Here is a 268,055-nt window from a genome sequence, read left to right as displayed (position 1 = left end):
GGGGTGGGGTGGGCATGGCCAGCCAGCGGTAGCATTTGGGGGTTTGCCAAACTGGGCAGAATCCTAGCTGGAGGATCGCTCAAACCCGAGCAAATCCCCAGGAGCCCAGTCCTGACTGTCTTATGCCTAAAATTATTTACCCATGTAGTAGGGCTGTATTGCTATTATCCTTCTCATCTTCTCATCCTTCTTGGTATTGTTCAGAGGTGGGTTTCAAATCCCAGCACTACTGGGTTTGCTCATGTGTGTGCGCAACGCTTCTGCACATGTGCAGAAGCTTCCGGGCAAGTGGGTGGAGCCTCCCACCACCATCACTACCAGTTTGGCTGATCCAGGCTGAACTTGGAGCAGCCCTCCTCTGGTATTGTTGGAAGAAATATCCATCTGGTTCAGTTCTAATTGTGGGAAAGACACTGGGAACATGGCGGCTGATTGGAAAGGTGGTTTATTGGTGAACAGGACCACAGGGGTTTGAGGTCCTGGGCAGCTGAACACCTGGAGTGGAGAGTGTGTGCCATTTATACCCTCTCTTGGGCCTTGCCCTTGAGCTTCCTGCTCCTGTGGCAAGGGCATGTATTTCTATTGGTTGCTGTCAGACAGCCATGGGGCTATGCCGGGGTCATAGCTAACTTTGTAGGTTTTGTTTGTTTTGTTTGTTTTATTAGTTTTGTATGCTGCCCACTCCCGAAGGACTCCGGGCGGCTCACAATAAAACAGGGAAAGGGGGATAAATAGGACAAAACAACAATTTAAAAATGCACAACATTCACAATTGAAACGGGGCTGGATAGTTCAACAGCCCCCAGCCCGTTGGAACAGCCAGGACTTAGTAGCTTTACGGAAGGCCGGGAGGGTAGTAAGGGTCCAGATCTCCACGGGGAGCTCGTTCCAGAGGGCCGGAGCAGCAACAGAGAAGGCTCTTCCCTGGGGGATCGCCAGCTGACATTGGCTGGCAGATGAGACCCGGAGTAGGCCCAGCCTGTGCGATCGAATTGGTCTTTGGGAGGTAATTGGCAGGAGGTGGTCTCTCAGGTACCCAGGTCCGATGCCACGTAGGGCTTTATAAGTAACGACTAGCACCTTGAAACGCGTCCGGAGACCAATAGGCAGCCAATGCAGCTCGCAGAGGATAGGTGTAACGTGGGTGTACCTAGGTGCACCCACAATTGCTCGCGCGGCTGCATTCTGGACTAGCTGGAGTCTTCGAACACTTTTCAAGGGCAGCCCCATGTAGAGCGCGTTACAGTAATCCAGTCTTGAGGTGACGAGGGCATGAGTGACTATCTGAAGTGCCTCCCAGTCCAGGTAGGGTCGCAATTGGTGCATCAGGCGAACCTGGGCAAAGACCCCCCCCCCCCTGGTCACAGCCGACAAATGATGATCTAAAGTCAGCTTTGGGTCCAGGAGGACTCCCAAATTGCGAACCCTCTCTAAGGGGCGTATAATTTCACCCCCCAGACTGAGAGATGAAATAGTTAGCCAATCTTTGGGAGGGAACATCAATAGCCATTCAGTCTTGTCGGGATTGAGTGCAAGCTTGTTCGTTCCCATCCAGACCCTAACAGCCTCCAGGCACTGGCACATCACTTCTACCACTTCACTGAGTTGGCACGGGGTGGACAGATACAATTGTGTATCGTCCGCATATTGGTGATATTTAATCCCGTGCCGCCGTATGATCTCACCCAGTGGCTTCATGTAGATGTTAAATAGGAGGGGGGACAGGACCGAGCCCTGTGGCACCCCATAATTGAGGGGCCTAGGGGTCGACCTCTGCCCTCCGACCAACACCAACTGCGACCTGTCCGAGAGGTAGGAGGAGAACCACTGAAGAAGGGTGCCTCCCACTCCCACCTCTCGCAACCATCGCAGAAGGATACCATGGTCGATGGTATCAAAGGCCACTGAGAGGTCAAGGAGCACTAGGATAGAGGACTGACCCCTATCCCTGGCTCGCCAGAGATCATCGATCAGCGCAGTTTCCGTGCTGTAACCAGGCCTGAAACCAGACTGAAAGGGATCCAGATATACGGTTTCATCCAAGGAGTCCGAGAGTCTCTAGTACCTCGTAGGTTCCCTGCTCCCGAGTTTGTCAGGTGTGAGTCCCTGCTGGTGAAGTTGGACCTCAAGGGTCAAGTGGGTTTGCTGTTAACGTACCTGCCTCCCAACAGCATTGCAGCAGCCCTCCCCTCGCTCCTCAAGTCGGTAGCCGAGCTGGCAATTGAGTTCCCCAGGCTTATGGTTCTGGGGGATTTCAATTTGCCTTCGCTCGGTGAACACTCTGATGGGGCGCAGGAGTTCATGGCTTCCATGACAGCCATGGGCTTGACCCAAGTAATTCAGGGCCCAACCCACTCAGTGGGTCACATGCTCGACCTCGTATTTCTCTCGGAGCAGTGGACTTGTGATCTTGGTCTGAGGGGTAATGAGATTATACCCCTGTCGTGGTCAGACCACTGCCTACTGAGGCTTGACTTTCGGAGACCAAACCCCCACTGTAGGGAGGAGGAACTGACCAGGGGGTTCCGCCCCAGGCGACTTATGGACCCCTTGAGGTTCCAGACGGAGCTTGGGGTTATTCCTGATACCCTCGCCCACAGTCTGGTGGAGACTCTGGTTGCTGCCTGGAACTCAGCAGCGATGGAGTCTCTTGACCGGATTGCGCCACTACGGCCGCTCCGAGGTAGTGGATTCCGGAGGCCACCTTGGTTCACCGAGGAACTCCGGGAGAGGAAGCGCCGGAAGAGACGCCTAGAGCACTTATGGAGATCCAATAAATCCGAATCGAACCAAGCACTCCTAACATCGTGCATCAAGGAATACATCAGGGCAATTAGGACGGCGAAAAGAGCTTATATTGCCACCTTGATTGCCTCCGCTGAGTCGCGCCCAGCCGCCCTGTTCAGGATAACCCGCTCCCTCCTAAATAGGAGGGATACGGGGGATCCCCTGCAGGGTAGGGCTGAGGATTACGTCCAGTTTCTAGCGGACAAAGTTGCTCGGTTTCGGTCGGACTTGGACTCCGATTCCGCAGATCCAGCCGAGGCACAAGGGGATAATCTGGTAGACCATCGCTGGGTTGAGTTTCAGGATATTGCCCCTGAGGATGTGGACAAGGCCATGAGAGCTGTGAGTGCCTCCACATGTGTACTGGACCCGTGCCCCTCCTGGCTGGTTGCTAACAGCAGGGAGGTGACACGGGGCTGGATCCAGGTGGTTGTTATCGCCTCCCTTTGGGTGGGGGTCTTTCCCCCCGCACTTAAAGTGGAGGTGGTGAGACCCCTCCTGAAAAAACCATCTTTGGATCCAGCCGTTCTTAACAATTATCGTCCAGTCTCCAACCTCCCCTTTGTGGGGAAGGTTGTTGAGAAGGTGGTGGCCTTTCAGCTCCAGCGGTCCTTGGAGGAAGCTAGTTATCTTGACCCATTCCAGTCCGGCTTCAGGCCTGGCTACAGCACAGAAACCGCTTTGGTCGCATTGACCGATGACCTCTGGAGAGCCAGGGATGGAGGCCACGCCTCCATCCTGGTTCTCCTTGACCTCTCAGCGGCTTGCAATACCATCGACCATGGTATCCTTCTGCGACGACTGCGGGAGGTGGGGGTGGGAGGCACTGTTTTGCGGTGGTTCTCCTCTTACCTCTCGGACAGGTCGCAGTCGGTGTTAGTTGGAGGGCAGAGATCGACCCCTAGGCCCCTAACATATGGGGTGCCGCAGGGTTCGGTCTTGTCCCCCCTACTTTTCAACATCTACATGAAACCGCTGGGCAAGATCATTCGGCGGCACGGGATAAAATACCACCAGTATGCGGACGATACTCAGTTGTATCTGTCCGCCCCGTGCCAACTCAATGAAGCAGTGGACGTGATGAACCAGGGCCTTGAAGCTGTTAGGGACTGGATGAGGGCTAACAAACTTGTGCTCAACCCAGATAAGACCGAGTGGCTGTTGTGTTTCCCTCCCACTAATTCGGCAAGTGTTCCATCTCTCAGGCTGGGGGGGTCAAACACTACACCCCTCAGACAGGGTCCGCAACTTGGGAGTCCTCCTGGACCCACAGCTGACTTTTGAACACCATTTGTCAGCTGTGACCAGGGGGGCATTTGCCCAGGTTCGCCTGGTGCACCAGTTGCGCCCCTACCTGAACCGGGAGGCTCTCACAACAGTCACTCGTGCCCTTGTGACCTCTAGGCTGGAATACTGCAATGTGCTCTACATGGGGCTGCCCTTGAAGAGTATTCGGTGACTTCAGCTAGTCCAGAATGCGGCCGCGCAAGCGATTGTGGGTGCACCTCGCTTCACCCACATAACACCTATCCTCCGCGAGCTGCACTGGCTACCTGTCGATCTCCGGATACACTTCAAGGTGCTACTTGTGACCCATAAAGCCCTTCATGGTAGTGGATCTGGGTACTTGAGAGACCGCCTACTGCCAATCACCTCCACGCGACCAATTAGATCCCATAGATTAGGCCTCCTCCGAGTTCCATCTGCCGGTCAATGCCGACTGGCAACTACGCGGAGGAGAGCCTTCTCGGTGGCAGCTCCGACCCTATGGAACGATCTCCCTGTGGAGATTCGTACCCTCACCACCCTCCAGACTTTCCACACAGCCCTTAAAATCTGGCTAACCCGTCAGGCCTGGGGCTCAAGACTGTAACCCACCCGAATGGTATGAATGTTGTGCTTTTAATTATGTACTGTTTTTACGTGTTAAATGTTTGTTCCCCCCCCTTCGAGTTGTAAGCCGCCCTGAGTCCCCCCAGGGAAAAGGGCAGCATATAAATAAACTCTCAATCAATCAATCAATCAATCAATCTGGCCCTGGAGTGGAACTAACAGGGCCGGAAGGGAAGATCGCTGTGACGTAGCGAACCCTCCTTCCCCGATAATAGCTAGCCCTGAAGTTCCCATCATACCTGCCCCTCCCCAGAGTGACCATAATGCTCTGGCCCACTCCCGCAACCGTAGACCCCATTTCCCCTCTCACAGCCTCCGCTCCTTCCGGTCGGCAATTTATATCAGTCATTCTAGGATGGGAGGTAAGCCTGGGCCTCCCTACCACTTCTGCAAACACACTCAGTGGAGGAGGTACCAGGTTATAATCCCAATCCTAACATACGTACATAGCCACTCACCCATACAGTCCCCACATAAGCAGTTAAAAACACAAAAACTACAACAATAATAAGATTTTTAAAAAGTGGGTACAGACATCAAACAGGCACACCATCTGAGTCAAGCTTGGTTGAAGCTTGCTGGGTGATGCAATGAAGGGGCTTTGTTGTGCAGTTTCTATTGTGTCTGAATGGCTTTTCCCTGAAGAATAATCCCATCATCCTGGAGCTGAAGGTCTTTTGTCTTGTACTGTAGATAGGCTGGCCCAGTCCTGCTGGGGCTATTAAGAAAGGTGGGGGCAGCTTTTGAAGACCATGTTTCTCTTTTAGGGAAATATAATATGTCTTTCTGTCTTTTTAATATTTCCTAGAATATTTCATTTTTCTAGGAGAGGGGTGGGTGCTAACTTCCTACCGTAGTGTATATGAAATCGGTTCTTTTAGCCCATGGGTCGGCAAACTTAAACACTCAAAGAGCCATTTGGACCCGTTTCCCACAGAAAAGAAAACACCAGGACCCACAAAGGTCCTAACCGGAAGTCCACTGTTCAATTCTGGAGCTGACCGGAAGTTCAGTTCCCTCACCATAGAGTCTCCTCCTAGTGTGGTGTACTTTGTCCTCTACCTGTCATAACTGAAAGCCCTATCAATTGTGGAGACAACTGGAAAACCCTCCCCTTGCCATAGAGTCTTCTCCTGGCACATTGTGCTTCTCTCCCCCCACCAGAAGCTCCTCTCAAAATTGTGGCGCCGACCAGTGACAGAGCCGCAGCAAAGGGAGGAAAGAACCACATGCGGCTCCAGAGCCGCAGTTTTCTGACCCTGGTCTTATTCCATGTTATTGCGATCGTACCTGAGTGAATCCATGATGCCACTGGATTTTGTCTTGATGAATGAGGAAGAATTTTCCTGGAGGAGCTTGTGGATCTATTTCTCCAACTGGGATGTTGATATAAGAGTTATTTGGGAAAGTGACCAGGTTTACAATGTCAAATCCAGCTTGCAGTACTCCATCTTCATTTAATTTAATTTCATCTCCAGCGTTGTTATTGAAGGAAATTCTCTGCAGGAAAGGGTGGAGCTTGCAGAAGAAACAGCATAACTATTAAAGAGAAGCCAATATGATTCCTAATGGCCTCACATAATACATTATTTTTAAATTTGGAGCCTTTCCTCACCAGAATTTTAAAAAAGTAAGGAGGACTGCAGTCATATCGGACCATATTCCACATTCAATACTAAAATATTAACCCTAACCCAGGGACCAGTAACCTTAAACACTGAAAGAGCCACAAAGGTCCTAAATGGAAGCCCCCCCATTAATTCTGGAGCCGACTGGAAGTCCAGTTTCCCCATCATAGAGTCTCCTCCTAGCATGGCATCCTTTCCCCTTTGCTGACCAGAAGTCCAGTTCCCCCACCATAGAGTCTCCTCCTAGCATGGCATCCTTTCCCCTCTATCTGTCCTAACCAAAAGCCCTATCAATGGTGGCACCGACCGGTGACAGGGAGCCGCAGCAGAGAGGTGAAAGAGCCACATGCAGCTCCAGAGCCATGGGTTGTTCACTCCTTCCCTAACCCTAGAAGAGCAAAAGGCTTAAAGAGGAACAGATACACTTCCTAATGGTCACAAATAACACCCAGTTTTTAAAATTTGGGGCCTTTCCACCCCTCACAAATAAAAAATATGAAGGACTGTAGCAGTTTAATTGTAATTATGGAACCATAATGCAGGCTAGATACTAAAATCTCTCTAGTAGTCAGTGATTTTCTTCTGTGATGTTTAAATGTTTAGATCTAATGATTTCTTGACTCATTAACCGAATAATAGAGCTGGAAGGGAGTCTGGATATCTTCTAGTCCAACAGATTGGTTGTCCAATCTGTTCTTAAAAATGTCCAATGTTGGAGTTTTCACAACTTCTGGAAGCAAGTTGTTCCATTGATTAATTGTTCTAAGTGGCAGAAAACTTCTCCTTTAGTTCTAGGTTGGTTCTCTCCTTGATTAGTTTCCATCCACTGCTTCTTGTTCTGTCTCCAGACACTTTGGAGAATAGGTTGACACCCTCCCCCTCTATTCTTTGTGGCAGCCCACTTCTATGATGTCACCCTAGTCCTCCTTTTCATTGGACTAGTCCAGGGTTGGGAAACCTTAAAGGTTAAGGCTTAAACACTCAAAGAGCCACAAAGATCCTAACCGGAAGTGCTCCGTTCATTTCTGGAGCCAACCAGAAGACTAGTTCCTCCACCATAGAGTCTCCTCCTAGCGTGGTGCCCTTTTTCCTCTACTTGTCTGTTCTGACCTAGGCTTCCCGAGAAGCATGGAGTCCTCGCCCTGATAAACCCTTTTATTTAATTTACAGTGAATTCCTCTCCAGCAAAGTCCCGGCCCACAGTCTTTCAAGATAGTTCACAATTACCGACCTTTATCAGGCTTGGATAGTGGCCAGGGCGATATCTTTCAGATGCCGCGATACTTGGCAAGAATGCAGGAATGAACTAATTGTCTCCTGCAAACTCCACTCCCCTTTCGCTCCTCTTTTATTCCCTACGGGAGGGGCCTTTATCTGGCAACTCTGCGCATGCGCACCCTGGGAACAGGCTCCAGCTGTTAGTCTCCCTCATTGATGTCTGACTCTGAAGGCAACTGATAACTGTCAGGTAGCCATGGCCCCGTCTCTGCCTCCGATGGAGAGCACTCATCAGAGCCTTCCCTGGACTCCAGGACTGGCCCATGTTCCTCCTCAACCTTCTCACTGTCTGAATCTGGCTGCTGGTGGGACGTAACACTGTCCTCACCAAAAGCCCTATCAGTTGTGGAGCTGACTGGCATCAGGGAGCTTCAGCAGAGGGATGAAAGAGCTACCTGCAGCTCCCAAGCCATGAGTTGCTGACCTCTGGACTAAACATACCCAATTCCTGCAATCTTAATTCGTATTTGTTAGTCTCCAGTCCCCTAGTCATCTTTATTGCTTTTTCTCTTTCTTTCCTTCCTTAAATCCTGCTGCTGTACTGTAACCACGAAGAATCTTTAAACAAAATATCGATAAAGAGAAATCTCACCTGCCAAGCTTCTATCGCCTTTGATCGCAGTTGATTCCTGCCCTTTCGTACGTTCTGACGGGTCCTAACTTTGCGAGCAGCATGTAAGGCTTGAGCCAAAGCATAGACGGCATTGTAGATACTGTAACTGTGGCTAAGCAGGCTGGTTTCAAAGAAGGGGGCAGGAAGATCATCCAGTCTTTCTCCCCCAGTACATTCATCATCTTGAGAAACATTATTTGATACTGAACAGCCAAAAGCTTGCTTCCAGACATCTTTAATAAATCCATCTTCACTTGCCCCGGAAGGGGCGACACCCTGTATGTATTGTTGGAAACCTGGAAGATCTTTTTTGCTAATTGAGAAGGAAATGGCCCCGTGGAATAATTGCATATCGACAGATCTTTGTAAGGAATGTAGTGTGAAATCGTTTTGGGCCATCGCGACCCACACTTTCCAGGCGGACGTTTCCTGTGAAAAATCAGAAGTTGTCAGAGGAAAAAGTTTGGTTACCAGTATTGTAGAGGCCAGCCACATAAAGACTATATTTTCTCCATGTAGGATCACTGCATTTGCGGTTTTCTCTGTGAAGATGGCGACGTGACTCACCGTCCGTTCTACCATTTCAAAGATTTCGTAAAAATGGAAGTTTCTGTCAACTCTCTCGGTGAACTCGGAGCAGATTTCATTATGAGAGAGCATGGGTTCCAGAGTTTGTATGAAATGTTCCCCGTGCTTGTCATCTACAATGACCAGTCCTACCCATTTCCATCCAAAGTACAGGAGGAGCTGGATTAAACCTTCGTACTGGAGCGATTCATCGGGGGCCATGCGATAGAAAAGGGGGACACGTGATTCATCAGCCGCTGCCGATTCAAATGAACCATATGAAATCTAAAGGGAAGAGAGGAGGAATAAGAGAAAGAGAATGACGGAAAATGTGAAAGGTATATTCCTTTTTTATTGATTTAAACCACTTTATTTTTATATGAATAAAATATGGATGGTTAACTTTTTAAATTTTGTTTAGAGATCTCCCAAAAAGGGAGATATCCTTTTTGAATATGATATGTCTGTCTGCCTGTCTGTCTGTCTGTATGTCTCTGTCTGTCTCTCTCTCTGTCTGTTTCGGTCTTTCTCTGTCTCTCTTTCTCTCTGTCTTTCTCTCTCTCTCTGTCTCTCTGTCTCTGTCTCTCTCTCTCTGTCTCAGTCTTTCTCTGTCTCTCTTTCTCTCTGTCTTGGCCTTTCTCTCTGTCTCTCTCTCTCTCTCTCTCTGTCTCTCTCTGTCTGTTTCGGTCTTTCTCTGTCTTTCTTTCTCTCTGTCTCTGTCTCAGTCTTTCCCTCTGTCCTCTCTGTCTCTGTCTCTGTCTCTCTCTCTGTCTATCTGCTTTGGTCTTTCCCTGTCTCTCTTTCTCTCTGTCTCTGTCTCTCTATCTCTGTCTGTTTCAGTTTTTCTCTGTCTCTCTTTCTCTCTTTGTCTCTGTCACAGTCTTTCTCTCTGTCTCGGCCTTTCTCTCTTTCTCTCTGTCTCTCTCTGTCTCTGTCTCTCTCTCTGTCTGTTTCGGTCTTTCTCTGTCTCTCTTTCTCTCTGTCTCTGTCTCAGTCTCTCTATCTCTGTCTGTTTCAGTCTTTCTATGTCTCTCTTTCTCTCTTTCTCTCTGTCACAGTCTTTCTCTCTGTCTCAGTCTTTCTCTGTCTTTCTGTCTCTCTTTCTCTCTGTCTGTCTCTGTCTCTGTCTCTGTCTCTGTCTCTGTCTCTGTCTCTGTCTCTGTCTCTGTCTCTGTCTCTGTCTGTCCGTCCATCCATCCATCCATCCATCCATCCACCCATCCTTATCATCATCATCTCAAGCTCTTTTCTTGAAGGTAAACTAAGTACAAGTATAGTCCTCAGCTTACAACAGTTCACTTAGTGACTGTTTGAAATCACAAGATCACTGAAAAAAGCTACTTATGACCATTTTTCACACTTACGGTTGTTGCAGCATCCCCATGGTCAAGTGATACAAATTCTGAGGCTTGGGAACTGATTCACATTTAAGACCGTTGTCATAAATGTTCTGGGGTCTTGTGATCACCTTTGGTGACCTTTGGACAAACAAAGTCAATGGGAAAACCCAGATTCACTTAACAACCGCGTTAGCAATTTACCAACTGCATTGTTTCACTTAACAACTGCAGCAAGAAAGGTCGTAAATGGAGGAAAAAAAGCCACTTAACAAACGTCTCATGTAGCCATACCTATTTTGGGCTCAATCGTGGTTGTAAGTCAAGGACTACTTGCATTTGAATGTAAAGAAGAAAATCTTTCAGTGCTTCCTAGGTCAATATTTCTTCTGCATGTCATTCTCCCCATCTTTAATATAAAGCCCAGATATTTGTGCACGTTATGCTTAAAATGATGAATTGAAATCAGTGAGGCAGTTAATGATAGCTAGCATAAGCCTGCAGGTTCAAACAACTATGGACTCAAATTCTGAATCCTCAATTCACTCGACTGAAAGCTGCGATATACCGAAGAAAAACACGGATTAATCAAAGTCCACCCTTCACCCTAATTTCTTCCCTCCTCTTTACTCTAATTTCTTTACAGCTCTTTACAGATAATCCATCAAGTTGCTTGGGGGAAATCAAAAGCAGACAATCAGTGTGATTGTTATAATTTTGAGATCTTTATTTAGGGTGGAAGAGGTGGAGCAATGGCTGACAACCTCTTTCTATTGGTCAACAATAGAAAGCATCCTCACATATTGCATTACAGTATGGTATGTTGCTTTAACTGCCACGGACAGGAAGGTACTACAAAATGAGATCAATTCAGCACAAGAAACCATTGGTTGCCCTTTTAACACCACTGGGTGACATCGCCAGGTCTCGCTGCTTTAGCAGAGTAAGGAAGATACTCAGAGATGATTCACACCCTGGTCAGTGTCTCTTCGCACTTCTACCATCGGGCAGAAGACATAGAAATATAGGCAGCTGAACAAATGGGTTTAAAAATAGTTTCTATCCTTGGGCTGTCAGACTCTTAAACACAACCACAATCACTCCATGCACACGCGGAAAAGTATGACTGGGTTTTATTTTTCTTTATTTTTCTTGTTCTCCCCTAGTTATTTGCATAGGGATTAGTCTTTATACTATTTATGTTGTTTGCATTTGTTGTCAGGGATTGCACCAGTGAGGCTAAAGCAATTTCGGTGTATACATGATGTACAATGACAATAAAGGTTATACTATACTATGGCTCCAACCTGTGGGATCTTGAAAAGCTGCAAAATTTCTGCCATGCGTATGGATGTTTCAGGGCTCATCCCTCCGACGATTCCCACAATTTTATTTATAGCGCCGCAAATATAGTTGGGTACAATTTTATGCAACTTGAAAAGCAGGTCCAGAGTGGTACGATAGGTCATTAATGCATCAGAGTAGCTGTCATAGATGTGGAATCCAAGAGTGATGTTGAGCAAGATGTGAGGATCCTTGTTGATCTCGTTCACCGCAAACACTAAAGCCAAGATGTGTTGATAGAACTTGGTTATCACACTGCAAATAAAGTAAGGTAAAGATAAGGATTCCCCTCGCTAGTCATTCCAGACTCTAAAGGGCCGTGCTCATCTTCGTTTCAAAGCTGAAGAGCCAGCGCTGTCCGAAGACGTCTCCGTGGTCATGTGGCCGTCATGACTAAACACCGAAGATGCACGGAACACTGTTACCTTCCCACCAAATGTGGTCCCTATTTTTTCTACTTGCATTTTTTACATGCTTTCGAACTGCTAGGTTGGCAGAAGCTGGGACAAGTAACGGGAGCTCACTCTGTTATGCGGTACTAGGGATTTGAACCACTGAACTGCCAACCTTTCTGATCGACAAGCTCAGTGTCTTAGCCACTGAACCACCCTTGCAAATAAAGTAACTTTCTTCCAAAGAGAATTGTGCTAAGTGCATTATCCACTAAAGAAAAGATATCCAATGGAAAAAAAAACCCCACAGGAAATATGTTTTGATTTTACTTTTCTAGACTGCCCCAGGGAGGAAAGCTATGGCAAATTTAGACAGCATACTAGAGAGATGGTAACTTTTCTAGTAGGAATGCTAAAACAAACATGTTGGTGAAATGCCAAGGAAACTTTGTTGAGATTGAGGAACTATGGTCACAGCCTACACTTTGGCAAAATTGCCAAAGGATTGTGCGTAAAAGATGTGTGGCCATATACATTCTCTTAATATGTCAATTCAACACACAAATATACACATGTGAATAATGGCAGATATATTTCATCCTAGGATAGTGTTCTAGGCAAATCTAGACAGTATACTAAAAAGCAGAGACATCACCCTGCCAACAAAACTGTATATAGTCAAGGCTATGGTTTTGCCAGTTGCAATGTATAGCTGTGAAAGTTGGACCATAAGAAAAGCTGAGCGTCAAAGAATTGAGGCCATTGAACTATGGTGCTGGAGAAGACTCCTGCGAGTCCTTTGGACTGCAAGGCCAATCCTAGAGGAGATCAACCCTGATTGCTCTTTAGAAGGCCAGATAATGAAGATGAAACTAAAATACTTTGGCCACATAATGAGAAGGAAAGACTCACTGGAGAAGAGACTCATGCTGGGAACAATTGGGGGCAATGGAAGAAGGGGATGATAAAGAATGAGGTGGCTGGCTGGAGTCACTGAAGCAGTAGGCATGAGTTTAAATGGACTCCAGAGGATGATAGAGGACAAGAAGGCTTGGAGGAACATTGTCCATGGGGTTGCAATGGGTGGGACATGACTTCGCAACTAACAACAACAAAGAGTGCCCTTGTATTGCATATATTAGAGATCTAGCTGAATTCCACCATTTGTCTCTTCAGAATCAAGATTCATATCTTTATATGAAGTATTTAATTGTACCCTTTAGCAGATGTTTAAATGGCAATACCAAAAAAACATATAAATAGCAATAGCAATAGCAATAGCAGTTAGACTTATATACTGCTTCATAGGGCTTTCAGCCCTCTCTAAGCGGTTTATAGAGTCAGCATATTGCCCCCAACAACAATCCGGGTCCTCATTTCACCCACCTCGGAAGGATGGAAGGCTGAGTCAACCCTGAGCCGGTGAGATTTGAAGGGCCGAACTGCAGAACTGCACTCAGCTGAAGTAGCCTGCAGTGCTGCATTTAACCACTGCGCCACCTCGGCTCTTTCTAAAGGAAAAGTCCTCAACATGACTGAATATAAAGTTGCGAGTTCCCTCCAATAATTAGAGAATCCATGAAAGATTTTATAGAAGGATGACATGATACCATTCCTGAAATATCTTAATAGGTGTCAGGTAGAAGAGATTTATAAAAGAATTCTCATTTTTCCTGACCTTAGAAAAAAGAGTTTATTGTTATATTATACTTTTCATGCAAGTTTAGCCCTTAATTAACTGTTGTTCAATCCACAATTACAAAAATGTTCACCTTATGGCAATTAGAAGCTCCTGCACAACCAGGTCAAGAACATTTAGTGTTGTAAAAGCTAAACACTTTGCCCTTTGAAATTAAACCAAATTATTGATGATGTTAATCATTAATTGCCAGAAGATACTGTATGCCCCCAAACTCTGAAGAGAAAACAGGTTACTCAGTTGGAGGAAACATAGTTGATTGATTTTTCAATTAGATTTCTGTCTAATTTTCTATAGAAAGAATCTAAGATGAGTAGAACAAATTTGTGAGGAAATATTACAGAAGATTTTATTGGTGAAGAAGGTAAAGCTGAAGAACATAGCCCAGGGATCGACAACCTTAAACACTCAAAGAGCCACAAAGCTCCTAACTGGGAGTCCCCCATTCAATTCTGGAGCCGAACGGAAATCTGGTTCACCCACCATAGAGTCTCCTCCTAGTGCTCCTTTTTCCTCTACCAGTCCTAACCAAAAGCCCTATCAATTGTGAAGCTGACCGAAGACAGGGAGCCGCAGCAGAGGGATGAAAAAGCCACATGTGGCTCCAGAGCCACAGGTTGCCAACCCCATGTGGTTATACATACATTTTTCCTTCTATCCTCCAATTCCTTCTTAATTCTTTCTTAAAGGAAGATCGTTAGTAGAAGAGCCCACATTTCTATTCCTCTAGAGAACTTTTCTGAATTGCTCTTTCAAAGATTTGTAAGACGCCCCATGATCTTTTTGAAGTAGATCAGATGGAACGCCAACTATTATAAAGGATATGTCCATGAAATCTTTTGTCTTCAAAACGTGCAGTATGTTGAAGGAACTTCTCCATTTTTCATGGATGAAAAGAACAGAGATGGATGAGATTAAAATCAGGTAAGGGCACAATTTCTTACAATGGGAGGTCAACGGATTCCTCAAAAGGATGTCTCTTGAAACTAATTTCGGGGAACAAGTAATGAATGTGGGACATCAATCCACCAACGAGAAGTTCTCCATCCTGGTACCATTCCTGTGGAATTTTAAGGGCTTCCTCTCCAGTGCACTTAAGAGGTTGAACCTTCCTGGCTAATTCTGAAAGCAGTAATATGGCAATAATAGGTAACATTCGTGCTCATTTGGTCTATCCTGCACTGGAAGAAGCCTTGTTTCAAACGGGATGCTATAGACAGTGAAACAACTGCTTGATGTGGTTTAAGAATATGTTGTGCCTCAAAAATGGATCTGATCCCTTGTCCTAAGTCTCCCCTATGTCTGAATATCTTGAGGCTCAAAACTGTGAAAGGACAGAGTTGCTCTCAACTTTATTACTGTACCTAACTTTTCATTCTTTCTTAACTTGCAGGTTAAAGGACCATCAGAAGACCGTGGCCACCATAATATTTCCTCTTGGTCACCCAGCCCTGAATTTCATTTGCCTTACACAAATTCTTCCAATATGGTTATCCTGTTGAGCTGTTGAATCAATGAGCTAGCATATTGGTGTGAAGTCATATATCTCACATACAGGTAACTATGGAGCTAGTCTAATTTAGGTGCTATGAACAGCAAATAGGTGTAAAATCCCAAGAACCCAATTGATGGCATCAGTTTTCTTATTGACCTTGTAATGGCTGGGAAACACCTTTTGAGGAACGAACCTCAGTAGGGAAGAATATATTGGCGAAATATATCTGGTCTGGGATTTGCCTGCTAATTCCTTCAGAAGCATCTTGAGAGCCACTGGAGGATTGACCTGGTGGTTTAATCATAGTGTCTGTGATAACTAGAGATGTGGCAACTTTGTTCACTGAAATGCTGAAGCAAACATATTTGTGAGATGCCACAGGAAGAAGGAGGAGGAGGAGGAGGAGGAGGAGGAGGAGGAAGAGGAATTTACCAAATTTACAGATGATACTAAACTGGCAGGAATAGCTGACACCCTTGATCAGTGATGGCAAAACTTTTTTGGCTCGTGTGCCATAAGTGGGGGGAGCGCAGGGGGGTTGTGCATGGGCATGCCACACCCATAATGCAATGCGTACCCCCCCCCCCAGAGCACATGCATGCATGACAGGCGTGGCCCCCCATTTTTTGCATGCTTTTTCCACCCACCCCAGGCCCCAGAGGCTTTATAGGAGCCTGGGAAGGGCAAAAATAGCCTCCCCTGACTCCCCCAGGCTCTCCAGAGGCTGCAGGAGCTTCCCTGAAGCCTCCGGAGGGCAAAAAATGACCTTACAAGCAACCCGCTCATAGGGTCATTTTTTTACCCTCTGGAGGCTTCAGAGGGCCTCGTGGGGGAGGGGGCAGGAGCCTGGGGAGGGTGAAAAATGGCATTAAAAAGGCTTAACTCAGCTGGCCAGCACGCGCATGCAGTTACAGTTAGAAATGGTAGAACCTCTTAGAGAATTATTTAATATGATTCAAATGGAAGGTAAAGTGCCTCCATCTTGGAAGACAGCATTTATATCTTTGATACCCAAAGAAGATCAAGATACTACTCAACCCAAAAATTATAGACCTATTTCATTACTGAATGTAGATTATAAAATTTTTACTAAAATATTAGCAAATAGGTTAATGTTGGTTATTCAACAATTGATACACATGGACCAAACAGGTTTTATACAGGGGAGACAGATGAAAAGTAATGTCAGATTAATTATTAATGCATTAGAATATTTGGGAAAGAACAACCAGATCCCTGCTTTTATATTTTTGGATGCTGAGAAGGCCTTTGATCGAGTTAACTGGCAATTTCTGCTGAAGATATTGCAAAAAATGCAGATAGGAGATAATTTTTTACAGTCAATTAAAGCAATATATCAACAGCAAACAGCACAAATCATAGTCAATGGAAGTTTAACAGACTCTTTTCAAATTGGAAAAGGTACAAGACAGGGCTGTCATTTGTCCCCATTATTGTTTATTATAACTTTGGAAGTATTGTTGAATAAAATATGGGGCTTGGATGGTTTAAAAGGGATCAAGATTAGGCAGCAAGAATATAGAGTCCACGCTTTTGCGGATGATTTGGTCATAATATTGGAACAACCGCAGGAATCCAGTATGGTTTTAATGAATACGATTAATCAATATGGTCAAGTGTCTGGCTTTAAAATAAATTTAGCAAAAACCAAAATATTAGCTATAAATATGAATATTAAACAAAAGGAAGAATTAGGAGTGATGCTAGGATGTGAGGTAGTTAAAAAAGTCAAATATCTTGGAGTTAACATTTTAACTTCAAATGGGAAATTATATAAGCATAATTATGAACCACTTTGGCATAGTATACAGACGGAGATGAAAAAATGGGAGAAATTGCACTTATCTTTGCTGGGTAGGATAGCGGCAGCGAAAATGAACATTTTACCAAAATTTTTATTTCTTTTCCAAATGTTACCTATACTTAAAAAAGATGTGAGCCTTTTAGAATGGCAGAAGGGTATCAACAAATTTGTATGGGCAGGAAAGAAGCCGAGGGTAAAGATGAAAATAATGCAAGATGTACGTGAGAGAGGAGGATTGAAACTACCTAATTTAAAACTATATTATGATGCAGTGGCATTATCTGTAATTAGTGATTGGACTCATTTAACCAATGATAGAATATTGAATATTGAGGGACACGATCTGGTATTTGGTTGGCATGCTTACCTGTTATTCAACAAAAAATTGGATAAGAATTTTAAAAGTCATATTTTAAGAAATGCTTTACTGCGGGTTTGGAAAAAATACCAATATAAATTAAATGACAAGATACCCATGTGGGCAATTCCTAGACACGCAATTGAAAATATGAATATAGCACAAAAACAGGACAGAATTACTTACCGACAGCTTCTTATCTCGGAAAGGGGGGTATTACAATTAAAATCTTTAGAGGTATTAAAAGAGGAGAAGGTAGTTCAAACATGGTTCCAGTATGGGCAATTACAGGCTAGGTGGAAAATAGATTAAAAAATTGGTTTTATCCAAGTTGAGGATAACTTGTTTAAACAAATAAGAGATCAAAGCTTAATGCATATGAAAAGGATATATAATGTATTAATACAGATGGATTCGGAAACAGAATTAGTTAAAGATTGTATGATAAAATGGGCTCAAAATATTGAAGAACCAATAATGTTGGAGACATGGGAAAGAATCTGGGTAGGAAATGTGAATTTTACACAAGCTCAAAATCTGAGAGAAAATTTTTACAAGATGTTCTATAGATGGCATTTAGATCCTAAAAAGTTGGCTTCTATGTATCCGAATGTACAGCCTAAATGTTGGAGGTGTGGTTCTCTCGATGCTACATATTATCATATATGGTGGACCTGCCAAAAGGTTAAGGCATTCTGGATAAAAATATGGTGGGTTATGCAAAATATTTTTAAAAGAAGGATAAAGTTTACTCCTCAGTTATTTTTATTAGGTATATGTACTGACTTTACAGTGGTAGAGACTAACTTGATTCTGCACCTAATAACTGCAGCAAGACTGTTGGTGGCGCAATACTGGAAGAAGGAAGACTTGCCTACAATCCAAGAATGGACATTGAAAGTCACAAACTTAGCCGAGATGGCTAAAATATCGGCATATCTTAAAGATCATTCAAATGAGAGATATAAACGAGACTGGAAAAAATGGATTGACTATATACAAAATAAATACGGGACCAAGAAATTCCAGTTAGCCTATGCTTTAAGATCAGAAATGATTTAAACTGTTTAAAGTTAGCTCAGCAAGAAGAAGCTAAGGTCAATGTAGAATGTCATTAATTTCTTTATTTCTTTTTTCTCAATAGATTTTAGACTGTGTTAGTTAAAAATCCATATTGTGTAGGCCTGTTGCCGAGGAGGGCTCCACCGAGCTCCTCAGAGATCTGGTCTGTATATCTAAATAAGATCATAGATAGCACCCCTTTTTGGCTAAGAAAGGGGCAGGGAGTAGCTCTGTAGGCTAGGGTCTATTCGTAAGCCACAGCCTTTTTTTTTTTGGCTGTGGATAGAGATTAGATCCAGCCGGAGCGGAGCTTTTATCTCCAGCCAGTTCTTCTCAGCTGCCCCTTTTTTTTTGGCAGCCCCAGACAGGCTAGCCCCCCCCCAGGACAAAACAAAGTTTTTTTCAAGCTAGAATCGATACGGGCGGGTCCCACCCCTGTGAGATTTATGTTTTTATTACTATCTTAAATACCAGCACCATTTGTCTTAGAGACTTCTTTGTCTAAATGGATTTCAAAATGGCGATTTCTCTCCGTGGATGATTGATAGTGGATATACTTAGCCGGTTTTACCTTCCTGCAGACCGCTCCTTAACAAAATAAACTCTTCTTCTTTGGAAACAGAGGGGAGCAAAGCGCTGCTTACTTGTGTATTTATTATGGCACCCAGGTCAAAGAAGCGCCTTGCTACAAATGTGTCTAAAGAATTTAAAGAATTTTTACTGGAACCACAGCCTTTGTCTCCTATGCCTTCTACTGGAGAACTTTTAACACAGGAATATTTCTTTAAAATGTTTAATGATTTTAAACAAGAAATTAAGGAATTTGTATTGGAACTATATGATGATTTAAAGTCTAAAGTTAATCAAATGAAGGCGAACACGTTTGCAGCCGTGTCTGCCCTGTCAGATTATTCTGCTGAAATAGAGAACAAATTGGAAAGTTTGGAGAAGGCTAATTTTAATTTGACTACCAATATTCAAATTTTACAACAAAAAATTAGAGACACTGAACAACAGCTTATGATGATAAATTTTAATAGGAAGGCATTTGCAATAAGAGTCAGAGGATTCCGTGAAAAGGAGCAAGAGAATCTGAAACAGACCTTTGCTGAAGCCTTCAGCCATGCGGTGGGAAGCCCGGGACTCAATTTTGATTGGCAGATTCGGAAAATCTATCGCCAGAACTCATTGATAGCGGAACAGCGACAGCTCCCGAGGGACATAATTATACATTTCTCTACAAAAGAAGCTAGAAACGCGATTGTGCAAAAGTTTCATAACAACAGTCTCCGAGTTGATGACCAGGTCCTGATTGTTTTCAAAGATATACCTTTCCAGATGTTGAAAGCAAGAAGGGACTACACCTTTTTAACTAAAGAGCTTAGGAGTCAACAGATTCGATACAGATGGGAGGCCCCTGCCGGCATCACGGTTACATTTGAGAATCAAAGATTTCGTCTTAACTCTGTTTCGGAGGCTCAAGATTTCTACTGCAGGACTTTGAAGGCGGGACTTCCTGACTCACTTGGAAGAGAGGAGAGACAAGCGGAAGGAGAAGGCAAGCGGCAAGCCATGTGGCTGCAAGATGGAGGGGGTAGCCTTTCCTCCCTCGGAGAAGCAGAAAAACGGAGATCGAGAATTTAGACATTTCAAAATATTCGCCAAAGTTAAGGACTGAATGGGGGTTTGAGACCTCTCTCCGGTAGAAAAAGCGGACTAATTCTTATCAGAAGGGAAAGCTGGGTGAAACTACTTTGAGCTAGATTTTAAATTAACGTTAGCATAAATTTGATAGTGGTAAACATTAGACAAGCAAGGGATGAGGGTAAAATATATGTGGAATGATTTACGTTGTTTAAAGCTTATTAGAACAGAAAGCCGGTTGGGATTATCTTAAGATAGGTGTAAAAAGAATGCGGAATGATTTATGTTGTTTAAACTTTGTTAGAAGGGACTATTTTAAAACAGAAGGTTAACTGACTCTTGCTGAAAGTATTATTTGAATATGTGGAATGATCCATGCTATTTAACTTTTATTAGAAGGGAAAGTTGGTTGAAATTGCTTTGAGTTAGATTTCAAACAAATGTTAGCATAAATTTGATAGTGGTAAATATCAGACAAGTAAGGGATGAGGGTAAAATGCATGTGGAATGAACTACGTTATTTAAATCCTATTAGAAGAGAAAGTCGGTTGGAATTATCTTAAGATAGAAGTTGATTTCTGTGTAAAGTAATATTTGATCTACGCTGCTTAACTTTACTAAGAAGGGGAAGCTTGGCTAGATTATTTTGAATTACTGTTTGAAAAGGAGGTTAAGAAAGATCATTTACGCTGTTTAAATTTTACTAGAAGGGAAAGCTTGATTACTCTTCTGCAAAGCAATTTGAATATGTGGTATGAACCACGTTGCTTAAATTTTATCGGAAGGGATCATAAGGTTTAGGAAGAGGAACGGGAGAGTCTACAGAAGGTTGGGGTAAATAGCAAAGAAGTAAGAGACGAGAATAAAATATAGATAGAATGATTTATACTATTTAAGCATAGATAAAGATGGGGGGCTGAGATCAACACAAAGAGTGGTTTCTATTTTTTTTCTTTTTTTCTTTTCTCTTTTCTCTTCTCTCTTCTTTTTTTTCTGTTTTTCTTTTTTTTGACATATTACTTTTATTTTTTTAATCCATATGTATACAAGATATTTTAGACAGAAGGTAGTGCCAGGTGTGGGCCCTGGGAAGTCGGGAGGATTAGGGATGGGGATTTGTGGGGGGTGGGGGGTGGGGGGTGTTAACATAGTCTTAATAAGAACAAGAATGTATTTATATACGGTGGTTCTTTTTTTTCTTTTTTTTTTTTCCTTGGTTCATTTTACTTTTATCAGATCAAACAACACTCGAATAAAGGCATACACCAAGGAGGGAGGTAGAGGGAAAGAAGAGGGAGGAGTAAGGAAGGAGTAAGGGGAATGTAAGGAGGGTGTGTGGGGAGTAAGGGGAGAAGGAAGGCTTGAGGGGAAAGGGAAGTAGGAGGGGAGTGTTAGAGGGAGAAAGGAAAGTTGGAGGGGGTAGAGGGGGTGTATGGAGGATGGAAGGGTTAGGTGGGGTTGTGAATGATGAGTTGTGTTTCCTTTTTTTGTTCGTTTTATCTCCTTTTTTTTCCCTTTTCTTATAGTAAATACCCTGTATATAAGTGATTGCAAATGGAATGTGAAAAATGAATAAAATATATATTTTTTTAAAAAAAAATCCATATTGTGTACGGGTTCTGGGAAGTTGGGGGGTGGAGGGAGGAGGGGGGTTTTGGGGGGTGGAGGGAGGGAGGGGCATACAAAAAAAATTGTACTTCAATGTTTTAATGATTGCCGAATGATGAAAGGTTCTACCACAAAACCGCGGACGACAAAATCGCGGTCGACGAAAGCGCGTATGTGACGTCATCACAGCGCGACGAAAAAGATCGAAAAATGTAAAAATAAAGCTAAAACCTTCCCCTAACCCCCCCAAACCTAACCCTAAACCTAACCCTAAACCTAACCCTTAACCTAACCCTAAACCTAACCCTAAACCTAACCCTTAACGTAACGAAAAACCTAACGCTAACCCTTAACCTAATGCTAAACGTAACGCTAATGCTCTAACCCTAACCCTAACCTTTAACCTAACCCTAACCCTAACCCTAACCCTTAACTTAACCCTTACCTTTATGTGAATCGGCTTGCTGTAATTTAATTTTTATTTCAATTTTTCGATCTTTTTCGTCGCGTTGTGATGATGTCACATACGCGATTTCGTCGACCGCGCTTTTGTGCAACGCGCTTTTGATGGGTCACGATGATGAAATATTTTTGTTTTTTTTAAAAGAAATAAAACCTTTGGAACCAGAAAAAAAAAGAAGAAAGAATAGCAACCTGGTTCTCCAGTCAAAGAGGAACCAGAAAAAAAAGAAGAAAGAATAGCAACCTGGTTCTCCAGTCAAAGAGGAACATGAGGACTTCATCCATTGCTTAAAAGCTGGAAAATCTTCAGTGACCCACTCCTGCCAACAAAGATATAAGCTACTTGGACAAAAAAATTATCCTGCACAAAAGGGAAATGGAATTCAGAACTGCCATTCTGTCAATATGCTTCTCTTTTTAAAACCTGATATTTTCATCACAATTAAATATTTCAACATAGAAAAGAAAAAAAAAAAGCAACACAAGCAGGCTCCTTACATTTTCCAGGATGGCCCTGTGGGCGGATCCGACCGGATCACGGGCCAAATCGAGGCCATTGGCCTTGAGTTTGATTGACACCTCTCATCTAGCAGGAATAAATAAATAATACTACAGTCACATGGATGGTTTTCTCTAAAATATTCCAACATCATGTATACTTTTCACTGTTTCTGTCTGTTCCTGTATTCTGCCTTTACACTTTAGTAGGCCAAAGGTATAGAAACCAGGGTATGCTTCTGCTCTTAATTTCTCAGCAAACTAGTAATATTCTGAATATATACTGTATTATGGTTTGTATTGTTGGAAGAAATGTCCTTCTGGGTTCAGTTCTAAGTCAGGTGAAAGGCACTGGAAACATGGAGGCCACTTTGAAAGATGGTTTTAATAGTGGACAGGACCCAGTGGTGGGTTTCAAAATTTTTTAGAACCTCTTCTGTAGATGTGGCATGCTTTATGGGAGTGGCTTGCTGGCCATGTGACTGGGTGGGAGTGGCTTACTGCCCATGTGACTGAGTGGGAGTGGCTTAGCAGTCATGTTATTGGGTGGGTGTGGCCAACTTGTAAAATGTGGTGAAACTCACTTAACAATGCTCTTGCTTAGCAACCAAAATGTTGGCTCAGGACCTCTGGGATTGAAGTGTGCAAGTCTTAAAGCTGTCAAGTTACAAGATCCTTGCACCCCTAACCCTTTAGGAAAAAAAACCAGAGGTGTTCAAACTTGACAGCTTTAAGACTTGTGGACTTCAACTCCCAGAATTCCTCCTCCAGTCATATTGGCTTAGGAACTCTGGCATTGAAGCACGCAAGTCTTAAAGCTGTCAAGTTACAAGACCCTTGCACCCCCTCACCCTTTAGAAAAAAACCCAGGGGTGTTCAAACTTGACAGCTTTAAGACTTTAAGGTTTAGATAGGACTCTTAGAGGCAGACGGGGTGATTGGTGAGCCAGCCAATCATGGGCAGTGGGCGGGGCAAGTGTGGTACAGACGGACAGGGGGAGGGAACTGGAACCAGTTCTAAACGGTATGGTAGATTTGTGGGACCTCTTCTATAGAAGAGGTTAGAACAGGCAGGAACCCACCCCTGACAGAACCACATGGTTTAGGTCCAGGGGGAAAAGGGGTCACAGGTCTTGAAGATTGTGAAGAAAAAATGGAAGAGATGCTAAGAGCGCCTGGGTTTTATGTCCTCTCTTGGGCTATTGGATTTGAGCTTGTATTCTGATTGGTTGTCAGACTCCCATGGGGCCATGCAGGGGCAACTCTGTCTTATGAGTCCCAAGCTTGGTTGAGCTGTTGCTGGGTAATGACATAATGAAAGGGCTTTGGGATTCCTATTATGGCTCTGCCTGAAGGATGTAGATCTTTGTAGAATAAATTGGCTCAGGGTTAAATGGCCCATTGACAAAGGTGGAGGGGGGGGGGACTGAATTTCTTCCTCCCTTTTAGAAGGAAATATTCTGCCCTTTTAATATTTCCTAAAATATCTCATTTTCCTAGGAGGGGTGGGTGCTAACTCCCCACATTATGCATACAAACAAAATTATGTTGTATCTTCAAACTGACTTGACTTGCTTTACCAGAAATCAGTGTTCTTCACAATACGATCCTATCTCCTCCTTGTTGAATTTATCTAGCAAAACCACAAAAAGCAAGGCTTACATTTGGAAATACTTGATTTCATTTAAAACAGAGAAATGTTTCTTCCTTATATTAAAAGATCTCTGCCATTAAGAGCCGTTCATTAACATAATTTCTTAAAAGCACCATACAGCTGGCATGCTTTGTTGATTGAGTTGGGGTTCATGCAATGGGTTCGGTAGTGGCTATATTATCAGACGCAATTAGTCAATGGTTTTAAAGAAGACAGAAAAATCACTCAAGAATCTAATGAATCTTCACAGTCTGTTCTTTCTAAAGTCTATCTTGATAGTGATCCAGTTCTTTTCTTACTCTGAGAATTGGTATGTGAAACATTGAAAACTTTCCCTCAAAACTCAACTAAATCATATAGAAAATTGCTTGCCTGAAAAAATTAAAGTACTTATCTCTCCCCCCCCCCCAAAAAAAACACCACCAACAATGGTGAAAGAAAATCAAATGTATTCATACTTTATTAGCTACATGGGTAAAATGCCACCTAACAGATTTACTTTTGATTTTAGACAGAAAAAATTGATGTGGCCCCATTAGATTACTTATACATTGAGAGAGGTAATACTGTATGTACACATCCAATTAGTATTTGCTGGTAAAAAACAAACCTTGTTCTTTTTTCTATTTCTTATGTGTTAATTGCTCTCTAGTGTTGAGCTCAGGCCTCAGTATAATTATATAGATTTTGGGGATGAAGATGCATCCTAGTAAGCCAGCACTGGAAGACAGGATAGAGAAGATCTCCACAGCCACCACATACTTCCCTTTGGTGCTCAGATATGTGGGGACAAAGGTCAGCCAAACATTGCAGAAAACCAACATGCTGAAAGTAATGAACTTGGCTTCATTGAAACTGTCTGGCAGCTTCCTGGCCAGGAAGGCCACAGTGAAGCTGAGAAGAGCCAAGAGGCCCATGTAGCCCAAGACACAGTAAAACATGATGATGGAGCCTTCATGACATTCGATTATGATTTCTCCATAGAGCGTCTCCATGTCTAAAACTGGAAATGGAGTAGATGTACTCAGCCAGGTGACACAAATACTTACTTGAATAAAGGAGCAGAACCAGATAATAGAATAGGCCAACTTTTGCCCCACCCATTTGTGGAATAGGCTTCCTGGCTTTGATGCTAAGAATGCTACAACAACTGTGATGGTTTTGGCCAATATAGAAGAGATTGCAATAGAGAAGATGATACCAAAATTTGTTTGTCGGAGGAGACAGGTGGCTTTATTGGGCTGTCCAATGAACAAAAATGAGCAGAGGAAACAGAGAAAGAGGGAGATAAGAAGAACGTAGGTGAGGTTGCGATTGTTGGCTTTGACAATGGGAGTGTCCCGTTGCTTAATGAAGATTATAAACACCAAAGCTGTAAGCAGGGAAAAAAGAAGAGACAGAGACACCAGAGTAATGCCTAATGGCTCTTCAAAGGAGAGGAAATTCATTGTCTTTGGAATGCACTCATCGTGAGCTTGGTTTGGAAACTGATCAACTGGACAACTGTCACAATTCTCCATGTCTGAAAAGAAGAAAAAAGTTTCTGAACAGAGTTAAACTTTTCAGAAGATTCAGAACTGCTTTTCTGGATTTACCTACAATGTAAATTTTTCCCCCAAATCTCTTTGTAACTCTCTATTCAACCTTCGTTTTAAAAGCTAGCAGTGTAGGGAAACACTATTTAGATTTTTCTACATATCAATGCTCTTGGTGTTTTGGAGTGGACTGGGTTTTATAGCATTTCTAGCAAGAGAATAGCATGTCCCACTTTCTAAATGTGTGCCAAATACTGGGAAAGAGAAAAGAGATGCTTGATACTTTAGATCCTGAAAAATGTGCAGTAGTGCTAGAGCAGGGGTGTCAAATTCGATTTCATGGGGGGCCACATCAGGGCTGTGTTTGATGTCATGGGTGTGGCCACGGTGGGAGTGGCCATGGTGGGATTGGCCATGGTGGGAGTGGCCATGGTGGGAGTGGCCAGCTCGATATCACTCATGTCAGGGGCACCTGTGGTGTCCCAAGCTCTCTACCAGAGAAAACGGGCTCTTGAGCTATGTCTGTGATGGCCTTTGCATGCAGCCCTCCTGAGCTCCGTTTTCACTCACAGTGGCCCGCAGGCTGATCCTTCACTTTTTCCAAGATGGGTCCGTGGGCCAGATCTAAGCACCCCAAAATCCGGATCCAGCATGCGGGCCTGTAGTTTGACACCCCTGTGCTAGTGGATAGGGGAACAGGAACTGTGCTACTTGATTCCCATTTCCTTTATGTGATGTGCCCTATCATTTGAATGATTCAATTTGAAGGATAGAGAGATGGTCTCCTGGTTGGGGTCCACTACCTGTTTGGAATGGGGCAGAGGTGGGTTCCTTCCAGGTCTCACCAGTTCGGTAGAACCGGTTCGTCAAATCTACCGAACCGGTTAGAAGATGTTCCACCAGTGGACCTGGAAAGCAGGCTACACCTACAGAAGAGGTTCCAAAATTTTTTGAAACCCACCACTGACACACAGACACATACAGACACACAGACACACAGACACACACACACGCACAGAGAGAGAGACAGACAGACAGACAGACAGACTCACACAGAGATAGAAAAAGAAAGAGAAAGAAAGGAAGAAAGAAATAAAAAAAGAAAAAAAGAAAGAAAAAGTGAGAGAGAGATGAAAGAAAAAAGGAAAAAGGGACAGAGAGACAAAAGGAAGGAAAGAGAGAGAGAGAGAGAGAGAGAGAGAGAGAGAGAGAGAGAACACATGGCCGGCAAGCCACTCCCACCAGTCACATGGCCAACAAGCCACTCCCACAAAGGAGGCCACACCCACAGAGTAGGTTCAAATTTTTTTTGAAACCCACCACTGGAATGGGGCCACGCAAGAGGCGGGTGAGCAAAGGAGGAAAAGGAAAAGGAAGAGACATTGCTTTGCCTGCTCCTTGCAAGAATGGTGTTGCCTGTGCTCAAGCCATTGACATAGAATGATCCTCCCTATCCCCCTGATGGTCCACCAAGCCGGAAACATTGGAGACTGCTGGTGTAATGGACATCCCTGATGTCTCTCCGTTTTCCTCCTTTGTGATGCATCACTACAGCAACCAGGGCCGGATTTTCCTATAGGCTAACTAGGCTTCAGCCTAGGGCCTCAAGATTAAGAGGGGCCTCCAATTCCAATTGTTAGCAAAATTACACTATTCTAAAAACAGTGAACACTAAAACACTGAACCGAAAATAAGGAGAAATTCTACGCATATGACTAATAAACAAACATAAAAATGTATTGGTTAAGATTGTTCCAGCGCCACAGCAGTTGGGGAGCTCACCCACGTTCCCAGCACCGGCGGTCAGGCGAGAGGCGCAGCCGCTCCCAGTAGCCGCCCCATCGACGCGGAGCTCACCAGCGGCCAGGCAGGTGAGGGCGAGGGGGCTGAGCCGGGCAGCTGAGCGCAGCAGGGGAGGCGGCTGGCCTCGCTGCCTTTGCCGCAGAGCAGAGCCACCCTCCGTCAGGAGGCCAGCTATATATATTGATATATATTGATATATCACAGTAATGATGTATTTTATTGTCTCTCATGTAATTTACAAAGTTAAAAATGGGAGGTGAAAGGGCCTCATAAGTGGAATAGCCTAGGGCCTCTTTTCATATAAATCCGGCCCTGACAGCAAGCAATAATATTGAAGAGATTTGTGTTAGCTGGGATACAGGCTGGTTCTATTGGGATGCCATGAATCTTACCCATTTGTCTGGATATCATCTTTTCTGGACACGGAGCACAAGCGTAGCAGCAAAACTTCTGCCCTTCAATCTTGTTCTTTCTTTTTCCAAGAGGACAAGGCTCATTGCATAAGGAGGGAGGAGGCAGCTGCCCCCAAGTAAAGAAAGAAGTCAGTATTCACCTTTTGATTATGTTTTTGTCTTACAGCCCATGAATAAGAACGAGACTGTTGATAGTCATTTCTGCTGTGTAACAGAAAACCTCCAGAGCCAGGAACATAACTGAAGTGGCATTTGATTTGTTCGTTATTTAACTGAAGTTTAATTAATGAAATGCAGCCCCCATGTATATCTAAATGTGGATTATTTTCCCTATTTCCCCAGTCAATGCTCTGGTTACTATCTTTAAACCCATGAAGACATAAGACCTGGTTAAATGATATACTACTACCTGTTCGACATAGTATCTGCCTGGTTGCATCACTCTCATAGGGTTGGCACACTTCAAGTCCCATCAATTAAACAATCCCATTTATAGGGGCTCTGGGAGGATATATAGAATAGAATAGAATAGAATAGAATAGAATAGAATAGAAAGGACCTTGGTAGGCTTCTAACCCATCCCTTGCTCCAGCAGGAGTGTCGTACCACAACATATAACTTTATATACTGTTGTTGCTCTCTAGCCCCATCCAGTGGCCAGTGAGACAAATATGCTCCAACTCTATTGTTTGGAGCTGACTCCGCCCATTTAAACAACACCAGTGGTGGGATTCAAATTTTTTTTACTACTGGTTCTGTGGGTGTGGCTCGGTGAGCGTGGCATGGCTTGTTGGGTGTGGCTTGTTGGGCGTGGCAGGGGAAGGTTACTGCAAAATCCCCATTTCCTCCAAATTAGCTGGGACTCGGGAGGCAGAGAATAGATGGAGGCAGATGATAGATACCTATCTATCATCTATCTATCTAATTTTAAATAGATAATCTCTCTCTCTCTGTGTATGTGTGTGTGTGTGTGTGTGTGTGTCTGTTTCAATCTCTATCATCTCTCTTCCCCCATCCTCTCTCATCTACCTATCTATTGAATTCTAAGGCACCTATCTCCCTCCCTCACCTATCTCCATATTATTGTTATGGTACCTGAGTGAATCCATGATGCCACTGGATTTTGTCTTGATGAATACGGAGCATTCCTCCTTGCTGATCTATCTCTCCAACTGGGATGTTGATATAGGAATTATTTGGGAAAGTAACCAAATTTACAATGTCAAATCCAGCTTCTAGGGCTCCTTCTTCATTGAATTTAATTTCATCTCCAGCATTGTTGTTGAAAAAAATTCTCTGCAGAAATAAGTGGAGCTTGCAGGAGAAAAAGTATCAGGGTTAAATGGAAACAGATTAGCCTCCTAAATGGCTTCAAACAATACTGCTTTTTAAGTTTGGAGGCTTTCTTCTCTAGGAATAAAGAAGTATAGAGGACTGAAAGAGTCTAGTATTGGACCATATTGGACCATGTATTGGACCATAGTCCACCTTACAGACTAAATTCTCATTTAGTACATGTTGATTTTTTTCAGTGACAATTCAGAGAGGTAGTGGAAAAAGAGCAAGAAGAAGCTATAGAGAAGTCGAAAGGCAGACGTATGTTAAAGACCAGGTTTGTTGATGTGGAAGGAAGAAAAAGCTGATGTGTAGGCAAAAGAGAGTACCTTCAATGGGTCAATGTTTGTGAGGTAGCAGGCTGAACCAAAGTAGACCTCAAGCCTGAACCAAACTAGGGTCTCATGATATTAAGCTTTAACTATTCATATATAGAAATTGCAAACGTTTGCTTTTAGGAAGTATGCACAAGAAAACTGCTGAAGCAAAAGTCTCTATTTTAATGTATCTGCTGGCTTGACTGTAAAATCGGTCTGGAAAGACACAATTTACTTCCTCAAATGTATGCTATAGTTGACTGTTGGCTGACTATGTATTATTACTTCCTGTAGACATAATATTGCTGTAACTCAGGAGCAAATCTTGAGGGGTGTATCCAAAACTAGCAGATGGCTTTATCTGAAAGTGATAAACTATATAAGGGATTTCCTGCCTGTCACTCATTGTTCAGGCCATTTATTCTTTGCTATGAACCTGCGCAAATAAACTATTCCTTCCCTGAAGAGCTGGCTTGCGTGTCCTCTTTTTTCTACAACATTTGTAATGTATTAATCTTGAAAAAAGATGAACATCGGTGATCTTAGATACCACATTTATCAGAGTATAAGACACACCTTCCCCCCCAAAAGAGGGTGAAAATTTGAGTGCATCTTATACACCGAATGTAGCCCCCCCCAACCAGAGGCCAAAAACACGAGGCATGGAGGCAGCGATGGTCTGTGGCAATCCCTGCAGCCTGGAACAGCTGATTGGGGGTATTCTGGCAGTCTAATCCACCCGCCAATCAGCTGTGCTGAATTAGGCTGCAATAAGTGCTGAAGCTGACCTGGCTGGCAAGAGTTTGCAGCAGCAAGCACATTCACAGAGCACGGTAACTGATTCTGCAGGATTCAAAATAATAATCATAATATACAATACATTAGCAAAAGCAGTTTCTCCAAGGTAGCAGTAAATACAAGCAAAACACATGCAGTTTCACTTTCAGTTCTCGGCTAAGCCAGGCTCCTTCCTGTCTCCTTGTTGCTCACATGGCAAATTTCAGAGTCCAAATAGCCCTCATTGGCTGACTTAGTTGCTATGCCTATTCATTGGCTGACCTTGTTGCCATGGGTCAGCTGAATACCATGGATGCTGGTAGGCAGAGGCAGAATTTTTTCCTTCTTATTTTCCTCCCCAAAAACTAAGGTGTGTCTTATAATCCAGAGCATCTTACGCTCCGAAAAATATGATAGATGGTCTCCGATGATCTGTTGACTCATTCAATCTTGGCACTCTGTTGTAACTAAGGAGAACATTTCAAAAGAGTATTGAGAAAGGGGAAATGTTACCTGCCAGGCTTCTACAATCTCTGATTGTCCTTGATCTCTGTTCTTTTGTATCTTCTGATAAGTCCTCACTGTTTGAGCAGCATGTAATGCTTGAGCCACAGCATAGATTGCATTATAGATACTGTAACTATGACCAAGTATGCTGGTTTCAAAGAAGGGGGCAATGAGGTCCTTTAGTCTTTCATCTCCAGTACATTCCTCATATTCAGAAACACCATGATTTGCTGGTGAGCAGCAAAAAGCTTGGCTCCAGAAATCTCTAATAAAGCCATCTTGACTTGCCCCAGATGGGGTGACGGCCTGTATAAATTGTTGGAAACCTGGAAGTTCTCTTGTGCTAATTGAGAAGGAAATAGCCCCATGGAATGCTTGCATATCGACAGCTCTTTGTAAGGAATGTAATGTGAAATCATTTTGGGCCATTGTGATCCATATTTTTTGCATGGAAATTTTCTCTGGAGAATCCAAAGGGGTTGGAAGAAAAAAATGGGTGGCCTGTAGAATAGAGGCCAGCCACATGAAGATTGTATTTTCTCCACGTACAATAACTGCATTTGCAGTTCTCTCTGTGAACAATGTGATGTGCCTCTGACAACGTTCAGCTATGTCCACTATTTTGGAGGAATATAAATTTCTGTCAATCCTTTCGGTGAATTCGGAGCAGATTTCATTTTGAGAGAGCATGGGTTCCAGAGTTTGTATAAACTGTTCCCCATGTTTGTCATTTAAAATGACAAATCCCACCCATCTCCATCCAAAGTGCAGGAGGAGCTGGACTAAACCCTCGTACTGGAGCGATTCATCGGGGGCCATGCGATAAAAAGGGGGGAAACGTGATTCACCAGTCGCTGCTAATTGAAATGAGCCATATGAAATCTAAAGGAAAGAAAGGAGGAATAAGAGAAAGAGAAAATAATAAAGAGAATGGATGAATATGTCCTATTTTTGTTATTTTTCAAAATATGGCTGTTTAGTAATATAGATAAGGTTCAGAAGTCTTCCAAAAAAGGACTTATCCTTTCTGAATCTTGTCTGTCTGTCATCATCATCGTCATTGAAGATAACCTACTGTATTTTTTGGACTATAAGATGCACCTTTTTGTGTCCCAAAAGGGGGTGAAAATGTGTGGGCGTGTTATAGACTGAATATTCCTGAAGCCTAGCCCACCCACTGGCCATTTTTGGCCTCTGCATGACCCGCTTTTGAGCCTTTTTTTGGACCTTTTCAGGCCTTTTTTTGGCCTGCTTTGGGGGCTTCTTTTGGCCAATTTTTGAGGCCTTTTGGGGGGCCATTTTTTTTGGAAAAAAATGGCTTGAAATAAGCCTGAAAAAAGCTTCAACCCCCCCCCCCCCCCAAAGCCTAGAAAATGGGCCAATAAAAGCCTCAAAAACAGGCTGAAAAATGTTACTTTTGTTGTTTTCCTCTTGTAAACCTGGGTGCATCTTATAGTCAGGTACCTCTTATAATACAAAAAATACGGTAAGTATTTGAATTTAAAGAATCAAATCTTTCAGTGCTTCCTAAATCAATATTTCTTCTTCATGTTGTGCTCCTCATCTTTAATACTAAAACCAGATATTTGTGCACATTATGCTTAAAATGTATGAATTGAAATCAAGGAGACAGTTAATGATAGCTAGCATAAGCCTTCAGGTTCAAATAACTATGCAGTAAAATTCTTTTTTTCTCGATTCCAGTGGTGGGATTCAGCTGGTCTGCACCTATCCGGGAGAACCAATTCTTAACTTTCTAAGAGGTTCAGAGAACCGGTTGTTGGAAGAAATCTCCTTTTGTTTTTTCCCACTTTCCAGGGCTAATCCTGTAAGGAAAGCAGGAAGGAAACATTCTGGTGTTGTTTCTAGCCTAATCTGCATTGCTTACAGAAACTGCCTCTCCGGTTAACCCTCATTACATTGTAACAGCTCCGGCGAAGCGCCCATCAACCTGAGTGATGTTAAGTTGGCCATGCCCATAGAGTCACATGACCACCAAGCCACGCCTACCCAGCTGGTCATTAGGGCAGAGAACCGGTTGTTAAATTATTTGAATCCCACCACTGCTCGATTCATCTTACTGAAAGCAGTGATATATTGAAGAGAAACAAGGATTAAGTCCACCTTTCCCTAATTTCTTTACTGCTCTTTACTCTTTTTTTTTTTTACATTTCTTTACTGATAAACCATTAAGTTGTTTCTTGAAGGAGAATTCAAAAAGAGACAATCTATGTGATTGCCTTAACTTTGAGGCCTTTAGTTAGGGCTCCAACCTGTGGGATCTTGAAAAGCTGCAGAATCTCTGCCATGCGTATGGAAGTTTCAGGGCTCATCCCTCCAATGATTCCCATAACTTTCTTTTCAGTCCCACAAACATAGTTGGGGACAATTTTGTGCAACTTAAAAAGCAGGTCCAGAGTGGTACGATAGGTCATTAGTGCATCAGAGTAGCTGTCATAGATGTGGAATCCGAGAGTGAAGTTGGGCAAGATGTGAGGATCCTTGTTGATCTCTTTCACAGCAAACACTAAAGCCAACACGTGTTGGTAGAACTTGGTTGTCACACTGTAAAAAAGTCGCTTGTTTCAAAGGAGAACTTTGCCATGCCTTACATGCTAAAGAAGACATGTCCAGTGACAAAATACTACGAGAAAGACACATTGACAAGAGAACTATGCTGAAGTTCAGAGTTTTATAATTCAAGGTTTATATCCTTTCTTAAGTGGTTTATTTAATCATATCCTTTAATAGTGTTGTGGTCCACTGCCAGCCTGAGAAGCTGGCAGCAGAGTCAGACAGCGAGGAGGTTGGGGAGGAGCATGGGCCAGTCCTGGGGTTTGCGGAAGGCGAGGGCAAGGGCTCTGCATCAGAGACAGAGACAGGGCCAGAGCTATCTGGGAGTTATGTGCTGCCTCTGGAGCCTCCAGAGTGGGACATCAGTGAGGCAGCGGAACAGGGGAAGCCTGTTCCAAGTGTATGCATGCGCAGAGCTGCCAGAAGGCAAGAACAGTTAAGGCAGAAGGGACAACTCGGGAGTAAGGTTTGGGAGGCGATTGGCCCCTCCGATAGGACATAAAGGAGGAGCAAAGGCATGTGAGCCTTTGCAGGAAGCAACTTTGTTCATTCTGGTCACTTTAAAGTCTGAAGCTCTGTTTTGACTCTGTACTCTGTGTGGACTTACAAAGCTAATTGCCTTTGGCAGTGATTCAAGTGAGAGAATGGTGGGTGCTTATTAGCCTTATCCCAAAAGACTTTGGTAGACTTCTGTTGAACTCTTTACAAACTATTTGTGACTCATTACGGGCTGTGAATGAACTTAATTCACAGCCATTGAAATAAGAAGAAGATTTTTGGGACTAAGCTTGTGCTTTTTACTGTATCAGGAAACCTAGGACAGAACAAACAGATACTTAAACACATAATCCAAAAAGGATGTGATGGATAACTGATATACCCAGAAATGTTAAAGGACTTGCTTGAATAAAAAAGTAATGAATTCCCTAGGAAAAAAATGGAGGAAACATGAAAGACTTTAGAGAAGGAAGGGAGGATAAGATTTTAGAAACATCTGTATAGTGGTGACGTAGAAGAGATCTACGGAAGAAATCCCTTTTTTCCTACCCCTAAAAAGGGGAGACTATATTCATGTTAAAGTTTCCATGCCAAGTTTGGGTCCGTCCATAATGCCACCAAAAAAAAACCTTCCTGCCTGAGCAGAGGTTGGACTAGAAGACCTCCACGGTACCTTCCCACACTGTGATACTGTTAAAACATTCATGTTATAATGAAAAAAATTCCTGTACAATCACATCAACCGTGTTGTAAAAGCCAAATATTTTGCTCCTTGCTATGAAACAAAAGGAGGGATTGTAGTAATCATTAAATACACCATAAGAAAACTCTGAAGAGAAGACAGTGATACACGAAAAAAAATAGAGACCCGATATTAATAACTAGTGTAACCCTAAGATTTTGGAAATGATTTTTCATTCCACGGTCAATGCCTATATTTAAAATATTATAGTGACCAAGAGGTTATGGTGAATTAGGGCTGGTTCTTTTTCCTCCCAGTTGGAAGAGCTTTCAGTTCTCAAGAGAATAACTACTTGTTCTGGTCTATTGGATTTTGGTTTAATTACAAAAGGGGATATTGAATTAACAAATAATTTCTATTTACCAATAGCTGCTGTAAAGGATCTGTCCATGATACATTTATATTCGTTAACAGATGATAGAACCTCTCTGTTTTACAAAGATAGAAAGAAGAGAGCAGGATTAGATTAAAATAAGCTAAGAGAACGATTTCTTACAATGGGAAGTCAACGAATTCCTCAGATGGATGGTTTTCAAAAGTAACTTTGGGAAACATGTATTGAACAAGAGACATCAATGCACCAACGAGAAGGTCTCCATCCTGATGCCATTCCTGTGGAATCTGAATGGCTTCATCTCCAGTGCACTTAAGAGGCTGTATCTTCATGGCCAATTCTGGAAACAGTAAAATGGCAATAATCCCCAACATTCCTGCCGATATGGCTTCTTCTATACTGCTGTTGCCAGCAGCCTTGATTCAAACAGGGTACTATTGATAGTGAAACAAATGCTACCTTTGTTGAGTTAGGTCTTAAGAATATGTCATTGATTGATCTGATCCATTTTCTTCAGCCTCCCTTATGTCTGGATGCTTGAAGTGTAAAGAACAGAATTGACTTTCGAATCTAATATTTAATTATTAGACTCTATTTTCATTTGCAATTTAAAAGAGTGCCAGCTATGAGGCTTTAACAGAATTTCAATAGTCTTGTACAGTTACTCCAACATGACATATTTCACATGTGTGGAATAATGGAGCCGGTTTCACATAGAGAAATCTGGGAGAATCTGTCAGCACTTGGGGTGATAAAGCAGTGGCTGATCAACAGTCTAAAAATATTAGCACAAAGCCCGCAAGAAATATCTGTTTATGCTACGAGCAGCAAGTGGATACAAGATTCTGAGAACCCAAATTTATGGCAATAGTTCTCATGTTGACCCTGTCATGGCTGGGGAACACTTCAACCAGTTTTGAGGAATGGTCCTCAGCAGGGAACAATAGATTGGAGAGAGAGATATATATCTATTCTGAGATTTGTCCCTGCTAGTTCCTTCAGAAGCATCTTGACCTGGTAATTTAATGATATCTGTGATATCTGGAGAGATGGTGTTGGAGCAAACATGTTTGTGAGGAGAGATCTTTTTCTGCTTCCTCTTGGGAATTGAGGAACTGTGCTTGAGGTGTATAATTTGGCTTAGTGGCCTATTGCTCACAGTTACGTTCATGAATTTTCCCCTCAGGTTAGGGAGGGGAATTCCACTCATTCCCAGAGTAATCATAATGCAGAATCACTCCCACTCCACCCCAGGGTAATCACAATGCAAAATCCTTACTCCAGTGGTGGGTTTCAAAAATTTTTCGAACCTACTCTGTGGGTGTGGCCTCCTTTGTGGGAGTGGCTTGCTGGCCATGTGACCTGGTGGGAGTGGATTGCCGGCCATGTGTTCTCTCCCTCCCTCCCCCTCTATCTCTCCTTCCTTTTGTCTCTCTGTCCCTTTTTCCTTTTTTCTTCCATCTCTCTCTCACTTTTTCTTCCTTTTTTTCTTTTTTATTTCTTTCTTTCTTCCTTCCTTTCTCTTTCTCTTTCTCTCTCTGTGTGAGTCTGTCTGTCTGTCTGTCTCTCTCTCTCTCTCTCTGTGTGTGTGTGTGTGTGTGTTTGGGTGTTTCAGTGGTGGGTTTCAAAAAGTTTTGGAATCTCTTCTGTAGGTGTGGCCTGTTTTCCGGGTCCACTGGTGGAACCTCTTCTAACCGGTTCGGTAGATTTGACAAACCGGTTCTACTGAACTGGTGCGAACTGGTAGGAACCCACCTCTGCCTTACTCCCACTTGACCCCAGAGTAACCACAAATCTTTCACTAACTTGCTTTCCAGCTCTATTCTCCTGTGTGCAGGGCAACACAAGAAGACTGTGTGACTACCAGTTTTAAAAAAAGTAAAATCAGACTTTCTAACTTTGTGATATCTTTTTTTCTTGAGAAGTTGGAGGGTCTAATTGCACTTAAAAAAACTGGTAGTCCCGTGGTCCTTTGTTGCTCTGAAAGCAGGAGAATGGAGCTGGAAAGCAGGTTAGTGAGGGAATGGTGGTTGCTCTGGGAAGGGGTGGAAGTAAGGATTTTGCATTAAGATCATTCCGGAATGAGGTGGAAGGGAGTATTTTGTATTATGATTGCTCTATGATTGGGTGGAAATGAGGATTTTTTTCAATGAGAAACTGGTAGTCACATGATCTTTTGTTGCCCTGTGTGCCAGAGAACGGACCTGGAAAGCAGGTTAGTGAGGGAATTGTGGTTGCTGCAGGATTTCTCAGGAGGCTGTCCAGGCAAAAAACAGGCTACCGGGGAGCCTCCCAGCTGATCAGTGTGGCTGGTCCATTCCAGAGGTGGGTTCCTACCAGTTCGCACCTATTCGGTAGAACCGGTTTATCAAATCTACCGAACTGGTTAGAAGAAGTTCCACCAGTGGACCCGGAAAGCAGGCCACACCTACAGAAGAGGTTCCAAAATGTTTTGAAACCCACCACTGTTCCTTGGATATGATTATTCTACACTATCATGCTCATATTTATAAAACTCAGTGCCTCTGTGAAAGGTAAGGATGACTACTGCGTTTGTGGTGCAATCAGAACATTGCGTGTGTTGAAGTTGTTTTAATGCAAACCAAAGATGCCTTTTAAAAAACAAGTTTACATCCTATTCTTATGCATGCCAGTGCTGTGTGTGAGGTAATTTAAGGTGATTCTGACAAGTGTCGTCGGCACCTTCATATCCGGTCACATGGGGGGCAAGCAACTCCCATCCGGTCACATGGCTGGCAAGCCACTCCCACAAAGGAGGCCACACCCACAGAGTAGGTTCGAACAATTTTTGAAACCCACCACTGGTCCATCGCTGCCTCCCAGGCTCCCAGTAGATCAGCATTGCCAGTCTATTTGCACCTCCCAGCTTCCCAGCTGATTTGTGTGGCCAGTTCATTCACTGCCTCCCAGCTGATCAGTGTGGCTCCCAGTCATGCCCCTGTAGCCACCCCATCCTGAACGACAACCCTGAGATGGCTCGCTGAGGCTTGCCATTTCGGGGCGTGACCCTGGATTTATTCAACCTAGGAGCAGGTGAGGCAAAAAAAGGAGTGGCTGGGAGGAGTGGGCAGGGTGGGGTGGGGCCAGCCAGTGGTGAGATCAACCAGTTTGCTGAACCGGCTGAATCCCAACCCCGGACTGGATAAATACCATTATGGTCACTTGGATGGGTTTCTTTAAAATGTTTATGGAGATTCTCAGTCATTCAGGTCACAGTTGCTTTTTCAAAAGACAAGTGTCAGCGTTCCAAGTATCATGTAGAATTAAATCAGAGTCCAAGGCAAAATGATCCTTAAAGTTCCAATTTAATAAAGCCAATTTAATAATATCTTAGCACATCTGTGTTAATCCCAATTCTGGAAATGACATCAGAATCCCACCCAGTTAAAAGTTCATAATCTTGTCCCTACACCCACAATCCATCACATGGTCCAATCTTCTTCCATGCTGGCATCCACACCCAGCTTCTTCCGGTCAGGTGTACTGGTGCGGAGACAAGAGATGACCTTGGCTTCTAGAAAAGAATGAAAACAATACATTCCACAATCCTACTCCTGCCTATTCCCCTTTCCCATCAACTATACTAATGAAACACCATAATGACATAAGAGAAAGTGTGCCAGGCCAAAATTCTAAAAGGAATATAATTGCAGGCCTGACAGCAAGTGGATTCAGGTTTTTTTTTTGAGATAGAAGATGTTTCACTTCTCATCCAAAAAGCTTCACCAGTTCTGACTGGATAGTGGGGAATAACAATCCAGTCGACTTTTGAAAAAGCACCTTTGAAGTTTCTTTAAAATATTCTGTGATCCCCTGTATGAGACCTGGTTTGCTTTTGTGAGGGTGGAAATTCAGCCCTATACTTAATGAAGGATGAACCGTGGTTTTACCTTGATGTATACTTTATAATTAAGAAAAATAAATCCAAGATATATCCTAAGAAACACATTTTATTGTAAAGAAAAAAAAAACGTACTAGCTAATGATTACATTTTGGCAGAGTTCCTCGCCTACCTTCTTGGCAGGCGAACGATAAAGAGTAAAAAAAAGAGAAGAATGAAGATAATGGACATGTGTAGTGAGTTTACAGATAAGAGTCAGTCTACCATACGTCTCAGAGTTTAAGCGCAGCTGGCAAAACAAAAACGTAGTGACAGCTTCAACTGGTCCAGAATGCGGCTGCGTGGGGTATCATCACCTATCACCTAGGTGCTTCCATGTTACACCCCTTTTAGGCAGCTTGCACTGGTTGCCGGTTGTCTTCCGGGTGCGATTCAAGGTACTAATTATGACTTTTAAAGTGCTCCATGGCTTAGGCCCAGGGTACCTGCGAGACCACCTACTGCCACCAGTACCCTCCCACCGTCCAGTGCAATCCCACAGAGTTGGCCTCCTCAGGGTGCCGTCGGCCAGTCAGTGTCGGCTAGCAACCCCCAGGGGGAGAGCCTTCTCTGTGGGAGCACCTTCCCTCTGGAATGAGCTGCCCCCCGGAGCTTCGTATAATCCCCGACCTCTGGTCCTTCCAACGCGCTCTAAAAAGTTGGCTTTTCCAGCCTGTCCTGAACAAAACAAAATAAATTATTGATCATTGTTAATTTTAATTCATTTTTTTTAAAAAAAATGTTATTGTCAATTCTAATTGGGTTTGTTTGGGATATTCTATTTAATTTTGTATTATGTGTTTGTTTTAATGTTGTGCGCCGCCCTGAGTCCTTGGGAGAAGGGCGGCATATAAATCTAATAAACCTAAACCTAAACCTTATGTGTGCTCCGCAAGGTATCAAAAGCTTTGCTGGTGATCCAGAATATATTGTATTATTGCTTGCATGCATGTAATTAAAACAATGTTGTATCTTCAAAGTGATTTTGTTGCTTTACCTGAGTCTAAATTTGGCCACCATACTATGCTATCTCCTCCTTTTCTAATGTACCTGCCAAAGCCATAAAAAGGCAAATATTTCCTCTGGCGAAAATTGTTTTCACCTAGGCAGAGAAATTCTTCTTTATGTAAGTTTAAAGCTTCATGGCATCAAAAATTGCCCATTAAAATAATTGTTCAGGTGGTATCATGCACCTCCCAATTTAATTGGGAATAATGTAAAGTTTCATAATGACTATATTATCAGCTTCACTGGCATAAGTCAATTTATCAGTGGGTTTTTTTAATTGGTCAGGAAATCAGTCAATAATCTTCAAAGAATCTTGAAGTTTGTTCTCTGTGTTCTGTCTAATGTCTAATGTGCATATAACTATAACCCAGTTATAATGTTACTACCAATGGAAAAGCTTAGTTAAATCAAATAGAAAACTGGTTGCTAAAAAATTAATATACCCTATTCCTCCATAAACATGTTAATCCTCAAAGAATTCTGAGATGAAAGACAAGTTCAGTCAAATATGTATGTACATAAACACACACACACACACACACAACTACAATTCCAAGAAGTATTTGCTTATTCAAAATAGAATCTTGTTCCTTTTTTTATTTCTTATGTATTAATTGCTCTCTAGTGTTGAGTTCAGGCCTCAGTATAATTATATAGATTTTGGGGATGAAGATGCATCCCAGTAAACCAACACTAGAAGACAAGATAGAGAAGATCTCCACAGCCACCATGTACTTCCCTTTGGTGCTCAGGTAGGTGGGGACAAAGGTCAGCCAAACATTGCAGAAAACCAACATGCTGAAAGTAATGAACTTGGCTTCATTGAAAGTGTCCGGTAACTTCCTGGCTAGGAAGGCCATAGTGAAGCTGAGAAGAGCCAAGAGGCCCATGTAGCCCAAGACACAGTAAAACATGATGATGGAGCCTTCGTGACATTCGACTATGATTTCTCCATAGAGCGTCTCCATGTCTAAATCTGGAAATGGGGGAGATGTACTCAGCCAAACGATACAAATACCTACTTGAATGAAGGAGCAGAACCAGATAATAGAATAGGCCAACTTTTGCCCCACCCATTTGTGGAAAAGGCTTCCTGGCTTTGATGCTAGGAATGCTACAACAACTGTGATGGTTTTGGCCAATATAGAAGAGATTGCAATAGAGAAGATGATGCCAAATGTTGTTTGTCGGAGGAGACAGGTTGCCTTAGTGGGCTGTCCAATGAACAGAAGTGAGCAGAGAAAACAAAGAAAGAGAGAGATAAGAAGAAGGTAAGTGAGATTGCGATTGTTGGCTTTGACAATGGGAGTGTCCCGTTGCTTAATGAAGATTGCAAGCACAAGAACTGTGGAGAAGGAAAAGAGAAGAGACAGAGAGACCAGAGTAATGCTCAGTGGCTCTTCAAAGGAGAGGAAATTCATTGTCTTTGGAATGCATTCATCATGAGCTGTGTTTGGAAATTGATCCTCTGGACAACTGTCACAATTCTCCATGTCTGAAAAGAAGAAAGAGTTAAACTTTTCAGAAGTTTTAGAATTGCTTTTCTGGATTTACATGCAATGTAAGATTTTTCTATATCTTTTTGTAACTCTCTATTCAACCTAGATGAGCCATGGTGGTGCAGTGGTTAGTGTGCAGTACTGCGGGCTACTTCTGCCGCCTGCTGGCTGGCTTCCATTTGGCAGTTTGAATCTCACCAGGCTCAAGGTTGACTCAGCCTTCCATTCTTCGGGGGGGGGGAGGGGAGAAACCCATGCATTTTTCCTCCCTCTGCATGGATTCCCCCCCCCATTGGAAATGAGGCGGCTGTCAAAGAGAAGGGAGCAGCGTGTGCCATGTGGGCTTGTCCAACAGCCGAAGAAGGAACAGGAGGCGAGGATTCGGCTGTTGGACATGCCCATGTGGTGGACACGCCCACGTGGTACACACTCCCTTCTCTTTGACAGCCGCCTGGTTTCCAATGGGGTGGGGGAGGAATCCATGCATTAAAGAGGGAGGAAAAACACATGTATTCCTTCTCCCCCCCCAATTGGAAACCACGTGGCTGTCAAAGAGAAGGGAAAAAGGACAGGCTGCAGGAAAATCCATCCCTTTTCCTGCCAATAGTTCTGTACTTGGGATCGTAGCACCAGAAACACATCCCCAAGAGGGTCAATCCAAAGCCTTCAGCCTTGCAATCCTGGGAGGGGCGTCTGTGCTGCAATCCCAAAGAAAGAATGGTGTGTGTGTGTGTGTGTGTGTGTGTGTTTGTGTGTGTGTGTGTGTGAGAGAGAGAGAGAGAGAGAGAGAGGGAGGGAGGGAGGGAGGGAGAGATAGATAGATAGATAGATAGATAGATAGATAGAGAGAGAGAGAGAGAGAGAGATATCCAACCTTGGAGAGTTATCCAGAGCTGGCAGCAATGTTCTCTCCATCTCCCCACCTCTCTCTCTCACACACAAACACACAAAGGTCTCTCAGACCCCCACCACTCCCAAGGCAACCACATCTCTTCACTAACCTGCTTACCTGTTCCATTCTCAACTGCTGTGTGCAGGGCAAGAAAAGTAGTTTGTGGGATTACTTCGTGAGACTTTTTTTTTTGCGAGAAGTTGGAAGGTTTGAATTTCTGGTATTTTTTTTTTCCATGGTCGCACAGACTAATTTTCTTGTCCTGAATGCGCAGCAGAGAACAGAGCTGGAAAGCATGTTAGTGAAGGGATGTGGCTTCCCTGGGGAAGTGGGATAGTTTGGCATGAATGGCCTGGCTGAAGGGCCTTCGGGTAAGCCGGTGTGGGGCCTTGGGGCAGCTCCATAGCCCCTGCCTTGCTTCGTCCTCCACCCCCACTGCCTTGCTCTGTTCTTTGCAATGTGCAGCCTCTCACAGTAACAAGAATTGCAGGCAATTGCCACGACTGCCTGATTCTTAACCAGCTGGCTGCATGGTAGGAGGGAGCTTCCTGTCCACTTGAAAGAGAGATTGGGTTGCATAAAGTGGTTTCACTGGCCTGCAGGCTCCACCCCAGGGAGCCTCAATTGGGGCCAAGCTCTTGGCAACTAATTGAGGTAAGACTCTTCTTGAAGGGGGTGCAAGGCACGTGGGGCCTCCTGCTGCTTTTGCAGCTTCAATCGGCTGCAAAAGCAGCCGCAATTCTTGCCCCCTTTTCTCCCCCCTTTGCCAGGCACAGCAAGGCTTCCTGCCCCTCGCCCCCTTTATGGATGCAACTTGGGGGTGGCAGGTGGGACGGAGTGGGGCATGGGAGAAACAAGACGTGCATCTTGCCTGACTTCCAGCTCCATCATATTTCTTGCCATTGACGGAACTGGAAGTCAGGTAAAATGCGCGTCTTGCTTCTCTCCCTCCCCACCTGCCACCCCCAAGTTGTGCACCAAAATAGTAAGACCTCCCCAAAAACAAGGGTCTTATTTTCGGGGAAACACAGTAGGATTTATTGGGCACCAGTTTTAGTTCATAGAATATATCTACGAATATAATTGGAAGAGATATGTGAGAGAGAGGGGGGGGGGACAGAAAGAGAAAAAGGAAGAGAGAAAGGAAGGAAGGAAATGGGAGAGATATACACAAGAAAGGAAGAAAGGAATGGAGGGAGAGCGAGAGAAAAAAGAGAGAGACAAAGAGAAAGAGAAAGAGAGCAAAAGTAAGAGAGAGAAGAAAAGAAAGGAAGGAAGAAAGAAAAAAGAGAAAAAAAAGAAAGAAAAAAAAGAAAAAAGAAAGAAAGAAAAAGAAAGTGGGAGAGAGATGAAAGAAAGAAATAAAGAAAAGGAGAGAGAGATAAAGGGAAGGAAGGAAAGAAAGAAAGAAAAAGAAAGAGAACTTATGAGCACAATTGAGCCCAAAATTTTGGTTGCTAAGCAAGAGCGTTTTTAAATGAGTTTCACCACATTTTCCAAGTTGGCCATGCCCACCCGGTCACACAACCACCGAGCCACTCCCAAAAAACAGGCCACACCTACAGAATAGGTTCTAAAATTTTTTGAAACCCACCACTGAGTTGCATGTGCTCAAGCCATTGACATAGAACCATCCTCTCTATCGCCCTGCTGGTCCACTGAAATGCAAATGTTGGAGACTGCTGGTATAAAGGACATTACAGCTATCTCTTCCTTTTCCTCCTTTGAGATGCATCCATTACATCTGTTGTGGCCCAGCAGGAGCCGTTGGAGCTGCTAACAGACTCCGATAGCAAGGGACCCTATGAGTTGGCTCTGGACGATGTGGAGGACCCTGGACAGGGTTCAGACTCCGAGCAGGGACCAGAGAGGCTGGTTGGCCACCAGGAGGCGCCTGAGGCATGGAGCAGCAGTGAAAGCCAAAGGGAGTTTGTCCCTAACGTCAGTCCCTGGAGCAGTGGTAAAGACGTCAGGCTCTGGAGCAGTGGGGAGGAGCTAAAGGAGTTGGTCCCAGACACCAGGCAAAGATGGGCAGATAAGTGCCGGCAGCAATTACGGAGACATAGAAGATAATTGGGGCCAGGTGGTTGTGATTAGGCTCCTCCCAAGAGAGTATATAAGAAGAGACTTTGGGAGGAGACTTTTTGCAGGACACAACCGTTATACTAAAGTTGGAGAATCTCTTGTGTGTATTTCTTATCTGTGGAAGTCTGGGTTGCTGCCAAAGTCTTGTCTGTGAGTTAATTACTGTGAATAAATTGGCTAACAGTAATCTTGTGTCGGCGTGACTCACCGTACAGAGGGGGGGGGGGAGTCAGAACAACAGCAAGGAATAATATTGAAGAAATTCGTGTTAACTGGGATACAGGCTGGTTCCATTGGAATGCCATGAATCTTACCCATTTGTCTGGATATCTTCTTTTCTGCACATAGAGCACAAGCATAGCAGCAAAATTTCTGCCCTTCAATCTTGTTCTTTCTTTTTCCAAGAGGACAAGGCTCATTGCATAATGAGGAAGGAGGCAGCTGCCCCCAAATAAAGAAAGAAGTCAGTATTCACCTTTTGATTATGTTTTTGTCTTACAGCCCATGAATAAGAACGAGACTGTTGATAGTCATTTCTGCCGTGTAACAGAAAATTCAACCTCCAGAGCCAGGAACATAACCGAAGTTGCATTTGATTTGTTTTTTTTAAATCTAACTGAAATGTAAGTAATGAAAAGCAGCCCACATTTATATCTAAACCTGGATTATTTTATTGTTCCCCTGTCAAGGCTCTGGTTACTATCTTTAAACCCTTGAAGACATATGTCTTGGTAACATGATGTACTACCTGCAGCGGTGGGATTGACTTACTGCTCTGACTTAGGCTTCCCAAGAGCATGAAACAAACTCTTTGTCCCAGCAAAACCCCTTTATTAATTTACAGTGAATTCCTGCTCATTTACAGCCAGCAAAGTCTTTCAGTGGAGGATTTACAGTCACAGACCTTATCTGGCTTGGAGAGCAGCCAGGCCGATATCTGCAAAACTTGGCAAGGCATTTCAGAAAGTCACTATCCAATTAGTGAACTAATTGTCTCTTGCAAACTCCACTCACCTTTCGTTCCTCTTTTTTAGAAAATAATTTTTATTGAATGTTTTAATCTTTAAAAACACCACAAGAACAAACACAAAACATACATAACAATATAAAGTAATTATACAGCCCTCTGTTTCAGCTTTCCTGTTTAGCTTTTATAATGCACCATTCTGCATTGCCTTTCTATTGCTTTAACCTTGTCCTATAATATAACAATAGTAGTGTTAACACTGATAATAATATTGATTATTTATATCACCATATATTTGTGTTGTGGTCCGGCAGGAGCCGTTGGAGTTGCCGCCAGACTCCGACAGCGAGGGGTCTTATGAGTTGGCCCTAGAGGAGGTGGAGGACCCTGGACAGGGTTCCGACTCCAAGCAGGGCGAGGAGAGACTGGTTAGCCACCAGGTGGCGTCTGAGCCTTGGATCAGTGGGGAGGAGATAAGAGTGAGTGATCCAGAAAACACCTGTGAGTTGTTCCGGGATGCACGCCGTTGAAGGGCTACTCGGCGTCAAGAACAACAGCGTAATTACAAGAGGTGATTACACTCAGCTGATGCGCATTAAGATCCTCTCCTGATTATAAAAGAGACTGCTTGTGCCACGCCTTTCTGCAGAAGTCAACGTTAAGGACTAACAAGAAACAAACTTGGCAGGCTGGATTGCTGCCAGAGTTTGTTTGCATTGCTGCCAAGTTTTGTAGGACTTGCTGCCAGAGTGCTTATCTCTTTGTTTATGTGGCTTGCAGCCAATGAGAGTCTTGACTGATTAAAAGAAACCTTCTCATTTACGTTGGTTTTGGCTTTCGTTCCTGGACGGAGGAGGGGGGTCAGAACATATTTGCATTCTCTATTTTCTGTTTTGGCTTCTGTTTTCTAGCCATTTATAAATTTTATTGCATATTTTATAAAAATCTGATTCTTCTCTTTCTTTTAGTTCTATTGTTATTTTGTCCATCTCTGCACATTCGAGTACTTTGCTAATTATTATTTCATCTGCAGGTGTATTGATTTTTCCCCAGTTTTTTTCCCCATTCACCTTTTGTTCCTCTTTTATTTCCTCTGGGAGGGGACATTCATCATCTGTCCTTACTCCCAGGTTGACCCCTGTTCTTTAGCTGTTCCCTTTGCCTGGCAATTGGTACCTATCTCCCTCTCAGAGCCCATATTATTCTTATGGTACCTGAATGAATCCATGATGCCACTGGATTTTGTCTTGATGAATACGGAGCGTTCCTCCTTGCAGATCTATCTCTCCAACTGGGATGTTGATATAGGAGTTGTTTGGGAAAGTAACCAAATTTACAATGTCAAATCCAGCATCTAGTGCTCCATCTTCATTTAATTTAATTTCATCTCCAGCATTGTTGTTGAAGGAAATTCTCTGCAGGAATGAATGGATCTTGAAGAAGAAAAAAGAATAAGGGTTAAAGGTTTTAGGTTAGATTAAATTATCAGAGTAGGAAGGGACCTTGTAGGTCATCTAGTTCAACCCCCCCGCCTCCCAAGCAGGAGACCCTACACTATTTCTCAGAAAAGCCCTATCAATTGTGGACCTGACTGGAAACAGGGAGCCACAGCCGAGGAATGAAAGAGCCACATGCGACCCCTGGTGTAGCATCTCCTGCTTGGGCGGAGGTGGGTGGGGTTAGGACTAGATGATTTACACCTCCCAACTCTGTTTTTTTTGCTTTTTTTAATTCTCTTACATACCATTGTATGTATACATTCAGATAATTGTTATTCTTCTTTACATTTGTCATTCTTATACATTTGTTATTATATTTAATAGGTTATAATGGACAATTTGGATTGCTTTATTTACCATCCCTTCTGCCTGTTGTAATACCACCTTATTTTCCCTTTCTATTCTCCCTCCCTCCCTTCTCTACTTCCTTCCTTCCTCCTCTCCTTCCCCTTTCTTCTTCCCTTACCTCTCCCCTACTCCTACTCTTCCCCTTCCTACCCTGTCTCCTTCTCTTTCTCTCCCTTCCACCCTCCTCTCCTTCCCTCTTTCTTCCTTCACTCCTCTTCCTCTCGTTCTCTCCTCCTCTCTCTTTCTTTTTCTGTTGTTATAGGTGTCTCTTTCAAATCTCAGTTTATGTTTTCTTGGGATGGAATTTCCACAAACCCAAATATAATTTAATATCATTCCTTATTCCCTTACCTTCACTAATCTATCCTAACTATGTTTTTTCTCTTTATACCTCTCTCTCTCTTGAATATATACTTGTATATTTAGTACTTTCTTTTCTATTTTCCCCTTCTTACCCCCCCTTTCTCATTTAATAATGCATCATCTGGGTTCTGTATCTTCCCCTTGCTTTCTTTTCTAGCTTCCTTTCTCTAGCCAATCATAAAATCTTCCCCATGTCTTGTAGTACACCAATTCTTCTTTATCCTTTATTTTCAATGTCAATCTGTTCATCTCTGCACAATTTAAATTTTTTATTATCTCTTCATCTGTTGGTAACTTATTTAATTTTCAATTTGGGGCAAATACAAGTCTCGCTGCTGTAGTTACATGTATAATCCAATAGGTATCACCTTTCTTATGTTTCTCTGGGAGAATAAATACCCAATAAAAATGTTTCTGGTCTAAATTATATTTCTTGTTGTAACATTTTCTCTAGCCATGCTATTTTTAATCCAATATTTCCTTGCTTCTGCACATGTCCACCACATATGGTAATATGAACCTGTTGCTTGTTGACATTTCCAACATTTTGCTAACTAGTCTTTAAACATCTTTGCTAATTTTTCAGGAGACACGTGCCATCTATAAAACATTTTGTATAAGTTTTCTTTGTAAGCTGTTGACATGGTTAATTCATAGTTCCTTTCCCATAGTTTTTGCCACTTTTCTAACTCAATCCTGTAGCTAAAGTTCTTTGCCAAAGTTAACATTGTATCTTTAACTACTTCTTCTTCTAGCTTAATTCTTAATAGATAGCTATATAGTTTCTTAATTTTTCTTTCTTCTGTTCCCGTATCTTAGCCAACTCTGAACTTCTCAAGTTAAAACCATACTCCCTTTTATCTTTTTCATATCTTGCTTGTATTTGCAATTATGAAAACCAACCTATATCAATCCCTTGTTTTTCTAATTCTTGTTTTTGTTTTAATTCCCCCCTTTCTGTTAAGATATCTTTATATCTAATAACATTCTTCATGCTACTAATATTTGGATGTGTCAGTGCTTCCATTGTTGAAAGCCACATTGTTATTTCTAGATAATGTTCCCTTTTCCTTTCTATTTTCCTGGAAAAAAATGTCAGTTCTTTTTTCATGTATTGCTGGAAACTTTTTTCATTCAATATTTTTGGGTTTAAAATCCATCTCCCCTTTTTCCTCTGTCCCTTTCAAGTCATTGTTATTGGATTATGATCAGCACATGTGCTTATATCTAGGTCTATCTTAAATGTTTTGAGTGTTAGCTCTGTTGACATCCACATCATGTCCATGCTTGACCACGACAAATGTCTATTTGAATAGAATGTATATTGTCTTTCTTTCGGGTGTCTTATTCTCCAAACATTTTACAGATTTAATTCCTCCACCATCTTGAAAAATGTTTTGGGTAGGGTTTTCTTAGGCTTCTTGTTTGTTTTTGTGGATTTATAGTCTATTTCATTACTTGCAATTGCATTAAAGTCTCCCAATATACATATGTCTTCATATTCGTATTCTATTATCTTCTTGTGAAATTTCCCCCAAAATTCTTCTTGTTTATCATTTGGAGCATATATTGCCACTAATAATATCTTTCTCAAATTCATCATTATCTCCAAAAATCAATATTTTCCCCTCCCCATCTTCAAAAATTAAGTTTGATTGTATCGTCTTTCTAATATTATAATGCTATTTCCTTTTTGCTTTGGTCAGCCAATATCATATATAAATTGCCTAGTTTTACTTGTTCCAGAAATTTTCTATGTTGCTTTCTAATATATACTTCCTGTAAATATATAATGTCCAATTCCAATTTCTCTAATTTATGGAATCTTCTTCTTTTTATTGCCAAATTTAGTCCAACTTTGTGGATGGAGATTACTTTTATTTCTTCTTCCATGTGTTATTAATTTATAGGTTTAGTTGATCCAGTCATTCTTTGCTCCCTCTGCTCTTTCATCTCCTTGACCCTTGCTCCTTGTCTTAATGCTTTCTCTTCCTGTTCTTTCTACATCTCCCTTTGATCTTTCTCCTTAGCTTCCTGGCATTTAGTTCCTCCCTCTTCTCTCACCATCACTCCCTCCTGTGTTACTATGTATTGTTCATAAAATAATTCTGCTTTCTCTATTGTATCTAATCTGTGTTAATCTAATCTTGCCAATTTAGGAAAATCCCTTCTGGAACAAACCTTCTAAAACTCACCCCTTTTTAAATCAAACTTTTAGTCAGGAAGTGGTATTTCTTTCTTATATCTCTGACCTTCCTTGGAATTTGCTTCAGTACCACTGTCTCGCTAGACTTGTATTTTATTGTAGTACTTCTTGATGCTTGCAGAATTTCATTTTTAGGGTTTTCTTGATGAATCTTACATACATCTCTCTGGGCAAGTAATTTCTAATTGCATATCTTGTATGTACTTTAAATGCTTTGTCAATTTCACCTAGAATCTGTTCCTTACTCTCTTCTGTGACCACTGATAAAATGTCTGTGACCTCTGCTAAGTTGTCTCCTTTCTCCTCTTCGATGTTCTGAAGTCTTAGGTAATATTTAGCTAGGTCCATCTCCCATAGAATGCTTAATCTGTCTTGATTTTTATCAATTGTTAACAATTTATAATCCATCTCCTCCACTTTTTTCTCTGTTATTTCCATCTTTTCTTCAACCTTCTGCAATCTCTGCTCATTTTTCTCCATTATTTGCTTGACTTCTTTCAATTCGACTTCCACCTTGCCCACTTTCTCTTCTACTTTATTTATTCGCTCCTTAAGATCCTCGTGTACAGCAATAGCAATAGCAATAGCAGTTAGACTTATATACTGCTTCATAGGGCTTTCAGCCCTCTCTAAGCGGTTTATAGAGTCAGCATATTGCCCCCAACAATCCAGGTCCTCATTTTACCCACCTTGGAAGGGTGGAAGGCTGAGTCAACCTTGGGCCGGTGAGATTTGAACAGCCAAACTGCAGAACTGCAGTCAGCTGAAGTAGCCTGCAGTGCTGCATTTAACCACTGCGCTACCAATAGCTTGCAATGTGCTTTTTAACTCCAAGATGGCTTTATTTTGTTGTGTTGCCATGTTTGTTACTTTCTGTGTTGCCAAACTGGGCGATGTTGATGATGTATACGATATTATTTTCTTCATCTTGGTACGTGGTTCTGGTATTGTTGTATTTGAGTTCTATTTAAATTTTACAGTCCCCAAAAAACCCAAAAATCAAATTAATTGTAATCCTGGGGTCGCCCACACCATCCCAAGCTCAAGCCTTCAATACACCAATCACTGTTCCTGGACCCAATTTTCAGGTTCTTGCTACCTTAATCTATTTGCTTTATACCTCTGTTAAACTGTTTAATCTGTAGGCAAATTTCAGTGGGTCAATATTTGTAATGCATTAATCTTGAAGAAAGATGAACATCAGTGATGCTTAGATAGATGATCTCCAATGATCTGTTGACTCATTCAGTCTTGGCACTCTGTTGTAACCAAGGAGAACATTTCAAAAGAGCATTGAGAAAGGGCAAATCTTACCTGCCAGGCTTCTACAATCTCTGATTGCCCTTGATCTCTGTTCTTTTGTATCTTCTGATAAGTCCTCACAGTTTGAGCAGCATGTAATGCTTGAGCCACAGCATAGATTGCATTATAAATACTGTAACTATGGCCAAGTATGCTGGTTTCAAAGAAGGGAGCAATGAGGTCCTCTAGTCTTTCATCTCCAGTACATTCCTCATATTGAGAAACACCATGATTAGGTGGTGAACAGCAAAAAGCTTGGCTCCAGAACTCTCCAATAAAGCCATCTTGACTTGCCCCAGATGGGGTGACCGCTTGAATAAATTGTTGGAAACCTGGAAGTTCTCTTGTGCTAATTGAGAAGGAAATAGCCCCATGGAACGTTTTCATATCGACAGCTCTTTGTAAGGAATATAAGGTGAAATCATTTTGGGCCATTGTGATCCATATTTTTCCTGGGGAAATTTTCTCTGAAGAATCCAAAGGCGTTGGAAGTAAAAATTGGGTGGCTTGTAGAATAGAGGCCAGCCACGAAAAGACTGTATTTTCTCCATGTACAATAACTGCATTTGAAGTTCTCTCTGTAAATAAAGTGATGTGTCTCAGACAACGGTCAGCCAAGTCTAATCCTTCAGAAGTATATAAATTTCTGTCAATCCTTTCGTTGAATTCAGAGCAGATTTCATTTCGAGAGAGCATGGGTTCCAGAGTTTGTATGAAATGTTCCCCATGCTTGTCATCTACAATGACCAGTCCTACCCATTTCCATCCAAAGTACAGGAGGAGCTGGATTAAACCTTCGCACTGGAGCGATTCATCGGGGGCCATGCGATAAAAAAGGGGGACACATGATTCATCAGCCGCTGCCAATTCAAATGAGCCATATGAAATCTAAAGGAAAGAAAGGAGGAATAAGAGAAAGAGACAGTTATAGAGAAAGATAATGGATGGATATGTTCTGTTTTTATTGATTTAAACTATTTTTCAAGATATGGTTCTTTAATCATATAGATTTGGTTGAGAGATCTCCCAGAAGTTTAGACATTAATGGCTGTATGTTGCATTATTTTGAGTGGTCAGCACATTTACACTGTTCTACAAGCTGTATACTCACTACTTTACATTGTAGTTAAGTATCATTTCTTCAGTGTTGTCAAATGAAAAGATATACTTAAAATTTACAAAATGTGCGGGGATGTACTCACTTCTGTGATGTATATGCTGTCCTCTCCATCTTTAATATAAAATCTGGATGTTTGTCTACATTATGCTTAAAATGTATGAATTGAAATCAGTGAGGCAGTTAATTATAGCCAGCATAAGCCTACAGGTTCAAACAACCATGCACTCAAATTCTGTATGTCATGATTTATGTTACTGAAAGCAGCGATATACTGAAGGGAAACATGGATTAATTAAAGTCCACCCTTTACCCTAATTTCTTTACTGCTCTTTACTCTAATTTCTAATTTCCTCTCTTTACTGATAAACCATCAAGTTGTTTCTTGAAGAGGAACTCAAAAAGAGACAATCTGTGTGATTGCCTTAACTTTGAGGCCTTAAGTTAGGGCTCCAACCTGTGGGATCTTGAAAAGCTGCAGAATCTCTGCCATGCGTATGGAAGTTTCAGGGCTCATCCCTCCAATGATTCCGACAACTTTCTTTTCAGTCCCACAAATATAGTTGGGGACAATTTTATGCAACTTAAAAAGCAGGTCCAGAGTGGTACGATAGGTCATTAGTGCATCAGAGTAGCTGTCATAGATGTGGAATCCAAGAGTGAAGTTGGACAAGATGTGAGGATCCTTGTTGATGTCGTTTACAGCAAACACTAAAGCCAAGATGTGTTGGTAGAACTTGGTTACCACACTGTAAAAAAAGTCACTTGTTTCAAAGGAGAAGCATGCCATGCATTACATACTAAGGAAGACATGTCCAGTGATAAAAATACTACAAGAAAGACATATCGACAAGAGAACTATGCTGAAGTTCAGAGTTTTATGATTCAAGGTCCATATCCTATATTAAGTGCTTTGTTTAATCATATCCTTTAACAGATACTTAAACATATAACCCAAAAAGAATGTGGTGGATAACTGATACAACCAGAAATGTTAAAGGGCTTGATTGAATAAAAAAGTAATGCATTCCCTTGGAAAAATTGGAGGAACCATGAAAGACTTTAGAGAAGGAAGACAGGATAACATTCTAGAACCATCTTTATAGTTGTCACCTATAAGAGATCTACAGAAGAAATCCCCTTTTTCCTGCCCTTAAAAAGGAGAAACGATTCATGTTGAAGTTTTCATGCCAGTTTTGTCAAAAAAGAGAGCACTTCCTGCCTGAGCAGAGGTTGGATTAGAAGACCTCCATGGTACCTTCCCACTCTGTGATACTGTTAAAACATTCATCTTATAATGAAAAAAAATTCTTGTACAATCAGATCAACCGTGTTGTAAAAGCCAAACATTTTGCTCCTTGCTATGAAACAAAAGGAGGGATTGTAGTAATCATTAAATACGCCATAAGAAAACTCTGAAGAGAAGACAGTGATACACGAAAAAAAAATAGAGACATGGTATTAATAACTAGTGTAACCCTAAGATTTTGGAAATGATTTTTCATTCCACAGTCAATGCCTATATTTAAAATATTATAGTGCCTATGAGGTTATGGAGAATTAGGGCTGGGTCTTTTTCCTCCAAGTTGGAAGAGCTTTCAGTTCTCAAGAGAATAACTGTTTGTTCTAGTCTATCGTATTTCGGTTTAATTAGAAAAGGGGATGATGAATTAACAAATAATTTACCAAGCTGATGTTTGACAAATAATGTTCTTTCTGTGCCAACTCAGGAAGCTCAAGCTGCTGTTTACAATTGTACAGAGGAATTATCAAGTCTGTCATCATAACTGTATAACTGTCTGACTTGGTTCTGTAACCCAAGAAGATAGACGCAGACTTCCAATGGATAATTAGAACTGCAGAAAAAACAATTACTGGTACTACCAACCTGCCTTCCATTGAGTCAAAAAGTGGACCTCTTGCATCCTGGACATAAATTGTTTCAACTCCTACCCTCAAAAACCACACTATACAGCACTTCACACCAAGACAACTGGACACAAGAACGCCATCACTCTGCTAAACAAATAATTCCCTTACCACTGTCAAACTATTCACCAAGGCTGCATTACTATTACTATTAGTGTTCTCACCATTCCAATTATCCATCTCCTCCCACTTATGACTGCAGGACTGTAACTTGGTTGCTTGTATCCTCATGATTTATATTGATATCGATTGTTTCCTGATTGCTTATTTGTACCCTATGACTATCATTAAGTGTTGTACCTTATGATTCTTGACAAATGTATCTTGTCTTTTTATGTACAATGAGGGCATATGCACCAAACTACTTGCGTGTACAATTGCACTTGGCCAATAAAAAATTCTATTCTATTCTATTCTATTCTATTCTATTCTATTCTATTCTATTCTATTCTATTCTATTCTATTCTATTCTATTCTATTCTATTCTATTCTATGTTAAGAATCTGTCCATGATACATTTATATTCATTAACAGATGATGATGGAACCTCTCTGTTTTACAAAGATAGAGAGCAGGATTAGGTTAAAATGAGCTAAGAGAAGGATTTCTTACAATGGGAAGTCAATGAATTCCTCAGATGGATGTTTATCGAAAGTAACTTTGGGAAACATGTATTGAACAAGAGACATCAATGAACCAACGAGAAGGTCTCCATCCTGGTACCATTCCTGTGGAATTTGAATGGCTTCATCTCCAGTGCACTTAAGAGGCTGTATCTTCATGGCCAATTCTGGCAACAGTAAAACGGCAATAATCCCCAACATTCCTGCCTTTTTGGCTTCTCCTACACTGCTGTTGCCAGCAGCATTGATTCAAATAGGATACTATCGATAGCAAAAGAAATAGTACCTTTGTTGAGACCTGTCTTAAGAATATGTCATTGATTGATCTGATCCATTTTCTTCAGCCTCACTTATGTCTGGATGCTTGAAGCACAAAGTTGACCTTCGAGTCTAATATTTAATTATTAGAGTCTTTTTTCATTTGCAATTTAAAAGAGCACCAGCTATGAGGCTTTAGCAGAATTTCAATGGTGTTGTACAATGACTCCAAGATGATGGTCAGGGTATATTTCACATGTGTGGAGTAATGGAGCCAGTTTCACCTAGAGGAATCTGGGAGAATCTGCCAGCTCTGGAATTGACTAGGCATTGGCTGATCCACAGCCTAAAAATCTTAGCACAAAGCCCACAAGGAAGATATATTTATGCTACCAACAGCAAGTGGATACAAGATTCCGAGAACCCAAATGTATGGCAACAGTTCTCATGTTGACCCTGTCATGGCTGGGGAACACTTCAACCAGTTTTGAGGAATGGCCCTCAGCAGGGAACAATAGATTGGAGAGAGATATATATCTATTCTGAGATTTGCCCATGCTAGTTCCTTCAGAAGCATCTTGAGAGCCACTGGAGGATTGACCTGGTGACTTAATCATCATATCTGTGATATCTGGAGAGATGGTGCTGGAGCAAACATGTTTGTGAGCAGAGGTCTTTTACTGCTTCCTCTTGGGGGCTGAGTGGGCTATTGCTCAGAGCTATATACATGAAATTTGTGGCCCTATATGTTCTCTAAATGAATCAATGAATCAACGAATCAATCAATCAATCAATTATCAATAAATCCATCCAGGGGTGAAATGCTTTGAAGTCTGCTACTGATTTGCTTTGTGCGTGCATGCACGCTGTGTGCGCTTGCACGCCAAACATGCGGTTCAAGTGCATGAGCACTGCAGGTGCTAAGAAGCCTTTTCTGAGTCTGCAAAGGTAAGTAGAACAACGAGGGAGGCGGAAACAGCTGTGCTGTGTGGATTAGATTCACTAAAAAAAACAGGATTTCCTGCTTTCTAGAGAATATAAATTGCACGGCACAGCTGATTGTTGCACAGCTGATCATCTGGACTTTTTTTTAACCTTCTCCCAAACCAAACCAGTAGTAAAAAATGCTAAAAAAAAAGGTACAGAAAAAGTTCTGACAATCAGCTGTGCCATGCAATTTCTAGCGAATATAAATAATGCGGTATACAGCTGAATGACACACAGCTGACTACCAGTTCACCCGAACCGGTAGCAATTTTTTTTACTACTGGCTTGGGAGAACCAACCCGAACCGGTAGCATTTCACCCCTGAATCAATCTCCCCCTCACATAGAAACACAAAAGAGGCTAAATTTAGGCTCCTAATCATTCACATATTGTGGTCGTAAATGGGGTTGCATTTACTATCAAATGTATGAGATGCCACCACTATGTATGAACTGCTGAAAGTGCCTTGTAAGAAAACGTTCAGAATAAGCTGGACTGACCCAAAATGGGGACAGGGAGAAGACTTCCTCAGAAACCTGTGGCTCCGAAAACCAAATTGTTTTTATTCACTGACCATAGGCCCAGTGGTGGGATTCAAATAATTTAACAACTGGTTATCTGCCCTAATGACCAGCTGGATAGGTGGGGCTCTGTGGTCATGTGATTGGTAGGTGTGGCCAACTCAATGTCACTCAGGTCGATGGGCACTTCGCCTTAGCTGTTACAATGTAATAAGGGTTAATGGAAAGGCAGTTTCTGTATCAGGGCAATAAAGATTAGGCTAGAAACAACACCAGAATGTTTCCTTCCTGCCTTCCTTATAGGATTAGTCCTGTAAAGTGGAAAACAAAAACCAAAGGAAATTTCTCCCAACAAGTGGCTCTCTGAACTGCTCAGAAAGTTAACAACCGGTTTTCCTGAATAGGTGCAAACTGGTTGAATCCCACCACTGCATAGGCCCAAAATAGTATGACTACTAGTAGGAAAAGATAAATCTTATTGTGCTCACTCAGAGGGGTTTCTTTAAAATGTCTATGGAGATTCTTAGTCATCCAGGCCATAGTTGTCTCAAAGTTGCTTTTTCAAAGGTAAGTGATCTGGTTTTGTTCAGTTTGCTTGAGGTAGAAGAAAATGTTTTGCTTCTCCTCCAAGAAGCTTCATCAATTCTGACTAGATAGTGGGGAGAAACAGTCCAGTTCCCTTTTGAAAAATCACCTCTGAAGTTTATTTCAAATATTCCAATGCCACCTATAATTTCTTCTCTATCACCTTATATAAGACCTGGTTTGCTTTTGATTATGTGTGATTTTGTTGCTTTAAAGGTAAAGGTTCCCCTCGCACATGTGTGCTAGCTGTTCCTGACTCTAGGGGTCGGTGCTCATCTCCATTTCAAAGACAAAGAGCCAACACTGTCCAAAGATGTCTCCATGGTCATGTGGCCAACATAACTAAATGCCAAAGGCAAATGGAATGCTGTTAGCTTCCCACCAAAGGTGGTTCCTATTTTTCTACTTGCATTTTTACATGCTTTTGAACTGCTGGGTTGGCAGAAGCCAGGATAAGTAGAGTTCACTCCATTACATGGCAGTAGGGATTTGAACCACTGAACTGCCGGCATTTTTTGATCAACAATCTCAGTGTCTTAGCCACTGAGCCACACCTGAGCCTAAATTTGGCTACCATACTATGCTATCTCCTCCTTTTCTAATTTACCTGACAAATCCATAAAAAGGCAAGGATTTCCTCTGGCTATACATGTTTTCATCTAGGCAAAGAAATACTTCTTTATGTATATTTAAAGCTTCATGGCATCAAGAATTGTCCTTTAAGATAATTGCTCAGTTGGTATGCATCTCCCAATTTAATTGGGAATGATGTAAAGTTTCATAATGACTGTATCATCAGCTTCACAGGCAAAAGTCAATTTATCAGTGGTTTTTAATTGGTCGGGAAATCAGTCAATAATCTTCAAAGAATCTTGAAGTTTGTTCTCTGTGTTCCATCCGATATCTATCCTGATATTAACCCAGTTGTTAAGTTAGTACTAATGAAAACCCAATGGAAAAGCTTAATTAAATCATTTGGAAAACTGCTTGCTTAAAAATTAATATACCCTATTCCTCCCAAAAAATATAATCCTCAAAGAATTCTGAGATGAAAGACAAATTCAGTCAAATTTATATGTACACACACAATTCCAAGTAGTATTTGCTTATTCAAATGTTCCTTTTTTATTTCTTATGTGTTAATTGCTCTCTAGTGTTGAGTTCAGGCTTCAGTATAATTATATAGATTTTGGGAGTGAAGATGCATCCCAATAAACCACCACCAGAAGACAAGATAGAGAAGATCTCCACGGCCACCATGTACTTCCCTTTGGTGCTCAGATATGTGGGGACAAAGCTCAACCAAACACTGCAGAAAACCAACATGCTGAAAGTAATGAACTTGGCTTCATTGAAAGTATCTGGTAGCTTCCTGGCCAGAAAGGCCACAGTGAAGCTGAGAAGAGCCAAGAGGCCCATGTAGCCCAAGACACAGTAAAACATGATGATGGAGCCTTCATTACATTCAACTATGATTTCTCCATGGAGCATCTCCATGTCTAAATCTGGAAATGGAGGAGACATACCCAGCCAACCAATACAAATACCTACTTGAATGAAGGAACAGAACCAGATAATAGAATAGGCCAACTTTTGCCCCACCCATTTGTGGAAAAGACTTCCTGGCTTTGATGCTAGGAATGCTACAACAACTGTGATGGTTTTGGCCAATATAGAAGAGATTGCAATAGAGAAGATAATGCCAAATGTTGTTTGTCGGAGGACACAGGTCACCTTATTGGGCTGTCCAATGAACATAAAGGAGCAGAGGAAACAGAGAAATAGAGAGACAAGTAGAAGGTAAGTGACATTACGATTGTTGGCTTTGACAATGGGAGTGTCCCGTTGCTTGATGAAGATTGCAAGCATAAGAACTGTGGAGAAGGAAAAGAGAAGCGAGAGACACACCAGAGTAATGCCCAGTGGCTCTTCAAAGGAGAGGAAATTCATTGTCTTTGGAATGCATTCATCGTGAGCTTGGTTTGGAAACTGATCCTCTTGGCAACTGTCACAATTCTCCATATCTGTAATGAGGAAAAGAGTTTCTGAACAGCACGTAATTCTTTCCAAGCTTCAGAATTGCTTTTCTGGATTTGTCACCTATGTGTTTTCTAAAACTTTTTGTAACTCTTGGGCCTTCGAGACTAGTTGATCAGAATATAGCAGAGTGGTGCAGTGGCCTAGAGGTGGAACAATTGCCTTCACAATCAGGAGACTGTGAGTTCAATCCTAGGTAGAGACAAATATTTTTCTCTCTGGGCATAATGAGAATATATCTGTTGAACAAAGCTCCTCATTGGCAACAAGAAGAGCATCCGGCCATTAAACGCTTTGCTAGCTCCATTCAGCTGCCCAGACTCCATCCCGCAAGGGATTATGGTGTCATTAAAGGATGATGATTAGTTCATCAGAATATACAGTAAAATACAAAGGAAAATAAAACCGAGGAAATAAAAGAGAAAAAATGAGTGTTGAGTAGAAGGCGGAAAAAATGCTGTGACTTCCATCTCTTTTTAGCACAGTAGAATAACATTACCGTTTCAATTTTTTATTCTTACACTGTAGCAGAGGTGGGTTCCTACCAGTTCACACCTATTCGGTAGAACTGGTTCGTCAAATCTACCGAACCGGTTAGAAGAGTTTCCACCAGTGGACCCGGAAAGCAGGCCACACCTACAGAAGAGATTCCACAATTTTTTGAAACCCACCACTGGTCTTTGGATATGATTATTCTACGCTATCAGGCTCATATTTATAAAACTCAGTGCCTCTGTGAAAGGCAAGGATGACTACTGCGTTTGTGGTGCAATCAGAACATTGCGTGTGTTGAAGTTGTTTTAACGCAAACCAAAGATGCCTTTTAAAAAACAAGTTTACATCATATTCTTATGCATGCCAGTGCTGTGTGTGAGGTAATTTAAGGTGGTTCTGACAAGTGTCGTCGGTATCTACATATCCGGTCACATGGGTGGCAAGCCACTCCCATCCGGTCACATAGCATGTCACATTTTCTAAGTGTCTGCCATCTTGTGAAAAGAAAGAAGGAGAAGCTTTAGATCTGGAAAACAAGCAGAAGCACTCGAGCAGGTGTATCAAACTTAATTTCATTGAGGGCTGCACAGTGGTAGGATACTACCGGTTTAACAACCGATTAGGTGATTGTGCACTTTGCGCGCATACACAGTTTTGAGGAAAACGTACTTTCCGCATTACTGCTGGGGAGGAAAACAGCTGAGGCATGGCAATCTGCTTTTCCACGTGACTCAGCTGAGTAGATATAGGTGAGTTAAGCACAGGGGTGAAGGGGTGGGCCCACATCATTGTCAGAGCGAACCAGTTTGCTCCCAGATGATGGTCGGGGCTACTGATTCACCCAAACTGGTCTGAACCGGTCTGAACTAGTCCGAACCGTTAGAATCCTACCCCTGGGGCAACATCAGGGCTGTGGTTGACCTTGGGGAGCCAGGTGGGCATGTTTGGGGTTGTCGTGGCGAGGTAGTTGCAGCTGACTGGGTGGTTGTGGCCAGGCTGCTCATGGCAAGCTAAACATTGCTCACATCAGGGGGGGCACCTGTGGTGGCATGGGTGGAGCTGGGGGGATCCATTGTCTCCAGGGTATGCTCTGAGAGCAGCGGCAGCCCCTTGCTGACTCCAGGGTCTAAGGCTAACCACATTCTGGCCCAGGTGGACACCACCAAATTTTAGTTCAGCGGCTGGTCAACCTGGGCCAGGGCTGAGGCGCCGGGGGCCAATTCTTCACTGTTTCCAGGACAACCTCATAGGCCAGATTTAACCACATCGTGGGTCGGATCTGGTCCACGGGCCTTGAGTTTTACATCCCTGTATTAGAGGATAGGAGAATAGAAAGTGTCCTATTTCATGACTGCTTGTTTCATGTAAGCTGCCCCATCATTTTAGTTATTCAACCTCAAGGATGGAGAGAGGATGGAGGACATCACTTTCCTCCCCCCCCTGACTTGACATTCATCAATAAAGCAAGCAAATAATATTGAAGAGATTCCTGTTAACTGGGATACAGGCTGGTTCCATTGGGATGCTAATAATCTTACCTATTTGTCTGGATATCATATTTTCAGGACATGGAGCACAAGAATAGCAGCAAAATTTCCGCCCTTCGATCTTGTGCTTTCTTTTTCCAGGAGGACAAGGCTCATTACATAAGGAGGGAGGAGGCAGCTGTCCCCAAATAAAGAAATAAGTCAGATATGAATGTTTTACCAATGTTGTTGTCCTACAGCCAACGAATAAGAACAAGACTGTTGATAGTCAATCCTGCCATGAAGCTGACTCAGTTTAACCTCAATAAATGTTGTCAGATCCAAGAATACAACTGAACTGTGTTTCATTTCCTATTAGTTTATTCAAAGTTTAATCAATGGAATACAGTCCAGATTTATATCCAGACCAGTGGTGGGATTCAAATAATTAAACAACTGGTTCTCTGCCCTAATGACCAGCTGAGTAGGCGGGACTTGGTGGTCATGTGTCTTGATGGTCATGACCAACTCAACATCACTTGCGTCGATGGGCGCTTTGCCTTAGCTGTTACAATGTCATAAGGATTGACAGGAGAGGCAGTTTCTAGAAGCAAGGTAGAAACAACACCAGAATGTTTCCTTCCTGCCTTCCTTATGGGATTAGCCCTGTGAAGTGGAAAAAAACAAAAGGAGATTTCTTCCATCAACTGGTTCTCCGAATTGCTTAGAAAGTTAACAACTGGTTCTCCCAAATAGGTGCGAACTGGCTGAATCCCACCATTGATCCAGACCTTGAATATTTCTGATATTCTTCCACATTCAAGTTATCATCTATGAAGTCCCACCTAAAGATCTGGTTAAATGACTCACTGCCGGTCTTCCATAGTATCTGCTCAGCTGGTTTGAGCTGGCAGTGTTGGCACACTCCTGGTTCCATTGATGTCAGAGTGTTTGCAGCATGACTACTATTTTAGTAGTAGAGACAACTCAGGAGCAAAATACAGGACACAGAGGATTGTCTTACAAACAGTGGTTTATGTACAAGGCTTCTATATACAAGGCATATAGGATACTCCCCCCCCTCTCTCTTTGGCATAGCTAGGCAAGCAATAAATCTTCGACAGTACACAGAGAACTACTACAGACGTGGGTTTCTCCCAGTTTGCACTGGTTCGCCAAATAGGTAGTAACTTGGCCTGCCATGCCACTGAACTGGTTCTCTCTGTGGCCCCATGGGTGCCACCATCTTGTTTTTTGCTTCTGTGAATGCACAGAAGCAATTTTTAGTACTGAGCATGTGCACATCAAATGTGTGTGTGCAGCACATCCCTGAGTGAACCAGCAGTAGCAGTAGCAGGAACCGGAACCCAACCCTGAACTATTATGAAGATAATACATGAAGAGAGAGATATACTAGGAGAGAAAGGTGCCCTCACATGGGCTCCCTTATATAGACAGCTTCTTAAAGCAACAGTACCTCTGCTGACTCATCCTCATTTCATCATCTTAACTTACAGCCTTACACTGGCTGGTCAGCTCTAATTTATTACCCTGAAAATTGATTAAACGTATTTATTGGGATCCTGGAGGTGCATGTTCCCTGTAACAACTCTTGCTCTCTGGAATAAGCCTTCTCCAAAATTCAAATGCCCCCTCCACATCCTTTTACTATTTCAAAGATCCCCGAAGATATACTGTTCACCCAAGCCTTTGGCAAAAATTCACTTCTTTCTTTTCCCTGTTTCTATTCAGGTCATTTCCTTCTCCATCTTTGCTTTTCTGTGTTGTATGTTTTTGTATGGTTTCTTCTTGATTTCAATTTGTAAACTGCCAAGGGAGACTACCAATTGAATGGCATATACATTTGAACCAATGGTGGCTTCCGGATCCTGCGTCCTCCACATGAAAGTTCGGAGCGTGTGCATGCGTCATACCTTCCAGTGACGCCTCTGCAAGCCTCCGCGATTCTCCAGCTGCTCAGTGGAGCGTCATGCAGGCACTGTACATGCCATGCACATGTGCGGAAGCACCAAAGGCTCTAAAAAACAGGTAAGGAGCTCGGGTGGGCCCTCCGGAGCCCTGGGTACTGTTTCAGTATGGTGCTTCGGTATGCCTGTACCGGGGCGTACCACCTGCAACCCACCACTGATTTGAACTATTATGGATGGGTGCACATTCATTGAGTACTTTAGACTGATTTTGGCACTTTTATCCACCTATTGAGTCTGTCTAAGGGTTAAGGAGATGTTATAATTTGGTGCTGTGTCCTCACAGTATGTCTACTGTTCCAAGTAAAGCTGCCTTTTGCAATGGACTGATGTTAATTTTTGTCAATGCCAACCAACAACCAGTTGCAAAAGACAGTTCTGCTTGGAACAGCTTACAACCTGCAGCAATACCATCAAACCACAAGGTCTCCCTACCCCAGGTCCTTGAGCAAGACTCGATAGGTGAATAACAAGGCCAAATCTGTATAAATATCTGGCTGATTGTATAAGGCACTAGAATTTGCTGGCAATGAATGGAAAGAATCCCAAACTTTGGGGGTTTGAATCAGTGGTGGGTTCCGGATCTTGTTTCAAGCGGTACACTGCAATGGCATCCGGTGTCCACCACATGCGTACTTATTGCCCATGATGCTCCAGCTGCTTGGCGGAGTGTTGCGTGGGCACCGTACACTCCGTGCGTGTTGTGCGAAACCTCCAATCGGCTCAAATACAGGTAAGGAGGGTGGGCAGGCAGGCAGGCCCTCCAGAGCACTGTACCAGAACGGTACCTGGTGCTCCCAGCAGGCACTGGTATGCCCATACCAGAGCATACTGGTCGTATCCCACCACTGGTTTGAATGGATCTGAGACTTTGAGGTTGCTAATTGTTTATTCCACAGAAAGAAGAGAAGACTTTTCCTCTGCCAGCATTAAATATATCATTGAAATTTGACCACATATAAATTCCATCTTCAGAATGAATGTTTAGACATCAATACTTCCTTCATTTGGGCAGGCCAACATCTGGGCATGTTACTGTGGTTGTACCATTCAGTGAGAGCAAATTTTTATGCAAAAGTTGGAAATTCTAAAGAAATAGAACGTCCATCATTAAACAATCCAATAATACATTTGTTTTTTTTTTATATCTTTGACAGAGAATGGTTGAAATGGAATTGGGGCCTATGCATTAATTGTTAGCAATGGGCCAAAAGAACATCTAGGCAAGAGAAAAGGAGCATATACGGAATTGTTTTTTTAAAGTCCATATTATGGTACCTGAGTGAATCCATGATGCCACTGGATTTTAGCTTGATGAATGAGGAATATTCTTCCTGGAGGAGCTTGCGGATCTATTTCTCCGACTGGGATGTTGACATAGGATTTGTTTGGGAAAGTAACCAAATTTACAATGTCAAATCCAGCATCTAGGGTTCCATCTTCATTGAACTGAATTTCATCTCCAGCACTATTGTTGAAGGACATTCTTTGCAGAAATGAGTGTAGCTTCCAGAAGGAACACCAAAAGTGTTTAGAGATAAAAACAACTAACAACTAACCGTGGATAATCTTTTCAAAGACAACTGAGAAATCTTACCTGCCAGGCATCTACAATCTTTGATCGCATTTGATTCATGTCCTTTTGTACATTCTGATGTGTCCTAATTGTGTGAGCAGCATGTAAGGCTTGAGCCAGAGCATAGACAGCATTGTAGATACTGTAACTATGGCTGAGGATGCTGGTTTCAAAGAAGGGGGCAGGAAGGTCCTCCAGTCTTTCTTCTCCAGTACACTCCCCATCTTCAGGAGCATCTTTATTTGGTATTGAGCAGCTAAAAGCCTGAGTCCAAAAATCTCCCCTAAAGCCATCCTGATTTGCCCCAGAAGGGTTGACAGCCTGTATAAATTGTTGGAAACCTGGAAGTTCTTTTTTAGTAATTGAGAAGGAAATTGCTCCATGAAAGCTTTGCATATCAAGCTCCCTTTGGAAAGTATGTAATGTGAAATCATTTTGTGCCATTGTGATCCACACTTTTCGCGCAGAATGTTTCTGTGAAGTATCAAGAGCCGTTGAAAGAAAAATTGGGGTCAGAAGTAGAGTGGAGGCCAGCCACATAAAGACTATATTTTCTCCATGTACAATAACTGCATTTGCTGTTTTCTCTGTGAACAAAGTATTGTGCCTTACACATCGTTCAACCAAGTCTAGTCCTTCATAAAAATGGAAATTTCGGTCAACCCTTTCTGTGAATTCGGAGCAGATTTCATTTTGAGAGAGCATGGGTTCCAGAGTTTGTATAAACTGTTCTCCATGTTTGTCATTTACAATGACAAGTCCTACCCATTTCCATCCAAAGTACAGGAGGAGCTGGACTAAACCCTTGTACTGGAGATCTTCATCAGGGGCCATGCGATAAAAAGGGGGGAAACGTGATTCATCAGTTGCTACCAATTGAAATGAACTATATGCAATCTAAAAAAAGAAAGAAAGGAAGAATGAACGAGAAGGGAAAAATAAAGTAAGTGAAAGTACAGTATCAAGGGATGTATTCTATTTCTGGCAATATAAATCACTTTCACTTTAAAAACATGGAAGTTTAATATTTTAATTTAACTTTATCCAAAAGGGAAAGACTGTTTTAATACTTCTCTCTCCCTCTCCCTCTCCCCCCTCTCCCCCCTCTCCCTCGGTGTGTGTGTCTGTCTCCCTCTGTCTCTGTCTCTGTCTCTCTTTCTGTGTGTGTGTCTCTCTGTCTCTCTATCTCTCCCATCTATCTATCTATCTATCTATCTATCTATCTATCTATCTATCTATCTATCTATCTATCTATCTATCTATCATCTATCTATCTACACACACACACACACACATACATACATACACACATTATATCTATATCTATATCTATATCTATATCTATATCTATATCTATATCTATATCTATATCTATATCTATATCTATATCTATATCTATATCTATATCTATATCTATATCTATATCTATATCTATATCTATATCTATATCTATATCTATATCTATATCTATATCTATATCTATATCTATATCTATATCTATATCTATATTTTTTTTTTGAGACATTTTATTAAGACTTATAGGCCGCCCTTCTCCCTGAGGGGACTCAGGGCGGCTTACAATCACAAAGGGAAGGGTGTGCAGTAACAAGAGACAAACAATAAGTGACCAAAAATAAAATAATAAACCACAACATGCATTCAACAATCAACACTCGGGCGGGTAAATTGGAACCTATCCCCAGGCCTGCTGGGAGAGCCAGGTCTTGAGGGCTGTGCGGAAGGTCTGGATAGTGGTGAGGGTACGAATCTCAACGGGGAGATCGTTCCACAGGGTCGGAGCTGCAGCAGAAAAGGCTCTCCTCCATGTAGTCGCCAGTCGACATTGACTGGCGGATGGAATCCGGAGGAGGCCCAACCTGTGCGATCTAATCGGTCGGAGGGAGGTAATCGGCAGAAGGCGGTCTCTCAAGTGGGGGGCATTTGCTCAGGTTCGCCTGATGCGCCAGTTGCGGCCCTACCTGAACCGGGAGGCTCTCACAACAGTCACTCGAGCCCTTGTGACCTCTAGGCTGGAATACTGCAACGTGCTCTACATGGGGCTGCCCTTGAAGAGCACCCGGAGACTTCAGCTAGTCCAGAATGCGGCCGCGCGAGTGATTGTGGGCGCACCACGGTTCGCCCACATAACACCGATCCTCCGTGAGCTGCGCTGGCTACCTGTTGATCTCCGGGTGCACTTCAAGGTCCTACTTACCACTCACAAAGCGCTCCATGGTAGTGGATCTGGCTATTTGAGAGACCGCCTTCTGCCAATTACCTCCCTGCGTCCCATCAGATCGCACAGGGTAGGCCTCCTCCGAATTCCATCCGCCAGTCAGTGCCGACTGGCGACTACTCGGAGGAGAGCCTTCTCAGTTGCAGCTCCGACGCTATGGAACAATCTCCCCGTGGAGATTCGCACCCTCACCACCGCCCAGGCCTTCCGCACAGCCCTCAAGAACTGGCTAGCCCGTCAGGCCTGGGGATGAAAAATCTTAGTTTGTCCCCTCCCGAATGATGAATGAATGTTGTGCTCTATTTTTAATATTATGTATTGTCTTATGTCTTTTGTCTTTGTACCCCCTTTCCCGTGTTTTGTAAGCCGCCCTGAGTCCCCTCAGGGAAAAGGGCGGCCTATAAATTATAATAAACATTCCAAACATTCCAAGTATCCAATATCTATATCTATATCTATATCTATATCTATATCTATATCTATATCTATATCTATATCTATATCTATATCTATATCTATATCTATATCTATATCTATATCTATATCTATATCTATATCTATATCCATATCCATATCCATATCCATATCCATATCCATATCTAAGTCAGTCAGTCAGTCAGTCAGTCAGTCAGTCAGTCAGTCAGTCAGTCAGTCTGTCTGTCTGTCTGTCTGTCTGTCTGTCTGTCTATATCTATCTATCTATCTATCTATCTATCTATCTATCTATCTATCTATCTATCTATCTATCTATCTTCATCATTATCTATCTATCTATCTATCTATCTATCTATCTATCTATCTATCTATCTATCTATCTATCTATCTATCTATCTATCTATCTATCTACCTACCTACCTACCTACCTACCTACCTACCTACCTATCTATCTAATTTTTCACAGCCCTTTTTATTGTAGCTAATCTAATCAAGATTTTTAATTCATCCTAGGTATCCATTTCTTCCATATGTCGTTCTCCACATTTTTAAATATTAAAACAATATGCTTGTGTACATTATGCTTAAAACATACATATTATACATATTGAAATCGCTGAGGCAGTTAATGGTAGCCAGAATAATAATGAATATTGAAAGAAATACTCTTTTACAACTTCTCAAAACAGCCATATATTGAAATGAATCTTAATTGAACTATATATCTTACATTGTGTTTTTTTCTAAATTATATTTTTTTACTGATAAACCATGAAATTGTTCCTTCATAGGAAAATCAAGAGCTGATAATCTGTATGTTAGTAGTAATCCCACAATTCCACCCCTCCTAATCTAAGAGCCAAGGTGGCGCAGTGGTTAAATGCAGCACTGCAGGCTACTGCTAGATCAGCAGGTCAGCGGTTCAAATCTCACCGGCTCAGGGTTGACTCAGCCTTCCATCCTTCCGAGGTGGGTAAAATGAGGACCCAGATTGTTGGGGGCAATATGCTGACTCTCTGTAAACCGCTTAGAGAGGCCTGAAAGGCCTATGAAGCGGTATATAAGTCTACTGCTATTGCTATTGCTATTGCTATGCATCCAACCTGTGGGATCTTGAAAAGCTGTAGAATCTCTGCCATGCGTATGGAAGTTTCAGGGCTCATCCCTCCAATGATTCCCATAACTTTCTTTTCAGTCCCACAAATATAGTTGGGGACAATTTTATGCAACTTAAAAAGCAGGTCCAGAGTGGTACGATAGGTCATTAGTGCATCGGAGTAGCTGTCATAGATGTGGAATCCAAGAGTGAAGTTGGGTAAGATGTGAGGATCCTTGTTGATGTCGTTTACAGCAAACACTAAAGCCAATACGTGTTGGTAGAACTTGGTTATCACACTGTAAATAAAGTGACTTGTTTCAAAATAGGATTTTGCCATATATTGTACTACTAGAACAGGATAGGACAGGAGAGGACAGAACAGAAAAAGCAGAGTGGGACTTGGAGGTCTTCTAGTCCAACATCCTGCTCAAACAGAAAAATATATCATTTCAGACAATCTCTTCTTAAAAACTTTCAGTGTTGAAGCACCCACAACTTCTGGAAACACTAACCAATTGTTCTAAATGTCAGGAAATTTCTCCTTAATTCTAGGTTGCTCCCCTTCTTGATCAATTTCTATCCTTTGTTTCTCGTCTTGCCTTCAGGAGCTTTGGAGAATACCTTGATCACTTTCTTCTTTCTGGCAGCTCCTTAGATATTAGAACCTTGCTTTCATGCCATCCCCAGTCTTTCTTTTTATTTAGAAGATATCTCATGAGGGGAAAAAAAGCATGACATGAAATATGTATTTCTAGAGGTATTTCACGAGAAGAACCCTCCACTCCTCTGCTCACAATAGAATCCCTTATGCTCGAAATGTTGGGCTTGGACAATCTGGAACTGCACCACCTGCGGTCGGACCTAAGCATAGTGCACAAAATTATCTGATACAAAGTCCTACCTGTCAATGACTACTTCAGCTTCAACCAAAATAATACACGGGCAAACATTTGATACAAACTCAAGGTAAACCGCTTACGCAGAAAATATGACTTCAGCAACAGAGTGGTCAACGCCTGGAATGCTCTACCTGACTCCGTTGTTACATCCTCAAACCTTCACAGCTTCAACCATAAACCGTCTACCATGGACCTCACCCATTCCTAAGAGGTCCGTATGTTGCAGCAGATTGAGGTTTGTAATCTACTTACGAAAGACCAGGACTCGATACCACGAAGGTGAGAGAAACAGGTTTATTTGATGTATCGAGTTCAGTGTGTTCACACACCAAAATCTGAACTGCCTGGGCTCTGCCCAGGATGCTACTTTTATGCTGTGTTCCACACTTTGCATTCTCAAGGTGTTTCCATACAGGAGACAAGCATGACATTTCGAAAAGGAAAATGTTACAGAGAAGTACATAGGAAAAATACAAAAAAGAGAAGTTCCTATAATGTCTTAAGCTGTCAGCAGTTTTTACCTCTGTTCTATCTCACCCACACCTGGCTTCCTGTGCCCCTCCTTTACAGGGTCTTGCCACACTGTTCAGCCCTATTTTTAATACTTATGAGGAAGTTGGAGAGAAAGTTCACTCCAGCTAAAAGTCAACTTTGGAACTCCAGGACACTAGAATGAAAAGCCAAGCTAATATGAATTTATAAGGTCCATTCTATTAAGACCACCTAACCTGGCCAGCCACTGGTGGGTTTACCTATGCACCCCTCCTGCATCACGTAAAGGGGGTGTGCACAAGCACGCCAGCGTGTCTAATATTCCTGTGCTATTGTCCCCACCTATTCGTCTCCATTTCCTGTGTTCATGTCCATGTTTATACTTATACCTGTTATCTCGTACATATTTGACAAACTAAATAAAATAAAATAAAATAAATAAACTGGGTAGAGGTTCCAATTCTCAATGCAGTATCTGATCAATTGCGTTTCGATTAAGTTAGAAAATAAGATGTTCAATTTACAAAACATTTCTATTTATCAAGCCTTTGTAAAAGGCTTGCCCTTCATACATGTATATTCTTTAGCACATCATATATAACTGTTTTAGATAGATGGACAGAAGAGAACAGGGTTAGATTAAAATCAGGCTTGAGAGATTTTAATATATTTCTTACAAGTAGATTTCTTGTTTAATCTATTGTCACCTTATTATAATAAATACCTCCTCACAATCCAATTGACTGCATTGAGTGTGGTAAAAAGTAAACATTTTGACCTTTGAAATGAGACCAAACATTGGGCAGAAGTAAACATTGAATCCTCCAGAAGAGGTGCCTCAAAGCTTTAGAAAGTTTACTGAGTAAGAAAAATTGAAATGTGTTGATTTTTCCATGAGATGGAAAGAACAGGATGAGATTAAAATCAGGTTTGAGAGAGTGATTTCTTACAAAGGGATGTTAACCGATTCCTCAGATGGATGTCTTTCAAAAATAATTTTGGGGAACATGTAGTGAACATGGGACATCAATCCACCCATGAGAAATTCACCTTCCTGGTACCACTCCTGTGGAATTCGAATGGCTTCATCTCCAGTGCACTTCAGAGGCTGTGCCTTCATGGCCAATTCTCGAAGCAACAATATGACAATAATTCCCAGCATTCCTTTTCTCCTGTGTTACTGTTGCCAGAAGCTTCAATTCAAACAGGATGCTATAGACAGCAGAATAACCGCTACTTACACTGAGATCTGTCTTGAAAATATATCATGCCTCAATAATTGATGTGGCCCCTTTTCTTAATCCCCACTTATGTCTGGATGCCTGGTTTTCAGTCTCTTTCTTCGCTACCCCGTTAAGGAGTACCGACCCGCCAAAATTGTTGCGCTGGTATTTTTCACAGGGGTGGGAGAATGGAGAATCTGTCTGCTTTGAAAACAATCAATAGTCTGATAAATATTAGCAGAGAATCCACTGTATATTTGTGCTATGAGCAGGAAATAAGTCAAATCCTGGGAACCAAATGCAGCACACCTGTTATCTTGTTGACCCTGTGACAGTTTGGGAACACTTCATCCAGGTTTGAGGAATGACCCTCAGTTGGGAGTGATATATGGAAGGTTTTTATCTATTCTCTATTTTTCCCCTGCTATTTCCTGGGAGGCATCTTGAGAGCCGCAGGAGGATTGACGTGATAATTTAATCATAGTCTTTATTATAACTGGAGAGCTGGTAATTCCTTCTAGCTGAAGATGGATAATGTTTGTGAACTGCCACAGGAAACATGTTCATTTACTTTTGGAGATTGAGGAAATGAGCTCTGTAATTTGACTCTGTGACCTATTGCCCAAAGTTATGTATATGAAATTTGTGGCCATATATATATATATATATGTTCTCTCAATCAATCAATCAATCAATCAATCAATCAATCAATCAATCTCCCTCTCTCACACACAAACAAACACACAAAGAGACTAATTTTAGGCTCCTAATCAGGGGTGGGCTCTACGGGTTTGTCCAAGTTTGGGATAACCCATAGCTAATGTTATGGCCATTTTGTAGACTCTCTAAATCCCATCGCTGGCTGGCCCTCCCCTCCCCTCCCCTCCCCTCCCCTCCCCTCCAGAAGTCTCCAGCAGCCCGTTTTGGGTGCAAGATAAGCGCAGGGCCCACATGGAGGCTCAGGGAGGGGGAAGAACAGGCCTCCCAGAAGTTCCAGAAGCCTGGAAATGGGCCCGTTTCTCGTCGGAGCCCAGCGGAGGAAGTTTTTGCTCTCCCAGAGACACAAGGAAAGCCTCCAGAGCCCGGGAAAGGCAAAACTGCACCCCAGCCGTGGTGCAGGAGGCTGACTAGGCCACACCCACAATGGCCATGCCCACCCAGCAACAGGGCAGAGAACCCATTGCTGAACTTTTTGGAGCACACCCTGCTCCTAATCTTTCACATATTGTGGTAGTAAGATGGCTGCATTCACTCCCAATATACAGGAAGCCTCCAATAGAGGGAAACTGCAGAAAGCACCCTGTAAACATTCAGAACAAGCTGGACTGTCCCACGATGTTGTCAGGGATAAGATTTAATCAGGAACCTGTGGCTCAGAAGACCAAATTGTTCCTTTCATTGCCCATATCCCAGCGATAGGATAACCAGCATGGTGATCCATTAGGAAGGGAAAATAATATTATGGTCACATGGATGGGGTTCTCTCAAATATTCCATTGTCACCTATAATTTCTTCTGTATCAGCTTTTTCCGTTGTATTGCTTTAATGAATGCAAAAGTATATAAACCCTAATTTGCTTTTTGCTTATGTGTGCTCAGCAAAATATCAAAAGCTTTGCTGGGGATGCAGAATATATTGAGTCATTGCTTGTATTCATGTAAATAAAATAATGTTATATCTTCAAAGTGATTTGGTTGGTTTACCTGGGTTCAATTTTGGCCACTATACTATGCTATCTTCTCCTTTTCTAATCTATCTGATAAAACCACAAGAAGGCAAAGGTTTCATCTGGATATACCGTATTTTTCGGAGTATAAGACACAGCTTTTTCCCTCAAAAAAGAGGCTGAAAATCTGGGTGTGTCTTATACACTGAATTTTTTGTCTCCCAAAACTCCACCACTTCACCAAAATGGCCGTGCATAGCTTGTAGGAAATTTTTAGAGAGCTCCTGGGGGCTGGGGAGGGCAGAAATGAGTAAAAAATGGCCTATTTTTCGCTCAATTTTACCTCCCCCCGCCCCCAGGAGCACTCTATAAGCTTCCTAAAGGCTATCCATGCCCTTTTTTTCTTTACAAAAAATGGGCCCTTTTTTTGCTCGTTTTTGCCCCCCCTCCCAGGAGCACATTAAAGGCTATTCATGCCTTTTTTTGGGGAAAAATGGGTCCATTTTTGTGAAAAATGGGCCATTTTGGGGAGGTTTGCAGAGTGCAAAACCTTTTTTAAAATTTGCCTCTTCAAAACCTTGGTGCGTCTTATATTCCGGTGCATCTTATACTCCGAGGTACACTTAAAGCTTCATGTCATCAAGCATCACCCATTAAATAATGCTCAAATGGCACCATGCATCTCCCACTTTAGCTGGGAGTGAGATAAAGAGTTTGTAATGATTATATTATCAGCTTTGGTGGGAAAAAACCAATGGTATTTAAGAAGTCAGAAAACCTCTCAAGAATCTAATGAATTTTGAAGCTTGCTCACAGTCTGTTTTTTTTCTATTATCTATCTTGGTAGTGACCCAATTATTTTCTTACTACTATTGAAAACCTCAATGAAGAAACTTAATTAAATCATATGGAAAATTGCTTGATGAAAAATTCTAAGAGGAAAGACAAACTCAGTCAAACGTGTGTGTTTGTGTGTGTGTGTGCGTGTGTGTGTGTATGTATGTATGTATGTATGTATGTATGTATGTATCAGTGGTGGGTTTCAAAAATTGTTCGAACCTACTCTGTGGGTGTGGCCTACTTTGTGGGAGTGGCTTGCCGCCCATATGACTGGATGGGAGTGGCTTGCTGCCCATGTGACCAGATATGAAGATGTCGACGACACTTGTCAGAACCACCTTAAATTAAACACAGCACTGGCATGCATAAGAATATGATGTAAACTTGTTTTTTAAAAGGCATCTTTGGTTTGCATTAAAACAACTTCAACACACGCAATGTTCTGATTGCACCACAAACGCAGTAGTCATCCTTACCTTTCACAGAGGCACTGAGTTTTATAAATATGAGCATGATAGTGTAGAATAATCATATCCAAGGACCAGTGGTGGGTTTCAAAATTTTTTGGAACCTCTTCTGTGGGTGTGGCTTGCTTTCCAGGTCCACTGGTGGAACCTCTTCTAACCAGTTCGGTAGATTTGACGAACCGGTTCTACCGAATAGGTGCGAACTGGTAGGAACCCACCTCTGGTATGTATGTATGTATATGTATCTATAAAAACAAGGCTCATGGAACTCACAGAATTCTTCAAACTTTAACTGTTGTTTTCTGTAAAATTCCCATCCCGTCACCCTACCTAAAAGCTCTCTGGGAGGGGCCAATCAGTAGCCACCTGTCCCTATTTCCTTCTGAGGATGCGGGTTTCAAAGAAGGGGGCAAGAAGGTCATCCAGTCTTTCTTCTCCAGTACACTCCCCATCTTCAGGAGCATCTTTATTTGGTATTGAGCAGCTAAAAGCCTGATTCCAAAAATCTCTCCTAAAGCCATCCTGATTTGCCCCAGAAGGGGTGACAGCCTGAATGTATTGTTGGAAGCCTGGAAGTTCTTTTTTGGAAATCGAGAAGGAAATGGCTTCATGGAATATTTGCATATCAACCTCCCTTTGGAAGGCATGCAATGTGAAATCATTTTGTGCCATTGCGATCCACACTTTTTGTATGGAATCTTTCTGTGAAAGAGGTGACGAAGCAAAACCTGAAGTCACCAGTAGAGTGGAGACCAGCCACATAAAGTCTGTATTTTCTCCATGTATAATAACTACATTTGCTGTTTTCTCTGTGAATACAGTACCATGACTCACAATTCGGTCAATCATGTCCGCTGGTTCATAAAAATGGAAATTTCTGTCAATTCTGTCCATGAATTCGGAGCAGATTTTGTTTCGCGAGAGCATGGGTTCCATAATTTGAATGAAATGTTCTCCATGTTTGTCATTGGTAATGACAAATCCTACCCATTTCCATGCAAAGTACAGGAGGAGCTGGACTAAACCCTCATACTGGAGATCTTCATCAGGGGCCATGCGATAAAAAGGGGGGAAACGTGATTCATCAGTTGCTACCAATTGAAATGAACCATATGCAATCTAAAAAAAAAGAAAGAAAGGAGAAATGACCAAGAGGGAATAATAAAGTAAGTGAAAGTATCAATGGATGCATTTTATTTTTTATAGATTTTAAATCACCCCATGTTTCACAATATGGGTATTTAATATTTTAATTTGGTTTAGAGACATGGCTTGCATATCATATATCATATATCATATCATATCATATCATATCCAGAAGGGGTATTCAGCAGGTTCTGACCAGTTCTGCAGAACTGGTAGCAGAAATTTTGAGTACTTCAGAGAACCAGTAAATATCATCGCTGATTGGCCCAGCCCCCATCTATTCTCAGATTCCTGAGTCCCAGCTGATTGGGAGGAAATAGGGATTTTGCAGTAACTTTCTCCTGGAGTAGGGAGGGAATGGAGTATTACAGTATTCTTCTCCTGCCACTTCCACCCAGCCACGTCCACCAAGCTACACCCACATGGTAATAAAAACTTTTGAATCCCACCACTGATCATATCATATTAATCTATCCATCCATCATCTATTTACTTACCTACCTACCTACCTACCTATCAAGCAACATGGAGAAAGCAGAACTACTTAACTCATTTTTGCATCTGTCCAACCTATCAAAAACAGCACCACAAAAAACAGAGTAGGATCACGTTAAAATAGGGAAGAAAATGGTAAGTGAGCAGCTGTCCAGATGGATTACACTCCAAAGTTCTGAAGGAACAAGGAGGTGTGATCTCAGACTCACTGGACTACATTTTTCAAAAATCTTGGAGCACTGGGAAACTACCAGAGGACTAAAGCTAAAGTAGTTCCCATTTTCAAAAAAAGAAAAAAAGTAGATCCAGGAAACTAGACCTATCAACCTGACCTCAATACCTGGCAAAATTCTCGAGAAGATAATCAAACAATGAATGAGTGAACACCTAGAAGCAAACAAAGTAATAAACAAAATCCAACATGGGCCAAAAACACATGTCAAAACAAAACATGCTAGATAAATCTCCTTGCATTCTTTGTCAAAGTGACAAAATTAGTGGATGAGAGATATACGGTGAATATAATTTACTTGGACTTCAGTAAGGCATTTGACAAAGTAGACCATAAACTACTACTAGATAAAGTAGAAAAATTTGGGTAAGACAGAATCACCACCAGATGGATTCATAACTAGCTGACCAACTACACTCAATGTGTGGTCCTCAATGGAACTGCATCTACATGGAGGGAAGTATGCAGTGGAGTACCCCAAGGCTCTGTTTTAGGCCCAGTACTCTTCAACATCTTCATCAATGATTTGGAAGAGGGGATAGATGGGGAACTCATCAAATTTGCAGACGACACCAAGCTGGCAGGAATAGCCAAGATGCCAGAAGATAGGCTTAAGATACAGAAGGATCTTGAGAGATCTTGAGAGATTTGAACACTGGGTGCTATCTGGAGAAATAAAATTCAATGATGAAAAAGGTAATTTAGGCAAGAAAAACAAAATGCACAGGTACGGTATAAGTGGAATCTTGCTCAACAGAAGTAACTGTGAGTGGGAACTTGGAGTCCTAATGGGCAATCTCTTAAATATGAGCCAGCAGTGCACTGCAACGGCCAAAAAAGCCAACATAGTTCTAGGCTGCATTAACAGAGGGATAGAAGTTTATGTGAAGTGTTAATACTTGGTTGGACTAGAAAACCTCCAAGGACCCTTCCAACTCTTATTCTATTCTGTCCTGTCCTGTCCTGTCCTGTCCTGTCCTGTCCTGTCCTGTCCTGTCCTGTCCTGTCCTATCCTATCCTATCCTATCCTATCCTATCCCATTCTATCCTATTCTCAGCCCTTTTTCTTGTACAGTAGTTAATGTAATCAAGATTTTTAATTCATCCTAGGTCAACATTTATTTCATATGTTGTCCTCCACATTTTTACATATTAATCCAATATGCTTGTGTACATTATGCTTAATGCTTAAAGAGCCGAGGTGGCGCAGTGGTTAAATGCAGCACTGCAGGCTACTTCAGCTGACTGCAGTTCTGCAGTTCGGCTGTTCAAGTCTCACTGGCTCAGGGTTGACTCAGCCTTCCATCCTTCCGAGGTGGGTAAAAAGAGGACCCAGATTGTTGTTGGGGGCAATATGCTGACTCTGTAAACCGCTTAGAGAGGGCTGAAAGCCCTATGAAGCGGTATATAAGTCTAACTGCTATTGCTATTGTTATTGCTATTAAAATATACAGATTGAAATCCGTGAGACAGTAGTGGTAGCCCCAATAATTATGAAGATTCAAACAAATATGTTCTAAAATTCTCTAAGTGTGGATTCATATTACAATTTCTGAAAGCAGTCATATACACAAATGAAACTTAGTCAAACTCTATATATTAAACTACAACTATATCCACATCTTTTGACTGATAAACCATGAAATTGCTCTGTGATAGGAAAACCACGAGCTGATAAACACATTCAACCCATCCTCATCTATGCATCCAACCTGTGGGATCTTGAAAAGCTGTAAAATTTCTGCCACGTGTATGGAAGTTTCAGGGCTCATCCCTCCGATGATTCCCACAACTTTCTTTTCAGTCCCACAGATATAGTTGGGGACAATTTTATGCAACTTAAAAAGCAGGTCCAGAGTGGTACGATAGGTCATTTGAGAACAGTGACGTGCGGTGATGGTTACCGTTGGTGAGGCAAGACCACAGCAGCGGCGAGAAGCAACGTCCCCGGCACTGTGTCCGACAGGCATCTCGCATTTATGGTGGACATAAATGCGAGACGCCTGTCGGACACAGTGGTGGGGGTGTTGCTTCTCGCCACCGTTGCGCTCCACCGCCTTGCGCCCCGCCTCCTCCGATGAACAATCCTGCTGCCCCGGCCTGCAGCCAGCAGAAAGGGTTCGACCCCTCGCCCGACCTGCTCCCTGGGTGTCCCGGCTCCATCTGAGATGCTTCTCGCCGCTGTCACGTTCCACCGCCTTGCCCCCCCACCTCCTCATACGGACAATCCTGCTGCTCCAGCCTGCAGCCAGCCTGCCCGACCTGCTCCCTGCCTGGACTCACCGCTCTCCTCTGCCTCCTCCTCCCCGCTCGGTGCTGGGCTTTAAAGGGGTCTCCCCTCCCCAGCCAGCCAGCCCACCCAGCCAATTCCTCCCCCACCACCACTATGTCCAACAGGCCAGGTGTCTCGCGTTTATGGCGGACATAAATGCGAGACGCCTGGCCTTTTGAAACACAGCGGCGAGAATGTCCCTGCTGCTTCCGTGCTCCGCCGCCTCGCCCCCCTGCCTCCTCCGACCCCACCGCTGTGAAGAAAGAAAAAAAAACACACACAAACCTCACAATAAAAATTATTTTTTTATTAAATTACAAATTACAAATTAAATTACAATAAATTTGAACCCCCCCCTCCATCTGATCCACCTTTTCCAGCTGTGGAAACTCTCTCAACTCTCCTCTTGTCCGCCCAACGTAAGCGTGCTCAACGTAAGCTCATAAGGCATGATTCGCTGCTCCCCGATCAGAAGGCGGGAGAATCAGTGCCTCTTTTGCATATGAAAGTGTTCGCTTGTTAACTCCTCCTTAACTTTTAAAAGGCGAACAATTCCTTAGGCAAAAGAGGCCCCGAGTTCTCTGGCCTCCTCCCATAGTTAACACTGAGAGCAGACACCAAGCCACTGTGACTTTGAATCTGGTAGCAACTACCCTGGCTTTAATTATTTAAAAAAAAATTATTTAAAATTCTTCCTTTCCCTCAGGAGACTGGTGAGGCCCCGCCTCCCTGCCTCTAGTGACTGCACATCCCTGTTTGAGAATCAGAGTAGCTGTCATAGATGTGGAATCCAAGAGTGATGTTGGGTAAGAGGTGAGGATCCTTGTTGATCTCTTTCACAGCAAAGGCTAAAGCCAAGAGGTGTTGGTAGAACTTTGTCACCACACTTCAAATAAAGTGTTTCAAAAGAGAATTTTACTGTGCATTATGCCACTAGAACAGAATAGAACAGAGCAGAGCAGAGCAGAGCAGAACAGAACAACAGAATGGAAAGGGACCTTGGAGGTCTTCTATTCCAACTCCCTATCAAGCAGGGAATCTATACCATTTCAGACAAATGATTGTCCAGCCTCTTCTTAAAAAAGTCCAGTGTTGAAGCACCCATAATTTGTGGAGGCAGATTGTTCCACTGACTAATTGTTCTAACTGTCATTAAATTTCTCATTAGTTCTAGTTTGATTCTCTCCATGGTAAGTTTCCATCTATTGCTTCTTTTTCTGCCTTCAGATGCTTTGGAGAATAGGTTGACCCTCCCTCCCCCTATTCTTTCTGGCAGTCCTTTAGATATTGGAATACTGCTATCATGTCATCCCCAGTCCTTCTTTTTCGTTAAAGAAGATATACAGCAAGGGGAAGAAACCTGAAATATGTTTTGATTTTGCTTCCTTATCCTCTTCCTTATCCTTATACCTCTTGTTGTGTATACTGGAGATATTTTGGAATTTTCACAGCTTGTTTCTTAATATTCAAGTTTTATATCTATCTATAAAATGTTTAATTGTACACTTAACAGTTATTTAAACTGTGATAGATCATGCAAGGTAAAAGAAGAGTCTTCTACATAGCTGAGTACAAAGTATTGAGTTATCTCAGATTAATAGGAGGAAGTATTGAAAGACTATACCAAAGGATTCCATTTCTGAAATATCTGAAGAGTTATTATGTAAAAGAGGTCTACAGAAGAATTCCTATTTTTCCTGTCCTTAGAAAAGAAATTATTTTCATCTTAAATCTCCATGCAAGTTTTAGTCCTCTATAAACTTGTTTAATCTATTGTCACCTTATTATAATAAATAGGTAAAAGTAAAGGTTCCCCTCACATATATGTGCTAGTCGTTCCCAACTCTAGGTGGAGGTGCTCATCTCCATTTCAAACCCAAAGAGCCAGCGCTGTCCGAAGATGTCTCTGTGGTCAAGTGGCTGGCATGACTAAATGTCGAAAGGCGCACGGAATGCGGTTACCTTCCCACCAAAGGTGGTTCCTATTTTTCTACTTGCATTTTTACATGCTTTCGAACTGCTAGGTTGGCTGGGACAAGTAATGAGAGCTCACTCTGTTACGCGGCACTAGGGATTCTAACCACTGAACTGTCAACCTTTCTAATCAACAAACTCAGGGACTGAACCACTGAACCACTGAGCCACCGAGCCACGCCACACCGTGCCAGGTCACGCCACACCACCCCCCATCCCATCTCACCCCACCCCACCCCATCCCATCCCATCCCATCCTAACCTATCCTATCCTATCCTATCCTATCCTATCCTATCCTATCCTATCCTATCCTATCCTATCCCATCCTATTAAAATATTATGGAGCCTTTTATATTATGGTCAATTAATGCTTTTTTTCTCCAACTGGGCAGCGTTTGCAATGTAGTATGTAGTCTATTGTCTTTTGGTTAAATTAGAAAATAGTATGACGAATGAACAAAACAATTCTATTTATCAAGCCTTTGTAAAAGATTTCCCCATCATACACTTATATTCTTTAACTCACAATGATACAATATTTCTGATTTACAGAGATGGAAAGAAGAGAACAGGATTAGATTAAAATCAGGTGTGAGAGAGTGATTGCTTACAAAGGGATGTTAACCGATTCCTCAGATGGATGTCTATTGAAAAGAATCTCAGGGAACATGTAGTGAACATGGGACATCAATCCACCCATTAAAATCTCTCCTTCTTGGTACCACTCCTGTGGAATTTGAATGGCTTCATTTCCAGTGCACTTCAGAGGCTGTGCCTTCATGGCCAATTCTGGAAGCAATAATATGGCAATAACACACAACATTTCTTTTCACTTGCTATATCCTGTATAGCTATTGCCTGAAATCTTGAGTCAAAGATGATACACTATAAATAGTGGAACAACTGCTAGCTACGTTGAGATCTGTGTTAAGAATCTGTCATGCCTGGATAATTGATGTGATCCCTTTTCTTAATCCTCTCTTGGGTCTGGATGCTCTTGATCTAAATAACTGATTGTCTCTTTCTTCACTAGCACTTTAAGGAAGCATAAGAAATGTTGATCAACAATGTTCCCTCTAATTTTTTTTCAGTGTGAGCGGAAAAGTATAGTGTGTGAGCTGCACAGTTTCATGCCTGAGCACCTAAGAGAGCCACAGTTTGAACTGCTGTCGCGTCTGCTGGACATTTGCGCAACCTTCCAAGCATCAAGCGCCAATTGCGAGCGAGGTTTCAGCCCAATGAATGCCAGACATGAAAAGTGCCACTCAAACACTATACTTTTCCCCTCACCCTGAAAAAAAAAGGCTCTCTGCTCAGCTTTTAGATTGTTAGACCAGTGTTTCTCAACCTTGGCAACTTGAAGATGTCTGGACTTCAACTCCCAGAATTCCCCAGCCAGCATTCGCTGGCTGGGGAATTCTGGGAGTTGAAGTCCAGACATCTTCAAGTTGCCAAGGTTGAAAAACACTGTGTTAGACTGGCTAGAGAGAGACATGGCACCAACAGGTCCTGGGTCCTGGCATTTTGCAGGCAACCTGTCCTCTCACATTCCTTTGGAATGCAACCCATCACATGTGAATTAGATTTTGCCAATTATCCTATTAAAAAATAACGCTATTATTCTAAAATATGACTAACTCAATATTAAAAACTGTAAATATGTAATGCTGATAAATAATAGCAGTAATTGTTATTTAGTATGATTAAAATCAGTATTGATATATCAATATAATATCTATCGAAATTGACAATATACACTAAAATAACAATACAAATATATAATGTGGAATATAAATGTAATAAATATAATATATAAATGCAACATAAAAAACTCTCCCCCTTTAAAGTAGTAAGATCAATTAAATAGTCTAGCAAGTTTGGACAATATGCTATATGTTATGTTACTTAAGAATATATATACCTCAGAATCAGATACAACATCCACATCATTTCCAACTGAGTCAATAAAATCATATGCCATGCCAAAACTATTTTAAATAAAGATATGAAATTAATCAAGTCTTGCATTTATTTTTCAAAATGAATGTACAATTTTTTTATTATTTAAGTTTTGTACCCTATCTTTTCTAACTAACGTTAACTTTAAAAAGATGTTACATCAGACTACAATACAAGTAATTAAATGAAGACTAAAATAAGTGTTTTGGCATATTGAGCTTTTTATATTTCTTTCTTATATTTCTTCCTTAGTTGAGAACTTGCTCCTCAGCTTACTTACGCATTAACTGTTTGTTGCTTTTATGGTTTATTCATTCACTGCTCCATCTTCAGTTTTTTTCACAGGGGGCAGGGCTTCCTTCCTCCCTTCCCTCCCTCCCTCCACTCCTTTGGCCACCAATTTTGATCCAATTCTCTCTCTCTCTCTCTCTCTCTCTCTCACACACACACACACACACACACACACACACACACACACGTTCTTTGGGGGGGGGTTGAATTACTCCGCCTCACTGCGCAAAGTCGGCTCAGCATGTGTTCGGCCCCCACTTACGCCGAATCAAATCCGCGGCGGGCGGGACCAGGGGGTTGCATTTCAAAGCTGCCAGTCCTCTTGCTTCTTCTCCTTCACCAGCAAAGCTCCCGCTGGCGTCCCCGCCCATGGCAGCGGCGCCTCTCCCTCCACGCAGAGCACCTGAGCTGGCCCCCGCGTTATCCCTCCCCCTTCCTCCTCTGCCGTGCTTTTGAGGCCGCGGGAGCTAGTAGGAAAGCGGCGGAGGTGGAGGCGGCGGCAGGGATAACCCAGAGCCCAGCTGACTCCGCTCGGAGCACCTCAGCTCAGCTGGGCTCTGGGTTATCCCTGCTGCCGCCTCCACCTCCGCCGCTTTCCTACTAGCTCCCGCGGCCTCAAAGCACGGCAGAGGAGGAAGGGGGAGGGATAACGCGGGGGCCAGCTCAGGTGCTCCGCGTGGAGGGAGAGGCACCACTGCGGGAGCTTTGCTGGTGAAGGAGAAGAAGCAAGAGGACTGGCGGCTCATCAAAACAAGTCTGGGGAGGTCCTTTGCAGGCGGCCAGTTCTAGGCGCCTGCAAAGAACTTCCCCACGTTTGCTTTACAGAAAACTCTGCGCGGCAGATAGAATCTGCTGCGCGGGCTTTTCTTGTGAGGTGCGCGGCCACGCAGGCGCGCACCTTAGAGGGAACAGTGTTGATCAACACAATATTTACTTTTGGTTCTCCCGCTGTGAAATTTTAGCAGAATTTCAATGATCTTCTTCAGATCCTCCAATATGGTTGTCCTGGTATCTCTCACACATGTGAGAGAATGGAGGAAGTTCCACTTACTGAAATTTAGGAGAAACCTGTCAGCTGTAGAAATAATCAGTAGTCTAATAATATTACCAGGACAACCAGAAGGAGCATAAATTTATGCTATGGGTAGGAAATGTTACAAAACCCTGGAAATCCAATTTAGGACACTTTTTTTCTCATTGATCCTATGATAGTTGAGAAACACTTCAACCAGTTTTGAGGAGCGACCCTCATTTGTGAATCGCATATTGAAGATTTTTATCTATTCTTTGATTTACCCCTGCTATTTCCTGAGAATCATGTTGAGAGCCACAGGAGAATTGATCTGGTAATTTCATCATAGTGTTTGTTATAGCTAGAGAGCTGGTAATTCCTCCTTGTATAAATGCTGAAGAGAAGATGTTTTTGAAATGCCACAGGAAACGTGTTCCACTTACTCTTGGAGGATGAGGAATTGAGCTGGAGGTTTATAATTTTACAAAGTGGCCTGCTATTGAAGGCTATGTATATAAGATGGAGGACTATATCAATTCTCTACATCACTCAATCAAACTGTGATTGATCAAGGCTGTGACCAGGGGGGCCTTTGCCCAGGTTCATCTGGTGCACCAATTGCGGCCCTATTTGGATCGGGAGGCACTTCAAATGGTTACTCATGCCCTTGTCACCTCAAGGCTGGATTATTGCAATACACTTTACATGGGGCTACCCTTGAAAAGCGTTCGGAGACTGCAGCTAGCCCAGAATGCGGCCACGCGAGCGATATTGGGTGCACCGAGGTACACCCACATTACACCTGTCCTCTGCGAGCTGCACTGGCTACCAATTGGTCTCCAGACGCAATTCAAAGTGTTGGTTATTAACTTTAAAGCCCTACATGGCTTAGGGCCAGCGTACCTTCGAGACCGCCTACTGCGACATACCTCCCAGCGGCCAGTAAGATCCCACAGATTGGGCCTCCTTCAGATACCGTCAGCCAGGCAGTGTCGGCTGGCGGGTCCCCAGAGGAGAGCCTTCTCTGTGGCTGCTCTGACTCTTTGGAATCAGCTACTCCCAGAGATCCGGACCATACCCACTCTCATGGCCTTCAGGAAAGCTGTAAAAACCTGGCTGTTCCGGCAGGCCTGGGGCTGTTGACCTCACTGTTGAGGTCCAGCCCCGATTAGAATGAATGTATGTGGTGTTGTGATTTTAAACTGTTTTTTTTTCTCTCTTTTTTTTCTCTTTTTGTAAGCCGCCCGGAATCCTTCGGGATTGGGTGGCATATAAATTTTATAAATTAAATTAAATTAAATTAAATATACACCCAAAGACACAAACAGATAGGAAGGCACACAATATCCAATTTTAGATTCATAATCGTTGACCTTACTGTGGGGGTAAAATGGCTGAATTTATTACAGAATCTATGAGTTTGCCTCTCAGACATCTGAACTGCTGAAAGTGCCCTTGTAAGACTAACAAAAATAACAGAGTTGGAAGGGACCTAGAACGTCTTCAAAATCCAATCCCCTGCTCAAACAAGAGACCCTATACCGGTGATGGATAACCTTTTCTTCCTGTCTACACCCATAAAGCAATATGACCCATCCTTTTGCACATGCACGCATGACCCCTTGCGGTCCCACACCTCTGTGCATGCATGTGATCCCCCAGCACATGCTCATGACCCCTCCGTGGCCCATTTTGGGACTAGCAGGGCTCCCTGAAGCCTTCTGAAAGCAAACACAAGGTGCAAGGGGGCGGGTGCCGCACCCCGCACTTCCCTAACCCCATGCATGTGTTCGTGACTGCCCCACTCCCACATACGCACCCTGCACATGTGCAACTGTCTATACCCCCCGCACATGCACACACATCTCCCACATGCATGGCAGAGACCCAAAAATCAGCTGGCTTGCGGGAGGCCCATGTGCATGCACAGTGGAGCTGAGCTGTGTGATGGCTTGTGTGCCCATAGAGAGGGCTCAGTGTGCTACCTGTGGCACACGTGCCTTAGCTTCGCCATCACGGTCAGTTCAGTTCAGTTCAGTTGAGTTTATTTATAGGCCGCCCTTTTCCCTGAGGGGACTCAGGGCGGCTAACAACTTGTATGGGAGGGGAGGACATACAATAACATAAAAACACAATATATAATTAAAACCAAGCAACATTCATACAACATTCGGGTGGGGGCGGACTATGGTCTTACCCCCAGGCCTGGCGGGATAGCCAGATCTTGAGGGCTGTGCGGAAGGTCTGAAGGGTGGTGAGGGTACGAATCTCCACGGGGAGATCGTTCCAGAGGGTCGGAGCTGCTACTGAAAAGGCTCTCCTCCGCGTAGTTGCCAGCCGGCACTGGCTGGCAGATGGCACTCGGAGGAGGCCTAATCTGTGAGATCTTATGGGTCGAGAGGAGGTGATTGGCAGGAGGCGGTCTCCCAAGTACGCAGATCCACTACCATGAAGGGCTTTGTAGGTAGTAAGAAGCACCTTGAAGCGCACACGGAGATCAACGGGTAGCCAGTGCAGCTCGCGGAGGATAGGTGTTATGTGGGCGAACTGAGGTGCACCCACAATCACTCGCGCGGCCGCATTCTGGACTAGCTGAAGCTGCCGGATGCTCTTCAAGGGCAGCCCCATGTAGAGCACATTGCAGTATTCCAGTCTAGAGGTCACGAGGGCGCGAGTGACTGTTGTGAGAGCCTCCCGGTTCAGGTAGGGTCGCAACTGGCGCACCAGGTGAACCTGGGCAAATGCCCCCCTGGTCACAGCCGACAGGTGGTAATCAAAGGTCAGCTGCGGATCCAGGAGGACTCCCAAGTTGCGAACCCTGTCTGAGGGGTGTAAAATTTGGCCCCCCAGCCTGAGCGATGGAACACCAACCAAATTTTTGGGAGGGAAACACAACAGCCACTCGGTCTTTTCTGGGTTGAGTACAAGCTTGTTAGCCCTCATCCAGTCCCTAACAGCTTCAAGTCCCTGGTTCATCACGTCCACCGCTTCATTGAGTTGGCACGGGGCGGACAGATACAGCTGCGTATCATCCGCATATTGGTGGTATCTTATCCCGTGCCTCCGAATGATCTCGCCCAGCGGTTTCATGTAGATGTTAAATAGTACGGGGGACAGGACCGACCCCTGCGGCACCCCATATGTTAGGGGCCTCATGGTCGATCTCTGTCCCCCGACCAACACCGACTGCAACCTGTCCGAGAGGTAGGAGGAGAACCACTGCAAAACAGTGCCTCCCACCCCCACCTCCCGCAGTCGTCACAGAAGGATACCATGGTCGATGGTATCGAAAGCCGCCGAGAGGTCAAGGAGAACCAAGATGGAGGCGTGGCCTCCATCCCTGGCTCTCCAGAGATCATCGGTCAATGCGACCAAAGCGGTTTCTGTGCTGTAACAATAGCAGTAGTAACCAGGTCTGAAGCCGGACTGGAAGGGGTCCAGGTAGTCGGCTTCCTCCAAGGACCGCTGGAGCTGGTAGGCCACCACCTTCTCAACAACCTTCCCAATAAAGGGGAGGTTGGAGACTGGATGATAGTATCCTGTATTGTGGGGGCATCAAACTCAATGCAGAAGAGCTGGATCTGGTCTGCAAGGTGCTTAGATCTGGCCCATGGGACTGCCCTGGAAACAATGAAAGACCAGCCCCTGTTGCCTCTGCCAGAGAAAATAGAGCTCAGGAGGGCCTCCCAGACTCCATTTTCAGCCATGATGGCCTCCTGAGCCCTCTGCCAGTGAAACCAGAGCTTAGGGCCCCCATGGGTGTGACTCCTGAAGCCCCATTTTAACTGAGAGCGGGCTAGCAAAACAAACTATAAACAAAACAAAAGGAGAAATGTTTTCCTTTTTGCATTTGAGCATCCAAGAAAGGATAGGAGAAAGGGAAAGAGGAAAGACAAAGAAAAAGAAGGAAAGATGGTGTCAGGGCTGCTTCCCTCAATAACCAAGAAAGAAACCACTCAACTCCATTTTTTAGAATTAAGAGTACTTTTACTGGTTATGAGTAGATAGTAGCTAGGCAAAGCAAGATCTGAGGCAAAAGTGTGCATAATCATAGATATCAATAGCAATAGCAATAGCAGTTAGACTTATATACCGCTTCATAGGGCTTTCAGCCTTCTCTAAGCATTTTACAGAGTGAGCATATCGCCCCCACAGTCTGGGTCCTCATTTCACCCACCTCGGAAGGATGGAAGGCTGAGTCAACCTTGAGCCGGTGAGATTAGAACCGCTGAACTGCAGATAACAGTCAGCTGAAGTAGCCTGCAGTACTGCACCCTAACCACTGCACCACCTTGGCTCTCAATATGTGACTCAACCCCCTCCCCTTGGTAACCCCATCCCATAGTCCAATCCAAAACTCCACAGGTGTCATGTGGGAGACATCTTCAAAAATCATCATCAGGTTGGTATGCCGGACAGTTGGCCTTGGCCAACCCCTCTCTCTGCAGCATGCATAGTAGATGGTGAGAACAACTCCCTTATTACAGTCACTCCAGCACAGAATATTTCCCTCACCCAAATACCATGCCCCCGCTCCCCGTTTCAATGGCAGCCGAAAAGCAAGCAGCAAAACAGAGGCTGACAGATGGGAAGAGAGTAAGGAAGGAAAAAGAAAAAAAATAGAGGAAGAAAGAAGAATGAAGAGGGAAGGAAAAAGAAGAAAAGGAAGGAGATTATAAGGAGAGGAAAGGAGGGTCTGAGGGAAGTATGCCTTAGCACTTGGCCACAACAGGTGCCCTTGACAAGTGATGTCAAGCTGGCCACACACACCTCGGCCACACCTCCCCCCCCCAAAGGTTAAACACAACCCTGATGTGGCCCTCAATGAAATTGAGTTGATGAAGGTGACTCTCCAAAACACAGGATTACTAGAATTAGAAGACCATGAACTAGGATTTGGATGGCCCATCCACTTACGGTATAATAAGGTAAAAATAAATGCTGATTTTTAAGAACCACTGTGTAAAGCGTGCAGTGGTGGGTTTCAACATTTTTTAGAACCTCTTCTGTAGGTGTGGCCTGCTTTGTGAGAATGGCTTGCCGGCCATGTGACCGGGTGGGTGTGGCCAACTTGTAAAATGTGGTGAAACTCACTTAACAACGCTCTTGCTTAGCAACCAAAATGTTGGCTCAGAAACTCTGGCATTTGAACCACTCAAATCTTAAAGCTGTCAAGTTACAAGACCCTTGCACCCCTAACCCTTTAGAAAAAACCCCCCAGGGGTGTTCAAACTTGACAGCTTTAAGATTTGTGGACTTCAACTCCCAGAATTCCTCCTCTCGCTCTTCATCTTGATGATGTGCAGATGGACGGAGGGGAGGGAGCTGGAACCGGTTCTAAACAGCACTGTAGATTTGTGGAATCTCTTCTATAGAAGAGGTTAGAACTGGCAGGAACCCACCCCAGAAAGCATGCCATCCAAAGGGTTTGGAACAAGGCTCAGTAACAGTAACAGAGTTGGGAGGGAAATTGGAAGTCATCTAGTCCAACCCCCTGCTCATGCAGGAGACTTGTACTAAGGATTCAAACTGCCGAACTGCCGACCTTTCTGATGGACAAGCTCAGTGTCTTAGCCATTGAGCCACCTAGTCAGGCTAGTCAGTTTCTTTTGAAGTTACCTCTTTAGCTGTCACTGCAGGAAGACTTTTTTTTTTTGAGAAAAAGGTTTAACCTAGATTAAAAAAAAATATGGGTTTGAATTTGTAAAAAAATGTATTTGAATAGTATTGTGTAATATTGATGAACATGTTATAGCCAAAGTTTATAAATTGCAAGTGAAATTGATTTTGGAGAATGAATGTGTGAAGCATTGCATGATTCAAGGGACAAAGAATTCTGGGTATAATACAATGCTTGAACAATAGGAAAATCTGTGGACAGAAGTTTTAAAACTTAAGGTGAATTTTAACACAAGAATTTTTTAAAATAAAATAATGGACTATTGTATTTAACACCCAATAAACTGTCAAAGATGTGCAAAACTATTTCAAATGTAGAGTGTGTTGGAAATGTAAATGCGAGGAAAGAACTTTTAGTCATCTTTGCTGGACTTGTAATAAAGCAAATGTCAACTCTCAAAGCATCCCTGGCCTGCTCTCGAGTTGCCATAAGCAAGAAAGGTGGAGGGAACTGATGGAGCAGCACAGCAGCCACAACCAGAAGCACATTCCACATATATTTTTCTTAAGGCTGTCTCCCAGGTTACTTGCAATAGGCAGAAGGTCGTGATCTCTACAGCCCACAAAAGTGCTCTATTGAAGTATGTGATTTATGACACTCCTTGGGCGAAGGGGGAAACAGGGTCATACTTGGGCCGTAAATTATGTAGGGTCAGAGCTGGCTTCACTTGCTATGTGTTGACATATTGCTCCTAATAAATAACTAGCTTTCTTTTGAATCTTGGCTTGAGGCTCATGATTTAATTAAAGCATCCATCAGAACCATGACAGCAAAGAAATATTGGGGAAGAGTCATATTTTAATACAGAAGATTTGTAAAAATAATGTAAAAACTAAATCAGAAGTTTTTCTTTTAGGCTTAAAGGACAAAGAAGTTGAAAAAAAAGAAATGCTGAAGAATGCTTTAGGCACAAAAATGGAAAGATACTCTAATTCCCATAATAGATGGATAGATGGAAAAATTGATGGAACTGGCAGAGATGTCTAGTTTCTGAATTTTTGTGCCTGAGATGGAAAAAAAATGAACTGTTCACTTTGACTAAGTAGATAAAATTGTTGTTATAGAAATGACTAGTGCATATTAAGTATGTAAAATTGAAATGTTGATGCTGTAAAGTTTCATTCTACTGCACTAAAAAGAGTCAGAATTTCTTTCTTTCTCCTCCTTTCCTTCCCCCCTTTTCCAATTATTTTCATTTCCACTTGTATTTTATATATTGACAAGTTAATAAAATCATGAAACAAATGTTCAGTGAATCTTGAGGTTGATCCCTCCCTGGATCCACTTCGCAAAAGGGTGCTCCAATTGGGAAGGTTCAAAGGGCAGGAATCTGACTGTCTGCACAGAACACCACCTTGTCTCCCCATTGAAGTGGTGCCTATTTTATCTACTTGTATAGAACATGCTTTGAACTCTTAGGTGGAGAAGTCCTGAAGTGTACCCTGACAAGCAATGCTAAGATGTGAACTGCTGGTGTAGAAATCATCTCCACTGCCATTGAGTAAATACAACTAATGCTCATCTTGATATAGACATAGTTCTTTCCCTCCCACAAGAATTGGTTTGTAAAACATTGAAAACTAACATAGAACAAATTAATTAAATCATAAGGGAAATATCTTCCTGCAAAATGCACATCCCCTTCCAGAAAAGACACAGCAGGCTGTGAGAAATTCTAATGTAAAGGGCAAATGCAGCAATGTCTCTTTTAACTTTATTATCTGTTTACATAATTTATTTCCTAATAGATTAGTTTTATATGTACGGATTTGGAAATAAATGTACCTCATAAGTGTTTGAAATCTTTGCACATCAGATTACTTTTTTTTATTCATATTTATGAAGATGGCCGTATGTATAGATCCAGTTAACTATTAGATAGATAATAAGATCTCATAACAATTTGCTTGTTCAAAATTGGTTCTTTTTCTATTTCTTATGTGTTAATTGCTCTCTAGTGTTGAGCTCAGGCCTCAATATAATTATATAGAATTTAGGGATGAAGATGCATCCCAGTAAGCCAGCACTGGAAGACAGGATAGAGAAGATCTCCACAGCCACCATGTATTTCCCCTTGGTGCTCAGGTAGGTGGGGACAAAGGTCAACCAAACGCTGCAGAAAACCAACATGCTGAAAGTAATGAATTTGGCTTCATTGAAACTATCTGGCAACTTCCTGGCTAGGAAGGCCACAATGAAACTGAGAAGAGCCAAGAAGCCCATATAGATTAAGACACAGTAAAACATGGCGATGGAGCCTTCATGACATTCAACTATGATTTCTCCATGTAGTGTCACCATGTCCAAATCTGGAAATGGAGGAGAAGTACTCAGCCAAACAATACAAATACCTAGTTGAATGAAGGAGCAGAACCAGATAATAGAATAGGCCAACTTTTGCCCCACCCATTTGTGGAATAGGCTTCCTGGCTTTGATGCTAGGAATGCTACAACAACTGTGATGGTTTTGGCCAATATAGAAGAGATTGCAATAGAGAAGATGGTGCCAAATGTTGTTTGTCGGAGTAGACAGGTGGCCTTATTGGGCTGTCCAATGAACAGAAGTGAGCAGAGGAAACAGAGAAATAGGGAGGTAAGTAGAAGGTAGGTGATGTTGCGATTGTTGGCTTTGACAATAGGAGTGTCCTGTTGCTTAATGAAGATTGTAAACACCAAAGCTGTAACCAGGGAAAAAAGAAGAGCCAGAGAAACCAGAGTAATGCCTAGTGGTTCTTCAAAGGAGAGGAAATTCAGTGATTTTGGAATGCACTCATCATGAGCTTGGTTTGGAAATTGATTCGCTGGACAACGTGCACAATTCTCCATGTCTGAAAAAGAAGAAAAGATTTTCTGAACAGAATGAAAGTTCCAGAATTGCTTTTCTGGAGTTTCTCACAAAGAACATTTACACAAAAGATGTAAAGTCTTTTGTAACTCACTAGTCTACCTATATATAAAATGAGCATTGAGGAAAAAAAAACTATAAAGATTTCCCTACATTAGAATCCTCTTGGCCTATAGGAGTGCACTAGCTTTAACAGCATTTCTGAGGAAGACAATAACATGTAAAAATTTCTAAATGTCTGTCATCTAGTGGAAAAGAGAAAGAAGAAATTTTAGATCCTGGAAGACAGGCAGTAGCACTAGAGCTGTGATGGCACACAGAGCCCTATCTGCGGGCGCATGAGTCGTCATCTCAGCTCAGCTCCACCATGCATGTGTGTGCCTCCTGCCAGTGAGCTGGCTTTTGGGTCTCTGCCTTGCATGCACGGAGGGTGGGGTGCATGCGGAAGATGTGTGTGTATGTGAAGGGGCGGGGCATGCAAGAGGTTCATGTGCATGCGTGGAGGGGTCATACTTGCATGCGCGAGGAGTTGGGCACCCATGGGTATGTGTGCATGCATGGGGGCAGGGTGCATATGGGGGCCACGTGCAATTGCAGGGGTGGAGGACACCTGGGAGCACACATTGCCTTTGGCACTCGGCGACAAACAGGTTATCCATCACTGCACTAGAGGATAGTAGAATAGGAAATGTCCTTCTGATTGACTGCTTGCTTGACATAAGGTTCCCCATCACTTGGATTAAACTTCACCTCAAGGATAGAGAGGTGGGCTACAGGATAGCTCTTGCTTTTCTCGATTTGAGATGAACCAATGAACCAAGCAATACAATTGAAGAAATTCTTGTTAAGTAGAAGAAATGAACTTTTAAGCATGGGTCAATTGGTATGCCACGAATCTTACCCATTTGTCTGGATATCATCTTTTCTGGACACCGAACACAAGCATAGCAGCAAAATTTCCGGCCTTCAATCTTGTTCTTTATTTTCCCCAGAGGACAAGGGTCATTACATAATGAGGAAGGAGGCAGCTATCCCCAAAGAAACAAAGAGGTCAGTATTAGTCTTTTGTTTTTGCTTACAGCCAATGAATATGAATAGCTGCCCGGAGTCCCCTGGGATTGGGCAGCCTATAAATCTAATAAATTGAATTGAATTGAATGAGATAGTAGAGAATCAGCCCTGCCATGAAGCAGACTCAGACGGTTTAATCACGAAAATGGTTTCCCGAACAGAACAAAAAGGTGAGCATTAACTTTTTCTCCCTTCCACAGACAATGAATAAGAATCAGACTGTTGATAGTCCTTACATAAAAAAGACAATCTGACTGGGAAATGATTGCCGGGGCCAGGAACTTAACTGATTTGTTTCTAGTTTAGGTGAAGTTCAATTAATGAAAGACAACCTAGTGTGAGTGCAGTGGTGGATGCGGTACGGTTGGAACGGGGCCGGCGGCATCCTCGTGCATGCGCGCAATTCACACATGCGTCTTAGCACCTGCGCGATGCTCCAGCTGCTCGCAGAGAATCGCGCAGGCGCTGTATGTGCATGGAAGCGCAGAAGCCTTCAAAGATCGGTAAGGAGCGCGGGCGGGCGGGTGGGCCCTTCGGCGCTCCCGGAAGTTACTTACTTCCGGGTTTACCGACCAACTGGTCCACGCAGACTGTCGTGGACCAGTTGAAACCCACCCCTGTGTGGGTGGGTGACCAGGCTGAGACTGAGGGAAGGGTGAAGCAGATCATCAGTTTGGAATCTCTTTGCACCCACAAGAGATATAAATTCAGCCCTCCTTGGATTCTGTTGATTTTTATATACCGCCAACTTGGTTGACTGTTAGTAGTTCAGATTTTTGTAGAGATCTTTATCAGGCAATAAACTGAATTTTAGCTGATGTCTAATTAATGAAACACAGCCCACTGTAGAAGATGGCTGGGCTGAGACTGAGGAAGGGATCAAGGACGTCATCAGTTTGGAGATCTAAGAGATGTAAGTTCAGTCTTCCTTGTTTATGTTGATGCTTATTTACCACCCATTTTGGTTTGACTGTTAGTAGTTCAGATTCTTGCAGAGACCTTCAGCAGGCAATAAACCTATATATTTATTTGAACTCCTTGGACTCCTGATTTTCTGAGCTTGACATTCACATTTCTATCCATATCCTGATTATTTTCCAATTCCTCCACATGTTTATTACTATCTATAAACTACTACATCGTATACTGTATGGCGTGGTTACTTGACACACAAGTATAATTGTCACCGGTATGTTTCTCACAGTCACCTTGACCCATGAGATGAGCAGGAAATAAATTAAACAATCAACCAATCAATCAATATTCAAATTCCCATCACCTTATTCCTATTTGAACAGGTTAGAAACTCTAAAGGTTAAACACTTTAAAGAATGAGAGTATCCATCAATAAGCAGTCCAGTAATGTAGTACATCTGTTTTGCACACCTTTGATAAAGATGCACTGAAATTTAATTGGGGCCTATGGGCTAGTTGTCCTCTATGGACTAAAGAAAAGAATGGAAGGATGAAAAGCAGTGTATATGAAATTAATTCTTTTAGTTCATTTCATTGTAATGTGTTGTGGCCCAGCAGGAGCCGTTGGAGCTGCCGCCAGACTCTGACAGCGAGGGGTCATGAGTTGGCCCTGGAGGAGGTGGAGGACCCTGGACAGGGTGCTGACTCTGAGCAGGGCGAGGAGAGACTGGTTGGCCACCAGGTGGCGCCGGAGCCTTGGATCAGTGGGAAGGAGACAAGAGGGAGTGATCCAGAAAACACCTATGAGTTGTTTCGGGATGCACGCCGTCGAAGGGCTACTCCGCGGCAAGAACAACTGTATAATTAGAGGAGATGATTACGCTCAGCTGATGCTTATTAAGATCCTCTCCTGATTATAAAAGAGACTGCTTGTGGCACGCCCTTTTGCAAAAGTCAATGTTAAGGACTAACAAGAAACAAACTTGGCAGGCTGGATTGCTGCCAGAGTTTGTTTGCATTGCTGCCCAGTTTTGTAGGACTTGCTGCCAGAGTGCTTATCTCTTTGTTTATGTGGCTTGCAGCCAATGAGAGTCTTGACTGATTAAAAGAAACCTTCTTATTTATGTTGGTTTTGGCTTTCGTTCCTGGACAGAGGAGGGGGGTCAGAACAGTAATGGTAAAAGGCAAAGGTGAGGGTTCCCCTTGCACATATGTGCTAATTGTTGCCGACTCTAGGGGGCGGTGCTCATCTCTGTTTCTAAGCTGAAGAGCCAGCGCTGTCTGAAGACGTCTCCGTGGTCATGTGGCTGGCATGACTAAACACCGAAGGCACACAGAACACTGTTAAGTTCCCACCAAAGGTGGTCCCTATTTTTCTACTTTCATTTTTACACACTTTCGAACGGCTAGGTTGGGAGAAGCAAGTAATGGGAGCTCACTCCATTATGCAGTGCTAGGGATTCAAAATGCTGAACTGCCAACCTTTCTGATCGACAACCTCTCAGTGGCTTAGATACTGAGCCACCTGATGGTACCTGAGTGAATTCATGATGCCACTGGATTTTGTCTAGATGTATGTGGAAGGTTTTTCCTGTAGGAGCTTGGGGGTCCATTTCTCCAACTGGGATGTTGATGTAAGAGTTGTTTGGGAAAGTAATCAGGTTCACAATGTCAAATCCGGCTTGTAATGTTCCATCTTCATTTAATTTAATTTCATCTCTAGCATTGTTGTTGAAGGAGATCCTCTGCAGGAATGGGTGGAGCTTGCAGGAGAAAAAGCACAAAAGTTAAAGTGCATATCGAATATAGAATAACAGAATTGGTAGGGTCCTTGGAGGTCATCCAGTCTGCTCAAGCAGGAGACTCTATACCAGTGATGGTTAACCTTTTTGGTAACGTGTCTCAAACGGTAGCGAGATTGCTATGTGTAACACCTGTGGCACGCATGCCCGAGGTTTGCCATCATGGCTCTATACTATTTCAGACCAATGTCCAGTCTTTTTTTTGAAAGCCTCCAGTGATGGGGCACCCACAACTTCCAAAGACAAGCCATTCCAGTAGTTGATTTTTCTCACTGTTAGAATTTTTCTCCTTATTCTTAAGTTGCTTCTCTCTTTAAATACTTTCCATCCATTGGTTCTTCTCTTGCCTTCTGGGGTTCACTGACAAATGCACGCTCGACAAAAGCACGCTGATGAAACCGCGGCGAGAAAACCGCAAGGTCAAAATCACGCTGACGAATGCGCACAGAAGCGCTCCGACAACAGCGCGCTGACAAAAGCGCGCCTTCAACAAACAACTAATAACAACCTAATAACCCTAACCCTAACCCTTACCTTAACTTAAATCACGTTTTGTGGGTGCGGTTTTGTTGGCGCATTGTTGTGGGCGCATTTATGACGTTGCGGTTCTCGCGCCACGGTTTCATCGGCATGCTATTGTCCTGCGTGCATTTGTCGGGTCATGGCCTTCTGGTGCTTTGGAAATTAGGAAACTCATCTTTGTGGCAGCCCCTCACATATTGGAACACTTCTATCATACCTCCTTAGTCCTTCTTTTCACTAGACTAGTTATCCCCAATTCCTGCAACCATTCTTTATATGTTTTAGTGCCATGATGGCAAACCTATGACACATTCTTGAGAGCATGCGAGGTGTTGCCCTGTCAGCTCTAGCTGATTTTCGGCCATTTTACATCCTCTGGAAGCTTCAGGACGGTTCCCTGAAGCCCCCAGAGGGCGAAAAACAGCCCACGTGCAAACCAGAAGTTTGGGAATGGACTTTTGTTTTCCGTGTTGGGCTGTTTTTCAGCCTCCAGATGTTTTAGAGAAGCCTCCTGAAGCTTCCAGAGAGTGAAAAACTGCACAAGGTGTAACCGGAAGTTTGAGAAAGCCTGGGGAGGGTGAAAAACCGACTGACCAGGCCATTACTGTCTCTGGAGGGCTCCCAGGTTGGGTGTCAGGGGAGGCCATTTTCACCTTCCCCAGACTCCAAGAAACCCATGCCCGCATGTACAGGGCAGAGGGGGGGCATGAACACAGGCGCAGGGGGCACGGTGAGGGAGGGGATTAAATTATGGGGGGGAGCACACGAGCATGCACGATAGTGACGATATTCCATGTTAGATTTTTTTTAAAAATTGTACTAAATGATATTGCTCGCTGATAACTCAGAAAGGTAGTTGGAAAGAATAGGAAGCAGCAATGGGAAGAAAATCTAGGGCAGAGAACTAGAAAGGCAGAAGAAAGTTGAAGATCAGTTGTTTGGTGTGGAAAGAGAGAAAAAACTGGGATGTGTAGATAAAAGATAGTATCTTCAATGGGTCAATGCAGGGGTGAAATTCAGCAGGTTCTGACAGATTCTGGAGAACTAGTAGTGGAAATTTTGAATAGTTCAGAGAACTGGCAAATACAACCTCTGGCTGGCCCCAGAGTGGATGGGAATGGAGATTTTGCAGTATCGTTCCCCCAGGAGTGGGGAGGGAATGGGGATTTTGTAGTATCCTTCCCCTGGAGTGAGGAGGGAATGAAGATTTTGAGTATCTTTCCCCTGGAGTGAGGTGGGAATGGAGATTTTGCAATATGCTTCCCCCAGGAGTGGGGAGGGAATGGAGATTTTGCAGTATCCTTCCCCTGGAGTGGGGTGGGAATGGAGATTTTGCAATATCCTTCCCCCAGGAGTGGGGAAAGAATGGGGATTTTGCAGTATCCTTCCCCAAGGAGTGAGGAGGGAATGAAGATTTTGAGTATCCTTCCCCTGGAGTGGGGTGGGAATGGAGATTTTGCAATATCCTTCTCCTAGGAGTGGGGAGGGAATGGAGTTTTGCAGTATCCTTCTCCTGCCACACCCACCAAGCAACACCCATAGAACCAGTAGTAAAAAAAATTTGAATTTCACCACTGGGACAATGTTTCTAATGTATGAATGTTGAAGAAAGGTGAACATCAGTGATGTTCAGATAGCTGGCCTAGAATGATCTATTGATGAATTAAATCCTGCCACTCAGTTTTAACCATGAAGAATCTTTTAAAAGAGCTTTGAGAGAGAGGAAATCTTACCTGCCAAGGTTCTACAATCTTTGACCACATTTGATCCCCATCCTTTTGTCTCTTCTGATGTGTCCTAATTGTGTGAGCAGCATGTAAGGCTTGAGCCAAAGCATAGACAGCATTGTAGATACTATAACTATGACCAAGTATGCTAGTTTCAAAGAAGGGTGCGGGAAGGTCCTCCAACCTTTCCTCTCCAGTACATTCCTCACCTTGAGAAGCACCATGATTGCGTGGTATGCAGTCAAAAGCTTGGTGCCAGAAATCTCTCATAAAGCCATCTTCATTTGCCCCAGATGGGGTGACAGCCTGTACAAATTGTCGGAAACCTGGAAGTTCTTTTTTGCTAATTGAGAATGAAATGGCCCCATGGAACATTTGCATATCAAGAACCCTTTGTAAGGAATGTAATGTAAAGTCATTTTGGGCCATCGTGATCCACACTTTTCTCATACAAAAGTCCTCTAAAAAATCAGAAGTTGTTGGAAGAATAAATTTGGTCAGCACTATAGTAGAGGCAAGCCACATAAAGACTATATTTTCTCCGTATATGACAACTGCATTGGCCACTTTCTCTTTGAAAATGGTAATATGCTGCGCAGCTTGTTCAATTATCCCAGATAATTCATAAAAATGGAAATTTCTCTCAACCCTTTCAGTGAATTCGGAGCAGATTTCATTTTGAGAGAACATGGGTTCCAGAGTTTGTATGAAATGTTCCCCATGTTTGTCATCTACAATGACAAGTCCTACCCATCTCCATCCAAAGTGCAGGAGGAGCTGGATTAAACCCTCGTACTGGAGAGCTTCATCGGGGGCCATGCGATAAAAAGGGGGGAAACGTGATTCATCAGCCACTGTCAATTGAAATGAACCATAGGAAATCTAAAAGAAAGAAGGAAGGAGTGAGTGAATTGTCTATTAATCTGTCTCTCTGTCTCTCATCCACCTAGTTCAGGTCTTTTGCTCTAGCTAAGCTGTTTGAATTTAAAGATACAAAATGTTGATTTTTCCCCAGGTTAACCATTCTTCCATATGTTGTCCTCCACATCTGTCAATAGAAAACCCAGATCTTAAAATATATGAATTGAAAACAAAGCAGCAATGATAAGTGTTCTGACCCCCTCCTCCGTCCAGTAACAAATGCTGAGACAAGCTTAATTGGAATTTCTCAGTACTTTATTAGCAAGAAACCAAAACCTCGGTGGCTGAAAGCCAAGCATAACAAACAGATAAGAACCTTGGCAGCAACTCAGACTTCAACAGATAACAGCTTCTCCAGCATTAGGAATGACATTGAATCCTGCAAAACCAGGCTCCTCCCAGTCTCTCTTTAAATACAATCTTGAGAGGAGCCTAATTATAATCACCTGGATCCAATTATCTTTTGTAACTGCGTAGCTGCTCTCTACGTCGATCTGCCCGGCATTGCTGGGCATCCAGGACCACCTCCCTTGTCTCCTCCCCACTGCTCCAATGCATGACATCAGGATCACACCCCCTTGTCTCCTCCCCACTGCTCCAACGGCTCCTGCTGGGCCACAACAGATAAGTATCATAACCACACACATTCAACTTTGCTCTAAAATTCTGTATGTTGCAATTGCTGAAAGCAGCCATCTCCTGAAGCAAAATTCATATTAATCACACTCTGAACCTTAAAAGCTCAAGGTTCCCCTTGCACATATGTGCTAAACATTCCCGACTCTAGGGGGCGATGCTCATCTCCGTTACAAAGCCAGTGCTGTCTGAAGACGTCTCCGTGATCATGTGGCCGGCATGACTAAACGCTGAAAGTGCACAGAACACTGTTACCTTCCCACCAAAGGTGGTCCCTATTTTTTCTACTTGCATTTTTATGTGCTTTTGAACTGCTAGAATCTGGCAGAATCTGGAACAAGTAACGGGAGCTCACTCCATTACATGGCGCTAGGGATTCGAACTGCCGAATTGCCAACCGTTCTGATCAACAAGCTCAGTGTCTTAGCCACTGAGCCACTGTGTCACCTCTGAACCTTACATTGTTTCTTATCTAATTCTACATCTCTTCACTGATGAACCATGAAATTGTTCCTTGAAGGGAAAAATATAGATTGATAATCTCTGTGATAGCAATTTCACAAGTCTACTTATCTTAATCTAGGGTCACTACCAACATGACACAGTCAACTCACTGCAGAACAACTTGCCCAAGGATAACTTAATTGAAGATAACTGTACTCTAGAGCCTCTCTCCTCTTAGTATCATTAATATTACTATTAATAATAGTTATCTCATGTTGAGTTGTCTTGTGACAAGTTGTACTGCGGTGAGTTGGCAATGGTGAGTTGGCAATGATGAGTTGGCAATGATGAGTTAGCCACAGCAAGTTGTTCCATTCTGCTTGGCTAATCTATAGTTCAACCTGTGGGATCTTGAAAAGCTGCAATATTTCTGCCATGCGTATGGACGTTTCAGGGCTCATCCCTCCAATGATCCCCACAATTTTCTTTCTGGTTCCACAAATATAGTTGGGGACAATTTTATGCAATTTAAAAAGCAGGTCCAGAGTGGTACAGTAGGTCATTCGAGAATCAGAATAGGTGTCATAGATGTGGAATCCAAGAGTGACGTTGGGCAAGATGGGAGGATCCTTGTTGATCTCTTTCACGGCAAAGACTAAAGCCAAGAGATGTTGGTAGAACTTGGTTACCACGCTGTAAATAAAAAAAGATCTGCTTCAAAAGAGGATTGTTACTTGTTACGCTATTAAAGAGATATGCAGTGAGGAAAAAAATCATAAATGATATTGAAAACAAAGTAAATATATTGTGCTTTTCCTTTCCTAGACTGCCCTTGCATTATATGTATTGGAGATACTGTATTGTTGAATTTTGCCATTTGTCTCTTTTGCCTCAAATTCACGTTCAATATAAAGTGGATGGTTGAACAGTACACTTTAATAGATTCTTAAACCGCGATACCCAGAAAAGTTAACGTAAGTTCTTCTGTGTGGTTTAATATAATGACGTGTTCTGTTTAGAACTATTGGCTGAACCGTGAAAGATAAAAGGGAGATATAAATTCCTGAAATTGCTGAATAAATATCATGTGAAAGAGTCTACACAGACAAACACACACAGAGAAATTCATATTATCCAGGCTTTAGAAAGGAGAGATTATTTTTATCTAAATTTTTCCATGTGAATTTTAGTCCTTTATCAATTTTCATTTGATCTACAATTAGAACACATTCACCTTATTAATTACTGCACAATCTGCCAATACCATTCAATCTTGTAAAAACATTTTGCTCTTTGTAATGACAATTGTATGGGAGAGCAGCAGTAATCATTAAATCATTCCAGAAGATGAGTCCCAAAACTTTGAAGAGATTACTGAAGAGATTACTGAGATGGAAAAAAAATGGAATGGGTTGATTTTTTTAGTGAGAATCTCTGAGCCGAGTGTAACTAATTTATGAGTAAATATTATAGACTAGGTCAGCAATGGATCTGAGAATCCCAGCCACGTATTTAGAAATTCAGGTTTCTTCCCACGGAGAATTGTTTCTGCTATAAGAATTTCAGAGAAGATTGTGAGTAGAACAATCTGTGTTTCTACCCTTCTGGTGAATGTTTGCATTGCCCCGTTGCATTGCTCATTCCTAAGATTGTAAGAAGCCCGGAGATATTTTGAAATAGGACAAGTGGACCTCAAAAGTTTAATCGGTACATTAAAAAATGGCAGTCATGATGTGAATAACTAATACCTCCCCAAAGTTTTGGAAATTATTTTTCAGTCCACTGTCAATGCATTGCTGGACTCAATGGTCTAAGGCAGTGGTTCTCAACCTGGGGGTTGGGACCCCTTTGGGGGTCGAACGACCTTTTCACAGGGGTTGCCTAAGACCATCATAAAACACATATTTTCGATGGTCTTAGGAACCGAGACACCAATTTGATGGTTGGGAGTCACCACAACATGAGGAACTGTACTAAAGGGTCCCTGCATTGGGAAGGTTGAGAACCACTGGTCTAAGGAAAGGCTGAGGATAGAAAAGAGTATATCTAAAATATTATAGTACTTTTTATGTTAAGGTGAATTATGGCTGGTGCTTTTTTTGTCTCTAACCAGGAAGAGGGTTCAGTTCTCAATAGAATAGCTGCTTGCCCTAGTCCAGTGATGGCAAACCTTTTCAGCATCGAGTGTCCAAACCAGAACACCTGTGAATGCGTGTGCATATATGTGCACTGTCGCACCAGAAGCCCGAAGACCAGCTGCCTGGCATGTGGATGCCTGTTGTTTTGGCTGTTTTTCAGGCCAAAAACCTGTTTTGGGGCGGTTTTCAGCCATTTTCCAGCACTCTGTTGTGTGCGCTGGAAATTAAAAGAGGAGCTGGTGATGGGGAACATGCCCACAGAGATGTCTCTGCATGCCACTTTTGGCACATGGGCTATAGGTTCGCTATCAGGGTCCTAGTCTATTGGCTTTGTGTTCAATTGTCTAAAATAGGACGCTGAGTTAATTTATTTCTATTTATTAAGCTGTGACAAAGGATCAGACATTTCTATTCGTTATCACACGATGATGCCACCTTTCTCTTTTACAGAGATGGAAAGAAGAGAGCAAGGTTAGATTAAGATCAGGCAAGAGAGTGATTTCTTACAATGGTATGTTAACCGATTCCTCAGAAGGATGTCGATTGAAAATAACTTGGGGGAAGAGGTAATGGAAATGGGACATCAATCCACCAATGAGAAGTCCTCCCTCTTGGTACCATTCGTGGGGAATTCGAATGGCTTTATCTCCCGTGCAATTCAGAGGTTGTACCTTCATGGCCCATTCGGGAAACAGTAATATCGCAAAAATGCCCAACATTCCTGCTCATTTCACTTCTTCTGTACTGATGTTGTCAGAAGCCCTGATTCAAGCAAGAGGTCGGCAGAACAACTGCTAGAACAACTGTGTTGAGATCTGTTTTAAGAATATGTCATGTCTCAGTACTTAATCTGTTCCTAACCTTCAGCTTCTTCTATGTCTGAATAAAGGAATGCGGTGGCTCAGTGGCTAAGACACTGAACTTGTCAATCAGAAGGGTTGGCCATTCGGCAGTTCGAATCCCTAGTGCCACATAACAGAGTGAGCTCCCGTTACTTGTCCCAGCTTCTGCCAACCTAGCAGTTTGAAAGCACGTCAAAAATGCAAGTAGAAAAATAGGAACCACCTTTGGTGGGAAGGTAACAGCGTTTCGCACACCTTCGGTGTTTAGTCATGCCTGCCACATGACCACGGAGACATCTTCGGACAGCACTGGCTCTTCTGCTTCGAAACGGAGATGAGCACGGTCCCCTGGAGTCGGGAACGACTAGCACATATGTGCGAGGGGAACCTTTACCTTATGTCTGAATGCCTAAATACTCAAAGTGTTGCTCTTGATTTGAATACCTGATTTTTAGGCTCTTTCTTCACTCATAATTTAAGAAAGCATCAGCAGATTATGTCCATCACAACATTTTCTCTTGATCCTCAAGCTTTGCGAATTTTGCAGAATTTTAATACATTTTATACATTTCCTCTAAGATGGTTTTCCTTGCATACCTTCCATGTGTACAGCCATGTAGGTAGCCTCACTTGTTGAAGTCTGGAGAATCTCTCCACTCCGGAATGGGCAATAGGCCGATAGGGATTGGCTGATACACAGTCTAAAAATATGATTTATGCTGTGAAGAGCAAACTGCCCCCCCCCAGGTTTGGCAGCTGTTCCCTTACTGGTTCCGTAATGGCTGTAAAACACTTCAACCAGTTTGGAGGAAGGGTCCTCAGCTGGGAACAATATATAGGAGGTTTATATTGATTCTGCAGTTTGTCACAGGTATTTCCTTCAGAATTACCTTGAAGGCCACTGGAGGATTGACCTGGTGACTTAATCACAGTGTATGTGATAACAAGGCATTCCTATTTGTAGAACTGCTGAAGCAAACATGTTTGTAAGATGCCACAAGAAACTTTCTCAATTTGCTGTGTGAGTTTGATGAACTTGAGGTCTATGATTGGACAGAGTGATCTGTTGATTGGAATTTGGAGGCTTCCCTCATAGTTAATCATCCTTACATCACTGTCCAATTGGATTAACACCATGTATGATGTAAAAACCATGATCACAAAAATAACCACAACTGCTTGAAAGCGTTAGCTGGTCCAGAATGGAGTGGTGTGCACAATTTTGGGTGCATCAACCTTCAATGTTTAGCACTGTGGTGGTGCAATCTACATTGCCACAAATATGTTTGTGGGTGAATTCAGGATACTGGTCAGCCAGAGGTTTCTGCCTATTCCACCAGATTCCATAGATTGGCATGCTCCAGATCCTCTCTATTAAACAATGACATCTGGTGTGACTTTGGCAATATGCTGTCTCTGTTGTGGCACCAGCCTTATGATACAGACACCCCCACAATCTGGCATGTTTCAATCCTCTAGCCTTTGCAGACAGATGAGAAGACTTGAGATATCCCCTCAGGATGTTAGGTAAAGGTAAAGATTCCCCTCGCACTTATGTGCTAGTCATTCCTGACTCTAGGGGGTGGTGCTAATCTCCATCTCAAAGCCGAAGAGCCAGAGTTGTCTGAAGACGTCTCTGTGGCCAGCATAACTAAATGCTGAAGGTGCACAGAACACTATAATCTTCCCATAATTGGTGTGGGACGAGGGGGGTCAGAACACATGGGTGATTTATTTCCTAAAAGATTAGTCTTAGAACATAGAAAGTTGGAAGGAATCTTGGGGGTCATCTAATCCAACCCTATACCATTTCAGAGAAATGGCTGTCCAATCTCTTCTTAAAAGTCTCCAGTGATGGAGCACCCACAACCTCTGAAGGCAAGTACTGTATTTTTTGGATTATAAGATTCACCTTTCTCCCCCCCCAAAAAGAGGGAGAAAATCTGTGTGCATCTTATACACTGAATACAGCATTTTTTCCTTCCGAAACCCTGCCCCCTTTGCAAAAATGGCCATGCATAGCCTTTAGGAGGCTTCTGGAGTGCTCCTGGGGGCTAGGGAGGGCAAAAATGAGCAAAACATGGGGTGAGTTTTGCTTGTTTTTGCCTCGTCAGCCCCCAGGAGCACTCTACAACCACCTAAAGGCTATGCATGCCCTTTTTTGACAAAAAAATGGGCCCATTTTCACAAAAAATGGGCCGGTTTTTGCTCGATTTTGCCCCCCCCCCCCAGCACTCTACAAGCCTCCTAAAGGCTATGCATGACCTTTTTTTTTTGACAAAGAATGGGCCCGTTTTTGCAAAAACAGGCTATGTTTGGGAGGTCTGCAGAGTGCACAATTTTTTTTTAAAAAAATTACCTCTTCAAAATATTGGTGCGTCTTATACTCTGGTGCATCTTATACTCAGAAAAATATGGTAGTTCCACTGATTAATTGTTCCCACTGCTGGGAAGTTTTTCCTTAGTTCTAGGTTGCTTCTGGAATGGTTAGTTTCCATTCTTTGTTTCTTGTCTTGCCTTCTGGTGCTTTGGAAAATAAGTCTTGTGTGTGTTTTGGAATTTGGAAAGAAACATTTTATGTACCTGTTTGAAATATCCATGGTGAAAACAGCTCAAATTTATACATACTTTATTTGTAAATGACCAAGCTGAACTTGAGGGCAAGGTCAAATGCATTATCAGTTTGGAGTCGTTAAATCCTCATTAGAGACCAAATTCCGTCCCATTTGAAGTCCATTGACTCTTATCTGGTGCCAGTTTGCTTTGACCATTAGTAGATCAGATTCTTGTGAACAGATAGCATGAAATAAACTGGAATTTTTTTTTGAGCTCTATTCTACCACCTCATTTCCTGAACCTGAGATTATTAGCTACCGTATTTTTCAGAGTATAAGACGCATCCTTCCCCCCCCCCAAAAGAGGGTGGAAATTTGGGTGCATCTTATACACCGAATGTAGCCCTGCCCACCCCCACTAGAGGCCAAAAACGTGAGGCATGGAGGCAGCGATGACTTGAGGCAATCTCTGCAGCCTGGAACAGCTGATTGGGGGGGTTCCAATCCACCTGCCAATCAGCTGTGCTGAATCAGGCGGCAATAAGTACTGAAGCTGACTTGGATGGTCAGAGTTTGCAGCAGCAATCACATTCAGAGAGCACGGTAACTGATTCAGCAGGATTCAAACTAATAATAATATACAATACATTAGCAAAAGCAGTTTTTGCCAGGCAGCAGTAAATACAAGCAAAACACAAGCAGTTTCACTTTCAGTTCTCGGCTAAACCAGGCTCCTTCCTGTCTCCTTGTTGTTCACATGGCAAATTTCAGAGTCCAAATAGCCCTCATTGGCTGACTTAGTTGCTATGCCTATTCATTGGCTGACCTTGTTACCATGTGTCAGCTGAGCACCATGGATGCTGATAGGCAGAGGCAGAATTTTTCTTCTTATTATTTTCCTCCCCAAAAGCTAAGCTGCGTCTTATAATCCAGAGTGTTTTATGCTCCGAAAAATATGGTGTATGGATAATATATTTCCTAATAGATCTTCTCTTTGGTGCTAATTGAGTTTGGGGAGAAATATTCAATTGTTTTGACTTTTAAAGACAGCAAGGTCCACATTCTGGATAGAGAGGATCTATTATATATTTAGTGTCTGAGGTAATGAGGAGACCTGTGTTGATGTAACAGGTTTATTTTGGAACAACAACCATAGCAAGAACAAGAACTTACACTCTGACAGCTCTTTTATACTCCCAGCTTTCAGAGCATTAACCAATAGGAACGTGCCAATTCTCCCACCTGAATGCAGTCATCAGAATAGACCAATCAACTAACGCCATGCCTTATTGACAGAAAGGGGGCGGGACACGTCAGTACGTAACAGGATCATTGGTTTGAAATAGTGGTACAAAGACCATTTATGTTAATATTGACCAGTCCTCTCTCAACATTGGGGAAGGGATAAGACATCACCTCTTCCCAGTCTACAACACAACTCTTGCAGCAGTGCCAAAATGCCACAACCAATTGCATGATGATTCAGGTGACACTGAGGGCACAGATAAACACTTGTGAGAGCTCTACTAGAGAATGCTAAAGACCAGAGGACAGCAAGAAAATACAATCCTTCCATCTCCCCTTCCTCCATCCTTTCAGAACCTATCCTTCCATCAGTGGTGGGATTCAAACAATTTAACAACTGGTTCTCCGCCCTAATGAATGACTGGGTGGGCGAGGCCATGGTGGGCATGGCCAGGGGGCATGGCAGACAGCACTTGGCCTCCTGCACCCCCCTGGGAGCAACAATGGGCTGCGGCAGGGGAGTGCCACCCCCCATGCCCTGTTTTGGGCCTGGTAGGCCTCCCTGCAGCCACCTGGGAGCAAAAAGAAATTAGAAGGGGCGAGGCCAGCCAGCAATTTAAAAACCAGTTCACCCAAACTGGCTGAATCCCACCACTGCCATCCATCCCTTCACCATCCAGTCTCAACTGTCAGTACCTATCCTTCCATCCTCCCCCGCCATCATAACTGAGGAAAAAACAGTCCAGTTGTCTTTCGAAAAAGCACATTTGAGATTCAGTCTTGTTCTTGTTCTATTTCTTATGTACTAAATGCTCTCTAGTGTTGAGCTCTGGTCTCCATATAATTATATAGATTTTGGGGATGAAGATGCATCCCAGTAAACCAGCACCAGAAGACAGGATAGAGAAGATCTCCACAGCCACCATGTACTTCCCTTTGGTGCTCAGGTAGGTGGGGACAAAGGTCAGCCAAACACTGCAGAAAACCAACATGCTGAAAGTAATGAACTTGGCTTCATTGAAACTGTCTGGCAGCTTCCTGGCTAGGAAGGCCACAGTGAAGCTGAGAAGAGCCAAGAGGCCCATGTAGCCCAAGACACAGTAAAACATGGTGATGGAGCCTTCGTGACATTCAACTATGATTTCTCCATGTAGTGTCTGCATGTCTAAATCTGGGAATGGGGGATTAGTACACAGCCAACCAATACAAATACCTAGTTGAATGAAGGAGCAAAACCAGATAATAGAATAGGCCAACTTTTGCCCCACCCATTTGTGGAATAGGCTTCCTGGTTTTGATGCTAGGAATGCTACAATGACTGTGATGGTTTTGCCCAAAATAGAAGAAATAGCAACAGTGAAGACGATGCCAAATGTCATTTGTCGGAGGAGACAGGTCACCTTATTGGGCTGTCCAATGAACAGAATTGAACACAGGAAACAAAGGAGGAGAGAGATAAGTAACACGTAGGTGAGATTGCGGTTGTTGGCTTTGACAATAGGAGTATCCCGTTGCTTAATGAAGATTGCAAGGACAAGTCCTGTAGTAAGAGAGAGAAAAAGACCCAAAGCAGCGAAAATGATGCCCAAAGATTCTTCAAAAGTCAGAAAGTTCAACTTCTTAGGAATACATTCTATACGAGCTTCATTTGGAAAATGATCCTTGGAGCAACCCTTACATTTTTCCATGTCTGAAAACAGAAGAAGATAAGATTGTTTGGAAAGAACGCCAATCATTTTTTGGCTACTTTATCTTCTGGCCACATATTTTTTGGAATGTATTGGAATGTATTTCAAATACTATGGAACAGTGTATAGTCCATATCACCATAATGATAGTCATAGTCCATATTACTTCTTGCTCACCCATGCTCAATAGCAGCCCCTGCTGGCTGATGCTCTACAGCAGGACTGTTAAACTCACATTGTCATGGTGGCATCACATGACCTATCAGGACTTTACCCCCCTTTGCTAAACCGGGTGTGGGCATGGCCAACTCATGACGCATCTGGACCACGGCCCATGAGTTTGACAGCTCTGCTCTATAGCATCAACTCCAACCCACTTATACTCCAAAGTATCTGCTTGCAATGCCCTGTTGTGGGCCACCAGCAGCCAGAGGAGCTTGCAGAGAGTCAGACAGTGAGGAGGTTGGGAAGGAATATGGGTGAGTCCTGGTGGCTGAGGAAAGCTCAGACGAGGACTCTACATTGGAGGCAGAGAGGGAGCAGTTCACAGACAAAAGCGCGCCCGATGAAACCATGGAAAAAACCCCATGAGTTCTAAACCGCGCCGATGAATGAGCGCAGAAGTGTGCCGACAACAGCGTGCTGACAGAAGCACGCTCTAACCCTAACCCTAACCCTAACCCTAACCCTAACCCTAACCCTAACCCTAACCCTAACCCTAACCCTAACCCTAACCCTAACCCTAACCCTAAGCCTAAGCCTAACCCTAACCCTAACCCTAACCCTAACTTAAATCGCGCTGTTGTGGGTGCGCTGTTGTGGGCGCATTGATGATGTCATGGTTTTCACGCCGCGGTGTCATCGGTGCACATTTGTTGGTCATGAGAGGGAGCTAGACAGCAGTGAGGCAGAAGAACAGCTGGAACCTGTTCCCTGTGTGCACATGCACAGAACTTCCAGAAGACAAGAACAACTAAGAAAGCAGGGTCTACTTGGGAGGAAAGCCACACCGTGGAGGTGATTGGCTCCTCCCATAGGAAACAAAAGAGGAGTGAATGAGGAGTGGGCTTTTGCAGGAAACAAGTCATTCCTTTGGTCATTTCAAGAGTGGAAAGGTCTGTTTGTGGCTATAAGAGACCCTGTGCCAAGTGTTGCCTTGCCCTGCATTTGGAAACTAGCTATCTGGCAGCTTGCCAAGCAAGATAAGGTTCGTGTTGATAAACATTTCTCTGAAAGACTGTTTGCTAAGCCTTGCTGACTGTGAATGAAAGGAATTCACAGTCTTGTAAATAAAAGAAGTTTTGCCGGGACCAAGACTCTGCTTCATGCTTTTTAAGGAAACCTAGGTCAGAACATGTCCGTTCATCTGCAACCCTTAATTGCCGGCTTGATTTCCTAAGACTGCAGACACATCAGAGGTCGTATTCAGCAGGTTCTGACCAGTTCTGGAGAATCAGTAGTGGAAATTTTGAGTAGCTCAGGGAACTGGTAAATACCACCTGTAACTGGCCCTGCCTCCATCCATTCTCTGCCTTCCGAATCCCAGCTGATCAATAGCAGTTAGCAATAGCAATAGAAGTTAGACTTATATACCGCTTCATAGGGCTTTCAGCCCTCTCTAAGCAGTTTACAGAGTCAGCATATTGCCCCCAACAATCCGGGTCCTCATTTTACCCACCTCGGAAGGATGGAAGGCTGAGTCAACCTTGAGCCGGTGAGATTTGAACAGCCGAACTGCAGAACTGCAGTCAGCTGAAGTAGCCTGCAGTGCTGCACTCTAACCACTGCACCACCTCAGCTCAGTGGAAATGAGTGTATTTTGCGGAAATGGGTATTTTGCAGTAACCTTCCCCTGCCACACCCACCCAAGCCAGACCATGCCCACCAAGCCACACCCACCCAAGTGAATTTTTTTGAATTGCACCACTGAGCCACACCCATGCATACTCACATAAAAAAATGCTAATGCACATGTGCATTTAAAAAAATAAATTGATTGCTGTATTGTTAAAAGTTACAAGTAAAAAATAAATACTGAAATGCACTGTAAAATTTGCAGTTATGATAAAATAATAAATATGACGGCAGTTATATTTTTATCTTATTTTTCTTACCCTTCTGATTTGAGATCATTCTTTCTGGGCAGAGAGAACAATCATAGCAGCAAAAGTTTTCCCCTTCTTTCTTTGTCTTTTGGTATCCAGGTGGGCAAGGGTCATTGCATAAGGAAAGAGGTGGCACCTATTTAAAAATAGGATGGGATCATTATTAGGAACACAGTATTAGAATTTGCTTTATGGTAAATGAAATGTCCAGTATTTAACATTTCTAAGCATGTGGATGGACCAGGTATTGGGGAGCATTTGAGGCATACAGGTAGTTGTAATTTAGTGATTGGAATTGGTAATTCTGCCATTAAGCAAAGCAGTCACAAAGTGAAAAGTCCTATGAGTATGGTTGTGCTTATTATTTCATTTCAGGTTTCCTTTGCTTTACAGCATCAGAAGGATGGGAATCTAACAGCCCAGACCAGAGATGGATTGCTCCTGGTTCAGCCCAGATCGGGTGAACGGGTAGTGGTGGTGATGGGAGGCTCTGCCCACCCACCCGGATGCTTCTGTGCTTTTGCAGAAGTGATGTGCACGCATGCGAGCGTGTGTGCACCACAGGGGTGGCTTCCTGCCAGTTCTAACCTCTTCTATAGAAGAGGTTCCACAAAGCTACAGTGCCGTTTAGAACCGGTTCCAACTCCCTCCCCCCCACCCATCCACTCATCATCAAGATGAAGAGCGAGAGGAGGAATTCTGGGAGTTGAAGTCCACAAGTCTTAAAGCTGTCACATTTGAACACCACTGGGTTTTTTTTCTAAAGGGTTAGGGGTGCAAGGGTCTTGTAATTTGACAGCTTTAAGACTTGCGTGCTTCAAATGCCAGAGTTTCTGAGCCAACATTTTGGTTGCTAAGCAAGAGTGTTGTTATTATATCTTCAGGAATGAGACAGAGGCTCGTGTCCGGTAACTCTGTAACCAATTTATTTTAACACAACTTGTAATAGTAACAGAAAACAACCAGGCAGGGTGCTGGTTTAACAATGTAGCAACAGAAGGATGATCTGTGTAGAGGGAGGCAGAGAAGCAGCTCCAGCTGGACTGGAGTGTTCGTTTGCTCTGGTGCTGAACAACTGACAGTTTGAACGAGTCTGCCTTTTATAGTTCCGCAGACTCGTGCGCCTGACAGCCCGGCAACTGACAGGCGCGTCTGATTGGCTAAGACGTGCCTGGCTGCTGCCGAGCTGTCATTCGTAACAGCGAGGACTAACTTTTACTATACAACACTTCTTCCCCCCCAGCTGTGCGCATGCGTGATGTTTGCGCACGCGTAGTCTTGTAAGTACACAGGAGAACGGCGGACACGCCCCGAACGCCGCAATTGCATTGCAGGTGGATCATCGCAGTGATGTCCCTGCCTGAGCTCCTCCCCTCGGGGAGTGAAGCTCCAGGTGACGTCTGAAGGCAGAGGAACCCTGAATGGATGACTCCCACTGAATGGTAAGCTGGGCGAAGGGGGCGCGGCCGAGGATGTTGACGGCTTGTGACTAGGCCGGTAGGCGGCCTCTGGAAGGGAAAGGCTAGGTCTATGTTGGCCTAAACGTAATGGGTTGGGGTTTTCGACTCCGGATTGAGAAGCACTGCTGGGCTGTGATACTGAGCTAGGCTGGCCTGGATTGGAGAAGGCTGGAGAGTTGTGGTTATTTAACTGCGGTTGCGGATTCAGGTCTGGCTGAGAAACGGTTAAGCCAGGACCTTGCATGTCGGCTTGAGAATCATTTTCTGATGACCGTCGTTGTCTCAATTGATCCAGGTGTCTTCTCCAGGTTGATCCATCTGAAACTCGAATCCTGTAGGAAACGGGCCCTGTTATTTCGGTTATAATTGCGGGCACCCATCTCGTCTCTCCTCCATAGTTTCTAGCCCAAACCAGGTCCCCAGGCTTAAAAGTGCGGGAGGGGGTTGGAGGCCCCAGGTTGCCAGACTGAATTCCTGAATAGACGGGATGCAATCTATCCAGGGTGGTCCGCAGGCGCCTGCCCATCAACATCTCCACGGGGCTTTTCTGTGTCAGGGGGCAAGGTGTGGAGTGCTGTGCCAATAAGTAAGCATCCACCCTTGCCTGCCAGTCTCCACGGTTTAGACGGCCCAAAGCCTCCTTGGCAGATCTAACCGCCCTTTCCGCTCAGCCATTGCTGGCCGGGTGGTAAGGGGCAACCAGCGCGTGGTGGACCCCTTGCTCGGCCAGGTATGTCTGGAACGTTGTAGACGTGAATTGCGGGCCGTTGTCGGACACTACTGTGTCCGGCAACCCGTGGGTTGCGAACAATCGTCGCAAGGCTCGCACAGTACTGTCAGATGTGGTGGAGTGCATGAGCAATACTTCCACCCATCGAGAGTACGCGTCCACAACTATAAGGAAAGTCTGGCCGTGAAAGGGGCCAGCGAAATCTATATGTATTCTAGACCAGGGACCCCGAGGCATCTCCCATTCCCGGGAGGGAGAGGAAGGAGGAGATGGCCGGGACTGCTGGCAGGTTTCGCATTTGGCGACCCAGGCTTCAATCTCTGCATCTAACCCTGGCCACCAAACGAAACTGCGAGCAAGGGCCTTCATTCTGCTTACTCCGGGGTGACTTTCATGGAGGCGTTGCAGAATCTGTTGTCGGAGGACTGTTGGGATGACCACACGGTCGCCCCACAGTAGGCAGCCTGAATGTATAGAAAGCTCCCACTGTCTGTTCTTGAAGTGCTTGAACTGAGGTGGTAACTCACCCGCAGGCCAGCCTCTCAGGACCCAGTTCAACAGCTGTGACAGTGTGGGGTCAGACCGAGAGTAGGCGGCCACATCGGTAGAAGTCAATGGCAATTCTAACTGAGCAATTGCCAGAACAGAATGGCAAGGAACCGCTTGATCTTCCGTGTCCGGAAGAGGGCAGCGACTAAGGGCATCTGCATGCTCTATTTGCTTGCCCGGACGGTAGCACAGGGCGTAAGAATACGCCGCTAAGAACTCCGTCCAGCGGGTCATCCTTGGGGACAGGATAGGAGGGGTCGGTCTATCACCAGCCAGTAGCCCAAGGAGTGGCTTATGGTCTGTGAATAGGGTGAAGTGCCGCCCGTATAGGTAGTCATGAAACTTTTTGATTCCAGACACTGCAGCCAGACCCTCCTTGTCAATCTGGCTGTAGTTCCTCTCAGCCGAGGACAGTGTTCTGGAATAAAAAGCTATGGGGGCTTCTGAGCCGTTGGGCAGGACGTGACTCAGAACAGCCCCCAAACCGACGGGGGAGGCATCACATGCTAGAGTCAGGGGCATCTTGTCGCTATATTGCACTAAGACTGCCTCTGACGTCAGCAGGGATTTGACAGCCGCGAACGCATGCGCTTCGCGGCTGCCCCATTGCCAAGGCGCGGATCGGTCGAGCAACCGATGTAGCGGCTCGGCTAGTGATGCCTTGTGAGGGATGAAAGGCGCATAGAAATTTAGAAGCCCCAGGAACGATTGGAGCTGCGCCTTTGTAGTAGGAGTGGGAGCGTTCCTGATAGCTGCCAATTTAGAAGGGGTAGGATGAATTCCCTGGGCATCAATTGTGAAGCCCAGGAAATCCACTTGGGGCACAGCAAAGAAACATTTGCTGCGTTTAAATTTAAGACCCGCGCCCCTGAAACGGTCGAGGACTTTCCTCAGTACTTTGATGAGGTCTGAGCGGCTGTCAGCAGCGATCAGGACGTCATCAAAGTAAGGTACCACTCCAGGGAGCCCATGGAGCAGACGTTCCATGAGGCTCTGGAAAATCCCCGGGGCAACGGAAACGCCGAATTGAAGGCGGCGACAACGGAAAGCCCCCCGGTGGGTGATGATGGTTTGGGCAGCCGCCGCATCGTCATCCACAGGGAGTTGCTGGTAGGCCTGCGCCATATCCAGTTTAGCGAAAATACGGCCCTGCCCCAAGGAATGGAGCAGGTGCTGTACAACAGGGACTGGATAGGGGTTTGCCTGAAGGCCAAGGTTGATGGTCGACTTATAGTCGGCGCAGATCCTAATGGAGCCGTCGGCCTTCACCGCAATCACAATGGGGGTCTCCCAAGGTGAGTGGTCGACGGGCTCCAGTATGCCCTGCGCCACGAGCTTATCGAGCTCAGCTTCAACCTTTGGCCTTAATGCAAAGGGCACCCTGCGGGCCTTCAGTCTGATTGGTGCAACCTGGGGGTCCAAGCTAAGGGATATAGGGCTGCCTTTGTAATGGCCTAGCTGGCCATCAAAGATATCAGCATAGTCTGACAAGACTGCTGCTATGTCTGGGGGCGTGTCCGCAGTAGAATGAATCCCCTGAAGGGAGATACCCAAGGGAGAAAACCATTCTAACCCCAGAATTGCTGGTAAGGGTTTCTGAACAATTAAAGCAGGTAAAACAGCGCAAAACTTGCCATAAGAAACCCTCAAGGCATATGAACCAAGGATAGAGATATGGAAGCCTTGATAGTCTGTTAAAATTGCGTTAAGGGGTGACAAGTGACAACGTTTCACGTGGGGGCACAGCATAGAAAAAGTGTCCCAAGAAAGAAGGGATTTTGATGAGCCCACTTCCATCTGACACGGCTTCCCTTCAATCAGTATTTTAATATTGATTTTGTCCATACCCTGTGAGGATGAGTTGATGGAGGTGTCATGCAGGGACGAAGAAGCTTGATTGATGTTAAAGCATTCGTCTTGACGATGAGCAGGTTTCCGCTGCTGCGAGCTCTTCGGCGGGGGTGGAGGAGGACCATATGGAGAAGGTGGCTCGATTGCTGCAGAAGGAGTAGGAAGTGAAGCCTTGCAGACATGGGCTAAATGTCCTTTCTTCCCGCAGCGGCGGCAAACCGCTGCCTTGAAGGGGCAATTAGCCCGGGCGTGCGCTCCGCCACAGCCAATGCAAGCAGAGGAATTTGAAGGGAAACGGCTGATGGCTTGACTCTGTCGAGGCTGCTGACGGCGGGGTTGTGCTCCAAGTCTATCTACCTGAAGTTGTTGTAGATAGTCAGGCAGGGGGGCTAGCTCATCAGTTAGATTTGTAATGTACGTTGGCTGCTGGAGCGGAGGAGGAGTTGGAACGGTTGAGGCTTGAGTGGCAGGTAACCCTCCAGCAACCGTCATCTGCGCGAGGTAGCGTTCTATTTCGTTGGAGGATGAATCTGCCAACTCCGCAGCGTGAGCCTCGTCTATGGCATAAGCTAATGTGACCTTAGGCTTGCCCAAAAGTCTACGCCTGAGAAAAATATCCTTTAGGCTACAGACGAATTGCTCTGCAAGATTTGCCTCAAGATCTGGGAACTCACACTGCGCTGCAGCAACTCTCAAGGCTTGCAAAAATTGATTTACCGTTTCTGCAGGCTTTTGGACTCACCTGCGGTAAGCGAAGCGTCTGGCTATTTGAGATGGAGTAGGTGCGTAGTATGCCTGCAATCCGTCTGTTAGTTCTTGCCAGGTGAGGTCGTACACCGCTCTAGGGGCGGCAAAGGACCTTGCGGTGGCAAACATTTCTGGGCCACAAGCTGTAAGGAAGAACCCACATTTCCTCGCTTGAGACTGACCTTGACGGTTGTTAGCGATTAAAAAGCATTCAAACCGTTCAAGAAATGCCTCCCAGGTTTCACCCCCAACCCCAAAAGGGGCAAACATTGGCATTCCAGCCATAGCAGTTGGTTGGAGTGTAGACGATGTGACTAGAAGTGGCAGTTGGTTCCTTTTTCTTCTGGTTACAGGTCCCCAGTCCTCGTCGCCAGTATTATATCTTCAGGAATGAGACAGAGGCTCGTGTCCGGTAACTCTGTAACCAATTTATTTTAACACAACTTGTAACAGTAACAGAAAACAACCAGGCAGGGTGCTGGTTTAACAATGTAGCAACAGAAGGATGATCTGTGTAGAGGGAGGCAGAGAAGCAGCTCCAGCTGGACTGGAGTGTTCGTTTGCTCTGGTGCTGAACAACTGACAGTTTGAACGAGTCTGCCTTTTATAGTTCCGCAGACTCGCGCATCTGACAGCCCGGCAACTGACAGGCGCGTCTGATTGGCTAAGACGCGCCTGGCTGCTGCCGAGCTGTCATTCGTAACAGCAAGGACTAACTTTTACTATACAACAGTTGTTAAGTGAGTTTCACCATATTTTACAAGTTGGCCACGCCCACCAGGTCACATGACCAGCAAGCTGTGCCCACCCGGTCACATGGCCGGCAAGCCACTCCCACCCAGTCACATGGCTGGCAAGCCACTCCCACAAAGCAGGCCACACCTACAGAAGAGGTTCTAAAATTTTTTGAAACCCACCACTGGCGCACTGGTGTATCACCACTGGCCCAGACAATGGAGAAGGTTTCTGGAACTGGACTAAGGAGAAAGTCAGATAAAAGGACAGATCTTATAGCCTTCTCCTTTCTATTGCCTTGCCCGTGGAATAATTTGCAGGAACAGAATTTATGTTTGCATGTAATTGCAAAGAATCACTGTGTGAGGCAACTGCTTAACAAGGACTATGACCAAAATACTAATATCCATAAAAAAGTTGGTTTTAGCTCAAGTCCCTTTAACTTTCACACACACAATTCAAGAGTAAAATATCACATTTTTGCCTTGGCTAATGCAAAGGATTGCCTATTCATTGATTTGCTGATTGATTGATTCATATTTATTTATTTATTCATTCATTCACTCAGTTTGCAAACTGACACTATCCAATGACTCTGAGTACTTAGACATATTTGCTTTCTGCAATATGATACAAATCTATCTATCTTTTGGTCGCCACGATGTAGAAAAAATGTGGAGACTCTAGAAAGAGTGCAGAGAAGAGCAACAAAGATGATGAGGGGACTGGAGACTAAAACATATGAAGAACGGTTGCAGGAACTGGGTATGTCTAGTTTAATGAAAAGAAGGACTAGGGGAGACATGGTAGCAGTGTTCCAATATCTCAGGGGTTGCTACAAAGAAGAGGGAGTCAAACTATTCTCCAAGGCACCTGAGGGCAGAACAAGAAGCAATGGGTGGAAACTAATTAAGGAGAGAAGCAACTTAGAATGGAGGAGAAATTTCCTGAAAGTTAGAACAATGAATCAGTGGAACAGAAGTTGCCTCCAGAAGTTGTGAATGCCCCAACACTGGAAGTCTTTAAGAAGATGTTGGATAGCCATTTGTCTGAAATGGTATAATGTTTCCTGCCTAGGCAGGAGGTTGGACTAGAAGACATCCAAGGTCCTTTCCAACTCTGTTATTGTATTGTATTGTATTGTATTGTATTGTATTGTATTGCATTGCATTGCATTGCATTGCATTGCATTGCATCTATCTATCTATCTATCATCTATCTATCTATCTATAAATGGCTGTGTGTGTGTTTGTGTATGTTTGTGTGTGTATGTTCTAGCATAATTCTGGAATGCCTTGAGCACTTTCAACCAAACTTGGTACCCATATGAGTTAATCTCTGGGAAAAAAATACTGTGGGGGTAAGACACGTTTAACACACCTCGGGCTGTGTGTTCTGTTAAGATACAGCCTGTTGTACCTTAAAATTGCTTCTACTGTACAGCACAGTGGAGTTGCCTATTATGCACTTACATTTCCACTTGACATTGCCATTCCTGTCTAATACAGGATTGGGGTAAATGAATACTCAGGCAACGCTGGGTTATCAGCTAAATAAGAAAACTACCAATAATTAATCTGCAGAAGTGATTCATTTTTTCCAAGACACTTTGAAGAGAGTTTGGAGGTGTATTTTTACAGCTCTTATTAAAACTATATCTATCATATGCTGATTTGTGACACATGGGAAGTCTAAGCATGTGGCATGAATTCTGTCAGTGAAGATCATGCCATTGACACCTACCTGAGTGAATTTCTGGTTCCACTGGATCTGGTCTTCCTGAATCAGGAAGGTTTTCCGTGAAGCATCCAGCTCCCCAACTTGGACTTTTACATAAGATTTATTTGGGAATGTGACCAAGTTCGCAATGTCAAATCCAGCTACTAATTCACCCTGTTGATTGAATGCAATTTCATCACTAGCACTGTTGTTGAATGAAATCCTCTGCAGAAATGGATGTAGCTAATAAGAGAGAGAGTGAGATATGGTATGGAAAAGAGTATTATTAAAGAGCTATTATCTCCAATAATTTATCTGCCAATAAAAGAGAAAATTTGAAGAAAAAATGGTTGCTAAATGAGTCACATCTAGCTCAGGGGTCAGCAACCTTAAAGAAAGAGCCATTTGGATCCGTTTCCCACAGAAAAGAAAAGATTGGTAGCCACAAAATCTACCAGGGGTTGAAAAGCTCAATAAATCGTATCCTGGCGGGTGTCACACATTGGCAGTTGTGAAACATATTTTGAGTCACAGGAGCTGCAGCAGAGGGATGAAAGTGCCACATGCAGCTCCAGAGCCACGGGTTGCTGAAGCCTGATCTAGCTTTTTAGGCACTACTTATGGAAATGAATCAGTTGTGATGCATATCACTTAATTTCTCTGCTATCAGACCTCAATTGTTTAAGGAATGTTAGGATTGCCAGATAATTAGGAGTAGAGTGAGTCTTAGAAAATGAACAGAGAAAAGAAGTCCACGACTAAAACATATGAAGAACAGTTGCAGGAACTGGGTATGTCTAGGTTAATGAAAATAAAGACTAGGGGAGACATGATAGCAGTCTTCCAATAGAGGTTGCCACAAAGAAGAGGGAGTCAAACTATTCTCCAGGGCACTGAGGGTAAGACAAGAAGCAATGGGTGGAAACTCATCAAGGAGAGAAGCAACTTAGAACTGAGGAGAAATTTCCTGACAGAACAATTAATCAGCGGAACAGCTTGCCTCTAGAAGTTGTAAATGACCCAACACTGGAAGTCTTTAAGAAGATGTTGGATAGCCATTTGTCTGAAACAGTACAAGGTTTCCTGCCTAGGCAGGGGGTTGGACTAGAAGACCTCCAAGGTCCCTTCCAACTCTGCTATTATATTGTAATCATGTGAGGGCCTTGCTTTACGACCTGCTTGGTCCTCAGTTTAACTATGGCAACTGGGACTGCCAGAATTGCTGTTGCTGAGCAATAAAATCATGCGATATTTTGCTGTATGACAACTTCCCATTGTGACAAGTCCTTGGTTCATTTCAGAGGTGGGTTCCTACTAGTTCGCACCTATTCGGTAGAACCGGTTCATCAAATCTACCGAACCGGTTAGAAGAGGTTCCACCAGTGGACCCGGAAAGCAGGCCACAGAAGAGGTTCCAAAATTGTTTGAAACCCACCACTGGTCCTTGAATATGATTATTCTACACTATCAGGCTCATATTTATAAAACTCAGTGCCTCTGTGAAAGGTAAGGATGACTACTGCGTTTGTGGTGCAATCAGAACATTGCGTGTGTTGAAGTTGTTTTAACGCAAACCAAAGATGCCTTTTAAAAAACAAGTTTACATCATATTCTTATGCATGCCAGTGCTGTGTGTGAGGTAATTTAAGGTGGTTCTGACAAGTGTCGTCGGCATCTTCATATCCGGTCACATGGGTGGCAAGCCACTCCCATCCGGTCACATGGGCGGCAAGCCACTCCCACAAAGGAGGCCACACCCACAGAGTAGGTTCGAACAATTTTTGAAACCCACCACTGATTCATTTGTCAAAGTGGTTACTCTGAGGAATCACTGCGATCTTTGAACAAACTATCGTAATTAACTAAGAAGAGTTGCAATGAGAAATTTGATTATTTTACCATTCTATTATATTGATGGAGAGAATTCCAGGCAAGTTTCATAAACGTTACCTTCCAGGGATGTACATTCTGGAATGCCTCCTCAGCTTCTTTCCTGCTAACGCCTCTGGGCTTCAATCTATGAGCAGCGTGTAAAGCCTGTGCCAATGCATAAACCGCATTGTAAATGCTGTAGCTGTGGCCAGTCATGCTCATTTCAAAATAAAATGCAGGGAGATCCTCCAGGGTCTCCTCTCCGGTGCATGCCTCCTCGATGTTCCTCGCTTGGTCAGAATTGGGAACATAGCAATCAAATGCTTGCTCCCAGAATTGTTTGATAAAGTTGTTTCCCTTTGCATTGGTAAGCTTGACTTTCTGAAGAAATTTCTGGAAGCCCAGAATCTGTTTGGAGTGAATTGCAAAGGAAAGAGCCCCGTGGAACATCTGGATATCAAGTCCTTTATGCACAGGGTGCAATGTGAAATCTATCTGGGCAGTTGTGATCCACACTTTTCCCGTAGAGATTTTCTTTTCCATTTTGGAATCGGTTGGAAGGAGACTTGTGGCCACTGCGATAGATGCCAGCCAAATAAAGGCTATGGTTTCCCCATACACGATGATTGCGCTGGCTTTGTTCTCTGTAAATATGGGAATGTGACTCACTATTTGATCCACCATTTGGAGAAAGTCACCCAAATGTATAATTTGGTCAAATCCCTCCGCAAACTCTAAACAGATTCTATTCTGCAAAAGCTTTTCCTCCAGAGTCCTTGAGAAATGTTCTCCGGCTTCATCGTCTATGGTGAGGAGTCCTACCCATTTCCAGCCGAAATACAGAAGGAGCTGGACTAAACCCTCATACTGAAGGGCTTCATTTGGAACCATACGGTAGAAGGAAGGGAAATGTGATTCAGCAGTGACTTTAGATTCAAATGACCCATAAGAAATCTAGGAGAAGAAAAAAACAAAACATGAGAATGAGAAAGGAACATAATATGTGTGTATGTTGTTGTTGTTGTTGTTAGTTGTAAAGTCATATTTGACCCATCATGACCCCATGGACAATGTTCCTCCAGGCCTTCCTGTCCTCTACCATCCTCTGGAGTCCATTGAAGCTCACGCCGGCTGCTTCGGTGACTCCATCCAGCCACTTCATTCTCTGTCATCCCCATCTTCTTTTCCCTCAGTCTTTCCCAGCATTAGGCTCTTCTCCAGGGAGGCCTTCCTTCTCATTAGGTGGCCAAAGTATTTGAGTTTCCTCTTCAGGATCTGGCCTTCTAAAGAGCAGTCAGGATTGATCTCCTCTAGGACTGATCAGTTTGATCGCCTTGTAGTCCAAGGGACTTGCAGGAGTCTTCTCCAGCCCCAGAATTCAAAGGCCTCCATTCTTTGGTGCTCAGCCTTTCTTATGGCCCAACTTTCACAGGCATCCATTGCAACTGAGAAAACCATAGCCTTGACTATACACTAAAGTGAGCAGATTTTAACATTGATAAAACAGGACACCATTCACTGGGTGTGTGTGTGTGTGTCTTGATTAAAAATTTAGTCTATATGCTGCCTCTGCCTCCAACAGAACCACCACATTTGCTGCCCAGCGCTGTGGCTGAGGTGAAGCCGCCAAAGCTCCTGCTGGTGCCCCTGCCCATGGCAGTGGCAGTGCCACCTCCCCCTCCGCTCAGAGCACCTGAGCTGGGCACCAAGTTACCCCAGCCGCCTCCTCCTCCTCCTGCTTTTGAGGAGCCAAAGGCGGTGGAGGGGGTGGGAGCAGGAAAAAAAGGCCTCATGGCTTCTCAGAAGCATGGTGGAGGAGGAGGTAGTGGTGGCAAGAGTAACATGGTGCCCAGCTCAGGTGCTCCGAGCGGAAGGGGAGGCGCCGCTGCCACGGGCGGCCACGGGCAGCGCAAACTACTGTCAGTCACCCCGCGCTCATTGAAAAATGTCCAGGGAGATCCTTTGCGGGCGGCCATTTCTAGCCGCCTGCAAAGGACCTCCCCAGCTTTTGGAGTCTGTGACAATAGAAATCACTGCACGGCAGTTGCAAACTGCTGCACGGTGTTTTCTTGCCACGTGTGCGGCCGACTGAAAAATCAGGACTTTTTAAAAATGCAGCGGGACAAGGGACAAATTTTTAAAAAGCAGGACTGTCCTGCCAAAAGCGGGACGTCTAGTCACCTTACTATACGCACTTTTGTTGGCAGGGTGATGTCTCTGCTTTTTAGTATGCTGTCTAGATTTGCCATAGCTTTCCTTCCCAGAAGCAAGCGTCCTTTCATTTCATTCATTTCATTTTCATTTATTGAGCTTGTATGCTGCCCACTCCCGAAGGACTCCGGGCGGCTTACAATAAAACAAGGGAAGGGGATAATATACAAGACAACATATTAAAATGTACAACAGTCACAATTTCTGAGGGGGCTGGATATTTCTAAAGCCCCCCCAGCCTGCTGGAGCAGCCAGGACTTAATGTCTTTGTGGAAGGCCGGGAGGGTAGTGAGGGTCCGGATCTCCACGGGGAGATCGTTCCAGAGGGCTGGGGCTGCAACAGAGAAGGCTCTCCCCCGGGGAGTCGCCAGCCGACACTGGCTGGCAGATGGGATCCGGAGAAGGCCTAATCTGTGTGATCTAATTGGTCTATGGGAGGTAATCAGCAGGAGGTGGTCTCTCAGGTACCCAGGTCCGATGCCATGAAGGGCTTTATAGGTAACGACCAGCGCCTTGAAGTGGATCCGGAGACTAATGGGTAACCAGTGCAGCTCGTGGAGGATAGGTGTGACGTGGGTGTACCTGGGTGCACCCATGATCGCTCGCGCGGCTGCATTCTGGACCAGCTGGAGTCTTCAAACACTCTTCAAGGGCAGCCCCATGTAGAGTGCGTTACAGTAATCCAGTCTTGAGGTCACGAGGGCGTGAGTGACTGTCTGAAGAGCCTCCCGATCCAGGTAGGGTCACAATTGGTGCACCAGGCGAACCTGGGCAAAGACCCCCCTGGTCACAGCCGACAAATGGTGTTCTAAGGTCAGCTGAGGATCCAGGAGGACTCCCAAATTGCGAACCCTCTCTGAGGGGCGTATAATTTCAACCCCCAGCCTGAGAGATGGAATATTTGGCCAATCTTCGGTCTTGTCTGGATTGAGTGCCAACTTATTTACTCCCATCCAGACCCTAACAGCCTCCAGGCACTGGCACATCACTTCTACCACTTCGCTGAGTTGGCACGGGGCGGACAGATACAGCTGCGTATCGTCCGCATATTGGTGGTACTTAATCCCGTGCTGGCGTATGATCTCACCCAGCGGCTTCATGTAGATGTTAAATAGGAGGGGGGACAGGACCGAACCCTGCGGCACCCCATAATTGAGGGGCCTTGGGGTCGACCTCTGCCCTCCAACCAACACCGACTGCGACCTGTCCGAGAGGTAGGAGGAGAACCACCAGAGGATGGTGCCTCCCACTCCCACCTCTTGCAACCGTCGCAGAAGGATACCATGGTCGATGGTATCGAAGGCCGCTGAGAGTTCAAGGAGCACAAGGATAGAGGGGTGACCCCTATCCCTGGCTCGCCAGAGATCATCGATCAGCGCGACCACACAGTTTCCGTGCTGTAACCAGGCCTGAAACCCGACTGAAAGGAGTCAAGATAATCGGTTTCATCCAAGGGCCATCAGAGTTGAGAGGCCACCACTTTCTCAACAACCTTCCCAACAAAGGGCAGGTTGGAGACTGGACGATAGTTGCTCAAAATGGCTGGGTCCAGAGATGGTTTCTTCAGGAGGGGTCTCACCACTGCATCCTTTAGGAGCGGGAAAGTTCCCTCCCAGAGGGAGGTGTTAACTATAGTCCGGATCCAGCCGCGTGTCACCTCCCTGCTAGTCGAGACCAGCCAGGAAGGGCACGGGTCCAGTATACAAGTGGAGGCACTCACCGCTCCCATGGCCTTGTCCACTTCCTCAGGAGAAGCAAGTTGAAACTCAATCCATAAAATATGCTCAAGACCTTCCCCCGGTACCTTGGCTGGTACCGTGCAATTGGAGTCCAGCTCTGTCCGAATCCGAGCGACTTTATCCGTTAAATACTGAACAAATTCCTCAGCTCTACCTTGTAAAGGGTCATCCGCATCCCTCCCTTTCAAGAGGGTGCGGGTTATTCTAAACAAGGTGGCTGGGTGCGATTCAGCGGATGCAATAAGGGCGGCAAAATGCGAACATTTCGCTGCCCGTATTGCCACGAGATAGGCTCTGATAAAGGCTCTCATCAGTGCTCGGTCTGACTCAGATTTACTGGCCCTCCAGCGGCGCTCTAGGCGTCTCTTTTGGCGCTTCATCTCCCGGAGTTCCTCGGTGAACCAAGGAGCCCTCCTGGATCCGCTGCCTCGGAGAGGTCGCAGAGGCGCAATCTAGTTTAGAGCCCCCGCTGCCGCTGTATTCCAGGCAGTGACTAAGGACTCCGCCGGACTGCAGATGAGAGTGTCAGGTATTTCTCCAAGCGCCGTCTGAAATCCTGTAGGGTCCATCAGGTGCCTGGGGCGGAACCACCTAATCGGTTCCTCCTCCCTACAGTGGGGGATTGGTTTCCGAAAGTCAAGCCTCAGTAGGAAGTGATCAGACCATGACAAGGGCAAGGTCCTAATGCCCTTCAACTCTAGATCACGTCTCCACTGCTCCGAGAGGAATACGAGGTCAAGCGTGTGACCTGCCGAATGAGTCGAATCCCGAATTACTTGGGTCAAGTCCATGGCTGTCATGGAAGCCATGAACTCCTGCACCCTATTAGAGTGTTCACCGAGAGTAGGCAGGTTGAAATCCCCCAGAACCATAAGCCTGAGGAACTCTACCGCCAACTCGGCTACTGACTCGAGGAGCGAGGGGAGGGCTGTTGCAATGCTGTTGGGAGGTAAGTACATTAGCAACAGACCCACTTGACCTCCAAGGTCCAACTTCATCAGCAGGAACTCACACCCGACAAGCTCTGGAGCAGGGATCCTACGAGGAGCTAAAAACCCTCAGACGATGACAGCCACTTCCCCACCCCTTCGCTGGGATCGCAGCTGATGAAGCACCTGAAATCCTTCTGGGCACATTTCAGTGAGGGGGGCTCCTCCCTCCGGGCCCAGCCAGGTTTCAGTAATACATGCCAGGTCTGCCCCCTCGTCTAAAATTAGATCCCGGACGAGGGGAGCTTTGTGAACCACAGACCTGGCATTTAGCAACAACAGCCGGAGACCAGGGCCCTGACAGTTCTTGCCATCTGGCCCTGGAGTGGAACTAGCAGGGCCAGAAGGAGGGATCTCTGTGACGTAGCGAACCCTCCTTCCCCGGTAATGGCTAGCCCTGAAGTTCCCGCTGTACCTGCCCTTCCCCATCATGACCAGAATGCTCCAGCCCACTCCCGTACCCGTAGACCCTGTTTCCCCCGCATGGTCTCCGCTCTCTCCAGCATGCCATGTATTTCAGACATTCTGGGACGGGAGGTAGGCCTGGGCCCCCTACCACTTCTGCAATGGCACTCAGTGGAGGGGACACCAGGTTGTTCCCCCAGTCCCCTCATGCATACACAATCACTCATGCATCCAGTCCCCACAAGTCAGTTAAAATTATAAAAATACATTGATAATAGGAATAAAAGTGGGCACAAGCATCAAACATACATCACATGCCTCCCACATACATATCCCATACAAAAGAAAAGGAAAGAAGAAGAGGAGAAAAAGAAGGAAAAGAGAGATTGCGCAGCTGTTAAGAAATGTGCAAGTTCAAGTAAAGTTTGCAGGTAGTTCGTAAAAAGTTCAGTCCGGTGGGGTTCACAAAGGTGTAAAGGGAGGGAGCAGGATTTCGTCTTCTCACTTCCTTATGCAATGGATAATATTGATGGAACTGGGATAGCAGGGTCCAAAAAGTCCCAAGGGGGGTGGAATGGAACCCCTTGATGATGACGGGCGGTGATGGTCGTACCAGCCAGGACCAGGTCGTAAGTCCAATGTCCAAGGTCCAGTATCCAGCAGCCATGAGCCGTGAGCAGACCAAGGGCCAGGGAGGAGAGGAAAGGTCGCACTGTGAAGAAGGCTTAGGGGGTAGGCTAAGAGGCTTTAGCAATCACCACAAGGCCAACTGCCCGGTCTTATAACGCCCCATATCCACTGACTACCCCTCTATAAAGCCAAATGGAGTCCAAAAAGAAAGAAGAAGAAAAAATCCAGATGGAACAGGAGCACAGATCTCAAAAAATGCTAAGAGCAGCCAGTAAAGTGCTAAGAGCAGCCAGTAGAGTGCTCCGACCGGAATGGAGGAGGGGGGGGCTAGAGAGACTCCAGCAGCCGAGGAATCCACCAGCTGCCTTGCCTCATCCAGCGTTGTTTGAATCACCCACCTCCTTCGATGGTAAAAGGTCTCCAAAGGACAGGCAAACACCAGGGCTCTTCCCAGTCAGCAAAAAAATAAGCCTAATGCAGCAGAAAGTCAGTCCGAGGCTGTCTGTGGGTGATTAAACGCCAAAGGCTAAAACGCTGAAACGGAGCCCTCAGTGCAGCGCCGCCATTTCCCTCCAGCCTTGCAAGCGTCCTGAGGAACACTCTGGCTGTCATGCAGGTCAGGGGGATGTCAGGGAGCACTGACCCTCCAGGAAGTCATTTATTTGGGTCCCCTAGATCTCGTTCAGCTGAGGGGACCCCTTTTCTAAAGCTCCGAGCGACCTGCCGGTTTGCTCCCAGCGTTTTTTCGGCTCCACCGGACGGAGCAAGGGAAGCCAACAGCCATCTGCACCTCGCACAAGGGAAGCCAGCGGTCATCTGCACCTCGCACAATTTCTTGGCTGCAGTCCTCATCTACAGTGATCTTGGAGCCCAGGAAAATGAAATCTGTCACTACCTCCATTTCTTCCCCATCTATTTGCCAGGAATTGAGAGGGACGGATGCCATGATCTTAGCTTTCTTAATATTGAGTCTCAAGCCAACTTTTGCACTCTCCTTCTTCACCCTGCTCTTTCTTTACAATACATTTGATTCCAGTTTTATTTCTTCTTCCGGATGAATCCCAAACATAATTTATATAAATATATACTTTCGTATCTGTTTTAGGACTTCTGTTCAATGGATTTTATGCTAATGGTAATGCAGCCAACGTGTCTAAAAGCAGTAAAATGCCGTTTAAAACAGAGAAGGCTTCTTCAAGCAGCTGGTTTGAATAGTGGTTAAGGCATTAGGTTGGAAATCAGGAGACTGTGAATTCTAGTCCTTCTTTAGATACAGTATAAAGCCAGCTGGTAATCTCAGGCCATCACTATTTCTTTCAGCCCTAGGAAGCAGGCAATGGCTAACCATTTTTGAAATCTTGTCAAGGAAATTGCAGGGCCTTCCTTCTCAAGGTAGTCACCAGAGTCAAGACTGATTTGAAGGCACACGCGTGTGCACATGTGTGAGAGTGCATGCGCACACGCACACACACACAGCCAAGAACAAAAGAAAATTTAAAAACCCTTTATTGCAATTGTTTGTATTCATCTTTATTAAGGAACCATTTTCATTTTATTTGTCCCACTGAAATCAAGTAAAAAAGGAGATCATTTTCTTCTAAAGTAAAGGTAAACGTTCCCCTTGCACATATGTGCTAGTCGTTCCCGACTCTAGGGGGCAGTGCTCATCTCCATTTCAAAGCCAAAGAGCCAGCAGAAGTCCTAAGATGTCTCCGTGGTCATGTGGCCGGCATGATTAAATGCTGAAGGCACAGGGAACACTGTTACCTTCCCATCAAAGGTGGTCCCTATTTTTCTACTTGCATTTTTACGTGCTTTCGAACTACTAGGTTGGCAGAAGCTGGGAGAAAGTAACGGGAGCTCACTCCATTATGCAGCGCTAGGGATTCGAACCGCTGAACTGCCAACCTTCTGATTGACAAGCTCAGCATCTTAGCCACTGAGCCACTGGCTTTCTTCTTCTAAATCTATGTAAATGTTTGATTTAAGAGCATAGACAATGTATTTTTTTCCTCACATATAGCATGAGTAAATATTTTTTTCCCATTTAGCTACATAACCCAGATGTTTTATTACTGAAAGTAGCATTCAGATTTAGTCTGCCATAGATGATGTCCATTGGAACCAAGTTAATTGTCAGGTCTGCAGCCATATTCCTTGCTGAATCTGTGGCCTGTCACACTCTCTTTTATTTTACTATGCTGTTTCATTAGTGGGGTAATTGGGAGGGGGATTAGTAAGAAGTAGAATATGTGTTGTCAGAATAAAACATTCCTTTCTAGAAGCTCAAGGTCATCTTTTGTCTCTACACCTGACTGGAAGTGGATGGGTGGAGATGCCAGCATAGCAATGGAGGATTGGACCATGTGATGGACTTGTGGGTGTGGTGGCAAGATCATGAATTTTCAACTGGGTGGAAACCCCAGGAAGTTTTCAGATTCGGGTTTCCACAGATGTACCAACATGTCTCTCTTAATAAATTGGAATTTTGAGGAAAGATCTGCCTTGAACTCTTATTTAACTTTGGATGATATGTGGAACGCTGACATTAATTATGACTTTTTACAAAAATAAAAAAAGACTGAAGAAGGCGGGGCTTAGCAGTGAGAAGACGGACTTTCAGGCAGCTCCTGAGAGACCATCTATACCGGGTTATCTGGACGATTTGTTTTGAATCTAAGCTGTCCCGGAGAGACAGTGAAAGGTGGTGGGAACTCCAGTGGTCCCAGAGATGTTCGCAAAATCTCTGGGAACCTAAGGAAAGCCCTCCTAATCCAGTGATTTCCAGATCAGCCAATGCTGACTATAACTTCAAAAGCCCAGAGAGAGAGTGGGTATAAGCATGTCGTTTGGTGTGAGTTTTAAATCTTTTTTTCTTGTTGGAAAGAGAACACTCTAAATTTGGAAACTTAGTTTAAAATAAACTCTATGAACAAGAGAAGGTGGAGGAGGGACGAGTTAAAAAGTACCTACAAGATGCCAATCTCCCCCAGGGACCAGACGAAACTAGAATAATGTTAGAAAGTAAAATAACAATGATGGAGCTAACAGAGGCACTTAAAAAACAAAACAATGGGAAAGCTCCAGGACCAGATGGACTACCTGTGGAATTCTACAGAACATTTGAAGAAACATTGACCCTCCCACTCCTACAAGTCATGAATGAAGTGATGTCTGAGAGCAAAATACCAAAGTCATGGTCAGAAGCGTATATCACATTACTACCCAAGGAAGAGACTGATTTAACACAAATCAAGAATTATAGACCAATCTCTTTATTAAATTCAGACTACAAGCTATTTGCATCTATACTAGCTGAGAGACTTAAAAAATATTTAAATGGCTTCATCCACTCAGATCAAAATGGCTTTTTACCTAAAAGACAAATTAAAGACAATATGAGAATGATTTTGAATACCTTGGAATACTATGAGGCCCATCCTGAAAAACAAATGGCACTGATGTTCCTCGATGCACAGAAGGCCTTTGACAATGTGAATTGGCAATTTATGTTTTTGCAACTGGAGCAGATGAATTTTGGCAAGAAATTCACTCAAACTATACGAATGATATACCAGAAACAAGCAGCAAAGATAATAGTAAATGGAGAACTAACAGATCCGATTGAAATAAAGAGAGGTACAAGACGAGGCTGCCCACTATCACCGCTACTCTTTGTCCTAACACTAGAGGTCTTAAACAGAAAGATCAGAGAAGAAGAAGAAATAAGAGGAATGAAAATTAAGAGAGAAGAGTATAAATTACAAGCATTCACAGACGACTTAGTTTTTATTCTTGAAGATCCATTAGAAACAGCATCCAAATTGCTGGAAAGAATAGAGGAATATGGAGAAGTAGCAGGCTTGAAAATAAACAAAGATAAAACAAAGATCATGACAAAGAATATCCCAGCAACACAAAAGGAAGAGCTGTCAGAAATGTTGCAGATTCAAAACACAAGTAAGGTTAAATATTTGGGGATATATTTATCACCTAGATGTAGCACTCTTAAAGAGGATAACTATACCAGACTAAAACGACAAATAGCAATTGACTTGGAGAAATGGGAAAATTTGCATTTATCAATGATGGGAAGAATCTCTACAATTAAAATGAACATTCTACCTAGAATTCTATATCTGTTTCAGACAATCCCAATCAGATTGGGTAAGGATTTTTTTTTCAAGATTTAAATAAAATAGTCTTGAAATTTATTTGGCAAGGGAAAAAAGCTAGAATGAAACTTAAATCACTACAAGATGCTAGATCGAGAGGAGGATTTGGCCTACCTGATTGGGAGCTATACTATCAGGCAACAAACTTGATGTGGATTAAGGAATGGATATTATTAAAAAACTCTAGATTATTGAATGTAGAAGGTCACGACTTGCTGTTGGGATGGCATGCTTTCTTATGGTATAAGGGTACTAAATCACATGGTTACTTTAGAAGACATTATATAAGGGAGGTGTTGTTGTTAAATTGGGAAAAGGTTAAAAGACTACATTATTTAAAAATTCCAGTCTGGATATCAACAATTGAAGCATTTTCATATCCGATAATATATAAAAAGGAACAAACAGTTAGATATACAGAATTATTGAATACAGAGGGTGAGCTCAAATCTATTCAAGAGTTGAAACAAGAAGGGATGGAAATGAACTGGTATTCATATGTACAGATACAATCTAGATATAATGAAGATAGAAAAACTAAAGGTCTTTATAATAAAATGACTGAGTTAGACAAAATTTTAACAGGCACTGATGAAAAAGTAATTAAAAAACTATATGGATATTTATTGGAGTTTAAATTGCATGAAGAACAAGTTAAAGAAACCATGATAGCTTGGGGAAAAAACTTTAGGTATGGGATTGATTTAGAGAATTGGCAGAAATTGTGGTCTCAAAATTACAAAATGACAATGTCTACTGCATATAGAGAAAACTTGTATAAGATGTTTTACAGGTGGCACCAGAGGTGGGTTCCTACCAGTTCGCACCTATTCGGTAGAACCAGTTTGTCAAATCTACCGAACCGGTTAGAAGAGGTTCCACCAGTGGACCTGGAAAGCAGGCCACACCTACAGAAGAGGTTCCAAAATTTTTTGAAACCCCCACTGGTCCTTGGATATGATTATTCTACACTATCATGCTCATATTTGTAAAACTCAGTGCCTCTGTGAAAGGTAAGGATGACTACTGCATTTGTGGTGCAATCAGAACATTGAGTGTGTTGAAGTTGTTTTAACACAAACCAAAGATGCCTTTTAAAAAACAAGTTTACATCATATTCTTATGCATGCCAGTGCTGTGTGTGAGGTAATTTAAGGAGGTTCTGACAAGTGTTGTCGGCATCTTCATATCTGGTCACATGGGTGGCAAGCCACTCCCACAAAGGAGGCCACACCCACAGAATAGGTTCTAACAATTTTTGAAACCCACCACTGGGTGGCACTTACCCCCGACCAGAATCGCAAGAATGTTTAAGAATAAATCAGAAAAATGTTGGAAATGTCACCAGATACCTGGCTCATACTACCACATGTGGTGGACTTGCACTGAAGCTAAAAGATACTGGACTAAAATCCACATGTGGTTGGAGAAAATGACACACAAACAAATAGACTTTAAACCAGAGGTCTTTTTATTGGGGATCATACCAGAAACCTACAACAAAGACTTAAAATATCTGATTGTAAATGTGTTAACAGCAGCCAGAATTGTATTTGCAAAAAACTGGAAAAACGAAACAATACCAAAACAGGAAGAAGTTATCCGAAAAATAATGGACTGTGCTGAAATGAGTAAATTGACATTTGAAATCAGAGAGCAAGAGGATGAACAATTTTATAAGATATGGGATTTGTTTTATCGGTGGCTAGGGGAAAAAAAAAACTTTGGAAATGAAAAATGATATACTTATGCCTTAATTGAAAAAAGTAAATGATGATATAATTATGCTGTGAAATAATCTAATAATGACACAATGAAGTATTAATATAAGGTCTGTGGATATAATGTATAAGGTTAAGAACTTATTATAATGATATTTCGCTGCTGATAAAGCAATTCTAATAGGGGAACAAATGAAAACTGGTATATATAGGCAGCGATGCTTTGTTGAAAAATGAAGGAATAAGATCTCTGTTTGAAGGTATGAAATGCAAGGTTAACAATAAATAGAAGTATACTCTCTGGGGAAAAATAATGCTAATGTTAACTGAATATATATTGTAGAATGAAAATGAGGCCTTTAGTTATATTAGATGAAATATTTGAGACGGTAAATATTATTTGAAGATGCAGAGGCTAAAACAATTGTAACCAAACGACATGCTGCATGTGATGATGTTTTTTTTTAAACCCTAGGTTATTGTGGTGTCTATTAAATATACAACAGAGAGATATGGGATGTATAAACGTAGTAGGGATGCACCTGTGATCAAATGACATATTGTATGTGATGATGGGGTTTTTTTTGTCTTTTTTTTTGTCTTTCCTTTTTTTTCTCTTCCTTTTCCCATTGTTTTTTTCTATTGTTATGTGATGTTGTCTATGTAATAAAAAATAAAATTATAATAAAAAAAAGAAGACTATATTACAACCACAGTTTCTGGATATATCCATATCCGTAATATACTATAGGTAATGTATGCATAAGTAATAATACTAGAATTCCACATTCTATTCTGGTTTTTGTATTTTTTAATCCATGTATGCATTATTTGAAATCATTGGGGCGATTATAAGAAGCAGCAAACAGAGGGAATGATTTATGATTGATACTTCAACTGATGCATTAGATCCTTACCTGTGGAATCTTATACAAGTGAAAAATATCTGCCATGCGTGAAGATGTATCAGAGCTCAGTCCTCCAATGATGCCTATGACTTTTTGTTTAGTTTGACATATGTAATTGGGGACAATCGTATGCAATTTGAAGAGCAGATCCAGACAACTTTGATAGGTCATCTTTGATTCAGAGTAGCTGTCATAGATGTGGAATCCAAGAGTAACATTTGCCAAGATCTGCCGATTCTCATTGATCTCCTTAATGGCAAACACTAAGGCCAAGGCATGTTGGTAGAACTTTGTCACCACGCTGAAAATAAAGCAACCTGCCTTCACAAAATAATTCTACCAGGTTTTATCTCTCTGAATGCAATGGGAAAATACCTTTGTAACAGTTTTGTGGCATTTCTACTGGAATAAGGGATTTCCTTCTAAAAGTACATTTCCTGGAATCCTTATATACTTCTGCCTTTTAATGAAATACTAGAAAATTTATTCTCCTTTGTGCTCTTCGCGGTTTGCTGTTTTGTTGCCGATGCTTTATTGTACAAGCTAGGTAACACCATCAGTGCTAATCCAGGACAACTGATGATGTTAGCTAGTTTGGGTAATGAAACATCAAGAGAATGAAATTGATCAACTGCTTAAATTCCACTTAAAAAGTCTGGATAAGCTGGAAAAGGGGAGATTACACCAATCTTTAAACATGCGAAGAGAGCATTTTCCTTCATGTACGTGCAAAAGAGATTCCCTCTGTTAACATTTTCCCTTAAAATTGAGATTCTCTGTTCAGTCTCTGGTAGCTCTAAATTCGGTAAATCTCAATCTCTCTCTCCCCTCCCTCCCCCTCTCCCTCCCTCCCTCTCTTTCCCTCCTCCATCATTTATCTGCCTACCTATCTCAATTATGTATCTTCTGTCCTCCCTCCCTCCCTCCCTCCCTCCCTCCCTCCCCCTCTCTCACCTACCTACCTACCTACCTACCTACCTACCTACCTACCTACCTATCTATCTCTATATCTCTATATCTCTCTATCTCTACCTACCTGCCTGCCTGCCTGCCTGCCTGCCTACCTACCTACCTACCTACCTACCTACCTACCTACCTACCTACCTACCTACCATCTATCTATCTATCTATCATCTATCATCTATCATCTATCATCTATCATCTATCATCTATCATCTATCATCTATCATCTATCATCTATCTATCTATCTATCATCTATCTATCTATCTATCTATCTATCTATCTATCTATCTATCTATCTATCTATCATCTATCTATCTATCATCTGTCACCCATCCATCCATCATGTATCTCAGCCCTTTTCCTTGTAGCTAACTGAATCAAAGGTTTTAATTCATCCTAGATCAACAAATTCCATTTGTTGTCCTCCACATTTTTAAACCAACAAGTTTCTGTACATCATGTTAACATTTTATCTTAAAAATGTAGAATTAACGAAGACTGAATAGACTCTAAATTCAGTCTTCGGTAATTCTAAATTCTGTGAATCTCTCATCTCTCTCTCTCTCTCTCTCTCTCTCTCTCTCTCTCTCTCTCTCTCATCCATCTATCTATCTATCTATCTATCTATCTATCTATCTATCTATCTATCTATCTATCTCTCATCTCTCATCTTTCATCTCTAGATACAGATATGATAAAACTGAAGGGTCCTTGGTGCTCTCTAAGCTTAGAGAGCACCAAGGATCCATTTCATCCTCAAGATACAAATATTCTCATTTAGCGACAGAACTATCTATAAGATAACTAGAAATTTTAATTAAGAGGAACCATTAGGTTAAAACCAAAACTAATAGTATAAATTAGGGGAAGAAACAAATACTTACAGTGAAATTTGAATTAACTCCTGAGAAGGGTTCTGGGTGAAAGAAAATTTAGGGAACAGATAATGAACATGTGACACCATTCCACCAATGAGGAGGTCACCTGCCTGGTACCATTCATGCTGAATACGACGGCTGTCACTTCTAGTGCATTTAATAGTTTGTGGTGTGATGGCTCTGTGGGACAGCAGCATGATTACAATCTTCATCAACCATTGGGCCAAAATTCTACCAAATCTTGTCTCTTCCAAACTATGGGGAAGCACCATTTCTGGTACTCTCCTATGTTTAGATAAGCTGGCTTTAAGCTTTAGCAAAGCATTTTCTTTGGCCAAAATGCTTCTTAAATGACTCACTACATAAAGAGACTGAAAGAATCAAAGTCCCTGATGACTATTCTGCCTAAATGTAGCTGTGCTATATCTCCATTGAAGACTTCATTGCTAGATGTATTGTTCAGTGTCACCTTAAAAGCCACTAGAGTTTTTTGATATGGCAAACTAATTACAGTATTTCTGACAATGGAAGGGAAATTGAGATTTGAGGCCTTCAGTAGCAGAATCACTTATGTAAACATGTTGATCGATACCGTGTTTTCCCCAAAATAAGACAGGGTCCTATTTTCTTTTGACCCGTGAAATAAGCGCTTGGCGGCTGCTACTAAGAGAAGGGGCGCGGTAGCGAGGGTTTGTCCTAGCGGCCTCCGTGAGGTCGTTCCATGTGGATGGAAGGTGAATTTAATTTAATTTAATTAACCACATTTATATGCCACCCAATCCCAAAGGACTCTGGGAAGCTTACAAAAATAAAGAGAGAAAAAAAGACACATAATGAACACATAACAAAAGAAAACAGTTTAAAAAGCAACACCTCATACATTCATTCTAATTGGGGCTGGACCTCAACAGTGAGGTCAACAGCCCCAGGCCTGCAGGATATTGGGCATGTCTCTCCCTTCCCCCACAGGAATTGGCAGAGGCCGGCTTCACATGCGGTTAAATATTTTAGGGGAGGGGCTTATTTTCAGGGGAGGGCTTATTTTGGGGGAAACGGTAGAAAATTGAAAGGAACTTATTTTGCTTACAGAATTATTGCAAACATGCTGAAATTCCAGAATGAACCATAGGGATATCTTGGATGGGTAGAATGGCAGAGAAGAAGGAAGTATTTGGGATGAAGTTGATCTTTGTTTCTAGGAGACTGTGGTTTATGCCACTAAAAGTAGTTCTTGTTTAGCAACTGCCTCATTTAGTCACAATTCAGAGTTATAACACGAATGAAAAAGTAATTTTATGACTTTTTAAATTTGAAGTTTCACATCTATGAACAGGGGTGGACTGTTGGGGGTTTGCACAGGTTTGGGCGATCCTCTAGCTAGGATTCTGCCCAGTTTGGGTTCTAACCCATGAATGTCACTTCTGGCTGGCCATTCCCCTCCCACCCTGCCCGTCTCTCCCCTCCCAGGACTTTCCACAAAGCCCGCTCACCATGCCAAGTAAGTGCAGGGATGGTGTGGAAGCTCAGGGAGGGAGGAAACGGGCCTACTGGAGATTCCAGAAATCTGGAAATAGGTCTGTTTCTGGCCTCAGAAGAGCCTCTGGAGCCCGGGGAAGCAGTTTTTGACCTCTTGGAGATTTAAGGAAAGCGTCCGGAGCCTGGGGTAGGCAAAAAACAGGCCTACTAACAGGCTACTAAGAGAAGGGGCGTGCTAGCGAGGGTTTGTCGTAGCGGCCTCCGTGAGGTCTTTCCATGTGGATGGCAGGGGAATGCTGAAAATTCTGGAAGTCCGGAAATGGGCCTGTTTCTGGCTCCAGAGGGCCTCCGGATCCTGGGGGAAGCAGCTTTGACCCTTCTGGAGGCTCGAGGAAAGCCTCTGAGCCTGAGGAAGGCAAAAATATTCCCCCTGCCATGGTGCAGGAGGCCGACTAGGCAATGTCCACCATGGCCCACCCAGCAACAGGGCAGTGAACCTCTTGCTGCAATTTTTGAAGCCCACCCCTGCCTTTGCAAGTATGTAGAGGAAAGGAAAACTGAACTAAATTGATAAGCGCAGTTGAGGTTTCCCGTAACAACTGAGTTACTAGTCCCAAATTATGGTAGTTTAATGAGGACTTCCTGCTCAATAGATTATTATTCCTCTGTTTTCATTAATTTCATTCAATTTTTGGGCTCAATTGTGGTTGTAAGTACAACCACAATTGGTTGTTTGGGAACTTCACATGGCCATAGCTCTCTGGATTTGATTTTTGCTTCAAGCCCACTTAATCAAAGACTTTCACTTTCACTTTCACTTTATTAGGATTTGTATGTTGCCCACTCTCGAGAGACTCAGGGCGGCTTACAGATAAAAAAGGGGAGGGGGAGCATATAAAAACATTAGCTTCTAGTGTCTTTCCAGATACAATTCAAAGTGCTGATTGTTACCTTTAAAGCCCTGCATTGAAATATATCTCCAACCATATTGTTTGCCCAACACACCAAATACTTCCACAGAAGAAGTACTTCCACATGGCAGAGAGAAGTCTTGAACAAAACTGTATTTTATTTGAAATAGTTGCTGATGATTTATTTACATGTTGTTTACATGTTGATAAATATACGGTAGATGAAGAAAACAGCTTATTATCTGCCATTATGTTACTGTCAGCTCTTAGTGACTAGATTGGGATTTTTAGAAGGATCTTTCTTCAGGTCTTCAAACAACACCCTTATCATCACTTCACCACAGTTTACCAACCCTGAGTGCATCATTCAAAATATATTTTGAACTATCCTCTTTTCGATCAGCTATTAAAACATAAACTTGGATAACACTCATACTAAATGATGTTCAGAAAATGTAGCCAAATACAATTAATACCACCAAAAACTTTACAACCTAAATTAGGACTATCAAATAAAATCCTGTTTAGAGTCCTCCTCCGTCTCCCTCCCCCTCCTCTTTCTTTTCCTGCTATAGTACTTCTAAGTATACATCCATACATGCTACTGGTTTGGACTGGTTCGTGCGAACCGGTAATAAAAACTGCTACTGGTTCAGGTGAACCAGTAGGTCTGATGATCAGCTGTGTGACAATCAGCTGTGTTGCATGATTTATATTAGCTAGAAATTGTGAGGCACAGCTGATCGTTGGAAATATCAGTTTGCCAGAACCGGTAGCATTTTTTTTTTACTGCCAGTTCAGGCAAACTGGTAGTTCCAACAATCAGCTGTGCCATGCAATTTATATTAGCTAGAAAGCAGGAAATCCTGTGCTTTATAGCAAATGTAAATTGCATGGCACAGTTATCCCCCCCCTTGTGATTCTATTCACCTTTGCAGACTCAGAAAAAGCTTCTGAATCCTCCCTTTTCAGCGCTGCGCAGTAGCGCCTGCGATGTGCATGCACGCAAAGCGCACATTTGGCACGCATGCGAACCGGTAGCGAAGTGAAGCAGTAGCAGACATTTCACCTCTGCATCCATACAATGACACATTCTCTTATTCACTTTTTTTGTTTTTGCCACACCAGCTCCTGGCTATCTATTTTCCCCTCTCCAAAAACCATAGAATATCATTCCCTTGTGATAATCAAAGTTCTTAAAATGATCCATTTGGTGATCTTAATTTATTACTGCTTGATTTTTTATTTGTATGATGGTAATTTGTGTGTGTGTGTGTGTGTGTGTGTGTGTGTGTGTTTTCCATATTTCTTTTCCCCCCCTTGTATGCATTTTGGAATTATTTTAACGCAGCTATCTGAGATTAGAAAAGAAAAATAAATAATTTATGAGAAAAGAGAAGATAAGACAAGATAAGACAAGAAAGATGCCCTTCTAAACTACTTCTCATTCAGTAGTGGGATTCAAAATATTTTACTACTGGTTCTGTGGGCGTGGCCTGGTGGGCGTGGCAAGGGAAGGATACTGTAAAATCTCCATTCCCTCCCTACTCCAGGGGATGGTTACTGCAAAATACCCATTTCCTCCCGATCAGCTGGGACTCGGGAGACAGAGAATAGATGGGGGCGGGGCCAGTCAGAGATGGTATTTACCGGTTCTCCAAACTACTCAAGATTTCCCCTACTGGTTCTCCAGAACTGGTCAGAACCTGCTGAATATGACTTCTGTTCTCATTATTCCGGAAGGCACGCCCTCATAATGCAGAAATGTGCAGAGAAATACATTCTATTTATTTCTCTACATATCCATGCAAGTGATACTTAAGAAGTTTTCTAAGTTGTAATTAAATTATATTCTACAATAGTTACATCTACTTATTTACTTATACAAGAGAAAGGAAATATTAACAGATAGTAAGCCACATAATCACACCTAACTACTTTGTCTTTCTGGATGTTAAGGTGGTAAAGCCACACCATGGAGATCTAGTATATCTTCAGATCACATAAGATGCCTGGTAGTGCAATTGTTAGAATGCTGTATTGCAGGAAAACTCTGCCCACAGTTTGGAGTTTGATCCGGAGGGGCCTCAGGTTTTTCATTCTTTAAAGTTGATAAAATGAGGAACCAGATTTGGGGGCAATATGCTGACATTGTAAACCTCTCAAAGAGTACTGTAAAACATTAGGGAGAAGTTATATATGTTTAAGTGCTATTGCTAAATAAATAAATAAATAATTATGTATTGCTAAATAAATAATTATTTATTGCTAAATAAATAATTATTCATTGTTAAAAATAAATAATTATTCATTGCTAAATAAATAATATTTATTGCTAAATAAATAATTATTCATTGCTAAATAAATAATTATTCATTGCTAAATAAATAATTACTTATTGCTAAATAAATAATTATTCCTTGTTAAAAATAAATAATTATTCATTGCTAAATAAATAATTATTCATTGCTAAATAAATAATTATTCATTGCTAAATAAATAATTATTCATTGTTAAAAATAAATAATTATTCATTGCTAAATAAATAATTATTCATTGCTAAATAAATAATTACTTATTGCTAAATAAATAATTATTCCTTGTTAAAAATAAATAATTATTCATTGCTAAATAAATAATTATTCATTGCTAAATAAATAATTATTCATTGCTAAATAAATAATTATTCATTGCTAAATAAATAATTATTCATTGCTAAATAAATAATTATTCATTGCCAAATAAATAATTATTTATTGCTAAATAAATAATTATTCATTGCTAAATAAATAATTGTTTATTGCTAAATAAATAAAATGAACACCTAACATCAAAAACATCATAAAAAAACAGAACAAAGAATGTTCTTTCCGCGCCAACTCAAGAAACTCAAACTGTCCAAAGAGCTGCTGATTCAGTTTTATGGAGGAATTATTGAGTCTGTGATCTACATCTCCATAACTGTCTGATTTGGCTCTGCAAGCCAACAAGACAAACACAGACTTCAGAGGATAATTAGATCTGCAAAATAATAATAATAATAATTGCTACCAATCTGCCTTCCATTGAGGACCTGGACCCCTCACATCCTAGACATAAATTAACTTCTCCCTCAAAATGATGCTATGGGGCACTGCACACCAGAACAACTAGACACAAGGACAGTTTTTCCCTGAATACCATCACTGTGCCTAACAACTAATTCCCACATACTGTCAAATAATTTACTAAGACTGTATTACTATTATTCTTCTCTTCCTTCCTAGTATCTATCTCTTCCGACTTATGACTATAACCATGTTGCTCGTATCTTTCAATTTATATTATTTTATTTATTCGTATGATTTGATAGCTTATTAGTAACCTTGAGTGTTGTATCTTTTTATTCTTGATGAATGTATTTTATTCTCCTTATGAGAGCATATGCACCAAAGACAAATTCCTTGTGTATCCAATCACACTTGGCTAATAAAGTATTCTATTCTATTCTATTCCTATAGTAGCTTATTGGACAATTTAATATGACATGACAATTTTTTCAAGGAACAAGAGGAGAGAGAATATGTATGCTGCATTAAGTCCTATATGAGATGTGGAATATAAGTCATATACATACATAAGGCTGTAAATACACACATACAAAAAGAGAGAAACTTGAGGAGGATCCAACATTGCAATGATACGGACATGCGATCTTGATGCTCCGAGACTGAAGCCGATACTTTTGCCGCTGGGTGGTCCAACCGGACCTAAATCGTCCCGCAGAAATGGTGAACAGGAAGAATACGTCTTGCTGATCTCAGGGACATCACAAAGTCCCTGATCGATGCAAGAGAAGTTCTTCAAGCCGGCAACAAAAAATCCAGCCAAGGCTGATGTAGTCGGGGCAGCTCCAAAATAGAAGGATTCAGAAAAAGAAAATGTTTCCAGCTGGTGAGGAATTTTTACCATTTTAAAAGACACTGCCTATAAAAAACTTAAAATTAATTTAAATTGGAGAACAGAAGAAATAAGTGGTGGAATTAAGTTTGGAATGGTTTTGGACAGTGGGTTATCTTACTTTTTAAATGCTATGTTCATGGATGGAATTTATGCAAGCCTTTTAAAATAAATGGATTACGTTTTCTTCTATTTTTTTCTTTTATTATTCTTTGTAACCTATGGACTAAAATTCTCCTCTTTCATTACTGTGGGTGTTTTTCTAACTCTTTCAAGAACAGGACCTTTTTAAACTTGAAATATAAAAAAGATACAAAAAGAAACAAAGAATATTGCAACAATAACACTGCTACTCGGAGGCTGGAGGTTTGTGTAATGGAAATGAAACACTTTTACTTTTCTTACTGATTATCCAGGCTTGGCACTCCAAGATCTCACTGCTTGTTTATAGAGAGTGATAAGAAGAAAAGTATACAGATGTCCTTTTGAAGTATATCTTCAACAGAGAAAAGTGAAAATAAAACTTTATTGTGAATCTATGCTTAATCTTCTAAAAACCTTCCAAGCTAGAGCAGCAGTGTTTGTTAGCTGGAGATAATGGCACAATTTCAACAGCAGAAAGAAACTTTAAGCCTGCAAAAGATATTCTTAGAAATTCAGAAATTATCAAACACATTTGAGAGGATGGAGAAGAAGTTGGAAGACTTAGAGCATCTAACAGTAAAATATGACGAAGAAGTTGGAGATGTTTATCAAGTGGAAAAAGTGGAGGTTAGAATCCTAAAAATCGAAGAGGAAAATGACCATAAAGAAATTAAATTTGCTGATATTTATGGTGATTGGTTTGTTTCTGAAAATGGAAAGAGTGGAATACTGAAAGAGGAATTAAATGGAGGGGAACTCTACCCCAGATGGAAAGACACATAAGAAGAAAAAACAAAAGAATTTATGGATTTAAAGAGAGAAATTTTATTAGCAACATCATTGATAACATTACTGACAATTTAAGATAAGCTGATTAAGGAAACAGCTGATTAAGAAGGGCATCAAAATTACATGAGAGATTTTATAAGCAAGGAGTTTCTAAGAGGAGTCCATATAAACCTGATTAAGGAGATGATTAGAGGATGGACACCACAAATGGCAGAAGACATGAGACTGTTTTGCTACTGGAAAGATACAGGTTGATAGATGGAAGTGTATAATTTAAAACTAGTTAAACTTAGTGAAATTTAGTGACAATAGATATAGTTAAATAAATAATTGATAATGATAATAATGTATACAATGTGTAGTGTTATGATAATTATAATTGGATATGAATATTGAATTGTACCCATGAAAGGAAGATTAGAAATCCTTTTGGATTATATATACAGGTTAATAAAAAAGAACTAAGTTAGATTCAGTTAAGTCTTGATTATTAGGGGGGGAAATGTTATGATACAGGATATAGTCAAATAAAGGAGGGATAATGATTATATATATATATATATATATATATATATATATATATATATGTGTGTGTGTGTGTGTGTGTGTGTGTGTGTGTGTGTGTAAATGTATGTATGGGTACAACATAAGGAAACTGGATGTAAATTGTAAACAGTGATTTGGAAAGGAAGATTAGAAAAATTTGTTACTAAATATTATGGATGTTTAGCTAGACTAGGACATAAGGATTCAGTGTTATTGGAGGATTTTAGAAATAGTAAATGAAATGCCAGTATGTGGTTATGCATTAAACCTTGGTATATTTTATGATGAAGGATGTTTAAACAATTATAGTCAAATGAAAATGGAGGTATGATGATAGTAACATGTATAAATATCTGAATTAAAATACTTGAGTTAATATGAATTATGCTTGATGACTGTGGAAGAGATGCATGAAAGCCTTTTGTAACCAACTGATACACTTTCTACAGTATGTAAAGAAGGAAGATTTTATGTGTTGTGTTTGTTTTGAAAATAAAAAATAAAAAAAAATATTTAAAAAAGAGAGAAACTAGACTAAGTCAATAAACCTATCTAAAACTTATGTCTTTCTTCGAATAAGCTGTTCTCGATTATTCAGTTCGGGCGTTACCAAAATAATATAACACTTAGGGAAAAAGATGCAACTGAGTAACCCAGCACTGGAGGTCAAGATAGAGAAGATCTCCACAGCCACCATATATTTTCCTTTGGTGCACAAATAGGTTGGGATGAATGACAACCAAACACTGCAAAACACCAGCATGCTGAAGGTGATGAACTTGGCTTCATTAAAACTGTCTGGCAACTTCCTGGCTAGAAACGCCACAGTAAAACAGATAATAGCCAGAAAACCCATGTAGCTCAAACTGCAATAAAACATGGTAACTGAGCCTTCATTACATAAAATGATGACTTCTTCAATCATTGAGCGCACATCCATATCAGGGAATGGGGGGGAAATTGCCAGCCAGAGAACACAGATTCCTGCTTGAAATAAAGAGCAGGTGAACACAATGGAATAGGCCAGTCTTTTCCCCACCCATTTCCTCATCCTGGATCCTGGTTTGGTAGCCATGAAAGCCAAGACGACTGAAATCGTTTTTGCCAATATGCTAGAAAGGGAGACAGAAAAGACTAAACCAAAAGTGGTCTGCCGAAGAAAGCACGTTGCTTGATTGGGCCTTCCAATAAACAGCAAGGGACAGAGGAAACACAAGAGGAGGGTGTGGAGAAGGAGGTAGGTGAGACTTCGATTGTTGGCTTTCACAATGGCTGTATCGCGATGCTTCAGGAAGATGCCTAGGACCAGAACTGTGATCAGAGAAAGTAAAAGTGCTGAGAAAGTTGCAACGATAGCCAAAGGATCTTCAAAAGCGAGAAAGTTTGGAATTTTAGGAAGGCATCGATCCTGGAATTTGTTTGGATAGTGATCCTCCGGACAACCGAAGCATGTTTCTGTATCTGAAATCAACAAGCATAGAATTTGTCAGAAAGAATCACAATTCAAATCCTCTGATGTTACATGATCACAGAGACCCAGATGTATATTCATACAGTTAATATGATGCAGCAAAGCGGTCTTATATTAAATGGCTCAGAATGTTGCCCTATTATTTGTAGATAAAGCTTTATTTATTTCCTGCCTGGACTGAATGCATGGATAAGTTTGCAATTTGTCTTTTAACCAGAAGTGGTATTCTACTGGTTTGGACTGGTTCACCCAAACCAGTAGCAGAAATCACAGGTAGCCCTACCCATCAGCCCTGTCTCTATGGCATCTCATTTAGGCCCCTTTTTTTGCCAAAAGTGCATGCGTGCGTGCTCACATTTGCGAATCAGCAGGGAAGGTAAGTGTATACCACCCTGCTTTCAACCCTTTGCTTTTGAATATGTTGTAGATCCATCTCCCTATCTCATGGTTTAGGAACAAATCATTTAGATTAGCTAGGAAATTTCTTCAGATAGTTTTTTTAGTAGCTCTCGGCAATTACTGCTGTTTAAATGTTCACATAATGTGCCTTGAAATGGACAAAAAGTTGCTTTGCTTGAGGCTCACAAAAGCAATTTTCAATTAATCATACAACCAACTTCATTCTTCCAGAATACATCTGCAACCTTACGGAATGAATCTTCACTTCTGTCTCCTTTTAGCTATTAAGACTGCATTTATTACACTCTCTCCTAATTTATTCATTCTTGATTCTAAGCCTAGCGATGGTGAACCTTTTTTGGCTCGTGTGCCATAGGGGAGGAATATGGGGGGTCATGTGCAGGCGTACTGCACCCATAATGCAACACGTGACACCCCCAGTGCGCATGTATGCATGAGATGCACTCCCCCCATTTTCCCATGCTTTTTTTGCCCTCCCCAGGCTCCAGAGGCTTTATAGAAGCCTGGAGAGGGCGAAAACAGCCTCCTCCGCCCCCTGGAGGGCCCCCGGAGGCTTCAGTGACCTTCAGGAGGCTTTCCTGAAGCCTCCAGAGGGCTTAAACTGACCCCCCCAAGAAAACTGGAAGTGACTTCTGGTTTGCTCATAGGGTCCTTTTTAGTCCTCCAGAGGCTTCAGGGAAACTTCTTGAAGGTCCCTGAAGCCTCTGGAGGGCTTAAACTGACCCTATGAGCAAACCAGAAGTTCATTCCTGAACTTTCTCTTTGCCCATAGGGCTGTTTTTTGCACCCTGGAGGCTTCAGGGAAGCTCCTGAAGTCTCTGGAGGGCCTCCAGGGGGCAGGGGAGGCTCTTTTTGCCCTTCCCAGGCTCCTATACAGCCTCTGGAGCCTGGGGAAGGTGGAAAATGGCTTTAAAAAGGCTGAATTCAGCTGGCCAGTATGCCCATGCATGCTAGTCAGCTGACGGGGCAAAGCCTTGCGTGCCCTGACAAATGGTTTCCTGTGCCACCTGTGGCACGTGTGCCATACGTTTGCCATCCCGGTTCTAAGCTATTAAATTCACTGTCTCCAGATTATTTTGTTCTATTGTTTTCCAGATTAATTATGAAATGAACTATTATGAAGTATTAATTGTGAAGTTAAAAGATAGAGGTAAAGGTTCCCCTTGTACATTTGTGCTAGTAATTCCTGATTTTCAAACTGAAGAGCCAGCACTGTCCGAAGACATCTCCGTGGTCATGTGGCCAACATGACTAAATGCCGAAGGTGCATGGAATGCTGTTACCTTCCTACCAAAGGTGGTTCCTATTTTTCTACTTGCATTTTTAAATGCTTTCGAACTAGGTTGGCAGAAGCTGGGACAAGTAACAGGAGCTCATTCTGTTATGTGATGCTAGGGATTCCAGCCACCAACTGCCGGCCTTTCTGATCGACAAGCTCAGCATCTTAGCCATTGATCCACCATGTCCCTTATGAACTGTGAGGTTAAGTTAGCTTAAAAACAGTGATTCTAATAGTCAAATGCCAATGGAGAAATATTAGAAGATCAACAACTGAGTTCTCTAACTAAATAAACATTTATAAAAGAAAAGTTGCATTCCAGCTCATTTAATTTTTGAAAATATTTTATATGCATACTGACTCTGCAGAAGGGTTTCTTACATTTTTGTCCTGAACCACTTTCTATAACTTTGTACAATGGGTCCTACCTTCTTGGTTTGAGAACATCCCTTCTGGACACCGAGCACAATCATAGCAGCAAAATTTCTCTCCCTCCTTCTTTTTCTTACTGTAGCCAAGGTGGCACTTTTCATTACACAGGGAAAGAGGTGGCACCTATCCAAAAATATAGAAGTGGTTCTAGTATTCAGGATATCCTTGGAGAATGGGTTCTCACATTTGGTGCTTCACTCAATGTATTTCGAGGAATCATCTATTATGTGTTTCCAGACAAAGAAACTGTATCTTTTCAATGAAGATTTTCATACTGTGTTTCCTCAAAAATAAGACAGGGTCTTATTTTTTTTGACTCCTGAAATAAGCACTTGGCCTTATTTTCAGGGAGGTCTTATTATTTTTGAAGTGCAGGAAGCAGCAAGCGTGTCACCTCTTGGCTGCTGCTGTGTTGCAATATTATCAGGGAGGGCTTATTTTCGGAGGAGGGCTTATTTTAGTGCATGGGCTCAAAAGCCCAATTGGGCCTGTTATCCAGAGAGGTCTTATTTTCAGAGAAACAGGATACTTAGAATGATGGATGTTTCAACTAAGATAGCACAAAATAAAATAACCCACTGATTTAATTTTTTTTCAGATTGCTAAACACACACATAGATATCCAATTGGTTTTATTACTTGCATATGTTTGATTGAAGCAACCCAGTGTTTTTACCCAAAGGGGCTGTTCTGAAAAGCAACTGGAATTTCCTGGTGTTTTCCTCAAAAATCTTTCTCTTTTCCTCCAAAGAAGTTTCCTCAGAAAGAAGTTTCCTCAGAAGCGAAAGGTTTTCAAGGTAAAAAACCAAGAAAGTCCAAAGGTGCATTTTGGAAAAGCACCTTTGGCGCAACCACGATCTGGATAATTGAGAATCTCTATAGACATTCAGTGAATTAACACAACATGATAAATTAAATCCAAATTAAATTGGGGTTCTGCTTGTTCTAGAACATGGTCATTATATGAGCATGTGTCATGAAATAGGCTATTGCATTAAGTCATGATATTGGTTCATCTATTTGGGCATAATGTATGAATGTAGGAAGTTTATTAACCCCAGTTTGGAATTTACTGTCTTCTGTGTAGTAAGAGAATCCATGTTTCTAGTTGTCAGGATAGTGATTTAAGAGCTGACCAGCTGCTGCAATGCTGCAATGATGTAATGATGGAAATGAGTTAGCAAGATTTTTGGCTGTTATCCCTTTAAGAACTTGTATAATAATAAGAGGCCCTATTAGGGTATCTCTCTCTCGTCGTGTGTTTTTCCCTGCTGTAATTACTGATTGTTTGACTTCTGCTTATAGTACATGCATATATGTGTATGTATATATTCTTTTGTAGATAAAACCTCTGTTTACTGTTATTGTAGTAAAGCTTTTCACACTCTGACACTAGTTCAACTGGTTTTCTGGTTTCTTTATAGGAGGAACTATCTGTGGGGTCAAAAATATCTTCTCTGGACCAGGAATCATTGTCCTGATCTACTAGCATCATTGGAAGTGAATATTGTTCTTTCGAAAACATTTCTGTTATTTTCCCACCTGGGTGAAATCTCTCTCCCATTCAATTTTGTCTTCATCAATAGTAAATCCTTTGTGAGGATCCAACCTTCCAACCTGGACCTTGATATAGGAATTATTAGAAAAAGTGACCAAGTTTGTAATATCAAATCCACCTGCCAATTCTCCATGCTCATTAAATGCGATTTCATCTCCAGCACTGTTGTTGAATGAAATCCTCTGAAGAAATGAATGAAGCTGCATATAAGAAGGAAAAATAATGTAACAGGCTGTAAAGGATTTCAATGTCTTCTCTCTCTTTAATCATTTTAATGATTAAAATAGCAAATGTTTACTTGGATTCTGAGAAAAATAGGATTATTCCTGTAAAAGAAAGAGCAATAGTAACACCATATTTACCCTCTATATAACCTAAGAATTCAGCTGGAAGAGATTATGTAAGGAATTGCATGCAAATGTTAATCGTAAGGAAATAACAAAGCTATAAAAGACTATAATTACATTAGCAAAGGAAGCCAGCTCTCATGATACAATTAATAGTATAATTGTTATCAGGATGTAGGGGATATAATTTTTGGGAAGACTGTGCACCCAAAATCATCTGACCAATGGTGATGGAGGGGCAGTGATAGGGGAGGGGTTTGGGGAATTTTATTTAAATCATGTACTTCTTTGTATCATTGCTCTTCTGTGACTTCACTCCACCTACATGAGTGCAGGGAGGCAACTTTTGCAAAAGTTCAAATAAAGCTCTAGATCAGTGTTTCTCAACCTTGGCAACTTGAAGATGTCTGGACTTCACCTCCCAGAATTCCCCAGCCAGCATTTGCGTGAAGTCCAGACATCTTCAAGTTGCCAAGGTTGAGAAACACTGCTCTAGATTGTTCACAGTGTCTCCTGTTGATTCAAACTGAGAAATTTAAATCTCATAGATTCTATTTTTTTTCTTTAAATCACAAAACTATATCTGTAACTGCTTCAGCCCTGCTTCACTTCACTTTGATGGCAGCCTGCCAGTGGTGGGATTCAGCCAGTTCTCACCACTTCAGGAGAACCGGTTGTTAGGTTTCTGAACAGTTTGGTGAACTGGTTGTTGGAAGAAATCATTAGGGCAGAGAACCGGTTGTTAAATTATTTGAATCCCACTACTGCTGAGACTGACCTATATTGTTGGGAGGGGAAATGGGAAGCTAGGGAAGGGAATGACAGGAAGCAGAGGTGCCACCCAGAGACAACAGTTAAAAGATCCAAGGATATGGCTATTTGAGAGACTGCCTTCTGCCAATTACCTCCCTGCGTCCCATCAGATCGCATAGAGCTGGCCTCCTCCGTATTCCATCCACCAGTCAGTGCCGACTGGCGACTACTCGGAGGAGAGCCTTCTCTGTTGTGGCTCCGACGCTATGGAATAATCTCCCCGTGGAGATCCGTACCCTCACCACCGTCCAGGCCTTCCGCACAGCCCTCAAGATCTGGCTAGCCCGTCAGGCCTGGGGATAAGTTTTACTTTCGCCCCTCCCGAATGTCGAGTGAATGTTGTGTTTTACTGTTTAATTTTTTTGTATTTGTCCTACACTCCCTTTCCCCTTTTATTGTAAGCTGCCCTGAGTCCCCTCAGGGAAAAGGGCGGCCTATAAATGTATAATAATAAATAAATAAATAAATAAATAAATATAATGGGAATGGAATGAGAAACACCCATCCAAAGATGCACCAAAAAGTGAAACTCTTACCAAAATACCTAATTTGAATCTTATTGGCCATCACCAAGATGACCAAGTGGGGAGGGCCTGGGAGAAGGGAAACTAGTGGACTAATTGGGAAATCCTTGGATCTGGCTGTGCTGTGCTTAACTACTTGACATCAGTGAAATTATACCTTTCACTACAAATGGCATTGAGGTCTTTCTTTCTGAATACCCAAGCTGCTACAGGTCTGACACTTTGTTAGGCCATGTCTTTACAAACTTTTCGTGGAATAATGTATAACTCACTTAAAAACAAGCTAAAATGTACCCAAACATGAAGCCGACCTGCTGGAAGTGTAAAAAAGTACAAGGGACCTATTATCACATATGGTGGACCTGCCCGGAAACACAAAAATATTGGACAAAAATTTGGAAATGGGTGCAAGAAATTACAGGAGAACAGTTAAAATACAAACCCGAAATCTTTCTACTGGGAATAATCAAAGGGAAATATACAAAGAAAATTAAGTACATATTAACACATATGTTAACTACAGCTAGAATAGCATTTGTCCAATGCTGGAAACAAAATAATACCCCCTCGGACGAATTAGTGATTAAAAAAACTTTGGATTGTGCAGAGATGGACAAATTAACACTGAAATTAAAAGATAAAGAAGAGTCGGAATAATATGAAATTTGGAACAATTGGTACAAATGGCTGCAAAACAAGAATAAAATTAATTAAGCCAAAAAACTATATATAAATATATATAGAACTGTGTATAAAGGTGTGTAAATATAGAAGTGAAATATTATATACATGTACAGGTATGATGACATAACAATGTTAATGTAATGACTGTAAGATGTTGTAGAAGGGAAAAAATAAAAAAAATCTGCTAAAAAAAACAAGCTAGGGAAAATATGTAATTTTGGGGATTCTTTTTATCTGTTTAATAATAGCTCGACTTTTGATTATGTGATCTAGAAGAAAAAACTTGGAGAGCATAAAATAAAACTCCTGGTCACATTCTGAGCTGCTATTGATACTCCTCCCACCCCTGATATAGAATCCTTATTCTCCATTGTATCATTTTCTTCCAAGCATATTTGATTGGAAAAAAGGTGAAAAGAATTCCCCATTTTCTTCTATAAGGGTGTGGGTTGATGATTACTTGAGGAATTATAGTTCACAACAGAATTATTCACCATTTCTTTGCCCTATTTAAAAATCTTCCCAATAAAAAAAACAGTTCCTTAAATTATGCAATGAAAACCATTCAAGGCATTAAACAAATTGATATACCTGTATTGTTAATATAAAGTGTGCTTTGGTTTCTAGAAATAATCAAAGACATCCTAATCAGAGATTGACTTGTATAAAAGAAGGTAAAGACTTTCTCAAGTTGAGACCAACACACAATGAAAAGGACTAGGGGTGACATGATTCTAGCATTCCATTATCTAAAGGGCTGCCAAAAGTTTCATGTCTAAAACCAGTCTTGAAATATTGCATTCAGCTTTGCTTGCCACAAAATAAAAAAAAGATGTTGAATTTCTAAAAAGAGCACAGGGAAGAATAATAAAGATAACAGGGAATTGGCGGCTAAAACATATGAAGAACATTTAGAGGGATTGGGTATGTCTAGTCTAATGAAGAGAAGGACCAGGAGTGACATGATAGCAATCTTCCAATATCAAGGGGACTGCCACACACAAAAGGTGGGTCATCCTATTCTCCAAACCACCTTAGAGCAGGACAGGAAGCAATGGAAACTAATCCTAGAAGTAAAAATAATTTTCCTGACAGATCAATCATTGGCATGACTTGCCTCCAGAAGTTGTGGGGGGCTCCCATACTGGAGGTTTTAAAGAAAAAAATTGGACAACCATTTAGCCAAAATGTTACAGGGTTTCCTGCTTCATCAGAGAGTTGGACTAGAAGACTTCCAAGGTCCTTTCCAACCCTGTCATTCTGTTATTCACAAGTCCATGCGGGCTTCTGGTAACACTATGGAGGTCTTTTGCCTTTCAAAATCTACCTTATAATTTGTGGGTCTTCTGGTGATCTCCCAATAAAAGCATCAAATGGATGTGATCCCGCCTAGCATCCAAGAACAGAAAAGGTCAGGTGGATCTTGTCAATATTTTTAAACATTAGGTTTTTGTCATTCAAGTGATATTACCTGCCAAGGTTGCACATTCTGCGGTGAAAGTCTGCCTGTATGGTCCCATGGTCTGTGGTTGACTCTGGTTGAGTCCATTTCATGTAAGGCATGCGCCAATGCATAGACAGCATTATAGATACTATAACTGTGACCGAGCATCCTCATTTCAAAGAATGGGGCAGGAAGATCCTTTAAGGTTTCCTTTCCACTACATGGCCTAAAGGCGAGATTTATCACATTCATTTCGGAAAGGAAACAGTTGAATGCTTGTGGCCAGAATTCATAGATAAAACCATCTTTTTCTTCCGAAAAGGGATTTATAGTCTCAAGAAAGTGTTGAAAACCTTGAATTTGCTTTGAGTGAATGTTGAAAGAAAGAGCTCCATGGAAGATCTGGGGTTTAACATCAAGAATCTTTTGAAAGTGAAATAAGGTGAAATCAATTTGGGCTGTAGTAACCCATACCCTTTTCGAACTGTCCTTCTTTCCCCATGAAAATATATATTGCATGGTCTGAGTTGTTTGTATAGCAACTGTCAACCAAGTAATGGATGCAGTTTCTCCATGAACGATGACAACTTTTGCTGTACTGAACATAAAATTCTTCAAGATGTCCATTCTCTCCATGATCATTGTATCGATTGCATCAAAAAAATAGATATGTTTGGTCAACCTTTCTGAGAAAGCTGGGCAGATTCCTTTCTGTAAAAGCATTTGCTCAACCGTCCGTAAGAAATACGTTCCACTCTCGTCATCTGTAGCCATAAGTCCCAACCACCGCCATTGGAAATACAGAACCAATTGAACAAGTCCTTGGTACTGAAGTAATTCACTGGGAACCATGCGGAGAAAAGGAGCAGAATGGATCAGATCGTTGGGTGCTGGTTCAAATGAGCCATATGAAATCTAAAAAATAAATAAATAAATAAAAGGGGAAAATTTCAGAGTTGAAACAGGGATTCTAGTTTTCCCCCCCGCCCACCAGGAATAATTGCTTCATTGATTGATTGAAGGACATCTTTCCTTATTCAGAAATGCTAGCACAAACCTGTCAATTCTCAGTTATCCAGACAAAAGTATTTGAAGTTTGAATCATGGCAACTGGACATCTTTATTGTTTAGCTCAGTGGTAATCAACCTGGTCCCTACCGTCCACTAGTGGGCGTTACAGCTTTTATGATGGGCGGTAGGGATTTTGTCCGATACTGAAGCACTTTCCTTTTTTTAAATTTAATTGACTTTTTATAAAAAAATCATAGCATTATTTAAAAACATTTTCATTAGGTTTTCATAAAATCACCATTACTGTGGAACTGGTGGGCGGTTAGAAAATTTTACTACTAACAGAGATACAAAAGTGGGCGGTAGGTATAAAAAGGTTGACTACTCCTGGTTTAGCTAGTCATTTTAGGGATGTGGTGGCTCAGTGGCTAAGACGCTGAGCTTGTCGATCAGAAGGTTGACAGTTCGACAGTTCAAATCCCTATTGTCGCCTAACGCAGTGAGTGCCCATTACTTGTCCTAGCTTCTGCCAACCTAGTAGCAGTTCGAAAGCATGTATGTATGTATCTCTCTCTCTGTATGTGTGTATGTGTGTGTGTGTGTGTGTGTGTGTGTGTGTATATATATATATGTATGTATGTATGTATGTATGTACACACACACACACACAAATACAACACAAATGTAACAAAAAGGCAACAGTAAAAATATTGGGTTTCTGTCTGGATGGTATCTATCTATCTATCTATCTATCTATCTATCTATCTATCTATCTATCTATCTATCTATCTATCTATCTATCTAGCTAGCTAGCTAGCTAGCTAGCTAGCTAGCTAGCTAGCTAGCTATATCTATCTATATCTATCTATATCTATCTATCTATATCTATCTATCTATATCTATCTATCTATATCTATCTCTATCTCTATCTCTATCTCTATCGCTATCTGTCTGTCTGTCTGTCTGTCTGTCTATCTATCTATCTGTATCTGTATCTGTATCTGTATCTGTATCTGTATCTGTATCTGTATCTGTATCGGTATCGGTATCGGTATCGGTATCGTATCGGTATTGGTATCGGTATAGGTTTAGGTTTAGGTTTAGGTTTAGGTTTTATTTAATTTGTATGCCGCCCTATTCCCGAGAGACTCAGGGTGGCATACAAATATATATATTGTATGCCACCCTGTTGTAAAATCTAATAGATACCTTTCACACTGGCTTGGCTGATAACGGATCAGAGCCTGTGGCCTAATGGCTAAGACATCTGCCTAATATGTAATATAGCCCAGGTTCAAATCCCAGTAAGGGTATGGCTAGCTGATGAGAGCTAAATAGCTTGAAATAGATCTATACTAGTCTCCCTTTATTTATTTATCAGCACAAATACAACATATGTAACAAAAAGGCAACAGTAAAAATATTGGGTTTCTGCCTGGATGGTCTCTTGTGACGAGCCGAAAGACAGTAAATGGAAGTAGTGATCTTCCTCCCATATTTGGGCATACCGGGGGTTGTAAAATCTTATATATATATATATATATATATATATATATGTACGTATGTGTATACATACATACATACATACATACATACATACATACATATATATATATATATATATATATATATATATATGATTTTTACAACCCCTGGTAAGCCCCAATTATGGGAGGAAGCTAACTGCTTCCATCATCTGTCAATCGGCTCGTCACAAGAGTCCATCACGACAGAAACCCAATATTTTTACTGTTGCCTTTGTTATATTTGTGTTTTATTTGTGCTGATAAATAAATAAAGGGAGACTAGTATAGATCTATTTCAAGCTATTTAGCTCTCATCAGCTAGCCATACCCTTACTGGGAATCGAACCTGGGCTGTATTACATATCAGGCAGTTATATTAGCCACTAAGCCACAGGATCTCTTCCTTTATCAGCTAGGCCAGGGAAATATGTATGTATTGTGTCACAACCCCTGGTATGCCCAAATATGGGAGGAAGCATACTGCTTCCTTTCTCTGTCTATTGGCTCATCACAAGAGACCATCCAGACAGAAACCCAATATTTTTACTGTTGCCTTTGTTACATTTGTGTTGCATTTGAGCTGATAAATAAATAAAGGGAGACTAGTATAGATCTATTTCAAGCTATTTAGCTCTCGTCAGCTAGCATATACACATATACATACATACAAATAAAAAATAAATAAATTTAAAAAATACAAGTAGAAAAATAGGGACCACCTTGGTGGGAAGGTAACAGTTCTCCATGTTCCTTCAGCATTTAGTCATGGCAGCCACATTACCATGGAGACATCTTTGGACAGTGCTGGCTCCTTGGCTTGGAAACAGAGATGAGCATTGCCCCCTAGAGTCAGGAATGACTAGCACATATGTGCGAGGGGAACCTTTACATTTACATTTCTTCTTAGGGTTGAGAGTGACTGGCCCAAGGTAATCCAACTAACTTCATTTCAAGACAGGATTAGAAATCCTGGCATTAGGTTTCTAGCCTGGGGTTTAATCCTTAAAACAAACTGGCTCCTAAATAGTCAAATTAGTCAGGTGCAATCTAAATCATCTGAATCTAGTGCAAACATTTATGAATATGATATTCAGCACTTTTTATTTTCCCCTTATCATGTCCCTCTCACCTAAAGGATCATTATAGTGGTGGTGTTGATGAAGGCGAAAGATTAATAAAAATGGAGAACTTCTCATATATTACCTGTGGAATCTTATAAAGGTGCAAGATATCTGCCATGCGTGAGGTTGTATCAGAACCAAATCCCCCAATAATTCCTATTGCATTTTTCTCACTGCCACATTTGTAGTTTGGCACGAACACTTGGGAAGTGAAGAGCAGGTCCAAAACGGTGCGGTAAGTCATCTTTGAATCAGAGTAACTGTCAAAGATGTGGAATCCGAGAGTAGCGTTGGGTAAAATCTTGGGATTATAATTGATCTCATCAATAGCAAAGACCAAAGCTAGAATATGCTGGTAGAACTTGGTCACCACTCTGGGAATGGAGGACATTTTTGTTAGATGATAGTTTTAAACAGCGCAAAAAAATCGGTACGTTTAGGACATAGTAATGTCATTTTGAATGGGAAACTGTATGTGCCTCACTATACCAAAGGAACACAATTTAAGTAAAATTAATCAAATTAGCATCCTCTTTGAAAATGTATTGTGATTATCTTGGAATAATGGATTCAGGTTTTCATGCTATAGCACGAAACCTGTTTTGATCAGTTTTTAACCAAAGTCATCGATTTCTCAGAGCTGTTCTCAGTAGAATGGAGTTGTCAAAAGAGAATTTTAATTCCACTTTTTTTTCTTGAAAATGGAAAGCAATGGATGAATAAACTTTTAATGAGTCAGACTGCTGATTATTCTATCTCAGTGTTGATACCCTGAAGTGTAGTCATCCAGGACTTACGCTCGTTTATTCAAATAATTTTGTTCCTAACTGGCAGAATGGCTAAACCCATTCCTAATAAATCATCTAGGTTTTACCAGGTAAAGGTTCCCCTCGCACATATGTGTTAGTCGTTCCTGACTCTAGGGGGTGGTGCTTATCTCAGTTTCAAAACCAAAGAGCCAGTGCTGTCTGAAGACATCTCCGTGGTCATGTGGCCGGCATGCCTAAATGCAAAAGGCACGCAGAACGCTGTTAGCTTCCCACCAAAGGTGGTTCCTATTTTTCTACTTGCATTTTTACATGCTTTCGAATTGGTAGGTTGGCAGAAGCTGGGACAAGTAACGGAAGCTCACTCGGTTACGCGGCACTAGGGATTCGAACCACCGAACTGCTGACCTTTCTGATCAACAAACTCAACATCTTAGCCACTTAGCCACCACGTCCCTGTTAATAAATCATCTACACAGGCTCAAATCTGTTTCCAAATCTAAAACAGTGTCACTTATATATGAATATAAGGACTAATAAAACACATATCAAAAGGCTCTGAAAAGTTACAAAAAAGAATCAGTATGGGGAGGGAGGAACAGAGCAAACAGAATTTGGATTATTGAGGACAACAGTTGAACTCACCACTTCTGATCTTTTGTAGAAGGGCTAATAAGAAGAAATTTAACCCCAGTGTATGTGGTCCTGATCATTAAGCATCTTATTATATGATGATTTTCCAATATACTTTACACCTCATTTTTTTCTATTTTCAGATCATGTATTCCTTAAAAAGTTCAAAATAAACTACTTTGTGTTATATCGCTTTATAAATGTACCTCTGGCATAATAAAGTCTGTTCTTCCAAGTTCTTCTTCTATAAATAGAAGGCTCAAAATCTATGCATTATAATTGGAAGTCAGGAAGGAGATATAGGGATCTATGCAGATTTTGTGTCATTGTGTCCTTTTGGAATAATATTCTTCTAAGTACTAAAGTAGGACACAGTGGCTCAGTGGCTAAGATGCTGAGCTTGTCAATCAGAAAGGTTGGCAGTTTGAATCCCTAGCGCCGTGTACCGGAATTAGCTCCTGTTACTTGTCCCAGCTTCCACCAACGTAACAGTTCAAAAGCATATAAAAATGCAAGTAGAAAAATTGGAACCAACTTTGTTGGGAAGGGAAAAGCGTTCTGTGTGCCTTTGGCATTTAGTCATGCCGGCCACATAATCACGGAGAGGTCTTCAGACAACACTGGCGCTTCAGCTTTAAAATGGAGATGAGCACTGCCCCCTAGAGTCAGGAATGACTAGCACATACAGTATGTGCAAGGGGAACCTGCCCCTTTTATGTACTAAAGTAGATCACAGCTGAATTTCCAAGTATTATGTTGATAATATGAGAAGGTTGTCTTCACAGTATAAAGCATTTATAAACATTTCACTTTATTCTCAACAAATGACTGCTATCCATATTGATCCATGCACCCATGCACCCATGCACCCATGCACCCATGCACCCATGCACCCATGCACCCATGCACCCATGCACCCATGCACCCATGCATCCATGCACCCATGCACCCATGCACCCATGCACCCATGCATCCATCCGTCTTCTTTTTTTGAAAAGTTTTATTATTTAAATTAATCAAAAACACACAAAAAAGAATCATCTTTCGTTACATCTTGTAGAAAGCGTGTTGATTGGTTACAAATACATTTCGTGTTAGTGATAGTAAAATACATAAATTTTAAAATGTACAATTCAATTTGAATTAAGTATATGTAATGATTGTGGAAGAAATGCACGAAATGCATTTGTAACCAATCGACACACTTTCTACAAGATGCAACAAAAGATGATTCTTTTTTTGTGTGTTTTTGATTAATGAAAGCATCTATCCATCTTCTATTGATAATATGAGAAGGTTACCCCACTGTGAAGTTTGAACATTTCATTTTATTCTCAAATGACTGATATCTATATCCATCCATCCATCCATCCATCCATCCATCCATCCATCCTATTAGAATTAAATACTTTGCAAACAATCAAATAAACATTAAAAAGAAAAAGTATATGCTAGTGTGTACACTGGGGGTGATAAAAAAACCTCTTACATTGGGATGCTAAGTGACTCCTGAGAAGGGTGTTTGTTGAACAAAATATTGAAGAAAACATAATGGATATGAGACACTATCCCACCAATGAGGAAATCACCTGGTTCATACCATTCATGTGGGATATAGAGAGGATCTTGTCCATGGCATGAAAAGGCATGTAACTTGTTCACCACATTGGGGAGAAAGAGGAGAAGAAACAGAGCCAGCATCACTCTCATTCTGATGACAATGTTCCCTCTGGACATTAATCCTTCCATTTGTCTCTACTACATTATCGCAACTGTTGGCCAGATTTCAATTTGAGTGAATAGATGACCGAGAGCTTTGTTTCCCAAAGCACCTTGCATTCTCTCTATCAGAATATCTTGCCTTCAGAAATTGTGGGTCCTCCATCACTGGAGGCTTTTAAGAAGAGCCACCTGTCTGGAATGGTACAGAGTCTCCTGCTTGAGCAGGGGGTTAAACTAAAAGACTTCCAAGGTCCCTTCCAACTCTGATATTGTATGTTCGATGTTCTTTCTGTCCCTCAAATTACAAAAGAGAACCAACTGAGAATCAATATTTGAAATCTGATTTGTGCATTATGAGAGAGAAGCTGGTAAAAATAACAGAACCTTCCTATTCTCCTGTCTATTGAGAAAATGCCAGGGTGAATATAAAACATTTGATTTAGTTGATTCCTCTTCTAGAAAGCCTTTGGAGGTTTTAGCACTGAGGAATATTATAGTGATTTTTGATAGTTATATGGAACTGTTGAAGCATTCGTTGCATAAATTCTATTGGGACTTGAAAGCCCTACAGGCTGTTAAGTACACCGATCAATTCTGAAAGTCCAAAATGAACAACAGAAGTAATAAACAATTCAATGAAAGAATGAGGGGAGTCAACAGCTTCAGGCTTCCCCCTACTCTTCCAAAGTAAATGAAATAAAGACAAAAACCAAATCACCAGCTCAGAGATTGGCCAAGACAAACATTTCTACTCAAATTTGACTACTTAAAAATGAATGAAAGGAAGCAGTAGGGACAAATTTGACTCAAAGAACGTTTGATCTTACACACACACACACACACACACACACACACACACACAGACAAACATACCCCAGTGGTGGGTTTCAAAATTTTTTAGAACCTCTTCTGTAGGTGTGGCCTGCTTTGTGGGAATGGCTTGCCAGCCATGTGACTGAGTGGGAGTGGCTTGGCAGTCATGTGACTGGGTGGGCACGGCCAACTTATAAAATGTGGTGAAACTCACTTAACAACGCTCTTGCTTAGCAAACAAAATGTTGGCTCAGAAACTCTGGCATTTGAAGCACACAAGTCTTAAAGCTGTCAAGTTACGAGACCCTTGCACCCCTAACCCTTTAGGGAAAAAAACCCCAGGGGTGTTCAAACTTGACAGCTTTAAGACTTGTGGACTTCAACTCCCAGAATTCCTCCTCTTGCTCTTCATCTTGATGATGTGCGGATGGACGGGGGGAGGGAAGCTGGAACCGGTTCTAAACGGCACTGTAGATTTGTGGAACCTCTTCTATAGAAGAGGTTAGAACTGGCAGGAACCCACCCCTGACACACAGACACACACACGACAGATCTCCCCAAACTGGGTCCTTGAACTCAGTGGCTTTTATAAAACTATAAACAAACTATAACACTCATATTGCTTTCCTGTTATTTGGAATCATCAACTGGTTATCCATGTTATTAAAAAAAACACTTTTGATACAAACCCCCCACAGTTAAAAATAATGCTATGATAAAGCAGCATTCTGTTGTTCTGTTATTCCAATACCTGCTCAACTTACATCCCAAAAGAAAGTGAAAGAAAGTGAGAGGGATGGAGAAAAGCACAACACACCAAATACATAATTAAAAAAAAAAAGTGTCAGGTTCACGTGCCTGAAAGCAGTCTTGAATAAAACTGTAGTTTATTTGAAATAGTTGCTGGTTATTTATTTGTTTATGTATTGATTAATATGTAGGCAAGGGAAACAACTGATTATATGAATTGATGCCATCGTCAGCTCTGAGTGACTACATTGGGGTTTTCGGGGGGATTGGTCTCCAGCCTTCAGGTTTTCTATGGCACCCCTATCACCACTGTAATAGAGTCCATCCATCTTGCCGCTGGTTATCCTCTTCCTCGCTTTCGGAACAGAACTGAATAACTGAGTTGGAAGGGACCTCAGTGGTCTTCTAGGTCAAACCCAGCTTAGGCAGGAGAACCATTTTTTTAACCCATTTTTGACACATGGTTGTCTGGTCCTTTCTTAAAAGCCCCCCGTGTTGGCGCACCCCAGTGGTGGGATTCAGCCAGCTTGCATCTATTTGGGAGAACCGGTTGTTAACTTTCTGAGCAGTTCGCAGAACCGGTTGTTGGAAGAAATCTAATTTTGTTTTTTCTACTTTACAGGGCTAATCCTGTAAGGGAGGCAGGAAGGAAACAGTCTGGTGTTGTTTCTAGCCTAATCTTTATTGTCCTGTTTACAGAAACTGCCTCTCCGGTTAACCCTTCTTACATTGTAATAGCTAAAGCGAAGTGTCCATCGACCTGAGTGATGTTGAGTTGTCCATGCCCACACGGTCACATGAATACCAAGCCACGCCTACCCAGCTGGTCATTAGGGCAGAGAACCGGTTGTTAAATTATCCCACCACTGGCACATCCACAACTTCTGAAGTCGTTCCACTAGTTGACTGTCAGGAAGTTTCTCCTTAATTCCACATTGCTCCTCTCCTTGATTAGTTTCCATTCATTGTTTTTTTTTTTTGTCCTACTTTCTGGTGCTTTGGAAAATAGTGTGAGATAAAAACCCAATTATTAAATCCCCACAACACGGAGACAAGTCTGGTTCACAATTCAAAAAGGTTTATTTTACAGAAAAATAAAAAGCGTTTGCAAAGGCGGCCTCCAAATCTCTTCCCATGGATCTAGTACAAGGAGAGCAAAGAATAGCATTCAAACAATATATTTTATACACTCTACTCCTAAGAAACTCTCCCCCTCCTGCTCATCCATTTAAGTCATTTCTTTCATCATTCCATACTCCAAAGGGTCAACATGACATTTTCTTGAGAGGCCCCTGTCTCTTAATTGATTTTTTCTGGTGCCTTTCATCTGAGCAGATGGCTTCCTATCTAACTTGTATGTAGGCTCTGTAAATGGCTTGGAATAACAAAGGTTGTCTTATCCTGTTTACTGAACACATTTTGTGGTTAGCAAAAGCACAGTAACTTATTGCACATTGTAGGCAAGAATATAATGGCTTATATATTTAACATTGTAAAAGAATAAAAAAGTAACCTTTTAACATTTTATTAAAAAGTAACTTAATGTTATTTCCTTCAGTAGTGTCAATCCCGAATTTGGTTTGGATGTGGGATTGTTTGTATCCAACATGAATTCAGTTTGACACGGTTTGGAGCTGAGGGAGGATAGAGTCTTCAGTCATAACATCATAGCTAGCAGATGAGTCAAACACATTTCAATGGTTGGCTGAAATATGGTGGATTATTCAAAATATTCTTAAAAAGAGGATAAAGTTTACTCCTCAGTTATTCTTGTTAGTTATAATTACAGATTGTACAGTTATAGAGACTAACTTGATTATGAATTTAACAATGACAGCAAGATTGTTGGTGATGCAGTACTGGCGCAGCCTACCTGTGGAACCTTGTAAATATCCAAGATGTCACCCATTCTTGAGGCGACAGAGTAACGAAGTCTACCAATAACTCCAACTATATTTTCAGACAAGTGACATTTGTAATTGAGGACAAATCTCTGTGATTTGAAGAGCAGATTCAAAGTGGTTCGATACACCATGCGGGATGTATAGTAGCTGTCATAGATGTGGAAACCAAGAGTGATATTGTCCAAGAAACAGGGATTCTTATTTATCTCATGGATAGCATAGACCATGGCTAGCACATGTTGATAAAATTTACGCAGCACACTGCAAAGAAAGGGATTAATATTTTCATGTAATAATTCATTATTTGAAATATATAATGCCTGTATGCAGAAATGGAATCATAGCTTTTAAGAAGACATAAGGAAAATAAACAAAAAAATAAAGTATGGTCTTTTACTTTTCTGAGGTATTTAATCAATGTTCAATATCTTACAGAGTCATATTTATTATGTACCAAATTATATCTATTGCCCAATGTGGGCAATTCCTAGACATGCAATTGAAAATATGAATATAGCACAAAAACAGGATAGAACCACCTACAGACAACTTCTCACTTCCGAAAGGGGGGTTCTACAACTAAAATCTTTAGAGGTATTGAAAAAGGAGAAGGTAGTTCAAACATGGTTCCAGTATGGCCAATTACAGGCCAGGTGGAATATAGACCAAAAAACTGGTTTTATCCAAGTTGAGAATAATTTGTTTAAACAAATAAGAGATCAAAGTTTAATGCATATAAAGAGGATATATAATGTACTAATACAGATGGATTCGGAAACAGAATTAGTTAAAGATTGTATGATAAAGTGGGCTCAAAATATTGAAGAACCAATAATGTTGGACATATGGGAAAGAATATGGGAAAGAAATGTAAAATTCACACAAGCACAAAACCTGAGAGAAAATTTTTATAAGATGTTTTATAGATGGCACTTAGATCCTAGAAAGCTGGCTTCTATGTACCCAAATGTACAGCCTAAATGTTGGAGATGTGGTTCTCTCGATGCTACATATTTTCATATATGGTGGACTTGTCAAAAGATTAAGGCATTTTGGATAAAAGTGTGGTGGATTATGCAAAATATCTTTAAAAGAAGGATCTTTAAAAGAGAATTTCACCTGGTTGGTGCCATTCATGTGGGATATAGACAACTTCATGCTCAAGGCACATAGGATTGCATATTTTGCATACTATATGAGAGAGCTCAAGTAGTACCATCATTAACATTTTCATCTTTTAACAATATTTTTTTTGCTTTGGATAAAAAAGAAAAAAAAACTACAGTGGTGTTTTCTTGTGGCTGACTATTGATTTTGTGATATGCATCAGAGGTGGGTTCCTACCAGTTCGCACTAGTTTGGTAGAACCTGTTCGTCAAATCTATCGAACCGGTTAGAGGAGGTTCCACCAGTGGACCCGGAAAGCGGGCCACACGTACAGAAGAGGTTCCCAAAATTTTTGAAACCCACCACTGACACCACTGACACACACACATGCACACGTACACACACAGACAGACTCACAGAGAGAGAGACAGAGAAAGAGAAAGAAAGGAAGAAAGAAAGAAACAAAAAAAGAAAAAAAAGAAAGAAAAAGTGAGAGAGAGATGAAAGAAAAAAGGAAAAAGGGACAGAGAGACAAAAGGAAGGAAGAGAGAGAGAGAGAGAGAGAGAGAGAGAGAGAGAGAAAACACATGGCCGGCAAGCCACTCCCACCAGGTCACATGGCCAGCAAGCCACTCCCACAAAGGAGGCCACACCCACAGAGTAGGTTCAATTTTTTTTTGAAACCTACCACTGATGTGCATCTACCCAATATTTCCATCTTGTAAGATTCCCACGGTATGGAATCCTTTCAGCTCCCAGCAAGATAGACTTTGGTGAAAAATTGGCTTAAGTATAAAGTATGGAAAGTATCAATGTTCCATCTGACAGGCATCTACCTGTTTCTCATTCCTAATCTTGCTTTTAAGAGTACGGCAGGATTTATATAAATGTTTTTGGTGACTGCTGTTTTTCTTCTCTTTCTCTGTTAATGGCTTCTAGAAAAATCACAAGAGATTTCATTATGCTAACAAATGACAACGCTCCTGATAATTATGGACAAGATCATTATTACTGAGGGACTCTGCACAGCTGTGGATACATGAGGCAAATATAATCATAGTTTCTTACAGGGCAATAGCAATAGCAGTGGACTTATATACCGCTTCATAGGCCTTTCAGGCCTCTCTAAGCGGTTTACAGAGAGTCAGCATATTGCCCCCAACAATCTGGGTCCTCATTTTACCCACCTCGGAAGGATGGAAGGCTGAGTCAACCCTGAGCCGGTGAGATTTGAACCGCTGAACTGCTGATCTAGCAGTAGCCTGCAGTGCTGCTTTTAACCACTGCGCCACCTTGCCTTTGCCCAGAAATGGAAAAAGAAATTAATTCCAAGCGAAGATGAAATAATAAGAAAGGTTATGGATTGGGCTGAAATGGAAAATCTAACTAAAGAAATCCAGGGAAAAGAAGAATCAGAATTCTACCAGATAATGGGATAAATGGTATAGGTGGATGGAGGAAAGAAACAAAAATCAATGAAGGAATATAACAAAACTCAAAAAATAATAGTTATGAGTAAAATAAGAGGGTTAAGAATGGTGAAATCCAAATGAAATACAATAGAAGGGGAAATAATATAAGGTGAGAGATATCGATTGATAATTGCTATTAGAAAGAAGAGGAAGCTGTTCATATTGTGTAAATATGGTGTACATCTAAGTTTTGTTTGTGTGTATTTTACATGTTTGTTGATAAAAATCTTTTTAAAAAAATCATAATTTCTATGGGTAGTAGGATTGGAACAGCAGAATTATATATAAGATAGCCAGCCAAAATTATAAAAGTGTAGCTGCCATGATAGAACGATGCTTTACTATTTCACATAATCAGATACAGCTTTTTGCAACTTCTTGGATAAGTTGTCAGACCTGGAAGCCATCTTTTATATTGGGCTTTCAGGCCTGCTGTGGGAAAATGGGAGGGGAGGATTATGTGGAGTGTGAGAGATATAGTCAAAGTAACATTCCTTTCTCAGAGAGTCAAGGACACCTTGCCCTGCAGCTGCGATGATGTAATTGGAAGGCACCTCTAGTTTTGGATGGTGCTTGATTGGAACATGTGATGGACATGTGGATGCTTGACAGGCACTTGAACTTTCTTTTGTGGGGGGAAACCTGGAAACTTTCAGATTTGGGTTTTCCAAGATGTGCCAAGATGCCATATCTAATGTGGAACTGTGAGGAAACTCAAGCCTTGGAGTCTTCTTTTGTTGGGGGTATAACTTGGAACCCTGGCATAGGTAGCCAAATATTTAACCCTAGTTAAAATTAAATAAACGAATCCAAATTCGTAAGTAAGTAAGTCTGATCAGTTATTAAAAGGCTTTATTAAAAATTCTAATTTCCAGACATTGTGAGAAGAGAGCTTTGTTAGACCGCGAGGTGGAGCGGCGGGGGAATCAGAAGAGTATGGTACTTTTATTATTGATTATTATAACTTTTTATTAAAAGGCAAAATTTCCTTCACCAGATGGATAGAAGGGCTAGATTGACCTTAATTGGGATTCAATTATTTTATTATTGGTTCTGTGGGCATGGCTTGGTGGGCGTGGCTTGGTGGGCATGGGAAGGAAAGGATGCTGTAAAGTCTCCATCCCCGCCCTACTCCAGGGGAAGGATACTGCAAAATCCCCATTTCCTCCTGATCAGCTAGGACATGGGTGGCAGAGAATAGATGGGGGCAGTGCCAGTCAGAAGTGGTTCTCTGAAATACTCAAAATTTCCACTACTGGTTCTCCAGAACTGGTCAGAACCTGCTGAACACCACATCTGGATGAGACATTGGTAGGATGGCGAAAATAAGTAAGAAAGGCTGGCCTAGAAATGCATAAGAATAGGTAGAAAGTATTTATTTCTCAGATTGTATTCAGCTTTGCTGCATTATACAGGTACAGACTTCAAAAGCTATTTTCCTCCTTGTTTCTTATTAATTGTCCTTTGCTATTAAGGTCAGGCCTCAAAATGATGATATAACATTTTGGAGCAAAGATGCAACCCAGTAATCCAGTGCTGGAAGCCAAGATGGAGAAGATCTCCACAGCCACCATATATTTCCCTTTGGTATTTAGATAAGTTGGGACAAAAGACAACCAGACACTGCAAAAGACCAACATGCTGAAGGTGATAAATTTGGCTTCATTAAATGTGTCTGGCAGTTTCCGAGCAAAGAAGGCTACCATGAAGCTGATGAGAGCCAGAAAACCCATATAGCCCAGAATGTAGTAAAACATGTTTCCTGATCCTTCATTGCATTCCAATACAATTTCTTCAGGCAGAGTTGTCATATCTAAATTTAGAAATGGAGGATCAGTACCCAGCCATATCACGCAAATACTTGTTTGAATAAGTGAGCCACACAAAACAATAGCAGATGCAAATCTTTTCCCCACCCATTTCCTTATTCCAGCTCCTGGTTTAGTAGCCATGAAAGCAAGAACCACTATAGTTGTTTTAGCTAGGACAGAAGAAACAGCCATTGAGAAGATGATCCCAAATGTAGTTTGTCGGAAAAGGCAAGTCAGTGACTGAGGGCAGCCGATGAATAACAGAGAACAGAAAAAGCAGAGAAGGAGTGAAATAAGGAGAACGTAAGTGAGAGTTTGGTTGTTTGCTTTGACAATTGGAGTCTTCCTGTGCTTAATAAAGATTCCAAGCACCAAGACTGTGGTTGAAGAAAGAGCAAGAGCCATAACAGACAAACCCGTGCCTAAAGGATCAACATAACTCAGGTAATTTAGTTCCTTGGAAAGGCATTGGATTTTTTCTTTGTTAGGATATTGATCTTCAGGGCATCTGAAGCAGTCATTCATATCTTGGAGAAAGGGAAAGAAACAGAGAAAACATAAAATTCACGAGAAGGGGCCAACGGCCTTGTAGATTTGATCTATATTTTCTCATACCATGATGCAATGTTATTAGTTATAATACAATGCAGTTAATTATTAGGGCACTTCCAAAGTATTCCTTTAGTTTAGGACATAACCTTGCAAGTGGAATCCCTCTGATCAGCTTTTCCTGAAATTCCCAAACTGGTTTTTAATGGATCATTTGGTTGCAGTTGGCAATTAGTTAGTTAGTAACTGGTTGAAACACAACACAAAACACGAATCCAGTTTTCATTGAAGAACATTTCCAACCCTTTATGCCTTGCGCTATAATTTTAAACATCTCCATGGCATCGAAAAAAATGAATTCTACTAACCAGAATCTGAATTCTAGAGCAGTTGAGATAGGAACTACTATTAATAAAACTTGAAAGCATTTAATTTAACATTTTAGCTACTAGTTTTTTCATCCTCCCAGTGTTCTATTGACTGTGACCTCTGATTACAGGGCACACTGAACCACAAAATGAAAGTAGCCTGGTGCATTATGCCATCACTGCTTAAATGATGATTCAGTGTATTTAGATAAACTATGATGATGTCACAAAGCAAAGAAGCAAATTATATAATTTGTAACAGTTACATCAGGTCATCATAAAGAGTCAATAGGGAATTTTCACCACATGGATGAATGGTTGGTTCCAGAGGTGGTATTCAGCAGGTTCTGACCAGTTCTGGAGAACTGGTAGGGTAAATTTTGAGTAGTTTGGAGAACTGGTAAATACCACCTCTGGCTGGCCCCGCCCCATCAATTCTTTGCTTCCTAAGTCCCAGCTGATCAGGAGGAAATTGATATTTTACAGTATCCTTCCTCTGCCATGCTCATCAAGCCACACCCACCAAGCCATGCCATACCCACCAAGCCACGCCCACAGAACCAGTAGTAAAAAATATTGAATCCCACCACTGGTTGGCTCCAATCCTACAGGTCTTTAGAAGGGTAGATAAGATGTGACACCTCCCCCCGCCTAGGATTTGGATCTAGTTGATTGGAATTCCCAATGTGTGGGTTATAGAAGTTTTCATTTTTCTTTATCATTTTATTGCTTGATATGCTTTGATGTCTTATGTTATTCAATTCCAATTATTCCAGGTTTTTTGTCTTTTGCGCACTGTTCAGAGTTACATAGTTTGGGTGATTATGTGACGTAGTTTAGGTAAGTGCATAAATAAATTTGGGAGGATGAGAAACAGTCATTTAAGTTAAGAACCAATGAAATTATATAATAAATAATTCTGGAGCCAATGCATATCTCTGTCCAACGTATGCCCTTACAGCTATTTCCTTAGCGATATATCCTTGGTTATTGCACACGGGATTCAATCTTATGTTTTCATGAACATTAATGAGCAGCAGAAGCAAGAGTTTGTCAATTGTAGTGTATTCAAATTTATATCACAGTTTAGATTTAAATATGGTGTCGAAAACTGACCTAAAGTCAGTAAATAAAAGGATTGCTCAGATTTGTTGGTACACTTTTTCAGTAGGTATTGTAGCTCTCTAGGATGTTCTAACATTGATCAGCCTGCTCTAAACTCTGCCTGTTCCTTCATCAAAGTATCTTCAGATTCAAGCCAGTCACTTAATTTATCTTGTAGATTTTTAGCCTACATTTTGTTTAATCAGACAATATAAATTGAAAGATGCTAGCAACACGGTTTTAGTCATAAGTGGGGAGAGATAGATACTAGGAAGGAAGAGAATAATAATAGTAATATAGTCGTAGTAAATTATTGATAGTGTTGTGGGAATTAGTTGTTAAGCAGAGTGATGGCATTCGGGAAAAAAACTGTCCTTGTGTGTGATTGTTCTGATGTGTAGTGCCCTATAGTGTTGTTTTGTGGGTAGAAGTTGAAACAATTTATGTCCAGAATGTGAGGGGTCTGTGGATATTTTCACAGCCCTCTTTTCTTTTCATATTCCTGAATATGGCGGCCAATTGGGAAGAGAGATCACTTCCAGCTCCAAATTCAGCCATCATTTTTCAGGTACAGAAGCAGAATGAACTTTGATTATTTATGAATGATTTTTGCACCATACATTCTTATAACTCATATCAAATGTGTAGCACAAGAGCGAGGTGGCGCAGTGGTTAGGGTGCAGTACTGCAGCCACTTCAGCTGACTGCTAGTTCTGCAGCTCGGTGGTTCAAATCTCACTGGCTCAGGGTTGACTCAGCCTTCCATCCTTCCGAGGTGGGTAAAATGAGGAGCCAGATTGTGGGGGCAATATGCCGACTCTGTAAACCGCTTAGAGAGTGCTGAAAGCCCTATGAAGCGGTATATAAGTCTAACTGCTATTGCTATTGCTAATGGGAAGTATTGGTATATCTTCCTCTTCCATCCTGCCATACAATAAAACTAAATTGAAGACATATATGTTTTGTTTGTTGTTTACAACGTGATGTTCCCTACCTGTCTTGTTAGAAATCTTTCCCGATGGACATTCAGCACAACCATAGCAACAAAATGGTTTCCCTTCTTTGCTTTGTCTGCTATAGCCAGGGAGGCACTGGGGGTTGCACAGGGACAAGGGCACAACCTGTCCATGGTAAAGAAGAACCCATTTTAGTCACACAATTTACGCCTCAACTGGGTGTGTTGTACTCAAATCAAATCATCATGAACATTAGGGTGATTTTGTGCCCAAAATATTGCTAACCCATGAAGAAAGAGAATCTTAGCTTCCCAGATAGCAAGTACTTAAATTCTACAAGATGCTATGGATAGAAGAAACACTGATTGAATACTCCCTTCTAGCTTTCTCTACCCAGGCCTGAGGAGAGGGGGATGAAGCCGGTACATTGTTCTGTGGCCCATGGAGCTCAAAGGGGACCTAGAAAGTGAGTTTTTTTTAAAAAAAAATTACAAAGCCAAATTTTTAAAAAGAAAAGCAAAACAATATTGGATACATACTTCATGCTCTATACTTTATGCGTCTAGCAAAACCGTCTTGCACAGTGGTGGGTTTCAAATTTTTTTAGAACCTCTTCTGTAGGTGTGGCCTGCTTTGTGGGAGTGGCTTGCTGGCCATGTGACCGGGTGGGAGTGGCTTGCCGGCCATGTGACCGGGTGGGAGTGGCTTGTGGCCATGGGACTGGGTGGGCATGGCCAACTTGTAAAATGTGGTGAAACTCACTTAACAATGCTCTTGCTTAGCAACCAAAATGTTGGCTCTAGATGTTGGCATTTGAAGCACGCAAGTCTTAAAGCTGTCAAGTTACAAGACCCTTGCACCCCTAACCCTTTAGAAAAAAACCCCCAAGGGTATTCAAACTTGACAGCTTTAAGACTTGTGGACTTCAACTCCCAGAATTCCACCTCTCGCTCTTCATCTTGATGATGTGCGGACAGGTGGGGGGAGGGAGCTGGAACCGGTTCTAAACGGCAGTGTAGATTTGTGGAACCTCTTCTGCAGAAGAGGTTAGAACTGGCAGGAACCCACCCCTGGTTTTGCAAACTTGTTTGACATAACCTTTATTAATCTGAAACTCAGTGGACAGTTATTTACGTAATTTACTGAATCTTAATTTCATTACTTATTTATTTAAGTTTGCAAGTTTAGTTTCATTTCATTTATGAATATCTTTTATATTTCATTTCAGTTTATGAATGGTGTAGATGATGGGGCTCCTATTAGTCTTGTTCCAGCACTTAATAATCCTCTCGGCAGCCTTATCTCTATCCTGTCTTGTAAGGAAGCTGATAAAGAGATACCAGCATAAATTCCTAAGGTTTTCAACAATATCTGAAAACTTCCTTATTGACATATCTATGGACTTTCATTGTCCCCAAATTGTTGCCCCCACCCCAAAGGAAACAAGATTTTCTTGGCTTTTTTTTCTTTGAAATTTTTGGCTTCTTATCCAAGAAGCTTCTTTGGGACAACCATGACCTGGATGATTGAGAACATAAATAGACATTATGGACATTTTTGCTCTCTCCCCCCCCCCCCAAGCCATCTTTGGTTTTGAGATTTCAATAGCTATTCCTCTGAATATGTAATTAACATCTTTTTGACAAATTTCTGTAACCCCAAGGACTAGATAGCTTGAAACACTTTCTGTTATTTCTTACATTTATATTTCTGCCTTTAAAGTGTCATACAGAATTATATACCAGAAAATAGTGTCTGTCTCCAAGTCACTCATGGTTGAGAGTGGATTTGAATCTGGTTTTATCAAATTTTAGTTCAAACGCTTCATCCAATATCATACTTCTAACACTTTCGCTTGATTTATTCACAAACTTTTTCTTCAAAGATAGTGCTATAGTCCATCGTTTAGGAAATGGACTCATGAGGCAACTGGTGTAATGGAACGTGCACAGTGTGTGTGTGTGTGTGTGTGTGTGTGTGTGTGAGAGAGAGAGAGAGAGAGTGAGTGAGTGAGTGAGTGAGTTATGGCAACACAAAGTTTTCTCAGCGAGAGGCCTGGATTAAGTCCTGACTTGCATAGGGGATGTTCAAGTAAACACACCCTAGACTCTCTCATGATATATCTAATAGGTTAAAAACAGCTTTAATTTGGCAAGATTCTGTCTATTACATGTAAGCAATAAAGGATTCAATTCAATTGGATATTAATATGCTATCTCTGGCCTTTAACCTGATGATTTACAACATGTTTGCTCCACACTTACTTTTATCTAAGGTACCTTCTACCAAATTACTTCTTTTGTGCTCCTTCTTGGCTCTTCATTCAACTCATGGTCTTTTCTGTCTGTCATTTAGTTCTGTAATGATATTTTGTTATTTGACCTAACCGATCAGAGGAGGGCCGCAAAGAATTATGAAATGGGGAAATATGTTCCTTACAATTCGCACAGTTGACCCTTAATGAGGATGAATGGGACCAGAGGTGGATTGCTCCCGGTGCGGCCTGGATTGGGCAAACCAGTAGTAGTGGTGGAGGGAGGCTCCATCCACCCACCTGGTTCACTTCCATCATGCATGGAAGTGAACCAGTAGTAAAAAAAAATGGCAATCTACCACTGAATGGGACCCAAATATGTATGAAGTTTAATGAATATATAAACTTTAAATCTTGGTGTTTAGTCCTACCTCTCCAAATGTATAATGCCAGGTAATGATCTTCTCATTGATAGACAACTGTTTGTCCCATGGAGCTTGAGGATCCATTTTCCCGACTTTCACTTTTAAGAAAGATTGGTTTGGAAAAGTTATCCAGTTGACAATATCAAATCCGTCTACTAATTCACCATTCTCATTAAAAAACAAGGTGTCTCCTGCACTGTTGTTAAACGAGATCTTCTTCAGAAAAGGGTGGATCTTTAGGTGAAGAAAGCCAAGGGTAGGTTTCACCAAATCGTCTTTACCTGTTTATTTCTGAACTATATCTACCACCCACTCTCAAAACATCTCAACGGTTTGCAATATATACGCCCACTGAAAATCAAAGCACTAATAAGCAGATAAATTTACAGCTTAGAAGAACAAAGGAGAAAAGTAGCAATAATAATTGAAATGAGCAACCTGAGCAATTAAACACTGATACACAAGATCAGGTGTCTTGACAACAGCTCCAAAACTAGTTCTGTGTTCTCTGTCTGAAAACGGTTAAGCAGCAAGCTATTGGTAGAGTGCCTACTTTTCTTTCATGCTTTATTATACACAAGTTTCTTTCTCATCCATGATCAAACAGTGGATTCACTCTGTTTTATTTTGCATCAGCTAGGACTTATTGGGGAATAATAGTAGGTTCATTGAGGGATTGAATATCTTTTTCAAGATCTAATTGCTGACAAGGCCTCTGAAAAGGGGTAGAATCATTAAATTATTCATCTCTGTTCCCTTGTAATGACTTGCTGTCCTATTTGTGCCAAATTGTCTATTCCCCACTATCCTTTAAAAAACAACAACACATTTGCACTAGATGTCATGACACAAATTAAGGAGTATGATGACCTTGAGATCCATATGTTATTTTGATGGCATTTGCAGATTTTTGTAGATGCCTTGTCTAGAAATGCAAATGAATTGATTTTAGCATTAATTGCTTTTCTTCCCACTACTGTATAAACTCATAAAGGGAATTAGCTTTGAAAGAAAGGATGTTGCAGAGAAACAGTAGACAGAGAATCCCTGTTTTTCAGCCCCTTTCAGTTTGGCTAGCTTCTCCATGCTCAAATGATCAGGTGTCTATTCAACTGCCTTTTGTATAATGATTTGGTGGGTAACCAAAATCTTCAGAGTTTAATGAGAGAACCGTAGTCCTGCTTTGGTAGGAATAACACGTATTCTACATCCTACATTTCTATCTACTCATAAAAAAGATAGGCTTTGCTACTGTGGAGGCCATTACCCGAAAATGTTGTAGTTTTGAAGACTCAACATAGTGTTCATTGATCCCCAATCTGTATTTAATTCTGGATGAAAACATAGCATGGAAAGCATGAGCCACAGCATATATTGCATTGTAGATGCTGTAGCTTTGACCTGTCATTTGCATTTCAAAAAGAGGCCCAGGGATGTTCTCCAGCTGCTCATCTCCAGTGCAGGATGTCAATTGATTCTCCCCTCCACCTGCATCTTCAAATACACAGTCAAACGCCTGTTCCCAGAAAAGCTTGACAAAGCTGTCGACTTCAGAACGCGGATTCAGTTTATGAAGGAAATTTTGGAAATCCCTCACCTCCTTGGAGTGAATTGCAAATGATAAGGCTCCGTGGAAGATCTGTATTTTTACCTGTCTGTGAAATGCTTCAGATGAGAAATCCCAAGGAGCAGTCACAACCCACACTTTGTCAACATCATGTAACTCAAAATTGTCAACCATAAACTCCAACCAATGAATATCCAGCATGGCCTGCGTATCTGCCTTTGCAATAACTACACTGGCATTTGACCGATGGAGAGTCAGAACTATATTCTTTAATTGATTGACCAGTTTGTCCAGCTGAAAAAAATACTCATGTTTAGGGGTTCTCTCTGTGAAGGCTATACAGATTTCTCTCTCGAAAAGCAGATGTGTTAAGGTCTGCACAAATATTTCTCCTTTCTCATCACCTAAGGCAATGATCCCAACCCATTTCCATTGAAAATATAACAGAAGCTGGACAAGTCCATTCAACTGATACATTTCACTAGGAATCATCTGGTATAAGAAAGCAAGTTGGAATTTTTCTCTTACTGCTGGAGAAAAGAAGCTATAGGTGACCTAGAAAAGATTAGAGAGATGTTCATCCTCGGGTTAGCAGATTTCATGCATTTGTTTGACATCCATGTATTTTTTTTCTTATTTTCAAGTATTTCAGATTTTTGAATAAAGTCAATGAAGGCAAATATGATGTGGTCACTAAGATGTTGGACTGGCACTGAAGAGATATAGGTTTAATTCCTACTCAATAACCAATATTCATTGGTAGCTTTGGGTCAATTGTTCTTTTTCAGTCAATCTACCTCATTGGGGTGGGAACAGAAGGAATGTGAAATTCTAGAAAAGGTGGAATATAGTCAACAATTCACAACAGGTGTCATCCCATTTTAATCTTTTATTCTGATTGTATTGTGCCCAAAAAACTGTACCTAAAAAATATCTTTAATATTGGGTTCCCAAATGGAGGGGGAATGAGAACAATAGCATTTGTTTCACTTTGAGGGACTTAGAGATTTGTTTTTCCTACTAGATTTCATGATAATTTCTTTACTTTTTCCTTTTAAATCATTTTAATCCCCAGAATTCCTAAATTCTAGTTTCTAGTGTTTAATCGCACTTGGACAAGTAAAGAATTGTCTTATTTCTATAGCCATCAGGTCAAGAAGTACTTAATAGCAGATATTCTCCATCAGTTTATCTAATCCCTTAATGCTGGTAGCTAATCTTAAATCTTATGATAGTGAATTTTATAATTTAGTAAGACTTGTGAATAGAAGGTTGCTGAAGAGCTGTGGTGGCATAGCGGTTAGAATGCAGTAGTGCAGGGCTAACTCACTGCTCACTCCAGTAGTTTGATCTGAGTGGCTCAAGGTTGACTCAGCCTTCCATCCTTCCAAGGGGGGTGAAATGAGGACCCAGACTGTTGAGGGCAATATGCTGACTCTGTAAACCACTTAGAGAAGGCTGTAAAAGCACCATGAAGCAGCATATAGATCTAAGTGCTATTGCTATTGCTATTCAGGCCTAAAATAGACTGTTTCCTTAAGGAACAACCCATCATTCAGCAAGGGTGGTCATGCTGGATCTGAAATATCCTTGTTTGCTTCAAATCCAAATACTGCACACCTTTGTATAGAAACTATTTTTGTAAAGACAAAGAAAGAAATCTATATTGTGATATTGCACCTGGAATTGCAGGGGAGAGCTATATATATTTATTGTATAATATAATTCTTAAGATTAGGCATTGTTTTCCCCATCTCTACCAAACATGCTTAGAAAAACATCTTATTAATATTTAGTATCCTTACTTGAAGATAACATCTTTTAAATGCTCCAGATCGTCATTTACTGATACTAACAAAAATATTTGGTATAGTATAGTATGGTATGGTAGAAAGTAAGTAAGTAAGTAAGTAAGTAAGTAAGTAAGTAAGTAAGTAAGTAAGTAAGTAAGTTTTATCATTTCCCTTATTTCAAGAGTTTGGTAGGTAGATAGATAGTGAGATAGATAAAGAGAAAGAGAGATGAGTGGATAGTATCTTCTAAAGTAGCCTACAGCCCTTGCATCAGGGGTGAAATTAAAAAAAAATGCTACAGGTTCGAGCAAACAACAGTCAGCTGTGCGAGAATCAGCTGTGCCATGTGATTTATATTCACTGGAAATCATGTGGCACAGCTGATTGTCACAGAGCTGATCATCAGAACTGTTTTTTTAATTACTTTTTAAAGCATTTTTTATTACCGGTTTGGGCAATTTGATAGTAAAAAAATTCTAAAAAAAGTTTTTAAAAAGTTCCGATAATCAGCTGTGCTGTGCGAATAATCAGTTCTGACAATCAGCTGTGCTGTGCCAATTATATTCGCTAGAAAGCATTCCTGCTTTCTAGTGAATCTAAATCGCACGGCACAGCTGTTTCCCCCTTCAGGCTTCTTAGCTCCTGCAGCACGCATGAACACAAATCAAACCAGTAGCAGATTTCGGAGCATTTCACTCCTGCCTTGTATAGTTTGACAATTTCTCACCCAAACATTGACAAGGTCCAATTCTGTTTAGTTTTTGAGATCTAACAAAATTGTCTAAATACTTCCAGGAGTGAGTGTCTACATTTTAAATTAACCACTTCAAATTGGATTGTTTCAATAATCAGGATTCTTTTCTAATTCTTTGAAGCAAAGTGGGTTAACATCTTCCTTGCATCAGCATCAGTTTAAAAGAGCTTATTCTTCAGCTAAAGATTCAGACTTTTTGTATTTTTTAATCTCTGTCAAATCTCCCTATCAAACAAATAAACAAATAAAAATGGAATTACCATAATAATATTACTTTCAACTTATTACACTCTGGTTACTTTCAAGTGGACTTTTTCATTTTCACACTGGTTATTTTCTTTGACTGATAAAATCCTAAAATATCTCACCTCGTCTTACCTGGGAAATTTTGTAAAGAGTTAAAATGGAGGCCATGTGTAGAGTGATTTCAGAATCAAGGCCCCCAATGGCTGCAATCAGATTCTTTTCAACATCACATTTGTAATTGGCGACAGTCTTCTTATGGCCAGATACAAGGTTCAGAGTATTTTGATTAGCCATGCGGGCACTGAAGTAACTTTCATAGATCTGGAACCCCAAAGTGATGTTGGGTAGAAGTTCCAGGTTCTCATTGATCTCATTCACAGCAAATACCATTGATAGGACATGCTGATAATTCTTGGGCACTGTGCTAGAACAAGAAGAACATTGTGTCTGTACATAAAATCTTGTACACTTGCTGGAATCACGCTCCTGTTTAACACTCATAATGGGACAAACTTAGAGCAAAATAGTTGCAGCTAGAACTTGTCTAGAACTGGGGTGGCACGGTGGTTAGAATGCAGTATTGCAGGCTCACATTGCCAAGTATTTGATTCCTTTGATCCTGACTGGCTTGAGATTGGCTCAGCCTTCCATCCTTCAGAGATTAGTAAAACGAGGACCCAGATTGTTGGGGGCAAAATGCTGACTGTCAACCGCTTAGAGATGGCTGTAGAGCACTGTGAAGCAGTATATACTGTAAGTCTATGTGCCATTGCCTTTAAAAAATGTATCTTGAAACATATCTTCAGACTTCTGAGGAAGGAAGGAAGGAGGAAGGAAGGAAGGAAGGAGGAAGGAAGGAAGGAAGGAGGAAGGAAGGAAGGAAAGGGAGGGAGAGAAGGAAGGAAGGAAAGAAGGAAATAAAGAAAGGTGTGCTAAGGATCAAATGAGCTCCTTACTGAACTGTATTCTATTCTTTCTTAAATGTTGTTTAACCAAATGAAGGAGTGTTATCCAATCAGTTAGGATACCTTAGAAAATACTGTGAAGCAACAAAACATCCTTCTGAGATTAGTAAAATGAGGACCCAGATTGTTGGGGGCAAAATGCTGACTCTGTAAACCACTTAGAGATGGCTGTAAAGCACTGTGAAGCAGTATATACTGTAAGTCTAAGTGCCATTGCTATTTTTGCATTTTTAAAAAAATGTATCTCGAAACATATCTTCAGACTTCTGAGGAAGGAAGGAAGGAAGGAAAGGGAGGGAGAGAAGGAAGGAAGGAAAGAAGGAAATAAAGAAAGAAAGCGGGAAGGAAGGAAGGAAGAAAGGAAGGAAAGAAAGAAAGAAAGAAAAAAGGTTTGCTAAGGATCAGTGGGGCTCCTTACGGAACTGTATTCTATTCTTCCTTAAATGTTGTTTAACTAAATGAAGGAATGTTATCCAATCAGTTAGGATATGTTAGAAAATACCGTGAAGCAGCAAGATTTAACCTAGAGGACATAACTTCAGAATATAAGATGAAAATACAGTATTGATTTTGTATTATTAATTTATATAAAAGGCAAAGTGAGGAGCTATGGATAGAAATGAAAGTCATTTTGAAAATTGAAGTGATAAAAATACATTTCCAAAACCTGAAAGAAACTTTCAGGACAGGCTGTCGTGGAAATAGGAGAAGATGAGGGATGAATGCCTTGGACAACAGGAAAGATATAATGGAATGTGTCATGTTAAGGGAATTGAGGGCTCAAAAGGGAAAGGTGTGACAATCCCTTATATTTGAGATTGTTATAAAAATAGCAGGATTGGGCATGGTGACAACAGGGATCAGAATTGGAAATTGATCTCATTAAAATTCCTGCCTGAGCACAGGGTTGGACTAGAAGACCTCCAAAGTCTGTTTGAACTCTGTTATTATGTTAAATGGAAGTAGCAAGCAATCCACCAGCAGAAAAATAGCAATAGCAGTTAGACTTATACCGCTTCATAGGGCTTTCAGCCCTCTCTAAGCAGTTTACAGAGTCAGCATATTGCCCCCCAAAACAATCCGCATCCTCATTTTACCCACCTCGGAAGGATGGAAGGCTGAGTCAACCCTGAGCCGGTGAGATTTGAACAGCCGAACTGCAGAACTGCAGTCAGCTGGAGTAGCCTGCAGTGCTGCATTTAACCACTGCGCCACCTCGGCTCCTCACCACATGCCAAGGTCAAAACTGAGGGCAAAATATAGAGTGAGTTTTTCTGACGTATTTGTACTAATTTTTAAGAAAAACTTCCCCTTCCCTTTTCTCCTTCCCATCTCCTCTCCTTCCTTCTCTCACTTCCTATCCTATTCTTTGATTTTCTTATCTATTCCCTCCCTCTCTCCCTCCCCCTCCCTCTCTCCCTTCCTTGAAAAAAAGTCATTTTTTTCATTTAGGCAAGGCTTCATTCATTGATGTCTTTGTTTATCTGAGCAAGATGAACTCCATTTTTCATTAAAAAGCATAACTCCACATTCGTTGGTTTTTCTTATCTATTTAGGGTGATCATTCAATCTTTTTTTTATTAGAGAGGACAATAAAAATTTGGTTTCCTTACGTATACAGGTCTTCAACCATTGTCAGGGGATTCTCAGTGAAGGATGATGGATTGAAGGCAGGCATGAAGAGCTGAGTAAAGATTGCACCAATGATGAAGTCTCCAGGCTGATAATACTCATGTTTAATAGGAAGAGAATAATTCACACTACATGAGTTAGGAAGAGCTTTCCCCTCTATTTGTGGAAGAACTAAGAATAGCTGAAAAAGGAAGCGCTTTGACATCTGCAAGGATGAAGAAGTACCTTCTCTTAACCTCAAAACCTTTATCTCAGTCTAGTACCCATCATCATACTTAGTGCTTTCCAGACTTCTGAATGATGTCAGTCCTGCGACTGGGTGTAAGGCCTAGTGTATCCCTCAGAGGTAGAAGGGGTGTCTGCATTACAAAAGGGCTACAGTCTCAAAAAGCGTCCTCAGTCTTTCCAGAATAGAAGATAAATCACAGCACTTTATGATAATGGCAGGAATTACCATCTCAAGAGGGCTGTAACTTCCATGGCATCAGGTGCATCAAAAACGATGAGGAAAACATGTTTATCATATCTTTTTATAGTATCTAAGACTTGGAAATGGTATCTGGGTTTAATATGATAGCTGGGGGAATGACATGGATTAACTGCAGGATATAGCTAGGAAAAAGGTAATTCTATTCCACACATAGCTTCATAGTAAATATATGTTTAATATAGTAAATATATGTTCGTGATCCATGAAATGCGCGCATGTCAAAAGCGCACCGACAAAACCACGGCGAGAAAACAGCGAGGACGAAATCATGACCACAGAAGCGCGCTGATAAATGCGCACTTGCCTCCAGAAGTTGTGAATGCTCCAACATTCATTTTTAAGAAGATTTTTTTGAGATTTGAGATTTTATTAATATTTGTAGGCCGCCCTTTTCCCTGAGGGGACTCAGGGCGGCTCACATAAAATCGGGGAAGGGGAAATACAGACATTAAGATAAGACATATAATAAAATAATAAACAACATACATTCATCATTCGGGAGGGGAACTATCCTTGTCCCCAGGCCTGACGGGCGAGCCAGTTCTTCAAGGCTGTGCGGAAGGCCTGGACGGTGGCGAGGGTGCGAATCTCTACGGGGAGCTCGTTCCAAAGGGTCGGGGCTACTACTGAGAAGGCCCTCCTCCTTGTAGTTGCCAGCCGACACTGGCTGGCCGATGGTATACGGAGGAGGCCTAATCTATGTGATCTTATTGGTCGCAGGGATGTAATTGGCAGAAGGCGGTCTCTCAAGTATCCAGATCCACTGCCATGTAGGGCTTTATGGGTGACTAATAGCACCTTGAAGCGCATCCGGAGATCGACAGGTAGCCAGCGCAGCTCGCGGAGGATAGGTGTTATGCGGGTGAACCGAGGTGCACCCACAATCACTCGCGCGGCCGCATTCTGTACTAGCTGAAGTCGCCGGATGCTCTTCAAGGGCAGCCCCATGTAGAGCACGTTGCAGTATTCCAGCCTAGAGGTCACAAGGGCCCGGGTGACTGTTGTGAGAGCCTCCCGATTCAGGTAGGGTCGCAACTGGCGCACCAGGCGAACCTGGGCGAATGCCCCCCTGGTCACAGCCATTAAATGGTGGTCAAACGATAGCTGTGAGTCCAGGAGGACTCCCAAGTTGCGAACCCTCTCTGAGGGGTGTAGAATTTGACCCCCCAGCCTGAGTGATGGAATATTGGTCGAATCTCTGGGAGGGAAACACAACAGCCACTCGGTCTTTTCTGGGTTGAGCACGAGCTTGTTAACCCTCATCCAGTCCATAACAGCTTCGAGGCCGCGGTTCATCACGTCTGCCGCTTCATTGAGTTGGCACGGGGCGGACAGATACAGTTGAGTATCGTCCGCATATTGATGGTATCTAATCCCGTGCCTGCGAATGATCTCACCCAGCGGTTTCATGTAGATGTTGAATAGTAGGGGGGATAAGACCGAGCCCTGAGGCACCCCATAAGTTAGGGGCCTAGGGGACGATCTCTGCCCCCCCACTAACACCGACTGCGACCTGTCCGAGAGGTAGGAGGAGAACCACCGCAACACGGCGCCTCCCACTCCCACCTCCCGCAGTCGTCGCAGAAGGATACCATGGTCGATGGTATCGAAAGCCGCTGAGAGGTCGAGGAGAACCAGGATGGAGGAATGTCCTCCATCTCTGGCCCTCCAGAGATCATCGGTCAATGCGACCAAAGCGGTTTCTGTGCTGTAACCGGGTCTGAAGCCTGACTGGAAGGGGTCTAGATAGTTTGCTTCCTCCAAGGACCGCTGGAGCTGGAAGGCCACCACCTTCTCAACAACCTTCCCCAGAAAGGGGAGGTTGGAGACTGGACGATAATTATTAAGGATAGCTGGATCCAAAGATGGCTTCTTCAGGAGGGGTCTCACCACCGCCGCTTTCAGTGCGGCGGGGAAGTTCCCCTCCCAAAGTGAGGCGGTGACAACCGCCTGGATCCAGCCTCGTGTCACCTCACTGCAGTTAGTAACTAACCATGAGGGACACGGATCCAGTACACAGGTGGAGGTACTTACAGCCCTCATGGCCTTGTCCACATCCCCGGGGGTAACGTCTTGAAACTCAACCCAGAGTTGTTCAAATTGATCCTCCTGTGCCTCGGCTGGAGCTGCAGAGGTGGAGTCCAAGTCCGACCGAAACCGAGCAATTTTGTCCGCTAAGAATTGGGCATACTCTTCGGCTCTGCCCTGCAAGGGTTCCCCCGCTTCCCTTTTGTTCAGTAGGGAGCGGGTTATCCTAAACAGGGCGGCCGGGCGGGACTCAGCGGACGCAACCAAGGTGGCTATATGGGATCTTTTTGCAGCCCTAAGTGCCCTGGTGTATTCCTTGGTGCAGGTGGTTACCATTGCTCGGTTCGCTTCGGACTTATCGGACCTCCAACGGTGCTCTAGGCATCTCCTCCGGCGCTTCATCTCCCGGAGTTCCTCGGTGAACCAAGGAGGTCTCCGGGATCCGCCGCCTCGGAGGGGCCGCAGTGGCGCAATCCGGTCGAGGGTCTCCGATGCTGCCGAGTGCCACGCAGCAACCAGAGTCTCCACCGGACTGTGGGCGAAAGTGTCAGGAATAACCCCAAGCTCTGTCTGGAACCTTGACGGTTCCATAAGATGCCTGGGGCGGAACCACCTGGTCGGTTCCTCCTCCCTACAGTGGGGGTTTGGTCTCCGAAAGTCGAGCCTCAGTAGGCAGTGGTCTGACCACGACAGGGGTATGATGTCGTTCCCCCTCAGACCAAGATCACAAATCCACTGCTCCGAGAGAAATACAAGGTCAAGCATGTGTCCCGCCGAATGGGTTGGGCCTCGAATTACTTGGGTCAAGCCCATGGCTGTCATGGAAGCCATGAACTCCTGCGCCCCCTCCGAGTTTTCACCGAGCGACGGCAAATTAAAGTCCCCCAGGACCATCAGCCTAGGGAACTCAACTGCCAGCTCGGCTACCGACTCGAGGAGCGAGGGGAGGGCTGCTGCAACGCTGTTGGGAGGCAGGTACGTTAACAGCAGACCCACTTGACCCTTGAGGTCCAACTTTAACAGCAAAGACTCACACCCGACAATCTCCGGAGCAGGGACCCTACGAGGAACTAACGACTCTCGGATAACAGCGGCCACACCCCCACCCCTTCCCTGGGCTCTCGGCTGATGTAGCACCTGAAATCCTTCTGGGCACAGTTCTACAAGGGGGACTCCTCCCTCTGGGCCCAGCCAGGTTTCAGTAATACATGCCAGGTCTGCCCTCTCATCTAAAATTAAGTCCCGGACGAGAGGAGCTTTATGTACAACAGACCTGGCATTTAGCGACAACAGCCTGAGACCAGGGTCCTGACTGCTTACGCCATCTGGTCTCGGAGTGGGACTCCTAGGGCCGGAAGGAGGGATCTCTGTAATGTAGCGAACCCTCCTTCCCCGGTAATGGCCTGCCCTAAAGTCCCCGCCGTATCTGCCTCTCCCTGTTACGACCGTAATACCCCGACCCTCTCCCGTGTCTCTAGTCCCCTCAACCACCCCCGTGGCCCCCGCATCTCCCGGCAGGTCCTCCGAATCATGCGTACTCATACACTCTTCCAAGCAGTCCCCACGTGAAAGTTAAAAAACACAAAATTTTACAACAATATGGTTATAAAAGTGGGCCATTCATTCATCTCACACATATCTCATACGTATCCCATACAAAGAAAGAAGAGAAAGATGAAAGAAAAGGGAGAAATTAAAAATTGCGCAATTGATTAATTTAAAGTGCGAGTTCAGGTGGTAAAAGTCGGCTCTCAATGTTCAGAGTTGAAATGGCTGGATAAAATCCAAAACAGAAGCCAACAACGGTCCATAGAAGATATATAGATAGTATGCAGGGGAATGTCTTCTCTTCCCCCTCGCCTATAGGCCTGAAAGGGTCCAAAGTCTGGTGGTGGCTGGAACAGGTTGAAGAAGAAGGGGGGGGTATGTTGGTTGTTAGGACGCCAACTCCCCCTCCATATTTCTGCCATCCTCTATCTCTCCTTTCATAAAACATATGCACCACAAAAGCACAGTCCATGGCGTCCTGAGAGTTGTAATTAAGTGGGCGCTGTCCGAGTTGGTATTCCAGGGACAGTGACGGGTGGCAATGTGGTCAGAGGAGGTCGGATGTTGAAAGGCCAAAATCAGATGGTCACAGGCCAGGATAGTGGAGAGCCCATGCTAAGCAGGGGAACAAGTGGAAGCACAGGCAAGCAACAGCAGCAGCAACAGGAGGGGGGGGGCAGCAGCTCAGATATCAGCTTCAGCGTTTCTTGGTGAGAGAACAGACTGCCCAGCTCTTAATCTCTGGCATACACACACACAGCTCCACGTAGCCCTAGCTAACCAGTTTCCAACGTCTGGCTCCAAGCAGCAACGGGAATAAGCTTCTCCAACAGGAGCTTCAATAAATCAAGGCTTCAATAAATCAAGGCTTCCCCGACAGCAGCAGTGTCAGCGTTGGCGTTTTCTTTGCCTAACAGCTCCTAGCAGCTCCGAGGAGACAAGTCTCCCCCTACACTGCTGGCACAGATGTTCTGGGGAGTTTGTTTACCTTCAGCCGAGCTCCTGGGCAGATATATCTTTCATTTAAGCCATTTTTCGGAGGAGTCGAGCTGGAGCGAAAGACTCAGCAGCCATCTTCCAGGGACATGCGCACTTGCATGATGTTGGGTAACCATTTGTCTGAAGTAGTGTAGGGTTTTCTGCCTAAGCAGGGGGTTGGACTAGAAGACCTCCAAGGTCCATTCCAACTCTGTTATTCTATTCTAAATGGAGGATAAAAATAAATCTAAAGTTAAAGGAAGTATATTATTTTTTTAAAAATGTGAAGGATCATTTTATATTCTACAAGAGGCAGAGAATGAAATCATACATGCTTAGTGGGTTTTATTTGCAGCTAAGGACATGTTTTGTATTTATTTCTCAAATTGCATTGAACGTTGCCTCACAATTCTATCCAAGTACAGATTTCAAAAGTTATTTTCCTTCTTGTTGTTCCTTATTAATTGTCCTTTGGTGTTAAGGTCAGGCCTCAAAATGATGATATAACATTTTGGAGCAAAGATGCAACCCAGTAATCCAGTGCTGGAAGCCAAGATGGAGAAGATCTCCACAGCCACCATATATTTCCCTTTGGTACTTAGATAAGTTGGGACAAAAGACAACCAGACACTGCAAAAGACCAACATGCTGAAGGTGATAAATTTGGCTTCATTAAATGTGTCTGGCAGTTTCCGAGCAAAAAAGGCTACCATGAAGCTGATGAGAGCCAGAAAACCCATATAGCCCAGAATGTAGTAAAACATGTTTCCTGATCCTTCATTGCATTCCAATACAATTTCTTCAGGCAGAGTTGTCATATCTAAATTTAGAAATGGAGGATCAGTACCCAGCCATATCACGCAAATACTTGTTTGAATAAGTGAGCCACACAAAACAATAGCAGATGCAAATCTTTTCCCCACCCATTTCCTTATTCCAGCTCCTGGTTTAGTAGCCATGAAAGCAAGAACCACTATAGTTGTTTTAGCCAGGACAGAAGAAACAGCCACTGAGAAGATGATGCCAAATGTAGTTTGTCGGAAAAGGCAAGTCAGTGACTGAGGGCAGCCGATGAATAACAGAGAACAGAGAAAGCAGAGAAGGAGTGAAATAAGGAGAACGTAAGTGAGAGTTTGGTTGTTTGCTTTGACAATTGGAGTCTTCCGGTGCTTAATAAAGATTCCAAGCACCAAGACTGTGGTTGAAGAAAGAGCAAGAGCCATAACAGACAAACCCGTGCCTAAAGGATCAACATAACTTAGGTAATTTAGTTCCTTGGAAAGGCATTGGATTTTTTCTTTGTTAGGATATTGATCTTCAGGGCATCTGAAGCAGTCATTCATATCTTGGAGAAAGGGAGAGAAACAGGGAAGACATAAAATACATGAGAAGGAGTTGACGGCCTTGTAGATTTGATGTAGACTTTCTCATACTATGATACAATGTTATAATACGGTGTAATTAATAATTATGGCACTTCCAAAATATTCCTTTGGGACAGGGGTGTCAAACTCAAGGCCTGGGAACCAGATCTGGCCCTTAGGATGCTTAGATCTGGACTGTGGGGCCGCCCTGGACACATCCGGCTTGTGGTGCCTCTGCCAGCGAAAATGCCCAAGCTCTGTTTTCGCTGGCAGAGGGTTACAGGAGGCCATTCCAGCTGAAAACAGAGCACATGAAGGCTGCGGGCAGCTCTCCCGAGCTCCGTATTTCCTGGTAGAGGGTTGCAGGAAAATGGTTTGGCCGTTGCAGCCAATACAGAGCTCGGGAGATTGTTTTCTCTGGCACAGTGCTCGAGGCACCACAGGCACCCCAACATGAGTGATGTTGAGCTGGCCATGCCCACTCCACCCTCCTGCATAATCACAACCATGATGCAGCCCTCAATGAAATCGAGTGACATATCTGCTTTAGGACAAATTCTAGGATTCTTGCAAGTGGAATTGAATTCTTCTCATGAGCTTTCCCTGAAATTCCCAAACCTTTTTCTAGTGGATCATTTGGTTGGTGTTGATTATGTAACTAGTTGATACATTAAACACACACACACACACACACACACACACACACACACACACCACTAATCCAGTTTTCAGCAACAGGTTCCACAAATCTAGCGAGCCATTTAGAACCAGTTGCACCAGTGGAACCGGCCCTGACCCCTCACTCACTCAGCCCTGCCCTTCTGGAGGCCACTCGTTCACTTGCTCGCTCCCCCCACCCGTTGGCACTCTACTAGCCCTGCCCACTGCTCACTGATTGGCTGGCTCACCAATCACCCAGCCCACCTCTAAGAGCCCTATCTAAACCCACTTACCATTTTTCCTGCTTGGCTCTCTATTGCTGCTTGCTGACTCCGAGGAGGTAAGTAAGCTGCAACTAAGCACGGAGCTGGAGCAGCCTGCCGCGACCCTGCACTATAAGCAAGTCCGGTGACCTTTTGTGGCTTTGCAAGGATCCCGGACTTGCCTAAGATGCCGGCCACCAGCAAGCACAGGTGCGGGGGGTGGGAATAATGGTAGGAGCTTACGCGGCACGGCTGGTGTCTTTGGCAAGTTTGCAAGGCCTTTGCAAGGACCCGGGACTTGCTTAAGATGCCTGGCCACCAGCAAGCACAGGCACCGGGGTGGGGACGGCGGCGGGAGCTTACCTCTTAGGCACCGGCCACGTCACGCAAGCTACCACCCATCGCCCCGGAAGTCCAGGGAGGGGAGGTCTGGCCGCCAGCAAAGGATTTCTGCCGAGGCGGCCCGGGTGGGCGAAAGAGCGAGCGAGCGAGTGATGGAGGATCAGGCAGGGCACTAAGGATCCTTCACCTCCCTTCGCTCCCACTTTGTCTTGATGATGTCGCCACAGCTGCCGGGCATGGACGGATGGAGGTAGCCAGAGCGGCGGAGAGGTGGACCGGCGAGTGAGGGAGCGAGCGAGGGAGGATCAGGCTGCCTGATTATATAATAAATTCACAGCTTATACATTTGAATTAGATATTTTTCAATTCATGTTTACCCTATACTTGATATACTTGTATTCAATACATATATTCTGCAATCAAAAGATGCTTTCCATAACATATGTATAGAATATTCTTGGTATTTATTGGAAGTTCTATCACAACAGAAACAGCCTGAAAAATTAGAACTTCTCTATAGTAATGATCGTTTGTTAAGTCCCCAAAAAAAGGAAAGGAAAAACCAAACCAAAACCATAGATTAATGGAATCTACCGTATTTAAACTAAAAATGGTTTCCTTACTTCAGATTTCAATTCAGCATTTCATCTTGGTTTCTGAGTCAGGGAGTTATGGCTACATATTCAATGCTTAGAGTTCTACTTTTCCTTGATACATCACAGGTGGGAGTGATTTAGGGCTTTCTCTTATGAAAACTGGGCAAATATTTCTATATTCTGATGAAACAAACAATCTGAATTAAAATCATACTCTTCCTCTCTCCAACCTGTTAAAAACTTTAGGAGTAAAGTTATTATATAAAACAACAGAATTTTGTTGCTGTTGTTAAGCTCCTGGCTGTACCTGAACATGTTTGTGTGTAAGAAAAAGATCATTTTTGTTTAGTAGCAGCTGAGAAAAATAAAAAAAACCTACTCTACTCCATGCTGAAGATATGGTTATCTCCGTCCGTCCATGCCGGGCAGTTGCAGCGACATCATCAAGATGAAGAGTGAGAGGAGGAATTTTGGGAGTTGAAGTCCATAAGTCTTAAAGCTGTCAAGTTTGAACACCCCCTGGAGTTTTTTTCCTAAAGGGTTAGGGGTGCAAGGGTCTTGAAACTTGACAGCTTTAAGACTTGCGTGCTTCAATGCCAGAGTTCCTGAGCCAACATGACTGGAGGAGGAATTCTGGGAGTTGAAGTCCACAAGTCTTAAAACTGTCACATTTTAATATCCTTGGGTTTTTTTTTCTAAAGAGTTAGGGGTGCAAGGGTCTTGTAACTTGACAGCTTTAAGACTTGCGTGCTTCAAATGCCAGAGTTTCTGAGCCAACATTTTGGTTGCTAAGCAAGAGCGCTGTTAAGTGAGTTTCATCACATTTTACAGGTTGGCCACACCCACCCAGTCACATGACTGCCAAGCCACTCCCACTTGGTCACCTGGCCCGTAAGCCATTCCCACAAAGCAGGCCACACCTACAGAAGATGTTCTAAATTTTTTGAAACCCACCACTGGATAGAAACTATCATTAATAAAAAGGAAGAGATTCCCTTTTTACGATTCTGTATTCCCTGTTACAGGTAGAAGTGGGTGACTGGATAGAAAATGTGAAAACATTTATCATTCAAGCTACCAGTTGTTTCTTCCTTGCAGTGTTCTATTGCTCTCATTCAGCAACCTTAAAAACTCAAAGAGCCACAAAGGTCCTAACTGGAAGCCCCCTGTTCAATTCTGGAGCCAAATGGAAGTCCGGTTCCCTGACCATAGAGTTGTCTCTAGGGACTCATAGACTCATCCTTTTTCCTCTATCTGTCCTAACCGAAACCCTATCAATTGTGGAGCTTTTGCAGAGGGATGAAAGAGCCCCAGAGCCAAGGGGTGGCTGACCCCTGCTGTAATTACGTGGCACATTCAACCACAAAATGAAAATAGCCTGATGCATTATACCAACGCCGCTTAGCTGAAACCATAATGATGTCACACACCAAGGAAGCAAGTTAAAGAATTTGCAAAAGTCACATCAAGTCATCACAATGACAATCAATGTGAAATGTACACCACATGGATGAACAGTTAGTTCCAACCCTATAGGTCTTTAGATGGTTAAGATATGGCTTTTCCCCCAGGTTTTGGGATCAACTTGAGTGGAATCCCCAATGTGAGTTGTAGAAGTTTTCATTTTTGTTGATCAAAATTTTATTGCTTTTAATATGTTATATTATTCTGTTCCAATTATTTCAGATATTTTTGTCTTTTATACGCTGTCCAGAGTTACACAGCTTGGATAAGTGCATACACATTTAAATAAATTTAGGATAAAAAGTAGAGTCACTTAAGCAAGAACCAATGAGATTATATAATAAATAAGACATTATATATCCCCATCTAACACCTTTCTTTACTACTATTTCCTTAGTGACATATCTTTGGTTGTTACACATTTTCATGAATATTAATCAGTGGGAAGTGTTGGCACATCTTCCCCTTTCCATCCTGCTGTACAATAAAACTAAATTAGTGACATAGATGTTTCATTTGTAGTTTATAATATGGTATTCCCTACCTGTCTGGTTGGAAATCTTTCCCGATGGACATTCAGCACAACCATAGCAACAAAATTGTTCCCCTTCTTTGCTTTGTCTGCTATAGCCCGGAAGGCAGCGGCGGTTGCACAGGGACAAGGGCACAACCTGTCCATGGGAAAGAAGAACTCCACACAGTCACATTTGTTGTTTAGTTAAGCTTCAATGGGGGTATTGTCCTCAAATCAGAGCATCAGGGACTTCAGGGTGTTTTTGTTTCCAGAACATTGCTAAGGAAGAAGATTCCCTTAGTTACCTGATTGTAGATATTGATTTTGAATTCTATCAGATGCCATGGATAGAACCAACATGGGTTGAATAGCCCAAAGATGTTTTTTCAAAAGGCAACGAGACTTTCTTTGTTTTTTCCTTGAAGACATTTTACTTCTTATCTAAGTAGCTTCTTCGGAAATGAAGAAGCTGCTTGGATGAGAAGCAAAATGTCTTCAAGGAAAAACAGGCAATCCAGTTGCCTTTTGAAAAAGCACCTTTGGGACAACCATGACCTGGATGACTGAGAGTCTCCATAGACTTCATTCTAGCCTTCTTTACCTTGGTAAGGAATTTGGTATTATGTTGATACCCTATTTCCCTGAAAATAAAACCTCCCTGGATAATAAACCCAATCAGGCATGCACTAAAATAACCTCTCCCGCCAAAAACTAAGCCCTCCCTGAAAATATTGCAACATAGCAGCAGCCATGAGGTGACAATGCGGCTGTGCAGGTTATCATGGGGCCACCTAGGTGCTCCCATGTTGCACCCCTTTTAGGCAGCCTGCACTAGTTGCCGGTTGTCTTCCAGGTGTGATTCAAGGTACTAATTATGACATTTAAAGCACTCCATGGCTTAGGCCCTGGATACCTGCGAAACCACCTACTGCCACCAGTAGCCTCCCACCGTCCAGTGGGATCCCACAGAGTTGGCCTCCTCAGGGTGCCGTCGGCCAGACAGTGTTGGCTAGTGACCCCCAGGGGGAGACCCTTCTCTGTGGGAGCGCCTTCCCTCTGGAATGAGCTGCCCCTGGAGCTTTGTATAATCCCCGACCTCCGGTCCTTCCAATGCACCCAAAAGTTGGCTCTTCCAGCAAGCCAGCCTGGCCTGAACAAAATAAAATAAATTATTGATTATTGTTAATTTTAATCAATTTTTTAAAAATGTTATTGTTAATCTTAATTGGGTTTGTTTTTTGGATATTCTATCTATTTTTTTTAACTTTTGTAATATTTTTTTTTTAATGATGTACACCGCCCTGAGTCCTTGGGAGAAGGGCAGCATATAAATCCAATAAACCAAACCAAACCAACAATGCTCGCTGCCTTCTGCACCTCAAAAATAATAAGACCTCCCCAAAAATAAGGCAGAGTGCTTATTTTTTGGAGGGGGGGGGTTCAAAAGAAAATAAGACCCTTATTTTCCTGTCTTATTTGGGGGGGAAACATGATACATAGGTATTTGTTCTGATCCCCCACCTCCATCCTGGAACAAAAGCTGAGACAAAGTAAATGAGAATGTTTTTTAATAAGTCCAGACTCTCTTTGGCTGAAAGCCAAATAAACAAAGAGATAAGCACTTTGGCAGCAAGTCCTACAAACCTTGGCAGCAATGCAAACAAACTCTGGCAGCAATCCAGCCTGCCAAGTTTGTTTCTCGTTAGTCCCTAATGTTGACTTCTGCAAGAAGGGCGTGACACAAGCAGTCTCTTTTATAATCTGGAGAGGAGCTTAATGAGCATCAGCTGAGCGTAATTACCTCTGGTAATTACATAGTTGTTCTTGACGCCGAATAGCCCTTTGACGGCGTGCATCCCGAAACAACTCACAGGTGGTTTCTGGATCACTCTCTCTTATCTCCTCCCCAATGATCCAAGGCTCAAGCGCCACCTAGTGGCCAACCAGTCTCTCTGTGCCCTGCTCAGAGTCGGAACCCTGTCCAGGGTCCTCCAAATCCTCCAGGGCCAACTCATAAGACCCCTCGCTGTCGGAGTCTGGTGGCAGCTCCAACGGCTCCTGCCAGGCCACAACAGGTATTAATGTAAGTTCCCAGAGTTTTTCAGCAATATCAGTTCATCACTTTGCAAAATCAAAAACAGTTTATTTATTGACCATTCAAAGTCACAAGGGCACTGAAAAAAGTGACATGACTGTTTTTCACACTTACGAGTTTTGCAGTATCCCCACTGTCACAAGAGGAGATGCGCCCGTCGACATGAGTGATGTCGAGTTGGCCACACCCACCCAGTCACATGTTCCCCCAGCCATGCCGACCCAGCTGGTCATTAGGGCAGAGCACCAGTTGTTAAATTATTTGAATCCCAGCACTGGATGTAATCTTAAAAATAAATGATCGCTAATATTGTTGCATTAATAGCAATAGCAGTAGACTTATATACCGCTTCATAGGCCTTTCAGGCCTCTCTAAGCGGTTTACAGAGAGTCAGCATATTGCCCCCAACAATCTGGGTCCTCATTTTACCCACCTCGGAAGGATGGAAGGCTGAGTCAACCCTGAGCCGGTGAGATTTGAACCGCTGACCTGCTGATCTAGCAGTAGCCTGCAGTGCTGCATTTAACCACTGCGCCACCTTGGCTCTTAAAAGTTACTTATTGAGAAATGTATGGAATTTCTTTGTCCCAAAGGTGCTTTGCTTTTTTCCAGAAGGGAACTGGAATTTCTTGGCTTTTTCAAAGCAGTTTTAGTTTGCTAAGATTTTTTCTATTAGCTGTAAGTAAATAAAGAATTGAACTTGATTGGATTTTTATCTGCTGTCTCTGGCCTTGAGCTTGATGATTTACAACATATTTGCTCCACAGTTACTTTCATCTAAGATAAGCTACTTCTTTTGTGCCTCTTTTTGATCTTCATTCACCTCACTATCTCATCTTCAACATTTAGTTCTGTACTGATATTTTGTTATTTGACCTAACCAATCAAGGAATTATGAAATCAGGAAATATGTTCCTCACAATTCCCATAGATCAGTGGTGGGTTTCAAATTTTTTAAGAACCTCTTCTGTAGGTGTGGCCTGCTTTGTGGGAGTGGCTTGCCAGCCATGTGACTGGGTGGGCGTGGCCACTTAACAACGCTCTTGCTTAGCAACCAAAATGTTGGCTCAGAAAATCTGGCATCTGAAGCACGCAAGTCTTAAAGTTCTCAAGTTACAAGACCCTTTAGAAAAAAAAACCCCAGGGGTGTTCAAACTTGACAGGTGTAAGACTTGTGGACTTCAACTCCCAGAATTCCTCCTCTCGTTCTTCATCTTGATGATGTGCGGACAGGTGGGGGGAGGGAGCTGGAACTGGTTCTAAACGGCACTGTAGATTTGTGGAACCTCTTCTATAGAAGAAGTTATAACTGGCAGGAACCCACCAATGCCATAGATGAACATTATTCTTAATGATGAATTGAACCCAGTCATGCATGAGGTTTAGTGAATATATCAACCTTAGATCTTGGTGTTTAGTCCTACCTCTCCAAATGTATAATGCCAGGTAATGATCTTCTCATTGATAGACAACTGTTTGTCCCATGGAGCTTGAGGATCCATTTTCCCGACTTTCACTTTTAAGAAAGATTGATTTGGAAAAGTTATCCAGTTGACAATATCAAATCCGTCTACTAATTCACCATTCTCATTAAAAAACAAGGTGTCTCCTGCACTGTTGTTAAATGAGATCTTCTTCAGAAAAGGGTGGATCTTTAGGTGAAGAAAGCCAAGGGTAGGTTTCACAAAATTGTCTTTACCTGTTTATTTCTGAACTATATCTACCACCCACTCTCGAAACATGTCAACGGTTTGCAATATATGCGCCCACTGAAAATTAAAGCACTAATAAGCAGATAAATTTACAGCTTAGAAGAACAAAGGAGAAAAGTAGCAATAATAATTGAAATGAGCAACATGAGCAATTAAACACTGATACACAACATTAGGTATCTTGACAATAGCTCCAAAACTAGTTCTGCGCTCTCTGTCTGAAAACGGTTAAGCAGCAAGTTATTGGTAGAGTGCCTACTTTTCTTTCAGGCTTTATTATACATAAGTTTCTTTCTCATCCATAATCAAACAGTGGATTCACTCTGTTTTATTTTGCATTAGCTAGGATTTATTGGGGAATAATAGTAGGTTCTTTGAGGGATTGAATCTCTTCTTCAAGATCTAATTGCTGACAAGGCCTCTGAAAAGGGGTAGAATCATTAAATTATTCATCTCTGTTTCCTTGTAATAACTTGCTGGCCTATCTGTGCCAAATTACCGTATAAAATGAATCAGAGTATAAGATGCAACTTAGTTTTTGGAGAGGAAAATAAGAAAAAATTATTCTGCCTTTGCCTACCAGCATCCATAGTAGTGGTGGGTTTCAAAAAAATTTCGAACCTCCTCTGTGGGTGTGGCCTCCTTTGTGGGAGTGGCTTGCTGCCCATGTGACCCAGTGGGAGTGGCTTGCCGGCCATTTGTTCTCTCTCTCTCTCTCTCTCTCTCTCTCTCTCTCTCTCTCTCTCTCTCCCCCCTTCCTTTTGTCTCTCTGTCCCTTTTTCCTTTTTTTCTTTCATCTCTCTCACTTTTTCTTTCTTTTTCTTTCTTTCTCTCTTCCTTTCTTTCTTTCTCTTTCTCTCTCTGTGTGAGTCTGTCTGTCTGTCTCTCTCTGTGTGTGTGTGTGTGTGTGTGTCAGTGGTGGGTTTCAAATTTTTTTGGAACCTCTTCTGTAGGTGTGGCCTGCTTTCCGGGTCCACTGATGGAACCTCTTCTAACTGGTTCGGTAGATTTGACGAACCGGTTCTACCGAATAGGTGCAAACTGGTAGGAACCCACCTCTGATCCATAGTATTCATCTGGCTAGGGTCCTGTCAGTGTGTGAAAGAGTTGAGGGCTGTTTGGAAACAAACAGTATTTGCTGTGTGAGCAAGAAGGAAGGAGACAGAAAGGAGCCTGGGCGTGGCTTGTTCTGTACTAAAGCTGTATATCTGAAACTAAAACTGAAAACAAAACTTCTCTGCTGAACTACCACGTTGGAAAACCTGCTTTTGCTATTGTATATTTACTTGATGTGTTATATTATATATAAAGAGAAGTTATTGAATCCTGCTGAATCAGTGACTTGTGTGCTTTCTGAATGTGATTGCTGCTGCAAATTCTGACACGTCCTTGGAGCTAATAGTGAACAGTCAGCTCAGCTTCAGCACATTATTGCAGCCTGATTCAGCATGAGCAGCTGATTGGTGAGTGAATCAGCCTTGGAATATCCCCAATCAGCTGTTCCAGGCTGCAGGGATTGCCACAAACCATCGCCTCCTCTGTGCCTTGTGTTTTTGGCTACATTCGGTGTATAAGACACACCCAAATTTTCACCCTCTTTTAAGGTTAGAGTTTAACATATTTACACTAGAAGTCATAACACAAGTCAAGAAGTACATGGCACAAGGACACAAGTAGCAATGATAATTAAAAATTAGCAATATGGGCAATTGAAGTCTGGTACACAAGTTTAGATGTCTCTCCAACAGCTCCAAAACCAGTTCTTCCTCCTCAGTCTGCAAAACTGTTAAGCAGCAAGCTAATGGTAGAGTAGGAGAATCTTAAATTTATCTCTCATCCCAAGTCCAGAATGCACATGCATGTCCTGTGTCTGATTATTTAACTCCTGATTTTCCTCCATTGCAGAGGAAACAACCACTTCTGAAACTGCTTTTCTTTGCTGTGCAAGCTGTGCTTCCTTGAAAGGTCCTAAGCTTTGTGACCTTGATTAATTAATTATTACCCTCTGCCTGTTTGCACTGCTATCGGAAGTTGACATGATCCTAATTAATTTCACCCCAAAGGCTTCCTTTGGTCTCCTAAGCAGCTATTCCAAGTCATTCCATTCAAGTTGCATTCCCCACTGTGTGTTTGCTGGTTGTTAAGTCACTAAGTTGGGATCAACTCTTCATGACCCCATGGATGATAGTTCATGATCCTGCTCTCCTCCACTGTCTCCACTGGAGTTTGCCCAAATTCATGTTCATTGTGTTCATTCAATGACACTATCTAATCATCCTCTGCCATCCTCTTCTCCCTTTTCCTTCCATCTTGCCCGATATCAGAGTCTTTTCTAATGAGCTCTCTCTTCTCATTTGGTGGCCAAAGTATTTGAGCTTCAGCTTCAGTATCTGCCCTCCCAAGGAACAGTCAGAGTTGATTTCCTTCAGGATGAACTGATTTGATCTTCTTACAGTCCAAGGGACTCTCAACAGCCCTGTCTTTCAACCCTGAAGCTGATCTCTGCTGAAGCCATCTTGTAAATTTCAATGCTGCCACACTGGATCATGGGATAGGGAGGTGGGAATTTGAGATAGCTGGGGTTGTGTAGTCAAAATCACATACTTTCTCTTGGGAACCAAGGACGTTCTCGTACCTGGCTGGAGGAAGAAGTGATATCACTAGACCAGTGGATACTGCCATGATTGGGCCATGTGACCAATTGTTTGTGATTGAGGGAAAAACGTTTAATTTTATTTAAAGAGTTGGTTTTACCAGATATGTGCCAATGAGATATTTTCAATATCTATTCTTTAAGAAATCCAGCTGCCTTGGAGTTTTTGCTTGCAATGGATCAATTACTTGGAACCCTGACACTGTTCTTGCTACTTTGGTAGGAATAGCATGTATTCTACATCTTGAAGCCCTAGATTGCTATCTATTCATAAAAAAACCATAGTCTTGCTTAATGTGAAGAACATTACCTGAAAATGTTGCAGCTTTGAAGACTCAACATAGTGTTCATTGATCACCAATCTGTATTTAGTTCTGGATGAATACATAGCATGAAAAGCATGAGCCACAGCATAGATTGCATTGTAGATGCTGTAGCTTTGACCTGTCATCTGCATTTCAAAAAGAGGCCCAGGGATGTTCTCCAGCTGCTCATCTCCAGTGCAGGATGTCAATTGATTCTCCTCTCCAACTGCATCTTCAAATACACAGTCAAACGCCTGTTCCCAGAAAAGCTTGACGAAGCTGTCGACTTCAGAACGTGGATTCAGTTTATGAAGGAAATTTTGGAAAGCTCTCACCTCCTTGGAAGGAATTGCAAATGATAAGGCTCCGTGGAAGATCTGTATTTTTATCTCTCTGTGAAATGTTTCAGATGAGAAATCCCAAGGAGCAGTCACAACCCACACTTTGTCAACAGGCTGCAATTCGGAAGTGTTAACCACAAACTCCAACCAATGAATATCCAACATGGCATGCGTATCTGCCTTTGCGACAACTACACTGGCATTTGAGTTATGGAGAGATACAATTATATTCTGTAATTGACCGATCAGTTTATCAATCTGAAAAAAATACTCATGACTAGGTGTTCTCTCTGTGAAGGCTATACAGATCTCTCTCTCGAAAAGCAGATGTGTTAAGGTCTGCACAAATATTTCTCCTTTCTCATCTCCTAAGGCAATGATCCCAACCCATTTCCATTGAAAATATAAGAGAAGCTGGACAAGTCCATTCAACTGATAAGTTTCACTAGGAGTCATCTGGTATAAGAAAGCAAATTGATTTTTTTCTCTTACTGCTGGTGAAAAGAAGCTATAGGTGACCTAGAGAAGACCAGAGAGATATTCATCCACCAGTTAGTGAATTTCATGCATTTGTTTGGTAGCTAAAGATTATTTTCCTTATTTTCAAGAATTGTAAACATTTAAAAGAGAAATTCAGTGAACGTCATCTGATGTAAGATGTTGGACTTGCACCAAAGAGTACTAGGTTCTAATTCTTCCTCAGTCCACTAACAATCATTGCTAACTTTGGGCCAATTTTTCTTTTTCAGTTAGTCTTCCTCACAGGGTTGTGACTTAGGGGATGGGAGAGATAGATATTTGAAATTCTATAAAAGGTAGAATAGACAATCAACAAAAATACAGACAAATTATCATCCCATGTTAGTTTTTTAAATTTCCATTTCAATTGAAGATCTTAGAAAGTCGTTTGGCCAAATATTTAGTTAAAATGGGAAGTACCTTTCATATCTGATTCCCAAATGGAGTGAGGGCAGGAGTGGGCTTCAAAAATTTCAGCAATGGGTTCTCTGCCTGGTTGCTGGGAGGGCGTGGCTAGTCAGCTTCCTGCACCATAGGGGGGGCATTTTTGCCTTCCCCAGGCTCCAGAGCCTTTCCTCGAGCCTCTGAGAGGGTGAAAACTGCCCCCCCCGGGCTGGAACTTCTGGGAGGCCCGTTTTCCCCCCTCCATGCAGGCCCTGCACCATTGGTGGGTTTCAAAAATTGTTGGAACCTACTCTGTGGGTGTGGCCTCCTTTGTGGGAGTGGCTTATCACCCATGTGACCGGATGGGAGTGGCTTGCCGCCCATGTGACCAAATATGAAATTATGAATAAGTACTTAGGTCGGTCCAAGTAGCTATTCAGAAACTCTGGCATTGAAGCATGCAAGTCTTAAAGCTGTCAAATTACAAGATCCTTGCCAGTGGTGGGTTTCAAAAATTTTTGGAACCTCTTCTGTAGGTGTGGCCTGCTTTCCGGGTCCACTGGTGGAACCTCTTCTAACCAGTTTGGTAGATTTGATGAACTGGTTCTACCGAATAGGTGCGAACTGGTAGGAACTCACCTCTGCCCTGCACTTACCTTGCATCCAAAATGGGCCGCGTGGAGAATCCTCGGAGGGGTGGGTAGGGTGGGTGGGGCCAGCCAGGGGTGGGATTTGGAGGTTCTCCAAACCCGCCATAATGTTAGCTATGGGTTCTCTGAAACCCGGGTACACCCATAGCAGCCCACCCCTGAGTGGGGGTGGTGGGTGGTGAGAACAATAGAAGTTGCTTTATTTTGAGGGATCTCAGACTTGTTTTTCTAAGAGATTTCATCAGAGTTTCTTTAATTTTTACTTTTCTTTTTAAAGTAATTTTAATCTTCAGAATTATGAACTCCTCTATTCTCCTTTCAGGGGGATTCCACATTATGTTATTAGTAGAAGATCAATGCTGGATCACGTTAAGCACGTTGGATATAGTAACCAGTCTCTTAATACGTTCTTCACTCAAATGTGTTTATTTGAGCCCATGCAGGTAGTGTGCAAGTTTGAGATGTTTCCCTACGGTTCCTTAAGGATCAAGGGCTGGATCTGAAACATCCTTGTTTGCTACAAATTCAAATACTGCACACCTTTACATATAAACTATTGTTGTAAAGGCAAAGAAATAAGTCTATACTGTGATATTGTACATGGAATTGCAGGGGAAACCTATATACAGTATAATACTATATATATATATATATATATATATATATATATATATATATATGTATGTATGTATGTATGTATGTATGTATGTATGTATGTCTGTCTGTCTGTCTGTCTGTCTGTCTGTCTGTCTGTCTGTCTGTCTGTCTATCTATCTATCTATCTATCTATCTATCTATCTATCTATCTTAAGATCAGGCATTGTTTTCTCCCATCTCTACCAAACATTATTGGAAAAACAGGAATAGAATAGAGTTGGAAGGGACCTTGGAGGTTTTCTAGTCCAAACTCCTGTGCAAGCAGAAGACCCTATTCCATTTCAAACAAGTGTCTGTCTATTCTCTTCTTAAAAACTTCCAGTGATGAAGCACTCACAACTTCTGAAGTGAACTGTTTCACTGGTATTTGTTGTCATATTAACATTTATTATCCTCCCGAAAGATTACATTTTTCAAATGGTCCTGGTTATCGCTTTTGGAAACTACCAAAAATAAAGAAGGAAAGGAAAAGACCTGAGAGACTGCCTCCTGCCAATTACCTCCCAAAGACCAATTTGATCGCACAGGCTTGGCCTTCTCCAGGTTCCATCTGCCAGCCAATGCCGGCTGGCGACCCCCCGGGGGAGAGCCTTCTCTGTTGCTGCTCCGGCCCTCTGGAGCGAGCTCCCCGTGGAGATCCAGATCCTTACTACTCTCCCGGCCTTCCATAAAGCTACTAAGTCCTGGCTGTTCCGGCAGGCTGGGGCTGTTAAAGCACCCAGCCCCATTTTAATTGTGACTGTTGTGGATTTTAAAATTTGTTTGTATTGTCTTATTTATTCCCTCCCCTGTTTATTGTGAGCCGCCCGGAGTCCTTTGGGAGTGAGCGGCATACAAAACCAATAAACCTAAACCTAAACCTAAAAGAAAGGACAGGAGAAAGCTTCATCATTGCCTTTTTCCAAGCATTTGATAGGTAGAAAGAGAGTGAGACAGAGAGAAAATTGGATGGAAACAATTTAACAATGTAACCTACAGCCCTTGCATGCTTGACAATTTCCCACTCAAGTCTTCACAAGGTCCAGCTCTGGCTTTTGAGAGGTAACAAAATTGACTGAGGGCGATTAATTTTATTTTTTAGTTGACACACTACTTCTAATTGGATTGTTGCAATAATCAGAATTATTGAGCAAGGTAGTACCTTGCTCAATAGTAGTAACTATGAGAGGGATTTTGGAATCCTAGTGGACAACCATTTAAATATGAGCCGGCAGTGTGAAGTAGCTGCCAAAAAAGCCAACACAGTTCTAGGCTACATAAACAGAGGGATAGAATCAAGATCACGTGAAGTGTTAATGCTACTTTATAATGCCTTGGTAAGGCCACACTTGGAATACTGCATTCAGTTTTGGTCACCACGATGTAAAAAAGATGTGGAGACTCTAGAAAGAGTGCAGAGAAGAGCAGCAAGGATGATTAGGAGACTGGAGACTAAAACATATGAAGAACGGTTGCAGAAACTGGGTATGTCTAGTTTAACAAAAGTAGGACTAGGGGAGACATGATAGCAATGTTCCAATATTTGAGGGGTTGCCACAAAGAAGAGGGAATCAAACTATTCTCCAGGGCACCTGAGTGTAGAACAAGAAGCAATGGATAGAAACTAATCAAGGAGAGAAACAACTTAGAACTGAGGAGAAATTTCCTGACAGAACAATTAATCAGTGGAACAGCTTGCCTCCAGAAGTTGTAAATGCCCTAACACTGGAAGTCTTTAAGAAAATGTTGGATAGCCATTTGTCTGAAATGGTATAGAGTTTCCTGCCTACCTAGAAGACCTCCAAGGTCCCTTCCAACTCTGCTATTGTATTGTATTTTGCAATTTTTCAAAAGAAAGTGGGTTAACATTTTCCCTGCAGCAACATCAGTTTAAAAGGACTTATTCTTCAGCTAAATACTCACACCTTTTGTACTCTCTCTTCAATCTCCCTGTCAAACAAACAAACACATAAAATGGAATTTCCATAATATTATTTTCAACTTATTACACTTTGGTTACTTTCAAGTGGACTTTTTCATTTTCACACTGGTTATTTTCTTTTACTGATAAAATCCTAAAATATCTCACCTCATCTTACCTGGGAAATTTTGTAGAGAGTTAGGATGGAAGCCATGTGTAGAGTGATTTCAGAATCAAGGCCCCCAATGGCTGCAATCAGATTCTTTTCAACATCACACTTGTAATTGGGGACAGTCTTCTTATGGCAAGATAGAAGATTCAGCGTATTTTGATTAGCCATGCGGGCACTGAAGTAACTTTCATAGATCTGGAACCCCAAGGTGATGTTGGGTAAAAGTTCCAGGTTCTCATTGATCTCATTCACAGCAAATACCATTGATAGGACATGCTGGTAATTCTTGGGCACTGTGCTAGAACAAGAAGAACATTGTATGTATGTACACAACATCTTGTACACTTGCTGGAATCATGCTCTTGTTTAACAGCCATAATGAGAGATAACATACAATAAAATTGTTGCAGCTAGAGATTGTCTAGGAAGGAAAGAAGGAAGGAAAGAGATATGTGCTAAGGATCAAATGAATTCCTTTACTGCATTGTATTCTATTCTTCTTTAAATGTTGTTTAACTAAATGAAGGAATGTTATCCAGTCAGCTAGGATATGTTAAAAATACTGTGTAGCAGCAAGATTTAACCTAGAGGGTGTAAATTTAGAATATAAGATGAATATACAGAACTGATTTTGTAGGTGTCATTTATATATAAGGCATAGTGGGGAACAATGGTTAGAAATAATGGTTATGAAAACAGAAGTGATATAAATACATTTTCAAATTTTCAAGGAAACTTCCAGGATTAGCTCATGAAAGTAGGAGAAGATGGGAGATGAAAACCATAGATAACAGGAAAGATATATGATAATTGAATGCAGATTGCAGAAATATATCTAAACTATGAATGTCTATGATTAGACATTAGGAAATATAACAGGAAAAAAGGAAATGAGAGATTTTATTAAGGGGATCAGAAAAATTATAGGATAATTTACAGATAATTAAAATGCAGAGAAATATGCTTGGAAGATATTTGATTGATGTAAATGTCTGTAAATGGGATTATATAATGATAGAAACATTTCAAGGAAGATAATACCTTCAAGAGCAAAAAGTCAGCTATGTCTGTCAAATAGGAAGATACCAGAAACAGATTAAAAGGGTGGAAGTGCTAAAACCTATGTTGACAAATAAGAAATCAGACTATAAGGCATTGAGGTTGGAAAAATGTTAGTGCATATATTGAAAAAAACACAATGAAAGAAAAAGAACAAATTAGCAAATGACTGCACCCATTCTTTATGAGTTCAGTTTTGCTTAATAGCTGATAGAGGAAAAATAGAATCACATAAATATAGAGTGAGATGCCAAATACATTAGCCTTGTTATGTTCCACATTCTGGCAAAATCTACATCGTCTGGCAGGAACATATTTAAATTAATGGGTGCCCCTGAACAGGTGATTATTCTTCTGAAAAGAAATTTAAATGAACAGTTTAATTTAAGAGCTGAATTTTGAGGTCAAGGGAAGGGAGTCACAGAAAGATACACTTTGCCTCCTTAACTAACTTATCTATGAAATTGTTATAAGAGTGGCAGCAGAGATCAAACTTGGAACCTCATTTCAATGAAATGAAAGCAGCAATGGGAAAAGATTTGGGTAAGAAATGTAAAATTTGCGCAAGCTCAAAACTTGAGAGATAATTTTTATAAGATGTTTATAGATGGCATTTAGACCCCAAAAAGTTAGCTTGTATGTATCCGAATTTACAATCTAAATGCTGGAGATGTGATTGTATTGATGCTATGTATTATCATATATGGTGGACCTGTAAAAAAATTAAAGCATTTTGGATAAAAATATGGTGGATTATTCAAAATATTCTTAAAAAGAGGATAAAGTTCACTCCCCAGCTGTTCTTGCTAGGTGTAATTGCAGACTGTACAGAGACTAATTTGATTCTGAACTTAACAATGACAGCAAGATTGTTGGTGGCGCAGTACTGGAAGAAGGAAGAATTGCCTACTATTCAAGAATGGACGTTAAAAGTAGTAAACTTAGCAGAGATGGCCAAAATCTCAGCATATTTGAAGGACTATTCAGATGAGAAATACAAGCTGGAATGGAGAAGATGGATTGACTACATTCAAAACAAATATCGGACTAAGAAATTTCAATTAGCTTATGAATGAATGAACAAGGAATGTTACAATTTATCTAAAGTCAGCTTAATAAAAGGAGAGTTAAAGTACAAGAGGAGGTAGGATGCTATAGTTAGTTAGCTTATGTTAGTGTATGATTGTTAAATGTTTACACCCTGTATTTTGCTCTGGGAGGTTGGGGGGAGGGAGGTTGGAGGGGGGGCAGGGTTGGGGCGGAGGGAGGGAAGGAGAAGGGGAAATATTTGTAAAATCTATTAAAACTCTTCAATAAAAAAAGAAATGAAAGCAGCAAGCAATCTACCAATAGAAAAAACTGCACCATTTTTTTTCTGAACAAATTTCTTATATTTGTAGTGGAATAATGGGCATAATCGTTTGGAAGGGATCAGACTTCTTTCTTTATAAACTGTAAAGAACCACAATCTTAGTCTTTCAAATATAATCTGATGATAACTGTCAGGGCATTATGTGTGTCAACCAGTTGGAAATTGCCTTACAGTGACGAATTCTTTGGTAGCCTAAGGAATAACCTCCTTATTATAAAATAAACTTTCTCATGGGTAGTAGCATTTCCTCAGGGCCAATGAACAAATGAGAGCAAACATTTGTACTAATTTTTAAACAAAACTTCCTTCTTTCCTTCCTTCCTTCCTTCCCTCATTTTTAGAAACTTCATTTAAATACTTCATTCAAATAAAATACTTCATTCAAATGCAATCGAACAAGTCTAGAGATATTTCACGAGAAGAGTCCTCCTCTTCTCTGCTTGCAACAGAATACCTTATGCCGCCAGACTGGAAATTTTGGGCTTAGACAATTTAGAATTTTACTGTCTTTGATCCAACCTAAGTGAAGGAGATAAAATTATCTGCTACAATGTCCTACCTGTCAATGAATACTTCAGATTCCACCACCACAACACACAATCTCACAATAGATACAAACCTATAGTAAACCGCACTGAACTTGAGTGCAGAAAATATAACTTCAGTAACAGAGTTGTCAATGCCTGGAATACACTACCTGACACTGTGGTTTCTTTCCAAAACCCCAAAAACTTTAACTTTAGACTGTCTAGTGTTGATCTCACCCCATTCCTAAGAGGTCTTTAAGGAGCATGCATGCATAAGCACACCAGCCTACTGTCCCTGTCCTAATATTCCCTTGTACTTGTATTCATTTCATGTATTCATAATCATGTCTATACTTATATCTGTTATCTAATTCATGCTGGACAAAATAAAAAAAAATTAGGCCATTCATTGGTAGTTTTGTTGATACGAACAAGGTGAGGTCTATCTTTCATTAAGAAGCACAACTCCACATCCTTTTGTTCTCATATCTACTGAGGGTGATTATTTAAATGTTTTGTCAGATAGGACAAAAAGAAATGGTTTCCTTACGTATACATGTCTTCAATCATTGTCAAGGGATTCTCAGTGAAGGATAATGGATTGAAGGCAGGCATGAAGAGCTGAGAAAAGATTGCACCAATGATGAAGTCTCCGGGCTGATAATACTCATGCTGAATAGGAAGGGAATAATTCACACTACATGAATTAGGAAGAGCTTTCCCCTCAATTTGTGGAAACACTAAGAGTAGCAGCAAAAGGAAGAGCTTTGACATCTGCAATGATGAAGAAGTATCTTCTCTTAACCTCAAATCCTTTACCTCAATCTAGTTCCCATCATCAAATTAAGTGTCACACTTAGTGCTTTGCAGACTTCTGAATGATGTCTTCAAAGAAGCATAAAAGAAACAGACTAAAATGTGGTTTCTATTGCAGATACATAAAATCTTATAAAGCTTAGTCAGTCTTTCCAGAATAGGAGATAAATCATAACACTTTGTGATAATAACAGGCACTAGCATCTCAAAAGGAATGTAACCCCCAGGGCATCAGATGGCATCAGAAATGATGAAGACAACATGTTTATCATATCTTGTTATGGTGTATCAGAATAATAGAATAGCAGAGATGGAAGAATTGGTCTTCTAGTATATTCCCTGTTCAAGTAGGACAGTGGTGGGATTCAAATAATTTAACAACCAGTCCTCTGCCCTAATGACCAGCTGGGTAGGCATGGCTTGGTGGTCTTGTGACTGGGTGGGTGTGGCCAACTCAATGTCACTCAGGTCAATAGGCACTTCGCCTTAGCTGTAATAAGGGTTAACCGAATAGGCAGTTTCTGTAAGCAGGGCAATAAAGATCAGGCTAGAAACAACACCAGAATGTTTCCTTCCTGCCTTCCTTACAGGATTAGCCCTGTAAAGTAGGGAAAAAACAAAAGGAGATTTCTTCCAACAACTGGTTCTCCAAACTGCTTAGAAAGTTACCAACCAGTTCTCCTGAATAGGTGCGAACTGGCTGAATCCCACCACTGAAGTAGGACATTGTATAGCAATAGAACGTAGACTTATATACCACTTTATAGTGCTTTCCATCCCTTTCTAAGCAGTTTACACAGTCAGCCTATTGCCCCCAACAGTCTGGGTCCCCATTTTTTACTGACCTCAGCAGAATGGAAGGCTGAGTCAACCTTGAGCCTGGTGAGATTCGACCTGCCAAACTGCTGGCAGCTGGTGATCAGTAGAAATAGCCTGCAGTTCTGCACTCTAACCACTGCACTATCACGGCTCATATCATTCTGGACAAATGGTTGTTCTTGAAAACCTCCAGTGATGGAGCACCCAGATGTCATCTTCTGGAAGAAGCCATTCCACTGATTAATTGTTCTGTCAGGATTTTTTTCTTAGTTCTATGCTCGTTCTCTCCTTGATTAGTTTCTATCCATTACTTCTTTCCTGCCTTCTGGTGCTTCGGAGAATAGGTTGACCCACCTTTTGCGTGTGACTGTCCCCTTGATATTGGAAGATTGCTATCATATCACTCCTAGTCCTTCTCTTCATTAGATTAGACATACCCAGTTCCTCTAACTGTTCTTCATATGGTTTAGCCTCCAGTCCCCTAATCATCTTTGTTGCTCTTCTCTGCACTTTTTCTAGAAGGTCAACATCATCTTTTTTATATTGTGGCAAGCAAAACTGAATGAAATATTCCAAGAATGATTTTGGACATGGAAGCTTAGATATGGAAATGGTACCTGGATTTAAGATGATGGGTGGTGGAATGACAAGGAATAACTATAAGATATAGCTAGAAAAAAAAATATTTTTCAATATGCTAAGAGGACACATAATTTCACAGTAAATATATGTTTTATCTGGCCAACAAAGCTCTTTGGAACCAACATTTAAACAAACTGAAGTAAGATCTGTTAAAGAGAATTCTGTCGAAGGAATGTACTACTAAATAACATATCCAGCTAAAGAATTTGCTTCCATATGATCTTGTGATGTCCAGTTCCTTAGAAAGCATTGCAGAGCACTGAAGATAAGTTTATCAGTGGCTACTAGGCATAGTAAGGGACATGGTGGCTCAGTGGCAAAGATGCTGAGCTTGTCAATCAGAAAGGTCAGCAATTAGACGGTTCGAATCCCTACTGCCACATAATGGAGTAAGCTCCTGTTACTTGTCCCAGCTTCTTCCAACCTAGCAGTTCAAAAGCATGTAAAAATGCAAGTAGAAAAATAGGAACCACCTTTGGTGGGAAGGTAATAGGAACCACCTTTGGTGGGAAGGTAACAGCATTCTGTGTGCCTTCAGTGTTTAGTCATGCTGGCCACATGACCACAGATACCTCTCCAGACAGCGCTGGCTCTTCGACTTTGAAACAGAGATGAGCAGTGCCCCCTAGAGTCAGGAACGACTAGCACATATGAGCGAGGGGAACCTTTACTTTTACTAGGCATAAGTTGGTCTCATGCCTCCAGGACAAGAAATAGGTTGGTCTTAAGGGCATGATCATATCTATGTTTAAGCTTCCTGCAGGCATCACTTTGATCTGTTGAGGAAATAATATGATGGAGTGCATAGTCCTTTGACTTTATCCATTAAATATATCATACTGCATTCTTATAACCCAAAAGAATCATAAAATTATCTTTGAAGTACCTAAGAATACATGGATGGGAGGGCACACATGGGGTCCCCAGTTGCGAATAGTTTCCATTTTAGGTATAAATAAATTAGCCATTATCACTTTCATGATTTTTTTTTGATGCCTCATTTTGTGAAGCAGGTTGGCCAAGAAATCAGGGTTAGCTTGCTGTGGCTTCATGTGGAGGAGTTGGTTGAAAATTTTGAGCCCAGTGTTTCTCGACCTCAGCAATTTTATGATGTGTAGCCTTCAACTCCCAGATTTCCCCAGCCATTGGACTCTAGCCAGCCAATCATTTTTCTTCTCACCTAGAAACCTCCGCAGACTTTGAGAAGGAGTGTTCTTTGCCCATTATACATTATATTTTCACATATTGTAAATTTTAACTTTAAACAATGGTTAGCTATCTGCCTTTTACTATACCAGCCATACAGAAGTCATAAAGTTTTAATGAGAGGATATATAATATGAAATAAATATGAAAGTGAACCTAAAAATACAGTTTGTACAGTGAGGTAAATACAGTGTCTTGTCTTTGTTCAGCTAACAAGATGCATTGGTTTAAGAACTGAAAAATAAATATTATAATCAAATAGGTTTACTTCCAAATGATGTATCAATGTTTTCAAGTAGGCCAGGCCACGAAACTAATGCTGCAGGAATATTACTTTATTGTTAATATTTTAATTTTTACAGACATCTGATAGCTAGTCGAAATGATCAATTTTACCCATATGAAGAGCAATGAGGTCAAGTTGGAACTATTCTTTTTCTTACATTTCTTTCTTCTCACAACTGAGCAACATTTTATCTCTCCAACTTTCTTTTCAAAGCCAGGGCTAAATTCTTCAAAATCAATGAATATCTGGAATTGTTAATTTTTTGTTTTTAGATGGTCCTTCGTGTTGAGTTCTGGTCTCACTACAATTATATAGCATTTAGCATTTTTAATTTGAATAAAATTTCAGGACTCCTGTCTGGTATAAAATGACAAAGCTGTATATCGATGAAGAGATATTGAGACTGAAAGAAGCGGTGCTGAATTTGGACATATATTATATGGGACTTATATAAGACTTGTTTGAATCTTAATTTAAACTGCGCATGATCTATTCTTTGGGGCGAGGAGAGCGAAGATCATAGTTTTCTTGGATTGTGGTTTGGGATGAATGGAGTCGGGTGCGTGGGGTAGATGGAAGGGTAGTGAAAGTTCAATTAGATTATCTTGATTCAGAATGTATGCTGATTTTTGTATAAATTGTTATTTGAATACAAGGTTAAGAAAGATTATCTGGAGAGTCTACACGAGGGTGGAGTAAATATGAGAGGAGCAATGGATGAGGATAAAATATATATGCGGACACGGGTAAAGGTAGGATGGGAGGTATAGAATTTATATGCGGAAGCAGGTAAAGACATTGTTTAAAATTTTAAAAATAATGAGAAGCTGAGTTTAATGTTAGAGAGTATATTGACTTCTCTTTCTTGGGGGGGGGTTACCCCCCCTCCTTTTTTTCTCTCTTTTTATTATTCTTTTCTTTTTTGTTCTTTATTTTTTATTATTTTTTATTATTTTGTAACTTCTAATCTATTTGGTTTCAATATACTCCAGACTTTGCTTGATAAAGAACGATGCCGGGAATGGGACCTGGGAAGTCGGAAGGGGGTCAGGGAGGGGGGTTCAGGGGGTGGGGGGGGGGAGGGTCGAAGTAACAATGAATGCACTTGGATACTGTTGCTTTTTCTTTTTTTTTTCTTTTCTTCTTTCTTTTCCTTTTATTTTTCTTTTGTTTTAGTACAAAACAAATAGACCAATGAATACTAGAAATACACCGAAGCGAGGTGTAGAGGGAAAGAAGAGGGGGGAATTAAGAGGGAGTGAGAAGGGAATGTAAGGAGGGTGAGATGGTGGGAAGGGGAGAAAGGAATGGCTGAGGGGGAGGGGAAGTAGAAGAGGGGATTGTTGGAAGGGAGAAATGAAAGTTGGAGGGGTAGAAGGAAGGGTGTATGTAGGATAGAAGTGTTATGAGTTGTTTATTCTTCTTTTTTTTAACTGCACAGTATTTAAGTGATTGTATAAATATTTAAAAAAAAAATTTACCCATATGAAGAGCAATGAGGTCAAGTTGGAACTATTCTTTTTCTTACATTTCTTTCTTCTCACAACTGAGCAACATTTTATCTCTCCAACTTTCTTTTCAAAGCCAGGGCTAAATTCTTCAAAATCAATGAATATCTGGAATTGTTAATTTTTTGTTTTTAGATGGTCCTTCGTGTTGAGTTCTGGTCTCACTACAATTATATAGCATTTAGGGAAAAAGATAGATCCCAATATTCCTATACTGGAAGCCAAGATGGAGAAGATCTCCACAGCTACCATGTATTTTCCTTTGTTGCTCAGATAAGTTGGGATAAAAGTCACCCATACACTACAAAACACCAGCATGCTGAAAGCAATAAATTTGGCTTCATTAAAAGAGTCTGGCAGTTTTCGAGCAAAGAAAGCCACAATGTAGCTGATGAGAGCAAGAAGTCCCATATATCCTAAAATATAATAGAACATGTTGCCTGCTCCTTCATTGCATTCGACCACAATCTCTTCTGGAAGAGAATGCATGTCCAAATTTGGGAAAGGAGGGCCAGTGCACAGCCACAATATGCAAATACTTGCTTGAATGCAGGAACAACAGAGAATCAGAGAGTTGGAAAATCTTTTCCCCACCCATTTTCTCAATTTTGATCCTGGCTTGGTAGCCATAAAAGCTAGAACCACTGTGATGGTTTTGGCCAAAACTGAAGAAACAGCAACTGAGAAGATAATCCCAAAAGCCATTTGACGAAGAAGACAGGTCAGCAATTGGGGCTGACCAATGAATAGCAAGGAACAGAGGAAGCAGAGGAAGAGGGTGACAAGGAGAAGATAAGAGAGATTCCGGTTGTTAGCTTTGACAATGGGAGTATTCCGGTGTTTTATGAAAATTCCAAGTACCACCACTGTGGTCACAGAAAGTGATAGAGCCAGAGCAGCTAAAGTGATGCCCAAAGTTTCATTGTAAGACAAGAAATTTAGATCCTTGGGAATGCACATATTTTTTTCCTTGTTTGGATATTGTTCTTCTGGACAGTCTAAGCAGTCATCCATATCTGTGAAAATATATATTTCAGAATTCACAGTCTACTGAGAAGTATTATTAATTGAAAACATCTTACGTCATACAGCAATAGGGGACAACTATGGTTCTTGGGACTGAATGTGCAACAATTCTCATCATTTATTGCTTTTCTTCTGTTAGCCAAAAGCATACAAGCAGTCATCCATATCTGCGAAAATATAAATGTCAGAATTGATAGCAGTATTTCAAATTTGCATACTTTTGTTTACTGAGAAGTATTTACTAATTAAAAACATTCTATGTCATAAAACATGAATGGACAACTATGGTTTTTGGAACTGAAACATGCAACAATTCTCATCATTCATTGCCTTCAGTCCTCCTGGCCAGATGTGCTGGCAATTGTAGTCCAGCAACATTAAAACACCAATTCACATCTCTGTTAAATAGATATTTCTTAAAACTTGATATTGGAGAGCTCAATTAGAATGGAGCTCATGAATAATGAGGATGACTTGAAGAGTGCAGTGGTTAGAATACAGTGCTACAGACTCCTTCTGCTGACTGCCGAATACATGCAATTTGGCAATTCGAATCTCACCAGGCTCAAGGTTGATTCATCTTTCCATCCTTCCGAGGTCGGTAAAATTAGTATCCAGATTGTTGGAGGCAATATGCTGACTCTGTAAACCACTTAGAGAGGGCTGTAAAGCACTGTGAAGCAGTATATAAATCTAAATTCTACTGCTATGTGTGTGATATTTCTGTGTGTGCCTTTATGGATATACATACCGTGTTGGAGTATAAAACACACCTTTTTCCCTAAAAAAAGAGGCTGAAAATTTGGGTGTGTCTTATACAGTGAATACAGCATTTTTTGCCTCCTGAAACCCCACCCCCTTCACCAAAATGGCCATTTACAGCTTGTAGGAGGCTTTCAGAGAGCTCTTGGGGCTGGGGAGGGCAGAAATGAGCAAACAATGGGCCATTTTTTGCTCAATTTTGCCCCCTAGCAGCACTCTATAAAGGCTATCCATGCCCCCTTTTTTGGCAAAAAACGGGCCCATTTTTACAAAAAAAAATTGGGTTGTGTTTTGCTTGATTTTGGCCCCCCATCCCACCAGGAACACTCTACAAGCCTCCTAAGAGTTATTCATGCCCTTTTGTTTGAAAAAAAATGGGCTTGTTTTCGCAAAAACTGGGCTGTTTTGGGGAGGTTTGCAGAGTGCAAAAACTTTTTTTTTTAAATGTGCCTCTTCAAAACTTTAGTGCGTCTTGTACTCTGGTGCATCTTATACTCCAAAAAAATATGATAATTGCGCATACATAAACATAACAATACAATATTTCCTACCTCTTTCATTTGAAAATTTTCTTGATGGACAAGTATTACAATCGTAGCAACAAAAAGGCTCCCCTTCCTTCCTTTTCTTTCTGGAACCTGGTGGGCAATGATCATTGCATAGAGCAAGAGGTATAGTCTATTCATTAAAGTGAGAGAAATATATTTTATTCCTTTGAATCCAACCATTCTTAGAATCACTATATGCGTCATATACTTCTGAGAATATTCATTAGTTTTGTGTGTGTTTGTGCAGATATGTACACAAATAAGAAAGAACTGATCAAAAATATCATGCATTATTGATGAAACTTACCCTCTCTCTGAATAGGCTTTTTGATCACTAATATGTTGAAATAACCTACTGTATGTGATTAGTCTCTTATGATCATTCTGAGTTGCTTGTATTTGACTTCAGGGATGCTCAATGTATAGCATCAGTTAAAATCAGAAGTTAATATATGCATTACATTATTACTGAAAGTCAGAGACCACTGCGGTTATGGGGACCTGTTCTGACCCCCTCCTCCATCCAGTAACGAATGCCGAGACAAGCTTAACTGGAATGCACTTTAATAGCAAGACACCAAAACCTCGGTGGCTGAAAGCCAAGCAGAACAAACAGATAAGGACCTTGGCAGTAACTCAGACAAATCCTGACAGCAATCCAGCCTGCCAAACTAGGTACAAAAGTTCCCCAACTTTTAATCACTGCGTTGACTTCTGCAAAGAGGGGCATGTGCACAAGTAGCTTTTTTATAGTCTGGAGAGGAGCCTAATGACCACCAGCTGAGTGCAATTACCTCCTGTAATTGTGTAATTGTTCCTGACACTTACTAGCTCTTTGATGGCGTGCATCCAGGAACAACTCACTACTGGCAACCGGCTCACTCTCCCTTGTCTCCTCCCCACTGGTCCAAGGCTCAGGTGCCTCCTGGTGGCCAACCAGCCTCTCTGCATCCTGCTCAGAGTCAGAACCCTGTCCAGGGTCCTCCACATCCTCCAGAGCCGACTCATAGGGCTCCTCACTGTTGGAGTCTGGTGGCAGCTCCAATGGCTCCTGCTGGGCCACAACAGGGACCTATGTGGAATCTAAATTCCTCCCCAAGAATGAGTGTTTACTGACTGGATATTTTTTTCCTGATGCCACATGGTGTTCACAGCAGATTTTTTTTCTTTGTGCCTGAAAGAGAAATCTGCTGCTACTTAGGATTGAACTCTCAACCTTTCAAGTAGGAGGTGACAGTCTTCACCACAAGGCCACCACGCTGCTCGTGTAGGAAATCTACAATAATCCTCCCAAACTAATTATATAAAGGCAATGAAAAGCAACTATCACCCTGTAGGCTAATGTGACTTGAAAGTTTAGCATGGGTGAGGTGATAAGGATGGCTAAATGCTAGACAGAGGAGACTCAATAATAAAAATGCACCTCCTCAATCAGAGGCATTAAAGATAACCAGTAGAACCTTCCCAGGGCTCTTGAGCATTTTCTCATTTGAAAGTTCTCCATTTCCTTGTGGAAAAAAGAGAATGGAAGCCATCAATTACTTTAAGAATGGAAGAATGGAAGCCATCAATTACTCCTTCCTCTTGCAAACATTAACTTTGCTAAAATTTCACAAACAGGATAAAATATGTCAAGTTTGTCCTCTTCTAGGCGCTTAATATAACAATACTGGGACTCGTTAATTGTTGAAAAGAAGGCCATCTATTTTTATTTTGAAAATGGAAACTTCATTTTGGTTCTACCTGGTTAAAATGGGCTGGCCATGTGATTTCTCTTTCATTGATGGAGAACTTTCTGCCTGATGGGGCTTCAGGATCCATTTGTCCCACTTTCACTTTCACGAAGGACTTGTTAGGGAAAGTAACCCAGTTAATAATGTCAAATCCAGCAAGCAATTCACCCTTCTTGCCAAAAGATACCTTGTCCCCGGCACTGTTGTTAAAGGAGACTTGACTTAGGAAATGGTAAAGCTGGAATAAATGAAATTTTGGCAAGTATTACCAAAGTGGTGGAAAGAGTGAAAAATATTTGACTTGGAAAAAGTTTTGGTATCCTCTGCAGCTATTTAATTATTTTACCACTCTGTTATTGATAGTCCCATTATTCCTTCCCCAATCAAATATTTCAGTTAAGCTCAGTTTTAAAATGATACTAAGAACTATCAGGTAATGTATCTCAAATAAACAAACTAGATTTTTTTTTGGCATAGAAATATATTGCTATACCTATGTCACTGATGGGAATCCATGTATTTCAAAATTAAAGTTTACTATTTGCCAGGGGAATACTACTACTACTACCTCTACTACATCTATAATCACTATTTGTATTGAATTAAATTTATATGTTGCCTACTTTCCAGTGACTCTGGACAGTTTCAAAGTGATTATTAAGTATTTATGTATTTTCTGCTATAACTTATGGTACAATTTTCATTATTTCTTAAATTAGAATGTTTTGCAAATGTTCTGATGCCCTAGATATAAATTCTAGATTTTGTAGCATTCTGCATCTGGAAGAATACATCTCTCATTTCTTTTAAAACTTACAACAACGTTAATTTCAGAAAACCTTTAGTCCTTTTATTGCCATTATGGAGTCTATTTATATATGTTTATCTCCATTGTTTGCAGGCAGTCCTAAATTTACAACCACACATTTAGTGATCAATAAAAGTTTTAATGGCACTGAAAGAATAACTCATAACTAGTCCTTGCACTTATAACTATTGCTGCATCAGGTGATCAAATTTGAGCACTTGGCACCTGGTATGCAGTTATAATAGTTGCAGTGTCCTGTAATCTTGTAACCATTGGTAATCTTTCCATCCAGCTTTTGATAGCAAAATCAATGGGAGAAGCTGGATTCACTTAATGATCATGAAATTCACTCAACAACTACACTTAACAATCATGACAAAAAATTGGGCAACTTAATTAACAACTGACTTGGTTAGGAATTGAAATGTTGGTCCCAATTATGGTCATGAATCAAGGATTATCCATATACTCACTGTCTTGCCTTCTGTGTATCTCCTCTGGGAATGCTCAGAAAGGCATTATATACAGAATGAGAATCCTTCTTATATAAATAAAGGCACTAATATTAACAATAAGCATGATGCATCGAAAACAAAATCTGCCTTCTAGATGAGGTGTTACCTGAAAATACTGTGATTTACAAGTCCTCTGGTGATCTTTCATCAGCACCGCTCCATATTTACTTCTGGGTGAATAAAAGGCATGCAAAGCATGGGCCAAAGCGTAGACAGCATTATAAACACTGTAGCTTTGACTGGTCATACTTGTTTCAAAAAAAGGCTGCGGAAGGCTTTCTAGTCTCTCATTGCCAGTACAGCTTCCTTTGTCCGTTGCAGAAGCTGGGAATGAGCATTTGAACGCTTGTTCCCAGAAGACTCTGATAAAGGGATCAGTACGAGAACGGGGGTGGTGGAAGAGAAGGAAATTCTGAAACTTTGGCATCTCCAAGGTGTGACTTGCAAAGGACAAGGCTCCGTGGAAGATCTGCATGCTTAAATTATTTAAAAAGGGCTCCACTGAAAAGTCCCAATGGGCTGTCATCACCCATACCTTCTGCACAGGCAGCATCATGTCTGATTCGGCAAGATTGAGCACTATCTGCAAATCTAACATCATGTGAGCATCAGCACTTACAACACAGATATTGACGCTTGGTTTACTGAGCAGCTGGGCCATTTCCCTAAACATGTCATTGAAATGATCAACCATGTCTATAATATTGCTTTGGAGCGGCATTCGTTCAGAGAAGGCAAGGCAGATTCCATTCTCAGAAAAGCTTTTCTCCAAAGTCTGCACAAACTTTTCTCCTTTATCATCATCCATGGCCATGATCCCAACCCACTTCCATTGAAAATGAAGCAATAGTTGGACTATTCCTGCATACTGATGTGCTTCATTGGGTACCATGCGGTATAAGAAAGACGGATGGCTTATATCATTCACTGGTGGACTATATAAACAATAGGAGACCTAAAGGCCAACATAATTACATTCATAATAGGGAAATATAAAAATACTTGCAGGGTCAAGCACAAAAACACAGTAGATTTTACTTTCTTTTTTAAAAAAATATTTAGTTAATTTAAAGCAGTGGTAGTCAACCTGGTCCCTACGGCCCACTAGTGGGCGTTCCAGCTTTCATGGTGGGCGGTAGGAGTTTCCTGTAACTCTGCTTTCTAAATTTTATAAAGTAAAGTTACTTCCCTACTTTATAAATCACCATTACTGTGGAACCAGTGGGTGGTTAGAAAATTTTACTACTAACAGAGATACAAAAGTGGGCGGTAGGCATAAAAAGGTTGACTACCCCTGATCTAAAGCATACCCAAAGGATGGTCCAATCAAAAACTGACTCTAGGTAGCATTTCATTTTCTCCATCCCTACCGTGAGCTAAATCAAACCAAACCTCAAAATAAATAAAATAAATTAAAAATATACACTATTTGTTCTGCATAACAGATTCCATATCATTATGACTTCTTTTATCTGCATTTGTACATATTATTTATTTTGTCATCCATTTCCCCATCTCCAGTTAACAATGCACGAAGTACAAATGTTCCTCTACTTGCTCTAACTTTGTGTTATTTATTTTTGATTAATTATTATTCCTTTTATTTCTATGGTTACAATCTAAGAGCAGTCAGTGCCAATTAAATGCTACCACCTAACCAGAGGTGGGATTCAGCTGGTTCGCACTAGTTCAACTGGACTGGTAGCTAACCTTTTGTGCAGTTTGGTGAACTGGCTGAATCCCACCTGTGATCACCACGTCCAGCCACTTGCCCCTCCCCTCCCAGCTACTCCTTGCCTGGCCTCTCAGCCACCTGGCCTGAGAAGGTAAGGTCAAACGGTGAAGGAAGAAGACCTGCTCTGGGCTGTTGCACTTGGCCAAAGAGGCACCTGGGGGACACACAAAAAGGCTCGGCTGCCTTTTGGGCCCGGCTTCCAGACTGGAGACGGGAGAGAAATCACCTGGTCTGGGCATACAGCCCTGCATGATGGAGCCCTTCCCGAGGAGCAAAGTTTTGGACGGCCTGATACATCCCAAAGACCTTGAGAGGCTCCAGAGTTTCCATGCACCTCTGCCTGCCCATGTGCCCTGCCCTTCAGATCCCAAAAGTGACAGTGCCCAGCACTCCTGGAATGCCGGCAGATGTCTCGAAACTGCACATCCATACCTCACCACACCACACCATGGTGGAACAGTGCCCTCGGCCTCACTGCAGTGCTCTCTCCTGAGGGTCACCCGTTTGGCCACTGCCCAGAAGTGGTGTGTCCTCCCATCATGGGCTGGATTCAGGGATGGAGGCAGAGGGGAGGATGAGTGGGCGGCAGCCCCCCACAGGCCATGCAGAAGCTGAGAGCTGGGCCCGAAAGGCAGCCAAGTCTCACCATGTCACCCCTAAGCCAGGTCTCTCTCTCCTACCATCAGCCTTACCTTCTCACGTATGTTGCTTTCCATATTTCATTTTGAAGCCACCCAGGTGAGGGCAGCCCGCCATATCCAGGTCCCCCAAGCATCGATCCTTGCCACTGCTGCCACCTAGCAAGCCAGCCAGCTTAGCCTGAACATGTTGGTTGGTGAGGTCTCCATGTCTAACAAAGGGGCTGGATGGGGGTCTCCCTCCCTCCCTCTTTTGAGCAGCTTCCCTCCCCCTCTGGAACTCGCACTGGCAGTGGCAGGGAACACGGCGTCACCTGGCAGTGGGGAGGGAGGGAGAGAAGGAAGTGGCCAGTAGTAGAGAGGGGAGAATGTGAGGCTGGTTCTTCTGGGACAAGGGAAGCCAGGAAGCATCTGCATCTAGCTCAACCCCGCCTCTCTCCCTCTTGCAATCGTGTGTCCTCCAACTGCCATGGATGACAAGTATGACCTCAACATGTGCCACCAGTGCTTCTGCCAGTATACCAAGGGCATTAGCTTCATTAAGGTGAGGGGGAAGTCAGCTGTGTAGGCCCCACCCATGCACTTTTGATTGCTCACTGCATCCCTTCATTGTCCAGAGTTCCCTGGCAATTCCCATGACATCTCTTGGCTCTAATGGTCATGTGCAGGCTAGGGAAGTAAATCTGAAAGTGTGTGTAATGTTCTAATGTACAGAAGTTACAGTTAAATATGTAGCAGAAAGTGGGCTCCTGGTGTTTTTTTCCAAACTCAGTAAGTGAGATTGAATGTCTATAGTTTTAGAAGATGTTTGTGTGTGTGTGTGTGTGTGTGTGTGTGTGTACATACCCTTACAGTATATAGTATATAATGTATCATTTTGTGTATCTACACACACTCTGTACTGTGTAATATGCATGTACACAAATGGCATATATACATAGGATTAAAGAATGTATTTTGATGTTCTGTAGTAGTAAATAAATAGAGGGGGAAATTGTATCTTCTTGAGGCCTTTGAGGTGAGTGGCCAGGAGGCAGGGCTGGGCATGGTGACTGCCGTCGAGTTGGTACATGTCAGAATATTCATAGGACGTAACAACAGGTCAGCCTTTGGGGGCTGGCTTGAATAGGACATGGTAACAAGGTCAGCCAATGTGTAGGCATAGCAACTGAGTCAGCCAATGGGAACTATTTGGTGACTGAGAGCCATGTTAGATAGCTCAGAGCCTGGGCGTGGCTTAGCTATGTAGCTCTGAGTCTATGCAAGAGAACTAATCTAGTTTGTCTGCTGAACGGAAACTATTTACAATCTCTCCTCTCTATCACATTAGAAGAATCTGCTGTTGGTATTGTACATTTATTCATGTGTTACCATGTATATAAAGAAGTTAATGAATCCTGCTGTATCAGTTATATGTGTGTGCTTTCTGGATTTGATTTTTGCAACAAATTCCGACAGTACATCACTCTAGAGAAAATCTAAACAATAAGATGTAGATAATAAGTTTCTTAACAAATGCAAATACTTCCTTAATATAGGCTGTAGATAATAAATTTCCTAATAACTTTTTAAAGTACATTAATTGGGAGTTGAAATCCATCCAGCTTAATATTGTCAAGATTGAGACACACTGTAATAGATAATAAGTTCTTAAACGAATAGATGTGTAATCCACCTTACCTGTGGAATCTTGTAGATCCCTAAGATAGTAGCTATGTGAAGGGAAGTTTCTGAATCAGTACCCCCAATGACAGCTGCTGGTATCTTCTCGTTGCACTTGTAGTTGAGAAGAGTTGGCTTCTGATTAAAGAGCAAGTTCAGCGTGTTCTGATAAGTTATCTGGGCATCAAAGTGGCTATCATAGATATGAAATCCCAGCGTCCTATTGGGTAAGATCATGCTGTTTCCATTGATTTCATTCACCGCAAACACCAAGGCCAGGGTGTGCTGATATTTTTTCAGCATGACACTAAAGTAAAAGACACATCTTGAGTAAGCCATGAAGTTCAATATTGTGAACGTGGTACCTTATATTTACTAGTGGAAAACATTGGAGAATAAGAAACGTGACATTAGAATGAAGTTACTTTTTAACTAAAAAGGGACACGGTGGCTCAGTGGCTAAGACACTTAGCTTGTCAATCAGAAAGGTCGGTAGTTCAGTGGTTCGAATCCCTAGTGCCATATAATGTTCCTTGTCCCAGCTTCTGCCAACCTAGCAGTTTGAAAGCATGTAAAAACGCAAGTAGAAAATAGGGAGCACCTTGGTTGGACGTTAACAGTGTTTTGTGCGCCTTCGCCATTTAATCATGCCAGCCACATGACCACGGAGACATCTTTGGACAGCGCAGCTTTGAAACGGAGATGAGCACTGCCCCCTAGAGTGGGGAATGACTAGCACATATGTTTGAGGGGAACCTTTACCTGTACTTTTACTTACCTTTAACTAGAAGAAAATCTTGTGTGCTTGTAATGGATCTGCCCTTCTCCAATATTTCAACTGTCCTAATGTGTGCTTAGAAAGAAATGCAATGCCTTACGTTGCAAATGATATTGCCCTAAATATTGCTTCATTAACTTGTGCAGTGAAACTTTTCAATGGTGGATTGCTTTTCTTCTAGATCAGACCAAATTCCATGCAACCCAGCATATAATAAATAATTATGTGCTTCCAGCCTCTCACAAGGTCAGAGAAATATGGAGAGATTTTCCCCCAATGATTTTTGAGTAGGAGGTTTATGGATATAAATAATGCTATGTATATAATGCTAAGGATTTACCGTAAGCAAAAGAAGACTGATCCAAAACTATGGCAGGTTTTCCCACTTCACACAATCAAATCTAGCATGTTTTGCTGACTGATTTGATCCCAACAGATGTTAAAGATCAGAATAAACACAGAGCATACAAGGAGATCTGGCAAATGTCATAGAATCAACTAGCTAGAAGAGAAGTTTAGATCATAATATCCAACTGTTTGCTCAATGCTGGAGCTTTAAGGTTAAACCTAACAATTGGGTTAAACCCAAGAGTGGTAAGTTAAAAGTTGCAGAGATGAAAAATAGCATGGTTGCCACCTGTGTGTTATGGGTCTGGCCACCATTTCAAAATCTCCTATTTTCTATTACCAGAAGACCAGAATGAATGGATGAACGAGTGAAAATTATATGATATCTAGAATCTGTGTCGTTGCTGAAAGCATATCAGTGGCAAAGTATTACAGAAATCAATGAGGTTTTCCTTACACAGGTTCAACATCACCCTTGGGCGTAGGGTGTGAGCTGAAGTCTGCTCCTTCAGAAAAGGAGAAAAGCTGTGAAATTATCCCACCAATTATCACATCACCTGGCTGAAAATATTGGTACTGCACTTTCAGAGACTCACGAATGGTACACACTCCAGGAGACATCAGACAATCTCTTGGTGGCAGCAGCAGCAAACACACCAGAAGTCTCAGGGACAAGAAGGACTCTCTCATGCAGCAGGCAAACTGGTTGTCCCTTAATTTAAGATCTCCTACTCCTTCTTTGATTGTCATCATCCAGCTGTTTAGTATGCCATGGTCTTTATGATTGTGGATCCTACCACTAAATGCATACACGCTGATCTGCTGAATTCATGGATGATAGATACATGCAGACATGTACGTACGTACATACATACATACATACATACATACATACACACATTAACCCTCCCTTTGATCAGTTAAGGAGTTATATACCTGTATGCAATTAGAGTGGAGAAAAATATTTTTTCTGCCTTCAGAGTAATGATGATTTCATAATTATCATCTTAGATAATCATAAGGTATACAGCCACATTTTCCAAAACACTGCAAAATTCCCAGAGGTTACTCCTCTTCCTCCTCTTCCTCTGATGTCTTCATTGTTGGTTTGGGCCTAATAATGATTGTTTTGCAGATGATAAAGTACCAGAGCTTTTGAACAAAAGGAGAGCTACAGATTAGATTCATTAGGTATGTATGTATGTATGTATATGTATGTATGTATGTATGTGTATGTGTATATATATATATATATATATATATATATATATATATGTATGTATGTATGTATGTATGTATGTATGTATGTATGTATGTATGTATGTTATATATATAGGCTAAGATCTCTGCCTAGTATGCCTAGTGTGCAATATAGCCCAGGTTCAAATCCCAGTAAAGGTATGGCTAGCTGATGAGAGCTAAATAGCTTGAAATAGATCTATACTAGTCTCCCTTTATTTATTTATCAGCACAAATAAAAAAAAACACAAATATAACAAAGGCAACAGTAAAAATGTTGGGTTTCTGTCGTGATGGACTCTTGTGACGAGCCGATTGACAGATGATGGAAGCAGTTAGCTTCCTCCCATAATTGGGGCTTACCAGGGGTTGTAAAAATCTAATAGATACCTTCCACCCTGGCTTCGCTGATAACAGGATGAGAGCCTGTGGCCTAATGGCTAAGATCTCTGCCTAGTATGCCTAGTGTGCAATATAGCCCAGGTTCAAATCCCAGTAAGGGTATGGCTAGCTGATGAGAGCTAAATAGCTTGAAATAGATCTATACTAGTCTCCCTTTATTTATTTATCAGCACAAATTAAAACACACACACACACACACACATGTGTGTGTGTGTGTGTGTGTGTGTGTGTGTGTGTGTGTGGTGGCCCAGCAGGTGCCTGTTGGAGCTGCCACCAGACTCCGATAGTGAGGGGCCCTCTGAGTCGGCTCTGGAGGCCCTGGACAGAGTTCCGACTCTGTGCAGGGCACAGGGAGGCTGGTGGCCACCAGGAGTCACCTGAGCCTTGGACCAGTGGGCAGGAGACAAGGGTGAGTGAGCCAGAGGCCAGTAGTGAGTTGTTCCTGGATGCACGCCATCGAAGAGCTACTAGGCATCAGGAACAATTACACAATTACAGGAGGTGATTGTACTCAGCTGGTGGTCATTAGGCTCCTCTCCAGACTATAAAAAGATACTTGTGCCCACGGCCCTCTTTGCAGAAGTCAGCACAGGATTGAATGTCGGTGGACAGTACTGTGAGCTTGGCAGGCTGGATTGCTGCCAAGCCTTATCTGTGTTTATTGCTGCCTGAGTTTGTCTGAGTTGCTGCCAAGGTCCTTATCTGTTTGTTCTGCTTGGCTTTCAACCCCTGAGGTTTTGGTGTCTTGTTATTAAAGCACATTCCAGTTAAGCTTGTCTCGGCATTTGTTACTGGATGGAGGAGGGGGGTCATTAATTTATTAATTAATTATATTTATTGGGAATATTTTTTAGGAATAGACATGTCATAAATTATCCTTAGATCTAATTATTAGATTTGATTTAGTGGGAATGGATTTATTAGGGTCATAATCTAATAAATTGTTGTTACATCTATTTTTGTATTAGATTTCTTAGATTGGATTTATTAGGAATATCTGTGATTCCACGTGTGTCTTCAAGCAAGTGTCAACTAGAATAATAATAATTCTGCAGAAAATATCCTATGCTTGTCAATACTTTTGCAGTTGAAGGATGGAAAATAATAAAGTATATCTGATAAAAGACGTTTCCAAATCCCTACAGAGATTTGAAACCATGAATACGCTTTTCTTCCTCCACATTTTGTGTCTTTCACTCCACATATTTTCTCCTTCCTTACATGAAAATTTTGTAAATGTGTGAAAATATATTTGCTGCAAATGTGAGTAAATGATATGACTGGTTTTGTAGCAATTGTTCATTTTATTAAATAATTAAACTAAGAGTTATTGCTGGAAACATCAATACAACAGAATAGTACAATATTTGATTTAGGGAAAGTGCACGATAAACTAAATCAGCCTGAATTGTGGAAGGTTCCGCTTGAATATGACATTGAAATTTGGCGGCTGAATGCACCAAGATACATTGATATGACAGAAGTAAAACATATCTGAGAATTTATTGGACATTTTGAGAACAGTTCAAAACTTAGTAAGTAGTAATAGCACTCTGATTGCTTAATGTATTTATCAATAAATATTAATTGTTTGCTGATGTAACACACACCATCTACATAGTCCTACATGGCATGGGAGCAGAATATTTGTGGGACCAACTTTCTCCAATGTCTGCCCCATCAGTTCCAGCAGGAATGGCATTCTCTAGGTACTGTTTATTAAGGAGTGTTGTCTAATTGTACCTTAGTAGTATGCCTTTTATGTAATTGAATCTCCCTTTGGAACATTTCCAAAGATAAGGTTGACTCTTGCTGATTGTTAGGAAGGTTCTTTTCTCAGGCAAGGAGATTGAGCGGTTAGGCAAGTTATTATTGATGGTTATTTTTGTTTGCCGTTTTTTCATTGTTATTATTTATCAGTAATTGTTACTGTTTGCATATTCTTAACACTGTTTGCCAGGAAATTTGTGATTAAAAATTTGTGAAATTTGTGATTAAACAACCATACCCCAGATGAATTAAGTGATGCCATGATTGTCTTATCCAAATGCTTGGACACGGTGAGCATCAGTATGGGGGGAAGACAGGGTTCAACAGGGTGCAACTGAATGACTTTGGAATTTGGGACTTGTCAGTTCTAGGACCAGAGGTGGGTTCCTACCGGTTCGCACCAGTTCAGTAGAACCGGTTCGTCAAATCTACCGAACCGGTTAGAAGAGGTTCCACCAGTGGACCCGGAAAGCAGGCTACATCTATAGAAGAGGGTTCCAAATTTTTTTGAAACCCACCACTGTCTAGGACTATGATGCTGGATGACATTGCGCTGCCCAAACAGATCCCAGATGTAAACTGGGATTCCTCCCTCCCTCCCAGATTCTCAGCATCTGGTTGAAGAGAAGGTGGCAGTCATAGGCAGTCTGAGCCACGGGGACACAGTGGTTAAATGCAATAATGTAGGCTAAGTCTGCCTGAAGAGTGTTTGATCCTGTTTGAGGTTGATTTAACCTTTCATCCTTCCAAGGTCGTAAAATAAAGAGTAGATTGTTGGGGAAAATATTCTGATCTTGTATACTTCTCAGAGATTACTGTATATGACTAAGGAGTGGTATGTATGTCTAAGTGTTATTGCTATTGCTATAAAAGTGAACCTAAATATATGTTTTTATACAGGAAGATAAATACAGTATCTTGTCTTTGTTCAAGTGACAAAATGCATTGGTTTAATATTTGAACCAGAAATATTGTAATCAATAATGCTAATTCCTAATGATGTATCATCCTTTTGAAGTAGGTCAGGCCATGAAACTGATGGTGCAGGAATTCCAGGAATACTACTTTATTGTTATAGGTTATAATAAGACAGTTGATATCTAGTCCAAAAAATCCACTTTCCCCATTTTAAGAGCATCAAATTGGAACATTCTACTTCCTCCTGACTAATCACTATTTCATTCTCCAACTTTCTTTTCAAAACTGGTAGATTCTTCAAAATCAATGAATATCTGGAATGATTAGTTTTTTGTTTTTAGATGGTCCTTTGTGTTGAGTTCTGGTCTCAGTACAATTATGTAGCATTTAGGGAAAAATATAGATCCCAATATTCCTATACTGGAAGCCAAGATGGAGAAGATCTCCACAGCTACCATGTATTTTCCTTTGGTGCTCAGATACGTTGGGACAAAAGTCACCCATACACTACAAAACACCAGCATGCTGAAAGCAATAAATTTGGCTTCATTAAAAGAGTCTGGCAGTTTTCGAGCAAAGAAAGCCACAATGTAGCTGACGAGAGCAAGAAGTCCCATATATCCTAAAATATAATAGAACATGTTGCCTGCTCCTTCATTGCATTCGACCACAATCTCTTCTGGAAGAGAATGCATGTCCAAATTTGGGAAAGGAGGGCCAGTACACAGCCACAATATGCAAATACTTGCTTGAATGCAGGAACAACAGAGAATTAGAGAGTTGGAAAATCTTTTCCCCACCCATTTTCTCAATTTTGATCCTGGCTTGGTAGCCATAAAAGCTAGAACCACTGTGATGGTTTTGGCCAAAACTGAAGAAACAGCAACTGAGAAGATAATCCCAAAAGCCATTTGACGAAGAAGACAGGTCAGCAATTGGGGCTGACCAATGAATAGCAAGGAACAGAGAAAGCAGAGGAAGAGGGTGACAAGGAGAAGATAAGAGAGATTCCGGTTGTTAGCTTTGACAATGGGAGTATTCCGGTGTTTTATGAAAATTCCAAGTACCACCACTGTGGTCACAGAAAATGATAGAGCCAGAGCAGCCAAAGTGATGCCCAAAGTTTCATTGTAAGACAAGAAATTTAGATCCTTGGGAATGCACAAGTTTTTTTCCTTGTTTGGATATTGTTCTTCTGGACAGTCTAAGCAGTCATCCATATCTGTGAAAATATATATTTCAAAATTCACAGTCTACTGAGAAGTATTATTAATTGAAAACATCTTATGTCATACAGCAATAGGGGACAACTATGGTTCTTGGAACTGAATGTGCAACAATTCTCATCATTTATTGCTTTTCTTCTGTTAACCAAAAGCATACAAAAATATAATCCTGCAACATTAAAACACCTATTCACACCTCTTTTAAAGAGATCTCTATTAAATCTTGCTATTTCAAAGCTCAGCTAGAATAGAATTCTCATTAATAATGACAGTGACCCGCACAGGGGTGGGTTTCAACCTGTCCACAGCGGTCCGCACAGACCAGTTGGTCAGTGAACACAGAAGTAAGTAACTTCCAGGAACGCCGAAGGGCCCATCCACCCGCCCGCACTCCTTACCGGCCTTTGAAGGCTTCTGCGCTTCCATGCAGGTGCATGGCACATAGAGTGCCTGCGCAATTCTCCATGAGCAACTGGACCATCGCGCAGGCACTAAGATACATGCGTGAACTGCACGTGCGCACGAGGACACCGCTGGCCCCATTCCAACCGTACCGTTTGGAACGGGATGAGCAACCCACCACTGGACCCGCATGTGTGTGATAGCTGTCTCAGTGTGATGTCTCTGTGTGTCTTTATGGATACACTGATTTGCACGCACACAAACATTACAACATCATATTTCCTACCTCTTTCATTTGAAAATTTTCTTGATGGACAAATATTACAATCATAGCAACAAAATGGCTCCCCTTCCTTCCTTTTCTTTCTGGAACCTGGTGGGCAATGATCATTGCACAGAGCAAGAGGTATAGTCTATTCATTAAAGAGAGAGAGAGAGAAATATATTTTATTCCCTTGAATCCAATCATTCTTAGAAATCAGTACATGCATCATAAAGTTCTGAGATATATTCATTACTTTGTGTGTGTTTGTGTGTTCAGATATGTACACATATAAGAAAGAACTAATCCATAAAAACCCATGTATCATTGATGAACCTTACACTCACTTTGAATAATTTTTTTCATCACTAATATGTCACCGTATTTTACTATATATGATTAGTCTCTTGTTATTATTCGGAGCTATTTGCATTTGACTTGAGGGGTCCCCAATCTATACCATCATAAAGTGAATATATATATATATATATATATATATATATATATATATATATATATATATATATATATGTGTGTGTGTGTGTGTGTGTGTGTGTGTGTGTGTGTGTGTACATTTATATATTAATGTAATCTTACAGTAAATATAGTGTTTAGTACTAATGAAATTGGTGGCTTCACACGGCAAACTTGAACTCTTTTAGATGTCCATTCAATATCGCAAGAGAAGTAGAAAAGGGAGGGGGGAAGAAATTTCATTGGTTACATCACTCTCCCTTTCTCCACTGCCACTGAAGAAGCTCCTGAATACTTTAATTAAAGCACTGGAAGAATATAGATATTTGGGGGGAGGGGCTGTATGTGTGTAAAGAATACACAATAGCCCCCTCTCCCACACAAAAAAAACTAGTTATAGAAAGGCAGGGAGACATCAACTATACCTTGGAGCTGACACACCAACTAGATTTGCCTTCAAATGGACATAAGGTACTTGGAAACTTACATATTAAGAAGTCACCTTGACAGAGTCTTTCCTTATGTCGCTTGAAAGGATTACCATGGTGAGACTAGAAGAATGGCCTAAAAGTTAGACAGGTAATAAAAGTGCATCTCCTCAATTAGAGGTATTAAGATACACAGCAGAACCCTGGGACAACTAAGTATTTCCTTAGTTTGAAAGGTGTTTGGAATATAATCTAACGCTTGGGTTGGCAATATATAAATCATATAACAATGCTATACCTTTTTCTTTAAATCATACTGTAAAATGTGATTGGTTGCTGTTTTCCTCAATCGTCCATAAGAGGGAGCCAGAATGGCTGTTAGCTCTCTGTTTGTTAGATGCTGGGCTGATCTGATCTGAGTGTTTTGGAAGCTGGCTGTTAGAAAGTGCTGTGAGCTATTATAAGTTTTGCAACTGCTAGCAAACTTTGAGTACCAGACTGATTATATGATATTGGACTATGTTATTTGGATTATCCCTTAACGGGAAGACATTAATGACGGACTGTCTTATCCATGTATGACTTGGACTGTTTGATGGACTCTGATACCTCTATTTCCACGAAAGTAAAAGCCTATTTAAACTGCAGTGTCTCTGTGTGCTGGTTTGTGTGTTCTCCAACATAATTCTCACAATGCTTCTCTGAACGCACTTGGTCTCCCAACGGGGAGCTTACCTAACAAAAGTTAAAAAAGAGAAGGGAAGCCATCATTTTTTTCAATCCTCCATCACCTTGTAAACTAGCTTTGAAAATCCAAAAAATAACAACTTCAAGTTTGTTCTCTTCCAGACACTTAATATAAAAATACTCAAGATCATTAATTGCTGAAAAGAGATCTTTCGATACATAAAATATTAGCCTCTCTACCTCTCAGCAGGCTTAAGTCTAGGAAACCAATTGGGAATAACACACCACAGTCTGACAACTTAGATGAAGATGAGCAACTTTTAATAACCACAACCAAACAGAACACACAGATCCAAGAAAGCCACTTTCAGGAATACAGTTTCTCCGAAAAAATATGCAGCCACCTGAATAGAATCAGGACAGGCCCTGCCAGAACTAAGGCAAAGCTCCTTAAATGGGAAATGGCAGAGAGCCTGTGGTGCACCAGAACAAACTATAATACATATAGTTCAAGAATGTCTCCTCAGGAAAAAACATGGGATGATCTCATTATAGTTAATCCCAGAAGCAGTTACAAGGTTAGCTTCCTTAGATATTAAATTATGACATCTATTCCATTGCAATTCTATGGCTTCATATTATGGTGATATTATAGTTTCATCTTAATTTAATATTTTATCTACTGTAAAGGTAAATGTTTTCCCGCACATGCATGCTGGTCATTTCTGGCTCTAGGGGCAGGTGCTCATCTCTGTTTCTAAACTGAAGAGCCAGTGCTATCCAAAGACATCTTTGTGGTCCAGAGGTGGGTTCCTACCAGTTTGCACCTATTCGGTAGAACTGGTTCGTCAAATCTACCGAACCGGTTAGAAGAGGTTCCACTAGTGGACCCGGAAAGCAGGCCACACCTACAGAAGAGGTTCCAAAAAAATTTGAAACCCACCACTGGTCCTTGGATATGATTATTCTACACTATCATGCTCATATTTATAAAACTTAGTGCCTCTGTGAAAGGTAAGGATGACTGCTGTGTTTGTGGTGCAATCAGAACATTGCATGTGTTAAAATTGTTTTAAACTCAAATCAAAGATGCCTTTAAAAAAAGATTATATCATATTGTTATGCATGCCAGTGCTGTGTGTGAGGTAATTTAAGGTGGTTCTGACAAGTGTCTTTGGCATCTTCATATCCGGTCAAATGGGCGGCAAGCCACTCCCATCCGGTCACATGGGCAGCAAGCCACTCCCACAAAGGAGGCCACACCCACAGAGTAGGTTCGAACAATTTTTGAAACCCACCACTGCCGTGATCATGTGCCTGGCATGACTAAACACTGAAGGTACACAGAATGCTGTTATCTTCCCACCAAAGGTGGTTTCTATTTTTCTACTTGCATTTTTACATCCTTTTGAACTGCTAGGTTAGCAGCAGCTGGGACAAGTATCAGGATCTCATTCCATTAGGTGGTGCTAGGGATTCGAACCACCAAACTGCCGATCTTTCTCATCAGCAAGCTCAGTGTCTTAACCACTTAGCCAATGAGTCCCTTTATCTCCTATACTGCATGTGTATATATATACACAAACACAAGATAAATAAATGAATAATTGTTGAAAAGAAAGATGTTCGCTTTCATCACACCTGGTTCAAATGGGCCTGCCATGTGATTTTTCTTTCGTTGATGGTGAACTTTCTGCCTGATGGGGCTTCGGGATCCAATTGTCCCACTTTCACTTTCATGAAGGATTTGTTAGGGAAAGTAACCCAGTTGATAATGTCAAATCCAGCTAGCAATTCATGCTTTTTGTCAAAAGACACCTTGTCTCCAGCACTGTTGTTAAAGGAGATTCGGCTTAGGAAATGGTAAAGCTGGAATAAATGAAGTTTTGACAAGTATTACCAAAGTGGTGGATACAATGAAAATTGTTTAGCTTGGTATATAGAGTTTTCCTATACTCCGAAGCTCTTTTCATCCCTTCATGATCAGTGGTCCCATTATTTCATTCCCCAATCAAATATTTCAGTTCAGCTCCATTTTTAAAAGGATACTAAGAACTATCAGATAATGTATTTCAAATGAACCTATTAAAATTCATTTTGGCATAGAAAGATTCTGGTATACCTGTGTCACTGATGGGAATTCAAGTACTAATACTAAATTAAATTTATATGCTGACTTTCTCCCAGTAACACTGGACAGATTCTTTTTGATATATTAACAGAGTCGGAAGGGACCTTGTAAGTCATCTAGTCCAATCCCCTGTCCAAGCAGGAGACCCTGCACTATTTCTGACAAATGACAACCTAATCTCTTCTTGAAAGCCTCCAGTGATGAAGCTCCCACGACTTCTGAAGACAAGCTGTTCCATTGGTTGATTGTTCTCACTCTCAGAAAATTTCTCCTTATGTTCTTAGTTCCTCCTCTGGATTTAAGATTGTTGCAGCATCCACACAGTCAAGTGATCAGAATGTGGACAATGGACACCTGGTATGTAGTTACAACAGCTGCAGTGTCCTAGGGTGGTGGTGGTGGTCATGTGATTACCATTTTTGAGTATCCCAGGCAGCTTCTTATAACAAAGTAAATGGGAGAAGCTTGATTTACTTAACGATCATGTAATTGACTTAACAACTGCAGTGATTCACTTCCTCTCGGCATCTCCTTTGAGAATGTGCAGTAGTGCATTATCACACAGAAAAGAACTGGAAGGGACCTTGGAGGTTTTCTAGTCCAGCCCCCCCCCCAGAAACCCTATACTCGAGGTGGCAAACCTATGACACGAATGCCAGAGGTGGCGCACAAAGCCCTCTCTGTGGGCACATGGCCATCACCACCTGCTCTTCTGGGCTCCATCATGTGCATGCATGCCAGACAGCTGGTCCAGCATGCAGCTGCTCTCTTCCAGGTTCCAGTGCTGGTTAACCTTTTTGACACTGAGTGCTGAAATTGGAGCTTGTGCGTATGTGTGTGCATGCTGGAACACCAGAGCCCGGAAGAGAGCATCTGGCTGGTGTGAATATGCATCAGATCAGCTGTCCAGCATGCATGTGCATGATGGAACCTGAAAAAGATTAACCATCACTGCCCTATACCATTTCAGACAAGTGACTGTCCAATCGCTTCTTAAAAACCTCCAGCGATAAAGCACCCACAACTCCTGAAGGCAAGCTGTTCTACTGGTTATGCTGCCTATTCAGTGATGGGATTCAGCCGGTTTCGCACCTATCTGGGAGAACCGGTTGTTAGCTTTCTCAGCAGTTCGGAGAACTGGTTGTTGGAAGAAATCTCCTCCTCCCCCCCACTTTACAGGGCTAATCCTGTAAGGAAGGCCAGAAGGAAGGAACATTCTGGTGGTGTTTCTAGCTTAATCTTTATTGTGCTACTTACAGAAACTGCCTCTCTGGTTAACCCTTATCACATTGTCACAGCTAAGGCAAAGCGCCCATCAACCTGAGTGATGTTGAGTTGGCCACATCCACCCAGTCACATGACCACCAAGCCCTGCCTACCCAGTTGGTCATCAGGGAAGAGAACCGGTTGTTAAATTATTTGAATCCCACCACTTTGCCTATTGTATACAGAATTAGAATCCTATATATTTAAAGTCACAACCCCTGGTATGCCGAAATATGGGAGGAAGATCACTACTTCCATTCTCTGTCCTTCGGCTCATCACAAGAGACCATCCAGACAGAAACCCAATATTTTTTACTATTGCCTTTTTGTTACATTTGTTATATTTGTGCTGACAAATAAATAAAGGGAGACTAGTATAGATCTATTTCAAGCTATTTAGCTCTCATCAGCTAGCCATACCCTTGATGCTTGATTCCCAGTAAGGGTATGGCTAGCTGATGAGAGCTAAATAGCTTGAAATAGATCTATACTAGTCTCCCTTTATTTATTTATCAGCACAAATATAACAATTAGAATCCTTCTTATACAAATGAAAATGTTAACAACAACATTGATGCATCAAAATTAATCTGCCTTCTAGATGAGATATTACCTGAAAATACTGTGATTTAGAAGTCCTTGGGTGATCTTTTGTCAGTAATGCTCCATATTTACTTCTGGATGAATAAAAGGCATGCAAAGCATGCACCAAAGCATAGACAGCATTATAAACACTGTAGCTTTGACTGGTCATGCTTGTTTCAAAAAAAGGCTGCGGAAGGTTTTCTAGTTTCTCGTTGCCAGTACAGCTTCCTTTTTCCGTTGCAGAAGCTGGAAATGAGCATTTAAATGCTTGTTCCCAAAAGACTCTGATAAAGTGATCGGTACGAGAACGGGGGTCCTGGAGGAGAAGGAAATTCTGAAATGTTGACAACTCCAAGGTGTGACTTGCAAAGGACAAGGCTCCGTTGAAGATCTGCATGTTTAAATTATTTAAAAAGGGCTCCACTGAAAAATCCCAATGGGCTGTCATCACCCAAACTTTCCGCACAGGCAGCATCATGTCTGATTCGGCAAGATTGAGCACTAGCTGCAAATCTAACATCATATGAGCATCAGCACTTATAACACAGACATTGATTTTTTCTTTGCTCAGCAACTGGGCCATTTCCCTAAACATGTCATTGAAATTAAGAACGCCGAAAATGTTGCTTTGGAGTGGCATTCGTTCAGAGAAGGCAGTGCAGATTCCATTATTGGAAAAGCTTTTCTCCAAGATCTGCACAAACTTTTCTCCTTTGTCGTCATCCATGGCCATGATCCCAACCCATTTCCATTGAAAATGAAGCAAGAGTTGGACTATTCCTGTATACTGATGTTCTTCATTAGGTACCATGCGGTATAAGAAAGACGGATGGCTTATATCATTCACTGGTGGAGTATATAAACAATAGGAGACCTAAAGGAGAACATAATTACATCCATAATAGGGAAATATAAAAATATCTACAAGATCAAGCCCTTTTCTGTAATGCTAGTTCTTTTCCCCACTTTTACAGTCTAAAATAATCTTTTCCTCTCCACATTAACTTCACAAAAGTGTAGCAATTTTTTTTTAAAGTTTGCAGTTATCCCATGTTGAAGCTCCGTCAAAATATTTCATGTCTGACTCAGATCTTTATTTGCAGCCTATTGTCTTCCATGTCTCCCCTTTGCTTTGGAATAAACATTAAAATAAGATCCAAATAGATAGATTCTATTTATGATATTTTGTAATACATCAGTCATTTTATATTTCACATATCTATCTCCCCTCCTCTCTATTTCCATGTTGCTTGTATCTTTAAATTTTATATTGTTTCATTTGTTTCCTAGTATAATTTGATTGCTTATTAGTAACCTATGACTATCACTAAGTGTTGTATCTTATGATTCTTGATGAATGTATTCTATTTTAGAATAGACATTTCCTTTATGTACATTGAGAGTATATGCACCAAAGACAAATTCCTTGTGTGTCCAATTACACTTGGCCAATAAAGAATTCTATTCTATTCTATTCTATTCTATTCTATTCTATTCTATTCTATTCCATCCCATCCCATCCCATCCCATCCTATCCTATCCTATCCTATCCTATCCTATTCTCTGTTAAGTGTCCTGAGAACATGGGGAAATTAAATTTTGTTGTTTTTATCATCTCCAACTAATTCATTTATTCCATTGGTATTTAATTACAGCTAAGTTTAGTCTGCTTTCCACACAACAAAAAAAAGAAACTAATGAATATTAAAGGACCAAAAATTCAAACCATCTAAAGCAAGTGTCATTCTATAGCTTAGAATGACAACATTTATAGCCATGAAATCAGATCAAAGCAGCAAAAATAGGACTGTACTACTGATCGCACAAGTCCAGTAAAATCCTGAGTGCACAGAGATGCTGATGCTGACAATTAATTGTGAATGATAAGAAGCTTAAGATAAAGATGCTCTCAAACTTGAGGCTTCACAAACATGACTGTTTTCTAATTCACAATATGGAAGTAATTTAGGAATACTTTCCCCTGGTATTTTCCCCCCAACTTTTTAGTCTAATCTATAGCCTACATTAGCCTACCAATATTAGATTGCTTCCTATGTAAGTGCCAACCTGGCCTAATCCATATATTATACTATTTCCTTTGTGGTGAATCTATGTTACACAGAAAACAGAAAAGGAACAAACAGTAAGTCAAGGAAGTTAAAGATATTAAATAATAAGAAAAAATAAATGAAAGGAAAAACAGCTAACCCTAGTTTACATATTGCTCTCTATATACTAGATACTACTAAAGATTTTGTGTCTGTAGTCTGGGTGAAACAGTGCATCATAGGGCAAAACTTTTGAATCAAGGTGCCTCAAATGAGCTAACTTGCAGAATGCATCCAGAAAGCTAAGAGTCTGGCGGTTTTAATATTTGGCAAGTTTTATAAAATATTGTATGACATAAAAATGATCACAAAACATCTTATGATGTAAACTAAAGTGTCATAAAACATTTCCTGTGGTTAGTTGCTGATGTTTGACCATGGGTATACAGTTCAAAATGGGCTATATTTCAAATAATTCCAAATGTATTCCTCCTTTCTGGACCCTCTCATGTTATTATAACACATAATTATTAAAGTATTCAATTCTAACTGCATTCAACTGATTTTTCCTTTCCATAACAAGATGTCAAGAACATAGTACTTTTTACTTTATTTAAAAAGAGACATTTAATTAGTTTACAGCACCTGCAGGCTGTTCTAATCATGTACTGACTCTATTTAGCTTATAGGTTTCTCCCTTCTTAAAAAAAAAATTATTCATAAACACTTCTTTGGAAAACAGTGCATTGTCAGGGCAAATGTTATTTGCCATTTACAAATAAAAAAGACCAAAAAGGAAAAGTTATTAGCTTGACTTACAAGCTAACAACAACAATAATGATATAGTAACAATAGGAATGATATAACCAAAAAGCTTTTAGCTAAATTTCTTCTTACATTAAAGTATTATAATTATTTACCTTCTTAATTTTCAGTACTAACATTTATGATCTTACTTTTCTCTACCTCTTGCTTCTATCCATTCATAAAATTTATTCTAAATCATATAATATTCTATATCTTCTTGATCTTTAATTTTAAAGGTTAATTTAACCATTTCGGCACAGTCAATTTTTTTCTGAATTACAGCCTCCTCTGATGGGAAGATGGGTTAATCGTGCTCCACTCCCCCCCCCCCCACAAAAAAATACACCATGTATTCCTCACAACAGATTGCATATTACAATGACATCTTTAATCTGCATTTACACATCTTCTTTGTCCATCCATTTCCCCATCCCTAGTTAACAATCCATGGAATATAAACATTTCTATACTTGCTCTTATTTTTCACTATTTATGCTTAATTCACAATTATTATTCCTCTTATTTCCCCTGCTTACACTCTAAGATCAGTCAGTGTCAAATAAATGCTGGCTGCCTACATCATAATTAATATGAATCCTTCCTGTTATCATGTTTATCTTTTAAATCTTAGTTTAAGTTTAAGATAAATAAAAACTCTCTTAAGTTTAGACTTTTTTTTAAGGAAAAGACTTTTTAAATGTATGAGAGATTTATCATGTACACCACCCAGATTTCTTTTGCTCCCCTTGTGTGATTTAATGACATTGAAAGCAAGGAATGTAGAGGGAAAAAGGAACTGAGAGAAAGAAAAGAAAAATAGAGAATAGTTAAGGCAAGGATAAATAGACAAAAGGGCAAGAAGATAATCACCATATTAAAGAGAATGGTTGGCATTGTGAGAACTAAAACATGAATCCTGTTGAGAAAGATAAACTTTTGTCCTTCCAACCATGAACCACTTATATTCATATCATCTAACCATAATTGGTATCAGGGGTGGGTTTCTCGCTCCATTCCAACCGGTTCGGTTGGAACGGGGCCGGCGGCGTCCTCGTGCACGTGCATGGTGCATGCATGCGTACTAGCATCTGCGTGATGCTCCAGCTGCTCCTGGATGATCGCACAGGCGCTGTATGCGTCCTGCACATGCATGGAAGTGCAGAACTCGTCAAAACCAGGTAAGGACCACGGGCGGGCGCACCCTTCGCCGTTCCGGAAGTTACTTACTTCCAGGTTCGGCGACCAACCGGTTCGCAGGGACCGCCGCGAACCGGTTGAAACCCACCCCTGATTGGTATAATTAAAACTAAGTTTTAAGTTATTCACCATTATAAATGCATTTACCTCATCCCAAATGAGAGAAATAATGCAATACCCTCTCCCTGCCTAAAATATCACATTACCAGAGAAGACAAATTAAATATTGCACTACCAGAAGAAAAAAACTGAGATACAGACATATTTTGTGGTGCTGGCAATGTGATCTTAAATCTCTTTGTATTCCAAAACTAAATTTAGAAGAAGTCATGTTATTCTCGTTCAAATAAAACTACAACACTATATAGAAAATGTAAATAATAAGATGAAGATAATAAGTTTTAATAAGTTTTAATCACGTGAAGTGTTAATACCACTTTATAATGCCTTGGTAAGGCCACGCTTGGAATACTGCATTCAGTTTTGGTCGCCACGATGTAGAAAAGATGTGGAGACTCTAGAAAGAGTGCAGAGAAGAGCAACAAACATGATTAGGGGACTGGAGACTAAAACGGTTGCAGGAACTGGGTATGTCTACTTTAATGAAAAGAAGGATTAGGGAAGACATGATAGCAGTGTTCCAATATCTCAGAGGTTGCCACAAAGAAGAGGGAGTCAAACTATTCTCCAATGGACCTGAGGGTAGGACAAGAAGCAATGGGTGGAAACTAATCAAGGAGAGAAGCAACTTAGAACTGAGGAGAAATTTCCTGACAGTTAAAACAATTAATCAGTGGAAAGCTTGCCTCCAGAAGTTGTGAATGCCCCAACACTGAAAGTATTTAAAAAGATGTTGGATAGCCATTTGTCTGACACAGTATAGGGTTTCCTGCCAACCATGGGGTTGGACTAGAAGACCCCCAAGGTCCCTTCCATCTCTGCTATTGTATTGTATTAAGTTTCTTACTCAATGCAAAGACTTCCTTAATAAATGCAGATAGTACTTTTCTTAGTAATATTTAATAATATATCAACTTCTGGAAATCGAAGTCCATTCATCTTAAAATTTGCAAGAATGAGACTGTAATAGATAATATGTTCTATTATCTATTAATAGATAATATGTTCTATTATAATAGATGTGTGATCCACCTTACCTGTGGAATCTTGTAGATCCCTAAGATAGTAGCTATGTGAAGGGAAGTTTCTGAATCAGTACCCCCAATGACAGCTGCTGGTATCTTCTTGCTGCAATTGTAGTTGAGAAGAGTTGGCTTCTGATTAAAGAGCAAGTTCAGCGTGTTCTGATAAGTTATCTGGGCATCAAAGTGGCTATCATAGATATGAAATCCCAGCGTCCTATTGGGTAAGATCATGCTGTTTCCATTGATTTCATTCACTGCAAACACCAAGGCTAGGGTGTGCTGATATTTTTTCAGCATGACACTAAAATAAAAGACACATCTTGAGTAAGCCATGAAGTTCAATATTGTGAATGATCCTATACCGTTCTTGCAAAGAGTCACTCTGGCTTAGAATATCCTATGTTTTGAGGTGGATAACATTGGACAACGAGAAATTTAACTAGAAGAATTGCTTGATTTGCTTGTAATGGATCTAACCTTCTCTAATCCCTCTAAGGGAGAAGTCTATTTTCAGAGAAAATATGCTCAGAAATAAATACAAGAGATATTTCATGAGAAGACTACTCCACTCCTCTGCTCACAATAGAATCCCCCCCCTTTTTTTACGGCACCAGGCTGGAAATCTTGGGCTTGGTCAATCTGGAACTATGCCGCCTACAGTCTGACCTAATCATAGTACCCGAAATTATCTGCTACAATGACCTACCTGTTAACAACTACTTCAGCTTCAACCTCAATAATACACCAGCAAACAATAGATACAAACTCAAGGTAAACCGCTCCAAACTTGATTGCGGAAAATACGACTTCAGCAACAGAGTGGCCAATGCCTGGAATGCTCTACCTGTCTTTATTGCTACATTCTCTAACCCCCACAGCTTCAATCTTAAAATTTCTACTGTGGACCTCACCCCATTCCTAAGAGGTCCGTAAAGGGGGTGTGCATAAGCATAACAGCATGTCTACCATCCCCGTCATACTGCCCCATTTATTTGTACTCATTTCCTTGTTCATGTCCATGTTTCTACTTATACTTGTTATCATGTACATGTTCGACAAACTAAAAATAAATAAAAAAGTATTATACACTGCAGAAAAAAGCTAACTATCACTCCATTAAAGTATGTAATAAAACTTTCCAACGATGGATCAGAGAAATATGGACTTTCTTGGAGAGATTTTCCCCCAATGATATTTTTGGTAGGATGTCTAAGGGAATAAATAAGGCTATGTATAATGACAAGAACTTTAAGCAACAGGAGATCGAACCAAGACATAGAACCATAGAACCAAAAGAGAAGTTTAAGCCACAATATTCAACTGCTTGCTCAGTGCTGAAGCTTTATTTTAAGCCAAATGGATGGGTTAAACCCAAGAGCAATAAGAGAGTAGTTGCTGCAGTGAAAAACAACATGTGTATTTTGGATCTGGCCACCAGATCAACCTCCTACTTTCTATTACCAAAAGAGCAGAATAAGTGGATGTAGGAATAAAAAATATTTGACTACTAGAATCTATGCAGAGTTGCTAAAAGCATATGAGTGGTGCTGCTAGGAAATAGCCAAGTATTACAGAAATCAATGAGGTTTTCCTTACACAGGTTCAACATCACCCTTGGGCGTAGGGTGTGAGCTGAAGTCTGCTCCTTCAGAAAAGGAGAAAAGCTGTGAAATTATCCCACCAATTATCACATCACCTGGCTGAAAATATTGGTACTGCACTTTCAGAGACTCACGAATGGTACACACTGCAGAAGATATCACACAATCTGTTGGTGGCAGCAGCAGCAAACACACCAGAAGTCTCAGGGACAAGAGGGACTCTCTCATGCAGCAGGCAAAATGGTTGTCCCTTAATTTAAGATCTCCTACTCCTTCTTTGATTGTCATCATCCAGCTGTTTAGTATGCCATGGTCTTTATGATTGTGGATCCTACCATTAAATGCATACACAATTGTCTGCTGAATCCATGGACGGACTGATGGATACATACATACATACATACACACATACATAGACAAACTAACCATCCCTTTGATCAGTTCAGGAGTTATATACCTGTATGCAATTAGAGTGGAAAAATATTTTCCCCTACTTTGAGAATAATGATAATCACCTTAGATAATCATAAGGTATGCAGTCACTTTTTCCAAACACTGAAGTCAGCAAAATTCTCAGAGGTAATTCCCCTTCCTCCTCCTCCATCACTGCTTTGTATGTAATAATAATTGTTTTGTAGAAAGTACTAGAGCTCATGAACAAAAAGAGGGCTATAGATTAGATTTATTAGGAATATAATCATATATATCATATACTTCATATACTTCATATACTTCATATACTTCATATACTTCATATACTTCATATACATCATATACATATACATATACATATACATATACATATACATATACATATACATAATAGTATAGTATAGTATAGTATAGTATAGTATAGTATAGTAGAGTAGAGTAGAGTAGAGTAGAGTAGAGTATAGTATCAGTGGTGGGTTCTGGATCCGGTTGGGAGCCGGCGTCCTCCACATGAATGACTGTGGCACACCCACACCCGCATACAATGCATGCATGCATCTTACCATCCAGCGACACCTCCATGATGCTCCAGCTTCTTGGCGGAGTGCATGGAAGCACCGAAGGGTTTAAAGACAGGTAAGGAGAGTTGGCGGGCAAGTGGCCCTCCGGAGCACCGGAATGGAACGCTACCGGGTGCTCTGGGCGGGCTCCGGTACACCCATACTGTATAATATAATATAGTTGTCAGGCCTGCAGCCGGTTCTTTTTAGGATCTTTGGCCTGCCACTCTCTATCTCTCTTTCTTTATTATGATGTTTCATTAGTGGGGAATTGGGAGGGGGAATAGTAAGGTGTAGAATGTGTTGTTTTCAAAATAAAAAAATCCTTTCTAGAAATCGAGTCATTCTTTGTCTCTGCACCTCTGCATTTGACAGGAAGTGGATGGGTGGAAATGCCAGCCTGGCAGTGGAAGATTGGACCATGTGATGAACTTGTAGGTGTGGGGACAAGATCATGAACTTTCAACTGGGTGGAAACCCCAGGAAGCTTTCAGATTTGGGTTTTCACAGATGTGCCAACATGTCTCTCTTAATAAATTGGAGTTTTGAGGAAAGCTCTGCCTTGGACTCTGATTTAATTTTAGATGATATTTGGAATGCTGAGTATAGTATAGTATTCTTTATATTTATTAGGAATACACAGGTCATAAATTAACCTTAGATCTAATTATTAGATTTGATTTACTAGGAATAGATTTATTGGGTATATACATTTCATATATTTGTAGCCAGTGGTGGGTTCCTAACCGGATTTATTACAGGTTCGCCGAGAGGGCCTTTTGTCCTCTTTCCCTGTCTCTTCCTTACTCAGCTGAAGCTTTAGGATTAAATTAAAAAAATTAACTTCTCAATTTCTAACCTTGCATGATATAAAATGTCCCCCCTCACTTTTCAGGATTTCAGCCAATTCTCTCCCCAAAAAGTCTTCCTGCCAAAACCTGACAGAACCTTCTTCTCTCTTTTTCCTCTTCCTCCCTCAGCTGAAGCTTCAGGATTAAACTAAAAATTTTAACTTCTCAATTTCTAACGTTGCTTGAGATAAAATGTCCCCCCTCACTTCTCAGGTGTCAGGGCTGCTTCCCTCAGTAACCAAGAAAGAAACCACTCAACTCCATTTTGCCGAATTAAGAGTACTTTTACTGGTCATGAGTAGATAGTAGCTAGGCAAAGCAAGATCTGAGGCAAAAGCATGCGTAATCATAGATATCAATAAGTAACCCAACCCCCTCCCCTTGGTAACCCCATCCCATAGTCCAATCCGCACACCCCACAGGTGTCATGTGTAAGGTGACCAGATTTTCAGATTGGAAAAGAGGGACGCCCTTGACCGGGGGGGGGGGGGGGGCTTGATTAAAAAAATTTTTTTTTGTCAAAAGGTCACCCCAGGACACTGAAACCAGCATAAATACGAATCTGTTGCCAAACAAAATTTTGATCACGTGACCATGAGGATGCTGCAACGGTCGCTAAGTGTGAAAAATGGTCGCAACGGTCGCTAAGTGTGAAAAATGGTCATCAGTCACTTTTTTCAATGCCATTGTATCTTCCTGATTATTAAAAGTGCAAATTCACTCAGTGTCAATCATGACTCCTGAGTCCATTTCAAAGTATTGTGCATAGAAATTTTAAAAATGGCTTGTTTCAATTTATTTTGGATAGAATCTTTTTTTAAATAGTTTAAGACAATTTAAAAAAAGAATCAACACAGAATAACACTATTTTTAAAAATCATATGCACAATAAATAAAATATTATTTTAAAATACATTAAAAAAATAAAAGAAAAAACCCAGCTCACTTACCAGCAGGCAGGCAGAGTCAGCAGATCTTCGTAGGGATGGATGGAAGCACACAGGGAGCCTATATATACGCAACTGCAGTAACAATGACAATGATGAAGGATTGGATTGAGTTAAAGAATAAAAGAATTCTGATCTTAGAAGGCCATGACCTGCAGGCAGGCTGGCATAATTTCTTATGGAATGAATGACAAACATAAAACGCGCAAATACTTTCAAAATCATTTAATTAGAACTTTACTGCAACAATGGCTCAAAATCAAAAAAATCCACTATGTGAAAACCCCAAATTGGCTATCACCAACAGAAAGAACGACACACCCAAATTTTACAGATTGGAACAAAATTCTAAGATACAGAGATCTAATTGACAGACAGGGAAATTTAAAAACAATTGAAGAATTGGCAGATCAGAATATGAAAGGTGACTGGCTAACCTACCTCCAAATTAAAACTAAATACAATAAAGACACTAAAATATATGGTATTGAAACAGAACCACACAAATTGAATAAAATTATTCAAAGTCTGGACAGAAAGATGATAGGGAAAATATACAAATTCCTCTTGAAGTATCAAATGGAAGAGGAAATTGGAAACTGTAAAAGAACCAATGATAAAATGGGCACAGAACTTTGGCTATAACATTGAACTAGACAAATGGGAAAAATTTTGGGGAATAAATTTAAGAATGACACTATCAATCCCATACAAGGAAAACCTTGTTCTTTCAATCCTTCCAATATTTTTTCCTTCATTCCCTTGTCTGTTTCAATATTAAGTACATTTCTTCCTTTCTTCCTATAATTTTTTCCATTTTCTTCCTTATATTCTTTTCCATTTCAACATTGTCTTCCTTTTTTCCTTCCTTCCTTCCTATACGTCTTTCCATTTTCTTCCTTATATTATCTTTTCTGTTTCAACAGTCTTTGTTTCTTCCTTCCTTCCTTCCTTCCTTCCTATACTTCTTCTTTCATTCATTATATTTTCTTTTCCATTTCAATATTAAGTGTAATTCTTTGTTCCTCCTTCCTTCTTTCAATCCTTCCAATACTTTTTCCTTCATTCTCTTTTCCTTCAATATTAAGTGCAATTCCTTCCTTCCTTCCTTCCTAAGTTATTTCCATTTTCTTCCTTATATAATATTTTCTGTTTCAACATAAACTGCCTTCCTTCCTTCCCTCCCTCCCATCCCTTTCTTTATGTTTTCTTCATGCTTTCTTTTCTTTTTCCTCTGCTCTTTTTAAATCCCCCCCTTCTTCTCCTCCTCTACATTTAGGTTGGATTAGTTTGTTTATTAGTTAAGTCAAACGTTTTAATAAAAGTTTCATCTTTTAAGATTCGTCCAACACATCCAATTGTAACCTTAACAGAATCCCATTGATTCACGAACGGACTCCACAGACAGCAGCGGGGAGCCCCAGAAGCCAGAGGACGTTCTCTGCTGGCGTCCGCCGCTGCCACGACAACTCTTCCTTCCGCGGCGAATCCCATTGATTCACGAACGGACTCCATGGAAGGAAGAGAGGTCGGGACAGCAGCGGGGAGGCCCAGAAGCGAGGGGACGTTCTCTGCTGGCGTCCGCCGCTGCCACGACCTCTCTTCCTTCCGTGGCGAATCCCATTGATTCACGAATGGACTCCACGGAAGGAAGAGAGGTCGGGACAGCAGCGGGGAGCCCCAGAAGCCAGAGGACGTTCTCTGCTGGCGTCCGCCGCTCCCCCGACCTCTCTTCCTTCCGCGGCGAATCTCATTGATTCACGAACGGACTCCACGGAAGGAAGAGAGGTCGGGACAGCAGCGGGGAGGCCCAGAAGCGAGGGGACGTTCTCTGCTGGCGGCGCCGCTCCCCCGACCTCTCTTCCTTCCGCGGCGAATCCCATTGATTCACGAATGGACTCCATGGAAGGAAGAGAGGAAGAGAGCACGCACAGAGTGGGAAAGGCAGCACCAAAGCCTGGCCGCGAGCGAGGGAGCGCGCGGCGAGCAGCGACGCCGGGCTGCTTCCTCCTCCGCCGCCGCCGGCTGCTCCCTCCGGGGCAGGAGAGCTGGGAGCAGCCGCCCAAGAACTTCCACGTGGTTCCAGAGGTTTTGCCGCCCGTTCCAGCGCAGCACAGGGGCTGGCTGCGAACTCCGCAAGGGGGCTGTCTCCTTCCCCCAGCCCAGTGCCTCCCGATTCCCACGGTACCAAATTAGACAATACAAAACATGATTTACTCACCACCAGTGAGTAAGCGCATCTGCCCAAAACAAAGACGAAATAAAATGGAGACTTGCGCATGCGTCCTCAGCTAAGGAGTCCAGCCAATCAGTGAGCTGGTTGGCCAGCTCACTGATTGGCTGAAGTCCAGCCAATCAAATCAGTGAGCGGCAGGCTGGGCTGGCTTAAATTTGTAGGTGGTAGCATAGAACAGAACGATGAGCCAGCCTAGCAGCTGATGGGCGGGAGCTGCAAGCGCCAAAAAAAGCGTGCCTTTTAAAAAAGCGGGCGGGACGCGGGAAAATGCATCAAAAAGCAGGGGTGTCCCACCAAAAGCGGGACGTCTGGTCACCTTAGTCATGTGGGAGACATCTTCAAAAAGCAGCATCAGGCTGGTATGCCGGACAGTTGGCCTTGCGGCAAATCCTCTATCTGCAGCATGCACAGTAGATGGTGAGAACAACTCCCTTTTTACAATTACTCCTGCACTGACACTTCCCTACCCAAATACAATGCCCCCTCCCCGTTTCAATGGCAGCTGAAAGCAAGCAGCAAAACAGAGGCTGACATCAGGTTTGCAGCCAACTCTCCCCTCAAAAGTCTTCCTGCCAAAACCTGACAGAATCCTCTTCTCTCCTTTCTTCACTTCTTTCGCCCTCAGATGAAGCTCCAGGGCTCAAGGCATCCCCCTCCACTTCACATTATTTCATTCATTTTTTAGATTAGATTTATTAGGAATATGTGTGTGTGTATTCAAGTCGGTGTTGTTTACTGCAAAATTGTCACATGGTGACAATTTTGCAGAAACCATTCTATGCTTCTAAATACTTTTGGGGTGGAAAGATGGAAGAAAGCGAATTATATGTGATAAAAGATATGTTTCCAAGTCCCTACAGAGATGTGGAACTATGAAAATGCTTTTCTTCCTCTAAGCTTTTCTGCTCTATATTTTAAGTATTCTCCTCTTTTTCTCTTCCTTCCTTAAAGCTTTGCAAATGTAAAAATATATTTTAAGTGTTCTCTTTTTTTCTTCCTTACCTTAAAGCTTTGCAAATGTAAAAATATATTTGCCCCAAATATGTTTGTTTGTTTGTTTGTTTATTAACATTTGTAGGCCGCCTTTTTCCCTGAGGGGACTCAGGGCGGCTCACATAAAACCAGGGAAGGGAAATACAAACAATGACATAGACACATATAATAAAAGTAATAAGCAACATACATTCATCATTCGGGAGGGGCAACTATCCTTGTCCCCAGGCCTGACGGGCTAGCCAGTTCTTAAGGGTTGTGCGGAAGGCCTGGACGGTGGTGAGGGTACGAATCTCCACGGGGAGTTCGTTCCAAAGGGTCGGGGCTACTACTGAGAAGGCCCTCCTCCTTGTAGTTGCCAGCCGGCACTGGCTGGCCGATGGAATACGGAGGAGGCCCAATCTGTGAGATCTAATTGGTCGCAGGGAGGTAATTGGCAGGAGGCGGTCTCTCAAGTATCCAGATCCACTACCATGCAGGGCTTTATGGGTGACTAATAGCACCTTGAAGCGCATCCGGAGATCGACAGGTAGCAAGCGCAGCTCGCGGAGGATAGGTGTTATGTGGGTGAACCGAGGTGCACCCACAATCACTCGCGCGGCCGCGTTCTGTACTAGCTGAAGTCGCCGGATGCTCTTCAAGGGCAGCCCCATGTAGAGCACATTGCAGTATTCCAGCCTAAATATGGTTAAATGATATGGCTTACATGACTGATTTTGTAGCTACCATTCATTTTATTAATTCTGAACAATTACTGGAAATTATGACTTCACAAAATAATACATTTGATTTAGAGAAAGTGCATGATAAAATAAAACAGCCTGAATTATAGAAGGTTCTGCTTCTATAATCTTCTGAATGACATTGAAACTTGGCTGCTGAATGCACCAAGATACACTGATAAGACAGAAGTAGAGCATATCTGAGAATTCACCGTATATTTTGAGAATATTTGAAAACTTAGTAGGCAGTAAGAAACCTATTAAATAAGGTATTTATTGATAAATGTGTCATTCTTCAAATAATAGCAATAGCAATAGCAGTAGACTTATATACCGCTTCATAGGCCTTTCAGGCCTCTCTAAGCGGTTTACAGAGAGTCAGCATATTGCCCCCAACAATCTGGGTCCTCATTTTACCCACCTCGGAAGGATGGAAGGCTGAGTCAACCCTGAGCCGGTGAGATTTGAACCGCTGACCTGCTGATCTAGCAGTAGCCTGCAGTGCTGCATTTAACCACTGCGCCACCTTGTAACATTACAAGTGTGTTAGCTGGGAATATGAACATATGTTCAGCTTTATATGTAATCCAGTTGATTTAGGACTTGTTTGATTTTAATCAAATGTATAACTCTATTATATGTTTGCTTTGTTAGTTCCTCACAATAGGCTTGTTGGTGTAATTCATGCAATCTACAGCATCCTTCATGGCATGGGACTGGAATATTTATGGGACCAACTTTCGCCAGTTGTCTCTGCCTGCCCCATCAAATCCAGCAGGAGTAGCATGTTCTGGGTACTCCAGGGACATGCAGTCAGGGGAGGCAGGGGAGGCAGAGCCTCACCACTATCATCATGAAAAGAAAAAAAATGTAAAAGGAACAAGGCAAGAGCTGAGGTCAGGCTGGGCTAGTTGCTGCCAGAGTCACTGTGGATGACTCTGCTTAGTGCTTAACTATTTAAAAAAACCTCTAAAAAAGTGCCCTCTACAGGAGGAGGCAGGAGAACGACGTGCCTCATCTAGTCTGGCATTTTATGATCACTCGAGCAGAGTTAAGCAAGGGTTAAAAGCCGAAAAATTCCTGAAGTAGATGAGGCACATCGTTCTCCTGCCTCCTTTTGTAGAGGGCACTTTTTAGAGGCTTTTTTAAACAGTTAAGCACTAAGCAGAGTCATCCACGATGACTCTGGCAGCAACTAGCTCAGCCCGACCTCAGCTCTTGTCTTTTTCCTTTTACATTTTTTTTTCTTTTCATGATGGCAGGCAAGAGCAGAGTTGAAATCCTCTCTGAAACAGCTGGAAGAGGTACGTGTGGGTCGGAGGGAGGGGGAGGAATTCAAACTTCATCCTCCTGGTGCGGGCTTTGGGCAAAGGCTGGAGGGAAGTGCTCTCCCTCCCCAAGTGTAGTTTGATTGCAGGCAGAGCCACGTTGTCTTTTCAAACCTGTAATCAGTGAAGCTGGGCTGGATCCTTCTGGGGCTGGGGGAAAGTGTGTGTGTGCTCTAGTATGGCTCTTTGACTGACTTCTTGCCTCCTCCTGTGGTCTCCCTGACTCTCTCCAATCCAACTTTGTTTGTGTGTGTGTATGTGTGTGTGTGTGTGTGTGTGCTTGTTTGAGAGAGAGTTTGTTTGAATGAGAGAGGGAATGAGGTAGGAGAGATAGTCCAATCCAACTTCTCTATGTGTGTGTGTTTGAGAGGGGGGTGAGGGAGAGGGGGAGGAAGGAGGGGAAGGGAGAAGAAAAAGAAAAAAGAATGAAGATATAGAATGAAGAATAGAGAGACCTGAAAGGCCTATGAAGCGGTATATAAGTCTACTGCTATTGCTATTGCTATTGAAGGAAACTTATTTAGCAAAGGAGAAAAACAAATGCTGTCACTTTAAATCGGAACTGAGCATGCCTGGCTGTGGAATTCTGGGAGTTGAAGTCCACAAGTCTAAAAAAATTGCTGCCATAAACCTCACCGCATGTCACTGGTACTGTCTATTAAAAGGTGTTGTCTAGCAGTACCCCATAGTATTTGAGAATATGGATTAAAAATGAACTCATTGACTCATTGAAATGAGTTAAAAAATCCAAGCAGGTTTTTATTTTTATTTTGCAGCTATGTTAAAAATGTGGCTCTTTGAAATTTTAGAACTTTAAACTGAATAAACTGAAATTTATTCACCTTGTAAATGTAGCCCAATTAGCAACTTATCTCCAATGATATTTCTTTGTTATTTGCTTAGTTATGAAGCATTACACACTGCTCCAATACCAAGAATCTTGCAGAAGCTTACAGACCAACTTCTATTAGGATGGTTAAACCAAATGTCATGGACTTAAAGACCCCCACCCACCCAAATAGAATAAAGGGGGATGGATGTCTACAATAGGATGGGTCCACTTGTCTTTGGCTTTTTGGATTAGTCATCTTTTAATGTGCTTCCAAGAATCCACCAGGGTGGGAGTATAAATTGGATAATAATTCTATTGTTCCAGAGAATTCTATCTTTACAGACACAGACTTAGTAAAATGTTTTTTGAATGATATTTTTTCATTACAATTGTGTATTTTTTCCTTCTAGTTCCTATATAATATTTAGTTATGGGCAGTGACATATGGTGAGGTTTATGGCTGGTGAGGCACTGACACAGGGGTTTCAAATTTTTTTAGACTTGTGGACTTCAACTCCCAGAATTCCACAGCCAGGCATGCTCAATTCCGATTTAAAGTGACAGCATTTTTCTCCTTTGTGAAATAAGTTTTCCTTCATTCTTTTTCTTCTCTCTCCCCTTCCTTCCTTCCTTCCTTCCTTCCTTCCTTGCTTCCTTCCTTCCTTCCTCCCTCCCTCCCCCCCTCTCTCAAACAGACACATGCACAGAGAGAAGTTGGATCCCTCTCTCACTCACTCACTCTCAAACAAACACAAACACAGAAGTTGGATTGGATATATTTTCCAATGGCTTGAAAACAGCTCTTCTGCCATACCTCCCCATTCCCCTGCTGCCTTCCAATCCAAGCCTTTGATTGCAGGTGGAGCCACGTTGCCTTTTCAAACTTGTAATCAGTGAAGCTGGGCTTATATACTTTTATCCAGCTGTGTGTGGTGTGTGTGTGTGTGTTTGAAAAGGCAACATGGCTCTGCATGCAATCAAACTTTTTGAATTCCTCCCCCCTTCCCACACACACACCTTTTCCAGCTGTTTCAGAGAGGATTTCAATTCTGCTCTTGCCTGCCATCATGAAAACAAAAAAAATGTAAAAGGAAAAAGGCATGAGCTCTGAGGTCAGACTGATCTAGTTGCTCCCAGAGCCTCTAAAAAGCCTCTAAAAACATTCTCTACAGGAGGCAGGAGGACGATGTGCCTCATCTACATAAGGAATTTTTCGGCTTTTAACCCTTGCTTAGCTCTGCTCGAGTGATCATAAAGTCAGACTAAATGAGGCACCTCGTTCTCCTGATGCCCCCTGTAGAGGGCAGTTTTTTAGAGGCTTTAGTTAAGCATTAAGCAGAGACATCCACTGTGACTCTGGCAGCAATTACCTCAGCCTTTTTCCTTTTACATTTCTTTTTTCTTTTCATGAGGACAGTGGTGAGGCTCTGCCTCCCCTCCTCCCATGACTGCACATCCCTGGTTATGGGCCCTTTGGTTATCATCATGCTATTTCTTACTCAAAGTCTCTAAGGAGCTTCACTGAACATCCATTGATTTCTCTTATAATTACCAGCAGAGTTTTGATAATGCAACTTCTTCTCAAATCCTTAGGGATGTCCAAGGGAAGTCTTCAGGTAAAGGCTGAAAGGTGCTATTATTTGTGGAACCAAAGGGCTAGAAATGCCACACTCTGAGAAAGAATATATGTATGCCGATTTTTCTAAATAATGAGAACTACTCCTTTTTTTTTAAATGTTTCATTGTCGCAGATGGAGCCGGTTCATATTTGGTAATGAAAGTCTTCTTGAAAAAGATGGTATTTTTCATGGCAGTAATAGCAGTCCTATTGCCAGAGGTCGCATGCCTTCTTTCTCGTACTAAGGCATGCAATGTGGGGAAACCTCAATTTATTAAGCACAAGTATTTTGTGCCCGGAGATTTCACGATAGCTGGGATACTCTCTCAGTTCTACATGATATCTGATCGAGTGGGTTTCACAAGACATCCATCTGAAGAACTGGTTGATGAGATCATGTAAAGACTTTCTCTTTTTAGCTGTCACATGTCTCAAACCAGATATCTTTCTCTAAGAAGATGCCTGGACTGAGTTAGTTAATGGTGTTGCTTGCAGCACAAATTATTTCTCCTGGTTTCTTGCTGGTTAGTTCCTTCATTCTTAAGCTAATAGAAATGGATTCCTACTGATATTTCTTACCTGGTAAATAAATAAGAAATACACAGACATAGGCACAAGTTTAAGGCAGATCTCACCCCAGTCCTTTTGTTCAAATTCTGTATTGGGTTTTTCTCATTTTCTTGGAATTCTGTGGAATTAATCTTCAGTGCTCTGATATTGAAACACTATTTGTAGCTAATTGAACGCCAACCTTTAACAGTTTATTTTTTCTTCTGAATATTAGGGAACAATGGTACTATGTAATACTTTTAATTTGTTTATTTAATATGTATGAGGTACAAAGGTAGGGCTGCCCCAATGAAACAGTTGCAGTTTTTACTAGGATAAGGGATTTCAGAAAAAAGAATTCCATGCATCATTTGTATGGAACACATGAAAAACAGTTGCAGGAATTGAGTATATTTAGTTTATAGCAGTTAGCAGTTAGCAATAGCAGTTAGACTTATATACCACTTCATAGGGCTTTCAGCCCTCTCTAAGTGGTTTACAGAGTCAGCATATCGCCCCCACAATCTGGGTCCTCATTTTACCCACCTTGGAAGGATGGAAGGCTGAGTCAACCCTGAGCCGGTGAGATTTGAACCGCTGAACTGCTGAACTAGCAGTCAACTGAAGTGGCCTGCAGTACTGCATTCTATCCACTGTGCCACCTTGGCTCTATCCCAATGAAATTTTTAATGAAAAGAAGGACTAGGGGTGACATGATAGCAATGTTCGAATATCAAAGGGGCTGCCACAAAGAAGAGGGGGTCAGCCTATTCTCCAAAGCACCTGAAGGTAAGACAAGAAGCAATGGATGGAAACTAATCAAGGAGAGAACCAACCTAGAACTAAGGTGAAATTTTGAGAAAGGGTTTCCTGCTTAAGCAGAGGGTTGGACTAGAAGACCCCCAAAGTCCCTTTCAACTCTGTTATTCTGTTTGCTCTCAAGTAAGGTTCAAAACACATTTTCTTTCTTTACCCATAAAAATACCCAAGGTGACGATTGAAGAGCTAAAGATACAAGACTTAAAAGTAGGTTTGAAAGTTATAGGTAGATCACAATGTTATTATTAGCGTTAATTCAAGCAATCCATCAGTTTCCTAGTAAATAATTTTTAGGAATCATAGCAGCTTGCTTAAAAAAATTAATGTTTTGTCTGGGACCATTTTCTCTTTCATTGAAAAATCTCAGAAATCTCTGTCTGTCTCCCTATATGTATGTCTGTCTGTCTTTCTCTGTCTCTCTACCTATCATTCAATCCATCTGTGGGAATGATAAAATTTTTAAAGTGCTAATGAATTTACATGATTTCTTCTTGCATGGTACTATGTAATCTGTTTTTTTTTCTGTATAGAATTTAGCAGAATTGAAAATGAAATACATGTAATGCCACATTCTTTATGTGAAATATGATTTGTAATGTATTTGTGCAGATTTTTTCTACAGAACTACCAACATATCCTGGCCTTAGTTTTTGCTGTAAAGGAGATCAATGAAAACCATCACATTTTACCCAACGTGACTCTGGGTATGCACCTCTCTAACAGTTATTTCATGGCGAGATGGACTTACTTGGCTTCAATGGAGCTTCTCTCAACACGGGGCAGATTTATCCCCAATTATAAATGTGATGCCAAGGATAGGGCAATATCTGTTATTGCGGGACCTAACTCTCACATCTGTCCCTTCATGGCAAACATTTTGAATGTCTACAAGATGCCCCAGGTAAGATTTGCTCTTGAAATGCATACTGTGGGCTGTGACAAAAAATTTGACAGATAGGAGGAAGCACTGTAGCCTAGACAATGATCTGGTTAAAAAAAAATCTGAGTACAAACCAATTTGAGAAAACATCTCAGAATTGACTCAAGGTAGGAAGGAAGGAAGGAAGGAAGAAAGGAAGGAAGGAAGGAAGGAAGGAAGGAAGGAAGGAAGGAAGGAAGGAAGGAAGGGTCATTCTGTAATATAAAGACCAAGATAAATATTTCCCAATACTAATACATTGAATTGCTTAATCAAATCCATGAATATTTAATATTATTATTATGACAATGGTGAGAAAATGTATTGATGAAAACATATTAACATTCCTATTAAGTGTATTTATAAGTTAAGGAATCACAGTATATTAATTAGTTTGATTTCAGATTTAGTAGTAAATCTAGTAAACATATCTATCTAAATATATCTATGTCATATCTATGTCACATCACCAGTACATTATTCATCATGTTGATGTTTGGTGTTTTTTTTTTTAAAATAATAATATAACTTTGTAAATGAAACAGGAAAGGGGGAAATGCTTTCAGACTTGCAAGACTGGTTTCACAGTCTGGATTGCCTAACCGAGCCGAGGTGGCGCAGTGGTTAGGGTGCAGTACTGCAGGCCACTTCAGCTGACTGTTATCTGCAGTTCAGCGGTTCTAATCTCACTGGCTCAAGGTTGACTCAGCCTTCCATCTTCCAAGGTAGGTGAAATGAGGACCCAGACTGTGGGGATGATATGCTGACTCTGAAGACCGCTTAGAGAGGGCTGAAAGCCCTATGAAGCGGTATATAAGTCTAACTGCTATTGCTATTGCTAACTAAAAGTGCTTTTCCTCTCAGCTGTTTTTAGATTCAAAGAACTAGAGAGACTCATTTCTGATATGGTTATAACATTTCCTGAATGAGATGGTTATAGCATTCTTTTAATTTTTTATTAAAGTTCATTATATGATAAAACACGAATAGAAACAAAAAATCAAGAAACATAAAGAAAAGAAACGAAGGCACAGAAAGAAAAATAGAACCCATTGATTTTTGACTTTTTAAATTGGAGTAGGATGTACAAAAAAGCTACAATCTCAACCCTTTGTTTACATTTCCAGTTAACAGATTAACAGAGTTGGAAGGGATCTTATAGGTCATCTAGTCCAACCCCCTGCTCAAGCAGGAGACCCTACATCATTTCTGACAAATGGCAGTCCAATCACTTTTTGAAAGTCTCAAGTGATGAGTTAAGCAGCTCTGCTTTCTCTCTGTTGCCTGTTACTTCCTTGCCATTAATTCAAACCATTTCTATAAAAACAAAGTCGATCAAATCATCAAAACCTAACATCTAAGTCTCATTTTTTCCGCATTTTAAGTGTAAATCCAGATGCTATCTTGGTCACAAATTAATGCATTTCTGTCTTTAGCTTGGCAATTATACTACTTCTAAACATCAGGTTTTTATGAACAAGATTAGTTATCTATTAATGTTTACATCAATGTTTACAACAAACGCCATGGATTTAGAACTGATTTTTCAAAAATAGTAAATACTTCATTTTGGAAAATCATGTCCTCACCTTTTTTCCCCCTACATTTAGCTGATATATGGATCTTCTCCTATGATAGATGACAAGATACAAGCTGCTTTCTTCCATCGTTTTTTCCCAGATGGTGACCAACAGATTCTGGGTATTCTCCACTTGCTGTTGCATTTTAGTTGGACATGGATTGGGTTGATTCTCCAACGTAATGAGAGTGGAGACAGATTCATTCAAAATGCTGTTCCGGTGTTTTCCCAAAAAGGTATCTGCTTTGAGTTCACGGGAGAGATGGCCAAGGAAACATTTTCTAATGATATTACAGCAGCCTTTAAAGATTTTAGTAAAATGTACATTCTTATCATGAACAGCACTACCAACGTCATCGTCCTATATTGTGAAAACCAGGTCACCGTCATTGTTAGAATGTTGCCCTATTTTACAGAATTTGAAGCGATACCCATTGAGAGAAAAGATAAAATTTGGATAATGCCAGCCCAGATGGAGTTTACATCCCTTCCCTTTCAAAAAACTAGGGGTATGGAGTTTTTCCATGGTGTTTTAACTTTTGAGGTTTCTTCCAAGGAGATTTCTGGATTTAATAAATTCCTTCAGATGGGAAACCCAACATCAGAAGTGGAAGACCATTTAATGAGAGTGTTCTGGGAACAGGCTTTTGAATGCTCTTTTCCTAAAGATAAGTTAGATGAAGACGCTGGAATGCTGTGCACTGGAGAAGAGAAGTTGGACAAGCTACCTAAATCTGTGTTTGACACCACCATGACTGGACAGAGTTACAGCATCTACAACACAGTTTATGCTGTGGCACATGCTTTACAAGCCATGTTTCCCCCAAAACACAGAACAAGAGCAAAAGTTGGGAGAGAAATGTTTTTAACTCAAACAGCATGGCAGGTAATAAGAGATTGAATGAATATTTCCCATTACTCTTCTCTCTAATGCAGTCTCTGTCCGGTTCACTGACAAATGCGCGCTCGACAAAAGCGCACCAACAAAACCGCAGGAAGAAAAGCACAAGTTCAAAATCGCCCCGACGAATGAGCACAGAAGCGCATCGACAACAGCACGCTGACAGAAGCGCGCCCTAAACCTAACCCTAAAGGTAACCCTAAACCTAACCCTAAACCTAACCCTGAACCTAACCCTGAACCTAACCCTAAACCTAACTCTAAACCTAAACGTAACCCTAACCCTTACCCTTACCTTAACCCTTACCTTAACCGTAATGGCGCTTCTGTCAGCACTCTTTTGTCGGTGCACCTTTGTGGGCATGCTGTCGACATCACGGTTTTATCGCCGTGGTTTTGTCGGCGTGCTGTTGTCGGGTGCGCATTTGTTGGGTCATGCTCTGTCCTACTATTAGGGATACACTGGAGTGTTGATTTTAAGTCTCCTGCTACTCCGCTTTCCAAATCTTTTTGGGACCTAGAGGAACCTTTGTAACTGAATAGGCAACAAGGCTACAATAATGATATAACAATATGCTGGAAAGGATTAAGATAGAGATTTTTTTTTTTTTTTTTTAGAGATTTTATTAATATTTGTAGGCCGCCCTTTTCCCTGAGGGGACTCAGGGCGGCTCACATAAAATCGGGGAAGGGGAGATACAGACATTAAGATAAGACATATAATAAAATAATAAACAACATACATTCATCATTCGGGAGGGGAACTATCCTTGTCCCCAGGCCTGACGGGCGAGCCAGTTCTTCAAGGCTGTGCGGAAGGCCTGGACGGTGGCGAGGGTGCGAATCTCTACGGGGAGCTCGTTCCAAAGGGTCGGGGCTACTACTGAGAAGGCCCTCCTCCTTGTAGTTGCCAGCCGACACTGGCTGGCCGATGGTATACGGAGGAGGCCTAATCTATGTGATCTTATTGGTCGCAGGGATGTAATTGGCAGAAGGCGGTCTCTCAAGTATCCAGATCCACTGCCATGTAGGGCTTTATGGGTGACTAATAGCACCTTGAAGCGCATCCGGAGATCGACAGGTAGCCAGCGCAGCTCGTGGAGGATAGGTGTTATGCGGGTGAACCGAGGTGCACCCACAATCACTCGCGCGGCCGCATTCTGTACTAGCTGAAGTCGCCGGATGCTCTTCAAGGGCAGCCCCATGTAGAGCACGTTGCAGTATTCCAGCCTAGAGGTCACAAGGGCCCGGGTGACTGTTGTGAGAGCCTCCCGATTCAGGTAGGGTCGCAACTGGCGCACCAGGCGAACCTGGGCGAATGCCCCCCTGGTCACAGCCATTAAATGGTGGTCAAACGATAGCTGTGAGTCCAGGAGGACTCCCAAGTTGCGAACCCTCTCTGAGGGGTGTAGAATTTGACCCCCCAGCCTGAGTGATGGAATATTGGTCGAATCTCTGGGAGGGAAACACAACAGCCACTCGGTCTTTTCTGGGTTGAGCACGAGCTTGTTAACCCTCATCCAGTCCATAACAGCTTCGAGGCCACGGTTCATCACGTCTGCCGCTTCATTGAGTTGGCACGGGGCGGACAGATACAGTTGAGTATCGTCCGCATATTGATGGTATCTAATCCCGTGCCTGCGAATGATCTCACCCAGCGGTTTCATGTAGATGTTGAATAGTAGGGGGGATAAGACTGAGCCCTGAGGCACCCCATAAGTTAGGGGCCTAGGGGACGATCTCTGCCCCCCCACTAACACCGACTGCGACCTGTCCGAGAGGTAGGAGGAGAACCACCGCAACACGGCGCCTCCCACTCCCACCTCCCGCAGTCGTCGCAGAAGGATACCATGGTCGATGGTATCGAAAGCCGCTGAGAGGTCGAGGAGAACCAGGATGGAGGAATGTCCTCCATCTCTGGCCCTCCAGAGATCATCGATCAATGCGACCAAAGCGGTTTCTGTGCTGTAACCGGGTCTGAAGCCTGACTGGAAGGGGTCTAGATAGTTTGCTTCCTCCAAGGACCGCTGGAGCTGGAAGGCCACCACCTTCTCAACAACCTTCCCCAGAAAGGGGAGGTTGGAGACTGGACGATAATTATTAAGGATAGCTGGATCCAAAGATGGCTTCTTCAGGAGGGGTCTCACCACCGCCGCTTTCAGTGCGGCGGGGAAGTTCCCCTCCCGAAGTGAGGCGGTGACAACCGCCTGGATCCAGCCTCGTGTCACCTCACTGCAGTTAGTAACTAACCATGAGGGACACGGATCCAGTACACAGGTGGAGGTACTTACAGCCCTCATGGCCTTGTCCACATCCCCGGGGGTAACGTCTTGAAACTCAACCCAGAGTTGTTCAAATTGATCCTCCTGTGCCTCGGCTGGAGCTGCAGGGGTGGAGTCCAAGTCCGACCGAAACCGAGCAATTTTGTCCGCTAAGAATTGGGCATACTCTTCGGCTCTGCCCTGCAAGGGTTCCCCCGCTTCCCTTTTGTTCAATAGGGAGCGGGTTATCCTAAACAGGGCGGCCGGGCGGGACTCAGCGGACGCAACCAAGGTGGCTATATGGGATCTTTTTGCAGCCCTAAGTGCCCTGGTGTATTCCTTGGTGCAGGTGGTTACCATTGCTCGGTTCGCTTCGGACTTATCGGACCTCCAACGGTGCTCTAGGCATCTCCTCCGGCGCTTCATCTCCTGGAGTTCCTCGGTGAACCAAGGAGGTCTCCGGGATCCGCCGCCTCGGAGGGGCCGCAGTGGCGCAATCCGGTCGAGGGTCTCCGATGCTGCCGAGTGCCACGCAGCAACCAGAGTCTCCACCGGACTGTGGGTGAAAGTGTCAGGAATAACCCCAAGCTCTGTCTGGAACCTTGACGGTTCCATAAGACGCCTGGGGCGGAACCACCTGGTCGGTTCCTCCTCCCTACAGTGGGGGTTTGGTCTCCGAAAGTCGAGCCTCAGTAGGCAGTGGTCTGACCACGACAGGGGTATGATGTCGTTCCCCCTCAGACCAAGATCACAAATCCACTGCTCCGAGAGAAATACAAGGTCAAGCATGTGTCCCGCCGAATGGGTTGGGCCTCGAATTACTTGGGTCAAGCCCATGGCTGTCATGGAAGCCATGAACTCCTGCGCCCCCTCCGAGTTTTCACCGAGCGACGGCAAATTAAAGTCCCCCAGGACCATCAGCCTAGGGAACTCAACTGCCAGCTCGGCTACCGACTCGAGGAGCGAGGGGAGGGCTGCTGCAACGCTGTTGGGAGGCAGGTACGTTAACAGCAGACCCACTTGACCCTTGAGGTCCAACTTTAACAGCAAAGACTCACACCCGACAATCTCCGGAGCAGGGACCCTACGAGGAACTAACGACTCTCGGATAACAGCGGCCACACCCCCACCCCTTCCCTGGGCTCTCGGCTGATGTAGCACCTGAAATCCTTCTGGGCACAGTTCTACAAGGGGGACTCCTCCCTCTGGGCCCAGCCAGGTTTCAGTAATACATGCCAGGTCTGCCCTCTCATCTAAAATTAAGTCCCGGACGAGAGGAGCTTTATGTACAACAGACCTGGCATTTAGCGACAACAGCCTGAGACCAGGGTCCTGACTGCTTACGCCATCTGGTCTCGGAGTGGGACTCCTAGGGCCGGAAGGAGGGATCTCTGTAATGTAGCGAACCCTCCTTCCCCGGTAATGGCCTGCCCTAAAGTCCCCGCCGTATCTGCCTCTCCCTGTTACGACCGTAATACCCCGACCCTCTCCCGTGTCTCTAGTCCCCTCAACCACCCCCGTGGCCCCCGCATCTCCCGGCAGGTCCTCCGAATCATGCGTACTCATACACTCTTCCAAGCAGTCCCCACGTGAAAGTTAAAAAACACAAAATTTTACAACAATATGGTTATAAAAGTGGGCCATTCATTCATCTCACACATATCTCATACGTATCCCATACAAAGAAAGAAGAGAAAGATGAAAGAAAAGGGAGAAATTAAAAATTGCGCAATTAATTAAGTTAAAGTGCGAGTTCAGGTGGTAAAAGTCGGCTCTCAATGTTCAGAGTTGGAATGGCTGGATAAAATCCAAAACAGAAGCCAACAACGGTCCATAGAAGATATATAGATAGTATGCAGGGGAATGTCTTGTCTTCCCCCTCGCCTATAGGCCTGAAAGGGTCCAAAGTCTGGTGGTGGCTGGAACAGGTTGAAGAAGAAGGGGGGGGGTATGTTGGTTGTTAGGACGCCAACTCCCCCTCCATATTTCTGCCATCCTCTATCTCTCCTTTCATAAAACATATGCACCACAAAAGCACAGTCCATGGCGTCCTGAGAGTTGTAATTAAGTGGGCGCTGTCCGAGTTGGTATTCCAGGGGCAGTGACGGGTGGCAATGTGGTCAGAGGAGGTCGGATGTTGAAAGGCCAAAATCAGATGGTCACAGGCCAGGATAGTGGAGAGCCCATGCTAAGCAAGGGAACAAGTAGAAGCACAGGCAAGCAACAGCAGCAGCAACAGGAGGGGGGGGGGGCAGCAGCTCAGATATCAGCTTCAGCGTTTCTTGGTGAGAGAACAGACTGCCCAGCTCTTAATCTCTGGCATACACACACACAGCTCCACGTAGCCCTAGCTAACCAGTTTCCAACGTCTGGCTCCAAGCAGCAACGGGAATAAGCTTCTCCAACAGGAGCTTCAATAAATCAAGGCTTCAATAAATCAAGGCTTCCCCGACAGCAGCAGTGTCAGCGTTGGCATTTTCAACAAAATTTACCTGTTTGGAACAGGTATGGCAGGGGAGAAACATGAATGAAGGGTTGAAGAACTCTAATTCTATTGATGAACTCATTTGTAGTAAATCAATATCTATCACTTAATAACATTGAAATTGCTCTCCCTCCCTCCTTCCCTTCCTTCTTTTCCCTCTCGCTCTGCCCTCCCCTCCCTTCTTCTCCTCTCCCCTCCCCTTCCTGTCCCATCCCATCCCTTCATTTTAATTACCAACCTTTCCTTCATTTTAGTTCCATCACTATTTGAGAACCATGTCATTTAATAACACTGCAGGAGAAAAAATTTCCTTTAACAAAAATGGAAATTTAGACACTGGATTTGACATTATCAACTGGGTCACATTCCCAAATGAGACCTTTGTTAAATTCAAAGTTGGAAAGATTGACCCAGCAGCTTCTCCAGATAAGCTATTCACCATTTCTGCACAAGACATCATCTGGCCCACCATGTTTAACCAGGTATTTCTGCTCAGATGTCAAAATGTGTATCCTTCCCCTTCCTTTCTTGTTTCCAGAATTATTGATTCGAATGTATCTTACTCTTAAAGTTGTCAGGCCAAAAACTGCAAAGATGAAGAAATAATGACCAGAGATTTTGAAATAAAATGGCTTAAATCTCTGTATAGCAAAATAATTTACTGATATATCTTTATTAAATCTTAATGGTTTTAGCAGAATTTAATCCAATAGCTGCTATCTATTCCTGCTGGCATTTTAATCTTGTCTAGTTTAAATATATATTTGAAAGTTTTTAAAGTAATTAAAGCTTGTTAGTTGTGAAGTCATGTCTGACCCATCGCTACCCCATGAATATTGTTCATCCAGCCCTTCCTGTCCTCTACCATTCTCCGGAGTCCATTTAAGCTCACGCCAACTGCTTCAGTGAATTAAATTAAATTAAAGCTATTTATCATATAATTCACAAATTATTAAGAAGACATAAGAAATATTTCCTTTTGTCTATAAACAGTCCCTTTCATCTGAAAGTTGATTTCCCCCAGAAAAAATAGCATTTTTCCCTTAGTCTTTTCTTAAATGGAACAATCTCCCCGTGGAGATTCGTACCCTCACCACCGTCCAGGCCTTCCGTACAGCCCTCAAGAACTGGCTAACCCGTCAGGCCTGGGGATAATCTTATTTCGCCCCTCCCGAATGTTGAGTGAATGTTGAGTTTTATTGTCTAATTTACTTTGTGCACATTTCTTTTTTTGTATTGTCCTACACTCCCCTTCCTTTTTTGATTGTAAGCCGCCCTGAGTCCCCTCAGGGAAAAGGGCGGCCTATAAATAAACTACAAAAAAAAAAAAAAAAAAATGGCTTTTCCGGATTTTCAAGTTTCTATTTACTAATTATTGTATCTGGGGAGCAGTCAGCCTCTGTTTGATCCAGTGATTGATTATCCTGATTTGGAAATGCACAGCCAGGGAGAAAGAAGGAAACAAGCAGGGAATTAGCTTTGAATCATTGCAAAGTTCCAAGCAATCAAAGACCCCCTAAGCTCCATGGAACCACCTCTATGTGTTTCCCAGGGGAGGCAAGAACCATTATTTTTCTTTGCTTCAGCAACAGGATGGATCTATTACCATTTTGGTACACTGTAAATAATACCATCCTCAAACTCTGCTCTTCAATTGTCTTTCATCTAGCCTGCCTGGATGATGATGATGATGATTGTTGTTGTTTTTGTTATTTATTTGGGTGGCATTCAGTAGTGGAGTGGTGAAATGTTTAAAAAAATAATCAGCAGTGAAATGCAGGAAACAGAAATAAATATTGTAGATAGTGTATGGATTTAGAAAAGAAGGACAAGGAGTGACGTGATAGCACTGTTCCAGAGGTGGGTTCCTACCAGTTCGCACCTATTTGGTAGAACCGGTTTGTCAAATCTACTGAACCGGTTAGAAGAGGTTCCACCAGTGGACCCGGAAACCAGGCCACACCTACAGAAGAGGTTCCAAAATTTTTTGAAACCCACCACTAGTCCTTGGATATGATTATTCTACACTATCATGCTTATATTTATAAAACTCAGTGCCTCTGTGAAAAGTAAGGATGACTACTGCATTTGTGGTGCAATCAGAACATTGCGTGTGTTGAAGTTTTAACGCAAACCAAAGATGCCTTTTAAAAAACAAGTTTACATCATATTCTTATGAATGCCAGTGCTGTGTGTGAGGTAATTTAAGGTGGTTCTGACAAGTGTCGTCGGCATCTTCATGTCCGGTCACATGGGCGGCAAGCCACTCCCACAAAGGAGGCCACACCCACAGAGTAGGTTCAAACAATTTTTGAAACCCACCACTGCACTGTTCCAATATTTGAGCAGCTGCCACAAAGAAGAGGGAGTCAAACTATTCTCCAAAATATCAGAAGGTAGCTGGAAACAATGGCTGGAAACTAACCAAGGACAGAAGCAATGTAAAACTAAGGAGAAATTTTCTGAATGAGAACAATCAACAGCTTGCCTTCAAGGCTTATGGGTGCTTCCTCACTGGAGGTTTTTAAGAAGAGACTGGACATCCATTTCTCTGAAATAATATAGGGTCTGCTGTTTGAGCACGAGTTGGATTAGAAGACCTCCAAAGTCCCTTTCAACTCTGTTATTATGTTTGCTCTCAAATAAGACACATTTTCTTCCTTGACCCCAGAGGTGGTTTCCTACCAGTTCGCACCTATTCGGAAGAACCGGTTCATCAAATCTACCGAACCGGTTAGAAGAGGTTCCACCAGTGGACCCGGAAAGCAGGCCACACCTACAGAAGAGGTTCCAAAATTTTTTGAAACCCACCACTGACACACAGACAGACAGACAGACAGACAGACTCACACAGAAAGAGAAAAGAAAAGAGAAAGAAAGGAAGAAAAAACAAATAAAAAAAGAAAAAAAGAAAGAAAAAGTGAGAGAGAGATGAAAGGAAAAAAGGAAAAAGGGACAGAGAGAGAAAAGGAAGGAGAGAGAGAGAGAGAGAGAGAGAGCGCGCACATGACCGGCAAGCCACTCCCACCAGGTCACATGGCTGGCAAGCCACTCCCACAAAGGAGGCCACACCCACAGAGTAGGTTCGAACAATTTTTGAAACCCACCACTGCTCTACCCATAAAAGTACATAAGATGTACTTTTACACCTTGTGCTTTTAAGATCCCTTCCATCTGATGATGATGATGATGATGATTAGGATTAGGATTAGGAGGAAGAGGAGGAGGATAATGGATGGGGATTCTGCCAATTTTCTCTTTATGTCCCAAATGACAGAAAGAATGGTGAAATTGTTCTTACTTTGTTAGTTTCCCATCAACTCCTGAAAGACATTCAAATAGAATGTTCTGAAACTTTTGAGTTTTAATAGATCCTGGTTTCACTTCTTGATAGGTTCTACCTCTTTCTGTATGCAATGACAATTGCTATTCTGGGTCTCGGAAGATGAAAATAGAAGGGAAGCCATTTTGCTGTTATGATTGCCTTCCATGTGCAAAAGGGAAAATTTCAAACCAGATGGGTAAGAGCGGTGTTGTGCAAAACTATTCAGTCTTCTTAACTGTGATTCAAAATGCTTATTTCCAAACGTTCTACAACTGACTTGTAATGTGGTGATTAAACCAATTAAATATCTGTCAGGGTTCCAAACAATAGATCCAACACAATCAAAACTCTGAGGTCAAAGTGCTTCTCAAAGTCCAAATTTATTAGGCATGTTGTATTGGCACATCTGGTGAAAACCTGACTTCTCTGAGTCCATATGTCCATCACATGGTCCAACCAGGTCACAGTCCCAACTCCAGTTGGTTTCAGTCAATGCCTCCCCAGCACCTGGTGGGAGCATCCTTGATTCCTAGGAGGAAGAATTTTATTTTAGCTACAAGTCCCCAGCTATCTCTACCCGCCCTCCCATTCCCACAGCTCCAACAAGCCTCACTGTGGGAGCTCTGAAGATGCTCCAAAATGGTTTCAGGGTTGACAATAGCTTTATAAATACTAAAAATGAAAGGGATACCACAAACAATATCTAAGTGTCAGAAGATCTGCATATTTATAGAATCACACAAAATATAAATGAAAGGTAAAGGTTCCCCTTGCACATATGTGTTAGTCATTTCGGTCTCCAAAGGGTGGTGCTCATCTATGTTTCAAAGCTGAAGAGTCCGAAGACTTCTCTGTGGTCATATGGCTGACATGACTAAATTCCGAAGGGACACAGAAGGCTGTTACCTTCCCACCAAAGGTGGTCCCTATTTTTCTACTTGCATTTTTATATGATTTTGAACTGGTAGGTTGGCAGAAGCTGGGACAAGTAATCGCAGCTCACTCTGTTATGCAGTGCTAGGGATTCGAACTGCTGAACTGCCGAGCTTTCTGATCAACAAGCTCAGCATCTTACCCACTGAAATAGGCATTACTTAATTAGAGAAAAATAAGTCCAATAATTAACTCTCAGTCCTGCTACCTGAGCGTTGAATAGAAATTGACCATGATGCTTTGTTTTTCTAGATGCAGTTGACTGCTTTCAATGTTCAGAAGACCAATATCCAAATAAGGCTCAAAATCTTTGTATTTTAAAAACAACAACCTTCCTGTCTTACAATGAGCCACTGGGAATCACCTTGGCCAGTGTTAGTCTCTTCCTTTCTTTCATCACAGCTTTGGTGCTGGGGATCTTCATTAAACAATGGGACACTCCCATTGTCAAAGCCAACAACAGGAGCCTCACCTACATTCTTCTCATTGTTCTCCTGCTCTCATTCCTGTGCAGTTTGCTCTTCATTGGGCAACCTGACCAAGGAAAATGTTTCATGCGACAAGCTGCATTTGGGATCATATTCTCTGTAGCCCTTTCTTGCATATTAGGGAAAACGATCATTGTTGTTCTTGCTTTCATGGCTACCAGGCCAGGTTCCAAAATGAGGAAATGGGTGGGGAATAGGCTGGCTTTTTCTATTGTCCTATTTTGCTCCCTAACACAATTTACCATTTGCACAGTGTGGCTGACAATTTCTCCCCCATTCCCAGATTCTGACATGCATTCTGTAGCTGAAGAAATTGTCCTAGAATGTAATGAAGGTTCAACCACAATGTTTTATATTGTTCTTAGTTTTCTGGGCCTCTTGACCTCTGTCAGTTTCACAGTAGCCTTTCTAGCTAGGAAGTTACCAGATAGTTTTAATGAAGCCAAATTTATCACCTTCAGCATGTTGGTCTTTTGTAGTGTCTGGATATCATTTGTTCCAACCTATTTGAGTACCAAGGGGAAATACATGGTGGCTGTGGAGATCTTCTCCATTTTGGCTTCAGCAGCTGGATTACTGGGCTGCATCTTTTCCCCCAAATGCTACATCATTATTCTGAGACCTGATCTGAATACAAAGGAACAGTTAAGAAAAAAATAATCCTGAATATGAAATTCAGTTTGCTCATTGATTCAATGCAGCCTTCCCCCTACTCTAACAAAATAATACAAAGTGACATCAATGAGGGTCTTTTGCTTTCTCCAACCAGAATTCTCTATCACTGCTTTTTGTCTTTAATATATGACCCAGAAGTTGAAGCACTGCCTTCCCCTGACCACTTTCATGACTGCTGTTATCTCTTATGGCAGCCTTTTCTACAAAGTCATACCTTCACAAAGTATCTATAGCACAGCATAATTCAATTTTCTTTGATTCTGAGAATGTACCTTCTCCTACCCTATTACCCTTGTTTCCTTTTCCCAACCATATACATTTCTTGGATCGATATAATGGATCCAGCTAACATTACTCAAAGTAAATCCATTCTAATTCTCAAAGATCTAAATAATTTATAGAGATTGGCTCAATTAAGCTTTGCTCCAGCATATGAACATTTGATAGGCTGCTTAAGGAAAAGTGAGTTTTGTTGTTAGACACAATATCTAGGAAACCAAAGACACGGGAAAAACTCATGACTTTGCAGCTAGGCACTATAAATAAATGAATAATGATATACATCACCCATAAAGATTAACAGGATAGGTCTGAAGATTATGAAATCCAAAAAAATATCATAGTTTAGTCTAACTGGATAAAAGTATTTCACCAATATATGCCAGTATGAATCACAACTATGATTAGGTTATGGGAAAATGTACTTTCATAGAAACATAGAAAACTATGGGAGAAAAAAAGCTAATAGTTCATTGAGTCTGCCCTTTAAATGTATTTGTTTTTTTCTTTTAATGTATTTTTTAATTATTATTTTTAGATAATAGATTTTTTTATTTTTTTACTTTTCACTTGCCACATATCTCTTTGTATGTGGAGATGAAGATGGCAACAAGCAATCACATGGTCCTTGATATCCTAAAATATTAATAGTGGATAAATTTGTTGGCAAATTGACAGTTCATTTTCATTATGTTGTTAAAAATGTTTAGCTAAATCATTGAGTTCTCAGAATACGGAACTACAATAATTAGGAATATCTTTAAAAAGTAGTCAATGTGCTTTTCATTAAAATATGTTGAAAATGACTCTTATGACTATGACTGATTTAACTTTGACTGTCTTTATTAATGTAGCCTAATTATGAACTTAACTCCCAGTTCAAAGAATAAGTCAAGTAGAATGATATAACTAGATTAGAAATAACAGACTAACTGAATTGCAAGGGACCTTGGAGATCTTATAATCTAACTCCCTCCTCAAGCAGGAAACCCTATACTATTTCAGACGTGACCTGACAAATGTGTGCCCGACTAAAGTGCGGCGATGAAACCATGGCAACAAACCTGCAACATCATCAATGCGCCGACAACAGCGCGCTGACAACAGCGCGCCGACGGAAGCACGATTTAAGTTAAGGTAAGGGTTAGTTTCAGGGGTAGTTTTAGGGTTAGGTTTAGGGTTAGGTTCAGGGTTAGGTTCAGGATTAGGTTTAGATTTAGGTTTAGGTTTAGGTTTAGGTTTAGGGTTAGGTTTAGGGTTAGGGTTAGGGTTAGGTTTAGGGTTAGGTTTAGGGTTAGGTTTAGGTTTAGGGTTAGGGTTAGGTGTAGAGCGTGCTTCTTTTGGCGCACTGTTTCATCTTTAATTTTAACAACCCTGGCATCGATTTTCTCATACAACTCCTGTTTAAGTCCTTTTAGTTCCCCTTTTATTTCCCCTTTTATTTCTTTTATTTCCTCTTTTCCCTCCTGTTTTATCTCCTGTTTTATCTCCTCTTTAAGATCTCTAAGTTTATCTTCCATTTTAATTGTCTCTGTGTTAAGAGCCACACTTAATTCACTCAAAAAGAATTCTTTCGTTAACAAATCTCCAGCAGGGGGCATACGGAGCGGAGGCTGCAACCTTGTGCCAGGCACTGGGGATGTGCCCCTGGGGATAGAGGGCGACAGTTTCAGATTAAAATTTGGTTTTGAGGCCATTCCAAATTTTATCTTCCAGCAATTAATAAAACTCTGCTGCCTGACTGTGCAGCTATAAGTAAAGATGCTGAATTTCTCCCTTTACTTTGAAATTTGAGGCTTGGCAAAACTTTCAGAGAATAAGCATTGTAACAAGACAGTTCAGCAGATTCATCACAATTTAAATTCCAGCAATTTAAATTCCATTAAGCAAGATTAATGAGAGAAAGGAAGTCTTGTAAAAATGAAACTAATTAAAAAGTTTCTGCTGGCCGATTGTGAAACAGGTGATAAGACACTCCTTTGAAGTTTTAGAGTTCTGTAGCATTTAACAAGGAAATTAAGAAGATAATCATTGTTACCGGAGAATCCAGCTGGCTCGGCGCCATTTTAAAAGCCTCTAAGTAAATAGATTTTCAGAGGAAGATCTTGTAAAAAAAAAGAAGCTATGATCTTGGTAAACAATTAATGTCCACGTGAACGGATTCAGCTTGTATTAAAATCAAATAAATCAAAGCTGTGAACTGAGTGGGAGAGATCTTACTTTGTACTGCACAGGGCAGTTTGAAGTTCCCAGCATGGACGCCGTTCTGCGCCCCTCTCTCTCTGCAGGCACAAAAGCTGCAAAAATCGAAGGGCATTTGCCAGCAAAACTAAATCTTCTTCCCTTCTTCTTCTCTGTTAAGACGTCAGATGGATGATCATCTAAACAGATACGTGACCATGAATTCGGGGGCAGCTAATTTTAAGCTGCCACCATCAGCAAGCTCCTCCCAGGAAGTCCCTGTTGGCGCACTGTTGTCGGCGCGCTTCTGCGCTCATTCGTTGGCGCAATTTAGAACTCGCGGTTTTGTCGCCGCGGTTTTGTCACTGCGGTTTTGTCGGGCACGCTTTAGTGGAGCGCGCATTTGTAGGGGAACCATTTCAGACACATGGTTGTCCATTTTTTCTCTTAAACCTTTGTTGGAGCATCCACAACCCCACACACCTAATTGTTGCAACCATTCTTCATGTTTTAACCTCAAGTTCCCTAATCATTTCTATTGCTCTTCTCTGCATTCTTTCTAGAGTGTGTCAACATCTTTTTAATATAAAATCAACCTGCTACCTATAAATGAAGGGGGATGGGAGCCTGTAATATGAAGAGTCTCCTTCTCATAGCCATTCAACAACAAACATTTTTCTAGGGTGGAAAAAAACAGTTAGAATTACTTAGACTTAATGGATCTTTCTTGTTGAAGATCTGCAAACAGATCTAGAGGTTGGCTATACATCTGGTGATGAGTTCTGAGTTACTTGTAATCCTCTCCTTGTTGGAAGAAATGTCCTTCTGGATTCAATTCCAAGAGGGGAAAAAGACACTGGAAACATGGAGGCTGTTTGGAAAGATGGTTTTTAATGGTGGACAGGACCACATGGCTTGAGGTCCTAGGTGAAAAGGGGATCAAATGTTTTGAACATGTTGAGTGAACAAAAAGAAGAGAAAAAAAGGGTCTTGCTGAGGGTCCCTGAGTTTCTTATACCCTCCATTTGGCCCCATTCCATAGCTTCCAGTTCCTGTGCAAGAAATGCATCCAGATTGGTTGTCAGACTCCCAAGGGGCAGGAGTCTTAGCTAACTTTGTAGGCTGTCTGTCTTTTGAGTCCCAAGCTTGGTTGAGTTCCCAGATGCCATGTGGTGAATATCCGTTGCAGATGGGTCTGCCTAAGGGAGGTAGATCTTTCTTATGTAGAATAGGCTGACTCAGGCCTGTAATGGACAATGCCGGCTGGCGGCTCCTCGGAGAGGGCCTTCTCTGTAGCTGCTCTGACCCTGTGGAACGACCTACCTGCAGAGATCTGGACCCTCCCCACTCTCTCGGCCTTCCGAAAAGCCACTAAAACCTGGCTATTCCGGCAAGCCTGGGGCTGTTGACTTCAGGAATGAGGCCCATCCCCACCCAGATTGAGTGTATAGTGCATTCTTTTTAAATTGTTTCTTTTTAAATTGTTCTTCATTTTAACTCCTATATTAACTTTTTCTGTAAGCCGCCCGGAGTCCTACGGGATTGGGCGGCATATAAATTTATTAAAATTTAAAGTTAAAGTTAAAGTCATTGCTAAAAGTGGGGGCTATTAAGAGTGAGTCTGTTTCCTGCCTAAAAACATGTTACTCCATTTTTTATCCAGGGAAGTATAATATTCTTCCTTTTCAATATTTCCCAGGATATTTCATTTTTCTAGGAGAAAGGTGGGTTTTAATTTCAGACATCCTTAAACGATAAATCAGAGGTTGACCAAATTAGCTCAGACAAGGACGTAAGATTTGTATTTCCTCTTTTGTTTATAGAGCCAGCTATGACTCCTACATAATAGCAATAGCACTTAGACTTATATACCACTTTACAGTGCTTTATAGCCCTCTCAAAGCAGTTTAGAATCAGCATATCACCACAACAATTTGGGTCCTCATTTTACGGAAGAATGGAAGGCTTAGTCAACCTTGAGCCTGGTGAGATTCAATCTGCCGAATTGCAGGCACCCGGCAGTTAGCAGAAGTAGCCTGCAATACAGTGGTTGTTTCAAAAACATTTACTACTGGTTCTGTGGGCATGGCTTATTTTATTTATTTATTTATTTATTTATTTATTTATTTATTTATTTATTTATTTATTATTTATTTATTTATTTATTTATTTATTTATTTATTTCTTTAAAGCTTTTATATGCCGCCCAATCCCAAAGGACTCCGGGCGGCTTACAAAGAAAATATAAAAAGTATAAGAACAATACAATTTAAAACAACAGTCAACCCTCATACATTCATTCGAGTCGGGGCCA

The 268,055-nt window shown here is 41.9% G+C and overlaps 11 protein-coding genes and 1 pseudogene across 11 annotated transcripts in view; 1 reads left to right on the top strand and 11 right to left on the bottom strand.

Annotated features, from left to right (window-relative positions):
- The window catches only part of LOC116521845 (vomeronasal type-2 receptor 26-like), a 20,078-nt gene extending 5,384 nt beyond the window's left edge, over positions 1-14,694 (bottom strand). The window contains exons 1-5 of the mRNA XM_032236495.1: positions 14,483-14,694; positions 11,411-11,702; positions 8,767-9,051; positions 8,179-8,628; positions 5,971-6,180 (exon numbers count right to left, since the gene is read on the bottom strand). Coding sequence (XP_032092386.1) covers positions 5,971-6,180; positions 8,179-8,628; positions 8,767-9,051; positions 11,411-11,702; positions 14,483-14,694 — 1,449 coding nt within the window. The remainder of the gene's footprint in view (positions 1-5,970; positions 6,181-8,178; positions 8,629-8,766; positions 9,052-11,410; positions 11,703-14,482) is intronic.
- Positions 14,695-24,767: 10,073 nt separating this feature from the next.
- On the bottom strand, positions 24,768-35,311 carry LOC116521844 (vomeronasal type-2 receptor 26-like). Its single transcript, XM_032236494.1, has 6 exons — positions 35,142-35,311; positions 33,105-33,396; positions 30,838-31,713; positions 28,991-29,191; positions 27,875-28,007; positions 24,768-25,666 (listed from the first exon to the last, which is right to left on the bottom strand). Exons 1-6 carry the CDS (start codon positions 35,309-35,311, stop codon positions 24,768-24,770), a joined length of 2,571 nt encoding a protein of 856 aa, XP_032092385.1.
- Positions 35,312-40,485: 5,174 nt separating this feature from the next.
- LOC116521843 (vomeronasal type-2 receptor 26-like) lies at positions 40,486-54,878 on the bottom strand. The gene is made up of 7 exons (XM_032236493.1): positions 54,709-54,878; positions 52,625-52,916; positions 51,063-51,938; positions 49,953-50,306; positions 46,547-46,765; positions 44,680-44,812; positions 40,486-41,384 (listed from the first exon to the last, which is right to left on the bottom strand). The coding sequence occupies exons 1-7, from the start codon at positions 54,876-54,878 to the stop codon at positions 40,486-40,488; spliced, it is 2,943 nt and encodes a 980-aa protein (XP_032092384.1).
- Positions 54,879-58,180: 3,302 nt separating this feature from the next.
- Positions 58,181-70,913, bottom strand: LOC116521842 (annotated as a pseudogene).
- Positions 70,914-90,981: 20,068 nt separating this feature from the next.
- Positions 90,982-102,750, bottom strand: LOC116521841 (vomeronasal type-2 receptor 26-like). Its single transcript, XM_032236492.1, has 6 exons — positions 102,692-102,750; positions 100,337-100,628; positions 97,941-98,816; positions 95,419-95,646; positions 92,799-92,925; positions 90,982-91,880 (listed from the first exon to the last, which is right to left on the bottom strand). The coding sequence occupies exons 1-6, from the start codon at positions 102,748-102,750 to the stop codon at positions 90,982-90,984; spliced, it is 2,481 nt and encodes an 826-aa protein (XP_032092383.1).
- A 4,756-nt stretch (positions 102,751-107,506) lies between these two features.
- LOC116521840 (vomeronasal type-2 receptor 26-like) lies at positions 107,507-135,003 on the bottom strand. The gene is made up of 6 exons (XM_032236491.1): positions 134,909-135,003; positions 132,959-133,250; positions 120,250-121,125; positions 118,324-118,542; positions 110,518-110,644; positions 107,507-108,405 (listed from the first exon to the last, which is right to left on the bottom strand). Exons 1-6 carry the CDS (start codon positions 135,001-135,003, stop codon positions 107,507-107,509), a joined length of 2,508 nt encoding a protein of 835 aa, XP_032092382.1.
- Positions 135,004-143,155: 8,152 nt separating this feature from the next.
- LOC116521839 (vomeronasal type-2 receptor 26-like) lies at positions 143,156-162,042 on the bottom strand. Its single transcript, XM_032236489.1, has 6 exons — positions 161,785-162,042; positions 156,833-156,870; positions 155,309-155,600; positions 147,741-147,956; positions 146,195-146,321; positions 143,156-144,057 (listed from the first exon to the last, which is right to left on the bottom strand). The coding sequence occupies exons 1-6, from the start codon at positions 162,040-162,042 to the stop codon at positions 143,156-143,158; spliced, it is 1,833 nt and encodes a 610-aa protein (XP_032092380.1).
- Positions 162,043-165,818: 3,776 nt separating this feature from the next.
- LOC116521838 (vomeronasal type-2 receptor 26-like) lies at positions 165,819-176,722 on the bottom strand. The gene is made up of 5 exons (XM_032236488.1): positions 176,354-176,722; positions 173,129-173,983; positions 171,868-172,095; positions 169,221-169,347; positions 165,819-166,732 (listed from the first exon to the last, which is right to left on the bottom strand). Exons 1-5 carry the CDS (start codon positions 176,720-176,722, stop codon positions 165,819-165,821), a joined length of 2,493 nt encoding a protein of 830 aa, XP_032092379.1.
- Positions 176,723-184,290: 7,568 nt separating this feature from the next.
- On the bottom strand, positions 184,291-205,445 carry LOC116521837 (vomeronasal type-2 receptor 26-like). Its single transcript, XM_032236487.1, has 8 exons — positions 205,401-205,445; positions 203,962-204,083; positions 200,460-200,751; positions 195,836-196,690; positions 192,585-192,812; positions 190,587-190,593; positions 189,096-189,242; positions 184,291-185,207 (listed from the first exon to the last, which is right to left on the bottom strand). Exons 1-8 carry the CDS (start codon positions 205,443-205,445, stop codon positions 184,291-184,293), a joined length of 2,613 nt encoding a protein of 870 aa, XP_032092378.1.
- A 3,360-nt stretch (positions 205,446-208,805) lies between these two features.
- On the bottom strand, positions 208,806-218,418 carry LOC116521836 (vomeronasal type-2 receptor 26-like). The gene is made up of 5 exons (XM_032236486.1): positions 218,134-218,418; positions 214,187-215,035; positions 212,768-212,995; positions 211,028-211,154; positions 208,806-209,704 (listed from the first exon to the last, which is right to left on the bottom strand). Exons 1-5 carry the CDS (start codon positions 218,416-218,418, stop codon positions 208,806-208,808), a joined length of 2,388 nt encoding a protein of 795 aa, XP_032092377.1.
- Positions 218,419-223,893: 5,475 nt separating this feature from the next.
- On the bottom strand, positions 223,894-236,525 carry LOC116521835 (vomeronasal type-2 receptor 26-like). The gene is made up of 5 exons (XM_032236485.1): positions 236,241-236,525; positions 231,060-231,905; positions 228,691-228,918; positions 225,485-225,611; positions 223,894-224,792 (listed from the first exon to the last, which is right to left on the bottom strand). Exons 1-5 carry the CDS (start codon positions 236,523-236,525, stop codon positions 223,894-223,896), a joined length of 2,385 nt encoding a protein of 794 aa, XP_032092376.1.
- Positions 236,526-248,525: 12,000 nt separating this feature from the next.
- On the top strand, positions 248,526-263,266 carry LOC116522801 (vomeronasal type-2 receptor 26-like). Its single transcript, XM_032237836.1, has 6 exons — positions 248,526-248,746; positions 250,440-250,617; positions 252,246-253,100; positions 258,115-258,342; positions 261,255-261,381; positions 262,371-263,266. Exons 1-6 carry the CDS (start codon positions 248,526-248,528, stop codon positions 263,264-263,266), a joined length of 2,505 nt encoding a protein of 834 aa, XP_032093727.1.
- Positions 263,267-268,055: the final 4,789 nt, after the last annotated feature.

The sequence above is a fragment of the Thamnophis elegans genome, chromosome Z (assembly GCF_009769535.1).
Source record: "Thamnophis elegans isolate rThaEle1 chromosome Z, rThaEle1.pri, whole genome shotgun sequence".
Classification (NCBI taxonomy): domain Eukaryota; kingdom Metazoa; phylum Chordata; class Lepidosauria; order Squamata; family Colubridae; genus Thamnophis; species Thamnophis elegans.
Note: the sequence above shows the minus strand (reverse complement) of the source record. Positions and strands in the feature narration are given on the sequence as shown.

Excerpts from the sequence above, each read along its gene's own strand:
- LOC116521840 (XM_032236491.1), bottom strand. The coding sequence starts at position 135,003 with ATGAAGATTGTAATCATGCTGCTGTCCCACAGAGCCATCACACCACAA. Across the intron at positions 110,645-118,323 it reads GGAACCAGAAATTCACTCAG|GTGCCACCTCTTTCCTTATG; the intron begins GTAGGTGTCAAT and ends ATTTTTAAATAG. Across the intron at positions 108,406-110,517 it reads AATGATCTCAAATCAGAAGG|ACATGGAAAAATGTAAGGGT; the intron begins GTAAGAAAAATA and ends TTCTGTTTTCAG.
- LOC116521837 (XM_032236487.1), bottom strand. The coding sequence starts at position 205,445 with ATGATAGCAATCTTCCAATATCAAGGGGACAGTCACACGCAAAAG. Across the intron at positions 200,752-203,961 it reads ATGATTGAAGACATGTATAC|CACAGTGCCCAAGAATTACC; the intron begins GTAAGGAAACCA and ends TTCTTGTTCTAG. Across the intron at positions 196,691-200,459 it reads CTCTCTACAAAATTTCCCAG|GTCACCTATAGCTTCTTTTC; the intron begins GTAAGATGAGGT and ends GGTCTTCTCTAG.
- LOC116521843 (XM_032236493.1), bottom strand. The coding sequence starts at position 54,878 with ATGAAGATACAGCCTCTTAAGTGCACTGGAGATGAAGCCATTCAAATT. Across the intron at positions 46,766-49,952 it reads AAATTGACAAAGCATTTAAA|ATCCATTCATTCCTGCAGAG; the intron begins GTACATACAAGA and ends TTCTTCTTCAAG. Across the intron at positions 44,813-46,546 it reads GGCATCATGGATTCATTCAG|GGGCAGCTGCCTCCTTCCTC; the intron begins GTACCATAAGAA and ends TTCTTTATTTGG.
- LOC116522801 (XM_032237836.1), top strand. The coding sequence starts at position 248,526 with ATGGTATTTTTCATGGCAGTAATAGCAGTCCTATTGCCAGAGGTCGCA. Across the intron at positions 248,747-250,439 it reads GAACTGGTTGATGAGATCAT|TTATTTCATGGCGAGATGGA; the intron begins GTAAAGACTTTC and ends CCTCTCTAACAG. Across the intron at positions 250,618-252,245 it reads ATGTCTACAAGATGCCCCAG|CTGATATATGGATCTTCTCC; the intron begins GTAAGATTTGCT and ends CCCTACATTTAG.
- LOC116521844 (XM_032236494.1), bottom strand. The coding sequence starts at position 35,311 with ATGAAGATACAGCCTCTTAAGTGCACTGGAGATGAAGCCATTCAGATT. Across the intron at positions 31,714-33,104 it reads AGCTTTTCAAGATCCCACAG|ATTTCATATGGCTCATTTCA; the intron begins GTTGGAGCCCTA and ends TCTTTCCTTTAG. Across the intron at positions 29,192-30,837 it reads AGATTGTAGAAGCCTGGCAG|AGAATTTTTTTCAACAACAA; the intron begins GTAACATTTCCC and ends TTATTTCTGCAG.
- LOC116521838 (XM_032236488.1), bottom strand. The coding sequence starts at position 176,722 with ATGAGTGTTAAACAGGAGCGTGATTCCAGCAAGTGTACAAGATTTTAT. Across the intron at positions 173,984-176,353 it reads CTCTTTACAAAATTTCCCAG|GTCACCTATAGCTTCTTTTC; the intron begins GTAAGACGAGGT and ends AATCTTTTCTAG. Across the intron at positions 169,348-171,867 it reads GGCATTATACATTTGGAGAG|GTTGTGCCCTTGTCCCTGTG; the intron begins GTAGGACTAAAC and ends TACCATGGACAG.
- LOC116521835 (XM_032236485.1), bottom strand. The coding sequence starts at position 236,525 with ATGCTGAAAAAATATCAGCACACCCTAGCCTTGGTGTTTGCAGTGAAT. Across the intron at positions 231,906-236,240 it reads GGATCTACAAGATTCCACAG|GTCTCCTATTGTTTATATAC; the intron begins GTAAGGTGGATC and ends GTTCTCCTTTAG. Across the intron at positions 224,793-225,484 it reads AAAATTTTCAAATGAAAGAG|ATATGGATGACTGCTTAGAC; the intron begins GTAGGAAATATG and ends ATATTTTCACAG.
- LOC116521836 (XM_032236486.1), bottom strand. The coding sequence starts at position 218,418 with ATGCTGAAAAAATATCAGCACACCCTGGCCTTGGTGTTTGCGGTGAAT. Across the intron at positions 212,996-214,186 it reads GTAAATCACAGTATTTTCAG|CTTTACCATTTCCTAAGTCA; the intron begins GTAACACCTCAT and ends CATTTATTCCAG. Across the intron at positions 211,155-212,767 it reads GGCCAGCCCATTTTAACCAG|ACTATACCTCTTGCTCTATG; the intron begins GTAGAACCAAAA and ends TTTAATGAATAG.
- LOC116521839 (XM_032236489.1), bottom strand. The coding sequence starts at position 162,042 with ATGGTCTATGCTATCCATGAGATAAATAAGAATCCCTGTTTCTTGGAC. Across the intron at positions 146,322-147,740 it reads GGGAGAGAGATTTCACCCAG|GTGCCACCTCTTTCCCTGTG; the intron begins GTGGGAAAATAA and ends ATTTTTGGATAG. Across the intron at positions 144,058-146,194 it reads GATGTTCTCAAACCAAGAAG|ATACAGAAACATGCTTCGGT; the intron begins GTAGGACCCATT and ends TGTTGATTTCAG.
- LOC116521841 (XM_032236492.1), bottom strand. The coding sequence starts at position 102,750 with ATGAAGGTACAACCTCTGAATTGCACGGGAGATAAAGCCATTCGAATT. Across the intron at positions 95,647-97,940 it reads AGATTGTAGAACCTTGGCAG|CTCCACCCATTCCTGCAGAG; the intron begins GTAAGATTTCCT and ends TTCTCCTGCAAG. Across the intron at positions 91,881-92,798 it reads GATGATATCCAGACAAATGG|ACATGGAGAATTGTGCACGT; the intron begins GTAAGATTCGTG and ends CTTCTTTTTCAG.